At 39.0% G+C, this 276,023-nt stretch overlaps 3 protein-coding genes and 2 long non-coding RNA genes across 5 annotated transcripts; 3 read left to right on the plus strand and 2 right to left on the minus strand.

Annotated features, from left to right (window-relative positions):
- Positions 1–15,894: 15,894 nt before the first annotated feature.
- On the plus strand, positions 15,895–38,667 carry nup50 (nucleoporin 50). Its single transcript, XM_079868914.1, has 8 exons — positions 15,895–16,030; positions 16,787–16,865; positions 20,404–20,487; positions 20,572–20,764; positions 30,619–31,161; positions 32,282–32,363; positions 32,447–32,565; positions 36,903–38,667. The coding sequence occupies exons 2-8, from the start codon at positions 16,797–16,799 to the stop codon at positions 37,100–37,102; spliced, it is 1,290 nt and encodes a 429-aa protein (XP_079725040.1). The 5' UTR covers positions 15,895–16,030; positions 16,787–16,796; the 3' UTR covers positions 37,103–38,667.
- An 18,205-nt stretch (positions 38,668–56,872) lies between these two features.
- kiaa0930 lies at positions 56,873–87,186 on the minus strand. The gene is made up of 10 exons (XM_079868916.1): positions 86,880–87,186; positions 83,842–83,990; positions 82,438–82,542; positions 82,214–82,291; positions 81,505–81,606; positions 77,758–77,898; positions 77,482–77,670; positions 64,443–64,602; positions 59,938–60,093; positions 56,873–57,402 (listed from the first exon to the last, which is right to left on the minus strand). Exons 1-10 carry the CDS (start codon positions 87,019–87,021, stop codon positions 57,362–57,364), a joined length of 1,263 nt encoding a protein of 420 aa, XP_079725042.1. The 5' UTR covers positions 87,022–87,186; the 3' UTR covers positions 56,873–57,361.
- A 1,145-nt stretch (positions 87,187–88,331) lies between these two features.
- On the minus strand, positions 88,332–185,216 carry large1 (LARGE xylosyl- and glucuronyltransferase 1). The gene is made up of 15 exons (XM_079868895.1): positions 184,738–185,216; positions 182,246–182,425; positions 159,012–159,316; positions 150,032–150,114; positions 145,065–145,188; positions 139,579–139,750; positions 122,797–122,901; positions 122,539–122,651; positions 121,700–121,825; positions 120,098–120,253; positions 119,814–119,977; positions 96,008–96,286; positions 93,676–93,822; positions 93,216–93,411; positions 88,332–92,155 (listed from the first exon to the last, which is right to left on the minus strand). Exons 2-15 carry the CDS (start codon positions 182,349–182,351, stop codon positions 91,958–91,960), a joined length of 2,274 nt encoding a protein of 757 aa, XP_079725021.1. The 5' UTR covers positions 182,352–182,425; positions 184,738–185,216; the 3' UTR covers positions 88,332–91,957.
- On the plus strand, positions 108,413–117,411 carry LOC307157142. Its single transcript, XR_013820879.1, has 3 exons — positions 108,413–108,443; positions 109,079–109,207; positions 117,195–117,411. It is a non-coding gene; the product is annotated as an uncharacterized lncRNA (long non-coding RNA).
- Positions 185,217–241,655: 56,439 nt separating the features above from the next.
- On the plus strand, positions 241,656–243,405 carry LOC307157846. The gene is made up of 3 exons (XR_013821104.1): positions 241,656–241,673; positions 242,125–242,174; positions 243,352–243,405. It is a non-coding gene; the product is annotated as an uncharacterized lncRNA (long non-coding RNA).
- The last annotated feature ends 32,618 nt before the right edge of the window (positions 243,406–276,023 follow it).

Below are 276,023 nucleotides of genomic sequence, written 5' to 3' on the forward strand. Positions count from 1 at the left end.
TAGTGAAAAAAGTTCATTATGGATGATATTGTGTTTTAGTGGCAAATTAATGGAATTTCGTCCAGTGAAAATTTGTTTCAAATTGCGCAAAATGTGTTTTTTTGATCTGTTATTTTATTCTATGGAGACGACGAAAACAAAGGCATCGAATTGATTGGCATAACCTTTTTCTTAGCTAAATACTATTTTCATTTTAAAATAACTAAACAAAAAAAGTTTGAAAACTTCTAGAATTAATAGAAAAAATCTGACATTTTGGTAAGGTACTGTCATGATGAAATGCTCATAAATAATCATAGTCACAATGCAAAGTTTATTAGATTCTGCATTAGTATGTATATGTTATTCTAGCAATAAATGATATGTAAATCAAACACTGTGGCTGAATTAAAATGATCTGATTTGATTATGAAGGAGACCAAAGAGAGTGTGTATTATGATTAAGTGTGATCTGTATGAATGATTTGGGGGGTGTATAGACACAACCCCCTCATAGACCCTCACAGACCTCTGTATAACCCCCACATCGCGTAAATGAACAGAAATCCCTCCAGCTATTAAAATGCAAATATGGGCCTCTGTTCTGCTTTTATTAGTCAGTAACATAGTGCTGCATTACTTCACATTTCCCTTTATCATAAAATATTTCTGTTGCTAACATCATTTGCTACATGAAATCTGGCATCTAAAGATAAATCTACTGTTTACTTCTATAGTTTGGATCAGCTGCTCCAATAATGAAGCAAAACTCTGACCATGTATTAATGTTATTACTCATTTACAGCAAAAGTTATAGAATGAGCATACATACTAATGTGTTTTGCATTTAACAGCTGATCATTTTGATCCTAGTTGGGTTTTACTCCACCCTGTCCTCGTCCCAACCCCCATCCACCCTCCCAGTGGTGCGCCCTCCGCCCCCTTCGATCCTCTAAACACAAGTCACAATGCCATTGGAGCTTTACAGCGTGCTCACGCACTGCTCTGCCCTGCCGTCCAATTAGGAGTTGCGGCTGTGGCATATGCATCCAGACAGAAGGGATGAGAGCCAATCAGCTTTCAGGACAGGAGGAATGTGATGTGGAAGTTAATATGATGCAGAAAGGGCAGTCCAGTGCATTTACTTACAACTGACTGGAAACCTTCTTCTGCTTGATGTGTGTGCTTATGAAGGAAGTCAAAAATCATTTTGAACAGAGGATATTTTGAGACTTTCCAGCTTTCGTTTCAAATGGTTGTGACAAATATTTCATTGGTGTTTGTTTTAATATGGTCGTAAAAGTCAATCATCATGGTCAAAGCACTAATGGCCCATGTGGATCATTAGCAATCTAATTAAAATGCATCTTATGATGTGGTTTTTATAGCAAAGTCCATCTTGAATCTTTTAGAGTTTGATGGAACGGGTTACAGCAACACAGGTGTCAAAAGGGCAACTGACTTTTAAAGGAAATCAATCCCTCTTATTGTGAGATTAAAAGAGAAGTTAAAAAAAATACTCCTGTTTAAAAAGCTGTAAGGCGTGCCATGTGATCATAATATATGGGGACTCATATTTTACATTCACATGTTATAGAATGTCACAGGACAATGTGAAGACATCATTTGTTGCTCAAACCCTTGTTTATCCTTTTCATTTTTATAATTTATTTGTGATGCCTTCTATCCTTATGCTTGCAGTTTAACACATAAGAGTTTGTTTTATTATTCATACCACAACAGTAAAGAAGTGTCTTTATAGTAATTTTATAATATATAGTATCTGGATAAAGACACAAAATTGTTTGTTTATTTTAAACGAACAGCAATATTTGTAATCATGTCTGGTAAACTGAAAAATGGTGTGTATTAAATTTAACCCTCATTCTTCCATCGGGTTCCCCGGAGTGTTCATCGGAGGGGTCCAAGACCCTAGGACTTTTGTCGCACTTGAACCACCAAAAAACAAATTACCGTAAATGGATTCGAGGAGTTTTGTGGTTAAATTTTAAAAAGTAACAAATCCTTCCCTTGCGGGTCAATTTGACCCCCTTAGAAATGAATGGAATGCGAGGAATGCTTCAGTACACATAGAAAAACCTAAAAATGCTAAAAATTCTAAATAAAAAATGCTAAAACTTTACAAAAAAAAATATTTTATAATGTCTACACATGTAGCTGAATGTATACTGAAAAATAACTGACTTTAGGGTCGGCAAAGAGGTCGGCAAAGACACCCAATGTAAAATATGTTGAGCTGAATTAAAAGATTTATGCATGATATTGTGAGTTATTTTGAATTTAAATTACTTAGTTATTCTTAAATTACGAAATTACTATTTATTTATTATTTACTGATTAAATCTAGTAATTAAAAGGTAAATAAAATGTAAAAAAAAAAAAAAATCTCAAAAAAAAAAAAAAAAGCATTACAAAATCAAAAAAAATATTATCAAAATGAAATAAAATAAGCTTTCTGGACTAAAAAAAAAAAAAAATATATATATATATATATATATATATATATATATATATATATATATATAATTTTAGGGCTTCGGGTCATTTTGACCCACGAGGGAAGGATTTGTTACTGGACGCGAGGGAAGGATAAATGAAGCATTTAACAGATTTCTATGTACTAATTAAATTAAACTATACTCTTAGTACACAATAGTTATACAAATGAACTAGATAAATGAATTTATTTATATTTAAAGTGATGGAAACCGATTGGGGAAAAAAATAAAGATTCCTTATCATGTGGCTCCCTCTAGTGGACAGCATTAATTTCACTGCCTTCATCTCAGTAGAATGTAGTAGATGATAGATGTTTTGAGAAGTTTTGAAGATCTGACAACGAAAATGTTTTTGTTGTTTTCATCATGTTTGCTCCTAGGAGGATTTTGAAAAAGTTTTTTTTTTTTTTTTTTTTTTTTTTTACAAATTGGAGTGGTGGATAAAGAAAAAGTATCATAGATTTTTTTTTAAATATTGTTCCTGCCTAGCAGGAGTTTTTTAAGTAGGTAGCTTTTTAAGAAAATCCAAATTGACGGTAAAATTTTATATGCGAAAATCGAAGATGTACATTTTGTAGGGTTTAACTCAAGGATTTAACAATAAAAATAGCAAGAAATAACAATTTGGTGTGATCCAACATGCAAACTGCCTTATTATAGCGCCACCTAATGTCGGACCGGTGTGCACCTGAGTAACGTTGCACGATTGTGATCCATCCTGCCAAGTTTGTGGTCTCTGCGATTTATGGTTTCTGACAGCCATACACTTTTAGGACAGAAAAATAATGAAGAAGAAGAAAATCAGTACAAACTGCTTGCACCACTAATTAGCAATTTTTTAAAGGGAGTTTATTATTAGGAATTGAGGGTTCGGAAGGACAAATCTCATTCATTTTCTCCATAAAGAAATATATTTTTAACAATTTTAAATTTTTTAAGAAAGAACTAACAATTGAAATCATTAGTGTAATTTCAATTTAATACCAGTAGCCTATGAGATATGGTAATACTGCTTTCAGTTTACCACACTTCTACTACATCTAAATGAACACACATATTATAAGTATAACACACATATACTTAACCACTATATTTTTGCAAAGTAGAAGTTATTTTCTGTGAATATATGAGACTTCAGAACCAGTGCATCTATAATAACATATATTTATATACGATATATGCACTTGATCACATTGATCATTACACAAACACTGTATGTAGAAATGTCAAGTACTTGTACAGCTTGATATGGTGTCATTTACAGATGTATTATCATTTTAAATGATTACTGTCCTTGGTAACAAATTGTTCTCATAAACTGGATGCAGCATCTGGGACAAACTTCCAGTATACTCTACTGTCTACTCTAAACAAACCTCCTCTGGAGCTCACAGATCTGTTACCATGACAACAACTCCAAGATCAGAACAGAACAGTCTAACCCTAACACACAAAAGAAAGGGGCCCTGAACACTAACCATAATAACTAACAATGCTTATATATTTAGAAATGAAGCATTAGGTCAAACATGTATATTAAACTAAAAAAAAAAACTAAAAAAAACATGATTTTAACAGTAACACACTGTAAAAATTATACGGTGGAAAACTGTTAATTGGTTAACAGAAATTTTTTTGTACTATATACGGTGAATAACTGTGATAGATCTAACTGTACATTTAATGTAATTTTACAGTAAAATACCAGTTTTTGGAAGTGAAAAAGAAGTTATTGTATAATTTACAGTGAAAAAACGTAAATTGACAATCCCACAATTCCTTGCGTGACACTTCACATTTGATGTATTTTTGCTGAAATAACTGTTTCTTCATAGTTTTTCTTAGTTTTTTCTAATAAGTTATGTACTATACATTAGGGTTTATGTTACATTTAATGCTGTTACAGTTTTTTTCAATCGCTAACAAGCGCTTACCCATACTTCAGATAATTTTTCTAAACTCTTAACACAGACTCACACCTACAAAACACAATTGGCCAAATGGTTAATTGTCTTCTCAAAAACACATTTTGTTAAATATACACTAACTCTTCATTTCAAAACAGAACACATGTTTCTCTGTGCACACACTAACTTTACCAAAACACTGGAAATCTGACTCAAAATGAAATTATTCTGTCAAAGAATAACACTTGTTTTCACTTCACAAGGTACATGCAGTCAATCAAAGTACACCAGGTTTCAAAATACTGGCTATTGTTGACATTACTAAAACTGCATAGACTTTTATGTTTCAGTTTTACAGGTATCTGCATGCAAAACATGCAATCCACCGTTTTACACTAAATTTCTTGGTTGGGAACTGTATGTCCACATGTACAGTACTGTTCACATTCAAAAACATTCCAGTAAAAAGCAAATCAGTTTTTATTCCTTTACTGTTTACTACAGGAGGTACAGTAGAAAAATATCCATGAAACACACAAGAGCATTCTGAACAAAAAAACAACAGCAAAAACATTACATTTTGTCCAGGTCGACACCTTTTGGCCAGATTGAATCCTGCCTCATCTATGTATATGAATTCATGAGGGGCCTGGTTGGCCTCCAATTCCATAACTCTCAAAACAAAGTTTATGTAAATCATATCATCACTGTATACTATACTGTACTGTAACATATTACTGTGTAGGTTACCTACTTGCAAAGTGCAAAGCTTATAGAACTGGACATTGAATTGAATATACAGTACACTATATCTGGACATATTGTCGTTGTAGCTCCTTGACTCTCTCACTGATATATTGTTTTTGAACTGATATCATTGCAGAAGCAGAGGTTTTTTTAAAAAAACTTTCATATTGTAAAATATTACGTAGTACAATTTGAAATAACTGATTTCTTTTCAAAAATATGTATGTCATGTGTAAAATGTAATTTACAGTATTCCTGTGATGAAAAGCTGAATTTTCAGCATCATTACTCAAGGAAGATGCATATGGACTCGAAAAGCTTGTTTCTTCATGACATTGTTCAAAAGCAACACATTTTGCTAGCAATCAAAATCACATTTTGCTAAAATCATGAAATTTACAAAAATGGTAAAAGTTTCATGTAAATGGTAAATAAATGCAGTCCATACTGTATCTAAGGTTTGGAATATTGTTTTTGCTGTTGTGGGATGTTGTGTGTTAACATTTGTAAATACTACAAAAACACTCTATAATTTTGTTGGGAGGTATAGCTTGTCTGTTAAGAAAATGTAAGCATTATGGAAATGTGTTCAATGACTGCATATTGTGTGAAAACGACAAGAAATATGTGAATGGTATGGCCACAAAAGACTGATGCTGTGCTAATTGTGTTTAGAGTTTTGAAAATGTGAACACTGGTTGGACAAACGCTTGTTAGCGACTGAAAAAAACTGTAAATTAATGTTTTTTGCATTTTTTAAATTTCATGTGTGTCACCATGATGGTATTTAGTGTTTGTGTGAATGACACTGTGCAGCTTATACTAATGCTAACTTCATGTGTAAAAGCTGCTTGTGATGAGCTTTGATTCATCATGTGACTTTCATCACCTCTGTGATTTGTAGTTGTCAGTGTATTACAATGGTACAAAACAGATATGAGTACTTAGGTCTGTAAATTAACGTTATATCAATTAATTAAATTTTACTGTAAATTTAAGTCTGTAAAACCTAAAATGTTGCTACCGTATTTTTTACAGTAAATTTCTGGCAACCGCAGCTGCCATTTTTTTACCCTAAATTTAACGGGAATTTTTTGTACAGTGTACATTTTGTTTCATATTGACTTTAAGCTCATGGAACGGTAAAACAACAAACGTTACATTAGCTATACGACACATAACACAAATTACATTTCTTTGAGACACGTGAACAGTCATGACATCAGATCTTTGATGTCCTGAAACACACTCTGATTTTAATAAGAGAGTTTCCTGGAATAGATGAGTGTGTGTCACTTGAGCTCTGCTCTTACTGTAAGCATCACGGCTGAGAGAGAGGAGATCTGATCACACCGTAACCTTCATCAGCACATGCCAGCACTATAGGAGTAGTTTTAGAATGAACTCATGTGCCAGTCAGGGAAACATGACAAACATGCAATACCTTAAATACATCAATATTCTAAGTACTGTATTTCCACCACACGTATTTTAGACAATAATGAGTATAGTTTTCTTTTAGAGAAAAACATTGCAATCATAAGTGCTAATCTAACTTGTCAACAAATCAATTAGGACTGGCAAATGTTGTCACCTAATCAATATTCCTAAGACAGGCTTGTTTTATGAATATTCAAATGTGATGATGCAGTGGTTTAGTGCACATGTGGGCGCTACAGGTTTGAGTCTAAAGCTGTGCCTTGCTCTCTTATTCATATTCTGTTCTCTTTATAACATTCTTGTCAATGTAAAGTGGGAAATGTTGTTTTTTATTTCAAGATTATATTAAGTAATGCTGAACTGCTGGAATTCCAGATCTGAGTTGCCAACACTTTATATGAACAAATTAAGACACGCTTCGTCAGCTGTAAATACTGAATTCGACTTGGCAGGCAGATGTATTTGAATGCATATCATCACAGTTTTTGACATTTATGGTTCATCTCTCCTTGCAGAGGCAGAAACAGAATCAAAACATCAGAAAAGATCTATGTGTTATGCTAACATTGCATATGCTATATAACCGCTCAAAAGTTTGGGAACATTACTATTTTTAATGTTTTTGTGTAATGTAAGTCTCTTATGCTCATCAAGCCTGCAGTTATTTGATCAGAAATAACTTAAATATTGTGAAATATTATTACAACATTTTTAAAAGAACAGCATTTATTCAAAATAGAAATATATTCTAACAATATAAATCTTTACACTTAATAAAAGTATTATTTTCTTTCAAAAAAAAAAGAAAGAAAAAAAATACTGACCCCAAACTTTTGAACGGTATTATATTGTTACAAAAGATTTCTATTTTAAATCAATGCTGTTCTTTTTAACATTTTATTCACCAAAGAACCTGGAAAAAAAATATAACAGGTTATTAAAAAATATATCAAGCAGCACAGCCGTTTTCAACATTGATAAATCAGCATGAATGATTTCTGCTGGATCATGTGACAGTGAAGACTGGAGGAATAGCTGATGAAAATACTTTGCATTACATAAATAAATTATATTTTAAAGTAAATAAAATTTTTAAATTGCAATAATATTACACCATATTACTGTTTTTTCTGTATTTTTGATTAAATTAATGCAGGCTTGATGAGTATAAGAGACTTATAAAGATAAAGACTTATAAATATTAAAAATAGTAATGTATCTACAATGCACTTAATCAATAACTTTACATCATGTTCTTGTTTATTATTTGAAAGTATTTGCACTAGTCAGTAAACACTAATATTTAATAGGTGTAAATATACAATTGTGTACTTTGAGTCCTGTTTAGTTTTAATATCCATCACAATCGCTTACAGATTTCACATACAGTGTTCTTGCTATTTTAATGTAATGGTTGTTTTGGATGACAACTTTCATTTAAATGATTAAAAAGATTGTACCGCAGTGGCTTTATGGTGCTGAAATATGGTTGAAGACATGCAGATAATGCCAGAGAGATGGTTCCATTAAGAGAAACCAATTAAATTCCCTCTTAATTTGTCCATTCACTCCTATAATTACAGCATGTTAACTAAATCTGCATAATTAGACTTTCACTGATCTGTGGTGCCTGATTGACATTTAAATATGTCATCTGAACAAATTAGCAATTAGAGACGCATACCGCAAAAAAGAAAAGATAATCAGCCCACATGACTTCATTAAGAGACTAGTGAGGAGAACCCAAGACCGCTTTGAGTCACATAGGTAGAAAGTCAGATTTTTTCTAGTTAGAACACCTCTACCGATTGTCTGCTATTATTAAACTGTTAAAAAAAAAAAAAAAAACCTTAAAAGGGTCTAAGTGAGCGGATATTGACTGGAATAAGCTGCAATGGACTCAACCATATTCTAGTCAAATGTCTATACATGAGCATATTGGAAGTTTATTCCCATCAGATTTACAAACATTTTCGTCTTTCTGTTGATGGAACCGGCAAAAGTGATCAAGAGTGCTCCACTGTTCTGCTACTTATAACTCTTCATTCTTAAATACAGACATTTTATTTAGATTTTTTTAAATGGTTTGACAATTTGATGTCTTAAATGATTCTTTTTAGTTATTATTATTAAACAATCTAACAATCTGGAGCTCTAAAATTTCCCTAAGGGGACAATAAAGTATTGTATTGTATTTTATTGTAAAGAACAGGGGGGTTTCGAACTTTTTGATGCCAAGGTCCCCCAAATATATGGATTCCATTGCGAGGAATATAAAAGGCAACTATTCATTTTCAGTAAAGGACCCATTGTGTGAGAAAAATACTGTGATGTGTGTTTTCCCTCAAAAAATAAATAATGGGCTTGTAGGCCTATATTGTTATTGTTCTAATAGCAAAGCAAATTATTGAAATATGGGCTTGTATTATGTTGACAGATTTTACAGCATATATTCCCAACACATTTTCAATTAAATTAAAGTGATTTTTTTCTGTTTTTTATCTTCTCTCCAATAAATATGATTTACAGAGCATAGTGCCATTAAAGCTCCCAGAAAACAAACCAAAGTGTGACTATGACGAGGAGAAAGTAACTCCACTGACGGTTAACACAAACCATTCTTGAACATATTGTGAGTGTGACCACGCTACATATAGTTTGGGTCACAAAAATATTAAATTATTTGTATATATATAATTTTTTATCTGCATATTTCTATGTCCTGTACATGTAGTATACAAATGTTTTAATTTAAATTATTTGAATGTATTATAATGAGTTTGCACTGAACAGTTCAGCTGTATTTTTTGAATTCTGGGTGGCAGTTGAGAGAGTTACCGTGGCGACTGAAGCACATCCTCAGACAACAAAGAGGACTGTTTAAGCAACCAATAAGTCTCTCTCTCTCATTTACTGCTAACTTAAGGTTAGTTAAAATCATTAAATTTCATATCAAACTGAAATTTTGATAACATCAAAGCTGCTGCTAAGTTTTTCACTGCTTACTGTCCTGCTGACTCCCCGGGACCTGGAATAGTTTGTACAATACAAGGAAAAATATTTATAAAGATAAAGACTTATATAAGAAATATTTTATTGACAAAATTAAACAAATGGGGTTATGTCTTACTGTTGTAAATAGGGTTGTCAATAAAATAAAATAATAGCAATAAAATGTTATATCATACATATGATATAAAGCAATGTGTTAAATATTTAATGAATATCTTTAGTTAACATGTTAACTTTGACAGCCCTAAAAACTGCATTTTGTAAAACATTTTTTTGCAGAAACTCAAGCACCTCCTGGTGTCTGAAACCCTTTCTTAGAAGAACTAATAGAGAACCAATTCAGAACCTAAAATCAAGACTGTAGTCAGTCTCCAAAGAACCATATTAGCAACTCAAGAACCCTATACAGTGGGGGGAAAAGGTTCTTGATAAGAAGAATGTACTAACTTGTTAATAAAACCCCTTGTCTGCTCATTTGCATCTGGGTCCTATCTCTTGCAGAACTGTGACAAAACGAACCAGCCAACACAGGACCCAGCAATGAGCATCTGTGTAGTTCCCCCTATAACTGCCCAAGAGAGACTGGCACTCCAGCGTGGATGTTATCGCTTCGCTAGCAGGGCCTGGATGTGCAGCCTTTTGCCCTGTTCTTCTGGACTATGGCTAAAGGCCTTGAGTATGACGATGCGTCCCTCATGGTTGCTTTTAACCTCTGCCTGGATTACCCCTTGCCACAGTGGGAGATGAAGCAACTGGGAATTTTGGATTTTTGGAACATCCACTATCTGCATCACCGCTAGGACTGGCAGATACTGACACCATCAGAGTCAGCTTGCAGTGACCATACTGCCATCCCTCTTTCGTCGAGTCAAACTCAAGATCTTTCTCTGACTCCAACTCCAACTCTGACTCCAACTCAAAGCGTAGACTGAGAAGGAGGAGGGCAGCCCAGACCACTGTCTCTGAGTCCACGGAGTCAGTTGCAGTCATAATAAATGCAATCCCTGCAGAAGATTCCAAGTCCTTTCCAGTTGTCTCAGAGTCTGTCACGTCCATCCTAGTCACTCCCGAGTCTGTCAAGTCTAGTCACCCCAGGGCCATCCATGACAGTTCCAGCCATGCCAGATCCAGTCAAGTCTGTTCTAGTCAGCCGGGTGTCGGCTGAGACGTTCCTACATTTTCTCAATCAGAGTCAATCAAGACCACTGCAGTCATCCCAGAGACTGGTGAATTTTCTGTAGTCATCCCTGAGTCTGTCAAGTCTGCTCCAGTACCTCCAGAGTCTGTTTACAGTGATCAACCTGCTCTCCCACCTTCGAGTCAAGTTCCAGATCCTCTTCTGACTCCAAAGAAACGAAGGAAGAGAGCGACCGAGACGGCTGCATCAGTATCCGAGCCCGCTCCTGCCAGTCCAGAGTCAGTCGAGTCCGCTCCTGCCAGTCCAGAGTCAGTCGAGTCCGCTCCTGCCAGTCGAGTCCGCTCCTGCCAGTCCAGAGTCAGTCGAGTCCGCTCCTGCCAGTCCAGAGTCAGTCGAGTCCGCTCCTGCCAGTCCTGAGCCAGTCGAGCCCGCTCCGCCAATCCAGAGCCAGTTGAGCTGAGCCAAGAGGCACCTAGCTTAGTGGTCAAGGAGGACCTGATTCAGATGGTCCAGACTCCAGCTGTCCCAGAGCCCGCTGCGGAGGAAGCTGTCCCAGAGCTTTTGCTCTTGTGCTTTATAATCTAGTTTGAGTTCTCTTTTGTTTTAGAATTTAATTTTTTGTTATTTTCTTCAGGTCTTATTTTTCCTGTCAAGTGGAAGTCTTGGTTTTCTTTTGCAAATCCAGTTTTTTATTTCTGGGATCTTATTTTTATTTATTTATTTTATTTATTTATGAGTCGTCTGCCCAGCCCTACTGTTTGAACTGTGGTTCACGCTTCAAGTTTTCAGTCTTGTTAATAAAAAACCCTTGTCTGCTCATTTGCATCTGAATCCTATCTCTTGCAGAATTGTGACAAGAATACAAAAACAGGATGCAGGAGAAAAAAGTTTAACACTTACTTTACCAATAAAAACAAAAAGATCTAGTCATTTTTGTATCTAGATCTAGTAAGTACATGGTCAATAAAGTGAGATTAAATGCATAAAAAAAGTATGTTTTATTTAACATATTTAGTTATTGGAGGTTTGCATAGTATTCTGATTCTGAATTTCACTGATTTTATTCATTGTGAGGAATATTGAATTTTTTTTTGTGCAAGTGAGATGAGTAAATGCACGCTATGGACCATCAATTTTACTTGATGCAATTGAAATACAGTATGGTATTGTATTGTATTGCTTGTACAATCAAAAATATATATATATTCAAAAAGGATTATTCAATTTGATGGAATTTTACTATTAATTAAATTGCGTAAACCTTAAAAAAGGCTTAAAATTGTTACTTTGGATGAAAGCATCTGACAAATGAATAAACCTAAATGTGTTTGGCTATAATGACAGAAACTGTCAAGACATTCAAAGTTTCGTCAGTGCTTCACAATATAAAGTCAACCTTGAGTCAAAGGGTTTGTTAACACTATAAACATTCCTGTAGCTCAAAGCATGTCGCAATACCAAGGTCACAGGCTCAATTCCAAGGAAATGCAAGAAGTGATAAAATGATCACCTTGAATGCAAGGTAATTTACTTTGATAAAAGTGTCTGCCAAAGGCATAAATGTAGGCTAAATTTGACAAACGCCTGAAAGGCCTTCTACATTGTTTAGTGAATTTTTCACTTTTAGTCATTTGAAATGATTGTAAACATGGCACAGTCAGTCTCGTATGATGGCTACAGTCACCTCGGCTTTATCCCATCCATCTGGTGAGGGCTCTCCTGTGGCCACCAGGACCTCTGGCATAGCCCATATCCTGCTTTCTGAAACACCTGCTTCTGAGTTGGCACAGAAGTGTGGGATCCTGAGAGATTGGAACACAGCCATCTGTTTCTCCATGCCACCGTGACCAGAAGTGCCTGTAATCTGCCTACAGAAGGAAACAAGGCTGAATAATATCCACACACACACACATGCAAGGTTGACCCATGCTGTAGCACTACAAAGCCATCTCACACATAGATCAACTGTAGATGTTTGCTCAAGATATACATCATCATGTAGAAAGTAGAAAGTATACCCAAATGCTTATATCCAGCAGTAGAAACCTTTCCATAGCCAGACTGACTATTAAAATGAGTTTACTTGTAAAGACTAAATTGTGTGAGAATGAAATACATTGAGAATTTGATTATAAAATAATGCTTCAGGGGAAATAAATTGAGTTTTATAACAGCGATAAGGTTGTGCTACTGTGAATATATGTATGCTATCCCTTACAGCACCTTTGAATATTTACATAATTTATTACTAAAATATAACGTTGAAACAAAATAATTTACGCTATATTACAGTTTTTTTCAACTGCTTACACACAAAATCCTTACTTGTCACACAATTTCTGAAACCTGACACTCAAACACCAGAACCACACACCAAATCTGCAAACCCATACACTAATTCTCGGCCTTCGCCTCAGTTTTCAATTTCATAAAACACTTTTTGCAAATCACAACACAATTCTCTATGTAACACACACAAATCTAACAGGACATATCTTGATTTTACTTTTTCAAACACAACCTATCAAAATGCCACAGTAATTCATCAGTGCCTCACACAAACTCCTCACATGTGCAAACACTCACTGCTTTACTTAACACCAACCAATCATGGCCAAAGGTCAAGTTATAGGTTTTTCAGACTGTGTAATACTGTATTCACAACCAAAAATGCTTACAATAAATAAATAAATGCATACATATATATATATATATAGTTTGGTTTCAATCTTGCTTTCCTGTTTGCCATGAATTTTTCAACATCTCTCTGCCAATTACTTTTACAGTTTTTTTCAATTGCTTAAGCACAATTTTGAAAACAGGGCCCGAGTTTTCAAACCCCTACACACAATTAGCACAACATACACCAAAGTAACACAACACCTCAGATCATTTGCAAAATGGAACACTTTTGTCAAAACTATACAATGTCTTATAAAAACCTTATTTTGTTGTCATAACATAAACACAACCAACCAGAAAGTGTCAAAATAAATTCACCAACACCACGACACCAATTGTGCAGACTAATGAAAATATTTATTTCTTTTCATGTACTCAAGTCAGTCAATACTGAACATTTCAACAAAACATTCATAACAAAACATTTTCCAGTTTTCATACAGTTTTACAGTATCGTTGAAGACAGGTGAACTTACCTGTTGCCTTTTTATAGTGCTTACTGTAAACCTGATTGGTGTGTCTACAATTAAGCAGTGTGTGTGCACATCTGGTGGCTGAGTTTAACCAATTGGTTCATGGGTGTGTTCATTTGAAAGCCTTTGCTTTGAAATTGCAAGGAAATGACATCATGATAAATTTCTGTGTCAAATGCATGCAAGTGTGTTTAGTGTTTTGCAAATCACTGTGTGTAATGTTTTGCAAAAAGTGCGAAGCTGACAATGTGCTTACAATTGTGCAAATCTAGGCCGGTGTTTTGCTCCTTGAGTGTAAGGTTTTGCTAATTGTGGGAAAGTTTTAATTTGAGTGTGTAAGCAATTGAAAAAAACTGTAATCTTGTACAGAAATGTACATAGGAGCTCATGAAAAAAGAGCTTTAGGTTTTGAGTAACTGTGTGTAGGCCTATATGATCAATCCTAAACTATAATATTATGGCAAAGGTGTTTGCAACGTAAGACAAATGTTTGCGATGTGTTTGTGATATTTTGAATGCAGTGCTTCATTTTAGAGATGTGAGGCATTTTGCATTTTGTGTGTGCAATTCTTGGATTTGAGTGTAAAGTTGTAAAAAAAAGAGGCAGAGTTTTGAAAATGTGTTAAAGCAGTTGAAAAAAAAAAAACTGTAAGCGAATTTAAAAATTATTTGCGTTCTCTTCAGGGGCCTCATTTATAAAGCTTGTGTACGCACAAAACGGGGCTGAAAACATGCGTACGCCAGTTCCTGCGCAAAAGGTGGGATTTATAAAGAAAAACTTGACGGGAAAATTTGCACACCTGCACGCAAACTCTGACCCATGCGTACGAACGTTTTGGAGATGGAGCACTTTGGCGACACCGATCGATGGTGAGTTGGAGTTAAATGTATTTTTGGTCACTTTTATACAGAAAATCAAAAGAAAATTAAACATATAGCCTACAGAAAGATTATACAAATACAATTTCAATCACCAAGCCTGTCACTTGAAGCAAATATCCATTCCTTCTTAAATGTCCGCGGCAGCGAGCGTGTTGAGCCGTTTAGTGAAACTGACGCAAATAACAGTTTAAATAAATAAAATACTTCTGATATAAACATTTATATTAAATATGCCATTCAAATTAATGGAGTTAAACACTTAAACATGAAATCATTACTGAAGTTACAACATTTTTTTAAATTCAATCATTAGAAATATTTGTTGAGGATGCGATTGTTTTTGAACACTTTTCCTGTGGCGTGCTTTAATGTTTTAACCACAGAGATAATTGCTTATCATGATAATACCAGATTGTCTGAGAAAATAGTTTCGTGCAAATAATGCCCAAGGCCTATCTGTTTCCATTAAAAATGTAAATCAATTAAAAATACAATTCGGCAAGTGGAAAAGATTGAGAAAAACTTTCTCTGAAATGTATTTTACACTATTTGATTTATGTAGGCTACTCAAAAACAAGGCAAGGATAGACAACTACTTGATTTGTATTAATATAATGTTTCTTGTACCGTTTATATCATTTGCATATGATTATTCATCCACGTGATAACGTTTAAGTTATCACGTGGATGAATAATCATATAAATGATATGTAGATGAGGATCTGCATAGTAAAACTAGGCGTTGTAAGCTCCATATATGGTTATTTCGGGTGGAGACGCATGTAGCCTACGCACAATCTTCCGCTGACTGGGATTTATAAAGTGAATTCTGCGCAGGTTCTGGCGTACGCACGGTTTTATAAGTCTGAATATTTTTTTGCGTACGCCATTTTTGGCTTTCGGGCGCACGTACACTTTTAGTAAGGTTCCTACGCACAGTTTTATAAATGAGGCCCCAGCACTCCAGACATTACCGCATTCATTGAGAGACTTCATTTCCCACAGACTCCTGCGGCCGTTACTGCTCTTCGCACATGCGCAGTGTGAGGCGCGGGCGCCGCTTCTCTTTGCACATGCGCAGAACACTTCTCTGTGTGCACATGCGGAGTGTGAGATGCGTTTCTAAGATGGCGGTGTGAGCGCGCGGCCTGCTTCTGTATGCCCGAGATTGAGATTCCCGCGGTCATCATTCAAGCACAAGCAGTCGAAACTGTCTGTGTGGCGCGAACGGTTGGCGGGAAATTGTGTGAGGTATGTATATAACTTTATTAAATAGTGGTTTGTTTCACACTGATCCGTGATACGTCGTATTGATCTTTATTTAAGAGCCGGCCCGTCATTAGCACGTTTAAACCATCGTATTCACACAAACGCACCATATAAACAGATAATCTCGCTGCTAATATAGTATAATGCTATTTGAGTCCGAAATTAATCGATTAAAATCATGTTTGAGCTATTTAATATTCATCTGCCGGTAGTTGCTCAATCTGTCACGTCATTCAAATGAAATGCGCTTCAAATTCGTAATTAATGACTCATGTTGTTAAAATCTTAGGGAATTTCAGGAATATTTCATTTGTATAGATAATATAATGTGATTTTGAATGTTGTCTCTTCTTTAGTGAGACAAATGTGATGGTTTGGTTGACAGATACAATTTACCTAAGTAGGACTCCTTCCTGGTCATGAACCCGAGACCTCAACCGAACCTTGACCTCAACTGATTCACACCGTAGACCTAAACTAACCCTACACGTATTGTGTACTTAAGATCAGAGGACTAAACCAGATGTCTACTAGGATCAGTTGATATTTTAATGTTGATCCAAAATCTCCTACTGGTGTTACTTGCGTCACAAGCTTCCTTTCCTTTGTAATCTAATCTGGCATTTCTCCCTTTAGTTCCAGTTCTAAAGGAAATTCCAATAATCCCAATTCTGTTTCGTTTGATTTGTCTCTATCGTATTTCCTGACTAAACGTCTGCCATGTATTTTATTTGACAGCTGAGCTGTGATGGCCAAGAGGATTGCAGAGAAAGAGTTGACGGACAGGAACTGGGACCAGGAAGATGAAGGAGAGGAGGTGTGCCACCTTTCAGTATCTACACACTTTCAGTGTGAAACATCTTTACATTCCAAGTGGATATGTTTTTATCCATAGTGTCAAAAAAGACACTTAAAGGGTTAGTTCACCCAAAAATGAAAATTCTGTCAGTAATTACTCACCCTCATGTTGTTCCAACCATGTAAGTCTTTCGTTCATCTTCGGAACACAAAATTAAGATATTTTTGATGAAATCTGACGGCTGCATCACTCCTCCATAGGCTTTCAGAGGGACCGAAACTCGCCGGCCCAGAATAGTTATTAAAAACATTGTTAAAATAGTCCAAGTGACTACAGTGGCTCTACATTACGTTTATCATGCGACGACAATACTTTTTGTGCGGAAAAACAACAAAAATAACGACTTTATCCAACTATAAGTGTTCTTCAATGTGGGCCTCTGATGAGAGTTCACGGGAGCGCCACGACGCATGCGCGAGAACTGAGATTACGCCGTTCTTCTGCTTCTTCTTCTTCGTTCTACAGCGTGCGTCTTGCTCTGCTTATAAACAGACCGTTTTGCGCTTCCGGCAATGTCGGGACTTCATCTTGTACATAGATATCATATTATTATATGATATCTATGATCTTGTACAGTAAATGGCGGTAATACTCCTAAAGACTGAGCAGCCAGTAACAATAGAAGAAGAACGCCGTAATCTCAGTTCTCGCGCATGCGTCCTGGCGCTCCCGTGAACTCTCATCAGAGGCCCACATTGAAGACCACTAATAGTTGGAAAGTCGTTATTTTTGTTGTTTTTCCGCACAAAAAGTATTGTCGTCGCATGATAAACGTAATGTAGAGCCACTGTAGTCACTTGGACTATTTTAACAATGTTTTTAATAACTATTCTGGGCCGGCGAGTTTCGGTCCCTCTGAAAGCCTATGGAGGAGTGATGCAGCCGTCAGATTTCATCAAAAATATCTTAATTTGTGTTCCGAAGATGAACGAAAGACTTACATTTACATTTACATTTAGTCATTTAGCAGACGCTTTTATCCAAAGCGACTTACAAAGTAGGACTAGATTAAGCGAGTCATCATGAAGAGGCAAAAAACAAAAAGCAGCGCAAGAAGTGCTCAAGATACAAAGTTCAGGCATTATTCAGAGTAGCATAAGCCCGATAAGTGAGGTTTAGAGGGAAAGGGGAGGTGTTTTGTTTTTTTATTTATTTTTTATGAGGTTAAGTGCTCCCGGAAGAGATGGGTTTTCAGATGTTTTTTGAAGGTTGTCAGGGATTCTGCATTCCGGATGAGGGTGGGGAGAGCGTTCCACCAGCATGGAACTGTGAATGAGAATGTTCTGGAAAGTGATTTTGTGGCTTTCTGGGATGGAACCACGAGACGTCGCTCGTTGGCCGATCGTAGGCTTCTGGCAGGGATGTAGACTCGTAGGAGTGAGTGAAAGTAGGAGGGAGCTGAGCCTGTGATAGATCTGTAAGCAAGCGTCAATGCCTTGAACTTGATGCGAGCAGCGAGAGGTAGCCAGTGCAGTGAGCTGAACAGAGGAGTGACGTGGGCCCTCTTTGGCTCGTTGAAGACAAGACGGGCTGCAGCATTTTGGATCATCTGTAGAGGTTTAGTTGCACATGCTGGAAGTCCGGCCAGAAGAGCATTACAGTAGTCAAGCCTAGAAATGACCAGGGCCTGAGCCTTGGTCTTACATGGTTGGAACAACATGAGGGTGAGTAATTACTGACAGAATTTTCATTTTTGGGTGAACTAACCCTTTAACCACTTGCCTATTTCTACTCTGTATCCATTTCTGCAAATCAGTGGCGATTCTAGGGGGTGGCCTGGGGTGGCCGGGGCCACCCCTGAAAGCTCATTGGCCACCCCTGTGGCCACCCCAGATCTGATAGGTAGTTGGTCAAGTTCGTCAACACAAGAAATGAGAAATGTTGTCAATCAATGATGACAGCTGATCAACTGATTTAGGGCCAGTTTAAATTTTTTAACTAACACAGTAACGGTCAAACTGAGACTTTGAGAGCTGATTTCTGCTCAGCGGACGTTTGGCCATGCAGGTCAGGTGACTTATGAGATGAAAGTACGTGCGCTGCACGGTGCACCTGCTGCTGCTAGTCCGTGAAACAAGAGGACGGTGACGGTCACACAGTTGCAACAATACAACAACAATAAAAACGCTGGAATCAGTCGATTGAGAGGTATGGTCGGGACCCAACGCAGCAGAGTGCGGCTCGGGAATATAGATCTGATGGCCGAGTGCGGGCACGGGCGGTAATGCACTCGTGTGTGTGCTGGTTGCGGGAGAGTAAAACGATTCGCGGGACTCCCGCAAAATAGAATTATCTATAAATTGAACATCTAAAAACAAATAAATTGTCATTCATCTGTTGCACAAAAGCAACAAGAACAACTAAAACAAAATAGAAACGATTTACAGGCCAGAGTCTCTATGTATAACATGTTTGCATTTGCAACAATGTAGCCAATCACAGACATATGTGTTGATTTCTTGAACGCAGTGGCCAATCAGAGACATTTAAGATAGAATCCCCTCACCGCTCAAAATGGACTTTTTGTTCAGTGCTGATTTCTGCATAGGCTACTGGCAAATCATCTGATTATAGCAAACAAAGTGTATATATTATGAAAGATTCATTATGCAGCCAGTTTCATTGATAATAACAGAGATTTGTGAGATCACGATGAACTGAGATGTCAGCTTTTTAGGAATTATTAAGGGAGAAATCCGTCCTGCGCAGGTCTCTAATGTAGACTTTAAAAAGTAAGTAAGAATCTAAGTAAGAATCTTTATTGTCAATGTATATCAAGTATACAATGAAATTGCAATGCTCTACGGCCAGTGCATAATAAATATAAAAATTGTTAAAACAATAAATAAATATATAAAAAAAATAAGACAGAATTTAAGAATATATAAGACAGAGACTACAGCTCACTCCATATTGTCCACATGTGTTATGAATTGAAAAACAAACGACTAACATTATATTTACATTAAAAGTAGCCTAGGCTGCAATCTAGTGTATGTGAACCTTTTTGCAGATAAACACAAGTGCATTTTCAGACAAGCTAATGGACAAGTTAATTGAGTAGCCTAAATCATATTCCCACTACGGTAATTAATAACAGACTATAGTAAACACATTTCCTAAATAGGCCTGTGACTGTATCTTACATTTTATGAAATAGTACCATTATTTAAAAATAAAGTTTGCACTTTGTTACTATTATTAAAACCTCTATTGTTCATAAGAGTTTGAAGGTTTACATAACATTACTTTATAGTAGGCTATATATGGCCACCCCACTCTAGTTTTGTGTCCCATCTTGGCCACCCCAGTAAAAATGTCCTGGATACGCCACTGCTGCAAATCCCACAACTACTCAGATTTAATTTTACTTGTACATCCTTATGAGAGAGATTTTTATTTCAGATTCAAGCATGCCAAAAAAACTGTGTTTAAGCGGTTAAGTGCTTCAGCCAAGAATAAGTGAACTTTTGAAAATATTGTCTTGTGTCTTCAGGCAGGAATGTTTTCAGTTGCAACTGAAGATGTGATGAAGAATCGCTCCATCAAGAAAGCCAAGCGTCGTAACGTCGGAGCAGAGGTAACACTCCTCCTGTGTCCCGGCAGGCATCCGGTCATGTGTTTTGAGGGTGATTTATAGATGAGTTTTGTTGTTTTGTAACAGGGAGAGAGTGGAGGGGCTTTCAAAGCTTTTAAGGGCTTCTCTCTGACATCGGCCGTAGGGACAGCGTCATTCTCTGGCTTTGGTAATGGCGCTGGTTTCAAACCTATGTCCAGCCTGACCAATGGCAGTGTGGCATCAGTGGCTCCATCTTTTGCAAGTTTTAACGTTCCCTCGTTTGCTAAAACTAACAGTGGTAAGTGTTTGTTTTGTTTTTTTCATTCATGGAAAAAAAGTTAATTGTAGATGTAATCTAAACAATGATTAAGGTTTATATATAAATCTTATACAAGTTGTTTAGATGTGTAAATATGAAATATTATATACAAGAAATTAAATATAAAATTAAAAGAGGTTTTTTTTTAATGTATTGTGCAGCTTTTTATTGGGGTAACTATTTATGATAGATATGACAGAACAAGATAGGCTTTTAATAATCTTTTACTGCGCAAACTGCTTGTGTGCATTAGGGCTGCACGATTAATCGCAATTTACATGTAATCGCACTTAAATCGAGATGGCTTATCATGATTTTCAAATCGTAAAGGCTGCGGGTTTTTGTTTATTTTTTTTATTTTTTATGCGCAGTTTGTCATTGATGTACGGCTCTGTAAACGCTGCTCCATCTGAAAGCACTGTGAGTTTGAGTCACTTATAACGTGCATTTGAAAAAAACAACACGCGTCAAACATCTTTCTAAAACATAAGAAGCATTTATGAACCTCTTTTTAATAACATGCAACATTTAATAACATGCATTTACTCCAAACTCACTTCATAATGACAGCTGAGCTCCTCCTTCTGTGAGATGATGTGCTTCTTACACAGAATAAGGCAGTCGTGTATTTATAAGTCATGTTTAATCCAAGCGTTTCAATCTTCTGTTTATTCAGATACAGCAATAGGGATTTCCTGGAATGATGTGCATTATTGTACTTCTGCGGCGGGGCATATTTAGCGTGTTTGCGTGAGAGCGCCCTCTGGCGTTCAAATGGGGCAGTATTTACTACCAGTCAGCCGCACTCCACTGACAAGCTGCGCACAAAATAATCGCAGCCTTTGCCAAATCACGTGCGATTTTATTGCGATTAATCGTGCAGCCCTACCATAATGTCAGTTCATGTCCTCTCACACCAGTGTTGTGATCTAACAAACACCCAGTAGTGATTACCACATCATTTAGGCTGTTCACACTGCGAGCCTTAGTGCTAAATTACGATTCATTGCTCAGATCCGATTTTTGTATAGCTGTTCACATTGTTGTTTTAAACATGGCCAATATCAGATTCCAGTGCGAACAGATCATGGTACTGAACTGACCCTCATGCGCAAAAGAATGGTAAAAAGACGTCACACAGCAGGCTGCCATATGGAAGAAAACACGTAGGACATTAAATTAAAGGGGTCATGAACTGGATTGTTTTATTATTTTATAATGTTGCCTGGGGTGCCCTTATAATGTTAGTATGATTTTTACATAAAAAATTGTCATAATTTATAAATAAAAGCCATTTTTCCAAGCCTGATTTCTGCCTCAGATTTGAACGCTCCGTTTTAAGGGGCGTGTCTGCTGTGAGACTGCAGTGCAAACGCCCACTGCTGTGATTGGCTGACATGCTTGCAATGAAATAGCTAGTATTACAGGAACTCTCTCGAAAACTTGTACTACGTTTTTACTAATACAGCTATCGAGATTAACAAATCGTGAAAAGTATCGTTTAAAGCATTATATTTAAATCTATTCCATCACATGAAAGGTTGCAGCATGATGAGCACTGACTGAGCATATGACAGACAGTCTGTTGATCGCGTGAATAAAGATCTTATCATTGCAACGCAATTTTTGCACTCTCACAAATGCTTACACCAAATCACAATGCAAACACGATGTGAGTACACAGTAAGAGCTTCGTTGTGTAGCCTAGTGTAACAGTGTCATTATTTCATCACGAGTTTGGTAAGTGTCCAGATAAGCTCTCGCGGCTCGCGCTGTGCTGTTTGATTGACAGCTTGGGCGAAAGGGATCGTTCTTTGATCGCTTTCTGTAGGCTATATAATTTAATAACAGTTTAAAAAAAGATTATTTTCATAATACTACGAGAAATTATGTGAAGTTGATCGTTTAGTCGCTGATGCATAAACAGTATTGAACGATTTTAAGAGAAATATCTGAACTTGAATAATTACACAGAAATCACTGATCGCAGATCAGGCATTAGAATACACATGGTTACTTACATGTTGCTGGCAGATCCGTCGGGAAATTGTGATTGACTGATTTAATAAAGTTTAACCATGCTGGAATCCGAAGGAAGCTTATGCAGACGGTCTTCTTCCACAAACAGGAACTGCACAATATTTAGTAAACAGCATGTTTATTGCTTGGAAGTAGCTCGATCCGGTAGCAATCATCATGTCGTCCTATGTTATTTAGCATGTTTGGGCGAATCGGTGGGCGGGGCTAAACAGGCCGTGTTGAAGTAGGCGTTGATCTTCTTTTGTGGAGGCGGTGTTTTATCCTCTTTGACGTCATTGTTCCCCACTTTGAAAAACGAGTCGTTTGCTGAGCCTGATGTCTATAAAAGCTTTTATTGGACTAACAAGGTAGTTTTCAGTTCTGAAACTTACAGGATATTATTATAGTATGATGATCTCTTATATGTCAAAAGCTCAAGGAAAATTTGATTTCTCAGTTCATCACCCCTTTAATGTGTGATCTGCCACAGAATCCAGGGAATTAATGCACATGCAATATTAAAAACAAAGATGAGAATGCGAAAAGAGAGTTTTTAAATATTTATGATACGAGCCCCTCGTATCTTGTATCTTTTGCTCTGACACATCACTGTCCTTCACTGACTACCTTTTGCAACTGTCTTGTTAACTGCAGGTATGCAAAATCTCGATATGACTGTTCAGACTGAGGTCGCAATATGTAACTGCACTCTGAAAGTAGCCTTAGAAACATCAGTAAACTCCATCAAGAGTCATTTTATGCAAATCCACGATATAAAGATCTTTGTAAACCGATCAAGTATAATAATGGGAATATTGAATCTCAGAGAGTTTTCCCATGCTGACTGTCGTAACCTAAGTATGACTGACAGCCGCAGAGGAGAGAGAGTTTCAGTGAAACATAAATTTAACGATGTAAATATTCATGTGTCCTTTGATACAGATGTCTCGATTCCGATTCGCAAGATCTCCATTTTCACTTCATCAAAATTTTACTGGCCCCACCACAAAAAAAGTAATAAAATAGTTATTGTTTTTGACCCATGTAATCTTGTATTGTAATAAGGTTATGATACCAAAATGTTAGATACCAGTGAAATAAAACAAAATGTTAGATTTAAGTGCTTTTCAGGATCTTCAGGTAGTTCTAACAGTAGTTTTCAGGTACAGAAATTGAATAATCAAATGTTAAATAGATTTGAATAGTAGCGGTCGAATAATATCTCGCCAAGGCCTATATTTGGCATTTTTTAAATATCTCGGCCGATACAGTTTTCTGATTGGCCGGTGTTAGAAGCGGGACTTTTATTTTTGATGGCACACCTGACTTTTATTTTGAGGAGCGGCCCTGAGAACGGTAGTGTCTGAACACAGCGCTCACATTCTTCTTCATTAGTTTATGGTAGGCATGTGCCGGTATCAAATTTTCATGCTGCGATTAATTGATTGAGCTTTTATCACGGTATACAGTATTATCACGATATTTTAATTGCTCAAGAGAAACAGATGGATTGGGAGGGGATGTAGAAAAAAAACAACTTGCATCACAATAGGTGTAATTGTGATTGTCAAAACATTTGGTAACTAAACAGAATTTGACACAATTTTCACGATTTCAATTCAATTCTTGGGATTTGATTTCAATCTTTATTCAATATTGACTCTTTGGATAAGTATTAGGTAGGCTACAGTAGATAGCCTACATGTTAATTTTTCTCAAGAAAAAATATATCTCACATAATGCTGTAAACATACAGAGAGCCCTGTCAGCTGGTATTATTAAAGGTTAAAAATGAACAAATTAAATTAAATATAATTTGGTTTTCATTATAATAACAATTATGACAAGTAAAAATATAATACAAATGTAATATAGTGCACATATTTAGCAAAATACTCCTCTCTATAGCTATTTTTTCTAGTCAACTAACGTGTTGGTCATTAAATGGCTTTCCTGAGGTAACTTAAATGTAACGTTCTGTGACATAATTGTTCACCTGCAGTTTTATTGACCTCTTTTTCGTGGTTGAAAAACACTGATTGATCAATATTATGTATGAGGCATAAATACCTTTCGGTAAGTTGTACTGTATCTTTAAATAAGAGGTAACAGATGATCGGTTTACTTGAACTGAGGCGCTACAGCTATCTGTCATGTCACATTTACAAGTGCCAAAATGGTATTTATTGTCTAAATTTCGTAATAAAATAGACAGAACCTGATAGCTGAGAATTTGTTTCATATCAAAAGTAACCTGCTCTGTCTAGTCTGTCGGGTGTCAGTGTCCTCTTTGCTCCGTGATTTTTCTCTGCGTGAGAAAATGGATGTGTGGCGTGAGAGCGTGTGAAAAGTGTAAATTGCGCGAGTCTCACGCTGAATGCATAGAGTTGGCAGCCCTGCTTTTAGAAGGGGGATAAATCCTTTATTTTACTGTCTATGGATAAATCGTCGGCAGCATTCCTCCTTCCGCCATGCTTCTTCTCCATGTGAGGATTCATTACATTAGACTAGAGTGCGCACTGCGCCGCATGCACACAGTGCTTCTACATGTGGGGATTGTTTATATCAGAGTGCGCACATGTTACGCGCAGCATATACGCAGTGTTTAAGCGGTTGATGGAAAATAAGCTAATGCGCGTTCTATAAATATAAATTCTGATCTATTATTTTTCACGGTTTTTTGAAGTGCCCGCGATAACAATATCGTGCATATTCATTACCGCGATTTATATCTTCATTTATATAGCGCATTTAACAATGTAGATTGTTTCAAAGCAGCTTTACAGAGATAAGCGTATAATTTAAGGTAACAGAGATTGTTTTGGCTTTATAGCGGTTCGTTAATACATTTATTTTCCAGCTAAAGTTAGTTTTGATTGATTCGCTTCCGTCGCAACGATCATTTGTTATTAAATTAGGGGCCGCTAAGACGACACAATTCTCTCTACACAGACTTTAAACGTGAACCTCTGATAAACGCTGTTGGCGTTCACATGCGCATTAAGAATTGGTTCTATAGTTATGTGCGTTTGAATATATGTGTGCAGGTTTGGAATTCCCTACAAACTAAGCCTAAACAAAGTACTGGTCTTTCCTTATAAATTTTGATACAGAATTTTATTTTGTCACTTCGGGGTAGGTACGCGAAACGAATTTTCCCGACAACGCTTTATCTGGAGTGGTAAAGGGATCATCCATAGGGAGAGACTAGTTGGCACTTCAGCATTGCGTTGTCATCGGGTCCAAGCGAAGGTCCTTCGTCAGATCTGGATACGGCCTGGATCCGGCAGGCTGCGGGAAAACCTCGGGATAAACAAAGATACTAAAATTCTCATAAATATCTCGTACATTATTAGACAGAACTGTTAAACAAAGTAAGTAAACGGTATGCGAAAAAGTATAGCGTTTGCTTTTATTTTATTATTATTAATAGGAACTCAGTACTTTCTGATTTCAAGTCAACATTCAGCAAATTAAGGATGGGCATTTTTCTAAAATATTGCATTCGAATATTCGGGCTCATAAAAATCGAATATTCGTTTATTGAAATGACGTTTAATGAGAAAGACGTTATTTTTTTAAGTAGAAATTGTTTTTGAAGTTAAGTTTAAGTTTTTGTCACCATTTCTGAACAAGCTTACGATTAGGCAATATACACAACAAGCTTGCTATATATCTTAAGGTTTTCTTTTAGTTGAAAACATTAAACAATGTGTGTAAACAAAAAATATAAAGAACAAAATCATTTAAGCTCAAGCAGCACTAACGTAAAACAAGCTAATAAAGCAGACTGCGCCAATTATCGTACTGAACCTAACGTACACTCGAGTCAGCATATGGTTATAGTGTTTATATTGTTTCACGTTCATGCTGAGAAAAACAATAATATCCACATGCTCGAGTGAGAACGCGCTGCGCTGACAGACATTGCAGAGACACAGTGTGCTAAGCGAAGTTTCTAACAGCACTTAGCATTTTCTGTTCTCCTTTCTCCCTTCTCCCTCAACAAAACTTAAAGGAAGCATAAGTCTCAAAATCATTTTGCTATCTGATAAGGTAATGTATCATCTCAGCTAACTTTTACAGCTGCGCTTGCCTGCAGTCGTGAATGCAGTGATGCACAGCTGTCTTTCTTCAGTCGACGGGTGTTTGGATTTCATGTGTTTTCTCATTGTGGTGATGATATAAGTCATATTCATTAATTTGATCAAAAGTAATTCCATTTTGTAAGATCATTTTCATCAAAGTAATTCCAAACTTCACGAGGCAGACGACAACATTGTGATCAAATACAATAAACTTGTTAACACGCTCCACAGCGCCACCACATTTAATTATAACTGCGAGTTAGTGCTTGGGATTTATCATGGATTAATTTACGGTCAGCAAAGCAACGTAGTAAAATTCTAATCGTATTTTATTTTTCGAATATTAATTACAGATTGAATATTCGTGCACACTCCTAGTTAAATGCAAATGTAGATTTATAATTAATTGGTTAATTTTTATGTTATTTAGATGTACAGCACATATGCTGTGCTACTGTTTGTCTTGAAGCCAAAGATGAAGCGAAAGAGTCGTGCGCTGACTGTACTGCTCTTTCCACCTTCATAAATAATCCAGTTGTTTGTGGCTCACTATGGATATGGTCTCAATTCATTGTCTATTTTGGGCAGCAGTATTCTCAGATCTCCAAAGCTTTTGTATTTGTGCTTTATTCAGTTGGCAATCACAGAGACTGTTTTACCTCATCAACCACAAACTGGTATTTTTAGTGTTGTGGCACCAACCCAGTCTGACATGATTCCCAGCAGTGAACACTTTGAGAATTAGCTTCCATTACACTCATGAGTTTGAACTGTCACACAACCAATGAGATTCATTAGTGCACCACAAGTTTTGACAAGACATTTTTACGTTATTAATTGCCTAGTTATGCATATTTGTTCTCTAAAGAAATTGTTTCTGACTGATAGGACATGTATTTCTATATCAAAACAATTAACAGTCATCAAAAAAGATTTAAATGTCATCCAAAATGTTTTCAGGTAACTTTATAAATGAATATTGCCATCAGAATTTTAATCTTTTGATTTTACATTGATGTTTGAAGGGGTAAATTATAAAGAATAAGTCGGGCATTGAAACAAAATTCAACATTCTGGTTCTGATTCAATATGTAATACATGGGTTGGCAATATATAATTGATGTTAACTCAGACCAGAGCAGTAATCATATTTAATGTAATATGGTTTTATGTTCAATTGTTCTATCACCAAAAAACAACATAAGGTGAAGTGTTTAGATTTCCCAAAGCTTTATGTATTTTCTCAATCTACTTTTGAGATTTTATTCCTATCTTGATCTAATACCATTTTTTAAAATGTGTTTCTTAAACATTTTGATACTTGGCTAGTAGAGGACTAACGATATTCAAACTGAACTGGAAATACTCATGGCGTACCGAACGCGCCCCGCCCAGCTCTAGCCCATTGTTGAGGTTTACCGTATGTCACAAAACGAGTTTTTCTTCCTTGACATTTGATGAAATCGCAATTAGGGGTGTAACGGTACACGTATTAGTCTCGTGAATTTTCGTGTCTTGTGTACAAGACGAATACAGCGTTGTAGCCTAACACCATTAACTAACAAAACACGGAGCTTATTGCAATTATTGGTACTTTCGACAAGAAACAAAGTGCTATTTTTTTAATTGTTCATTTTATCACGTAATTCAAACAATAGGCTAAATGCTGTTTTGACTCTCTTTAAAGGGATACTCCACCGTTTTTTCATATTAAACTGTTATTACCTTAACTAAGACGAGTTGATAGATACCTCTCTCGTCTCAGTGCGTGCACTCAATCGCTCTGGTGCGCTTCGACACTTTGATAGCACTTAGCTTAGCCTAGTTCATTCATTAAAAGGATAACTATAATGTATGGCGGAATAGCACTTGAAGTTGGGAGCACTTCGACTCTGCGCAGTAAAAAGTCACTCCTGAAAAATCTTCTCCCTCTCACTTCTCTCATTAGAATCAACGTGACTTTTTACTGCACAGAGTCGAAGTGCTCCCAACTTCATGTGCTATTCCGCCATACATTATAGTTATCCTTTTTACCCGCTTAGAAAAGTGCCACGTTTTATTTTGTGTCACCATACTTGGTCGTGGACGTGGAGGTGTTTGGTCGCTTCTAACTTCATCTCTGTTTGGTTCCTAATGAATGAACTAGGCTAAGCTAAGTGCTATCAAAGTGTCGCTGCGCACCAGAGCGATTGAATACACACACTGAGACGAGAGAGGTATGTATCAACTCGTCTTAGTTAAGGGAATAACATAGTTTAATATGAAAAACCGGTGGAGTATCCCTTTAATGTGGTGTGGCTGATCACTATATAGGCACCAATATAGGTAAAAGCAGCGCAGCATGGGTGATCACGATCATCTCTTCCTAATAAACGTGACTGAACATCTGAAGGTATGTTCAAAGATACAGAACAACTTACTGAAACATATTATATCTCATGTAATCGCTCAGTGTTTTAACTGCGGAAAGACAGCAGTAAAACAGCTTTAAAACAATATCCCACGTAGCATTAAATTTACCTCAGGAAGACCATTCAATGTCCACAGCTTGTTAGTCAGCTAGAGAAATTAACTCTTCACTAAATATATGCTCTATATTAGCCTATATATATTAATTTTATTTTACTTAACCTGTTAGTGATTTCTTGATTATTTAATGTCTGTTTAAAATATCTGTCATGAAATGACTTTCAACAACGAATTGGAGTAAAAACATAATTGAATTTAGAAGTTAATGCAAAAACTGCCTTATGTGCAGTTTACATGTTTGCATACAGTTTGCTATTTGAGTGTTCCAACTTAATTTAGGCAAATAGTCTGGGCTCTGTTGTTAGCCTTTAATATTATAATAGCTAATGTGCAAGTAAGGGCTCTATATAGTTTACAGCATTAGCAGAGATTTTTTTTATCCTTAAGAAACAAAGTTATGACGCTCAAAGTTCAAAGCAAAGGGAAATCTTTTATTTGAAAGAAATCGTTTTTTAAGGACTAACACAAACGGCTGGTAGGGACTATTCCTCCCGGGTTAGTGACATCATGAAGCCTAAAATTTACATAAACCCCGCCCCAGAACACGATTTATAGATTATCAAGACAGAATATGCTAATTAATGACTAGAAGATAACTATACATAAGCTACATAAATTCGCTAACTAACCATTCAGAAATGTTTTCTACATATTGTCACTTCTTCTTTTGAGTCTCTCCATCTTTCTGACTTTGGGTTGAACATAGAAGGCTAAAAGTTTTTGAAATTTTCAGTGCATGTCTGTGTGAGGTAAAAGGACACAAGCTGTTGAAACTCTGCCCTCTGTGTCGGGAGCAGCAGCTCATTTGCATTTAAAGGGACAGACAAAATGTGTTTTTGCTCACCTTCAAAAAGCGACAATTTTAACATGCTGTATAAAAATATCTGTGGGGTATTTTGAGCTAAAACTTCACATACACACTCTGGGGACATCAAACACTTATTTTATATCTTTCGAAATGTAAACTGGTGACACAAGAATGTAACCCCCCAGTTAACATTTATAAGAGAATCATAATTTTCTCCATTTTGCCCCACTACCTTTTAGTGTTCTTATATAGGCCATGACGTAGCATTGAATTGGCCGACCAACACACTGTGAAGTCAGAGAGGGAGGATGGGCGGCAGTTGTCACACTGTTAGAAATGCTGCCTCTTCAGAGCTCTTAGTCACCCAGCGTCTCTCTCTTCATCCTCAGGTCCCCTAACCTTCAACAGCTCCACCCCCTCCAAGCCCACGGATGATGTCACCTCCAATGGCTCCGCCCCCAGCAGTAAAGAGTACAACCGTCAGCTCACCGCGCTGAACTGCTCCGTGCGCGACTGGATCACCAAACACGTCAACGACAACCCCCTGTGTGACCTCAACCCCATCTTCCGGGACTACGAGCGACACCTGGCCAGCATCGAGAGGAAATACGGCACGTCAGACAGTGGGGCGGAGAAACGGCTTGTGTCGAGCGGAGCAGGAACCACCGTCTCCAGTCCTGCTGTCAGTGGAGCAGCACCGCAGCTCTTCTCCTTTAAAGACAAGGATGATGACAAACCAGCAGCTGTGTCGGCTCCGGGCGTCTCTTTTAATTTCGGCCAGAAGTTGGACAGCTCTGTGCTCGGTGCACTGACGTCCAGTGGAGCGCCGTCTTTCTCCTTCTCCACCTCCTCCTCCTCAGGCGTGTCGGTGTTTGGATCAGCGGTCAGTAGTGTCAGTCCTGCGGTGTCAGCCAGCAACAGCCAGACTGCAGGTGTGTGTGTTCACTTGTTCACTAATACAGCAAGCGCACTGATTCATAGGTTTCTGCTGTAAGGTTGTAAGTGGTGTTTAGTTTATTTCATGGCATATTTCTGTTTCATTTCAGTCTAGTGGAATATAGGGTTTATTAGGCTATTTTTCTTGATATAATATATTAGCTGTTTGAGCTATAGGGAAATTGTGTAATGGTACAATTCAGTTGAAATGTGGGAGAAAATGATTTATTCTTTCTGTAGAGATTCTGCAGAAATGGACCATGTTTAAGGAATAGTTTACTTAAAAATGAAAATTTTGTCATTTAGTCAAGTTGTTTCGAACCTGTATTAATTTCTTTCTTCTGCTGAACACAAAGGATGATATTTTGAAGAATGTCATCAACCAAACAGTTGTTGACCCCACTGACTTCCATAGTATTTATTTTTTCCTACTATGGAAGTAAATGGCTACCATCAGATGTCTGGTTTACTGACATTCTTCAAAATATCATCCTTTGTGTTCAGCAGAAGAAATAAATTAATACAGGTTTGAAACAACTTGAGTAAATGAAAAAATTAAAATTAAGTGAACTATTCCTTTAACATACCGAAGTTATGCTTCTCTATAATCACAGAACATCATTCATCTGCTTACAGAAAAGGGCGAAATAATGTTTATACAATAATTCAAGATGCACCTAACAACTATTTTGATTGTAGTTTATTAGATTTGGGATAAAATAGTTTTAAATAAATATTAGAAAAACACATCTTTAAAAACTTCCCCAAGTTTGGAGGTGCATGTTTTCAATATCCATTGGCTAAATCTTGTGTACCTTCCTCAGGGGAAGAACACGCGTTCAAGATAAATGTGACTGATGAAGGGTGTAATTGTTACTGAAATTATCTGGACAATTTTCATTTTTGATTTTTATCAATTAGAACTTGCAGATGACATGATTGTGCTCTCACAGAACACACTTATAACAAGAATATTTATGATTATTGCGCAAATGCTGATAATGAATATAAAATCAGCAGAAGTCAGACTCGCATTTAGAGTATCAGTCAGCACATTTCAGTAAAATGCTGCAACATGATTTTTCATGTGAATTTCCTGCTGTGTTTCTGTTTTAGATGAAAATGGAGAAGAATCAGAGGAGCCGCCTGTTCCTGTGGTTAAAGAGATCAAGGAGAAAGATGCCTTCTACTCCAAAAAGTACACATCACGTACCCGTCACTCTTTTAACACAACACCCGTGTCTCTCATATATGTTATGTTTCAAAATGATCTTTCCGCAGGTGTAAGCTGTTTTATAAGAAGGACGGAGAGTTTAAGGAGAAGGGGGTCGGGACGCTGCATCTGAAGATGGTGGCTGAGAGCAAACTTCAGTTGTTAGTGCGCGCCGACACAAACCTGGGTAAGTCATCATGCATACATGCATACATCAGTCAACTGAAGCAAGATACTTGACATTGTCTGTAAAGAACCTTTTTAGGCTGATTATATTGATGACAATATTCAGGCTCTGTTAATTGTGAGATGTAAATTGTGTGATTAAAAAGTCACAATAACAAGAAATAATCAGTTACCACTTTCTCAATGGCGCCTTTTTATCATTTCACTTATCACTTTTATCACATATCACTTTTGCAGTTATTAGATGAAAGGTACATGGTGTGTTTGTTGGCCATGATTAGAGAAGATCTGGATCCCCCTGCAGGATATTTCATGAAATGCAGTCATCTAGCTTGTAGTTTAAAGTGATAGTTCACTCAAAAATGAAAATTCTGTCATTAATTACTCACCCTCATGTCGTTCCAAACTAGGGATGTAACGGTATGACAATTTCATATCACTATTATAGTGACCAAAATATCACGATTATCAGTATTATCACGGTTTTGTTAAAATGAGATGAAAATGTTCAAAAAGAACAAATACGCACACTGAAAACATTTCACCAAGTTTTATATTTTGAAATCAACAAATAAAATTAGCAGCTCTATGCACTTTTTTTAAGCATACACATTAAATTATATGACCGTCGTCAATAGTAACTAACACATTATAATAGCGCATATCTCTTCTATCACCGCGGACGCGCTCTCTCGTTTCATTAAAATGCTATTATAAATGAGGTTAGTGGATAATTCAGCAGCAAATGTTATTGTAGTAAAAAAAAACATTTAGTTAAAATGTTCCACGTTGCTCTTTGTATTGTTATAAAATACATTGATGAAAAACAAATGAATGTATTTACATATACTATAAAATGAAAGACATTTATTTTGAATGTATAGTGCAGCTTTTTCATGAGGCAACAATATTTGATGGGTAGGACAGAACAAGACCATTAATAATCTTAATCTTTCATTGGGCAAAAGTATTATAGGCCTAATATGAAAGGCTTCAATATAGAGCGCATCCCGTGAACAGAATGATGCGCTTGAAGCAACATGGAGTCATTCCACGCAGCGCTTCGCATTGAAAAGTGCAGAAAACAAGGGAATAGATATTGCTGATTAGTGTATCATATCTATGCAACAGTTTATTGAGCCTTTTCTTTTAACAATTGTACATTTTAGTTACTGTGCGGGTGAAGAAAAATTCATAGTGCGCTCTACTCCAGTGTTATCTAACAGACACCCGCGAGAAAGACTCATGATTTAGAAACAAATAAACTCCAGCGAGATAAAGCACTTTTATGAAAAACCATAGACCTTTTTCTACAAATAAAGTATAATAATAGGAACATTGATCTTGGAGTGAGTTTCCTTGTCTTACTGTCGTAACCGAATGCGACGTGCTGTTTGAATTCTGAATGGACGGAGAATGACTGAGGAGAGATGAGTTTCCATTAACTTTAACGACTTAAATATTCGTTTGTACCTCACATTAAGCTATTGAATGGCTTCAGAAATCTTGGAATATAGTGCACGAAAACTTTATGGTGCTTTACAATATTTTTTTATATTTTTAGTGGGGTTTAAAGATAACAGAGACTAGTACGTACAATACCGGACGTCACCGAGAAGTAGGGGTGTGACGGTTAGTATATAACCGTGAGACCGACGGTTATAGTTGAACACCGTCATTAGAACTCTATAACCGCCAAAACCATGTAATTAAAATATTTTTACAAACATTTTTTATCATAGAGAATGTGTTATTAATGGTCTACGTCGTTTCCAACTGTATTTGATTCTTTGCCAAGTAGGCTACCCCTTGACCGACCGCCAATCATTTGAGATAGAAATAAAAGCTATGATATAGCCTAGTGATGTGCCATCATTATGAGATTTATTAAACAAATGAAAAACATTTGCAATAATGAACATTTGCAATCGGGAGACATGGTTTTTACCACTTAATGAAGTTTTGTTTTGTAAATCGTCAGACATGATTTTTACCACTTCATTAAGTTTTGCTTTTTAGAAAGCCTTTCTTTAAAGCGAATTTCGTTTTGTACAATTATTTTATTTAATAAATAAAAAGCAAATATAGGAGACAATATAATAACCGTGACATTGAGGCTCCGATGCGCCGCGTTCACTTGCATTGCATTGTGAAGTTGAACTAGAGTGCATCTCATCGTAAATGAATGAAACTCAGCGTAGGCTATGCCTCATACATTAGCATTAAATATCTTTGCTGTATCCTTTCTAGAACAGACAAGGGCTTTCTTGTGGCCCGCATCAGCAGAGCATTGCATCGTCCATAGACCGCAAAACAATCAGCGGATGGCCGGCGGGTGCGGCTTTGAAATCTGGTCAAAAAACATTGGTGCGGATGATGAGTTATGTGATGCGGTTGCGGATGAAATAATACCCCATCCGCGTATCTCTATTGATAACAACATTGAACACTACACAAATATTAATTTTATTCAAAATAAGTTGTCCTATATAACAGACGAACGTCGCAACCCCCCCCCGGATGACGGTTATGTTACGAACCGTCACATTTGACTCACGTCATAACCGTCATCACCAATTCTGAAACCGGCACACCCCTACCGAGAAGCTGCAGCCGCGGTGGGGAGTATTATGGGTGATGAATCTCCCGAGCGCTGTCACTGCTTTCCACCATGTCTCCTCGTACAAAAAAAACAATGTTGCGCTGCGGCTGCGTCAGACTGATGCTGGACAGGATTTACTGCGAGTTTTCAAAATCACCATAATCAAACACGGTTTTCGTGATAATTAAATTTTAAACGATAATCCTAACCGCCAGGACATTTTATCGTGGTATATCGTGAAACCGGTAATCGTCCCATCCATAGACTTTCGGTCATATTCAGAACACAAATTAAGATATTTTTGATGAAATCTGAGAGCTTTCTGTCCCTCCATTGACAGCAACTGACACTTTGACGCTTCAAAAAGTTCATAAAGAGATCATAAAAATAATCCATATGATTTGAGTGGTTTAGTCCAAATTTTCTGAAGAGACTCGGATTTCTTTATGATGAACAGATTGAATTGAGGCTTTTATGATCTCTTTATGAACTTTTTGAAGCGTCAAAGTGTCAGTTGTGTAGCTGTCAACAGAGGGACAGGAAGCTCTCAGATTTCATTAAAAAGTCTTATAGGTTTTGAACAACATGAGGGTGAGTAATTAATTTCAGAATTTTCATTTCTTCTTCTTCTTCTTCTTATTATTATTCTTCTTCTTATTATTAAGACATTATATTATATTATATTATATTATATTATATTATATTATATATTATTAGTCATAGCCAGGAGGACTGCGGATGATATCGGTCAGCACAGTTGTCAAGTCACTGAAATATACCCAGATTTTGTGTTAAATAAATGTATTAAATAATGGGTATTGTTTATATGCACACAAATGATTTCTAAAAGATCATGTAACATTACAGACTGTAGTAATGGCGGCTGAAAATTCAGCTTTGCAATCACAGTAATTAAATATATTTTAAAATATATTCAAACAGTTTTTTTATTTTTTGTGTTTTTGATCAGATAAAAGCGGCCTTGGTGAGCAATGCAGAAGATGCATGCATTACAAATCTTAATCCAAGCTTTTGACCAGTACTGTAAAAACAGTAAAAATCACACTACTGGTCAAATGTTTGGATTAATTTATATATATATATATATATATATATATATATATATATATATATATATATATATATATATATATATATATATATATATTATAATTTTTCACTAATTTGTAAATATATAGGTAAAATTGCTGTTTTTTTGTTTGTTTGTTTTTTATTATTATTTTAAATATTCTTGAATGAAATTATGGTTCCTCTGCAGGGCTCAACGTTAAGGATTTTTTTCTTACGGCCCAGTCGGCCCAGTGGTTAATATTTTTATTTTTAAATAAATAAAATAGGCCTAGTTTTTGACCCATAACCTTAATAAATTAGGTTGTGACAGCAAAAACTACTAGCCTAACTCATATAAATTTCAAATGTTGCAAAAGACAAGTAAACTGTCAGTACTGAAATAAGAAAAATTACGAGCACAAATACAATAGAACAAACATACAAATAAAATAAACAACGTTTTTCAGGCAAGTATACCAGTAAAAAGATCAGGCAAGTGACAGTTGCTTCAACTTTCCCGAGTGACATTTACGATTGACGCAGTCCTTATTGTCGAGCCCTGCCTCCAAATTCAGCTAATACCTACATTTTAAGAGATATGCATCATAACTAAATCTTTCTGGCTATTTGATGTGTGCTTTACTGGCTCTACTGGTTCTTCATAGGGAACATCTTGCTGAACATCATGGTGCCCTCTTCCATGCCCTGCTCACGAACTGGCAAAAACAACGTGATGGTGGTGTGTGTGCCAAACCCTCCTGTTGACGACAAGAACCCCAGCACACCCGTCCCGCTGCTCGTGCGTGTGAAAACGGCAGAGGACGCAGACGAACTGCATGGGATCCTGCAGGAAAAGAAAGCCTAACGCATCATCCACCCTCGTTCTTACGTGTTTGACTGAACGTGGCTCTCGCACGACCCACACATCTACTCTGTCCGTCTGATCTAGAACTGTTCTTTTGCGTCCCGTTAATCGTCTAGAAGAGTGATGGAAACCAATGGGTTCTTCTACTGTGAAATCACTCGTGGTCCTACTGTAAACGCTGCTCATCGTATCAGAGAGGCCACATGTTATAGCAAAGACACGAGTCTGGATTCATCGACATTCCTTTGAGTTTTAATTTAGCTGCTATTTAAGGAATTCTTCGAGGTTTAGACAGAGCCGACTGTTTTACGTGGATTGATTTGATTTGTTTTAATTGGGAATCATTTTTCAGAGGCAAGTACGTGTAAGATCTTTTCTGTATGGTTTTCCAATGCTTGCTGGAGGAGTAATTAGAGGTCAGTATTACATTTGAAAAGGTTTTTTTTTTTTTTTTTAGAACAATATATGCATCAGATTTCCACTGCTCTAATCAAAAATAATCCCCCACAGTTCTTCATAGGAGGAAGTGATCAGATATACCTGGTGAATTTTTTTTTATTTTTTATATGGCTCATTTTCTCGCAGTACTTGCTGTGATGGTATTTATTTTGGTTGAGGGCATGTGTGGATGTATGTAAACCACAGAACTGCTGAGGTTGAGAATGAATGCTGGCTTTATGGCAATCTGTCCTGAAGATGACCTGGAAGTTTTTTTTTTTTTTTTTTTCCTGTAAGTGGCCTTTTTTACTGCCTTACACAATGAGGTATGTGTTTAAAGTGTTGAGCAGCACTCGATCTACCTTACATTCATTTACTGGTGAATAAATCAACTGAACCTGACAAATGACTCGTTTCATTTCCAGCAACATGGCAATAGAAATGGTTCTTTGGCACAAATTAATTTCCCACTTACTGACCTCGACCAAATCGAACAATTAAAGGGATAGTTCACCCTCATGTTGTTCCAAACCTGTATGAGTTTCTCTTGTTGAACACAAGATATAGTGAAGATATATACCATTAATTAAATGCTTTGTGCGTTTAATGCTTTTATCACTTTTATAAGCACAAAGTTCCCCAATGGACCAATTATCTGCGTATTATGACCGTTTATTTGTCTGTGCTTGAGTGGCGTGCGTGAATCACAGTATACTCTGTGCGCGTTCACCAGCGCACTACAAAAGTGTGATAAGATTTGCGTAAGCCATCGCGACGCTGATGATAAAATGTGCAACTTGTTTGAAATCTATTGAGAATTTCCTGCCTTAAAACACAATGGAGAATGCCAAACATAATCTAAAACAGCCACATAAACTAAAAAAGACTGAAAAGGAGAAAACATCATCCTGCACCAACATAAATTAGAAAGCTTTTCATACTCATGACCACCTTTACTAGTTTATCAAATTCTATTGTTTGTATTGTGGTAAATTGACTAACTTGTAGAATTTATAATAGATTAGCCTATTTGTTAATGGATTAGATTTTTCAATAAAGATTTATATTACAACTGTGGCATGTTGTGTATATATAGTTTCTGAATGTGAAGGTAGCTATTAGAACTGAAAAAAGGAAGAAAAAAAGTTAACATTGGCCGTAGCATGGTAATGCGGAGCCATCAATAGTCTTACCTGTAATTATGTCCTTACATAAAGGCCTGTTCACACCGGGACGAATTTCGCGCGTGATATTCGCCGACGTTTAACGCCTCGTGACTAAACAAAGGGCGCCAATGTGAGTGTGCACACTGACGCGAAAAACGCCACGCGTAAAAGCGTCATTTTTTTAAAAAACGCCTCGGGTTCGTTTTTTTGGTTTGACGCGCCGCGTCAAAAAACTATCCGACCAATGAGATTGGCGCTTTTGCTCAGGTGTCTGGAGCTTCTGAAATTACAGTAAAACACAACTTGGGGGCGCTCAAACACAAAAAGGTCTTGCCGAGCGTAACGGCGAAGAAGATATACGCCAAGTAGCGTCTACACTGCCGGGAAGAAATAAGACGAGGAAGATGCAAGTCAATATGAATGTAGAGCTGCTGGTCTTGTTGGTGTCGGAACATAAAGAACTATATGACAAACGCGACAGCGACTACAAAAATCTTGATAAAAGAGATTTTTACTAGACCAGCAGCTCTACATTCATATTGCCTTGCATCTTCCTCGTCTTATTTCTTTCCGGCAGTGTAGACGCTACTTGGCGTATATCTTCTTCGCCGTTACGTATGTGTGCTCGGCAAGACCGTTTTGTGTTTGAGCGCCCCCAAGTTGTGTTTTACTGTAACTTCAGAAGCTCCAGACACATGAGCAAAGGCGCCAATCTCATTGGTCGGATAGTTTTTGACGCGGCGCGTCAAACCAAAAAAACGAACCAGAGGCGTTTTTTAAAAAAATGACGCTTTTACGCGTGGCATTTTTCGCGTCAGTGTGCACACTCACATTGGCGCCCTTTGTTTAGTCACGAGGCGTTAAACGTCGGCGAATATCGCGCGCGAAATTCGTCCCGGTGTGAACAGGCCTTTATTGTTAAACAATTACAAGACCTATGTCACTTTTTAGGCCAAGTACAAGTTCGAATCAAGAGGACCTTTCCCCAATATGTGTTCTGTTAATAATGACAGATATTAGGAAAAACCTGGCTTTCAGATATTCCAAGAGATGAAAAGAAATTTACATTTTCAATATAAGAAAATGTTGAAGTTAGTTTGACCCCATGACACTTTAAAAAATTCTGTGAAACTGATACTGTTTTTAGGTGCTTGCTATGTAAACAAGTAAATGCTACCTAGGCTATTACTTTATTGCAGTTATGTTATCAATGCATGTGCAATTTGTAAAAAATAAATAAACAAACAAATAAATGAATCTCATGAGGGAGCATGTCCCAGGACACCGATAAACGGTTCACACTTCAAATGTTCACCTTCAAATCAAAACTTCACCCTTGCCGACATTCTTCAGAATATCATCTTTTGTGTTCAACAGAAGAAAGAAACTCATACAGGTTTGGAACAACATAAGGGTGTGTAAATGATGACAGAATTTTCATTTTTGGGTGAACCATTCCTTTAGATTTATACAATCATAAATTGTATCATAAATCATAATTAAGTCTGTTGTATTTGATAATTTATTGTAGAAAAATACTTTTTATTTTATAATAACACAATAACATTCTGCCTTCAACCTTTTAAACCATATTTCCACTTAGAAGAGTACAACTACAAACCAACATTTGATCAAATGAATTGCTAGTACTAATCAATAGTTCACCCAACAAATAAATTGTCATTATTTACACACCTCCATTTGATTCCAAAGCTGTGAAACAAGAAAGATACTTTGATGAATGAATTTGGTGATCACTGACCATTTTATGGACACAAAAATATCAGAAAACGGGGTTGTAAACCTATTATTAAATAAGTTAAAAGTTAAATATAACAGCTTGTGCATTGTTTGGTGTTATTGACCCTTGGTTTTATGCGTTTAGAGGATGAACAACATGTTCTGAAAGTTAAGCACGCACTTTCACAGGCATTTACTATGACTATCTGTAGATTTATGTTGAATGGTCAAGCACCAAGATGAATCAGTTGAAGTGCTGCCCCTTGTGTTTCTGTGAGTTTGGACAGGACTGACTAAAGCCTGATGACGTCTAGTCTCGCGGAGCCAGACCTTCAGCCAGCCGGCCATCAATATTTAGGAATATTACATAATTTGTAAAGGAGTGAAACTTGCTAAATGAGGGGGACGGCAATATTATTTTTTGGTAATTATTCAAATTAAAATAGATTTTCACTATAAGGAATTGACGTTATTCTAACTTTAAAATGCACAAACTTTTCTTCAGGGAGAGCATTTCCCCCGGACCCCCCTAGAGGAACCTCCAGACCCCATAGTCTCACTAAATCCTGTGGGGATTTAGTGAGACACTGTTTATTCTATGAAATACATTCCAACATAGTATAAAGTTTTGTTTTAAGTTAGTAAGGCTGTTTATGCCAAATTCCTACCCTACCTCTTATGTAACTTGAAAATAGTTACATCAGACAATGTTTGGCTCTTTTTAGGTGGCAGGAGTGAAACTTTGACATCCTCAAATGTGTTGTATGGTTTCAGAATCATGAAGGCAGAGAACAATTAAAGAAGGAAAAAAGTTCATATAACTGCCATAAATGTAGGAAAAATGTCCCCGGACAAACTAGATTTGGGCTAAGCCCCTGAACCAGACTATTATTCTAAAGTCCCCCTGTAGTCAACAACTGTATCACTTAAAACTCATCTTTAATCACCAAAATAACATATTTAAGTGTTTTTTTCCTTGTAAAAATTATTCATGCTTTAAAATAGCTTGAATGTAACTACACCCTTGCTTAATTTAGTATACGTGGATCCATGAATATGCAAATGAGCCCCACCTCCACTCACTCACTCCAGCTCAGAGATCCACTCATTGACAATCACACATTGATCTGATTGGTTACAAGGTAGTGTGTAGAAAATTCATGAATAAAATTATAAAACTGTATTTTAAACAAACCATAATTCTAACAGTAATAACACATAAACTTTACTTCCTCTTTCCAGGGCTAACATTCTAACACTTGGAAACACATTGTACTAAAAAGTTCTGTTTTTGTCTATTTGAGTTATGGAAAATTGTCTGGTGCTGACTATAACAAAATCAAAAATATACTGTCTCTCTTGTCCCATGACATATTGAGTAATCAAAAGAACTCTTAACCCTTTACTTGTGTTTTTGTATGTTCCAAGATATTTTTGCATAGGCCACTAACAGAGGGTGAAAAGGAGGGGGCTTGCTTCATATTAATAGAAGGTGACAATATTAAAGTCATGAGTTAGGCAGGTGATTTGGTTTCTATGTGTCATGTCTTTATCCTATAAAACCTGATGTATTATTCTATGTGGCTGAGAGATTTCTCTGAGAACTGCTCGAGAAACTCTCCCAGCCGTAATTAAAGCATTTGAAGGACAATTGGTAGAGTTTGTCTGTCATTTATGCTGCGCAGCAACAGAACAAGTAAGTCAGGAAGGCGAGTTAGTTAGAGTAGGACTCGGCCAGTTGTCGACTGAAGACGCAAGAGCTAGAGTATAAAGGTATTGGGTGTCGATTAGTAGACGCCCCAGTTTAAGGTATTGGGTGTCGATTTGTAGACGCCCCAGATAAAGGTATTGGTGTCGATTTGGAGACGCCCCAGAATAGTTAGGTTTAGCGAAAAATCTACCACATTTTGGCGAGCCAGTCAGGAGCCCAAGGATCCTCCCTTCGTCGGTTGGGGTTTCCGGTCAAGCGGACAAGACTAGATAAGTTCTGATAAAGAGGAACTTTGTTTTATTTCTCATCTTGTATCATTTAATTCTGCCAACTTTGCAGCAGCAGACCCCACACCGACGGAGGAACCATCCCAGACGGGCAAAGAAAAATAACTTTTAGAGTGAGGTAGGACAACAGAAACTCTTGTTCCCTTTCGTGGTCACTCCGAGTTACGTCGGATGAAGACGAATGGGGTTTCGGTTAGAAAGCCTATCCTCACTTAGTATAGAAAACGAGCCAATAGCAATGAAATGCCATGGGTCTGCGGAATTTGCATCGCGTAACTCCGCCCCACCCTGTAGTGGAGCGGCTAAGTGATATAATCGTTCAGTTTATGATACAAGCGTGAAAATTGGCATGAGCAGTCTCCATGGGTCACTTGACAAGAAAATTGTCCGAGCCATTTGAAATTTCAAGATGGCGGCCATTTTTCAAGATGGCCGACACCTTAGTGGAGCAGTTAAGTGATATAGTGGTTTATTTGGTGATACAAGCATGAAAATTGGCATGAGCAGTCTCTGATGGTCACTAGACAATAAGCCACCCACAGCTACTTGAAATTTCAAGATGGCGGCCATTTTTCAAGATGGCCACCACCTTAGTGGAGCAATTAGGCTTAAGAAATCATTTAGTTGGTAATACAAGCATGAAAATTGCCATGAGCTGTCTCAAAGGGTCATTTGACAAGAAACCGCCCACAGCAACATAAAATTTCAAGATGGCGGCAATTTTTCAGGATTACTGCCGCCCGCCATGTGGATCTTTAAATGTTACATTTTCTCATAGAAATGTATTGGGTTCCTCAAAAGACTCTGTCAAGAGAGGTAGTTTGACTGTGTTTTGTCTGACTCCTCACCCATGACCTGTCTAGTTTGGTAAAGCCTGTCAGGAGTTGCCTCTCACCGGCATAGCTCTCAGGGTTCATTGAGGTACACAAGCTCCCTTACCAAGACAAGGTAACAGTCACAAGGGAGGGAGGTCACAAGGTTAGTTTTTTTTTTAACTAACAGTTATTAAACATGTCAAATTAATACTGAGAGGTGGGGAAACAAAAATAAGATTAATAAATTAGCACAGTTGTGGTGCTGAACGGACAGTGCACCAAACAAAAAATTGAGCTAAAATTGACTAATACTGAATGTCAATAAGAACAGATCCAGAGGCAACAGCGACTCTGGCTGACACAGCCATGGAACCATGACAAACAGAAAGTATCTCAAACAATACTAAGGAACTAAACTGAAAATGTCACAGTGATAGTCTGGTGATAAAATAAAACATGATGCGCCGATGTGGCGAGGGGAAGCCAAGCCATAGGCCTACACCGGAAAACATAGAGGACTAACACTGGCAAAAGAAACATGCAAATAGGTTCTAGCAGGGGCAACTACATAGGCATGTGCAACAAAGCTTTCGAGGGCTGGGATCCTCTTGGCCTCTTGACATGGATATCTTTGGTATCTTCAGTGTCTTTAACAGCAGTAGATGCTCTCTTTTGGGCCCTTTCCAGCTTTGTGTTATTGAACATAAGTTTACAGCTTGAATGATATTTTGCTTTGTTTCTTGTCAATGTGTTTTCTATGCCATCACCTTCATCTAGTCGGGTTGGACTAAGTAAGATAGGCAGAGCATTGATCTTATGAAATAATGGAACATTTCTTGCAATGGTATCATAACCAGTACGATCGTGCTCTCTGTTGAATAAACTCGGATGAATGAGTTTGGTGTCCTGCTGACAAATGAAACATCTGTCCCAGTTAGTTTTCTCAACTGTTATGAAGGCTTCCGCCATGTCTGCAGCAAATGTATAGGTAGAGGCCGAGGGTTTATCCTTTTACCACCTTTTACCAAGCACTTTGATGTATGGGATACAACTAAGGCCCCATCCACACTACGGCGTTTTAGTTTAGAAATGGAGAATTAAAACGAATACGATCTCCGTCCACACCAGCGTTTTAGCTGCGTATTAGAATTGATCTCCGTCCACATTAAAACGACTGAAAACGCGGATCACGTGACCATTCACCAACACTGGGCATGCGCGTGCCGGTGTAAACCTAGAGACTTTCAAACATAGACTGTAAAAAAAATGCTTTCAAACATCAAAATGTAATTTTTTAATATGTATTTGTGTCAAAATGACATACAGTATAAACATCTTTTCCTATTCTATTTTGCCTGGAAACGCTTCCAACATTGCATGTCACATAAAAAATAGGCGTTTGTTCTATTTCTAGTATGCATGCGTTTTCCGCGCGAGTCGCGCCTGAGACTCCAATATTATGAGTTTCTTACTGTAAGAAACTGTTCCAGCGGGTGGAGTTTACTGGTACTGAATATTACCTGTGTATACTCCATGACTGATGACACCCAATCATAGAGCCAAGCGTGAGCCTCTGCGTCATCGTTTCTAAAGTCCTCCGTTTTGACCCGTCCAGACTAAAACGCCCTCCGGAGATTCAAAACGAAAAACGGGTCGGCAGCGTTTCTAAACTTCTCCGTTTTGAGTCTCCATTTTTGCCGTTTTAGTGTGGACGGGAGGTGCAAACGTACCAAAAGGTCTCTGTTTTTAAACGAAATCGCAGTAGTGTGGACGGGGCCTAAGTTCATGCCTTAACCCTACACTTAGTCCGATCGTTCATCCAATGCCATTTATATCCCGTGCGATCTGTACACCATCCGGTTAACTAAAACCCCATTAACCTTGGCTCGGCTCTCCTGCACTGGCACAACCTGTCAATTCAGGTGCGGCTATCTAACTGTTTTGGGGTAGATTAGACAGCATTTGGGATACTAACTTTACAATTCTGACATTGAACCCCACTCTTCACAGTTTAATAGCAGTGATATATCACCAGTGTGCCCTGGTAGTGCAGATATTCACTCTTGTCTAATCTATCTATAATCAACAAATCAACACAACTGTATTTTGATGTATTAAAAGTTGTTCTTTAGAATAATCTAAAACATATAAAATAAAATGACACCAAATCGTCCTTAATGAAAAAAAAAAAAAAAAAAAAGCATTTCTATCGGAAAATTGATCTTTTGAGGATCCAGGGGTCGGCCATCTTGAAAATAGAAATTTCAAGTGGCTGAGAGTGTTTTCTTGTCAAGCAACCCTTAGAGACTTTTTGCATGCTTATGTCACTAACTAAATAATTATATCGCTTAACTGCTCCATTTAGGTGGCGGTAATCTTAAAAAAAAAGGCCGCCATCTTGAAATTTCAAGTGGCTGTGGGCGGTTTCTTGTCAAATGACCCTTTGAGACAGCTCATGGCAATTTTCATGCTTGTATCACCAACTAAATGATTTCTTAAGCCTAATTGCTCCACTAAGGTGGTGGCCATCTTGAAAAATGGCCGCCATCTTGAAATTTCAAGTAGCTGTAGGTGGCTTATTGTCAAGTGACCCTCAGAGACTGCTCATGCCAATTTTCATGCTTGTATCACCAAATAAACCACTATATCACTTAACTGCTCCACTAAGGTGTCGGCCATCTTGAAAAATGGCCGCCATCTTGAAATTTCAAGTGGCTCGGACAATTTTCTTGTCAAGTGACCCATGGAGACTGCTCATGCCAATTTTCACGCTTGTATCATAAACTGAACGATTCTGCCAAACATAAGCACTTAGCCGCTCCACTACTGGGGGTATATAAGGAAGTACGCTGGCAACATGCAGATATGTTTTCGCTTTGGAGCCGAGAGCTATTCTTCACTCCACTGAAGCCTGATTCCTGAATTACTCTTCATTTCTGTATCCTTCGAGACGAGCGAACTCTCCGGTGTTGGTGTGACGGCGATATCCAGCGAGTGCACATTACTCTGCTGACCTGGTCAGTGATCTGACAGATATGTGTTTCTCCCTGGTCGCTTCAACATCCGCGGAGCTTTTCCTCTCACAAAAAGAGCTTGCACGCGGCACGTCTTTTTAAAGATGCCGCACCCGTGCACTTCTGGTTGCGGTCGCAATGTTTCTTCTTCTGATGGGCACAATCACTGCTTTGTGTGTTTGGGCATTGTTCACGCTAAAGCAGCGCTTGTGGATGACTCATGTTCTCACTGTGGGAACATGACCATCTCCGCGCTACGGTCGAGACTCAATGAACTCACTCGAGTGAGAGTCCCCTCATCCACACCCCGATCTACGGTCTCCCCGAGAGGCTGTACTTCGGCTGGTGGCCAGGGTGACCTGAGGGTGACGGTGTGGAACAAACCGCCGATTCGTCCACGGTCCATACCCCCCACTCCAGCGCTGGTACCCGCGAGTGCCCAAACTGAGACCGCTGGTCCCTCTACGGAGGCCCCGCGAATCTCGTTTGGCGCTCCAGAGGAGGATGCAATGTCGATTGCTGCATCACAAGGCGGGCAGGAGTCCTCGGGAAGTGAGGATTCGGCTGTGCTGCCACCTTCGGGTGTGCCAGCATTGTCCGAGTCTGATCCCGAGATGACGGCCATGCTTTCCCCCGCAGCCACGGCCATTGGGCTCGAGTGGTCCCCACCGCCCGACCCTGTGAACTCGCGGCTGGACGATTGGTTTTTGGGTGCGGCCGCTGACCCCCGTCGGCGTCCAACCCCAATACCTTTCTTCCCGGATGTGCATGAGGAGGTCACGCGGTCCTGGAAGACACCATTGTCTTCCCGCGATTGTTCGTCGACCTCCTCCGCCTTTCCTCCTCTCGATAAGGCCGCTGCTTGTGGGTACACTGGGGTTCCCCCGGTGGAAAGTTCTGTCGCGATGCAGCTGTGTCCGGCAAGCGCTTCCTCTCGTGGTGACCCTAAGCACCCATCTAAAGCCTGTAGATTTTCGTCTACCTTGGTGGCGAAATCTTACAGAGCGGCGGGACAGGCAGCCGCCTCTTTACATGCCATGGCCATCTTGCAGGTCTACCAGGCCCAGATGCTCAGGGACATGCACGAGGGCAGGACTGACCCAGGGCTCTTTAATGAGCTGTGTGCCGCCACCGACCTTGCTCTCCGAGCGACGAAGGTGACCGCACGCTCCCTGGGTCAGGTGATGTCCACAGCTGTGGTCCAGGAGAGACATCTCTGGCTGAACCTGGCTGATATGCGGGAGGCCGAGCGGACTCGTCTGCTCGACACCCCCATATCCCAGGCCGGCCTCTTCGGCGGTGCGGTCGAGGACTTTGCCCAACAGTTCTCGACCGCTCAGAAGCAGACTGAGGAGATCAAGCATATTCTGCCCCGACGGTCCGCTGCTGCCTTCACCTAGCCGTTGGCACAGAATCCTCAGCCTGCTCGCCGCCGAGGGCGCCCTCCTGTGGCTCCCGCCCCTCCCGCACAGCCCCAGCAGCAGCCTCCACCCGGGCCGCGTCGTGGAGGAAGCCGCAGGAAGGCGCCACAGCCCTCTCCGGCCCTGTGCCCCGCTAAACGCCAGGCTAAGCGGCGCCCCTGAGATGGGCTGCTCAGGATTGACAATCAGTTCTTCACAGGAGATGGTAGCAGGGCCACTCCTTCCCCCGGTGGAGGGCCGGGGGAGAATCTTTTGTTCTCCACTCCCCGCTGCTCGTCCAACGACGAGCAGTACCCTAATGTGGTTAAAGAAAGAACTTGTTCCCCCAACCCTGAGCACACAGAGTTCTTGGATCATAGTGCGCGCCGCCCACGGGTCCCGCCACTATCGTCTCCCTCTGTCACAGAGTTCTCGGATGACAGCACGCGCCGCCCACAGGCCACGCTCCTCTCATCCCCCTCTGTCGCCAGACCCCTGCCAGAGCACGCCCCCTTGGGACGCTAATGACCGTGACCCCGCACAGGGCCGCTATGTCACCCTCGCCTGGGCCAGTCATTCCGTCTCGCTGCACCACCGACGGTACGTCTGTGGTTCGTATGACCCCGCTGGTGCAGTTTCTGGGAGCCTGGCTAGAGCTCCCCAGACTGTCCCGCTGGGTCGCGAGAACCATCAGGCTCGGCTACGCGATTCAGTTTGCGCGGTCTCCTCCCCGCTTCAGGGGAGTCCGCTTCACTATGGTCGGTGGCAATGCCTCTGTCATGAGAGCGGAGGTCGCCACCCTACTGGCGAAGGGTGCGATCGAGATTGTCCCTCCAGCCGAAATGAAGTCCGGCTTCTACAGCCCCTACTTCATTGTACCGAAGAAATCCGGTGGGTTACGGCCAATCCTTGACCTGCGCGTCTTGAACCGCTCCCTTCACAGGCTGCCGTTCAAGATGCTCACGGCCAAACGCATCCTCCAGTGCGTGTGGCCGGAGGATTGGTTTGCAGTGATCGACCTGAAGGATGCCTACTTCCATGTCTCCATTTTACCTCGACACAGACCGTTTCTTCGGTTTGCTTTCGAGGGGCGGGCATACCAGTACGCGGTTCTTCCATTCGGGCTAGCCCTGTCTCCTCGCGTCTTCACGAAAGTCGTCGAGGCAGCCCTTGTTCCCCTCCGGGAACACGGGGTTCGCATCCTGAACTATCTCGACGACTGGCTGATCCTAGCTCACTCTCGAGACCAGGTTTGCGAACAGGGACCTAGTGCTCCGGCACCTAGCTCGTCTGGGCCTTCGGGTCAACTGGGAGAAGAGCAAACTCTGCCCCGCGCAGAGGATCTCTTTTCTCGGTATGGAGATTGACTCGGTCGCCATGTGCGCGCAGCTTACGATCGAGCGTGCGCAGTCACTGCTGACTTGTCTTCGCCAGTTCGAGGACAAGAGTGCGGTTCCACTGAAACTATTTCAGAGGCTCCTGGGGCATATGGCATCCGCAGCCGCAGCAACGCCGCTCGGATTGCTTCATATGAGACCGCTTCAGCTTTGGCTTCGTGATCGAGTCCCGAGGTGGGCATGGCAACATTGTACGTTCCAAGTCCCAGTGACTCCAGCCTGCCGTCAGACCTTCACCCCGTGGACAAACCTCAGTTTTCTACGAGCCGGAGTGCCCTTAGAATGAGTTTCCAGGCATGTTGTTGTATCAACAGACGCCTCCACCACGGGCTGGGGTGCCATGTGCAATGGACATGCTGTCGCAGGCTCCTGGACAGGACCCCAGCGCCTTTGACATGTCAATTGCCTCGAGTTGCTGGCTGTATGTCTCGCCCTGCACCGCTTCCGTGCGCTGCTCAGGGGTCAGCATGTACTAGTCCGATCAGACAATACCGTGACAGTAGCGTACATCAATCATCAAGGTGGTCTACGCCGTATGTCGCAACTCGCTCGCCACCTCCTCATATGGAGTCAGAAGCATCTGAGGTCGCTTCGAGCCATTTATATCCCGGGAGACCTGAACCTTGCGGCCGACGAGCTGTCTCGGCTTCGGCCTCTCCCTGGATAATGGAGACTCCATCCCCAGACGGTCCAGCTGATTTGGGATCAGTTCGGGGACGCACAGGTAGATCTGTTTGCCTCCCACGACTCGTCCCACTGCGACCTGTTTTATTCCCTGACCGAGGGCACGCTTGGCAAGGATGCACTGGCGCACAGCTGGCCGCGGGGCCTACGCAAGTATGCGTTTCCCCCAGTGAGCCTTCTTGCGCAGACCTTGCGCAAGATCAGGGAGGACGAGGAGCAGGTCATTTTGGTTGCCCCGTATTGGCACAACCGGACCTGGTTCCCAGAACTAGTACTCCTCGCGACAGCACCTCCCTGGCCAATTCCCCTGAGGAAGGACCTGCTTTCTCAGGGACGGGGCACCCTATGGCACCCTCGTCCCAATCTTTGGAACCTCCACGTGTGGCTCCTGGACGGGACGAGGCAGGTTTGAGTACCCTACCACCAGCGGTGGTGTCTACCATCACTTCCGCTAGAGCATCGTCCACGAGACATGCCTACACGTTGAAGTGGAACCTCTTCTTCAACTGGTGTTCTTCTAAACATCAAGAACCCACGAAATGCCCGATCAGTGTCGTGCTTTCCTTCCTGCAAGAAGGGTTGGAGCGAAGGCTGTCTCCCTCCACCCTCAAAGTGTATGTTGCCGCCATTGCCACACATCACAACGCAGTTGATGGCAAGTCTCTGGGAAAGCACGACCTGATCATCAGGTTCCTGAGGGAGGCAAGGAGACTGAATCCTCCTCGTCCTCCCCTCGTACCCTCTTGGGACCTCTCAGTGGTTTTAACTGCCCTGCAGAGTGCTCCCTTTGAGCCTCTGCAATCAGTGGAGCTTAAGTTCCTGTCAATTAAGACAGCGCTCCTGGCTGCATTGGCCTCCATCAAGAGGGTAGGGGACCTGCAGGCATTTTCAGTTGACGAAGTGTGCCTGGAATTCGGGCCGGCTAACTCTCACGTGATCCTGAGACCCCGGCCTGGATATGTGCCCAAGGTTCCCACCACACCCTTTCGAGACCAGGTGGTGGTCAGCAAGCGCTGCCCTTGGAGGAGGCAGGCCCAGCCTTGGCACTGCTCTGTCCAGTACGCGCCCTCCATGCTTACGTAGACAGAACGCGGTGTTTCAGGCCCTCAGACCAGCTCTTTGTCTGTTATGGTGGGAAGCTGAAGGGAAAGGCTCTCTCCAAGCAAAGGTTGTCTCACTGGATAGTGGACGCCATTGCTTTGGCATACAAGCAGCAAGGTCGACCATGCCCCCTTGGTGTGACGGCCCACTCCACTCGGAGTGTGGCATCCTCTTGGGCTCTAGCGCATGGCGCCTTGCTAACAGACATCTGTAGAGCTGCAGGCTGGGCGACACCTAATACATTCGCGAGATTCTATAATCTCCGAGTGGAGCCAGTTTCTTCTCATGTACTCGCTTCAACTAGTCGGTACTAGACTCTGCGCAGGTGTTTTCGCTTGCTCGCCATTCCTCTCAACGGACGGGATACGTGCGATATTCTCCTCAGGTGAGCCTAATAAGCCCTGAGTCTCCTCCAGCACTGTCGACGTCAAAGCTAGAGTTATGCCTCCGGCAGCTTTCGCGCTTGGCTAGGTGCCTCCATGTGCATGGTTCCCCCTCTGGGCGACCCCCACATGTGTATTTCCACTGTAAGCCTCTCTGAGCATGTGTCTTTCCCTCGGCAAGCCACCTTGCCACCCCTGGGGTTGTAATATTCCACCTGCAGCTGGACACCCTAGTGATACTCCATATGCAGCCCTTCGGGGTCATATGTGTATTCCAAGTCCCCCCCCCCTTCGGGCTGGGCATAATTGCATATTTCCTCTGAGATATGCTTCCCAGTGTACCTTGGTATTCCTGCGTTAAGTAGGACTCCTTCGTCCATGCTAGTCTCACGATAGGGAGCTCAGACTTGCGCAGGGCACTGGAAGACAGCCGAGGTGGCGTGATTAGACTGGGGACCCCATTCGTCGTCATCCGACGTAACTCGTAGTGACCACGAAAGGGAACGTCTCGGTTACGTATGTAACCCTCGTTCCCATGCATAGATCAGTGCCATGCTTACCTTTGAAACCAAACTGATTATCCGTAGTTGTTAAATACTCTTTGAGCCTATCCATAAGGATTCGCTCAAATACTTTAGAGATCACACTTGCCAATGCAATTGGCCTATAGTTTTCTGTCCCAGTTATTTTACCTGTTTTATCTTTAATTACTGGCACTAGTAAAACTGTTATCATGGAATCAGGTAACACACCATGGATTAAAAATCCTGTAAAACACAAAGCAAGTAACACTGTGATCCTTGAACTAGCGTGCTTCAAATGTTCAGCTGTTATTCGATCTGGACCACCTATACTACTACTACTAATAAAGCTATACTACTACATGCTTTATTCTCAGCCAGTTTCTCAATTGCGTACTTGACTCGTCAGATGTAATAATCATACCTTCATCGTTCGGCACATGACCAACTTTAAATTCCTTCCCCTCAACACAATTAAAAATATCTCCATAATATTTTCTCCACAAGTTAACAATATTCTCAGCCCCAACATGGGGGTCATCAATACTAGTTGACAGTGGTATTTTACTATTATTGATAGCCTTAACTTCTTTCCAAAATTCATAAACATTATTTTGCTGAAAGTTCTTGGCCATTGAGTTTGCTCTTATGGACAGCTCGTTCCTTTTTATATACCGTACAGCATATTTAAATTTAGCATTTGCCAATTTCTTTTCCTCAAATTCTGGGCCATACCTAGCTTTACCCGTTAAAATCCAGTTTTTAAATGCTTCTCTGGCCTGCAAATGCAGTTCAGAAACATATTCATTCCATCCAGCCCTAAAATTATAACTTTTTACCCTTTTTTGACAGAAAGGTCTACTAGCATTATCTAAACAGTCCACTATTTCATCATACATCACACATAAATCATACTTATGCTTAGGATTCTTACAATCAACATTATCACACACAATTGTCTCAGTTGGCACTTCTACATTGCTCAACCTCTTCTCTGTCAATAGTTTATATCCCAAAAGATCATTTGCTGTGAGTCTTGCCCAGTCTAATTTTCCATGTTGTTCAGAATTTTCACAGTTAGTCATCTCAGGTAAACTTTCAACATTTAACATAACTGAAATTGGTATGTGGTCTGTTGTAGCCAGGTTATACAATATCTCAAATTTATCTAGGGAATCATGTGCATCTGCTGTACATATACAGTGATCCAGCCAAGATGTTGTATTCCATGCCTCACTGATATATGCATAGCTGTCTGCTGGCAATAATATTTGGCTGGAAAAAGTCAACTTGCTATCCTGACAAAACCTGATTAGCTGTTGGCCAAACAAAGAATTATTATCAGAGATATCAGCATTCATATCCCCCAATATAAATATACTTGTACATACACTTTCCTTTATAAAAGCACTTATAAAAGCAAGCCTATTCATACAGTATATTCATCTTCATTTCGGCTACATTCATATGGAGTATACACGTTCAAAATTACAAAGACCTTCTTATTATTCTCCACTTTGATTGCTATACACCAGTCTACCTCTAATCTAATCACACTGATCAGTGGATCGTACTTTTTATGCCAGAATATGGCCACACCCCCAGGTATTCTACCACGCACTATTCTCATACTCAAGTCAGTTGTGGATTCTCCCACTCCATGGAAATCCTCATGAACAGAATTAAGTTTGTCGAGATCTTGTTTTGATAAAAAAGTCTCTTGTAAACATAGAATGTCCGCATTCCCCAAGAGTTTGTCAATAACAATCCGTTGTGCTTTATCACCAACATTCCGACCCAAGCGCAACCCCCGGGAGTTATATGACACAACTCTAAGATTCATAAATCACTCAGGAATGGTGTTGACTTATGAATTTGCACATGGTTTGTCTTAAAGAATATTAAAAACACCACATAGACATATAAACAACATTAAAAACTTGATTTTCACCACAGGGGGACTTTAACTGAGTCTTCATCTGAAGATTACTGTTATAAACATGAGTCTCGCACGAAAGTTGCTGTAATTTAAAGTAATATTTCCAGTATTACTCTGAGGTCTGGTTTCAAGTATGATTCTTTTGAAGAGATGGTGCTTTATGTAATGTTATCTAGTGTACACTAAAATTCACTTTTGACATTTGTACTTGCTTCTGTATACAGGGCACATTTATAACAGACTTTATCAAAGAATTTCAGTTAGAATTAATATAATATCTTACTTCTTGGTGATTTTAACATCCATGTAGATATATTCTAAACTCTATTGGAGTTAGACAACACGTTTCATTGTCATAATCATACATGGTCACATGGGATCAATGTTGATGACATTGAAATTCTGCAGCAGAGTGATGACATGTCAGATCATTCGGCATATTCTGTTTAACCAAGACTGCAAAATCAACTCCTTGTTACAAATATGGTAGAACTATCACTTTTACCACTAAAGATTGCTGTGTTAACTATCTTTCTCCATTTCTGTCAATTGAGGGAGTTTGGGTTCCTTGCAACTGTCACCTTTGGCTTGATTAGTTGGGGTTTCAATGGAAAGTCAAAGGGTTTTTGGTTAAATCTATGAAATAAGGTATGTGGTTAACACAAGCTCAAGATATGTTTACATTTTATTCTATTACCAAAAAATCAGTAATTATCCCTTGTGTTTTGTAAGGTTTTTTTTCTTGTCTTGAAAAAATTGTTGCCAATAAATGGCTAAACGTCATTGCCGAACAGGTAAACTCATCTACTCACTAGTTCACATTAGTTTTGGTCATGCAGTTATACTCCGAGAAATTTTGAAAGATACTGCTTGAGATAAACAAACTTTCCAAAGTTACAATGAATCCCAAAACTGTTATTTTTGGATTTTTTGAAGCAATTCAAATGCCTGCTTTATCTAATTCTAAATCTAATTCTTTATCTAAATCTAATTCTTTTCCTATGTAGATTTTATATTCATAAATATAAGTTTCCGAATTGTAAACCTATTTTTTATTTTATTTTTGGTATTCTTATGAGATAAAACATTACTTGATTACAATTTCATCTTCTCTTAACCCCAAAGGACTCAGAACAATTTCATCTTCTCTTAACCCCAAAGGACTCAGAACAAGTACAATTTGCATGACCTACACTTTTTACCTTAATGTTTAAATTTCTTTTAATATAAGTAATGCCCTCTTTCTTTCTTTTTTTCATTCTTGTTTATTTTTAGTTACTGTCTAGTTCTGTTTTTGTTTTGTGCTATGGTGTTGTTGAAGTGTTTTCTTTTACTATTCTTTATATTTGTTATTCTTAATACTAATTGTCGTGTTCTCATTTTTTTTGTTCCACACTGTAGTAAACTGAATGTTCAAATAAAGCATAAAAAAAAAAAAAAAACTCACTTTCACAGCCTTGTTGTGTTTATAATCTTTCTTGCAAACTACTATAAACTACTTCAGGGAAAACTGAAAGTTGTCAGAAGCTTAGTAATGGTAATGTTGAAGTCATGTGACCATGGTGTAGTTCGTTTATAGCTCTTTACTTCTGCCGATTGCATTTGAACTTGAACGTTCATAAAAGCTTTGTTAATTTGTCAAGATTATTATGATAAACTAGATGTGTGAGAATCATACATTTTTGTTGGTCACAGAGCTTATTTTCTACAATTTTCCAAATGCAAAGGAAACCAGGGTGATGTCAACTTCCGGGTTGGCCTACAAAAATACGTCATCACCGTCTTGTATGAAGTAACAAAGCCTTATTTGCTGAAATGAGGTGGCATGGCAAGTTTGACACACGTTTCGAAACGAGATTTGTAAATGTTTTGCAACTTCATGAACGAAGCAGTGTTTTGAAAGCGTCCATCACCGGGTTCTAAACCCGTAAGCCTAAATTCAGTCTGTTCATCATATAATGTGATTGTCTCTTCAGAAAATTTGGACCAAACCACTTGTTTTACGATCTCTTTATGAACTTTTTGAAGCGTCAAAGTGTCAATTGCGTAGCTGTCAATGGAGGGACAGAAAGCTCTCAGATTTCATCAAAAAGATCATCTGTTTTCTGAAGATGAACGAAAGTCTTACGGGTTGTGAGACATGAGGGTGAGTAAATGACAGAATTTTCATTTTGAGGTATACTATCCCTTTAAGTTTTAAATATGTTAATTCATGAAAGGTAATAATTTGGGGGAAAACTAATTATTGATTTGCCCTTCATATTATTAACCCTTCACATTTACATTTGGCAGACGCTTTTATCCAAAGCGACTTACATTGCATATCAAGGTACACATTTACATTCTTATCAGTTCTTGCTTTCACTGGGAATCGAACCCATGACCTTGGTGTTGCAAGCGCCAATGCTCTGTTTGAGCAACAGGAAAAGCCCATTTGTGATATTCGACAAAACACTTTTAAGCAAAAAAAATAAATCAACTAGCTTTTTTATGTGTATTTTCATAAAGATGTACAGAAAAGGTGTATATATATATATATATATATATATTACCAACATAAATATGACAACATGCACATTTACTGCTGAATTACCACTTGATACAAAAAGCGCATGTAAAGCGTTTAACAAACTGGGACTTCCTTAAAAACAGCCTTCCACTGAAGCTTCGCACATACAGCATAAAGAGAAATAAAACAGGACTAGGGTCTTAAAATAGATTGAACAACAACTTCAAAATGCTGCTGGCAAATCTCCCTATCAAATATCAAATGGATATTAAAGCTGTCGGATCAGTTATTACATTCAGCTGACACACACACACACACACACACACACACACACAAGTACAAAACAAAGTAATACTGACACTTTGGGTTGGCTAAACATGTTCAACTCCAAAAGCCCTTTAGTGCAAAAGAGTTTTCAAAACTGAAACTCGGAGTCGACCATCACCAAACGCGAAGAAATCACAGCGGAGAAAAAAAAAAAAGAAGCAGTGTCACGTTTAAGAACAAAGTGTCTTTGTGGACGGAGATGTTTCCAAGAACTGTGCTCAGGTGCTGTCGTCATCCTTCTCCGAAGAAACGCGTCATTCCTCTCAGGAGATACGTCATGTTCACCAGTATTTGGATATCATAAATCCCCTTGACAACATCAAATAACGACAATCGTGTAAGTAAAGGAGGACGTTTGCTGGACATTAGCAATGGGCTATCAAAAGGATGGCGTGTGTTATATATCAGCTGGTTAGTGATGTATTAAGGCCTAGAGCTGCGAGGAAACGTCCTTTGGAAAATATACTATGCACAAAATCAGCAATATGGTGAAACCTACGAGTGTCTCTTGAGGGAGGGAGGAAGGGAGACGGCTGTGGTCGGTGCATTTCACTGAGTATCTAAGCAGCAGTGTATTTACAAGAACGACATTCGTTTTTTGTGTTTCATTTCCCAATACACACTTCCCTTTCGCATCACTTTAGTTCCAGGTCTGGAGGGTGTCTCGCTGAAGAACAGGCACTTCTTGATGGAGTTTGTTCCCTTTTCCTCTTCTCCGTCACTGTTGTGTACTGTTTGTAGTTTTTTTTTGGTTTTCTGATGGTGGTTCCTCAGGGGCCTGATGTGAGGAGGCACTTGGTAACTGTTTTTTGAGGAGTCTGGAAATGCTATGTCATCAAAATGGGCTTTTGTCTCACCTCCAGAATATCTAAAAAGGAAACATTAGAGCCATTAGCATTACAATTAATGTTCAAGGCTAATGTACAGAAAATAAGTTTGTTTGTATGAATGGCAAGCCATTTTAGCTTAAAATGTTCCCAGCGTTACTCGTCGTAATTGCATTCTTACTAGCAACAATTAAGTTAGAGAGCTCTCGAATTCATTTCTTAATAATAACATTTGAGCTCTCCAGTTCAATTCTTACTAGTAACATTTGAGCTCTCCATTCAACATTTGAGCTCTCTATTCAATTCTTACTAGTAACATTTGAGCTCTCTATTCAATTCTTACTAGTAACATTTGAGCTCTCTAAGCTCTCTATTCAATTCTTACTAGTAACATTTGAGCTCTCTATTCAATTCTTACTAGTAACATTTGAGCGCTCTAATTCAATTCTTACTAGTAACATTTGAATTCTCTATTCAATTCTTACTAGTAACATTTGAGCTCTCCAGTTCAATTCTTACTAGTAACATTTGAGCTCTCTAATTCAATTCTTACTAGTAACATTTGACCTCTCCAGTTCAATTCTTGCTAGTAACATTTGAGCTCTCCAGTTCAATTCTTGCTAGTAAGAATTCCAATTAGATTTACTCTTACTATTAAAAACTTGTATTCATTAGATGCAAAACAGATTTGAGATTACGCCCATTTCCCTTGCAAATCCCACCTGCTTTAGATGTTGTAGACATTACAATACTTCGAAATAAAAGCCCTATTAGCACTTTCATTGTGTCAGAATAACCACAAGACTGAGATGACAACTCGGATATGTTTTGCTATTGAAAAATAATATTTAATCACTACATTAATTCACATCTTTATACTCTTGAAAATGCTTGAGAGCAAAGAAAACTCACCAGTACGGTGCCCTCAACCAAACAAAATATCATTTCATTTTGGTGTTTAACATGTATGCAGAAGTTGAGCTACATATAATTGTTAGGCTTTTCATCACTGTGACAAATGAGTTTTAAAATGTATTTCTTTCTCTTGTTTTATCCATCATGATTGTTTTAATTTTCCAATAATTATATATGAATTACATAGAGTGATGGAAAATGGCACTATTGTACTAGCGCACCATTTTCATTACAGCATCTATATGGGAATTTAACTTGCATAAAACAGAATTTTTTTTTTTTTTTTCCGACAGTTTATAAATTTGTCAGACATTGAGACATTTTACGCAGCTTTACAGTGATAACAGGAAAATAATGATTCAATGATGCAAACAGAATTTTCGTTGGCTAAACAGATGCTCGCGATTAAAATGCTCGCGCTCGCGCTTATGCACTGGCGGGTGGTGATGGCGCAGTGGATAAGACACATGCCCTTGGTGTGAGAGACCCGGGTTCGAATCCACTGTGAGACACCAATGTGTCCCTGAGCAAGACACTTAACCCCTAGTTGCTCCAGAGGCGTGCGACCTTTGACATGTATAGCAATTGTAAGTCGCTTTGGATAAAAGTGTCAGCTAAATAAATGTAAATGCACTGATATTTGGGAAAACGTCACTCTTGCTTGTGTCATATTCATATTAAGTCAAGTCAAGTCATCTTCATTTATATAGCGCTTTTAACAACGTAGATTGTTTCAAAGCAGCTTTACAGAGATAAGCGGATAATTTAAGGTAACAGATATTGTTTTGGCTTTATAGCAGAGTTAAGTTATTTTCCATCTAAAGTTAGTATTTAATATATTACTTAACCCCCAAGTCATAAATATCTAAAAAAACACATACAGGGATATTTTTCCCCCATAACCTGAATTCTAGGGGCAATCTAACTTCATTCTAATAGGCTTCATCACACAGTGAATGTTTTTGAACTCTCAAGACATGTTTTTGTTTGCTTTTTGCAAAGTGAGTGACATACTCAATAACATTAAAATGACAATTACGATATTACTGTAGACGATAAATAAATATCGCACAGCCAAATCCAAACCCATAGCCAAAATGACCATCCGTGATGTAACAGGACCCAGCCTCAGCAATATTTTGTGAGTGGATAATGTGAATAAAACCCTTGCGATGCTGAACAAAATAGGCATCATTTTACAACCAGGTAATTTACAACACATAAATAAATATGCATATAATTGTGTATATATTTTCTGTTTGAGTGTAAATTCATGAGCTTACAGTACATAGCCTACCTATCTTTCTTCTCTATAAACCATAATATTATGATTTAATCAACACTAAAAAAATAGTATTACTTACAGTATATATAATTCTTAAAAGATCATTGGAGCCTCAGTGCTGCTATTCATCATTAAAAGCGCAACTTTATGAAATGACGATGCACGATTAATCAATGAATGTGCTGAATAGAGAGCGCTGTAATGCAGTTCTTACTAGTAGTACTGTAGAGCTCTAAAATTGTCTTTACTAGAAAGAATGCCTTTACAGAGCTCTTCGACTGCATTCTTACTAGAAAGAATTCCAATTATAGAGATCTTACTCTACATTTTAAGCTAAAACGGCTTGCCATTTGTATGGAGGGCAGGTGTGCTGTACCTGTAGTGATACGATGCAAGGGAAGAGTCACATAGGTGAGATGAGAATACAGCAGAAAATACTCCTCTTTTCTGTTCAGCTTGAGCCAAGAACCCACCAGCGAGCGGCCCGTCCCTGATAGAGAGCGGGAGCGCAGGTTTGTAGTGTTGCACAGGTCTGAGGAGAGAGAAAAGAACCTTACATTTTACTTGGGTTGGAAAGCCTGACAACCTAACCATTTGAACTATTTTAACTCCAGAACCGTGTGGGCTAGATTCAAAATAATTTTGTCCTTTAAATTACTTCGAGTAAAATCTAAAAATGTATCTTTTTGGCAGTTTAATTTCCACCGTGAAAATATTGATCTATCCGTTTTGTTGATCAATATATATTTACGCAATGTCCAAACTTAACAAAACTTGATACACATAGACAACAGGGGCCGGTTGCACCAGCTGTGCGTAAGTTACAACTTAGCCTAGTTTTGGCGTAAATGGACACTAAGTTACGACTTCTAAGTACTTCTAAATATTTTTGCGTTGCACCATTAAACTTAGTTGAAGTGTAACTCTACGTATAAACTAAACATTTACGGCAGCCTCCAATCAGGAGTTTACTGTTGGAATAAAATATCAGACAGACTGAACTGCATCAATAAGCTCTTCTTTTACCTGACAGACTTCAATTCTTTAGCCATATATGATAATGCTAACATTTACACTCGCTTACATTTTAAGAGAGAGAACATTATGTGAAAAGATTACTTTGTTAGTGGCTCTTGAACACGAACCCGTCCTAAACAGCCCGCCGCCGTGTGCATCGGTCTATGTTGTGCATGTCAAATATCAATCAATAAATGTAATGTCTTATGTTTTTTGTATCAATATTTATTTATTGATCCTTATTAATTTCATTTCAAATACAGTTTCTGAATTTTATTTACATATAAAAACACATGTTATTAAGGATCAAGTAGGCTATCGTATTTAATGGAAACTTATTTTTACCGTTAGTAACGTGAGGCAAAAGAAGTTAGAATGAAGGATAAACTAAAATTCCAGGCATTTCAAACAACTTTTGCTCACGTATTTGAAGGCTGCTATTGGATCATCGAGACTAAACGTCACATTATGTTACTACGCATTACTTTATGGAGAGCTTACGACCTACTAGCAACGTTCTGCCTTACGAACAAATGGTGCAACGGAATAAAGTACAGAGTTAGTTACAAACAGCTAGTAGTTACTAAGCCTCTAGTGTGGACTTTACGTTCCAATTTAAGAAAGCACTTACGAACAGCTGGTGCAACCTTACCCAGGATATTCTGAGGCTGCACACAAGTTTTGTTAAATTCCACCCATAGGGTGCGTTACAACTTCAAACCCACGGTAACTCCACAACTCTATGATCCATGAAGTTAAAATTTGGTACACATGCTAATACGTTCATTAAATATCACTCTGACAAATCAGCAAACATGGTAGCCAATCATATTTCAGCATTTTCTCAATGTAAATGACAGAAATTCCCTCCACAATTAATGGCACCCCAGGTAAATATGATTAAAACTGTCTGTAAAAAATAAATCTGCATCGTTTATCCTTTTGATCTTTCATTCAAAAAATTTGCAAAATTCTAACCTTTCATTTAAGTAAAAGAATTGAATGTGGGGGGGAGAATCACATTATGAAATAAATGTTTTTCTCCAAAACACGTTGGCCACAATTATTGGCACCCTTTTATTAAATACTTTTTGCAATCTCCTTTTGACAAGATACCAGCTCTGAGTCTTCTCCTATAATGCCTGATGAGTTTGGAGAACACCTGACAAGAGATCAGAGACCATTCCTCCATACAGAATCTCTCCAGATCCATGTTTGTGCTTCTTCTCTTCAGTTCAGCCCACTCATCAGGTCAGGGGACTGGGACGGTCATGGCAAAAGCTTCATTTTGTGCTCCGCAACAAATTTTTGTTTTGATTTTGATGTTTGTTTTGGATCGTTGTCCTGATGGAAGATCCAACCACGGCCCATTATAAGATTTCTAGCAGAAGGCATCAGGTTTTGATTTTTTATCTGTTGATATTTGATAGAATCCACGATGCCATGTATCTGAACAAGAAGTCCAGGACCTCCAGCAGAAAAATATGCCCACAACATTAAAGATCCAACGGTATATTAAATTGTACACATGGGGTACTTTTTATCCTTGTGTTCACCAAACCCATCTAGTGTGTTTGCTGCCAAAAAGCTATTTTTTTAGTCTCATCTGACAACAGAACCCTGTGCCGTTTGAAGTTCCAGTCATGTCTGACAATTAAATTTGCTGGGAGTTTTTTTCTGGAGGAGCGAGGAGGATTTTTCTTGAAACCCTCCCAAACAACATGTGGGGATGTAGGTTTTTTTATTTTTATTTTTTTTTTTGGCTTTCTGACCCCAAGACTCAACTAATCTCTGCAATTCTCCATCTGTGATCCTTGAAGAGTCTTTGGCCACTCAAACTTTCATCCTCGCCGTGCATTAAGACAGTATACACACACGTCCTCTTCCTGGCAGATTCGTAACATCTTTAGTTGATTGGAACTTCTTAATTATTGCCCTGATGGTCAAAATGGGGATTTTCAATTCTTTAGCTATTGTCTTACAGCCACTTTCAACTTTGTGATGGTCAACAATCTTTTGCTACGCATCAGAACTATATTCTGTGGTTTTACTCATTGTGATGGATGATTAAGGGGATTTGGCCTTTGTGTTTCCTCATATTTAAACTCCTGTGAAACACGAAGTCATAGCTGGACAGTTTCATGTTCCTAGTCACCCTGGTGTACTAAAAAAGGTAAATATTAATGGGAATATACTTCAGAGATATTTTACTCGTAAAACATTCTAGGGGTGCCAATAATTGTGGCCAACGTGTTTTGGAGAAAAACATTTATTTCATAATGTGATTTCCCCCCACTTTCAATTCTTTTACTTCAATGAAAGGTTAGAATTTTGCACATTTTTTGAATGAAAGATCAAAAGGATAAACGATGCAGATTTATTTTTTACAGCCAGTTTTGATCATTTTTATCAGGGGTGCCATTAATTGTGGAGGGCACTGTATATATATATACACTTTTTAACCACAAATGCTCATCGTGTACCATCTCTGAGATGTGCGACACATTGCGTCATCATGTTGGAAAGGTCACGCGTCTATCCAAGTTATTTGTCTGTGTACTCCAGTTCAAAAAGGTAGGGAAGGCCGAAAAATTCGATCTCATTTTCTCCTCCAACTTCAAAATCGTCCGACATCTTTGGTTTAATTTATTATTATTATTTATTTATTTATTTTTCGTGACCCTTCCAATGTGATGACGTAATAAGTGGCGCATTTCAGAGGTGGTACAAGACGGGCATTTGTGGTTATATATATTTGTTTGTTTTTTTAGAAAAGGACCGATCGTTTCCCTATATAAGACACTTATTTCTAGACTGGGATCGTGTAGAGACTTTGAAGCTGCATTTGAACCTTCTTTGAACATTGGAATAGTTGGTTGCCATTGAAGTCCATTCTGTGTAGAAAAATCCTGGAATGTTTTCCTCAAAAACCTTAATTTCTTTTCGACTGAAGAAAGAATACATTTATTAATGAGTGAATTATCAGCAAAACATTTTTTGAAAGTGAACTAATCCTTTAATACTAATGTTGTCCACAAGAGGAAGCCACTGGTTAAGAAATGCTTTTAATTATTATCTCTTTCTGATCATTTAAATGGCTGAATATTTCCTCATTTTCTTTTCTTTCATTTTCAGTTTGTCTCGTTTAGAACTGTCATGTGTTAGTAACTGGTTAGTATTAGTGGAGATTCCAGACTGTCGATTCTACACCGCTGTCTTTGTAGGACAAACACACATTATCTAGAAACACATGGCAGCTATATTACATAATTGTCTAAATGAGCTATTGGTGCTTGGACCCTGATAAATCGCAGCTTGCGGCTATATTAAAAATGTATTGTTTCAGGTTTCCTTGTCCTGTAAGTGGCCCCTAAGTAAATAACTAATGATCTTTGGAACGGAAGTGAATTAATCAATCAAAAGTAACTTTAGCTGGACAATAACTTTATTCTAGAGCTGCTTGTAAAGCCAAAACAATCTATGTTACTGTAATTTCCTATTATCACTGTAAAGCTGCTTTGAAACAATCTGTATTGATAAAAGCGCAATATAAATTAAGGTACAAAAACAAAGCAAAAGTAGAGGTAATCAGAATACTGTGTGTTTTGACCAATCGCAGAGCTACTTCGATTCTTTGGCTCAGTAATTCGCAGTTTAAGACTGCAGGAGATCGTCAATAGATCAGAACATAGACAGATGCTGGAAACTTGTCATTTTATAATTAGAATACATATAGCTAATTGACCTCTAAAAAAGTAAAAAGAATTGTTTTAAAATCGTTTTAAAAATACAAATCTATAAGATATGGCACTAAAACGGTTCACTGTTGTTTAATGTCACTACTGTTCCAGTGTGTTTGTGTACCTTCATCATCCTCCTCTCTGAAAAACTCCTCACTGTCGTTGGCCGAGTGCGATTTCTTCATCTCAGCGTTTCGGTTTCGGGGCACTTTCCGGCGAAGTGAAGGTGAGAAGAAGGAGGGTCTGTTTCTTTCTGGGGTAGGGGGAGTGCTGAATGATGTCACCTAGAAGGAAAACAGGACTGTCAATTCGTTTAAAAACGCGCATGAATTAATTATATGATACAAGATTTGACTGATTCAAATCTGTTAAACACTGTTAAATACCGTTTGACTAGTAACCAAAAGTTCAAATTACAGTCTCTGCTGCACCAACTTAATTGATATAAATACTATTGTAGAACATTCCATAGAAACTGTGTCTATTCCTCGTTTAGTGAGATCAAATAATAAATCTACTGCAGGATCTAGGAAAAATCTAATTGTTATTAAAACAGAAAATCTCGCTATTAGTGAACAAAAACAATTTCTAAAGCTAGGTCTTCTAAACATTAGATCACTCACACCTAAGGCAGTTATTGTAAATGAAATAGTCACAGATAATAGTTTAGATGTACTTTGCCTTACTGAAACCTGGCTTAAACCAAATTATTATTTCGGTCTTAATGAGTCTACTCCACCAGGATACTGTTATAAGCATGAGCCCCGTCTGATTAGTCGTGGCGGTGGTGTTGCAACAATCTATAGAGATATTCTTAATGTTACCCAGAAAACAGGTCACAAGTTTAATTCGTTTGAAGTACTTGTACTAAATGTTACGCTCTCAGATGTAAGAAAAAAATCCCTATTATCTCTAGCTTTGGCTACCGTATATAGACCTCCAGGGCCCTATGCTGATTTCCTAAAAGAGTTTGCAGATTTTCTCTCAGATCTATTGGTCAACGTCGATAAAGCATTAATTGTTGGAGATTTTAACATACACGTAGATAATTCAAATGATACGTTAGGGGCTGCGTTTACAGATTTATTAAACTCCTTTGGGGTCAAGCAAAACGAGAGAAACCCGTAATTTAGAGCGTAAATGGAAACAAACTAATTTAGAGGTCTTTAGAATCGCGTGGAAAGACAGTATGTCACGTTATAAAAAGGCCCTAAAAGCAGCCAGGGCTGAGCATCTCCGCAAACTAATAGAAAACAACCAAAACAATCCAAGGTTTTTATTTAACACCGTGGCTAGACTAACAAATAAACAAGCGTCACCTGAACAAAATATCCCGTTACAGTTTAGTAGTAATGATTTCATGATTTCAACTTCTTCACTGAGAAAATAGAAAGCATCAGAACCACAACTGTAAACGTTCAATCTTCAATCGCGCCTTATAATTCAGCCTCAATTATCACCCCGCAAGAACAATTACAGTGCTTTACAACTATAGAACAAAAAGAGTTAAATAAACTTGTCACTTCATCTAAAACAACGTTTATTAGATCCTATACCAACTAAACTACTGAAAGAAGTGTTACCTATAGTGGAAGAGCCTCTCCTCAATATTATTAACTCATCTTTATCTTTAGGTCATGTTCCAAGAACATTTAAATTGGCAGTTATTTAAGAAATTCTCATTAAGAAACCACAATTAGATCATAATAACCTAGCAAATTATAGACCCATTTCAAATCTTCCATTTATGTCTAAAATATTAGAAAAAGTTGTGTCCACTCAACTGGGCTCTTTCCTGCAAGAAAATGACATCTATGAAAAGTTTCAGTCTGGTTTCAGGCCGCACCATAGCACTGAAACTGCGCTTGTTAAAATCACAAATGATTTACTTTTAGCTTCTGACCAAGGCTGTATCTCAATATTAGTTTTACTTGATCTTAGTGCTGCGTTTGATACTATAGATCACACAATACTCTTAGATCGACTACAAAATTATACTGGTGTTCAAGGACAAGCATTAAGCTGGTTCAGATCATACTTATCTGACCGCTACCATTTTGTCTATTTAAATGTAGAAAAATCGATCATAACTCCAGTAAACTATGGAGTGCCGCAAGGATCTGTGTTAGGCCCTCTATTATTCTCAATATATATGCTGCCACTTGGAAATATTATAAGGAAACATGGAATTAGTTTCCATTGTTATGCTGATGACACTCAAATATATATTTCATCACGGCCGGATGAAAACGCTAAATTATCCAAATTGACAGAGTGTGTTAAAGATATAAAAGACTGGATGACGCTTAATTTTCTTTTATTAAATCCAGACAAGACAGAGGTACTACTTATCGGTTCAAAAAACCACCCACAAAACCTCTCACAATACAACTTTAACATAGTAGGATGTCCTGTTACTTTATCCTCTACAGTAAAAGACCTGGGTGTTATACTAGATTGCAACCTGTCTTTTGAAAATCATATTTCATATGTTACAAAAACAGCCTTTTTCCACCTTAGAAACATTGCTAAGCTACGTAATATGCTATCAATTTCTGATGCAGAAAAGTTAGTTCATGCATTCATGACCTCGAGACTAGATTACTGTAATGCTTTATTAGCTGGTTGTCCTGCATCCTCAATAAACAAGCTACAGTTAGTCCAAAATGCAGTTCTTACTAGATCAAGAAAATATGATCATATAACACTGATTTTAACATCACTACATTGGTTACCTATAAAGTCCCGTATTAACTACAAGGTATTGCTACTGACTTATAAAGCCCTAAACGGCTTAGCTCCAGTCTATTTAACGGATCTTCTATCGCCCTATAATCCATCGTGCTCTTTAAGATCACTAAATTCGAGGCTTTTGGTCATACCTAGGATATCCAGATCCACCAAAGGAGGGAGAGCATTTTCACATTTAGCTCCAAAACTCTGGAATAGCCTTCCTGATACTGTTCGTTGCTCAGACTCGCTCTCCCAGTTTAAAACTAGATTAAAGACGTATCTCTTCAGCCAGGCATTCATATAATATTTTTAATTAGGGCTGTCAAACGATTAATCGCGATTAATCGCATCCAAAATAAAAGTTTGTGTTTACATAATATATGTGTGTGTACGGTGTATAATTATTTTCTATATATAAATACACACACATGCATGTATATATTTAAGAAATATTTGCATGTATATACTGTGTATATATATTTATATTATATATAATTTATATTATATATAAATATTTTATATATAAATAACACATTTTTCTTAAATATATATGCATGTGTGTGTATTATATATATAAAATAATTATACTCCATACACACACATATATTATGTAAACACAAACTTTTATTTTGGATGCGATTAATCGCGATTAATCGTTTGACAGCCCTATTTTTAATCTTACAGTTAAATCCGGTCTCTATAGTTCATAAACGCCAGAGGAGAACTGGCCCCCGACTGAGCCTGGGTTCTCCCAAGGTTTTTTTTTTTCTCCATTAGGTCACCTGATGGAGTTTCAGGTCACCATTAGGTCACTTGATGGAGTTTTTCGGTTCCTTGCCACTGTTGCCTTTGGCTTGCTCAGTTGGGGATATTTTGGGGATATTTAATTTTAATTTTATCAATCAATAAATTCCACTAGAAACAAACCTTGTAGTATTATTTTAATTTAATACTGTGAAGCTGCTTTGATACAATCTGTATTGTGAAAAGCGCTATACAAATATACTTGACTCATTTTATTCATTTTTTTTATTTTTTTTGTGTACTAAATTAATGTGCTAAATTGATGCCCCAATGAAAATCAAAGTTGGAACACTTTTTTTAAAGGGTTGTTTAACACAAACCTATGTTATCATCAGTTATGCATGTGTTCCACGTTATGGAAGATAATAATGTTAGCATTTGGTATTTTTGAAGAGGACTAGTTAATATAGGGATTTTTTCGGCTACTGTATTTTCAAAATCTGTTTTTTTAATATTGATTTATAATCACATGATGTTTGAGACAATAGCCTCTTTCACACATACAGTCTTTACTGGTAAATTACCTTTAAAGGGGTGATGAACTGAGAAATCAAATTTTCCTTGAGCTTTTGACATATAAGAGATCATCATACTATAATAATATCCTGTAAGTTTCAGAACTGAAAACTACCTTGTTAGTCCAATAAAAGCTTTTATAGACATCAGGCTCAGCAAACGACTCGTTTTTCAAAGTGGGGAACTATGACGTCAAAGAGGATAAAACACCGCCTCCACAAAAGAAGATCAACGCCTACTTCAACACGGCCTGTTTAGCCCCGCCCACCGATTCGCCCAAACAGGACGACATGATGATTGCTAAACCGGATCGAGCTACTTCCAAGCAATAAACATGCTGTTTACTAAATATTGTGCGTGCCTGTTTGTGGAAGAAGACAGTCTGCATAAGCTTCCTTCGGATTCCAGCATGGTTAAACTTTATTAAATCAGTCAATCACAATTTCCCGACGGATCTGCCAGCAACATGTAAGTAACCATGTGTATTCCAATGCCTGATCTGCGATCAGTGATTTCTGATGTGTAATTATTCAAGTTCAGATATCTTTCTCTTAAAATCGTTCAATACTGTTTATGCATCAGTGACTAAACGATCAACTTCACATAATTTCTCGTAGTAGCCTATTATGAAAATAATCTTTTTTAAACTGTTATTAAATTATATACAGAAAGCGATCAAAGAACGATCCCTTTCCATTCGCCCAAGCTGTCAATCAAACAGCACAGCGCGAGCCGCGAGAGCTTGTCTGGACACTTACCAAACTCGTGATGAAATAATGACACTGTTACACTACACAACGAAGCTCTTACTGTGTATTCACATCGTGTTTGCATTGTGATTTGGTGTAAGCATTTGTGAGAGTGCAAAAATTGCGTTGCAATGATAAGATCTTTATTCACGCGATCAACAGACTGTCTGTCATCTGCTCAGTCAGTAGTGCTCATCATGCTGCAACCTTTCATGTGATGGAATAGATTTAAATATAATGCTTGAAACGATACTTTTCACGATTTGTTAATCTCGATAGCTCTAATAGTAAAAACGGAGTAAAAGTTTTCGAGAGAGTTCATGTAATACTAGCTATTTCATATGCAAGCATGTCAGCCAATCACAGCAGTGGGCGTTTGCACTGCAGTCTCACAGCAGACACGCCCCTTAAAACGGAGCGTTCAAATCTGAGGCTGAAATCAGGCTTGGAAAAATGGCTTTTATTTATAAATTATGACAATTTTTTATGTAAAAATCATACTAACATTATAAAGGCACCCCAGGCAACATTATAAAATAATAAAACAATCCAGTTCATGACCCCTTTAAATTATGAGAAAATGTTACCAGAAAACTACTGGTATGATGCCGTGTCAACAAAGAATAAAGGTGATGCTTTGACATAAGAAGTCTGCCTTGGGCCAATTCATTCATTCATTACATTTATATAGTGTTTTTCTCAGCACTCAGGGGAATCTCCTCAACCACCACAATCATAAACCTCCTCAACCACCACCAACCCTATAGTAATTGCAGGACTATATTTTGCCTAAATTATCTTTAATTTAATAGCACAGTGAATATTTAGAGCTGCTCCAGCAGGGCTCAACCAGTAAAGATCAGTGAGTGAACTTCTTTTTGTCTTTTGTTGTTAGATTAGCATTGAGGACAAAGACAGCAACAGGTTTATTAGGCTGCTGTCACTTTAAGAGCTGTACTTATCCAACATACTGTAACAAAACTGTTTACGTTCACTTAAGACATAACTATGTTTCACAAGGATACTTGCCTATACTCAGCCTATAATTTGACAATATTTTGAACTCAATTTAATAGTCTATTTGAGCACTGCCTCCTGGTGATGTTTACACATAGAACAATTTTTTAAAACATCATGTGATTACTGTACCGCCTTCCTGTAATAATGTAGGGTACCACTTCTTATACATAAATCATGTAACAGTTCATGTTTTTAGTTGCACAAATGATGCATATGTGCTGAGTGAACGATCAGCAATCAAGAGCATACAACAGAAGTCTCTCTCTCTCTCTCTCTCTCTCTCTCTCTCGATGTCTATGAAAAAGGGATGTGCGCTCACAAGCTTGAGCATCTGTGCCGCTGCATGCTCAATTCACTCCAATCAGCTTGTGCACAGCAGCTATATAGGCGTAAATATTTAGTTTGTTTAACATTCTATTAATTCAATACATTTACTTCATAGACATCCTTCCCTGATATACCCATTCCCATACCCACTCTGTTTGCTCTGTTGTCTGTGTTTCTTTGTCACAAGCACTGTTCTTTATACACTGGGTGGTCTCTGTAGTTGGTTTCGGAGCACTTTAATGAGTATGAGTATAGAAGTGCAGTATCGGGCCTGGTATCGGTGCATCCCTTGAGTGAATGGTATCTTACTAGTAAAAAGACAGAATGCCGTTGCTTGTGTGAACAGCGAATTTCTGTATTTACCAGAAAAATCGTTCTGGTAATTTTACGGTAATTTACCGGGATTGCTGTGTGAAAGAGGCTAATGATAGTCTAGCACAGCATCCATTCTTATATACACTATACTGACAAAGTTTATATGGCCCACCCTTTGCAGCTATAAAAACTTCAACTCTTCAGGGAAGGCTTTCCACAAGGTTTAGGAGTGTGTTTATGGGAATTTATTACCATTCTTCTAGAAGCGCATTTGTGAAGTCAGGCACTGATGTTGGACGAGAAGGCTTGGCTCGCAGTCTCCGCTCTAAATCATCCCGAAGGTGTTCTCTCGGATTGAGGTCAGTCAAGTTCCTCCACACCAAACTCGCTCATCCATATCTTTATGGACCTTGCTTTGTGCACTGGTGCGCAGTCATGTTGGAACAGGAAGGGGCCATCCTCAAACTGTTCCCACAAAGTTGGGAGCATGAAATTGTCCAAAATGTCTTGGTACAGATGTGGCCTTTAAAAACGCGCGTTTTCTCCCGCGGCATTCGGCAATTTGTCTCGCAGAATTCTGCAAGTGCTTTCGGGGGGCACTACTTTACAAATTCCCTCAATGTGTTTCGCTTCACAGAATATCCACCAGGTGGTGCATAAAAAACAACTTTACATTAGATTTTTCATTTTACTTCACATTATGTCATGATTGTGAGAAAACATCCACAATAAAATATAAATTATAAATAATAATAGACACAAATATTTACAGTACTGCATTATACAGACATTTGAAAATATTTGTAAATCCAAAAGGTTCATCAAAGTGTTCTTAAGACGAGAAGGGGTATTGGACAACGTTTATGAATTTTTATATATGCTTTGTCATTGCTGTGGTTTCCAGGAGATGAGTGCATGTAGAATATTTAACATTGCTTTTATTAAAACAGCAAAGTGACGTTCTTGCCAGCGCATAACTTTTTTTGTACAACTAGGCTATTAAGATGATTGTGCGTGCAATGCGCATTTAAGTGCAACAGAGAATTTAGTGTGAGCATAATACACGTGACTCTGCCTGTAAAAACCCAGCAGTATTTTTTTTTTTTTTATACACAAAATCATCCTAACATAATGAAAGGCTTAAATAATGCGACTTAGCTACCCAGATTCTTAATTCCTGCAGATATTTATTGTGTGATTGTTCTTGTGAGTTGTAGCACAACGCGTTGCATTTATATTTTGGGCGCATCTGATTGCCATTACAATTACATTATTAATAAATATTTTAATTGAACTGTCTATTTTTCCACGTTAGTCGCAGAATGTCCGGGGTTGGCTTGAGGTCTTGCCGACAGTTTGTAAATCTTTTAAATATTCATATTCACAAAATCCATATAAAGGGTGATCAACAGTCATGACTTCTAAAATAAAATAAAAATGGCCAGATTAGAGGTATCTGATTGACAGTTTGACAGATGTTGTTTTAAAAATGAATTACATTATTATGGGGAAGTGGTATTAAATATTTGGTAAAACATAATAGGCCTACAATTATTTTAATTACGCATTTTGTTCAGTTTTGTTTTTACAAAATGTTCCCTGTTTTTTATATAATTAATTTAACCTGAGATGTGCGTTATATCGCCTTTTGATAATTCTTTGTGTTGTCGAATTTTGACACAGTTTCATTGTTTGTTCATAATAATTTGATTCATAATTATGTCATTTTTTTCTAAAAGTAGCAATATTTTAAAGAGATAAAAAGACAGAGAAATGACAGAGAAATTACGTTAGTCTGGTCACAATTATGGCCAGATCAATGAATCTATTGCAGAAATACAAGACAAAGTGCATGAGAAAATTAGAAGTATGCAAAAGAGCACAGTTCAGATATTGTTAACTATTGAAGCGGGTTTTATACACGTTTCTGCTTTTTTTAAATTGACCATTTAAAATTGTATTCGCCAACACATCAACACGTTTTGTGAGTGATTTACGGATTTATTACAGAAACTTGTCAGAAGCAAAGATATTGTACTAGCATAAGCGTCGATTTCGGTGGGGACGGTGCGGTGTACCCACCAGATTTCGTCATGAGTCATTTTGTACCCACCACTTTTAATTTAAAGTCCATAATAATTTGACTTTTGGTTAGATTTTTTGACCGTTTTCAGTGGTTATGAGGAGCAATATGAGAGAGAAATTTGGTAATCATTGTCTGACCCATTATAATATTCATTTTATTTTATTTTTCGTGTTCGCATTTATGAGGGAAAAAACAACGTGTCAGTTCTCTGTTACGGACGAGCGCCCTGAAAGCGCCACTAAAAGACTGCTTTAAAACTATCACAGAGACCTCAAACAGAACAGCTGCCTTTCTTTAAATTGAATTTCGTTTTGTATTAATTATATCTTAATTTAAATCAATGTTTCATGAACCAATTGCCTTGATTTATAAGAAGTAAATATAGCAGACAATCTCGACATTGGAGGCGCCGGCGAGTGAACTGGAGTTCGTCTCATAAATGAACCGAAACTCAGCGTATAATGCACATTCACATTCACAGCATATTTAGACACATTTAGACGCATTCATTACTTTTACTGGTTCTTTGTGGCAAGCTTTATGCGTGCGGTCGTGCGCTTGAGTGCGGCTATATAGTAGCCTAAACGCTCATTACTTAATACAAAGCATAAGCCTCTTCCTGCATGCAATCTAATCTACTAGCCTACAATGTCAGTTGGTTATATCAACATATGTCAAATTAAGTTACACGATATCAACTTATTTTTATAAGTTATAAACATTAATTTAAAATAACTTAAATCGTATGTATAGTAGATTAGCTTATAGCATTTAAACAAAGGAACTGCAAGGGATTAAAACCCCGCCCACACGCTGGTGAAAACTGGAAAAACCGGTTTTCTTTTGATTCCCTGAGAGGAGATCGATTAGCATTGGGGGTTGGCAAAGAATTAGCAGACCTGGGGGGTGGGTGGTTTGTAATTTTTTTACTCTGTGTCAATTGGTAGCAGCTAAAACAAGCAGCTAAAACAAAGACTGCAATTAATTACATTTTGGAACTAACTTCCTTCATGTCGTTTTATTTATACACTGTAAAAAAAAAAGTTTTTTTTTTATTTGTAAGTAAAGTTAGCATTAAATATGTTTTACAAATAAATGGTTTACAAACTCTTGGAGGTTTGTTACCATCATTCAGAAGAGTGGTGCTTGTGTTTTACGTGATTAAATCAGGAAGATTACATTGGTTTCTTTTCAGTGTAGGACAGTTTGTCAACAAAATGCAAAAATATAGTATATTTATAAACATCGCTAAAACAAAGAGTGAATAAGAATTAAAAAAGTAATGATGTTTTATGCACTTTTAGTTTTGTTGCAATTTCACCAAAAGCTTATAATTAGGAAATACACACAACACGCTAAACTTATATTCTCTATATGTCAAAAATGTTGTAAAAAAAATACGTATTCTTATATAATAAGAATAACAATATGATAGCCTAAATTTATATTGCGCTCAAACTGATTTAGATATGGAAAGAGGAATTCTTCTCAACTACCACCAATAAAGTTTTAAAATTCTTCTTTAGAAAATATTATATTTTGATGTTTCTGCGCAAGTTCAGCAGACAGTGTGGTTCGGGTTTGTTCCGATCAGAGCTCGTGAGTGGAGAGCGCATTTCTGAATATTCCGCAGGGTCGCTCGCTCAACCCAGATGTCCTGTTGCCTGGTTCGAAAATATGTGGAGTAAGGGCTGCTTCCAACTAAAAGTTTTAGTTGTTCATTTAAGTCATTCATGGACAAATCTCCCCTTTATATTCATTTAATTACTACTTTAGCCTACAGGATAATGAGCGTTTACGTAATATAGCCGCACTCAAGCGCACGACCGCACGCATAAAGCTTGCCACAAAGAACCGGTAAAAGTAATGATTATGAATGCGTCTAAATACGCCGTGAATGTGAATGTGCATTATACGCTGAGTTTCGGTTCATTTATGAGACGAACTCCAGTTCACTCGCCGGTGCCTCCAATGTCGAGATTGTCTGCTATATTTACTTCTTATAAATCAAGGCAATTGGTTCATGAAACATTGATTAAAATTAAGATATAATTAATACAAAACGAAATTCAATTTAAAGAAAGGCAGCTGTTCTGTTTGAGGTCTCTGTTATAATTTTAAAGCAGTCTTTTAGTGCCGCTTTCAGGGCGCTCGTCCGTAACAGAGAACTGACACGTTGTTTTTTCCCTCATAAATGCGAACACGAAAAATAAAATAAAATGAATATTATAATGTTTTTTTGTTGGATCAGACAATGATTACCAAATTTCTCTCTCATATTGTTCCTCAACCACTGAAAACGGTTTAAAAAAATCGAACCAAAAGTCAAATTATTATGGACAGAAGTTAAAAGTGATGGGTACACAATGACCCATGACGAGATCTGGTGGGTACGTACGCGATAATGATAATATAAAAAGTACTGTACAGTAATGCAGAAACGCGCATTACAACCATGTTAAAGCTATTTAAAACGTTCCGATGCAAAAAGGAACTAAATGTAAAATTAGATAAACTAGTTAATGATATTGCGCAAATGCTCTCGGTCTCTTCAAAGGTCTTCGCGAATTATTGTGTTATAAGACTCAGTTATCATACATCACGTCTCTTCTACTGTAAGTACATAGAAAAAAAAATGATGCGCGTTTGAGTCGGATTTTTATGAGTCGGATTTTTATGAAGAATATGTGACTGTTTATGTAACTGGCAAAAGAAAACTTTGCCAACCAAACGTTTGCCAAAAAGCGTGCATGTGTATGACATCAAAGTACTGCCAAAGCACCGAGAATCCCTGTCATGTTACTTCAATATCATACAGTATGCTCAGCATGAAGTCGAGCACACATACAGTATTGTCGTCAGTATGGCCACATGAAACACGACTGCCATCTACAGGTTTTAGTATTTCCTGCGTCCAACACCTAATCCCCCTTCTGCAGAATCCCGCAGAATTTCGGAAGTGCTCGTGGCATTCTTCTCTCTGAGACGCGCATTTTTAAAGGCCACATCTGTATGCTGAAGCATTAAGATTTCTTTTCACTGGAACTAAGGGGCCAAGCCAAACCCCTGAAAAACAACCCCACACCACAATCCCCCCTCCACCAAACTTTACACTTGGCACAATGCAGTCAGGCAAGTACCGTTCTACTGGCAAACGACAAACCCAGACTCGTCCATCGGATTGCCAGACAGAGAAGCGTGATTCGTCACTCCAAACCCATTCCATGAAGCTCTCTACGCACTGTTCTTGAGCCAATCTGAAGGCCACATGAAGTTTGGAGGTCTGTACCTATTGACTGACTGCGTACTGTGCGCCTCAGCATGCGCTGACCCCGCTCTGTGATTTTACGTGCTGTTCCCAATTGCTTCCACTTTGTTATAATACCACTAACAGTTGACCATGGAATATATAGTAGTGAGGAAATTTCACAAATGGACTTATTGCGCAGGTGGCAACCTATAACAGTGCCACGCTTGAATTCACTGAGCTCCTGAGCAGTGTTAATGAAAACTATGACGAAAAATGTTCGTTGACAACCTTTTTTTCCCTGACTAAGACAAGACGATGAGAGACGACACCCACGTCATTAAACGATAACTGTGACTATATCAACTCATGCAATATCGTTGACGAAAAAAGACGAGACTGAAATGTGTTTAAACTTTTTTTAAACTTGACCAAAACCACTTGTTTGTGTCAAATAAAAGGAGACGACAACACATTGACTTTTTTTACGAGCTTTCAGGCTTACGGTTGCCAGATTGTAATAATTAAATCCCCAGTCAGAGCTTTTCTGTTAAAAGAACATGTTTTCTACCCGTTTTTTTCAATAGTATCTGGCAACCATGCATGCTCTCTCTACACTGCTGAAGAAGTGCGGATGATCTGAAAACACAGACAAGTAAGCAGGAGTTCAGCGATCTTCATTTGAGATTTTCTACTTAAATTAAAGTGTCATTCAGACGGTCTGTGTTCTGCCACAAGCTACTTACACTATCTGTGCGATTAAATCTGCGATCAAAATACAGGCTGATATCCAGCAAGTGTTTTTAATGTTGATCTATTATACAAGCTGAATATCCACACGATTTCAAATGTGACATTGATTTTATACAACAGTTCAACAAACAGAAGGGTAACATTAAGTGATGTACTACATTTAAAACAGTATTTGTCAGTAGGCTTATCGCTCTATTTTGCAAAGAAAGCCATAGCAGAACTGCAGCACACAGCGGTGATTCGTGAACCAATCTGTGGCTTTGAACGAATCGTGAGATTCAATGACCTGTTCATAAATATATCAACTTACTTTGTTACTGAATGAATGAATGACTCCACGACTCACTCATAAAGACAGTGACTTACTGCCACCTACTGGCGATTTTAATTTAATATTTAAAAGTATCACTTCGTTTTTACCATCATTGCATACTTTTATCAATATAGTGTATATGAATCTACATTGTGGTTTCACAGTTTCAAAGCTTTTAAAGATGCAGAGCACAATCACATATATTTTCAATGCAGGGAACAAATGTGAACTCAGTATTTGTGTAGTAATTTAAATTGCAGCATATTATGACTGATGAATTGCAAACAGAGTTGAACTAACCCTCTCGTGGATGGGGGAGTCTTGGTCCTCTTCAGTTCCACAGGGTGAGGTGTCTCCAGTGGGCACTCGACTCACGGCCATCTCAGCGTGACCTTTCCCCTGAGGACCCTTCATACGCACAAACTCCATGTTGTTGTACTTGTAGAAGCCGAATGACATCCGCTGGGCCATCTTAGCGGCCACACTTACCTATCAAGGCAAGACATACCATAAAATACACACATGAAGCATATACGAGATAATGAAAACTTTGGACACGCACACATGGGAGCGTACCCGGTTGTCATAGACCTTCTTGAGGGCCTCGTAGCGGATGGAGCCCTGGAAGATGACGCCCTGGAATGTGTTGCTTTTGTCACTGGCCACCAGCTCCACACAGACCATCTCACCTTCCCCAACAGTCATATCATTGAAAACCTGCCCAGAATACACACACCAATCACAGCCAATTACACCACTGCTCATTCAGACGGACTAATTATTCAGGCTGTTACTTAATATGTTCGTATTCATCATAAATTAGGTATCATTCCAAAGCTTAAAACGCTCAAAAATTCATCTTGTGAAACCATTTTGAAATTGGACATTTTAGTGGGCTCCATTTCTGAGACATATCAACTTCAAATTTGGAAATCAAGAAATCTCAAGAGTCCAAAATATATTATTTGTACAAAATAACAAAATGTACATTTGCTTTACAGTAAACTTAAAGGGATATTTCACCGCTGGAAAGATGAATGTGTATTTAAATTGGGTCATTTATGTAGTAGAAATGTGAAATTATTTTAGAAGTTGGTGCCTTCTAGACTGAGAAAAGCCAGAAAATGTATTTTTGGCTCATGTGGATGAAAGACAACAACTCCCAGAATGCACTTGCTTTGCTGCCCTATGAGGCCGCTCCCAAGCCATGCCTGCCAGTTACAGAGGGCAGTATCGGAAGAAATGATACAACTAGGCCACTAGTTGACTCGAAACTGAAAAGACGCCATTTTATCGTGAGATCCCCCCCCCCCCCAAAAAAAGACAGAAATCTCTCATCTCATAGGGACATGAGGTAGGGAAGCACAGTCATTCGAAAATACTACCGGGTTTCTACTGGTACAAAGCTTAATGCTAATCGGTGAAGTATTCCTTTAATCAATAGGCAATAAGTTTTTTCACTTTCATTTTCTGAAGTGCATTCACTTCTCCAATAATCTGTCCCAATAAACATAGGGCTGTGCAATGATTAATCGCGATTTTGTGTTTACATAATATATTTGTGTGTACTGTGTATAATTATTTTGTATATATAAATACACACACGCATGTATATATTTAAGAAATATTTGTTGTGTATTTATATATACAAAATAATTATACACAGTTCACACACACACACACATATTATGTAAACACAAACTTTATTTTGGATGCGATTCATCGCGATTAATCGTTTCACAGCCCTAAACTATAGACATAAAAAGGCAACACTTCATAACAACTTTCATTAATAAGTCATTAACAAACTTTACAAACGTTAACGTAATTAGTTGTTATATTTTCACATAACAGATCATTATTTAATGTGAATTAATGTTATTCAACTTTCAATTCATATGATCAAGCACTTTTTGAAACTATACAAATGTCATTGAACTTCAGTTCATATATTACTTAATGCACTTTTTTTTTTTTTTTTTACATTTTTAAATGTACAAATGCAAAAAGGAGTTTGGTAGCTATGAGTGATCTGGATGTTCAACAGAAAATTTAACAATATAAGAATGAATGTTCTTACTTTATATATGAGGTGTCTTTAAGGTGTACTTCCATCAAAATAATTGTTAGGTACAATGTACTTATTGGATTTCATGTTCTATTGCAAAACACTCTTACTGATATTGAGGTGATATAAGGGTAAGGTTAGGGACAGGTTTGGTGGTATGGGCAGGTTTGAGGGTTAAGGGGTTAACAGTGTACAGGGGTCAATTTGATTAAGGGAACATGGTTCAAACTGTTTATGTTGCATTGTTTTGATAAATGAACAAGCATTTTCTTGTTGATGTATGATTCAAGGAATACCCTGTTTAAGAATATAGTATACTAAGTGTTGAGGCAATAAAAACATGCTTTGCATCCAAATTACTTATGGGTTGTTGTCTAAAGTAAATATTTAGCAAAACTTAACTAACCACCCTTCACACAAACATTGTTACAGTAGCTAAAAGTACAATACAAATAAAGGTACTAAATGATTAATCATAAACATTTATAAACATTTACAAATGTTGAATAGTTTCAACTTTAGATTGGGTACTGCAAAAAGGTGAACAAATAATTATAAATGATTTGTAAAGATGTGTAAAAAGGGTGAATTTGGGTCTTTTCGGACACTTTTGCAATTGAGATGACTGTCCATAAAGGTACTAAATGATTAGTAAACGTTTATAAACATTTACAAATAACGAATAGTTTCAACTTTAGATCGGCTACTGCAAAACATGACCAAATAATTAATAAATGATTTGTAAAGATGTGTAAAAAGTCTGCACACACACCACAAACAAAGACCAAATGTGTGACCTTTACAGACTGTGGTTATGAGTTAATGAATATGTTAACATGAAGAGTGTGTGAAGTGCTTAATTAAACTAATTTTTTCACAACATTTGTAAATGTAAAAAAGTGCATTAGCTAATAAATAAATTGAAGTTTAATGTTAGCATTTTATTTACATTACACAATGATTAACAGATCATTTAAACATTAATACGCATTTTATCTTATAGCTATTTAAATAAATATGAACTAATTGTCCCTTAAGCATTATATAAAGTTTCCTGATTTATGTTTAATGACTTATTAATGAATCATTGTAAACCATCTGTCAAAATCTTTTGGAGATTTTTAAAAAGTGCTTGATTATATGAATTGAAAGTTTAATAACATTTAAAAGCATTTCAATTTACATTAAATAATGATCTGCTAATCATTATGTAGTTGAATAAGTTCATTAGTAAACATTAACAAGCACATTATCTCATTTCTAGCTATGTGACTATATATAAACTAACGATCTGTTAAGCATTATGTAATGTTTGTTAATGATTTATTAATGAAAGTTATTATAAAGTAACTAAAACATTAACTACAATGAGAAAATTTACAAATAATTAAAAAATTTCAACATAATAAAAAAAAAAATCCTTCAATCAACAATCAACAATCCTTCAATAACACTTTAACACTTTGATTATTTAATGGAATTTAAGCAAGTATTTATTTATTTATTTATTTATTCATTTAAAAAATGGAATGGCTGGTTTGGCCAACAGAAATTGTGACAACCTGTCCGATCTGACATTTATGAATGCTCCTGTCCACAATTTCAATGTTCCAGTTTAAATCTACATTCTTTATATCTCGTATTAATGTATGTCAGTGTGGTTTGATTGACTTCACTTGTTACAGATTCTATATATGATGATATTAAATTCTAGTTTGGAGTACAGAACAAAATTGATCTTAATTTAAGACTAATTTTAAGTTCTGACAATCGTACAAATCACTCATCGAGCATTTATGACTCAAAACCTCACCTGACAGATATACTTCCTTACATATTACAGTATGACGTAACCGAAATGAAAATTACAATCTTTGGCAAACAACTTTTTGTGCTAAAACTGATTGTAGCCTTTTCTGAATGAGAAAATCTGATCGTCAGCCAACACACGCATTGTCTAACATTTGATTGGATTTATAAATACGGTTGTTTTAAGACAGGGCTTAATCTGTGTTTGTGTAATCTGACGGAAAAAATAATGTGCTAGTGTGTCAACAACATCAGCAAAATCACATAAACCTGTCCAACCTGTTCATACACACCTCAGAAAGCGATCACTGCGATATGACCTGAAAGCTAATGTACTTCATTTCCTTATCTCGGAGGACACACACCTTTGATTAACCTCATGATGTTGCAGTACACTAGCAGTTTTGTTCTAGCATCGTTGCTCCAGCAGCACATTTGAGAGTTACCTCCTCAAAGTTGTCAATCATGAAGAAGATGTTGGGGTAGCTCATTTTGGATTCTTCCCCTTTGCTGTCCATTGGGTGTTTGCTTGGAGAGGCAAACACTTGCTGTAAAATAAAGATGTTTTAATTGAAAACATTTCAAACACTTTGAATTGAAACGCTTTGACATTTGAAATGTTTTTATTGAAAACAGTTGAAAACGCTGTTTTCATTAGAATATACGCAGAAGTAATTCATTAATTAAATATATTAAATATTTAAATGGTAAAACACTGCTGAGTGATTATTTGCCCAATACTATAACAGACATGTCATTACCCTTTAAGGAAGTAAATTCTTCAAGGACTAGTAAATGTCTCGGTTATCACTTTGTTTAGTTCGGTTTTCCTCATAGCACACATACATCATGGAGACGTATATTTTGTGTCTGTGTTTTCATCTGGAACATGTTTTTAGAAAATAGCATCATATTCCACCTTAAGTGCTGGAAGGTAATAGGGTTGACAGTATCACAGTTCAAATCTAAGCAACTGTTAACCCTGTTGCTTTGATTTTTGTTTAGTAAACAACTGACTATTGAAACATTTATTAGATTTTTTTTATAATAAACACCTTGAGCTTAGACTAAAAACGACAAATTGAACTTTACGACTGTCAACCCTGTTACCTTTCTGTATATCCCAATACACAAACTGCACAAATGTTGTCTTACCTGTGATTTCTTTTTGTGGATGTGGATGTCTCCTGCATCTGAGCGTGTGCAAACTGCACATGTGACCACGTAATCCAGCTGTGGGACAAAAAGACTTCATAGGCAAAACCACACCAAAAACAGCATTATGAAAACATCAATGACGCTGAAATATTGGGTTTATTTGAGTTGTTGACAATGCACAAATAAACCCTGATGGCGTCGTATCATTGAGGTTTGCTTACTTTCTGCAGGATGAGATTGAGATAGACGCTCTCTTCCCAATCGATGTCGGGATCACCAAGTCCAGGCAGCTTTTTAGAGTCTCTTCTGTAAACCTCCACCTCCACCTGAAACCAAAGCAAGTCATCGTTACAGCAAATTAAACAACTTCAGATTCTCTCTGCATTCTCTGTCTGGTTAGTGCTTGGACATTTCAAAAGTGTCTTTTTGGTATCAAAACATTCACTTTTTGGTGATCTCTGATTGGCATAATATGTCATTATTAATGTAGGCAAGATTAGCCTTGTCAGCTGCTTTTGAGCCTTGTCAGGTGCTTTTAAAGGAGAACTCCGGTCAATTTTAACATTGAGCTCATTTTATTGTACATTTGGAGTGCTGTCAATACAGAGAACAACTACAAAAATCGGTGTTGCCTACACCGAGTTATTCTATTTTTAAAAATTGCACCCTGTTGACTTCAATGGGGCAAGTACTAAACCTGCTTTTAGCCTCTTAACATCCTTGATGTGTCATTACAAGTGCACAGAAAATGTGAGTGATTCCTTCTGAGTGAACACGAGTGGATCTGACTGCAGTAGATGTAAAAGATATGTATAAAAATGATGTTATTTAAGCCAGCGCAAATACCTGTTTACATCCTGTTTTTCGGTTGAAGTCCAAAGTAGTCGATTGCCGAGTTCACGCGCGTGATCATAGGTAACTAAACTCTTCTCTTCTCTTCTCTTCTCTTCTCTTCTCTTCTCTTCTCTTCTCTTCTCTTCTCTTATATCGAAATCCTCCAACATTTTTCTTTAAAAAAATCCTCATTTTGGACTTCTAGTTCGTGACCATGTTTGTCACTCCTCACCGGAGCTTACACTACGCTAAAGTCCTACGTCAAGCGCAGGAACGCCACTCTTTCGAGAATGCACGTATGGCTGTTGCCGGAAGTCAGTCATTCATTATAGTTCATAAAATTCTAAATATGTTCATTTTTCGTACAAAAACCCATCGCTTCGCTTCAGAAGGCATTTATCCCCCTGGAGTCACATAGATTACTTTTATGATGGAAGGATGGATACACTTTTTTTGGGCTTCAAAATATTGGATCCCATTCACTACCATTATAAAGCTTGGAAGAGCCAGGATATGTTTTTTTTATATATCTCCAATTGTGTTTGTCTGAAATAAGATAGTTATATACACATAGGATGGCTTGACAGTGAGTAAATCATGGGATAATTTTAATTTTGGGGTACACTAACCCTTGAATCATTTAATCACACTCATGTCCTTCCAAACATGTATGACTACCATTTGTTGCAGTGCTCACAAAAAATAAAATAAAAACTAAGGCATGTATGAAATGGTTAGGTGTGACATATTTGGATCAATTAATTGATTGACAATGAATAGGTTAATCTCACCTTTTTCCCTTCTGTTTCGTCTGTACTGACATACGAGAGCTTGCGACGCACATAAAAGAGCATATCGTCCTGACGGGGTGCCCATTTCTCCATGAAGTATGTGGAGAACATCCATGTCCAGAACACTATACGGTCATCCTTGAAGCACCCTAAACAAAACAAAACAAGAATCTGTCACAAGAAACAAGAATCAAGCACAAATGTTTTTACTTAAATGCACCGAAAAAGCAAATGCACAATATGTTTGTTTTTAGTACACACACATATACAATAAGTGGACAGACTGCAAAAAATACAAATTTGTAGATGGATTTCAGCTTAAGTAAAATTCTGACCATTGTTGTCAGATGTTATTGGTGATATTGAATGTAACTTGACAAACAGTTTTGACAATATTGCAGGCAATATGAAATCAAAATTGATCCTATTTACTTGCTTAATACACATCCATTAAAGCTTATAATCTTATGCCAAAATTTTAAAAGTTGCTCCACCTCTGAAATGACTTTCCTTTCTCACTGCATAGATAATATTATTAACCAATGGTAAATTAGTCATTTGCATTCAGTTCTAGGGTACGTTTACACAACAACAATGTACCAAAAACAGAAAAGTTGTTCTTTGTGTTTTCGAAAAGGTTCGTATACAAATGAATGACAACGTTGTCAAAACGATCCCTGTTCGCACTGTTTCGCAAAACGACTACAAACGCTGTATTATTCATGCCAGGCCAGTAGTTGGCGATGCCACTTTGTAAAGAAACACTATGTGCCTATAGACTGGACAGGTAACACGCATGTGCATGACATCACCGTTTTCACAAATTTGTGTTTTTGTAATTTTCACAAAAACACTAACATTATTGTTTTCAGAAACGTTTTCAAAAGTTTGCGTTTTCAGTCCCCAAAACGTCAATGTCTTGTAAATGAACGGCCACAACACATAAAAAGTTTTCATTTGTAGTTGAATGAAAACGGTGACGTGTAAATGGCCCCAATTCTCAAAAGATGAAATTAATATAGACTTTGTATATGAGCCTTACAAGGTTTGAAAACATATTTAAAACCTATTCAAAAGTAATCAAAAGTAATTGAATTATGTCATGTCATCATGAGCTGCTTCTGAAGCATCCTTAAGTTAAATATATAATAAATTAAATTACTAGCAATCGATTCAATTATATTTCGATATATGTAAAATAGATATATCTAAAATAGTTTCGTTTCAGACAAGCAAAGAATGGCAGGAGCCGCTAAACACGTCACATTGGATGTTGTCCACTAGTGACATCTTTATTGCTGTTAATGAGCCATTTACTTTTGTCCAGACTGAGAGTTGTTGTGAAAACCGGAACCGTTCCAGCTCTGGCATCAGCACCTTGCCAGTGGAAAGTGCTTTATAGTAGTGGCTCCTAACATGACATTTACTTCCATGGATCTGAAGCTGCCAAAAAGAGAAATGATCGTATGGCCTGGACTCTCATATCCTCGTTTAGAAAGAGGAAGATGTTCAGTTCAGTTCTGCCTGAAGATCTACCACTCAACAAGCTTAAGTTCTGAATCTACAAGATTAATGCCTCATTCATTTGCCCATGATTTACTCACACTCAAGCCATCCTAGACTTTCTTCTTTCTATTAAACTATTGCTTAAACGGCTAAATTTGAGGTTAACTCGGCATAAGGTTGCAATATCTACTTATATACTGCTATTTCCCCAGTAACCAGCAAGAGTATGATATCTTTCTCTGGTAACACAGCTGGAAAAAGTTAGTAATGCTGTGAAGAACAGAAAACTGGTTTATTAACATATCCTGAAAATTATCCACCTAGTAGCTATGCTTAACTAACAGGATTGAGGGAATTTTTTTTTCAACATTTAAAGTTGTGTAAATTAACATTAATGTATTATTTATGAACAAAACCTGAAATAACAATGAAAAAATAATTTGTTAGTTAACATTAATCTAGAATAATAATAAAAAGTTCATTTTTAGTTTAATGCATTAGCTAATATTAACAAATTGAACGGTGCAGTAAAGTGTTACCAAAAAATGTAACACCTTATGAGACGTGCCAGTTGTAACCAGAGGAAGATGTTCACAAAAGCAGAAGTGAAGACCAGACCGTGCAAAACACAAAACATTAACAGTGTGTCGCACAGAGAATGAAATATTTAACAGGGACAAAACATCAAAGAAAGACGACAGGGAAAGAGAGAGAGAGAGAGAGAGAGAGAGAGAGAGAGAGAGAGAGAGAGAGAGAGAGAGAGAGAGAGAGAGAGAGACGCACAAAGACCATAATCAAAAATGGAAAATGTCTAAAATTTCTTCTGTGCAATTTGGCTTAGTTGAGTGAGGTGAACTGAAATATCTATATGATTCAGAATATGAGAGAGTCACTCTAATGTGTTTATGTATGATCTTTGATGATGAATTTGCATGTGACTTGAGTTAGTTATCACTAGAACGACCCTGACAAACAAGACACTGTAATATGAGAGCAGCTTCCCTGCAGAAAAAGCACCTAAAGAGCCAAAGAGTTAATCAAAAACCTTTTGCTGTGTTGTTAATAGAACGGAAAAAGCCAAAGGGACAGTCAATGAAATCAATCAGCCACAATATAGTTTCACAAAGCAAAATTATAAATATCTGGTATATACAGACAGTACCACACATCACTGAGTGATGTCATTTTCAACAGGTGTTCGCTATGAGGGAGTTGTATTGTGATAGATAGATAGATAAATAGATAGATAGATAGATAGATAGATAGATAGATAGATAGATAGATAGATATCGAATTGAACGCTGGAGTGAGACGACAGGACTATGACATCACAGACTCGACAGCGCGGCGGCGCGCCTCGTGAATAATGATGTCATATGATAGAGGACCACCGGCTCAAACAAAAGCTGATGACCGCGGCCTGTTTTCGCGCCAGGATAACATGATAAAACCAAGTTCTGCTGACGTGTCTGCGGCGTTCATGAAGGACAGAGAGGCTGTGAGTGTTCACGGCTGAATGTATCGTTACTGACCCAGTCCGCTGAGGTCCTGTTTGACGCTCAGGCGGTTGCGCTCGTCCGCGATGGCCTTCAGCATGTGCTGCAGGGACTGGTCCGGTTCGGCTGGGTCGTCGCTCTGTCCCGAGAGCGCTGCCATGATGCTCGCGGAGGTCATGACACGATCACACCGCTCATCTCACGGCAACCCTGTTCATGACACGAGCCCGAGCACAACAACACGAGCGCCCTGCACTTCCGTCAGCTGAGACGCGACGCCTGCGCATGACTCGCGTCGGGAACACCCCGTGCTCTTCCTGACGTCATGCCGTAGGCGTCGCTCATACAGGGAGCCACTTCTACTAACATCACTAATAAAACTAGGAATAAAAATGTGGAAGTTTCTTGAAACAATGTGAGGATTTTTTTGGATGATTCTATTGATTAGGTTTAGTTTGCTTTTCATCTGCTTATCATTGTTTCTGTTTTGTGTATCTATGTTTTTCCTCTTGTTTGTTACATGTAAAACTTTATCTTAATGCTCTTTAATGTTCTCCTGAAGGTGTTGTACAATATATCCTTCCCTCGGGTCAAAATCATTTTCTAAAAAGATTTTTTTTTTTAAATAATGTTCATCAGAGGGGTCTTGGACCCTTGGACTTTTGTCGCACCTGAACCACGAATACACACAACAACAACAAAAACAAAATTAATGGTTTCAACTCGAGCAGTTTTGTGGTTGAAATTGTGAAAAGTAACCAATCCTTCCCTCGCGGGTCAATTTGACCCCCTTAGGAAGGAATGGAATGCGAGGAATGCTACACAAAATTATTTTATTATGTCTACATGTGTATCTTTTTTGTTGTTGTTGTTGTACAGTTTATGATTTGAATGCATACTGAAAATAACTGACTTTAGGACCCAGCTGAACAGCTCAGCTCATTTGCTCCAATAGAGCTATAAGGCCATCTAGTGGCTAGAGTCATGAAATATCATGTTATATTATTTTTTCTGCCACCACAAGAGATCACCACGCAGACACCCAATGTAAGATATTTTGAGCTGAATTAAAAGGGTTATGCATGAAATTGTGAGTTATTTTGAATTTAAGTTGAAAGAATCTGAGGAATGTGCTTAGATTACTATTCATTTATTATTTATTGATAAAATCTAGAAATTTAAAGGTAAATTAAATAAAAAAAAAATGACAAAAAATCTCCCCAAAAAGATGTTACAAAAAGCAAGGGAAGGAAGCGGGTTAATCAAAAAAAAAAAAAAAAAAAAAAAAACTATAATTACTAATTGCTCTCACATCACGTGTTTTATGTGGAATAGTACATTGTATTATTAAAAAAAAATCACATTATTTCTTAAAATGTTTTTTTTTTTTTAAACATTGTTTTTTCATGGTCTTGTGGAGAGTTACATGATGTATATCCTATATGAATATGAAAAAAAAAAGATTTTGAATTGTTTTATGTGGTTAGGAGATTCATAAAGATAATGCAATGAATGTTTGAAATACTCAAATGGTGAAATATTGTTTCAGCATCGTGTACATTACAGTAAAATAAGCAGAAGACAACATGATGTGATTTTATTCAGAAGCAGTTTTATCAGTGTTATCCTGGACATGTGGCTGTTTATATTCATATTAAACACACATCAATCAGCTAGTGTGCACACACAGCTCAGCACATCTCGCGTACAACCTCAGGAAATACTGGAAAATAATGACACAGCTCCAAAGCAAACATATCGATGAGCATCAGTAGCAACATTATGAAACATGTATATCCACAGAAGGATATGGACGTAAGGCTTCCACATCAGGACATTTCAGTGACGTGGACGGTTTCCAAACAAATACAAAATGGATGGTTGGATCCTTCAGATTTTACACACATATGCTGTCCATTAATAACTTCATCTGCTGGTTTTACTTCTTATGTAGCAAATACAGACTGGGGCTAGTTGTCACCAGTGTTTGGGTAACGCATTACAAGTAACAAGGTATGTAATCAGATTACTTTTTCAAGTAACTAGCAAAACTTTTAAATTACAACAATTTAAAAAAATAAAAAATTCAAAAAAGTAACTCGTTACTTTGTTTTCCTATGTATTGACTGACACCTCTTCTGACCCCATGATGTGAACATTTGCATGTACTCATCTCATTTTCACAAAAACAAAATGTTTTTCTCAAAAATAATAAAAACAGTGAAAATGCAAACTCAGAAATTCTTTATGTATTTAATCTCACTTTATTGACCAAAGTCTTTGTGCTGACCTTTGATGATCCAATTCAACCATATGAACAAAAATGACTTTAGATAAAGATCACATTTGTTTAATTTTTTTTTTAGTTTATATTGCTGAAATTTCTTCTTCTGTGATTCAGAATGTCAGCACAGCTGAAAGGTTTGTTTGAGCTGTGCCCTCTACTGTACAGGAGTGAATTTGCATTTCCATCAGCCTGAGGCTTATTCATTTCACTTTTGGTGTTTTTGGCCTTTACATTTGCCAAAAGCAAACTTTTTTTGTTGTTGTTATTAAAAATCTAACAAGCAAGCCCAGCCCAGGTGAGAAAAAGTAACGTAACACATTACTTTACATAAAAGTAACGCAATTAGTAGTAACTTTCTCCCAACACTGGTTGTCACATATCGTCACCTTCTTAAAATAATTGCCCAAGTCATTTTTTCAGGTTTCTCAGAAAACACAAAAAACTGAACCAATAATTGAGAGGTTGAGTAGAATTTCGTTCTTTTTGATGCAGCTGTCAATTTTTGTCATTTTTGTCAAAAAAATGACATAGGCAATTATTTTAGGAAGGTGACGATATTGAAAAAGTGGTTAATAAAAAAAAATTAAAAAAACATTGTTTAACATGCTCTGAAGTCCAATGTAAATGAATGCCCAACTAAAATTTACTATTCAAATTTTGTAATGCACACTGAACAAGCAAACTCAATAAAAGCACCATGACACTCATCTTACATTTTGACTGCTCTTTTTTAAACTCCTTTACAGTTTGAATTATCTCGAAAAGGCATATAACAGCCTATAATATTTGCATTGCATTTATTGCATTGCATTGTCCGAAATTTTTGCACGTTATAAAATAAATATGACCTCACATTGTGTTAATCACGTTTCAATAAAAAAAGTGACAACTAGCCCAGATTTAATCTAATGGACCTGTCTTGAATATAAGCAGCACACATTCATCATCACATTCATGTTGTTTTCACAGATTATTTGTATCTGCTTGTATTATATGTAAACACAAACTCTTCTTCCAAAATTTGTCACAATGCAATTGGTAATTGCAAGTGCGAGTGCGTTCTCAGCTGTGCCACAAGGGGCTCTATAGGACATTAGCATGAATGCTCGATTTTTCCTTCAAACCAATAAAGTAAGATTAAATAAAGCAGCAGTCTTGTGAATGAGATCAACTTATAAAGATCTCGCAGGCTTACTGTAATGCACACGGCACAGACTGTAGCCGATTAAAAGCACTTCATTGATACCGCAGTAAACACACTTATGCTGCCGTGAAGTCGGTTGAAGTGTACAAACATCTTGAAAATATCTGATTCACAAAAAATTCACAATCATATAGGTGGTAAACTGATGAATCTCAGTATATAACATCAGACAGGACACGTTTTAGCAACGTATGGCAGATGGAAACTAACACACGTTGAGCTTGTGTGCTGTCGGGTGGTAAAAAAGGCAAAATATCAGCAGATAATTCTCTGAACACGAGCCTGAGTCAGACATGTTGTTTACCGATAGAGAAGAACAACTCATGACACCGCAGCAGCAACTACACTATCTTTTAGAAATAATGAAGAAAATTATTAAGTTTGTTAATTAAGCCTGCAATCGAGTGCATAAGTCTGTTAGTGTGCTGTGATGCCATTTAAACCATTAACCATCTCTAATGTGTCAATGAAGTGTTCACTTTGGCCTCTCGTTACGTATTATTGCCAGTCCGATGAATGAAGATCCCTGTTTATTACACTGTTCACATCTGCAGTGAGAATGAACACATTTCCAACTACTTCACAACACACAACAACTGTGTCGACAGAGAGAGACTGAAACCTTGAATCCAGAGAGAGAGAGAGAGAGAGAGAGAGAGAGAGAGAGAGAGAGAGAGAGAGAGAGAGAGAGAGAGAGAGAGAGAGAGAGAGAGAGAGAGAGAGAGAGAGAGAGAGATTGTTGATATAATGAGAGCTAGATAATTAGACACACATATATAGAGAAATATAGACTGTTAGATAGGCAGATGATATATAGAGAGACAGACAGAGAGAGGAAGACAAAAAAATATAGACTTAGATATAGGCAGATTTACATAGATTGTTAGACAGACAGGCAAATGATATAGAGAGAGAGACAAACGGATATAAAGAGATTCAGACAAATTGTTAGATGGATATATAAACAGATTGTTAAATAGATTGTCAGACAGACAGAAATAAGCATAGTTCGACAAATATAGATCGAGGGATATAGATTGTTCGATAAACGGTTTTTAGACAGAGATAAAGACAAATTATTAAACCGACAGAAGGATTGACAGAAAGAATGATTGTAGAGATGAAAAGAGAGAGAGAGAGAGAAAGAGGCATAAGGTCAACAGATAGGTAAACAAACCAATAGATTGATACTCAGAGAGTCAGATGTTAGAAAAGGTAGCAAAGAGACAGATAGGCTGGCAAATGGTTAGACAGTCAGAATGAAAGATAGGTTGACAGACGGAAAGACCGATTCAAGGCTTTAATCTGAAGTCCATCAGTGTTGTTGTCCATTTTTAATAAGTAACAACAGACATCATTTATTCTAGAAGTTTCCATTTGCTGAATCTGCTTGCCTTCTCACAAAAGTGACTTGGAATCAACAGTTTAATTCTCAGCACTGGTCTCAAACACCACTGATAAAGTCTCGTCAGATCCCTGAATGAATGGATGATCACAAGCCGTGCCTCCTAATAACCCTGCGTTCTCAGTTCCACTGAACGCATCCGTAAAGGTGCTGTCACACAGTGCTCCAGGATCAGCTCGTGGCAGTTATTGTTTCGGTTTCTTGGACAATGTGCTTGGCTAGCTGTTGTTATCCACTGTCATGTATTTGAGCGCGGCGAAACCGTAGCGCCGAGACATGTTCTGCTGAAACTCTTCCTTCAGCGTCTTCAGACAAGCACGGTACTGTTTGTTTGAGCGAAACTTGGTGATGTCAAAACTGGGCGCGTGCGGCATGTGGATCATGTAGGCGTTGGGCAGAACCACAAACTCGTACTCCTGAAAATACACAAAAAACAACATCACATGGTGAAAGATCTATTTATTCTCAGAAAATAAGATTACAGTTATAAATATAGCTGCAATTATCACGGTTCAAGCGGTTTAAGGCCTTTAAGCACACGCGTAAACAGATGTTTTATTTAGCAAGCCTGTTAACGTCTCAATTATAGATGGAAATGACCATTTTCAGCCAATACAGGAAATTTACCACTTTTATTTCATTTTACCAGTTTTATAACAATAATTCATTGGCTGATGGCGGACATGTTTTTTGATAGCATTGTTGACGCATAGACAGCCTTAGACACCTTTCCTGTGTGATTACGTAATGCGTGGTGCATTGCAGTGCTAGTGCAAGACGATCATTTGTGGTTGAAAAGTATATATATTTTTAGGTTTTTAGCGCAATTTTCCACCGGACAAAATTGCGATTGTTAACTCATGATTTCTGTTCTGTCTGTGCGCACCAATCTTGCACTTCTATCTACTCCTCAACCAGACCACCTAGAGACTTCGGGTTTTCGGCATTATGTTAAGGAAGGTCTAATCTCGGGAACGCACAAAAAAAATCCAGGAAAAGATTTACTATCTCTTAGTGTTGTGATCCCATGACGTCAGAAAATTGCGCTAAAACACTCACTGAGTTTTTATTACTTGTTTAGAAAATGACCGATGGTTTGTCTAGATAAGACCCTTATTCCTCGGTTGGGATCGTGTAGAGTCTTTGAAGCTGCATTGAAACTGCAATTTGGACCTTCAAACCGTTGATTCACGTTTAAGTCCACTATATGGAGAAAAATCCTGGAATGTTTTCCTCAAAAATCTTAATCTCTTTTTGACTGAAGAAAGAAAGACATGAACATCTTGGATGACAAGAGGGTGAGTAAATTATCAGGAAATGTTAATTCTGAAGTGAACTAATCCTTTAAAATGATGGGTTCTACTATTTGAAAAAAATTACTAATCTGTCACATCATCCGTCTAGTCAGAGACTATTATGAAATCCAAAAAAGCTTTTTAATGAAATTTAAATAGTATTAATGCATACAAGTGTTACCTGAGCGTCCAGCTCCATGATGTGAGCTACTTTATTCCACCCAAACCCCACAAAGCGCCGGTCGTACTCGGGGCTTTCTCGTCTGACCATCACATACGGCTCAAAGTCGGCCTCCCACTGAACTCGGTACGGTGTTGTAGCGGTTCTCCATTTGGCAAAGTCTGTGGGAGCATGACCCTTTGTCCAGACATGATATCTGTGGACAAGTAAATGATTATTAATTTATTAAGTCATCGTAAAACGGTCAAGAAAGTGCAAAAACATAAAAAATAAAAATAATAAATATAACTAAATATATAATATTCAGATAAGTTTGTGATAGGTTGGTTAAATCGATTAACTGAAATGAATTGATTAAAAAGAATCATGAAAGATTCAGTCACAAATCTAAGAAAATATCATCTGCCATAAATGTAGAAAATGTCAGAGAATTTTTTAATTTTTTTAGTATTGTTTTTACCTGAATGTGAACAGAGTGCCCATATCGAGCTGTGACAAGAGCTCTGCTTTAGATTTGGGAAAGGACAGCCGATAGCGCAGTGTTTCAAACGCCGGAACCACAAGAGCCTTTTTAGTGTTCGCCATATCAAGCTGAACAACTGATTTCCTAAAACAGAAACAAGATGGATTACTTGTGGAACAGATCACTTGTACAAATCACATTCACAACCTGAGAACATTTTGCTGACACCAATAATGGAAAACATGATTTAATGTACATGGGTTGGCACTCTTGTATTTCTTATTTTCAGAGCAAAATGAGTTTTGCTTTCAGCTTTTATTAGTTACATTGGTATTCGTCTAGTATCTTACTTGTCTTTTTTTGAAGCAAACAAGCACACCAGAGTTTTTCAGTTACAGATCTGTGTACAATATCTCTTTCTCCCAAAAGTTTCACCCCTGTTATGTTATGACTTTTCTTCCCTTCTATTTTTTTTTCTTACATCATATTTTAACAAAGTGACATCAAAAATGTTTATGAGCACATGGTTTAATCTAAGGCAAATTTCTCTTTGTCAGTATTTCCTTAACAAATGTTCAACAGATTTTTTATAAAGAAGTGCAAGAATGTTGACAGTATATAATGTGGTGATACAAAAGTATCAACACCTGATTGCACTTGCCAAATAACCCGAAACATTTTGAGAGTACCAGGGTTGGCAAAACATTTTAAAAGACAACTGTCATGTTTTTTGTTTTTTTGTGTTTTATTATAATGCATTATTGCATAGCACACCAAAACGGGGTGACAGTACCAGAATGGACCCTTTTCACTACGGATGTCTTGATCAAGTTTTTTGTGCCCCCAATCCGATTCGAGGAATTGAATTTTGAGTATCTGCTGATACCGAGTCCCAATCCGATACTCCGGTACATTAAAGTTACCGAGATCCAAAGCTGAAATCTAAAAGGGCCATCTATCACTACGTAGTATTATAACAATTACCTGAGTAACCCATATCAACGTGTTATGCCAACGATGTCTCAGTCTGATAGGTAAACTTTTGAGTTATTCATTACAAAAGTGTGCATCAAATATGCACGAAGGCTTGAACGTGCGTGCGAGATGCTAGAACAGACCATATTGGTACACACGTCACCCAGACAGCAACATAGTTTAGGCCCAGATCCAGCCCACATCTAGTAAATGTGGAATCAATATTATTTAATTTATTAATTAATTGTTTTAATTATTACGTTATTTCCTTTTTTTTCTATTATTGACAGTAGGCTAGCCTAATAAATAAAACACAAAGCCATTTTAACAAGGCCTATATTTATTTGTTACATTATCTGCAATGATAACGAAAACCCGTGCAGCACAACTATCAATTTATTTATATATTCAGTTTAATTTTCTTTTGATTATAGATAGAACTATATACTATATACTTTATTTATTCAAATTAAACTGCACGTTTCCATTGATTGTGAAGTTAGGCATCAAAAATGGCAGATCAATCTTAATCGTCTGTCATTTTCTTCGTTATGAATTGTAATCTATTTTCCGTTATTACAGTTAACTACGCAAAGTGATATGGAACTGTAATGCAGTCAATACCTACTTTAGCCGTGCGTTTCCCTGAAAATAATTGCACACCTTAGAACGTTTCGTCAACCAATCAGATTCAAGCATTCAACAGCCACGTAGTATAAAAAAAACATAATCGGCCCCAATACAGATCCTTGAGATCAGCTCGGGACATCCCTACTTTTCACATTTCCAGGGTTCTCAGAAGCAGAAGTCATCATAGTTGTGTAAACTTCTATAGCGATGAACGGGAGACGACATCAAATATAATTGTTGCATTTGCATTTAATCTAAAAGAAAAAAAAATCTGCATTTCCACAACTTACTTTTTTTTTTTTTTTTGGAGAAATTGATTACAGATGTCAAATTTGCATACAAAAACTCAGCCGTTTTTGTCATTTACTGACAAGGTAATATAACACAAAGTATAGCATTATAAATGTATTACATTTAAAATATATATATATATATATAAAAACTTTATTAGACTTGTGATGTTGATAACTGTGGAAACACATCATCACAGTCTTTGAAAAGGCTCCATTTACACAGTTTCCAACTCAAATTATAAGTATATGAATTTAAAATATACTGTTTCGGGGTTAAATAAAGTAGCACATGGGCTTAGTTTTAGAGTTTTTAATGATAAGTAATGACAATCTGTAACCACAGATTTAGGTTTGTGGTCAACAGTTGAGATGAGACCAAACCAAAATGGACCAACGTTGTTTTACCATTCCATATTTAGGTTTTGTCTTACCTGAGATACTCATAGAGTCCATACATGGGCAAGAAGTCAATATCCGACAGGAACATGTAGGGTGTGTTGACCTGCCCCAAAGCAACATTACGCAGCAGGTTAACAGGGTAGAACTGGCCTTCTTTATAGACTATGTGGTATCCCACGTTGCTCCTGCTCATCAGAACCTCCGAGCCCTGAGCGTATCGCAGAAACTGCTGGGCTTCGGCATCAGAGAGGTAGAGGGCCAGACTGATGGGCCCTTCCCAGTGTTTACAGATGGCCTCTAGCATCTGCAGCCTGGAACAAAGAAACACTCCAGTAACTGACCAAAAACATAACAACATACAATCTGATTCAATGGGTCCAAGACCCTTTCTTTTATTTTATTTAAATAGAAATTTTCCCCAGCGTGATTTAATAATGATTCAAAAAGCATAATGTGCTTCAATGGAATGCAAGGACAAGGTTCCCACCCCTTCTGTCCAATTCATTTCCATTGTTTTCTTTCCAGACGTTTTGTAATGACAACATTTAATAAAATAATATAAATGGGTCACCGATTGAACGGCCACCGATCTCTATTCAGTTTTTGGTGACTGGCATGGAGAGCTGGAGGGCAAAACATCCATAGAACTGCAGCACAGGCCTGTCAATTTTCCAACCCTGTTCCTGGAAGCAGACCAACAGTGCACATTTTGGATGTCTACATTATCTGACCCATATATTTCTGGTCTTAGAGTCTCTACTAAGGAGCTGATGAGTTGAATCAGGTGTGTTTGATTAGGAAGAGTTTGAAAAAGGATACACTGTGCTAAACGTTAATAGCAGGTTTTCAGTCACGGGAATATGATGACGCTCGAAGGCGGCACGTTTTTAGAGGGAGGGCAGGAAGTAAACATGGAGAATACGTCGATGGAGGTAAACCGTCCCGGAGAGTCCGTATTGTATGGATTTAGATCCAGTTTCAAGACATAGATACAAGGAGTTAATTAACAGATATGTTGGACATAACCCATACCTCATGAAGATGATTGAGTTTCCGGTAGAACTTAATGATTTGCCGACAGTCGAGGCTGTTGACATCACCAACTATAGTTGTATAAAACTTTGTTTTTTGGTAACTGAGGTTGACAGTCAGAGCCCAGTCTACTGACTCAATGTCACCCAAAGCGCTAGGGCAGCCTAAAAAGTCCCAATGAAGTCCATTTTAGACTACAGGTAACTTAATAATCATTACTAAGTAAATGAGCATTTAACGAGAAGAGGTTTAGTCGACCAAATTTTAATTAGTCTGTTAGTCGCAGAGAAAAAAAAAACTCCACAGGAAGTGGCGAAGTCATGCTGTCCCTGACGGACAGATTGTTAACATGTCTGGTCTCTGTGGTAATTACACTATGTTCGGCAGGAAATCCAAATGTTCATCTTATCATTTGAAACATGTAACATAAGTAGCCTTACGTTAGCTACTTTACATGGCAGATCGCTCTAATGTTAAGCTAGATAAATGTGTGTTGTTATTTGGCGCATATCTAAGTGTTCATGTGAAGCTTGCATTTTTTCCTGATAACAGCGAAAAAAAGTACAAATTCTGACTTTGTTCTTGAAATCGCAATTTTCTTCCAATTCGGACTTCATAACTCGCAATTGTCAGTCTACGTCAATTCAGAGGAAAAAAATGAAGAATTGTGGGATATAAACTCGCAATTCTGAGGAAAAAAGGCAGAATATAAAAAAAATTCTTAGAATTGTGAGATAAAAAAATAAATAAATTATTCCGTGGCAAAACATAATGAAATGCAATAGAATGGTGCAGGTATGACGTCACTTTGTATGCCAACTGGCAGTTAGCATCACACTGGTTTATCACACTGGATTATCACTAAAAACAAGCTCTGTGATCAACAACAGTTTATACTTGCACTTTTTGTCCATCAAAATAATTATCACAGATAAAAACAACTTCTATGAATTTTGAAGCCTAAATGCAGTCGCTGGAAGTAAAAAGCTAAAGATTTTAATAGCAGGGAGTGAGTTTTAATAGCAATTTACTTATATATATATATGCGCTCTCTGATGCGCGCTGTCTCTGCTACACACGCAAACACACATCGCGCGCTCTCTGATGCGCACTGTCTCTGCTACACACGCAAACACACACACGTCACACGCTACTAAGAGGTAAACTTTTATTATAGGCCTGAAACATCATGCCCAAAAATATTGGACAAACCGTCCATTACACAGAAGCATAAACATGAAGGGAGAATATAGTGATACGGGATCAAACCGCAAAAATAAGTAAATAAACGGCCTACCTTTCTTTGCTTTTCAGTAACTGAAGTGTCACCTGTTTAATGCACGTGAGTGACGCGCGCGCGTTCGTGTATGCGTGTTGCGTTTGTGTTACTTTCTTAGGTGATGTATAATATTTATAATATAATCAATATAACAATATTTCATACACACTTCGTGACGTGTGCTCTGCTGCACGTTAATTAAATACACAATGAGGAGAGAAGCTAAAATAAGCCCGAGCCCGACCCGAGCCCGATCTGTAAAAAAAAAAAAACGGCCCGAGCCCGGCCCGAATGGGCTTAGCCTGTCGGGCCCCGTCGGGCCCCGTCGGGCCCCGACGGGCTTGCAGGGCTCTAGTGTGAGTGTGTGAAGTGTGTGCTCAGCTGCGCCCCCAAACATTTTTGGCTGGTAATGCACTCACTTCTCCACACACACATTTTCCAATTATGGTTGAGTACCGCCCACTTCCGGGTCCTCATAAGGAAGGAATTCAACAACAACTTGAAAATATAAGTATTAAATTGATACTGTACACGGAAGACAAAGAAGAAGATTATTTACTGGAGATGCCAACTAAGGATCTAAACTTCTGCAGAGGATAAAAGTGAAGCTCAAGGTACGTTAAGCACATATGTATGAAACCAGTTAGGTTAATTAGATTAGGCAGCGGGCTAACGTTAGCTGCTAGCTAGTTAGTGCTAATTGTTGAGGCTAAGTGTGGCCTGACATATTTTTGTGTTTTTCCAATAAGCGATCACAAAATCATACAATGTAATGTTAAGTACTTCATTTCAACTGAAAAGTGTCGTCAGGTGTTTAGTCTGATTGATTGCTAATGAAGGAATTGGGTTATTAAGTCTGTTTCTGTCTAGTTCGCGTGCTGGACAGTAGATTCTTTTCTACTTTAAATTAAAGGTAATGTTATGTTTTATTACTTGTCAGGACAGGGTGAGGGGGAGGAATATCACACTTGTGTTTGACTTTTAGTATTGATATCGTTAACAGAGCAATTAAGTAACGTTAGGCAAAAATAAAAACACTGAAATGGTAAGTAGCTTTAAATGAATAAACTTTGTTTTAATTATGACAGTAGTTAAAATAAACTGGGGTTTGTATGGCGAGATCGTTCAAAAGAGTAGTTAGGTTAAGAGCCAAATAAGTAGTTAATTGTCAAGGCTACCTGGGATTATATAGATGTTGGTTTTGTGAGAGATTAGAGCCTAAGTGAAAATGTTGAGTTTATGCCCTCAAGGCTAGTAAGTTAGTCAATAAATGTGATATCCTTGAGTTCTGATTTCTTGTCTTACATTGATACATACGATATCATTGTAATGCAGTGTTACATTACAATAACATTCTTATCTACTTATTGAACATGCTAGTTTAATTCTGCATGTCTCCCCATTTTCACACTATTATTTATTAAAAAAATGTTTCTCTCAGTTTGAAATGCCACCACGAATCAGCCCCCTTAAGGATGCCATGCATCATGTTGTTTCGAAGACTGACAAAACATTCAAATTAGATGTGAAGTATATCAATCCAGTGAAAGGTAAGGTGGTGTGATTTATCATTTAATATTTACCATCATATGCATGTCCTAACCATACTGCTGCCAACTATTGATGTCTTTTTGTGTATTTGGCATCCTTTATCTATAAGATTTTATTTTTGGTGAAAAAAAAAAATTCTGTATTTTGCAGGACGTGGTCTATTCGCAAAGGGTGCCTTTTGCAAAGGTGATTTTGAGTACAGGGGAGATATGATAAATGATGCAGAGCTGCAGAGAAGAACATGTTACCACGCATCCTGTGCTGCATTTATGTTTGATTTCATTTGGCGAGGGAAAACATGGTGGTAAGAAGTCAAGTTGCACCATATTCCTTATGCTAAACCAGGGTCTCTCAAACTCAGTCCTGCAGGGCCACTGTCCTGCACAGTTTAGCTCCAACCCTGATCAAACACACCTGAGCAAACTAATCAATGTCTTCAGGATCACTAGAAACTCACAGATAGGTGTGTTTGATCAGTTTTGGAGCTAAACTGTGCAGGACAGTGGCCCTCCAGGACTGAGTTTGAGAAACCCTGTGCTAAACTATAGTAAAAAAAGTAGGGCTGCACGATTATGACAAAAATCATAATTGTCGATTATTCCCTTGAAATTGTAATTGCGATTATTAATTACGATTATCACAATTTACATTGAATATATATATAGGCATATTATTATACATGTTTGCTTAAAAATTGTGAACACACACACTGTCCCCCTTTACTTAACATATTGTAAGAATATGACTAATAGTAAAGACTACTAAGAAATAAACATTAGGCCTATGCTAAAGCTATTAAATATCAGTCCCAAACTAGCTTTTGTTAATACAATGTTGGTATGAGCCACCACAGTCATTTAAAATATAAAAAATAACACAAAGTGAAAATAAAGTGCCATTTTGGGGTTAATACACTGATCTATATAGAATGTCATTATATAGATCAGTGGGTTAATATTAAAACGACAGTTACCATGGTGATACACAATACTAACAAGAACTGTTAATGAAACATGGAAACTGCTCCTGGTGAATAGAATGAAAATCATCCCTGCATGCAAATCCTTCTCAGCTAACACACGACGTACCAGTAACGTGATTTATTGGTATTTTACTTTTGTGACTTACCAATTTACAACGTAACAACGTTGCATGCTCGTAGTTTCCTTTGCACTTTATACACAGCGCGCGCCGCCGCATTTGCGCGTGCAATTGAAGAGTGTGCGCTACGAACACAGTAGCCTATAACGGCTGACATGACAGGAACGTCCGTTTTTCTGAGGTGAAAGACTTTTTATTTCAGCATACACATACGTCGCTACCTAGTAGTTCCTTCCTATTGTGCTGGGTTTCTGAAGTAGTTGTGATTTGCCTCTCACAACATGCTCTAAATGCACGCAGAGTGGATTTTTTTTTTTTTTTTTGTAATCGCGGCTTTGAACGATTACGTAATCGTGGCATCCATAATCGTAATCGCGATTAGAAATTCGATTAATTGTGCAGCCCTAAAAAAAAGACACTGATTTGGGGTGGTATATTGTAATACTTGTATTCATCCTTTTCTCATGCTTTCATATTTAAGTATTGATGCCTCAAGAGAAGATGGATCGTTTCGGCGGATCGTTATTGATGACCACAAATATCCAAATTGTAAGATGAAGAAAACTGACGTCAATGGAAAGCCTCACCTTTGTCTGTTTGCCCTGGATGACATTAAAGAAGAAGAAATTGCCTATGATTATGGAGGAGAAGACTACCCTTGGAGAACACAAGTATGTTGCAAAGCACACTGTGTACAGAATATATCATTGTTGCAACATGTTAAGCAAGTTGTTGGTTGAATCGATTATAATTTGAATCTATTAGAAATCTATGAATCTAATTATGTCTATAAATGATAAGTTAAGTTACGTTTTAGGTCAGTGTTTCTACCCCACCCCTAAAATTTATACATTTAAAGAGTGAGGTGGTACAGTCTTAGGCCACTTTTCTTTCTGCAAGTTATGTGTGGGATGCAATGGCCTTATTGCAACTTATGGGTGAAATGTAATCACAAAAATAAACTAAAGATTAACTATGTAAAATGAAGACATGTTTTAATTGTAAATGTTTTTGTATTTTTTTTTTTTTTAATTCTGAAATCATGTGGTATCTGCTTCAGATTTCTCTCTTGTGTTTCCATGTTCTAATATCTTGTCATTATGAATGTTGTCTCTTACAGATAACCAGCGTTGCCATTAAAACCAGCGCAGCGAGTGCTTCTGATCCTTCTCTCCAGTCAGAGACTCAGATGGATGATGAATCTGCTCAGATCAACTCTCCTCAACAGGTACGTTCACATTCATCACTAAAGATTTAGGTCTACTGTCTCTCTTTGTCATGGTTTAGTGATTTTTAGGCATATTTTGATGCGTATCTGGTGTAAATTAGTACATTAAACCGTGTAACGACATGTGTCCTGTAGTTTAGTGCTAGTGGAGTATTTAGGGCCAGTTTTATCCTTCACAGGGAATTATTTTCTAGGTTAATTGTTGCTTTAAAATGGACACTCACGACGTCCCCACAACACACTTTCAGTCAGTGTTTGAGTTCAAACTCATGTGTTGAATTTGATGAAACTAGTCCCCATAAGGAACTATGACATTGTGTGTGAAAGGTCCCCATGAAGGTGTGTGAAAGGTCCCCATGAAGCCGGGTTTTATCCAGATGTGTGTGAGCGCAGACAGGGGTTGACTGGACAGGAATAAATGTTTTAGATGAAGTTGATTTGTCTCTTTCTATAAAATCATGTGGTATCTGCTTCAAATTTTTCTCTTGTGTTTCCATGTTCTAATATCTTGTCATTATGAATGTTGTCTCTTACAGATAACCAGCGTTGCCATTAAAACCAGTGCAGCGAGTGCTTCTGATCCTTCTCTCCAGTCAGAGACTCAGATGGATGATGAATCTGCTCAGATCAACTCTCCTCAACAGGTACGTTCACATTCATCACTAAAGATTTAGGTCTACTGTCTCTCTTTGTCATGGTTTAGTGATTTTTAGGCATATTTTGATGCGTATCTGGTGTAAATTAGTACATTAAACCGTGTAACGACATGTGTCCTGTAGTTTAGTGCTAGTGGAGTATTTAGGGCCAGTTTTATCCTTCACAGGGATTTATTTTCTAGGTTAATTGTTGCTTTAAAATGGACACTCACGACGTCCCCACAACACACTTTCAGTCAGTGTTTGAGTTCAAACTCATGTGTTGAATTTGATGAAACTAGTCCCCATAAGGAACTATAACATTGTGTGTGAAAGGTCCCCATGAAGGTGTGTGAAAGGTCCCCATGAAGCCGGGTTTTATCCAGATGTGTGTGAGCGCAGACAGGGGTTGACTGGACAGGAATAAATGTTTTAGATGAAGTTGATTTGTCTATTTCTCTGAAATCATGTGGTATCTGCTTCAGATTTCTCTCTTGTGTTTCCATGTTCTAATATCTTGTCATTATGAATGTTGTCTCTTACAGATAACCAGCGTTGCCATTAAAACCAGCGCAGCGAGTGCTTCTGATCCTTCTCTCCAGTCAGAGACTCAGATGGATGATGAATCTGCTCAGATCAACTCTCCTCAACAGGTACGTTCACATTCATCACTAAAGATTTAGGTCTACTGTCTCTCTTTGTCATGGTTTAGTGATTTTTAGGCATATTTTGATGCGTATCTGGTGTAAATTAGTACATTAATCCGTGTAACGACATGTGTCCTGTAGTTTAGTGCTAGTGGAGTATTTAGGGCCAGTTTTATCCTTCACAGGGAATTATTTTCTAGGTTAATTGTTGCTTTAAAATGGACACTCACGACGTCCCCACAACACACTTTCAGTCAGTGTTTGAGTTCAAACTTGTGTGTTGAATATGATGAAACTAGTCCCCATAAGGAAATATAACGTTGTGTGTGAAAGGTCCTCATGAAGCTAGTTTTAATCAAGATGTGTGTGTGAGCAAGGTTTGCTGGACAGGAATAATTGTTTTTTTTTCTGGCAAAGGTGTGTCTAGCCCAGATGATTCTCTTTAACCGGCGCAGGGAAGGAGTGGTTTCGAGCATGCCTTTGTCTGCATTTCTATCAAGAGACACTTCTGATCCACATGAGGATGTGGACTGGGCACTCTCTGAAGTGGAAAACAATCTCTGCAGACACTTCACAAGGGTTATCGCAAGGGGGAAGCGTGGTCGACCAGTTCCAATTCTTCTGACTTCAAAAATGCTATGTGCCTTAGAACTCCTTGTTAAGCAGAGAGAGGCTTGTGGGGTTCTGAAAGACAATTCCTATATGTTTGCAAGACCAGAAGCCATGACATATTTTCGAGGGTCAGACTGCCTCCGTGGCTTTGCAAAGGTGTGTGACGCAAAGTGTCCCAAGTCACTGACATCTACAAGACTGCGAAAGCATGCCGCAACCCTTTCAACAGTGCTGAATATGACTGACACCGAGATGGACCAGCTGGCAAACTTTCTTGGACACGACATAAGAATCCATCATGAGTTCTATCGACTCCCTGAGAAGACCCTGCAACTTGCCAAGATCAGCAAAGTTCTAATGGCTCTTGAGCAAGGAAGATTAGCTGAGTTCCATGGCAAGAACTTGGATGAAATTGGGATAGATCCTGATGGTGTGGTATTTTATTTGACTTTTGTTTGATTTTCTGTTTACCATCTATTAGGGGTGTAACGATACACGTATTCGTATTGAACTGTTTGGTACGATGCTTTCGGTTCTGTGTTCGGTACGCATTTTCAAACCGAACGGTTCGTTGGACCATTTTTCCTGCCGACCAAAATTTCGTTATTTCAAATGTAGGCGGGTCGCGTGTGGCAAGCGCTCTCGTTATGTAAGAGACGCCGGCGCGACCACAACATTGTCCAACGTCAAATGGCAAACGTAATGCAAGCGGAATGAAACTGCTCGTTATTGTGTGGTTGACGGACCGTTTATCAGTTTGGACCAGTGCAGCGCGAGCTGATCATGATCATACGACACTGTTACTACACAGCGCTAATAAGAGATCCAGTAAAGAAATCATTTGAATTCGCCACAGAAGTAATAACATCGCTGAGAGATCTTGTGAGAAACATTCACATTTCTCCATTATTAACGGTTCAAACAGCTCTGACGTGGAAACCAGGAGAAACATTGTGCCATAAATGAACTATCCGGTGTCCACAGATGGATTTACCATGGATTTACTGTAGTAACACTAACTGCAACCATGGAAGTTTGGCAGGAATAGTAGGCTATAATGCCTTCAAGTAACATTACGTTGGTTTTATTTTGACATTAAAATAAACTCGATATTACAACAGAAACGTTTAACTCTCTCTTTTCCAGCACTTTAGACACAGTTGCTCCGTTGCGCTTAAAGAAGATTAAAGAAAATAGTCCAACGCCGTGGTACAACGAGCACACTCAGGCCCTTAAGAGAGCAGCCAGAAAAATGGAGCGCAACTGGAAGAAAACAAAACTAGAGGTATTTCGCATTTCATGGAAGGAGAGCTCAATTACTTACAGAGAGGCTTTAAAAGCTGCTAGATCTGCTTATTTTTCAACCCTATTAGAAGAAAATAAACATAATCCTAGGTATTTATTTGAAACGGTGGCTAAACTAACGAAAAATAAAGCTTCAAGCACCGAAGTTTCCAAGCAACACAGCAGTAATGATTTTATGAACTTCTTCACTTATAAGATTGATAATATCAGGGACAAAATTATAACTATGCAAACGTCTACTACAGTATCGCATCAGGCAGTGCATTGTAGTCTCCCTGAGGAAAAATTGGATTAATTCGTTGATATAGGAGAGGAAGAATTTACTAAACTCATTAAATCATCTAAATCTACAACATGTATGTTAGACCCTATACCTACAACATGTATGTTAGACCCTATACCAACTAAGCTACTGAAAGAAATACTTCCAGAGGTCATAGATCCTCTTCTTAATATCATTAATTCGTCTTTGTCTCTAGGATACGTACCAAAAACCTTTAAGCTGGCTATGATTAAACCGCTTGTTAAAAAAACGCAACTTGATCCTACAGAATTAGTCAATTATAGGCCGATCTCGAATCTACCTTTTCTGTCAAAGATATTAGAAAAGGCAGTATCCTCACAACTGTGTTCCTTTCTTGAAAGAAATGATATCTGCGAGGATTTCCAGTCAGGATTTAGACCGTACCATAGTACCGAGACAGCTCTCGTTAGAGTCACAAATGATTTGCTCTTATCATCCGATCGTGGTTGTATCTCTCTATTAGTGTTACTCGATCTTAGTGCTGCATTTGACACCATTGACCACAACGTTCTTTTAAATAGATTAGAACATTATGTTGGCATTAGTGGAAATGCACTAGCATGGTTTAAATCATACTTATCTGACCGTTATCAGTTTGTAGCAGTAAATGATGAGATGTCTCATCGATCACAAGTTCAGTATGGCGTACCACAAGGCTCAGTACTAGGACCGCTGCTGTTCACTCTGTACATGCTACCATTAGGAGAAATCATTAGGAAACATGGCATTAGCTTTCACTGTTATGCCGATGATACTCAGCTCTATATTTCTTCAAAACCTAACGAAACTTATCAATTCACAAAATGAACGGAATGCATAGCGGATATAAAAAAATTGGATGACTCGTAATTTCCTACTTCTAAATTCTGAAAAAACAGAGTTTCTAATTATTGGACAAAAAACTTCCTCACGTAATAACCTAGAATACTGTCTAACACTTGATGGCTGCTCTGTTAAGTCTTCGTCGTCGGTTAGGAACCTGGGTGTGCTCTTTGATACCAATCTTTCATTTGAAAGTCACGTGTCTAGTATCTGTAAAACTGCATTTTTCCATTTAAAAATATATCTAAATTACACCATATGCTCTCATTGACAAATGCGGAACAATTAGTTCATGCGTTCATGACCTCAAGGCTAGATTATTGTAATGCTCTACTGGGTGGTTGCCCTGCACGCTTAATAAACAAACTACAGCTGGTTCAAAACGCAGCAGCTCGAGTTCTTACTAGAACCAGGAAGTATGACCATATTAGCCCGGTTCTGTCAAAACTGCATTGGCTCCCTATTAAACATCGCATCAATTTTAAAATATTGCTGATCACTTACAAAGCACTAAATGGTTTAGCTCCGCAGTACTTGAGCGAGCTCTTAACGCATTATAGTCCGTCACGTCTATTGCGTTCTCAAAATTCCGGCCAGTTACTAATACCTAGAATATCAAAATCGACTGCTGGCGGTAGATCCTTTTCCTATTTAGCACCAAAACTCTGGAACAGTCTTCCTACCATTGTCCGGGAAGCAGACACACTCTGTCAGTTCAAAGCTAGACTAAAGACACATCTCTTTGACCTAGCTTTCACATAATACATTATAGACTTCTATAATTTAATGTTAGGCTGCATATACTAGGTCAGCCGGAACCGGGAACACTTCCCAAAAATCCTGATGTACTCGTTACATCATGAGAAGAATGGCATCTACGCTAATTTTAGTGTCTGTGTTTATCCCGAGGTTTTCCTGCAGCCTGCCGGATCCAGGCCGTATCCAGATCTGACGAATGACTTTCGCCTGGACCGATGACAACGCAGTGCTGAAGTGCCAACTAGTCTCTCCCTATGGAGGATCCCACTACCACTCTACAGATAAGGCGTTGTCGGGAAAATTCGTTTCGCGTTCCTACCCCAAAGCAACAAAATAAAATAAAATTCTTTATCAAAATTTATAAGGAAAGACAAGTACTTTGTTTAGGCTTGGCTTGTAGGGAATTCCTAACCTGCGTATATTCAAACGCACATAACTATAGAACCCATTCTAAATGCGCATGTGAACGCCATCAGCGTTTCTCACAGGTTCGCGTTTAAAGTCTGTGTAGAGGGAATGGTGTCGTCTTAGCGGCTACATTGCTTGATCGTTGCGACGGAAGCAAATCAATCAAAACTAACTTTAGATGGAAATAACTTAACTCTGCTGTAAAGCCGAAACGATCTCTGTTACCTTAAATTATAAGCTTATCTCTGTAAAGCTGCTTTGAGACAATCTACATTGTTAAAAGCGCTATATAAATGAAGATGACTTGACTTGACATTGTAAATACAATTGCTGCCCTCAAATGTTAATCTGAACTAAAATAAACCTTTGTTTATAACTACTACAATATTACATTTCACTTTTTCCAAGGAGCGTTTTGTTTTATATGCTCCTAAGAAGAGTCAATTATAGCTCCAGAATTGCTCAAAGTAAAAAAAAATCATACTTTATGATGTTAGTTTTAATAAAAAAAAGAATAAAAAAATTAAATCAAGGAAATTACTCTGGCATTTTTTTTCTTTTTGCTGTATCAAAAACGTACCGAACCGTGACACAAGTGTATCGTATTGAACTGAAACGTAAATTTTGTGAACCGTTACACCCCTACCATCTATTCATATACCAGGTGTTTACGATCCATTATATACCATTGTTAAGCTGTACTTTGAACTTCCACAGAAACGTTATTGACTGTGATGAGGAAGATGGGAGCATACAAGAGGGACACTGTTCATCTACTGTTGACGGTTTGTATTACTGTCAAAATACACTACTACATTTTGCAGTTATTCATAATTTTCAGTCACGTAACTTGTGAAGACCTGACAGACAAAAATATTGTTCTAACATCATAGCCAACATTAAAGAAGATGCTTCAGTATGCTGAACAAATGTTTTTTTTTTTTGACGAAACGGCTCATTGTGTAATGAATCAAATGCCTCCAAGCTATTCTTCAACTAAATTACACTAAACATTCATTCTGGAGTGAATATTTTTTTGTGAGTTTACTACCATAAAAAATATATTTCATAGGAGAAACTTGTACATTTTTCATTTTTCATAAAACACTAGCTGATCTGCTCTCTTCTCGTGTTGGTTGTGTCATGGCACAAAACGAATCATGTCAGATGATTAAGACATGAAATAAAATGGTTATACTCAATTTACTTGCACTTATATTTGATTAAATGTCTGCTGGAAAGATGTAGTTCAATTATACTTGCAATAATGAACAATTGCACAGGTTTAGGGTTTATTGTACTTTAATGATTTTAAATAATTAGTGCATAAGTGTGACAAATAACAGTGTATTGTCAGCATTCTATAGTACATTTAAATTGTATCTTTCTGAAAATGTTGAACTTTGATTATTTTCCATAGAACCATCAGCAGAGGTGGCACTTCCTCCTACCAAGAGGAATGACATGCCGCCACCACCCAAGAGACCCAGACCACCATCAGATGAAGAGATGCCTACAGGAGCCAGTGCTGTGAGGCCTTCTTCCAAAGGTGAACTCTTTACACATTTCTTAGACTAAATTAGACCCTTTAGGAGCACTTTAACACCCAGATCTCAGACCAGGGGCCTCATTTATAAAACTGTGCGTAGGAACCTTACTAAAAGTGTACGTGCGCCCGAAAGCCAAAAATGGCGTACGCAAAAAAATATTCAGACTTATAAAACCGTGCGTACGCCAGAACCTGCGCAGAATTCACTTTATAAATCCCAGTCAGCGGAAGATTGTGCGTACATGCGTCTCCACCCGAAATAACCATATGTGGAGCTTACGACGCCTAGTTTTACTATGCAGATCCTCATCTACATATCATTTGACTACATAACTGAGGGAAGGAGGTTGTTCCCCAAAATCTCGCAATACATGGCCCCAGTCATCCTCTCCTTAATACAGTGCAGTCGCCCTGTCCCATGTGCAGAAAAACACCCCCAAAGCATGATGCTACCACCCCCATGCTTCACAGTAGGGATGGTGTTCTTGGGATGGTACTCATCATTCTTCTTCCTCCAAACACGTTTAGTGGAATTATGACCAAAAAGTTCTATTTTGGTCTCATCTGACCACATGACTTTCTCCCATGACTCCTCTGGATCATCCAAATGGTCATTGGCAAACTTAAGACGGGCCTTGACATGTGCTGGTTTAAGCAGGGGAACCTTCCGTGCCATGCATGATTTCAAACCATGACGTCTTAGTGTATTACCAACAGTAACCTTGGAAACGGTGGTCCCAGCTCTTTTTAGGTCATTGACCAGCTCCTCCCGTGTAGTTCTGGGCTGATTTCTCACCTTTCTTAGGATCATTGAGACCCCACGAGGTGAGATCTTGCATGGAGCCCCAGTCCGAGGGAGATTGACAGTCATGTTGCTCAGGAACCCATCTGTAGTTGTTTAGAGGGTTACTTGGTTGATGCTAGAATCTACTAGGTGTTTTGTGGCACTAGTAGGAACTGTAGCTGTTCTAAAAATGAAAACACCGAATCAGTAATAACTAGCCTAACCCCTGGAGCAGTTTGAGTGGATGGATGCATAAAAATAACTTGCAGCCAAGACATTGATCCTAATATATTTTCCTTTTCTCCAATGATCATTTCAGGCCAAGTGACTGAATGTAAAAATCCCTGATTGACAGTGTAATTCTATTTATAGGTAGAGTGCAAATTAATTTCTCTTGCAATATAGATGCTGACATAAATACTAGGGCTGCCCTCGACTAAAGTTTTTTTTTTCTAGTCGACTAGTAGTCGTTCATTAAGCTATTAGTCAACTAATCGTATTTTTATATTAATAAGCCATAACTCATAATAATGAGCCTTTAATTGCCTATATAATACATAGCCTAATTAGCGATCAAGCGCACACTTAAAGTTCCGCAGCGCACCGGCAAAAATAATGATTGAGTGTGTCTTGTGTCAGAAGGAGACTGTCTAAACAAACATTGTTATAATTTATTGATATTCTCGGCTGCAGAGATTAAGTCGATGATACAGACTCGTCATCTCCGCAGTGACTCGCATTTCATACGGATTACATAATCTGAGTATTTATTTTCCACTTGAATTGATTCGTTTAAAAGCAGACATTTCAAGCTTTCTATAGATATATTTCTCACGTGTGTGTGTGTGTGAGGCAGGGTGGGAATTATGTAATTTTAGGGGCAAGGCCATTTGGCCTCCACCTTTTCTTTTTTTTTTAGGGGCACCAAGGCCATATGACAGGGCACAAAGGCCATTGAGTACAATTCGATGGTTTTCCCATTCAGATTGATACCATAACATCCTAATTTGGAATAAGACATGGATTATGACTTTTTTAATAAAAAAAAACATTTTTTAATGAGAGAGAGAGAGAGAGCGCCATTACATCCAGAAGGTATACACCCTCACACAACAATAGAAACAACATAAATGCCAATAAAAGCATTCAGAAACAACACAAATGCCAATAAAAGCATTCAAAATATTCATTCAGTCCTCTATATCATGTGAGTGTGAGAGAGAGAACCATTCCATCCAGAAGGTATACACCCTCACAATCATTATTGCTCAGCGCTCAACGCAGTTTGCTTCGCGCTCCACTCAAATCGCCCCCCGCTCGCTCCAAAAAAGGAAAAAAATCTACATGTATATCACTTGTAGCGGTCCCCAAGCTTTTATGCGCCACAGATCGGTTTATTATCAGACAATATTTTCACGGACCGGCCTTAAAGGTGTGGCGGATAAATACAACAAAATAAATTGATACGAACGGCATAAAACCTGGGGTATTTTTTTTAGCCTATAATAATAAACGTGAATCCAATGTGTGGGCCTACTAGCAACTTTATTAGCAGCATCCTCTAACATCGCGCCTAAAAACAACTGAGAAAGTCTGAACACAAACAAAATGCCCCCAAAAGAAAAGAATCTCTATGTTTTCGGTGCTGATGCGATGTAAGGGTGGCGCTGCTGCCAATAAAGCACCTAAAAGCTGTCACAACGAACCGGCAAAATTAATGATTATGAATATGTAAAATATAGCAGGAGACATTTTAATTGTTTACTAATAAACCAGTTTTTTTTTTTTTTATGTCTGTGTCGGCTGGAAAGATGCTGACTCGCGATCTTCGCAGTAGTGAACGCGCCAGAGAGAATTGCACAATTCATACGGATTACATAAGAGAGAAGTCTGTTTTCTTTCGTTTTGAATTGTTCTGTTTAAAAGTAGACATTTCAAGCTTTATATATATGTCTCAGGTCTGTGAGGCAAGTAGGCTATACTTGTCTGTAACATTGTGTTTTTTTTTTGTGTGAAATAAATTTCTAAATAAATGCGACTTATAGTCCAGTGCGACTTAGGCTAGGCCTATACTGTATGTGTTTTTTCTTCTTCATGGCGCATTTTTTGACTGTTGCGATTTATACTCCGGAGCGACTTATTAATAGTAGGCTACATAATGGTTTTGAGTTTTTGAACTCCATTATTGAGCTGAGTTTTGACTGAAAATAGTCTACTGTTGATGACTGTGCAAGACAGATGGATTCAGGGTCAGGCTTGACTAAGCATGCTTCAGACTCGTGGTGTGAGCGGAGCGAAACTGGAGCGGGAAATAGGGCGACGCTCTGTCCTTTTGAAATTGCCGCTCTGCGCTCTGTCCAAGATCCGCCCGCTCGCGCTCCCCGCTCGCTCCCGCTCCACTCCGCTCACATGCTCTGCTTTATACATGGAACTTGGACAGGGCCAGGGCACACAGGCCACTGTGGCCGTACGATGATTTTTTTTTCACGGGGCATGAAGGCCAAAGTGTAGGGCAACGGCGGCCGTGGCCGCGGTATAATTCCCACCCTGGTGTGAGGCGAGTATACGCTGAGTTTCGGCTCATTTCTGTGATGCTCAAGTTCACTGAGACAGCAGAAAGCACATCCTGATTGTTTTCATTATTTTACAAAGCACAACATTTTGTAGTTATTGTGAGTTTACAGAAATAAGAGTTGAACCTTTACAGTTTGCATTACTCTGTCCTTTTATTCATACAGATAAGAGTATTGAAAGTTAAATGATCGCGCCGGCGCCTGTATGTCCTGCGACTAACCGACTAATAAAAGACCTAATAAATAATAATAATAAAAGACCTAATAAATAATAATAATAATAGTCGCTTTGGTGCATTTCTCACATCACTATTTACATTTGCACAACAGTTCAACCTCCACAACATTTAGTCATTTGTGCACATCATAGTAGCAGTTTCTCATTCCTTCCAACAAACTGCAAATGCTTTTGGACATGCATCTATTGCTTTCATACAACTCTCTGCTGTTTTATAACATTATCATTTGCTTATGTCATGTCAGTCAAAATTAACTATACTTGTGAATGCTGAATAGTCATTCCATATAAAACTAATAGTCCTCATTTCATTGCTTGAGTCATTACATACAAAAATGTTGAACTAGTTATCAAAATCTGTCAAGCAAATTTTACACTTTTTTTTTAATTATTATTATTATTATTATTATTTTTCTGAAAATGCCTCCTAAATTGAATAATTTCTCTCAGGTGAATCTCAGCTTTCACTGATGAGGAACATCTGGATGTGCATGAATGATTACAGTACTATGTACTGTATGTTGTATGTTCAGTTCCAATATGTACTGCAATATTGTTTACAGTTGTGCATAGCTCTATGCATAGCTGTATTTATTTCATTTGCACAATGCTGTGAACAAATTAGAATTGCAAAGAGCATATGCAGTAAAAATGTGAAACATACATATTCAGTGTCTTGTACTCTGTTACCTCACTAAATACAGTAATGTGTAACTTTACTGTATTTTTCAAATGGCTGTTCAAATAGTATATAGTGCTATCTTGAGCATGTTCAGGTAGTGTCACCAAGATCTGACTTTTTTGCAATGGAAAACATTTACAGAATAAACTGTCATAATGAAAACATAACCAAGCCATTTGACTATCTTGTTGTAACGATCACCAGCTGGAGTTGCCCTTGAGAGCCACCAGAGGGCACTCCACATAAGACTATCATCCACTCTCAAACTACATTTCCCAGAACTCACTGCCTGGACTCATTATCACTTCACTGATCACTTTCACCTGTACCTCATTCACTGATTGCATTCACCTGTGTCTCATCATCCTGTTAGTCTCAGTCTATATATACCTTGTTCATTCATTCACTCACCGCGAAGTCTTGTTAAGTGTTACACTGCATTTCTGAGCGTTTCCCTGGTTTTCTTGTTTCTTGGTTTTTGATATCTTGCCCTGTTCCCTGGATTACTCTCTTGCCTCTGGTCCCTGCCTGTTTGTTGGTTTTGTTTGTTTCTTCGTTTTGACTGCCTGCCTGTGTATGACCCTAACCTGTACATTGGATTACGCCTCTGGATTTCCCCAGCCAATAAAGCTGCATTTGGATCTAACCTTCGTGTCTCCGAGCAGTCCGTAACAGAAGACTTCGCCGCACCCAGATCCAGCAGCTATGACCTCCAGGAATCCAGCAGTACGGATCTCGCCTGATCTTCCCAGCATGAGCCGGGAGTTCGCTGGACAGATCGCGGCCTTGGCCCTGGATAGCCTCGATCTGTTTCAGTACACCTGGGGGTTTGTTCCTCTCGCTGCCTCTTGCTCTCTGGGTGATGAGGCAATTAAGTTGTGTTACCGGCTGGGGGCTAAGGAGGTCGACCCGAGGGAGCTCCCCGATCTCTCCGGTCTGGATTGGAGAGAGGCACTCTCCAGATGTCTGGAGAGCTTCCTTCCGTGGCACCCCATGTCACCGTCTGCACTTCACGCCAGTCCAGCCGAGCCCGCACTTCACGCCAGTCCAGCCGAGCCCGCACTTCACGCCAGTCCAGCCGAGCCCGCACTTCACGCCAGTCCAGCCGAGCCCGCACTTCACGCCAGTCCAGCCGAGCCCGCACTTCACGCCAGTCCAGCCGAGCCCGCACTTCACGCCAGATCTGCCGAAGCCAAGGCAGTATGCGTCATGCCCGCCGCGCCTGAGACAGCAAGCGACATGCCAGCCAAGCTAGAGCCTTCACCGCTGGTCCCGTCCAGCACAGAGCCCTCTTCACCGCTGGTCCCGTCCAGCACAGAGCCCTCTTCACCGCTGGTCCCGTCCAGCACAGAGCCCTCTTCATCGCTGGTCCCGTCCAGCTCAGAGCCCTCTTCGCCGCTGGTCCCGCCCAGCTCAGAGTCCTCTTCATCGCTGGTCCTGCCCAGCTCAGAGTCCTCTTCGCCACTGGTCCTGCCCAGTTCAAAGCCCTCGCCGCCGCTGGTCCCGTCAAGCTCAGAGCGCGCTGATCCTGATCCAGAGACTGAGCTTCACGTCACTTCTGCCGACCCAGAGACTGAGCTTCACGTCACTTCTGCCGACCCAGAGACTGAGCTTCACGTCACTTCTGCCGACCCAGAGACTGAGCTTCACGTCACTTCTGCCGACCCAGAGACTGAGCTTCACGTCACTTCTGCCGACCCAGAGACTGAGCTTCACGTCACTTCTGCCGACCCAGAGACTGAGCTTCACGTCACTTCTGCCGATCCAGAGACTGAGCTTCACGTCACTTCTGCCGATCCAGAGACTGAGCTTCACGTCACGTCTGCCGATCCAGAGACTGAGCTTCACGTCACGTCCGCCCGTCAAGAGTCTCATCCCGCCGAGACTGAATCTGTTCCTGAGCCTGAATCTGATCCTGATACTGAGCCTGAATCTGTTCCTCTTCCTCGTTCTGCGCCTGTGTCTTCGGACAAGATGGCCGACTCCACGCCTGTGTCTTCGGACAAGATGGCCGAATCGACGCCTGTGTCTTCGGACAAGATGGCCGACTCCACGCCTGTGTCTTCGGACAAGATGGCCGACTCCACGCCTGTGTCTTCGGACAAGATGGCCGACTCCACGCCTGTGTCTTCGGACAAGATGGCCGACTCCACGCCTGTGTCTTCGGACAAGATGGCCGACTCCACGCCTGTGTCTTCGGACAAGATGGCCAACTCCACGCCTGTGTCTTCGGACAAGATGGCCGAAACCACGCCTGTGTCTTCGGACAAGATGGCCACCGCCAAGCCAGTGTCTCAGGACAAGATGGTCTCAGCCGAGCCAGTGTCTTCGGACAAGATGGCTGCCGCCGAGCCAGTGTCTCCGGACAAGATGACCACTGCCACGTCGCCTGAGCCCCCAACAGAGATGGCCGCCGACACGCCTGAACCTGAGCCCTCAGCAGAGATAGCCGCTGCCACGGTGTCTGTTTCTGTCCCTGTGCCGGTGTCTGTTCCTCCGCCCTGGCCGCCTGCACAGCCTGCTCCGCCCTGGCCGCCTGCACAGCCTGCTCCGCCCTGGCCGCCTGCACAGCCTGCTCCGCCCTGGCCGCCTGCACAGCCTGCTCCGCCCTGGCCGCCTGCACAGCCTGCTCCGCCCTGGCTGCCTGCACAGCCTGCTCCGCCCTGGCCGCCTGCACAGCCTGCTCCGCCCTGGCCGCCTGCACAGCCTGCTCCGCCCTGGTCACCTGCACAGCCTGCTCCGCCCTGGCCTTCCGCCCTGCCGGAGTCTTCAGGTCCCCTTCCGCTGCACGGGCATGGCCCTCCATCCCGCCCCCGGGTCCGCCTCCGCTCCACCTCCCTCCTGGACAGTTTTAGGAGCGTCTGGAATCCGCTCCTTAAAGGGGGGGCTATGTAACGATCACCAGCTGGAGTTGCCCTTGAGAGCCACCAGAGGGCACTCCACATAAGACTATCATCCACTCTCAAACTACATTTCCCAGAACTCACTGCCTGGACTCATTATCACTTCACTGATCACTTTCACCTGTACCTCATTCACTGATTGCATTCACCTGTGTCTCATCATCCTGTTAGTCTCAGTCTATATATACCTTGTTCATTCATTCACTCACCGCGAAGTCTTGTTAAGTGTTACACTGCATTTCTGAGCGTTTCCCTGGTTTTCTTGTTTCTTGGTTTTTGATATCTTGCCCTGTTCCCTGGATTACTCTCTTGCCTCTGGTCCCTGCATGTTTGTTGGTTTTGTTTGTTTCTTCGTTTTGACTGCCTGCCTGTGTATGACCCTAACCTGTACATTGGATTACGCCTCTGGATTTCCCCAGCCAATAAAGCTGCATTTGGATCTAACCTTCGTGTCTCCGAGCAGTCCGTAACACTTGTTCATAAACAATGGTGTCAGGACTTTTCATCTTGATGACACTGACACTTTCATTGACATGAATACTTGCTTTTGAGGAATGAGCTATCCATTTTGAGCAAGTGATACGCTTTTGCAGGTTATCAACTAGGTTTTGCAGTTTGTACTAATTGTTCTGAGAACTGCTTTAACTGTTGTGCAAATGTAAATAGTGATGTGAGAAATGCACCAAAGCGACTGAGAAAAACTGTAATAACCAGACCTAATAAATACTGATAATAGGATTCAGAACTTCGGATTGGAATTCCAGCACACACTTTATCATTTCAATTGTTTTTTCTGTCCACTTTTAGGTAAAAGTACCCAGAAGACACCCTGGCAGCAGACAGAGGTGCAGGCGGTGGAAAGGCACATGAAGCGATTCATCACATTCATCACATCGTTCATTGTACAAGCAAAGAGCGACTGTGACAAATGTTTAAAAGCTGAACCAGAAGCACTGAAGAACCGCGATTTGAAGACCGTAAAGTTTTACATTTATTAGTAGTGAATAAATGTGTTGAAGCTCAATTAGTAGTAGATTTTGTTTTATTTTTTATAAGTATCAGGTGAATGAGTAGCAGCTGATGCTGGGAGGTTGGCCGAAAAAATTACAATTATAGAAAGAATAGTTTGAAGTGGAAAGGTTTAAATGTTTGACCTGTGGGTATGAAATGGGTTGGAAAATATCCAGACAATAATTCATTACTTGCATGCAGTCCTTTGTTGCAGTGAAAAAGTTCTCCATTCACATATAATCCACTTCAATCACACTAATATTCCAATCAATTGTAAGAACAATCAATCGATCCAAACAAATATTCTGCATGTTGAGGAGATGATTACAAGCACAACACTAGGGCCTGGTTTCACAGACAGGATTTAGATTAAACCAGGATTAGGCCTTTAGTTCAGTTAGGACATTTAAGTAGCTTTTATAAACGTGTCTTAGAAATAAGCATTACTGGTGTGCATCTTGAGACAAAACAATGGCACTTGGACACAAAGGACTTAATTTAAGATGTGCTTTCAGTTAAAACGGCTTAAACACACACTTTAGTCTGAGACTATCTTAAGGCTGGTCTGTGAAACTGGCCATAGGTGTTCTATGCAAGAGTGAAGCTTGGTTGTAGATTGAACCCATTTTTTTTAAGGGCAAATGGACAAATGCAATCTGAGGAATTACTTCGTATAAATGCCTATTATTTGTCATTAGTAATATATTTCTTGTTCTATCTAGGTCCCCACAAATCAAAAGGGGAAGTTGTGTGAATTATGCAAATTAAGTCCCCACAAATCAAATAGGAGGTTGTGTGAATTATGCAAATTAGGTCCCCACAAATCTAATGGGAGGTTGTGTGAATTATGCAAATATTATGCAAAGTTGGTCCCTATAAGACATGTCAACTCGATTTTTCAAAAGTCCCCATAACGCATGGTCAAATCATTACTTCATCAATTCAGATATCTGAAGGCGTGTATAAGTTATCAAAGCTATGGTAAGTATCCCTAATTTTTTTTATACCTCTAGAACCTTTAGAAAGGGTGGTCCCCACAAGTGATGATCATAAAGTTGGTCCCCATTCAGCATGGAAACCAGTATGTGTGTGTGTGTGTGTGTGTGTGTGTGTGTGTGTGTGTGTGTGTGTTAGCAGCTCCGATTACCTCACACAGACAAGCACTAAAATGGAAGAACATTCCTTTTATGTTTAAACTGGAGTCAGACAATAATGGAGAGACTCAACAAGAAGTGACAATATGTAGAATACAACAGGACGTTTCTGAATTCTTAGTTGATGAATTTATGTTGCTGATGTGTAGTTAACTATCTTCAATTAGCATATTCTGTCATGATAATCTAAAAAATTGCTTGTGTGGGAACTGTTGTAAGATGCCTACAGAGTGACATGCTATTGCATTTGTGTTACGTACTGTATTGCATGTGAAAAGACGGATGCAACAGCTTGAGCAGACTCACAAATGGCTGGCTGGCCACGATAAAAGGCCACTCTAAAATGTATAGTTTTACTGTATTGGGGGGGTCCGAAAACCAGTCAGTCTAAGGCACACCTGTGCAATAAGCATGCTGTCTAATCAGCGTCTTGATATGCCACACCTGTGAGATGGATGGATTATCTCGGCAAAGGAGAAGTGCTCACTAACACAGATTTAGACAGAAATAGGCCTTTTGTGTACATAGAAAAAGTCTTAGATCTTTGAGTTCAGCTCATGAAAAATGGGGGCAAAAACAAAAGTGTTTCGTTTATAATTTTGTTCAGTGTAGATATATATTGTTCAGTGTAACTAATTTAATTTTGTTCAGGGTAACTAATTTATCATCAACAATATGATTGCAGTTCATTATTTATTTGAAGTGTTTATTGTAGTATAGTTGTATTTGTGCATAAATAACTAATTGATTTCGTCTTTTCAGAAAATGAATACAGCAATATTTTATTGGAAAGGGCAATAGGAAGAGTGAAGAGTTAGCTCTATGTGATGAGAGTGAGGATGAGTTAGCCAAATGATAGGGATTAAATAATAGGGATCTACTTATTTTTGGTTTGCATGAGCTCCAAGTATATAAATCTATCAATTTCCCAAAAAAAATTTGCAATTAAATAGAAAATAAAATCACAATTTTATAGAAATGTGAGCATTTTCCATTGTGGTTTCCCTAAATTACCCCCCCCCCCCCCCCTTTATTTTTTCAAAAATATTTTTTGATTTGTATGATTGAAGCTATTTCAAGTAATTAAAAACTTATTTGAAAAATATTTCATGGCTAGAACATAATGCATATCATAGAGGGTTAAATGGCATCATCCATTGATCAAGTTTTGATCAATTTGATATAATGTGCCTTATATTGGCATGATGTATTAAACATCTGTTGGTGAGGAGGTGTTGTAAGTGTGCCTATGTTTTCTTACCTGTCCATAGAAAGCTGGGCCACCAGCGTCACGTCTGTGTTATCTAAGGTTGGTTCATACTCATAGTGCAGGAAATAGACGTGTGTGCGGTGCACAGTAAAGCGCTCCCGACGAAACTCGTAACATGGGTCATCTTCATCCAGCTCGGATAGGGTCTTTTGGAGCTGCAGGAATATTAGGAAAACAAGTGTTATTCTTTCATGCTGCCGGAACAAAGAAATCATTGCAGACCTTTAAAAGTTGCAGTTGAAGTTGGCAACATGAAGCACAGTGATAAAACTCACATTCTCTGAGTTGTGGTCTGTTTCACTGGGACAGCCAAAGAGCTCGCGCCTCAGCAGATTCCCATCATACTCCAGGAATGTCAGATAGAGATTCCTGAAGAACTCCACGTGTTTGTTCTTAACACGCAGTTTCTTCGGCGAGTTCCAGTGAATCACCTGAAGTTCAGAAATGTGGGAAATTATATGAATCAACCCTTTGCTTGATTTGGTATCTTGTTGTTTCTTTCAATATTAAGCACATACACTATATGTATATTTTATAATATTTTGGGACATCTGCCTTTACATGCACATGAACTTAAATGAACATTCTTAATCCGTAGGGTTTAATATGGAGTTGGCCCACCCTTTACAGCTATAACAGCTTCAACTCTTCTGGGAAGGCTTTCCACGTGTCTTTATGGACCTTGCTTTGTGCACTGGTGCGCAGTCATGTTGGAACAAGAAGGGGCCATCCTCAAACTGTTCCCACAAAGTTGGGAGCATTAAATTGTCCGAAATGTCTAGGTATTAAGAGTTCCTTTCACTGGAACTAAGGGGCCAAGCCAAACCCTTGAAAAACAACCCCACACCGTAATCCCCCCTCCACCAAACTTTACACTTGGCAAAATGCAGTCAGGCAAGAACCGTTCTCCTAGCAACCGCCAAACCCAGACTCGTCCATCGGCTTGCCAGACAGAGAAGCGTAAATCGTCACTCCAGAGAACACGTCTCCACTGCTCTAGAGTCCAGTGGTGGTGTGCTTTTACACCACTGCATCTGACACTTTGCATTGCACTTGGTGGTGCAAGGCTTGGATGCAGCTGCTCTGCCATGGAAACCCATTCCATTCCTCTCTACGCACTGTTCTTGAGACAATCTGAAGGCCACAAGAAGTTTAGAGGTCTGTAGCTATTGACTCTGCAGGAAGGTGGCGACTTCTGTGCATGCGCTGACCCCGCTCTGTGATTTTACGTGGCCTACCACTTTGTGGCTGAGTTGCTGTTCCCAATTGCTTCCACTTTGTTATAATACCACTAACAGTTGATAGTGGAATATTTAGTAGTGAGGAAAGTTCACGAATGGACTTATTGTGCAGGTGGAAACCTATCACAGTGCCATGCTTGAATTCACTGAGCTCCTGAGAGCAACCCATTCTTTCACAAATGTTTGTAGAATCAGTCTGCATGCCTATGTGCTTGATTTTATACAGCTGTGGCCATGGAAGTGATTGGAGGGGTGTCCCAATACTTTTGGCAATATAGTGTATGTAGATGAGGTGTTTATCCCGTCAGCTATCCACTTTATTTTTAACGTAAGAGATGCACGGCCTCTGTCTGACTTCCTGTGTCATCAGCTTCCCTATTTTTAGCTGTAAAAACAACTCGTTATGCAGCTTAATATTGAAAACTTGTATGTCTTACCATATTATTTGGTGTAATTATGAACACACTGGTATAGTTTCACCATTTACTTCACTTTGTTATTCTTGTAGTTATTTACCTATAGCGGTTAATAAAGCGGAAGTCTCACATATTCACAGAATAAAGTGTTGCAAAATAAGGTGGATACGTGTGAAGAAATTGTGTGCTCCCCCTTGTGTCAGCTCCACAGTGATGTCACCTTGAGGTCAGACACGTCTTTGTAGCACTTCTCAGAGCGGGTATGATCCGACAGCTGAACATTCCAGAAGCAGGGCAGCTGGTGCACCAGGAACGGGTTCTGCTTGATCACAGCGTTGAAGATGTCCTGCAGGCAAAATATTGTTCATAAAATTGATATTATGTTAATTTTCTAAAGCAGCTCTACTCTAAAATAAAACTGCATCTGCATTTTGTTGTTTATGATGATACAATTCAGAGTGCAAAATTCATTCAGTGAGTACACAGAAACAAACCCCTCTGATTGGGTATTGCATTCATATATTTAACAAAAAAGTGTGATTTGTTATGCTCAATGCTGCAAAAAACAATGTATAAAAAGAAATCTTTGATGCAACATGAGCAGATATATATGGATTTCCGCATTCAACACTTTTCATTAATTTTCACATCACTTTCATTGCGACAGTAATTGATTTGTTTAGTTGTTTATGGGCAATTTTTTGCACCTGTATCTTCAATTTGGGGGGCATTTTAGTGCCATTTCTTGCCTCTTGTCTGTTCATTTCCGACTCTGATCTGATCTGATCTGCACTGCACTGTGCATGGCCTCTCAGCAATCCAACTGGCGTAAATCTGTTGTAGCATCGGAGAACTTTAATCCCTGTGTATTTCTTATTTGTTGATAAACAAATCAATTGAGGGTCTCCCATGTGTTTTTTATGTGAAGTGCTATTGGTATTGCTGTATGTTGCATCATACAAATGTGCCTAATTGAAAATTAGTCACTTATAATGTTATACTGTCTAAGTAGACAGCAGGGCAGCTCAGTGGGGACTGAAACAGAGCCCATGTGTTTACCTGATCAGCAAGTGATGTAGACAGCATGCTCATGAGCTCTCTCTCTGCCGTCAGCCGCCACATCTGTTCCCACTTCAGCTTCCTCAAACGATCCAACAACAGCAGAATCACACCTTCAACACACACACACAGCACTTATAACATAGTGGATGTTGTATAATCTAAAAAATGACTATCTTTATTTATCAGAATCTTTGGTATTTGTTCTAAAACTGGTCTTCCCTTCAAGCGTGATAATCAGAAATCTGGCTGACGTACCGGTGTTAAAGCCTCTGCCCAACGCTGGCCAAGGCCGATGGTTCTTCCACAGGTTTCCCAGGTACCAATCGCTCTGATTCTCCACTAAACCAAGAACCTGCTGACCTGAAACACACAAACACCACCACAGTGACTTAGCATCTTAATTTACATTACTGATCGGTAGCATCTGAGTTACTAAATATCACTAAGAAAAGTAGGAGCAGCCACTGTATAAAGTAAGTAATTTTCAGATTTAATAAATAACTTGCTTCTTAGAGCACACAGACGAAATGAAATAAACACGTTTCAGAGGATGCCTGATGTTGGCTTTGGCTTTGACGACAGACTTTGCTCAGGCATTTCAGAACAACCCGCTGATCGATTGCTCCTGTCGTGATCGCTGATCGATTGCTCCTGTCTGCCTCGCTGCCTGCTGTGAGTGTGTTTGTTTGCTTCGGTGCTGTAAGCTCCGTCTTAGCCTTGTATTTCTTTGTTTTGAACCATCATTTACTACCATTTCTAGTTGTTTATACTACTACATTTTACCCAACATCTCAGATTAAACTGACATCGCTAGCTTCTGTTATTAGTACTACTAGCACAAAACGCTAGTAATTCACTAGCCTGTTAACGCGCCGGCCCGTGCGCTCAGCTATTTTTATTTATTTATTTTTCTCTCGCGCGTCCGCGCCTTTGAGTTCATAAAAGCTCAGGTGAGTAAGAATCAGTCAACAAACACGGTGAGTAATGTCTTGTCCTGTTATTGTCACCTGCACTTCATGTCACATGTTTAGCATAGCCTTCTCTGTCGACAATATAGGATTTATATGTGATAAATGTAAGGAGACAGTTAGGTTGACAGAGAAGATTTCAGAATTAGAAACACGCATCCAAACTTTAATTGAGGATAGTAAGAGTGCTAGAGCTTCAGATGTTTTGGATGCGCATAGCATAGTGAACACTTTACATGAGTCGGTTCCAGCTGAAGTAGAGCCTGTGCAGCAGGGCAAATGGGTGACAGTGAGGGATCGCTCTAGTCGCGGATCTAAAAACCACTCTTCCGTTCCGATTACCATAACAAATCGATTTGCCCCGCTCAGTGAAACACCCACTGAGAATGATTGTGCCCTAGTTATTGCCGATTCTATTACACGGAACGTGAAAATAGAGACACCAACCACCATAGTCACATGTTTGCCGGGAGCCAGAGCGCCTGACATCAAAGCAAATTTAAAAGTGCTGGCTAATGCTAATCGTAAATTCTCTAAGATCATTATTCATGTCGGCACTAATGATGTTCGACTCCGCCAGTCGGAGATCACCAAAATTAATATTAAAGAGGTGTGTGAACTTGCAAGTACGATGTCAAGGACTGTAATTTGCTCTGGCCCCCTTCCTGTTCGCAGGAGTGATGAGATAGTTAGTAGATTGTGTTCGCTTAACGGTTGGCTGTCTCGGTGGTGTCCGCAACATAATATAGAATTCATAGACAATTGGAAAAGTTTTTGGGGCAAACCTGACCTGTTGAAAAGAGATGGTATTCATCCCTCCTGGGATGGTGCTGCTCTTCTCTCTAGTAATATGGCTCATAGTCTTAGAGCTCAAACATGACAATCTGGGGCTCAGGTCAGGAAGCAGACAGACTGGCTAAACCGACCGTCTGCTAGCGGCCTCGCGTCACCCAGGTCAGATAAATCCCATCACATAGAGCCTCTTTCACCTAGCTATCATCATATAGAGACTGTGTCTGTTCCCCGAATTTGGAAATCCAAAAAACGTTTTAACCCATCTAAGGTTAAAAATTTAATTGATGTTCAACAAATAAAAAACAGCTATAATACAGATGAGCAAATGCTAAAGCTTGGGTTGCTGAATATTCGATCGCTTACTTCAAAAGCACTCATTGTTAATGATATGATTTCAGATAATAACCTAGATGTGCTGTGTTTGACAGAAACCTGGCTAAAACCAAACGATTACATTACTTTAAATGAATCAACCCCGCAAGATTACTGTTATAAACATGAGCCTCGTCTGAAACGCAAAGGGGGTGGTGTTGCTGTAATTTATAGTAATAGTTTCAAAACCACTAAGAAATCAAGTTTTAAATATAATTCTTTTGAAGCATTGGTGCTTAATGTAAAAATATATAGTGTAAACGATAAATCACGTTTGAGATTTGTGCTGGCTACTGTATACAGGCCACCAGGGCACCATACAGACTTTATCAAAGAATTTGCTGACTTTCTATCAGAGTTAATATTGACTGCAGATAAAGTACTAATTGTTGGTGATTTTAATATACACATCGATAATGAAAAAGATGCATTGGGATTGGCATTTAAAGACATTGTAAATTCAATTGGAGTTAGACAACACGTGTCAGGACCTACTCATCGTCGTAATCATACTCTAGATCTAATATTATCACACGGAATAAATGTTGATGCCGTTGAAATTCTGCAGCAGAGCGATGACATCTCAGATCATTATCTAGTCTCGTGTAATTTGCATTTAGCCAAGGCTGCAAAGCCAACTCCATGTTTCAAATATGTGAGACCTATCACTTCTGCTACTAAAGATTGCTTTATTAATAATCTTCCTGATCAGTTTCATCATCTCAGCATCCCAGATAGCTTAGAAGAACTCGATATTGCAACAGAAACTTTTAACTCTCTCTTTTCCAGCACTTTAGACACAGTTGCTCCGTTGCGCTTAAAGAAGATTAAAGAAAATAGTCCAACGCCGTGGTACAACGAGCACACTCAGGCCCTTAAGAGAGCAGCCAGAAAAATGGAGCGCAACTGGAAGAAAACAAAACTAGAGGTATTTCGCATTTCATGGAAGGAGAGCTCTATTGCATACAGAGAGGCTTTAAAAGCTGCTAGATCTGCTTATTTTTCAACCCTATTAGAAGAAAATAAACATAATCCTAGGTATTTATTTGAAACGGTGGCTAAACTAACGAAAAATAAAGCTTCAAGCCCAGAAGTTTCCAAGCAACACAGCAGTAATGATTTTATGAACTTCTTCACTCATAAGATTGATAATATCAGGGACAAAATTATAACTATGCAACCGTCTACTACAGTATCGCATCAGGCAGTGCATTGTAGCCTCCTTGAGGAAAAATTTGATTCATTCGTTGCTATAGGAGAGGAAGAATTTACTAAACTCATTAAATCATCTAAATCGACAACATGTATGTTAGACCCTATACCAACTAAGCTACTGAAAGAGATGCTTCCAGAGGTCCTAGATCCTCTTCTTAATATCATTAATTCATCTTTGTCTCTAGGATACGTACCAAAAAACTTTAAGCTGGCTATGATTAAACCGCTTGTTAAAAAAACGCAACTTGATCCTACAGAATTAGTCAATTACAGGCCGATCTCGAATCTACCTTTTCTGTCAAAGATATTAGAAAAGGCAGTATCCTCACAACTGTGTTCCTTTCTTGAAAGAAATGATATCTGCGAGGATTTCCAGTCAGGATTTAGACCGTACCATAGTACCGAGACTGCTCTCGTTAGAGTCACAAATGATTTGTTTTTATCATCCGATCGTGGTTGTATCTCGCTATTAGTGTTACTCGATCTTAGTGCTGCATTTGACACCATTGACCACAACGTTCTTTTAAATAGATTAGAACATTATGTTGGCATTACGGGAAATGCACTAGCATGGTTTAAATCATACTTATCTGACCGTTATCAGTTTGTAGCAGTAAATGATGAGATGTCTCATCGATCACAAGTTCAGTATGGCGTACCACAAGGCTCAGTACTAGGACCGCTGCTGTTCACTCTGTACATGCTACCATTAGGAGATATCATTAGGAAACATGGAATTAGCTTTCACTGTTATGCTGATGATACTCAGCTGTATATTTCTTCAAAACCTAACGAAACTTATCAATTCACAAAATTAACGGAATGCATAGCTGATATAAAAAATTGGATGACTCGTAATTTCCTACTTCTAAATTCTGAAAAAACAGAGTTTCTAATTATTGGACAAAAAACTTCCTCACGTAATAACCTAGAATACTGTCTAACACTTGATGGCTGCTCTGTTAAGTCTTCGTCGTCGGTTAGGAACCTGGGTGTGCTCTTTGATACCAATCTTTCATTTGAAAGTCACGTGTCTAGTATCTGTAAAACTGCATTTTTCCATCTTAAAAATATATCTAAATTACGCCATATGCTCTCATTGACAAATGCGGAACAATTAGTTCATGCGTTCATGACCTCAAGGCTAGATTATTGTAATGCTCTACTGGGTGGTTGCCCTGCACGCTTAATAAACAAACTACAGCTGGTTCAAAACGCAGCAGCTCGAGTTCTTACCAGAACCAGGAAGTATGACCATATTAGCCCAGTTCTGTCAAAACTGCATTGGCTCCCTATTAAACATCGCATAAATTTTAAAATATTGCTGATTACTTACAAAGCACTAAATGGTTTAGCTCCGCAGTACTTGAGCGAGCTCTTAACGCATTATAGTCCGTCACGTCTATTGCGATCTCAAAATTCCGGCCAGTTGATAATACCTAGAATATCAAAATCGACTGCTGGCGGTAGATCCTTTTCCTATTTAGCACCAAAACTCTGGAACAGTCTTCCTACCATTGTCCGGGAAGCAGACACACTCTGTCAGTTCAAAGCCAGATTAAAGACACATCTCTTTGACCTAGCATTCACATAATACATTATAGACTTCTATAATTTAATGTTAGGCTGCATAGATTAGGTCAGCCGGAACCGGGAACACTTCCCATAAATCCTGATGTACTCGTTACATCATGAGAAGAATGGCATCTACGCTAATTTTAGTGTCTGTGTTTATCCCAAAGTTTTCCTGCAGCCTGCCGGATCCGGGCCATATCCAGTTCTGACGAAGGACCTGCGCCTGGACCCGATGACAACGCAGTGCTGAAGTGCCAACTAGTCTCTCCCTATGGAGGATCCCTCTACCACTCTACAGATAAGGCGTTGTCGGGAAAATTCGTTTCGCGTTCCTACCCCAAAGCAACAAAATAAAATAAAATTCTTTATCAAAATTTATAAGGAAAGACAAGTACTTTGTTTAGGCTTGGCTTGTAGGGAATTCCAAACCTGCGTATTTTCAAATGCTATAGAACCCATTCTAAATGCGCATGTGAACGCCATCAGCGTTTCTCACAGGTTCGCGCTTAAAGTCTGTGTAGAGGGAATGGTGTCGTCTTAGCGGACCCTAATTTAATAACAAATGATCGTTGCGACGGAAGCAAATCAATCAAAACTAACTTTAGATGGAAAATAACTTAACTCTGCTATAAAGCCAAAACAATCTCTGTTACCTTAAATTATACGCTTATCTCTGTGAAGCTGCTTTGAAACAATCTACGTTGTTAAAAGCGCTATATAAATGAAGATGACTTGACTTGACTTGACTTGACAACCAAAACACCATTTCAGACGCTGTGCAAAAGATTGTTGTGCTGGTTAGTCCAGTTATGTCATCCAATCGCAAAGTCACATGTTTTTTTGATGCGCATAGAGGATTCTCTTACGAGAGGTTCTCTCGTATTGCGTAAGTAGCTTACGCTGCGGGAAAGTTATCTTTCTTCGAGATCTGAAGCCAAAAAATGATCCTTTAATTTTGTATTCATTGTCAACGCAGTGAGGCAGCAGGCAGACCATGGCAAAATGTATAAGCGTGCTCATTGGTTGCCCGGCGGCAACTGCTTACACCAGTGAGCCCTGTGTGACGTCACACCCTATCAGGGCGCTTCGCGCCCTCCACACCCTTCTAACCGTCAAGGTGGGTGTGGCCAGTGTGTATATAAGCAGGGATCGTAGGCTAAAATTCTGATTTTCTTGTCTTCAGCGAAGCTCTTCTCATCGCTGGATCTTGAGAGCCGCCGCCGTTGAAACCAGCGACCAGCAAGCCTAGGACAGCGCCTGAAGAAGCCGGCCGCCTTCGCCGCCTTCAGCCATCCGTGCCTGCTACGCTATCCGGCGACATATCCTTTTACACACGGCCCTGGGATCACATTACCCCTATCCTTCAGCAATTACACTGGCTTCCTGTCCACTATCGCATACACTACAAAAACCTTCTACTTGTCTATAAATCCCTACATAATCTAGCCCCATCTTACCTATCTGATCTTCTCACCCCATACACGACCTCACGCACCCTTCGTTCTACTGATACATGCCTCTTATACGTCCCCACATCTCGCCTCTGCACCATGGGTGACAGGGCGTTCAGCGTGGTAGGCCCCAAACTGTGGAATGCTCTGCCACTTGAGTTGCGCCATTGCACAGGTTTATCCACTTTTAAAACTAAATTAAAAACCCATCTTTTTAGCCTAGCTTTCCTGGCAGTCCCATAATTTGACTAGATTGATCGGATTTTACACCTTGTGCGCAGTGTATTTCTATGTCTTGTGTGTGCATGATAACATTTTAAACCCTGTATGTTCTTTATGTTTATGTCTTTATATTTCCTTGTCTCTGCCTATCCAAACTGTACAGTGTCCTTGGGTACCTTGAAAGGCGCTTTTCCAAATAAAATTTATTATTATTATTATTATTTACTGCTGTGTGTGTTCGCCTACTGCGACATGCTGCATCTGCCCTTCACTCTATGGCCGTGCTACAGATTCTACAAGCCAACCTCCTCCGCGACTTGGATGAGAAAGGCTTTGAATCTGCTTCCATTACGGATTTAAGAAGCGCGACGGACCTTTCCCTTCGCGCCACGAAATCTGCTGCCCAGGCCATTGGACGGTGCATGGCTTCTCTAACTGTAACTGAGAGGCATCTCTGGTTGACGCTCGCCGACATGAGGGAATCTGAGCGCGCGGCGTTTCTCAACGCCCCCCTCTCTCCCACTGGTCTGTTCGGTCCAGCGGTTCACGGGATCGTGGACCGCTTCTCGGAGGTGCAGAAAACTACACAGGCTATGAACCTCTTTCTGCCTCGACGCTCAAGCTCCGCTGCACCGTCGACCAGCTGCACCGTCCGTCGACCAGCCTGCACAACGCTCCGCCCAGCGTCCAGCTCGACCTCCGTCCTCGCAGCGACGACAGGGCGGTCGCCCTAGATCGCGCTCGACCAGCCGAAACAGACCGCCTCCGCCGCGGGGACCCCAGCAGAGGATTACGGTGAAACCTGAGCCCGCTAAGTCCTCCTAGCCCGAGAAAAGAAGCGACGGCTGAGTCCCCGGTAAATCGACCTTCTCGCCTGCACACAACCGCCGTTCTTACGGCGAACCAGAGAGATCTCAAAAAGAGCATCATGTCTGGTTGCACGGCTCACGCCGTGTGTGTTTCAAGTGCAGTAAGTGTGCCCACGCTCCCGTGTTCACCCCTGTACACAAGCACCATAAATCCCGTGTCTCTCACAGAGCCCACTCTCATAAAGCAGGCAAAAGCCGCTCGAGTGCTGAAAGTAGGTCACGTGTCCACCTCGCCGTGCCCACACCTACCCACTGCCCGCTCTGTTACACGGCCTCTCACGACCGGTCAGGTTTTAAATGTAAGTCCTGTGCCCGCCCTCGAGCGCTCACACATACTAACAAACATCTCGCCCCCGACGCCGCCCTCGCGCGTCGCGCTTCACACCATATGTTCCCCGTCGAAAGCCACCGGGACACTGTGTGTAAAACGGCCAGCCATCGCTGCATGCGAGCCGCCGCATATAAGCACCAAGAGCGCGCGCACTGCACCCGCGCCTCCGTTTCGAGCTCTCGAACCCGCAACGCGCGGCAATCAGAGCTCGGAGGCTATTCTGCCCCTGGCTGCACACGCGAAAGCGTGGGAAGCTATTCCAGGCGCGTCAGAATGGGTGCTAAGCACAGTAAAAAAGGGCTATACTCTGCAGTTCGCTCGCCGCCCCCCGTGCTTTCATGCGCGTACCGAGACGAGAGTGAATGGGGAAGTAGCACATCTACTTCGAGCAGAAATAGCGACACTCCTCTGCAAAGGGGCTATAGAACCGGTACCCCCTTCTATGAGCAAGACGGGCTTTTACAGCCGTTATTTCCTCGTTCCCAAGAAGGATGGAGCTTTCAGACCGATTTTGGATCTGAGACATTTGAACAAGGCTCTTATGAGAAGACCGTTCAAAATGCTCACAACCAGGCAGATCCTCGCGCAGATTCGCCCGAGGGACTGGTTTATCTCTCTCGATCTAAAAGACGCGTACTTTCAGATCCAGATAATACCCCGTCACAGGCCATTCTTGAGATTCGCCTTCGACGGTCAGGTATATCAATACACCGTCCTGCCGTTCGGCCTGTCTTTGGCACCCCGTACATTCACGAAGTGCATGGACACGGCTCTCGCTCCCCTGAGAGCTCAGGGAATGCGGATTTTGAACTATCTGGACGATTGGCTAATTCTAGCACAGTCAGAGGCAGAGCTTATCGCCCACTGAACAGTGCTTCTCAGCCATCTGGAAAGCCTGGGGCTCACGGTCAACTGGACCAAGAGCGCCTTAGTGCCCAGTCAGTCAACCTCTTTCCTGGGTTTGGATCTGGACTCTGTGGCAATGACGGCCCGCCTGTCGATACAGCGCACGCGCTGTATTCGACGCCTGGCCGCGTCTTTCCAGCCGGGCAGCACCGCACCTCTCAAGACATTTCAGAGGATGCTGGGTTGTATGGCTTCAGCTGCAGCAGTGCTTCAGCTGGGTCTATTGCGTATGCGCCCGCTACAACACTGGTTGAATGCCCGAGTGCCTCACAGAGCATGGGCTTCCGGCCGCATCCGGATCAGAGTGACTCAGAGCTGCGTTTCAGCACTGAAGCCCTGGTTAGCGGCCGACTGGTACCAGCGGGGAGTGACAATAGAGACCGTCTCGCACCGCAAAGTTATCTCGACGGACGCTTCCACCTTAGGCTGGGGCGCTCTGTTCGAAGGCAAACCGGTCTTTGGCCTTTGGTCAGACCAGGAGAAATCCCTCCACATAAATTGTTTGGAGATGATAGCGGTCGAGAACGCGCTCAAGCGCTTCCTCCCATTCATACGGGACCACCATGTGCTAGTCCGTTCGGACAACATGTCCGTGGTGTCCTATGTGAACTGACAGGGCGGTGTCAGATCCAGGAACCTGTGCAAACTGACAGAACGCCTTCTCGTATGGGCTCATTGCTCGTTGCGCTCGCTGAGAGCTGCGCACGTGCCGGGCCACCTGAATGTCGGCCCAGACAGACTGTCCAGGGACATCATTCCCCCGGGAGAATGGTCCCTGCACCCCCAGACAGTCCAGTTGCTATGGCGCCTATTCGGCAGAGCGGATGTCGACCTCTTTGCGTCGAAAGACAACGCTCACTGCCCGATATTTTTTTCAAGGAGCGAGGACGCGCTGGCCCGGACCTGGCCCAGCCTGCCGCTGTACGCTTTTCCCCCGATCTCCCTCTTACCACAGGTCATTGCGAGAATCAGGGAAACGCACCACCCAGTGCTTCTCATAGCCCCGCGTTGGGAGAACCAAATCTGGTACCCAGAGCTGGTGAGGCTGTCGCACTTACCCCCATGGCCGATCCCGGTGAGAAAGGATCTCCTATCTCAAGCCGGCGGATCGATCTGGCATCCCCATCCAGAGCGCTGGTCTCTGCATGCGTGGATAATCAACGGATACCCGTTGAGCTGCCAGAAGGGGTCGTAAACACGATCACGCAGTCTAGAGCTCCCTCTACGAGACGGCTCTATGCGTCTAAATGGTCTGTGTTCACTAAATGGTGCGCTACTAAGAGCGTCGATCCACGCACATGTGAGGTTCCGCGAGTGCTCTCCTTCCTTCAAGAGCTGTTGGATAAGTGTATGTGGCGGCTATTGCAGCGTTCGCTGAGACGACGCGCAGCCGTGCAATAGGAAGGAATGAGCTTATTATCCGTTTCCTCAGAGGAGCTAGACGGATGAATCCCCCGCGGCCCCCCTTGGTTCCTATTTGGGATCTGTCCTTGGTCCTGGAGGCCCTGAAGGCTTTTCCCTTTGAATCACTTGAATCTGTGGATTTGAAGTACCTTTCGTTCAAACCCGTTTTTCTGATAGCTCTGTCTTCAGTAAAACGCGTGGGGGATCTGCACGCGCTATCCGTTAGCCCTGCATGTCTCGAGTTCGGACCTAATGACTCTAAAGTCATTCTCAGACCGAGGCACGGTTACATCCCTAAAGCGATCGGTACCCCCTTTAGGGCGCAAATCATCTACCTTTCGGCTCTGCCAGCATCCGATAGCGGGGACAGTAATAACCTCCTATGCCCCGTTAGGGCGCTGAGAGTTTACATTATGCGCTCCGCCGCCTTCAGGCGTTCCGAGCAGCTCTTTGTTTCTTTCGGTGGGCGAACCAAAGGTCTCGCCGCCTCGAAACAGAGCCTGTCCAGGTGGATAGTGGATGCGATCGCAGCGGCTTACGCCTCCAAACACCTGCAATGTCCTTTGGGTATCATAGCCCACTCTACTAGAGGCATGGCCTCCTCGTGGGCCTGGTCCAGCGGAATTTCTATCCACGATATTTGTATGGCGGCGGGCTGGGCCTCCCCATCTACATTCGTGAGGTTTTATAACCTGGAAGTTCCCGCCTTGCAGGCTAAACTGTTGTCAGTATAAATGGCATGTATGTTCTGCCCAGTCGCTCATGCGCAGACCACATTCACGTACTGGCAAATATTTCTGGTATGGCACTAGGGAAGAGTGTTTTGTACACAGACCGGCTATGCCGCTCTGTTCCTCACCACGCGCCTGTGTACCAGTGCTGGCCCGCGCTGCTGGCCGCCTGTCCTACACTCGGTGGCACTGAGGCTATTATCTCCACATATAGACCGGTGTGACCGCTCTATTTTTTCCCTTATGTGCTTATGTACTACGCGGGCCCGTGCTACTGGCCGCATCGTTCACATTGATTTATATGGACCGGCTGTGCCGCTCTATTTACATATGAAGTGAAGTGCTTTGTACATGGATTGGCCCGTTTTTTGACCGGCCACCTGTTCAGCATGCTGTTTTCCCCGGTCTCCCTGGGACTCATGCACTGGATGCTCGGCGCACACGCCGTTGACAATGGGTTCCCGCAGCGTAAGCTACTTACGCAATACGAGAGAACCTCTCGTAAGAGAACGTACTCGGTTACCTAATGTAACCTCGGTTCTCTCTAGAAGAGGGAACGAGTATTGCGTAACCGGCCGTGTCGCGCCATGAGCTTTTGCGCTTCAGACTGTGAAAACCAGAATTTTAGCCTACGATCCCTGCTTATATACACACTGGCCACACCCACCTTGACGGTTAGAAGGGTGTGGAGGGCGCGAAGCGCCCTGATAGGGTGTGACGTCACACAGGGCTCACTGGTAGGCTTAAGCAGTTGCCGCCGGGCAACCAATGAGCACGCTTATACAGCTTGCCATGGTCTGCCTGCTGCCGCACTGCGTTGACAATGAATACAAAATTAAAGGATCATTTTTTGGCTTCAGATCTCGAAGAAAGATAACTTTCCCGCAGCGTAAGCTACTTACGCAATACTCGTTCCCTCTTCTAGAGAGAACCGAGGTTACATTAGGTAACCGAGTACGATTTATTTAGTAAATGTGTTTCTATTATAGTTTATGCGCATTTTTCTTGTCGGATAAAAAAAAATCTGATTCAAATGAGACCACAAGTTTTTTTATGCGCATTTTTAGAATGTATGCGCATCTTGGCGTTTCCATCAAGTGGTTTTTTGTGATATCTCAAAATTTGCAAAAAAATATGTGGATGCTAATCTAAATCATAGCTAATGATTGTGTCTTGCTCAAATGTTTGATATACAGATGGTGGTCAACCAGAATGCAAAGGGACATTGTGCAAAACAGCAGCAATTGCCGTATTTTAAAATGTAAGTGGGTTAAATAATAGGCATATTTTTCATATATATAAATAGGCCTATTAGGCTACAACAGAATAGAACCAAAGATAGAATCAATTTTACAGCTAAAAAAATAGAATCAAAAGTTAAAAATAGAGATGATGTTAGGAGCAATGACGCTGAATATTTTTACTATTCTATTGAGGAATTAGATAAACGAAGAGCTCTCGTGAGCGATACAATTGCACAGTAATTTATAGTGATTTCAAAAGCAGTCCTTAAAAAAAAAAAATTTACATGGAGTAGTGTGGCATAATTTTTGAGAGATTACGCGGAACACGTTTTAGTTAAGATCCTGGTTTCAATGCCCTTAATGTATATAGGCTAGGCTTTAAAAAAAATTCACAACGCGTTTTGAGATTGTTTTGAATTAAACATTGAAGTTTAAAATGTAGTGTTTTGGCACACCAGGCCGAGTGGCGTTACGCATTGTTCAAAAATCAGGTTTTATTCTGGCATGTTGAATTGGCGTTAATATTTTTTTTTTTTATTTATTAGATTTAGATTTTAGATTTTGTTAGATTTATTTTTCTCATAACAGCTAAAATAACTTAATATATGCCTTGTCTTCATATGATTTTTATCAATGAACTAGTGTTTTCTGACAGTGTCGACTGCAAAGATGAAGTTGACGATCGCCATATTTGTAGTGAACGCACCTAGAGAGAAATGCACAAAGACATAATCAGAGAGTAGCCTTTTTCTTTTTCGTTTTGAATTATTTCGTTTGAAGACATTTCAAGCTTTGTGTATTTGATGTATTTATCATGTCTGTGTGAGGCATACGCTGAGTTTCGTTAAATTAGGAGGATGAGATGCGCTCCAGCTGACGTGCAATGCAAGTGACCTCACGGGCGCCTCTATGATTAGTGTCTGTTATATTTGCTTCTCTTACTTATTGAATCCAGACAATTGGGTGATGAAAAAATGATTAAAATTAAGATACAATTTATAGAAAACGAAATTCACTTTAAAAAAAGGTTTCTACTAAACAAAACTTAATGAAGTGGTCAAAATCATGTCTGACCCACTCCATATCCATCTCTCGATATAATGCATCTTATCTTACTCATGCTGTTCACTTTTCATATTCAACATAGATTGAAAAAACTACATTATAATATTTTAACAAATATGATACTAAATGAGATTATTTAATGTCTACAACAGTATAGTAGGCCTATAGACTCTATTTGTACAAATTGCTGCACGTTAATGTAATTAAATGAAACCTTGTAACGAATTCACACTGTAGACTGTGTACAGTTGAGACACCTTAAATAACTTGCGTTCGCAGCAAGCACAAGTTGTGATTTTTGCTGTGCACTTGCATATTAGTGTCAGCTGGGAAGGAAATATAGAGACCAGACCTCTTGGAACTTTAATTGAATACATAGCGTTGGTAAAGCATACTGAAATTACATCCCTACAAATGTATTAGGCCCTACTGAAAATAAATGTATCGAATTTAAGCAAAGTAGCCTAAATGTTAAGACTGTAAGCCCTTTACTTTTTTACGTAGCCTAAAGGACTCTTATAGCCGACTTTGGGTTAATTTAATTTGTAGAGGATTTTTTAACTCAAACATTAACACTGAAATAAATTAAACTAAATTATTGTAATTTTTTGGCACACCACGACGAGTGGCACTATGCATTGTTCTAAAGCCAGGTTTTATTCTGGCATGTTGAATTTGTGTTCAACAAATGCGGCGGCGCGTTCATTTGAATGAAGAGCGTTTCTCGCTCGTGTGAGCGAACACACACTGGAACGTTAGGCCGTATCGCAACGAGTGAATAGTGGCCGAGTGGTTGAACTTACGTTACGATCATTTAGATGACACGGGTTCGAATCCCGAACTAACTTGGACTACTGGTGTTTTTATATTAGCCTATTAATGCATTTTATAGTCTATTGTTGATGCAGAGAGATTTGTCTTCTAAAACATTTTTTTTGCCTATTTACAAAATAAAATCGCCATGCATTTCCATTTTACACTAAGGAACAAATATTATACAATGACTTTACTTCTGTAGCCTATAATAATTCATATATATGACGTTTAAACGACAAACAATAAAATCAGAACCAGTATTCTGTTGCGTTCATGGTTCCAGTGGCAGTAATGCATCCACGGCTTTTCAAAATGTCACAAAGCGTTTTGAGATTGTTTTGAATTAAATATTGAAGTTTATAATTTGTTTGGCACGACGAGTGGCAAACTCTTTGTTTTGTTTTGCAAACTCAGCTAGCCTGTGGGGGGTTTGGAGAAGGCAATACTTTGCTTTATCGTGGGGGTGCAGGACAGAGGTGTTAATGTTCCGTCTTTCATATGGAGAGTGTCGGAGCCAGCCTGATGAGCAGGCAAAGGCAAAATTCTTTTAAGGATTAATCTCAAAATCTCCAAAAGTCCATAGCCTATGTACAGTAGGCCCTATATCTTATTAAATTATATATTGTAGTTTTATTGATTGTATAGGTTTTCCACAAACAATTTAAATTTAGCAGATACAGAGCTCTTTTATTGGCGACCCACCTCGTTTTATTGTAAGGTGAATTCAGCAAGGCATGTTGTATCTTTGAAGGAACAAAAGCTATTTGTTACAATTTTTTCTTTCGTGATTTGTGTGGATGACACACAGCGACATATACAGTATTATCAGCTGTATGGTGTTTTTTTACGCTGAAATGCTTAATTTCGAGAAAGACCCACCGCGCGCAGTGAGGGAGACCAAACTTACTAAAAAAATATCCAGCGCGAGAGAGGCAAAGAAAAACGCCTGTTCTTAATTTATGTTGCTTTGAACTTTTTCCGTTTTGTACCGTTTTAATTTTTTAATTTAGCTGCAATTTCTTTGACAATAGAAATTTAAAATGTTGCAAGAATAGGCCTAAGATTCTGTGTTTCTTATTTTGCATCACAAAGGGAATAAACTCTATCGATGCAACCCTGTTTAAATAAATAAACTGTCCCGACACTTTATTCCTATCTTAAAATGTGCGATGGGTTTTCAAACTTAATTAATTTTATTTTTCTTTTACATTTTCATTGTTTATTTTTTAATTGAAAGCAATACTGTATTGAAAGTATTTTTCTGATTTGTTCGATCTGTTTTGAAAAATGTCTTCCGTTGATATGGCCGGGTATACTGTCAGTCATCTCAATCTCGTGAATGATTCACACACACACAAAAAAATAATTTAGCAGATTAAAGACGAGCTTCATCATCTTCATTTTCTGGTGCGATCGACTGACAGTCTTCCTTCATCAGATGTGTCGTCTTTGCAGCAGGAATGTAGCAAATTTATGTTGTAATGTACAATTGATAATTAAACAAGATGATTGACTTTAATAAACAGATACATATTTAAGCATCAACAACACTGTCGGCTACACTGAGATTCGATCTCAGATCGTTTGAAGCTCCGAGAGGCTCTTGTTAATGCTTTGACCACAGAGCTACCGTCTGAATCGCCAACGTCTACTATTTTCTCTGTTTTAAAAGTTTGTAACATGTAAGGCTATATTTAGTTCTGAATATAACAAAGAATGCTTAAACCGACTACATCGGTTAGGAGCTGCAAGTCCTGAAAATGTTTTAATTTCACGGTAAATTATTTTAATTTATTTCACTGTTATGTTTCAGTTAATAAATCTACAAACACATTAAAATAACACGAAGAAAATGACAAGTAACCTATTGACATAGCCTTTCTAAATTATAGAAAAACTGGGCACACAATGTTAACGTGTGTCTACTTTGTTTGAATTTAATGAATTTGAATTCGTTTAACCACAATATTTATCTTGAATTTATCTGTGACCTCAGCTCAAATTACTGCCGCGGCAGATTACGTCATAAAGAGAATAAACTGACACTTTTCAAAGTCTGTGATTACAGCGCCACTCAGCGGTAAAAGGCAGCAAATACACATCCCAATTTTGCCGCCGCGAGAACGGCGGCGGTAAAAGTCTCATTCTGGTTGACCACCATCTGTACATTTCTGAATTCATCATATACTACATTTTTGGGGAGTTGCTCCAAATGACATTTTACAAACTGACCTAACATTACATTTTTATTAAAGGTCAAAATTATCTGATTTTTTGTTTGTTTTTATTGAGATTGAGTAGAGATTTATAATTTTTCTGCATGCTGGATGCACTTTTAGACTTTTTCCAAATATTAATAAGCAGAAAAAAAAAATTAAATTATGCAGCTACTTAAGTTTTTCTTTTCAAGAATTTCAATCTTTTTTTCAGGTTTTTCTCTTTCTGTGACAGCTGTATCACCCTGACATTTCTGACTCTATGCCCCCTAAAAACATGAACATGAATTTCAATACAGAAATGAAAAAAATCCCCCCAGAAGTGAGTGGTGTGAATTAGCATATAGGACAAAATAAATAAATGAAATAAATGAATTGACATAAGATCACATTTGTGTGTGGAGTAACAGACGGCTACTGAAGATCCTAACAAACGGTCAATAAGACATGCACTTCTCTAGCTTTCCTTTCATCTGTTCTTCAAGACACAATAATCAAACATATTCAACAAGAGCGTGTCGTTGTTTCTAAGCCTAGTTTCATGTCGAAGGTCAATCCGGTACAGGTTGCCCACCCACATCTGGCTGGTTACGTGAGTACAGTACATGCGAGTGAGATCAAATAATGCAGTTAAAGGCGCATTTGATATAAGCTCCGAACCAATGATTTTCAAAACAAAAGATTCGTAAATGTTTCAAAGCTTCATGAAGCAGTGTTTCGAAAGCGCCCATCACTAATGTGCAGTCATCTGAAAGCTCACCAGCCACAAAACTTGCATTATTTCATTAAAATACATTTGTAAAGTGCAATCGACACAAAAACAGCTATCATTTCAATGAAATCTTATTCAAAAGTACCTTTGAACTTGTGGAAGACGACCCACAGCTCAGCGATGTCTGTGGCAAAGGTGATGTCAGTATCCAGGACGATGACCTTCTGTAGGTCGGAGGGCAGCGTCTTGGTCAGCACCAGCTTCATCAGGCCATAGATGCCAGAATAATGCTTGTTAGGGATCCAAGACACCTCAGACTGGAAAACACACAGAGAGCAAACAAAAAACATCAAATGAATTTAAAAACTGCAAGACTGCAAAAATGAAAAAGGCAAGAAGTATGTGTGTAATTTCAAATTATTTACTCCGTAGAGCAGCGTTGCACTGTCTAAAATACACATGGGGTCCTTGGTAAATTTTCAGATTGTGAAAAAAAAATCTCCCAATCGAAATGCCAAATAAGGCAGCTGCAATACTTTTTGCCACTGATTTAAATGTCAGAAAGTATTACATGTTTGGACCACTAGCGGCACCAGGATTTTGATTGTAGGTGGGCCTCCAGAAAACTGGATGGGCCAGTTAAAATAAAATAAAAAAGCCGGGTTCCCCTTCATCTCCGTTTCAGCGCTTTTCTGCAGCACTAAGGACAGCGACTCAGTAGCCTACCTGAATTTGTAGACCTAATTAAGCATCGGTTAAAAAATAAAAATAAAAAAAAAACTTAAACAGGAAAAAATTTTTTTTGCTTTTTTTAATACAATTTCATTTCATTTAATTTATTGTTTAATAAAATTATAGGCCTATTATTTTTAGTTTAATAACAGCAACAACAACAACAACAACAACAACAACACACACTTCTCTGCCTATCTTCAGACGAAATCAAGATATCTGACAAAACAATGAAGATATTTTACAAACCAACTGCCAGGGACGTGCAAATAGTTCCTCAGAGGCAGGAGCCAGGGCTCAAAAGTAAAAATCAATCACTATAATTAATTTATATAATTCAAATTCATCGCCATCTCCGTAGTGAACGCGCCTATAGAGAGAAATGCACTTCATGGATTACATAATCAGAGAGTAGCAGCCTAAATTGTTAAAAAGACATTTCAAGCTTACTTATGATATATTTCATGTCTGTGAGGCATACACTGAGTTTCGGTTCAATTCATGATGAGATGCTCCAGTTCACGAGCAATGCAAGTGACCGCGCTGGCGCCATGTCATGATTATATTGTCTGCTTCTTATTTATTAAATACAGGCAATTGGTTGATAAAAAAATTATTAAAATTAAGATACAATTTATACAAAACGAAATTCACTTCAAAGAAAGGCTTTCTACAAAACAAAACTTAATGAAGTGGTCAAAATCATGTCTGACCCGCTCCATGTCTCTCGATATATTGTGCATCCTATCTTACTCGTGCTGGTCACTTTTCATTATCAACATAGATGAAAAAAAAATAACATTATAATATTTTAACAAATATGAAACTAAATGTGCTTATTTAGCTACAATACATATAGTAGGCCTACAGACTCTCTATTTGTACAAATTGCTGCACATTCATTTTATTCTGAATTTTGCACACATTTGTTGTTGAAAGGCATTTGTTTGTGCATAGTAAAACATATCTGCAACATTTATCAAGTTCACTGATAATTGTGCATGCATTTATTAATTATTATGTTAATGAATAATGTAACAAGGACAAGCATGTAAACTGCGTTGTTTGTTTAGAATGGAATGGATAGCAAATGGATCCGAATGAAGAAACTTACAAAACCATAGTAGAAAATGGGTGGGCCCGGACCTAAAATGGATGGTAGCGCCATGGCTGGTTTGGACTAACCAAAATGGTGCTGATTCTAATGCTGGTGCTGGTTCAGTGGTTTGGGGTTTAGTCCCGGTTGAACTGCACAAATGACGGCCATGTGCACAGGCATTCTGATCATTGATGATGATCACTGAGCATTACAAAGCTCCAACAAAGCTTATGAAGATTACTGTTAGAAATGACTGTTATATGTAAATGTTTTTTACTGCTCTGATTCAATTATTAACCGTAACTGTTACTTTATTTGATTTGTATAATAACACAATATAAGACCAGAATATTATTCTCTACACTACTCCATCTCCTAAAGATTCGACAAATCGACAAATGCCTTGATCACGGTTCTCTGTTCCTCTTTTAAAATAATGTGCTGTTGATATCTTCTATAACAGACATGATGGAGGAATCTACACATCTCAATCCTCCAGCGGCAGTCATCAAACGAATTCAACCCAAGCGCTCTTTGGTGACGTGGATGATTACGTTACTGTTGATCATCTGTCCATCATCGTATAAAGCCCGCCCTGACAATTTTATTGGTCAAAACAGCTCTGGTTCGAGCATAGTTGCTCCACAACGGATCAAGTCCAGACAGAACTTCCCGACCTAAAATGTTGTGGGTGGGGCTAAGTTCGGCTGGCATCCAGGCTAATGGTATACTGGAACATTGTGTTCCATTCTTTAGGGCAAAAATGTAAGATCCCAGATCCTTGGATGAAAAGTGCAGGGCAGGGAAGGGAAGGCCAAGTACGGTAACCCATACCTGGAATTTGTCCTCTACATTTAACCCATCCACATTTTAAGTAGTGAGTAGTGAACACACACACAGCGAACAGTGGGCAGCCATTCACTGCGGCGCCCAGGGAGCGACTGAGGGTTGAGTCATTTCCTGTCGGTATTAAAGGACAAGTTCGTTATTTTACACTTAAAGCCCTGTTTACAGATCATTTCTGATGAAATAGAACGGTTAAGATTAAAATTTGGACACATACTGCTGTCCCGAGAATTTTTGGTTTCTTTCGCTTTCCCCCCCACCTCCAGAATGGCTGCATATGTGGATATGCTGCAAACTCACCGAGTGGTCAGGGGTGTTCACTGATATGCTCACACAAAAATCGCTGCAAAAGATGCTTTCCAACAGGTGTTTTACCATTCGTTGTAAAACTGTGGACCTATTTTTCCAAACGCCTCACACCCGTACATTCTTCCGTTGAGAGCTTGAATAATAGACACTCCTACAGAAAGAATACAAACAACCCCACTTCCGTGTGGAGTAATACCGTACCTCATAGCACATCCAATACAAGTCAATGGAGTTGGACAAAAACTACGATAAAACCTGTTGGAACTACTTTTGCAGCGATTTTTGTGTGAGCATATCAGTGAACACCCCTGACCACTCGGTGAGTTTGCAGCATATCCACATATGCAGCCATTCTGGAGGTGGGGGGGAAAGCGAAAGAAACCTAAAATTCTCGGGACAGCAGCATGTGTCCAAATTTTAATCTTAACCATTCTATTTCATCAGAAACGATCTGTAAACAGGGCTTTAAGTGTAAAATACCGAACTTGTCCTTTAACCCTCTGGGGTCTAAGGGGTTTTCTGGGCCCTGGAGGTGTTCTGACATACTCTGACATTTGTGCTTTTTTCAGTTATTTATAAACATGTTAATGGAAAAGGTGTAAATTCACTCTATATAGCACAAACAGGGCTACCATAATATGCAAGCAACATGCATGTATATGTTTGAATTTTTAAGAGAATAATGTTTATGCGTGGTTATTGAAAAAAATAAAAATGAAAGTTGCTGAAATAAGACCACAAAACTCATACTAAATATGTGTCAATAAGACTTTTGACTAATGAATGTTGTCGCTTCGAGTCCTGACTTCAAAATGATGTGAAAATCATCCTGCCTAATCGTTCACACACAATTTAAATCAATGTATTGTTTTATAAGACAGGTTTTGTTTGGAAAGCCAATATGCACGCGCTCTCCGTGGTCGGAGTCACATTAAAAATAATTAGATGAGATGAGAACGACTGACATCTCGCTCTTTTCTTACAAATTACATGAACTGAGAATATTTGTTTTTTATATAAATTACTTCATTTAAAAGAAGAGAATTTAAGCTTCATGCCTGTGTGTCTGTATGTCTGTTTGACTGAGTATTCGCTGAGTTATTGTTCATTTTCGGACGCGTTTCAGAATGGACTACACTGACAGAGAGAAGGCAGAACTCGCTTCGTGTTTATTTTTCTTTATCTGGCAAAAAGCACAACACTTTGTTTTTATTGTGAGTATGCACAAAAATAATACACACTTAACAGAATCGATTGATGTATGAAACTCCTATGGAAAATCAAAGTCAACAGAGTATGTATGAGTCTCTTTTACACTGATAAAAAAAAGCGAGCTGGTATCGCCGGCGATACCGCCGACCCCAGGGGGTTAAGAATCGAACCCGCGACTTTTGGGTTACAAGTCCAACTCTCTAACCATTAGGCCACAACTGCCCCAAAGCAACTTTACACATGGATGGTCTCAGGATGCTTCACTGTTGGCACGACAAAAGACTTGTGGTAGTATTCACCTTTTCTTCTCAGGATAATCGAACAGTTGGAAGGGGGTTTTATTAGAAAAAATAACTTTGCATCAGTCTTCCGTTGTCCAATCCTTGTACTTCCTGCAGAATTTTATTCTGTCCTTGATGTTTTTCTTGAAGATAAGTGGCTTCTTTGCTGCCCTTGTTTGCACCAGGCCGTTGTCCAAAAGTCTTCACCTCACTGTGCAGTATTGGCACTGTTTGGGAGAAGTTGCTCTTGCAGGATGTTTTGATACATGGCAGTGTTTGATATATGGCAGTTTGATAGATGGCAGTGTATTTGGGCAAAATTGTGAGAAAGCCCAGATCCTTGAATAACAAGTGAAGGGAAGGGAAGGGAAGGAAAGTGAAGTGAAAGAAAAGTATGGTAACACATACTCGGAATTTGTCCTCAACATTTAACACATCCAAGTTAGTGCACACACATTCGGAGTAATGAGTAGTGGATATGAGTAATGAGTAGTGGACTGCTGCCAATATTGAACGAGCTCTGCACTGATCGTGACATGATTCTGTAGCTGACTACTCAGGACGAGACTGTCCTGATGCTTGCTGGACACTCCGGGATGTCCTGAAACCTTCTTCACTGAAGTTGAACCTCTCTCCTTGAAGTTCTTGATGATCCGGTAAATGGTTCTTTCGGGTGCAATTTTCTTTGCAAGTGATTCCTTTTAAAGAAACCATTGCTAACACATAAACACAATGATTGGAAGAACTTCTTCCCTTCTTTTATAGCAATCAGTCTGCTTCTATAATCCAATCAGAGTGATAGAGTGATTTCACCTGACTAGTACTCGTTCACATTTTGAAATGATTTTAGTTGGTCATTTTGTGCCAGTGCCAAAAAAGTGTGAAATTTGAAGTCAATTAGAAGTCAATAGTTTTATATTGGTCTGACATTTATAACAGTATTATAATTACAAGTAGTTTATTCATTAATAACTACTTTAAATCCAAGTCGTGATTAATTTTGCAGGTGGGTGATTTAGTTTATGAATCAGAATCTTTAATGTTTTAATTTCTAAAAAGAAAATTAATCAGGAAAAATACTTCTGGCATCAAGGATGCTGAAAATATGCATCACCGTTGAGCTCTAGTGAGCAAAGCAGTGGCCACACAAACCTTCAGCTCATCAGCGTCATAGAAGTTGACATGAACGGCTGGCACCATCCAGGTGTGAAAGAGATCGGCCAGGATCTTCCGAGCGATGGAGTCCGTGATAATATGGAAGTGAAGTGGGTTCCGTCTGACACATAGTGGGAGAACAAACATTTGTTGTCACACTCGGTTTTCGGCATTCTTACTTTTATTACCCCAAGCCTACCTTAAATAATAATAAATAGGACTAATACCTATGATAAAAAGAGTGAAAGACTGACTCGTAATTCCAGTCGGGTCACCAACATTTTTGATGCAGTTGGACACTCAAACTCTGTTCAAAAACTTACTTCACTCTAGAAAAATGCTATGTTGGCTTTAATTAACTTTTTTATGTCAACAGTTGGCTTTAATTAACTTTTTTATGTCAACAGGTCCCATGTTACTAGGTTACGTTGGATTTATGTAACATTATTTATTTCAATTAACTTGTTAATTACATAAGATTAATCCAAAGCCGTTTAGTTGAATAAGGTTAACAGTCTTAATTTAACTTAAGTTAATTGAAATAAATAATGTTACATAAATCCAACGTAACCTAGTTACCTGGGACCTGTTGACATAAAAAAGTTAAAGGTAGGGTAGGAAGGAATTTTATTAAAAAAAAAATTCCAAATTTGTTTAAACTTTCTATATATATCAATACATAATTAAAATGTAAGTACTCTGAAAAAAAAAAGAGTATAAAAATCGAGTGACTCTAGACCGTTTAATCTGCATTAAACACAGCTCATTATTTCCATTCGGGACGAAACAAAGGATTGGCTTAGGTGACTGTCACTCTCTCTCGCAACCATAGCAACCACCCTTTTGCCACGGGATCTGCCCACTTGCGCGCGCACGTTTGATTTGAGGAATTCAAGAGGCACGGAACCTAGGAATAGCAAAACAATGGCAGAGAAAGAGCAATCAAAATTCACATTACCGGCATATGCAGTTAGTGAAGGCAAACAAGGCAAAAAAGGAAGACTTTGTAAAAAAAAAAAAGTCTTTGGATAAACAAAGAAATAAAACGCGTGTCAATATCGGCGTGGCTTTCCAGCGACCACCCCGTCCTCGGCCTCTACTTCCTCGGACCCTAGTTGCACGGCCTCTTGCACGACCTCCTCTACTTAGCCCTCGACCACGGACCTGTCCTCGAGCTGACGATACGGTACTTGTCTCTGGAGTGTAGTCCTCATCAGAGTCAACAATGTTTTCATCATGTAAACTCTTACATGCAGATAGAGGTGGGAGATATATCGTTTAGACGATAATATCCAAATTGTTGTCTGGATTATATGCAAAATTAGGATATCGAATATTTCATAATTTGTACAATCTGACCCCCCAAACATGAAAAAAGCTGAAAGAAGTTAAAGAGAAAACAAATAACGCACACTATAACATTCTAAACAATTATATGTAGCGATTTTTAATACTGTAGGGCAGTACTATTCCCTGAAGCAACCTCCGATGGTCCCGTGTCGTCAAAAACGCACATTCATACGTAAATTCGAAATAGTGCGCGCAGAAGCACATGCGCAAAACCGTTTTTAAAATGATATATTAATTATTTTTATTTTATCATTATGTCATTTTACAAAAGGACATTTTACAAACCTACGTTTTGCGCATGTGCTCCTGCACGCACTTTTTCTGTCACAACACAGCAATCAGTGGAGGACGCGCTGAAAACTGCAATGCTGTTCTCTTCCTTCATAACTCGTACTGAGAAGGTTTGAGTTGCAAAGGAATTTGTGACTGTTTCACCTGTTCAACCACATGAAAGTTTCGTAATTAGTAAGTCCGTGCTTTTTCTCTTTTTGTTCTTATGTGCTGAAGGGCCGCTGTGCCTTGGTGAAACGGTGTTTGTACGTGAAGAGCTCTTTTCCAAAACGCCATAAACCTAAAAAGCTGCCTCAAAGAACCAGCAAAAGTAATGATTATGAATATGTAAAATACTGCAATAAGACATTTTAATTGTTTATTAATTTCTGTGTCGGCTGCAAAGATGAAGTTGACGATAGGCTATTGACTCGCGATCTTCGCAGTAGGCTAGTGAATGCACTGGAGAAATGCACATTTATTAGGCTACATAGTTTTATTTTGTTTTGGATGGTTTTGTTTAGAACCAGCTTTCTGTAAATATATTTCACATTTTTTAGGCCTGTGAGGCGAGTAGGCTACGGTCCGGTTCATGATGATATAATCTCCAGTTCAAGCACCTTATGTTGTGATTGCTAGCCTATATTTACTTTTATGTATTAAATCCAGGAAATTGGTTAATGAAAAAAATATTAAAATTAAGATACAATTAATACAAAACGAAATTCGTTTTAAAGAAAGGCTTTGTGCTTTCTGTTTTGAGGTCTCTGTGAAAGTTTGAAAGTCTTAGTGCCGCTTTCAGAGCGCTCGCGTCCATAATGGAGAACTGTCACGTAATATTGTTTTTTCCTCATAAATGCAAACAAGAAAAATAAAAGACAAAAGACTTTTTTAAAAAGACAAACCATACATTTTTGAAAAAAAAAAGATGGATTTATAGCGTTTTGGGGAAAAAATGGATGGATTTATAGCGTTTTGAAAATATATATATTTTTTTTTACTTTGAATTGATCATCAACAATATTGGTGTTTGATTTAATAATCACTGTTGCAAGAGGTGCCTAGTTAAGTTTTTTTTTTTTTTTTGTAAGTGGAAAAAGTAGGGGCTACCACAGATTCTGTTTAGTTAGCTCAGGGGTCGGCAACCCGCGGCTCTAGAGCCGCATGCGGCTCTTAAGCGCCGCCCTAGTGGCTCCCTGGAGCTTTTTCAAAAATCTGAAAATGGAAAAAATATTTTTTGTTTTAATATAATTTCTGTAGGAGGAAAAACATGACAAACATTCTTAACCCTTTCGCACGTACGATCGGTGGTCGATGTGATTAGAACGGTCAGTGCATCATGTGATCAACTGCTAAATTCAAATGTGCTCTCGCGCGTTGGCTGGCGCTGAGCCGGATACAGGCGCGCTCGGCTCAGAGCTGTCATATAGCACAACTTTCAGTGTTTTCAACCACATAATGTTTATTTTAGGTTTCAGACATATAAATACTAAAAAAACAATACATTTAGAGTTTGTAAAATACACACTGATGTTAAAGGAAGAGGCAATTATAATCATTTCCATTATAATTAGACACATTTTATTCATATCAGATACACATTGTGTAAGTAACTTTAAAGTTTACTCTATTCTTCTCCCATTTCACCAGCCACTTACTTTTATGTATTTCGGGAGAAGTGGATGAATTCACGTGTTGTAAATCCAACAGATCCGATTCTCTGAACTGCGTCTGCGGCACAAACTAAGATAGCGGCGCCCATCGCGCATACAGCTCAACTAACGCGATCGTTTTAAAGGTGTTTAAACAACAAAACGCTTCCACTTGCATATATTTGACAATCGGAATATCAGATATTTCATGCCATATCTAACAAATTTGTGAATATTTTGAATAAAAAAGGAAAAATGACATAAAAGCAGATCATCATTCATTCAGCTCTGTTGCTGCTGCGGTGTGTCACGTGACACACAATGACGCATCACCATGGAAACCATAAAGTGACACATTCTAAATAATGGTCGCCTTGAAAAACTCACGCTGGAGGGTCAGTCAGAATATTTTAAACTTACGTGTGAAAGGGTTAAAGTTTTTCAACGTTGTACACGAATAAATAAATTGAAACATAATACATTAAAATTACAATGGAAGTTAAACTTAAAGCACGATCGTACAGCAGAGTAGTCACGTGGTGCGTCATTCTCTCCAAGATGCGCTGCAGGGAAAATAAACATTTAATCATGAATGCTCATGTATTTGTAGCCTACTTATCATTTTGATACTAGGGGGCTAATAAAGCTAATATAGACACTTACAGCATGTGTTGCCTTCATTATAAGGCTTATAAGGATTTTAATTTTTTGCGGCTCCAGACAGATTTGTTTTGGTTTTTTTTCGGTCCAATATGGCTCTTTCAACATTTTGGGTTGCCGACCCCTGAGTTAGCTCCTTTATTGTTTTTTCTATAGCCTACAATAATAGGTCAAATGCAGCAAGTCAAAAGACCAACTGGACCTTCTTTGCCAGCTTGCACACATTTCTTTGAAGGATGGCAAAAATATCGCCTGAATATCGATATCGAGATATTGGAAAAAAATATCGAGATATTCATTTTTGTCAATATCTCCCACCCCTACATGCAGAACACCATATATGTTATGAATCTTACACGAAATTCATCTTCATCACAATGTAACTGATGGTAATGGAAAAACGTGTATCAATGCAACAAAACAATAACGTGTATCAATATTTTAAACTTTACCAATATCAATATGCTAGCTTGATAGCGAGTACTAAAATACATCTTATTTGTTTATATTCATAGTGATAAAGTTAGATTTTTTTATTAAATGCGATTCTGACATGATGTCACTACATGCACTGTGCTCCTTCCTCTCCACTCGTCTCAGGTAAATAATGCGTCCTCCAGCTCAGCGGTCGGAGTCGCGCGTTCATGTGTTTTGGGGGCGTGGCTTTGGAAGGAGTCCAGAAGGGAGGGGGTGGAGTGAATGGAAATAATGAGCTGTCTTTAAAACAGTCGTGAGAGGTCTACAGACACTCGATTTTTATACTTTCTTTTTCAGAGTACTTACATTTTAATTATGTATTTATATATAAATAAAGTTTAAACAAATTTGGAAAATAAGTTTTTAGACAATTCCTACCTTTAATTAAAGCCAACTGTTAACATAAAAAATTTAATTAAAGCCAACATAGCATTTTTTAGAGTGTGTCTACATAAGCAGCCACCTTCTGAGGCAACATCCTAACTGAATACTGCTCACTATAAGGAGCTGTGAATTTCCTCTGAATGTGGACAACCACAATGACTCTAAACTTACCTGTGAAAAAGAACTGACTTGACCAAAGTGACGACATCTCTGCTCGCATTGTACCCCGCACACACGATGGCAATGTGAATGGTCTGTGATGAGAAAGACAAGTAGTGTTCACATCAGTCTGAAGCAGCACTAATGCAATAAATAATGGTTTTAAAATATGATACTAAATCTTCAAAATCAATTTTATAAAATGTAAAAGACATAATGCTAGGTTGTTATGCAGTTTCTCAATGGCTGCTAGGGTGTTATGCTTTTGTTAGAGTGTTCTGGATGGTTTCTAGGGTGTTGCTATGTGGTTGTAAGAGTGTTTTGGGTTATTTCTATTTTCATAGCCATTTCTATTGTGTGGTCATTGGTATGTAGATGCTAGGGTTTTCTGGATGGTTACTAAAGTGTTCTGGAGTGGTTTTTAGGGCATTGCTATGCGTTTACTAAAATGTTCTGGGTGGTTTCTTGAGTGCTCATATGCGGTTGCTAGAGTTTTCAAAGTGGGTGCTAGGGTATTGCTGTGCTTTGCTATTGCTAGAGTGTTCTGAGTGATTTATATGGCGGTGACACAATTGCAATTTGTGTAGACTAAGAGTATCAGTAGTATTTCTAGGTTTCTAGGGCATTGCTACCTAGTTGGTAGGCTGTTCTGGCTGGTTATAGGTTCTGAGTGGTTTCTAGGGAGTGTTGTTGGGGGTGTAACGGTTCTCTGTAAAAAAAATTAAAAATAATCGAACCGTACTATTCTCCACCCAAGGTTCAGCATGCACTTGCACCGCGGTTCATAAGAGATGACACATCTATAATATGGCTGTGCAAAAGTCTTAGGCCACCAGATGTTTTAGCAATGGTATAATGACCTCATATATACTTATTTCTCAGACTCTTTATTAGAATATAACCATAAAATACAGGAAATTTGTATGCAGTATTAAAAAACAGCAAAAAAAAAAACAACAACAACAAAACAAAAAAAACAGGAAAAAAAGGCTTCTATAGGCTAAAAAGGCAAGTATTTAGTGACCTCCCCTTAGACTTGAGCAATAGCAGGAACCTGGCTCTCTTAAACCTAAATGGAATGGAAAAATAACTGGAAGGCAAAGAAAACTTTCAAAATCTGATGAGAAGTTTCTCATAGTTTCTTCTCTGAGAAACTGGAAGAAGCCCAGGAGGACAGGAGGACAGGTTTTTTGCTTAAAGAAGCCATTTTGTTCTGAATTTTTTTCGATGGATATGCTTCGCATGCGTTTCATGTGAGAATAGCTGTCCAATCAACTGCTAGTAGGTAAATCTATTGCTGACATCACAGTTTATCACATGTGGATGTTTTGCAGCTCAGCATGGCAATCGAAGGAGACAAGATGCTGATAGAGCCGCCGCATGCATCATATAAATCTCCTGTCTGGGAACATTCTGGCTTCCCAATACATTACAACAGCGATAACTAATGAAACGGTCACTGTCCCGATCGGGTCAGTGCTGCACCATCACGAAAGTTTATCAATTGCACATGTTTTTAAGCCTTGCCAACTTAAAAATTAAAGCATAAGAAGATGCGAAAGAGAACTTGCACACGCTGTGTGAGAAGTTTTGTGTTTGCACACATCTGAAGCGCACACATGGAAAGCCGCATCTCACCACGTGAATACTAAATTGAGTTCACTTAATTTAAGTCTTCTTGCACTTAAATAGTTACTCTATTTACTGTAAGAGTCTCATAGAGACCCTTTCACCTAGATATTATCATATAGAGACTGTGTCTGTTCCCCGAATTAGGACATACAAAAAACTTCCAAACCCATCTAAGGGTAAAAATGTAATTAATGTTCAACAAATAAAAAACAGATATAATACAAATGAGCAAATGATAAAGCTTGGGTTGCTGAATATTCGATCCCCTACTTCAAAAGCACTTATTGTTAATGATATGATTACAGAATAGATGTGCTGTGTTTGACAGAAACCTGACTAAAACCAAACGATTACATTACTTTAAATGAGTCCACCCCGCAATATTACTGTTATAAACATGAACCTCATCTGAAAGGCAAAGGGGGAGGAGTTGCTGTAATTTATAGTAATATTTTCAGAATTACTAAGAAGTCTAGTTTCAAATATAATTATTTTGAAGTGTTGGTGCTTAATGTAGCAATATATAGTGTAAATGATAAATCACGTTTGAGATTTGTGCTGGCTACTGTATACAGGCCACCAGGGCACCATACAGACTTTATCAAAGAATTTGCTGAATTTCTATCAGAGTTAGTACTGGCTGCAGATAAAGTCCTAATTGTTGGTGATAATAATATACATGACATCATGACAGAACGATGACATCTCAGATCATTATCTAGTCTTGTGTAAACTTCATTTACAAATATGTTAGACCTATCACTTCTGCCACTAAAGACTGCTTTATCAATAATCTTCCTGATCAGTTTCATCATCTCAGCATCCCAGATAGCTTAGAAGAACTCGATATTGCGACAGAAACTTTTAACTCTCGCTTTTCCAGCACTTTAGACACAGTTGCTCTGTTGCGCTTAAAGAAAATTAAAGAAAATAGTTCAACGCCGTGGTACAACAAGCACAATCGGGCCCTTAAGAGAGCAGCCAGATAAATGGAGCGCAACTGGAAGAAAACAAAACTAGAGGTATTTTGCATTTCATGGAAAGAGAGCTCGATTGCATATAGAGAGGCCTTAAAAGCTGCTAGATCTACTTATTTTTCAACCCTATTAGAAGAAAATAAACAAAACTCTAGGTATTTATTTGAAACAGTGGCTAAACTAATGAAAAATAAAGCTTCAAGGCCAGAAGTTTCCAAGCAGCACAGCAGTAATGACTTGAACTTCTTCACTTATAAGATTGATAATATCAGGGAGAAAATTATAACTATGCAACCGTCTACTACAGTATCGCATCAGGGAGTGCATTGCAGTCTACCTAAGGAAAAATTCGATTCATTCATTGCTATAGAAGAAGAAGAATTTGCTAAACTCGTTAAATCATCTAAATCGACAACATGTACTGTATGTTAGACCCTATACTGAAAGATCTACTGAAAGAGATGCTTCCAGAGGTCATAGATCCTCTTCTTAATATCATTAATTCATCTTTGTCATTAGGATACGTACCAAAAACTTTTAAGCTGGCTTTGATTAAACCGCTTGTTTAAAAAACACAACTTGATCCTACAGAATTAGTCAATTACAGGCCGATCTCAAATCTACCTTTTCTGTCAAAGATACAAGAAAAGGCAGTATCTTCACAACTATGTTCCTTTTTAGAAAGAAATGATATCTGTTCAATCAGGATTTATACCGTACCATAGTACTGAGACAGCTCTCATTAGAGTCACAAATAATTTGCTCTTATCATCCGATCATGGTTGTATATCTCTATTAGTTTTACTCGATCTTAGTGCTGCATTTGACACTATCGACCACAAAATTCTTTTAAATAGACTTGAAAGACTATGTTAGCATTAGTGGAATTGCATTAGCATGGTTTAAATCATACTTTTCTGACCGTTATCAGTTTGTAGCAGTAAATGAAGAGATGTCTTATCGATCACAAGTTCAGTATGGCGTACCACAAGGCTCAGTACTAGGACCGTTGCTGTTCAATCTGTACATGCTACCCTTGGGAGATATCATTAGGAAGCATGGCATTAGTTTTCACTGTTATGCTGATGATACGCAGCTCTGTATTTCTTCACAGCCTGACGAAATTTACCAATTCACAAAATTAACGGAATGCATAGCTGATATAAAAAATTGGATGACTAGCAACTTCCAACTAAATTCTGAAAAAACAGAGATTCTAATTACTGGACAAAAAATTTCCTCACGTAATAATCTAGAATACTGTCTAACACTTGATGGCTGCTCTGTTAAGTCTTCGGCGTCGGTTAGGAACCTGGGTGTGCTCTTTGGTACCAATTTGAAAGTCGCGTGTCTAGTATCTGTAAAACTGCATTTTTTCATCTTAAAAATATATATAAATTACGTCATATGCTCTCAATGAAAAATGTAGAACAATTAGTCCATGCGTTCATGACATCAAGGCTAGATTATTGTAATGCTATTATAGGTGGTTGCCCTGCACGCTTAAAAGAACACTATACCGTTTTTTCATATTAAACTATGTTATTCCCTTAACTAAGACGAGTTGATACATACCTCTCTCGTCTCAGTGCGTGCACTCAATCGCTCTGGCACGCGGCGACACTTTGATAGCACTTAGCTTAGCCCAGTTCATTCATTAGGATCCAAACAGAGATGAAGCTAGAAGCGACCAAACACCTCCATGACGGATTAGCACTTGGGAGCACTTCGACTCTGTGCAGTAATATCATCACTCCTGAAAAATCCTCTCCCTCTCACTTCTGTCATTAGAACCAACGTGACTTTTTACTGCACCGAGTCGAAGTGCTCCCAAGTGCTATTCCACCATACATTACAGTAATCCTTTTTACCCGCTTAGAAAAGCGACACGTTTTATTTTGTGTCACCATACTTGGTCGTGTAACTACTCGTGTAACTGTATTTAAATAGGGAAAACGTGGAGGTGTTTGGTCGCTTCTAACTTCATCTCTGTTTGGATCCTAATGAATGAACTGGGCTAAGTGCTATCAAAGTGTCGCCGCGCGCCAGAGCGATTGATTGCACGCACTGAGACGAGAGAGGTATGTATCAACTCGTCTTAGTTAAGGGAATAACATAGTTTAATATGAAAAAATGGTGGAGTATCCCTTTAATAAACAAACTACAGCTGGTCCAAAACGCAGCAGCTAGAGTTCTTACCAGAACCAGGAAGTATGACCATATTAGCCCGGTTCTGTCAACACTGCATTGGCTCCCTATTAAACATCATATAAATTTTAAAATATTGCTGATCACTTACAAAGCACTAAATGGTTTAGCTCCCCAGTACTTGAGCGAGCTCTTAACGCATTATAGTCCTTCATGTCTATTTCAATCTCAAAATTTCGGCCAGTTGATAATACCTAGAATATCAAAATCGACTGCTGACGGTAAATCCTTTTCCTATTTAGCACCAAAATTTTGGAACAATCTTCCTAACATTGTCCGGGAAGCAGACACACTCTGTCAGTTCAAATCTAGACTAAAAACACATCTCTTTGACCTAGCATACACATAACACATTGTAGACTTCTATAATTCAATGTTAGGATGCATAGTTTAGGTCAGCCGGAACCGGGAACACTTCCCACAAATCCTGATGTACTCGTTAAGAAGGGTGGCATCTACACTAATATTAGTCTCTCTGTTTATCCGAGGTTTACCGCAGTCCGCCGGATCCAGGCCGTATCCAGATCCGATGAAGGAGCTGCGCCTGGACACGATGACAACACAGTCCTGAAGTGTCAACCAGTCACTTCAGTCACCAGCCTCATCAGCCCTGTGAAGGCCTCATCGACACGACCAATCTGACTTCTGACCTGTAATGCTGCCTGGATCATAATTATACACTGTTCGCTCGTTGGCCAGAGGAGAACTGGCCCCCAACTGAGCCTGGGTTCTCTCTGGGTTTTTTTCTCCATTCTGTCACCTGATGGAGTTTCGGTTCCTTGCCACTGTTGCCTTGGCTTTTGGCTTGCTTAGTTGGGGGACATTTAATATTCAACAATATTATTGATCTGCCTTACTTAGGGTGGACGATGATGCAATTTTCTTCTAGAAACCAACTTTGTTGTATTATTTTCATGTTATCACTGTGAAGCTGCTTTGAAGCAATCTGTATAATAAAAAGTGCTATATAAATAAAAGTGCCTTGACTTGACTTGACTTAAACAGAAAATTATGTCAATCAATGGATATGTCTTAAATCAGTGGTTCTCAACTGGTTTGAGCATGGGACCATGGGCATCGAAATTTGACCTAATTCCTAAAAGATTATATAAATAATTGTAAGAATAATAATACATTTACTATAAAAAAAAACAAGTGGTTGACACACAAGTACCATCCCACTTTACCAACCAGTTTTTGTTAATTGAATAAAGTTAGTAAGTTGGTACCACAGTCATTTAAAAATATATTGAAGTAATTGAAAATCAAGTGTTTTTACCATGGTAAATACACAATACTAACATGAACTGTTAATGCAACTTACAGACACAAATCCTGATTAACAGAATAAACATCATACCTGCGTGCAAATCCTTCACAGCGAACACACTACATACCAGTTACGTAATTTATTGGTACTTTTATAACGTACTAATTGACAACGCAACTACGGTGTTGCATGCTCGTAATTTATTTTGTGCATTATATATAACGTTAGTGAAGTGATATACAGCGCGTGCCTCCACATTTGCCTGAGACTTTTTATTTCGTAACAAGTTACAAAAATGACGTTAGAATAATGACAATGCGCTTTATGCCCAGCTGCACTACTTCCTGAACTTCAGCCAGCTCCTTTGCTTCCTGTCTGACATTATTGGACAAACTGATTAATCCAGGTGTATCTGATTATTGTTACTGAGGTCAGGCACACCTGGATTAATCAGTTTGTCCAATAATGGCAGACAGGAAACAAAGGAGCTGGCTGAAGTTCAGGAAGTAGTGCAGCTGGGCATAAAGCCAATTAGGTATAGCCTGACAACATCTCATCTGACCAGATACTGAATCAGGACAACGTGTTTTTCTCAGGCACTCTTTACTTAAACTAATCAAAAAAACTTTCACGTACATCTTTCAAAATAAAAGTCTTGATTTAGAAACCCACCAGTTGAGAAACCCTGTCTTAAATGAACATAATGTTACGTCCAAGGACGTGTGTTGTAGCCTGTGTGTACGTGTCTTGTTTGTTCTCTGCTTGCTCTGTTTTTCTCTTTTGTCACGAGACAGGTGTTGTAATCAGCTGTGTGCAATCTGGGGATCCCTGCGGTGACTGGCTAACGAGGAAGAAGCGGAGATATAAGGAATGGTGGATCTGTGGAGAGGAGAGACTTCTTTTCGCCAGGACTTTTCTCCCTCCCGTTCGCTCAGACTCATTGTTGTTTCTTTTTTGTTGATATGGTGCTGAGTAAGTGAACTCAGAACTTCGTGGTACATTTAAACAGAAAGTGAATTTAAGTTGCTTGATTACTTTCCTGATTTATATTAAGTATGTTTGTCTAAATATTTTCATTATTCTTTTGAAGTAAGGGAATGTAGGGGGAGGGTGCCATTTTAGTTTGTACTTTTTTGTACTTTTTTTTATCCTGGTTATGGGCCGATAGGAAGAGAGGGAAGTTTATAAAATAATGTATTTTCTTTTTGGGATTAACTTGTTCTAGATCATTTATAAATAATTTTGGATTAGTTAGTTAAGTTTTGTTTGTTATTTTGGCCTAGCTCTCCCCTGAAGTTTATTCCCTATGTTTGTTAATTTCCTTCAACATTGTTGTTTCTGTTATCTCTATGATATTTATAATTTTGTATCTTTTCAAATTAAAACAATATTATTTTGAACTGGTGTTTGTGTTGACTCTGGGACGGGAGGTTGAGTTGTCCTGGTTCTCTCTCCAAGTGTTTTTATTTATTTTATTTTAGTAATTTATTTTTGTTACTGACTCTCCAACCCTAGACGGGTACTTATGTAACAAAAAACAGTCGAGAAAGACAACGTATGAGTACAGAATCAGTATACTGGATCTGTGCATTATGTCTTAAAGTCACAGCAGCCTAATATTCCTGCTGTTGTCCGTGTTTTTAATGTTAATCAAATTGACTTATGTAACTTTAATAAGGATTCATCTTTATTTATTTTATACAGTGAAGACTATGCAGTTATTTTACATTTGATTACTTTATTCAATTTCTGTCTCTAAAAACTACTGTTAGTCCTACATGAAAAACTGTTTATTTTATTTATATCTTTGTTCTGTTGTATTTATTTGTGCTATTGCTTGTTCCTTTTTTCTTTATTTTTATTTAACATTAGTTAAACACTACATTAGTAGTTCTATTTTTCACTCTTGATCATAGCACATACCGATCCGTACCAAAGCCGTGACCCTGAAACTATAAATTGAACCGTTACAGTTGCTAGAGCATTCTGGGTGGTATCTAGGGTGTTGCCATGCAGTTACTAGGGGATTTCTAGAGCGTTGACATACAGTTGCAAGATTTGATGTACTCATACAAATACAAATTTGTATACAAATTTGACATCACAAGCAAGTTTTAAAGCTGCTGTCGGCAACATTTTTTTGATCAAATTCAGTGAAATTGACACTATAATCCGACAGAACAACATAAATAAGGTGGTTTTAGAAAAAAACCCGAGCTTCTAACTCCACCTGGAGCGTGTTATTTGTTTTGCAAAAATCCACCGCTCCCGGATCATCGGGTCCAATCAGCGCAGGGGGGTGTGAGATCTGACTGTCAATCACAGTTCGTGCACACGCCACAGATCCCCCCTCCCTCGCGGCTCGCGCACATTACAATATCACATGCACACGACACGCCTGAAGTTCGCCTGAAGATTGTACGAAGCGTGATGGCGGAGAGAAAATCTACTAACAAGCTTCCAATTCCTCGGTTATTGCTATCTATGGATAGATTAGCCAGGGCAGCCTACCTCCGAGTCCATGGTGTTGATCGATGCTGAAGAGACGGACGCGTTCACAGAAAATCAGGTACACACGCACTGACGATGGGCGGGTGCTCGTTGGTAGTGGGGGAGGGGCATGAGAGTTGTAAACATTCAAAATTTTGGCTAAGTCCACTCAATCTGCCAGACTTGCCGACTGCAGCTTTAAGCAAGTTTCCATCCATCCCTCCTTCAGTGTAACTCTGTGGGATTTGTTCACTTGTTTTGCCATCCAAAATTATAAAATCGTAAGCCTGATCAATAAGTTAAGTAACAACACACCTGACCTCTCCTCAACAAAACATATGATTTGAGGACAGGATCAAGGTCAGGGTCTTGATAATGTCTGAATCTGTGTAAGGTATTAATTCAGAATACTTACCTCACATTTGTTCACCACAGGCTGAGGCACACAGTCCGAGCTGTTGCCCGAGGCAACTCCTTTTTTAGCCTCGCTATCACCTGTACCCTCTTCAGTGGAATGGGTGTGCAAGTGGTTGCCTTGGCGACCGTTGCTATGATGGCTGCTATGGGTCGGGACCCTGGGCAACAGGCTAATCTCTCTCCGCAGCGCATGGTTATGTTCCTCCACGTCTCGTAGCCGCAGCTCCAAAGCCTGATGCTCGGCGGCCGCATCGATCAGCACCGATGACTGAGGATCCAACGGTGACAGAGACAGCGGTTTGACTGAGGAGGAAACAGAGACAGTCGAGGATCATTTACTAGTTTAACATCTGTCCATCAACACACACTGCTGCAATAAAGCTTGTCAAATGTCCAAATTATGAGTGCAGATGCACTTTTTCTAAGGATACACAAACATAATGCAATAAACATAACTGCTTCAAAATTCACATTTTCGGTATGGGTGTGTGTAATTTACGTAGGAGAACAAAACAAAGTATCATCAAGTTAACCACAGCCTTTATTTGACTTGATTTAATTAATTTAAAGGAAAAACCCCAAAGGAAAATCTCAAGGGAACCACTAGTGAATTAGTCTTGTTTGACGTCATCCCTGCAGCACTCTGTTGCTCTGGGCCCGGTTTCCCGATAACGCTCACTCTTAGCGCGCTAAGAAAGCTCGAAAGATATATCTTACCAAAGTTGTTTATGTTCCTAAGTGTGTTCCCCGAACCATACCTTAGAAAGCTGCTTAAGATATTCCTTCTTACGTGCGACGTTACCCGACGCTGTCCGTGGCGATGGTGCTGAATTGTTTGATATCGATGGCTCGAGAATCAATTATTCTCTCGTGCAGGGGCTGTTTATGTGAGAAAGCGGTGATCTTTATAAATGAAGCACTTCAGAAATAGTTGAAATTGCAATTTATTATGATTATTGGATATTATAAAAAATAATCCAAACTATAATAGCCTATAATAGCCTAGCCTACATATTTTAAAATTGTAACATATATTGCTGCCACAACAACCTTTTCAAAAATTTACGTGCCTTCTTCTCTTTCCCATTTTTGTTCGCTGAGGTGGAGCTGCGATGAAATATTGTTCTTGTAAATACTTTCCAGCATTTCAGTAATAAAAGTTTACATCTTGCGTACGGTGCTCGGCAGTGATCAAAAAGGATTTAAACCGTGAATTTTGAATCTCTTGTAAACTCAGAGATGTGGATTCAGACGGCAATTAAATTACCACACGACCTGTTTGTCAAAAAACAGAAGGTACTAATTTGGCCAGGGATTTTTACGCGGGTTGGGTGAGAAAAACACTGATATTATGGATTCGGACGGCACTAAAATCACAGACTTACCCCTGTAAATGTTTAAAATACTGGACGAGCCCATGAGAAACAATATTAGCGTCCGAATAGGACTTAACTGACAGTAGCCTATGCTTTCACTGGCCTTTAAAAGAGCGTTTTAATTAAATTAATAATATTGTATAATAATATAATTAAAAATCTAACAACAATCAGTGTAATGACAATTTTATTCTTTGCATGAAAACACTTGAATTAGCCTAATTTAATACTGTCTGGGTGTATTAAAACTTCAGAATTATATTCATATAGACCTGCAACAGTGATAAGGTAAAGCTACCTTACGAAAGTGTGACTTACAGAAGATATACTTAGCGAACGAATGTTTCGGGAATCGTGCCATAAGGTTAAGAGAGAGGTTAAGGAATAGGTTAAGAACTACTTAGAGATAAGAACGCTTTGGCAAACCGGGCCCTGGGCTTTTTCTTTCTCTTTCTCTCTCTCTCTCTCACACACACACACACACACACACACACACACACATCCTGGTACAATTAACTATATGTTTTATTAACTTTTTTGTAACCAATTTAAGTGTAACCATAACCAAATACTGTTTTTAAACCCTTTCAACAATAAATAACTAGTTTTGATTCAGTATTAACATTAAAGTGCCACCTATTGCAAATTTGCAATAGTCAAGTCAAGTCACCTTTATTTATATAATGCTTTATACAATACAGATTGTTTGAAAGCAGCTTTATAGAGATAACAGGAAAATAATGCAACAAAGTTTGTTTTCTAGAACAAAATAGTGTCATAGTCCAGTTTAAGTAAGTTCAGTGATGGTTCATTTTTGATGTAAAAAAGTTCATTTATATAGCCGCTAAATACAATATAATCAAATAGTTACATATTTACGGTTATTGATTAATGATTAATGTATGAATTAGATTAGATGAAACTACATAGACGATGCTTGCGTTTATTCAGATTAGAAATAAAATAACTCTTATATTTACGTTTAAATTACCCGGAAATCAATTTAATGGTTACAGATCATTTCTTTCACTGCTGTGAACTAACCACCAACAAGACTAAAGGACTAAATATAAGGAACCAGCACAAAAACACACTCAGCAAAACAAAACAATTCCAGAAAATATTGAGATACAATTTTTTGTCAGGGTACAACAGCTTGTTACACTCAAAGGGAAATCTCTGCAACTTATTTACCCCTAAAAGGGTTACAGCAGTATCTTAACGGTATCTAATTTGTACCTTTAAGGGGTAGATAAGGTACAAAGTTGTCCCTGTAACAAGCTGCTGTACCCAAAAGGTACAAACATTATTTTTTTCCTGACAGAGTAGAATGAACCCATGTTACGTGGCTTACGAACATGAGAGAAACATGAATGATAAGTATACAGATGGCAACTGGATCTTGATCTTAAAGCCTGTTCATACCAAGACGAATGTTCGGTCCGATAAACTATTTAATTTGAATAAATGGCTGTTAATGCAGCTGCTCAGACTGACACAAATATCTGCATGCAGTCAATGCACCGGCTCTCATCTCAGTACTCTTGTATTTGATGTTGATGTTGTTCGATAAACACTGTTGTGTACACAAAAGTCTGAATAGTTGAATGAAAACATATGAATACGGTCTGATTTCCTTTCTTTTCCGTGACAAGCGGGAGTCAGAAACAGAAAGTAACAAAGCACTTTTTGTGCCAGGGCATTTCTGCTTTTCTAAAAGCGCCACCTACTGTCAGAGAGTGAATCTACATTCAGGAAAAGAACCACCCGACGCGAAGAGAAGTGCATTCAAATTGCACTGATAGACTAAACAGAAGAAATGAACAGAAGATTTCCATGCCAAAGAAGGAGCCTCAGCGCATACTTTTGTCTGTCGTCTCAGGACCCCTAAAACTATAAACACCTATCTGAATGATCGAGTGATTTATCAAGTGATTTTAAGCCAATCAAGTGCAAGTACACAGAAAGCCACCTCTAGGACAGAACGTGTACCAAACTGAGTAAATCACCTTCTGAAATAACTTGATACTTAAAGATTGTATCAATTACATCATTGCACCAGTAGGTGGTGACAAATGACTTAAAAAATGTAAAAAACGTAATAAAATGCTGTATATCTTAAATAGACTGCAGCAATTAACATGTAAGGTTAATGACAAACAGAGGTTCTGACAAAATGTTATGTTGTTTAGTTGTCTGTTCAGAATGGTGATCTCTATTTTAAACAACAACAACAAAAAAAAAAAAGGTGACTCAGTTTATCCAGAATCATGCAGCTCATATGGCTTTGAAAACTTTTAGGTCATGTCAAATGTCAAGTTGTGTAACCACCAAGTAAAAAAGTAACAGTATTTTCCTTACACCTTAAATACATGTTAGTTTACACATTTTAATAATACTTTAAGGTAATATGGTTTTGTTTTTAGTATAAGTATATTTTTTCACAAATAGCATTAGGTTTTAGGGGCATCACACTAAAACATTTTACCCATCTGAATTAACCTATCAAAAAAAAAAAGAAAAAAAAAGAAAAGACACTCTAAAAACTTTGATGTAATGGATTCAATGGTAACCACCAAAACTGCAACAGAATCCGCTATGAATGCCAAAATAAGGGATCATTAAACACTAACAGATGTCGCACTATATTAATCATATTTAAAAATACACAAACACTTCATTTCAACATTTACAGTCTGAAGCAAAGCATGATGGGGGGAAAAACAGATTTCTCTCTCTGTTCGCAATTGATCATGATGTTCAGCTATGCAACACACTCAATTTCTTAAGTTATTATTTATATTAAAATTAATAGGGAATGATTAATAAATGTAGTTCTTGAAACAGAACAGTATAATTATTTCATTCTCTAAAATTTGTATCAAAATATTGCAGTATTTATTATAAATAATTTATCCGTACACATCCTTGTTTTGTTTTTTTATTCATGTGCCCTTGTAAACTTTAATCATAATAATTTACTCTCCTTCTTGCATTCTCTGTTTTTAGGTACGAAAGTGGGACGACTTGTCGCTCGCATGCAGTATTATTTTAATATTGTTTATATACTATTGAAGGGTGAAAATTTAAAATATGTTTAAGATCTGCTGATCTTACTTCCTTACATAACATCACATGAAAAACTAAGGTGAATTACACTGTATTGGGCATTCAAGGTGAACATGATGGCATCAATTTACTGATCAGAAGTCACCTTTAAGTCAGCTGTCTAAACATTGTAATAGTCAGGGGTTTTGTTAGGCTTTGATCTTCCAACTAAGAGTTGGACTGTGTGGGAATGTTACCTAGTCTAAGGTCTCGTGACCATTTGTTGTGTATACCATTTGGGGGGGGGGGGGGGGGGTACCATTATCTCAGTTGGGGGCAATTGCCTCTATTGTCTTTAGATGATTAGATTTAGTGGTTACCTCTAAGGCTGTGTGTATGTTTAGCACCTTTAAGGACAGCCCACTGAAAGGCCTATAAAGAAACCATTTTAAAGTATGTTAGCCAGAATGATTTGGGAAGAACTGCAGCCGCGTACAGCGAAGTCCTCAATAAAGAATAACTTTGTTTGAACGTGATCCCCAACGTCTCCTGGTCTCTTGCTTCGACGAAGAAAAAGTTTTCAACAATTTGGTGCCGTGACCCGGATGGAGAAGAAGGAAACTCAAAGAACTGAATCTTAAAACTTCAAGCTTCCTCCAGATTGAAAACTTCAAGCTCAAAGATCTCAACAAAGCTGACTGAGTTCCAGACGAATGTTTTCTGTACAACCAAAGACTCGGTGAGTTACACTCCATTCAAAGAACCAATGCAGACCAGTACAAATGTTTTCCTCTGCGCCGTTCAGAGAAGTAGTTAACAAACAGCTGTAGAGTTTGGTTAACTAAAGATAAGCCTCTACAAAGTTTTCTTTTAGAGATGAGATTGATCCTCTGTTGTTGGCAGGGAAGATTAACAGTTACATGTTAATATTGTTTGTACCTTTGTAAGCTAGAGAAGATTTAGCCTCATGTGCTAATAAGATTGTACCCTCTGTTTGCAAGACAGTAGAGAGAGAAGTTTTTTTTTTTTTTAGTGTTTGTTTGTGGTAACAGAAATTCACAAAATGTTTAGGAAAAGTACTAGACAGATTACACCTTTTTGGACAGATAGTGAATTCAAGTCTTTGTTATCAGAGCACATGGACTCCATCGTGACTGAGCCAGTCAGATTGAATTTAACAAAGAAATTTGGCATTGATCCAGAGAAAGTGTGGTCAATTGAAGATTGCAAGAAAGTGTTGAGTGCATGTATCAGGAAGAAAAATCTGAAAGGCATCATCTGTTGTCACCGAGAATTTAGCTTATCCATTGCACAAGAACAAGCTCGTTGTATTGCTACTTTAAACGATCAGAACAAACAATTGCAGACTCACATGTCCTGTCTCAAGACAAAGGTGGGCCATAACAAAGCCTCAACCAAATGTGATTTAGAAGACCAACAGTCAGATGAAAGCTATCCTGATTTACAGTCTTTTGATAGTATAGAGGACAATGTCAATGCAGATGTAAATGCAGTTGAAGTGTGCGTAGCTAGACAAAAGCCTCAGGGAAAAGGTGTTGATACAGTTCCATTTGCAACCCCCATATTGCAGCCACAAGCAGTCAAAATACCTTTAGGTCCTAAAGATATTGAGAGAATTGCTGAAAGTTTGCCATCAGTGCAAAGAAATTTTTCTGAGTTTAGGAGAGCATTGTTCAGTAAAATGCATCTTTAAGACATGTCGTTGCCGGAAGTCACACAGCTGATGTCACAAATTCTAACTGAATCTGAATTCAACAATTTTGAGTCTGCTGTTACTTCCGAACTGCAACCTGTCAGTAAAGGCGATTTGAGAGAAGGTGTTTTGAAAATTTTAAAGAACATTGTTGGACCGAACGTGGACTGGTCAAAAATTACCAATTGTGTACAAGAGAAAAAAGAAACTGTTTGTGAGTACACAGAACGATTCTGTCAGACCGCTGGCGTTTACAACGGAATTGCCGACACTCCAGAGAAGGTGTTAGGTCATAATGGTCCTCTAGTTCGCGCATGGTCCGATGGTCTTTTGTCAGAACATAGAAATGCATTGCCTTTCTTAGATCTTACATGGTCAAATAGAACCCTGCAAGACAACCTGGACAGTTTAGCTATGTGGGAAAGAGACTCTGATGTCCAGGCAAGAGTAAAAATTGCAGCAGCATCCTTTAAGGTTAACTCAGAGAAGCAAAAGAAACGCAAAAGCCCTAGAGAAGCCAGTTGTTCTTACTGTGGCAAGCATGGACATTTTGGAAAAGAATGTAGAAAAAACAAAAATAACTTAAGACAAGTTAACAATGTTATGCAGATTTTACTACATTTGTTTGCTACTTTGAAGCAACCCCTCCCCTCGTCATTGGACTCGTGGTTAAGCTTTTTGAGGTGTTAACCATTTGGGCTGTGAGTGCTTAATTTCCCCAGTAACTCACAACAAAGATGAAAGACTTATTTTTGTTTAATAGAACAAAAGGAAAGTGACTGTCTCAGCTTTTGTTTGGGGGACATTAAATAAGACTCACAGCCTTAAATGTTATGCCATAGAATATTGCAGTCAGACAACCATCCTCTGTTAATGATGTTTATTAGGACTGATGTTTCACTGGAGAATGGAAATGTGCAAATTTTCTCACACACTGTACAGTGTGTACACAACACAGGGACAGAATAGGACACGGACAAGTGAGGTGCCCTGGGAAGAACTGACGCAACAGGCGTTCGGGGGTGAACCCAGGGTGAAGACACTACCTCATAGGCCTTTCCCGATTTAGTCCATCCTTACCTCACTGGTCCATAGGTGTCAAATCAATTAAGAAATAGGGAAAGAATGAAACAACCGCAGCAGACGCTACAACCCTAGTGTTTAAACAAATACTGCTACAACCCTAGTGTTTGGACAAATACTGCTCTGTCGTCTTTTGTTTTCTTTCTTCCTCTGTGCAGATAAACACTTGATGGCTGTTCCAAAAATCCATATGCAACGACGTCTCACCTGCATATGAAGCCACAACCTCAAGAAGACAACTACACCCACTGCTGAACGAGCCAATCACAAAAGAAAAAGAAGAAAAAATACACAACGCATAAATACAAAACCTTCAGTCATCCATCGATATGATCAAGACTACAAGCCTGCACCATTATCTGAGTGCTGCACCGGGTTAATGGATCCAACAGAGAACTTGAACAAAATCCAACAAGACATTCTTGATCTTTCAACAAAATTACACCAGATGACTGGAGACAATTCTTCATGGTTCGGAAACTTGATTGGTAAACCCTGGCTGTGGATTAAAGAAATAGCAATTTTGCTGTTATTTCTCCTATTGGCGTTCTACGTATGCGTCCACAGTATCAAGTGTTTCATTCAACAAATGACTCACACCTCGCACGAGAAAATAACTGGTCCAACCATAAAAGAATATTACCCGTAAGATTTCACGGACCCTAAGTGCATGTTTGTTTCTGTGTCAACATGCAATTACAGATGAACAACACAGAGCAAGTTATATGTGCCTGTAACTTACACAAGTTACAAGAATGAACATATGCGATGTGCCTGTAACTTTTTCAAGTTACAAGAATTGAACTTTTAAGTGTTTAAATTTGTATTTTGTGAGAGTTATTTTAAGAACTCTCAAAGAGGGGACTGAAGGGTTAAAATTTAAGAATATGTTTAAGATCTGCTGATCTTACTTCCTTACATAACATCACATGAAAAACTAAGGTGAATTACACTGTATTGGGCATTCAAGGTGAACATGATGGCATCAATTTACTGATCAGAAGTCACCTTTAAGTCAGCTGTCTAAACATTGTAATAGTCAGGGGTTTTGTTAGGCTTTGATCTTCCAACTAAGAGTTGGACTGTGTGGGTATGTTACCTAGTCTAAGGTCTCGTGACCATTTGTTGTGTATACCATTTGGGGGGGGGGGGGGGTACCATTATCTCAGTTGGGGGCAATTGCCTCTATTGTATTTAGATGATTAGATTTAGTGGTTACCTCTAAGGCTGTGTGTATGTTTAGCACCTTTAAGGACAGCCCACTGAAAGGCCTATAAAGAAACCATTTTAAAGTATGTTAGCCAGAATGATTTGGGAAGAACTGCAGCCGCGTACAGCGAAGTCCTCAATAAAGAATAACTTGGTTTGAACGTGATCCCCAACATCTCCTGGTCTCTTGCTTCGACGAAGAAAAAGTTTTCAACACTATCATAGTTTTAATTTATATTTTTGCTATTTGCTTTTATTTTTATATTTTCCATTTTCATTTTAATTTCTTTTTAAATATTACTATTTAGGTTTAATTTATTTTTATAACAGTTTTAGTTTTTATTTATTTCCAATTAGGAATTATAGGTCCATATTTACTACCCAGCGGGCACCTTGACGTCAATTTGACATCAACAAATAGTCAAGACTTTGACCACCATGTATGACATGCATGAATATGCATATTTTCATTATATTTTGTAATTATTTCCTTGTGGTTGTAAAGATGCCTAACAAAGGTATCAATCTGACATGTTTTTTCTGGTCCCTACATCTCAGGTCAATATCATTGACATTAAATCGATGTTGATTTGATGTCAGGAAACAAGACGTCAAATTGATGTGAAATTTATGTCAAAACAATGTCTGAAATGTCTGAAAAAAGTATATTTATTACTCATTGTAAATCAATGTGACAACATCTAAAAGACCTAGCTTGAATGATCTTGAAAGTTGTAGACCTAGGTCTATGTATTTTGCATGTGTGTTTTTATTTATTTAAATCCTAGCATATTTACATTTAGTTCACGTTTAAAATGACAGCAGACACTATAATTGCATATACTATAAAAGGTAAATTTAATCTGATCTGAATCTTAAAGCTTGATATTGAATGATATCAAAATAGCATTATAATGACATCAACATCATGACATCCTGACGTCAAATAGATCTTATTCAGTGTCTAATGCTTTGATTATATAGGACTTGTGGTTAACATTGTTTTATTCATAATATAAGTCGTTTGATTCTACAGCATATCTACCAGTGTTGTTTATTAAAAAATATACTTGATTTTTAAAAACTATTTAGTGCAAAAACCTTTAATCTATGGCAGAACTTAGACACACACAGACATCAAGAAACAGCATATCAATCTCAACAATGGTGACAATCAAACTAAATATCCAGATAATCAGATCAACTCCAGCTGCATAATTTATTAAAGCCGCAATGCATGCTGGGAGATATGGGTGAGTTTTGATTGGTGGTACCCAGCATGCACTGCAGCATGAAGCATTTCATTTATTGTCACCATTGTTGAGAGTCATACACTGATTCTTGATGGCTAAGTAATAATGTAGAGGAAAAAAATTTAATGCATTAAATGTTTTTAAAACCCTTCATATTATTTGATAAACAACATTGCTCTCATGCTGTAAAATCAAATGGATTCTATTATAAAACAACATTTAAAACACAAGTTCTATATAATCAAAACATTAGACACTGAATAAGATCAGGGATTCAGGCAATTACATGATGATATCACCATCATCATCACCTGCTCTAAATTTTCTCACGGCTTTTTTGCCACAACAAATGTGCTTTATACACACACAATTATAGCAGCCAGAGAAAATTTTATGCTAAAGAGTCAAGAGTCCAACTAAATGAAGCCCCTACTGATTATTTCTTCACAAGACTTTTGAAAATTGTATGACGTAGCCTAGAATATTTCCAGCAAAACTATGTGAAAATCACCCTGACTGCTCATTCAGAGAAGACAATATATTGATTTAAAATTTTTACGACGTGTTTTGTGTGAAAAAGCCTTATGCGAGAGCTCATTAATATGTATGGCTTTTCTCACCTGAGAAAGACAAAGACACTCCCCTAACGGCCCTATTAGGAGCTATCAGGCCCCTATCATTCTGAGCAACCTTGCACAATACTGTAAATGAGGAGATTTAAAAAAGAATGGCTTTTAGATTGTTTGGATTTGGATTTATTTACACAACATAATCCAAATAGACACAACAAATGGCAAAAAAGCACTTATTGAAAGACAGAGACCTTTGTGCCATTCCTAAAAACATTGTACATACCTTTCATTTCCAAGGTGTTTGATTTTCACTTTACCATGTTCATGTTCCAGAGACTCATGTGAATGTTGAAGTCAGCAGGACTCAGTGGCATCTGGGCCCTGAAAAAAAAGTGAACATACTGATATCAAGAGAAAGGCCTGCACGATTTTGGAAATAAATATTAGATTTTTCTGGTTAAAATTGCTTTTTAAAATTCACAAAATACACACACACACACACACACACACACACACAAATGTTTCCAACAATATAATGAACACCAGGTTTGTTGTGCCTTGTAGGCATAGGCTATGCCAGTGCTGGGTAAAATAATAATAACAATAGATAGCAGTATAAATCTTCCAAAATATTTCATTAACAACCAAGCTAGAGAAAAATATATTGATTATCATGTTACTTCAAATGTTTCCATTCGTTATGATGATATGAAATGAGATAATAGTAAAAACATGAAGCCGTTTGGTGTGTTTTGCTTTTCAAATTTTCAAATGATACATTCAAACGCGATCGCGCTGCAAAATCTGATACATTCAAACGTGATCGCGCTCAAATATAAAACATTATGGTTACCATACATATCTACGTTTGACCAGATATCCACAAACACAGTAGGCCTAACAGTAAACACGGGTCTAAATATTATAATATTCCCCATATATCTAGCAACAGTTCAACTGCAATGTGACATTTATGCAACAATAACAAACATGTAAGAATTTCTTACCTTAAATCTTTCTTGTCTTCAAATCGCGTTCTTCTTCTTCTGAGGTAGCCTAAATCCAATGTAAGCTCAGGCGCGTCTTTCAAACTCGACGAAAAGTGAAGTGAAGTGTTTTGGTGTTTTGTTGTTGAGGTAACGAGCGCGTTCGCGTTCCATGTGGAGATTTGCATGTGAATATCTTTTGCGCGAGTGGGCGTGGCCAAATTAACTGTAATGAGCAAGCGTTTGAGAAGCTGGACATCTTGTTGGTTTTATACAAATTACTTAAACAGAAAATGTTTGTTTTCGTTTTGAACCCGATCATTTAAAAGTACACACTTAAATGTTTATAAAGGTGTATGGCTCATAAATGTGTGACAAGTATTCGCTGAGTTTTGTTTCAGTTTATAGACGTGCTCAAGAAAAAAAAGTTCACCGCGACGGAGAGGCAGAACGCACACCCTGTTTATTTTCTTTATTTTACAAAAGCACAATGTTTTGATTTGATTGTAAGTGGACACATACAAAAGTAGAAATATCACAGATTCTTTTTTTATATTTCTTTTTTTCTGTATGACCATAAATGACGGAGTAATTTAAGTTTATAGTGCTACAATGTGGAGAAAATCCAGCAAAACGCGCCCGCGCGTTTGCCGACCTCAGAGGGTTAAAAAACAAAATATAATTTTTTTACACCGGAAATTAAATAAAGTAAATCTGGTTAGTTTTAAGTGAAGCTGGTAATAAGTGTACCATGCATTTCACCTTTTTGTTTGGTTTATTCCAACCACAATTGACCGACTGCCCAACGTTGGAGCCTGACGTCAAACAAACATTGGATTTAGACATCAACCCGACTTTCATTTTCAAACAAAATCCAACGACCGACGCTGTAGTCTATATCCTGTGCCTGCTGGGATCAACATCATGACATCTTGACGTCAAATAAATGTTGAATTGACATCAAATGCCAACAAAGCATGACATCAAAATAACATCAAAATGACATCAGCAGAGGTCAAAATCTTGACATCAAATTGACATTGACACATTGACGTCAATATGACTTTCATTTTTGACCTATTTCTTGACGTAATTTTGACATCAATGTTTGATGTCATATTGATGTTAAATTGACATCAAATGCCCACTGGGTAACAGCTTGCGCCAGCACAAACCCTCTTTTGGCGTTAAAAAACTACTGTCAGGATTTACTTTACTAAATAAATTTACTAAAGACACACAGTGAGAAATTAGCGCTGAAAAGCTGTGGACAGTGTTATTTTTGTGTTATTTATCCTTATTACATATGCATTTGTAGGAGTTTCCCTTTAAATTAATCATGCAAAGTGATTTAATAAAGTTTGCGCTCGTCAAATTACTGGTGTTTTTGCCATGATTTAACGCCCAAAAAAGCATGTCTAATTTGTGCTGATTATTTTCTTGTTCAAGAAGTAATTTCACTTGCATATACATCACAATAGTGAAGACTATATTCTGTCTTATACTATAAGACTATAATAGGCAATAAATATATATATTTTTTGTCAAATGCTAAGTTCTTTTCATCAAATACATTCAAAAAGATGTCAATATAGATGTCAATTTCAGACTGAATTAACAGTTGCATTTATTTTAATATGTTCAACTCAAATAATCAAAGTGACACTGAGAGATAATGTTTAAAAAGGTTTAAAATATGTGCTGATAACTTTTCACACAAAAAAATGTTTGCCTACAATTTGAAAGCAGCAAAACAATATATAAAATACAAGTATTATATTTGTCTTTAAAAAGGACATTTAAGTACAAACTGTGTGTTAACAGCTAAGATGTCCCTAGTGAAAAATAAATATACTTCAATGTATTTGAAATACGTTTATTTTATGCTAAATATACTACAAATACATTTACATATTTATGTGCTTAATATAAATACACAGTAATTGTACTTTTAGTATACTAAATTGGTATACTTAAATTAAATACTATTGTAAAATATTAAATTATTTATACTGCTAAATTAAACTCATTTTGTACTCAATGTACTTTAGTTATCCAGAAAGAGTGCTGAAGTTCAACTAAAGCTATACTTTAGGTACACTTTAAATATCTTGCATTTAAAGAGTGATATTAAACAGAGATCATACTATCCTTACTAATAATAATATCAAAACACATTTTAGGCTTAATATTAAGACATGTGCAATAAAGTACTCCAAATAAAGTTTAATTATAATTATATAAGTAAGTCTCAAGTGATGAGTCAGAAAATAGCCTATGTTAACGGTTTGTAGTATACTTAGTATGACATAAATGTATTTTAAATACATTTTAGGGCTGGGAGATATGGGCAAAAAAAAATTTCACGATAATTTTTTTTTATATCAGTCGATATCGATAATTATCACGATAAAAGTCAAATCTTTATTTCTTTCAAGTTTAAAGGCAGATTTTTGCTCCTAAGTAAAAGTTTTAGAAACCAGAGCGTTAATTGTGGTTTTAAACTACTCTTTATTGTCAGAACATATCACAAACACTTGCCAGGAGAACATTTCACAAATCTGAGGTAGAACATTCAAACATTTGTCATTTTTCCTTAACAAAATAAATATCTTTATTGGAAAATTAATTTCTTAGTTTCTGCATGTGTTAATTTTTATTTGGTAAAATGTCATTTTCTGACTGTTTGAGTTTTATTAAACTTAACCATTGGTCATCCAGTATCATGCATTTAGATCATGATAACCTCACTCATGGCAAAATGTAACTTTATGGTTTCTATGGTATTTGTATGAAAAACAGTAGCCTAAATACATTATTGAATACTGTAATTATATTCCATCAGTCCTTTAATACATCGTCTACATTAATAATATAATACAATTCAATATGTATCCCACATTTCATGGTGCAGTTAATATTACTAGGCTAACGTTACAGTAAATTCATGGTAAATGATGGGAATTTGTAGACGGAAACGCCTTGCTTTTGCACTTGCACAAACAGTGTTTCTCCTGTTTGTCAGCGCTGTTTCATCTGCCTTTAAACTGGTTTAAATCACGGAGACGTGTGTTCTTCGCTGAATTCAAGCGCTTCTCACTGGATCTCGTGACCGAGAGACCGATCAGAGTAAACGCATCGGCTCTAGTGAGCTCGCGCTGCGCTGCCCATAGATATCGCGCTGCCGTTTGGACTTTGAGCCGAGCGGATAAATGGTCCGTGTGGCGCGCGGTTCAAATGAGTTTCGTTCCGCTTTTGGCGCATAAACATTATCGAACATTTATCGAACTCTTGATATCGTTTTATCGAGAAACATTATATCGCGATAATTATCGTTATCGTTTTATCGCCCAGCTCTACATTTTGGTATAGGTTTTTTTTTTTTTTTTTCACCAGGGGTAGAATGTATTGCAAGAACACATTCACATGTCAAACTTCAACACATTATTTGAGCTGTTCAACATCAGTGAGCATGAATCAGAGCAGTAAATATTTAATTTACATTAATAAAGTGACAGCAAAGACATTAACTTTCAGCCAAAAGTCGTTAAAAGCCAGTGGAGTAAATCATCAGTTTTAGACAGGCTACAGTGACTTCATTCATTCAGCACACAGTGAAAATACACTTCACTGTGATCAACTATAAAGTACGAGAGTAGTGGAATGAACTAGAACAAGAAAATTCTTATTTATATCACTGTTGCATGTCAACATTGTCAAAAATCATTTAACTCTCACATTACTCTACAAAATTATATTTTTCAACTTTTTTTTTCATATTTTCAGATTACACAAACTGTTTGTTTTTTTTAAGTTCATGTCTAACAGTTGCATTATGTAATTACGTTTTGCTTTATCAATATATAAATGGCTTAAGCATAAACCGATCTAAACAGGTAGATTTTGCCCATTACTCTTCTGATTTCATCTGGCATGGAAACAACTTATCCTGCATTCTTAATGAAGTATTTATTTAATTTTTCAAATACCGCCAAACAATTGCTGCATCTATTCAATGGTCACAAAGAGCGCTATGTAGACACTTTATTTCAATAGTCCACTTTAGACATTCTACTAACTATAAGTAACTTTGCAACTACATGTCAACTACCAATCATTAGAGTATTAGTAGACAGTCTGCTAAATGTGTGCTGTACTATATTTTGAATGGTCCCCCAACATACATTCTATGGATTATAAGTAACTTTGCAACTACATCTCAACTTTTTCTACTAACCCGAACCCTAACACCTAACCATAACCTAACAGTCTACTAATACTCTAATGAGAGTATTATTGACATGTACAGTCAAACCAAAATTTATTCAAACACCTTCAACATTTCTCACATTATCACAGTTTATTCACTATAGTTTAGAAAATGGTAATAAAATATAACAAGAAGAACTCCGAGTTATAAAATCAGTTGATATTTCACTCGTTTTGGCCATCCTTTTGTTAGACTGTCTCACAAATGAATTAGGTTGAACAGCTGTCAGCTGTTAAATTCAAGTACACAATTAGATAACACCAATTTAGGTCAACCAATTACCAAGCAATGCTTAATTTTGTTCACTCTGTGGTGTAAAAAGGGTCACATTAGCAATTAAAGAAAAACACTTAAGCAAAATATGGTCAGGTCAAAGTGTCTGAATAATATTTGGTCCCAAATTATATTATAAATTTTACTGGTAGTCCACTGTATGAGGAATTTTTGGATATAATATGTCACAGTTTACTTTATTTTGCTATCCTCACTTACATAAATGAACTATAGTGTCCTGCACCCACCTGGTGTCTGAATAATTTTTGGTTTGACTGTAGTTGCAAAGTTCCTTATAGTTAGTAGAATGTCTAACGTAGACTACCAATATAAAGTTTAACCGGGACTCTACTAACTGCACCACCTTCTTACTAATGGTTATAACCCACATAACTTACTCACTTTAACATGGCAAATACCATGTAGAGGTATACAGTTGTGAATCAATCAATTAAAACTAACTTTAGCTGGACAATAACTTTATTCTAGAGCTGATGTAAAGCCAAAACAATCTCTGTTACTGTAATTTCCTATTTTCACTGTAAAGCTGCTTTGAAACAACCTATTTTAACCTATGTTAAAAGCGCTATATAAATGAGGGTGACTTGACTAGAGCCCTATGATTTCCACGATGGAACGGAATCCAGTCACAAATGCAACTTACTGTATAAAGAGGAATGTTTCAGAATTTTGGACTAGTGTCTGTGAATATTAAAGCTCAAAAAGACTGCTATGTAAATCTGAAGTCTGCGTGTGTCTGTGTATGAGCGCTGCAGTTTCGTCTAGTACACACACACTGAAGTACGCATGACGCTCATGATGTTTTCAGGCTCTGCCATCTCACTATATGAGGACATGAACTTCATCTAAAGAACACTTCACTGAGAGTCACTTCACCAGCATTTCACCATTTCATTTGATATCATATACACAAAGAAAATCAAAAAATTTGGTTTAACTTGAAGAAATTATAACAGAATTATATATTGCACAGCAGAGTGTTCATAAATAAATAAATAAATACAATTTATTAAAACTTTATTTTTAAGATATATAACATGCTTTTATGTTTTAATTTAAACCGCAAACTTGCTGGAAAAATAAAAGGAATGATTACATTTTTATTTTATTACATTTGAAAAGATTGTTTTCTTTTTGGATTCTTTTTGGATTGTTGAAAAGATTGTTTTCGATTGTTTGTTACATTGTTAATTTTATAAATTGATGTGATTACCTCCATTTGTGAAAGTAAATTTGTATTTGACAATGTTTTTATGTTCTACAGTATGTACTCCTGACAGTAAAATAAGCCACTATAAAATAAACCTATGTAAATACACTCTTAATATATATATATATATATATATATATATATATATATATATATATATATATATATATATATATATATATATATATATACACTGCTCAAAAAAATAAAGGGAACACTTAAACAACACAATGCAACTCCAAGTCAATCACACTTATGTGAAATCAAACTGTCCACTTAGGAAGCAACACTGATTGACAATCAATTTCACATGCTGTTGTGCAAATGGAATAGACAACAGGTTGAAATTATAGGCAATTAGCAAGACACCCCCAATAAAGGAGTGGTTCTGCAGGTGGTGACCACAGACCACTTCTCAGTTCCTATGCTTCCTGGCTGATGTTTTGGTCACTTTTGAATGCTGGCGGTGCTTTCACTCTAGTGGTAGCATGAGACGGAGTCTACAACCCACACAAGTGGCTCAGGTAGTGCAGCTCATCCAGGATGGCACATCAATGCGAGCTGTGGCTAGAAGGTTTGCTGTGTCTGTCAGCGTAGTGTCCAGAGCATGGAGGCGCTACCAGGAGACAGGCCAGTACATCAGGAGACGTGGAGGAGGCCGTAGGAGGGCAACAACCCAGCAGCAGGACCGCTACCTCCGCCTTTGTGCAAGGAAGAGCAGGAGGAGCACTGCCAGAGCCCTGCAAAATGACCTCCAGCAGGCCACAAATGTGCATGTGTCTGCTCAAACGGTCAGAAACAGACTCCATGAGGGTGGTATGAGGGCCCGACATCCACAGGTGGGGGTTGTGCTTACAGCCCAACACCGTGCAGGACGCTTGGCATTTGCCATAGAACACCAAGATTGGCAAATTCGCCACTGGCGCCCTGTGCTCTTCACAGATGAAAGCAGGTTCACACTGATCACATGTGACAGACGTGACAGAGTCTGGAGACGCCATGGAGAACATTCTGCTGCCTGCAACATCTGTGAAGAGCACAGGGCCCCAGTGGTGATTTTGCCAATCTTGGTGTTCTCTGGCAAATGCCAAACGTCCTGCACGGTGTTGGGCTGTAAGCACAACTCCCACCTGTGGACGTCGGGCCCTCATACCACCCTCATGGAGTCTGTTTCTGACCGTTTGAGCAGACACATGCACATTTGTGGCCTGCTGGAGGTCATTTTGCAGGGCTCTGGCAGTGCTCCTCCTGCTCTTCCTTGCACAAAGGCGGAGGTAGCGGTCCTGCTGCTGGGTTGTTGCCCTCCTACGGCCTCCTCCACGTCTCCTGATGTACTGGCCTGTCTCCTGGTAGCGCCTCCATGCTCTGGACACTACGCTGACAGACACAGCAAACCTTCTAGCCACAGCTCGCATTGATGTGCCATCCTGGATGAGCTGCACTACCTGAGCCACTTGTGTGGGTTGTAGACTCCGTCTCATGCTACCACTAGAGTGAAAGCACCGCCAGCATTCAAAAGTGACCAAAACATCAGCCAGGAAGCATAGGAACTGAGAAGTGGTCTGTGGTCACCACCTGCAGAACCACTCCTTTATTGGGGGTGTCTTGCTAATTGCTTATAATTTCAACCTGTTGTCTATTCCATTTGCACAACAGCATGTGAAATTGATTGTCAATCAGTGTTGCTTCCTAAGTGGACAGTTTGATTTCACAGAAGTGTGATTGACTTGGAGTTACATTGTGTTGTTTAAGTGTTCCCTTTATTTTTTTGAGCAGTGTATATATATATATATATATATATAATTATATATATATATATATATATATAATTATATATATATATATATATATATATATATATATATATATATATATATATATATATATATATATATATATAATTATATAAAAAAATTATATATACCATGTAACCTCCTGAATCTTAAAATATACAGTGATACAGATTTTTGGTCATACCGTCCAACACTAATTATAAATGGTTTATTGTGCACATGATCATATATATTTTTTTAATTCACGTGCCCTCGTAATCTTTAATCAAAATAACTTTCCCTCCCTCACAGCGACATCTCTTCCCTTCTCTGATGATGAGGGAGGGTCAACCAGTCACTCACATGAGATCCACCAATAGCAAACCAAAACCATCCAATCAATTCCCCATGGACAAAACCAAGTCCTGCCCTACATTTGTTCTTGTTCAAGAAGCTGTTTCACTCAGATATAAATAACAATAGGGAAGAAAACACTATCCAACTTGAAAACTTTCACTTAGACCACCTGGATAGCCTTCAAAATTGAGATACGCACAAAAGTATTTAAAAATGTATCTTGTATTATAGTCCAGGTGATATGTGCAAAATTTGAGGTGATATGTTAACTTTTTCATAATAGCCTGAAACTTTGTTTCATGAATCTAGTTTGGGGCCCTGAACATTTTCAGAAATGGAGCCATCGCAAAAATGCCTTGTGGTTCCCTTGGCGGCCATTTTACATTCCGCCATAACCAAATTAAGTATTTTGTATCATATCTCCTGAATCAAACATGATAACACAGAAAAGATGTCTACCCCTATGTTTTGATGGTCAAGGATTACAATACCATATAAAACATCATAAACTGTTCAGGTGAAAAGTTAATGGTGAATTCAGGGACGTGAGAAGGAAATCACAGTATCTGAGAACCTAGACTAGACTTTATAATATCATGTCTGTTGCATGCATGTTGTGTATAGTTTAAAAAGCTTAATCCTTTTGTTCATTAACCTTGACAATACAGTGACTGTAAAGAGTAGAATATTCAATATGACCATAGCAACATAACTTAAAAGGAATGTGTCAAATACAAAGATTTACTTGAAAAAAATCTATTTCAGAAACACGTTTGTTTGATTGTTTTGTTGTTGTTGAACCTATAAACACGTAATGCGCATGTGCATGCCGTCGCCGTTTTCATAGATTTGTGTTTTTTAAGTTTACGCAGAGATGAGAACGGTATCATTTTCAAAACTCGTTTTCAAGAGCTTGCACTTTGAAACCTATTTCGGGGTTTGCGTTCTTGGGCCACAAGGACGCCGTTGTCGTGTGGATGAACGGCTGGAGTGCATTGAGTGTTTTCTGTTTTCAGTTGAGAACGGTGTTGTGTAAGCGTCCCCTAAGTTAATACTTAATGATTTTTACAACGGAAATTAATCAATAAAAAAACTTAATTAAGCTGGGCAATGATTTTCTCCTAAAGGTGCTGTTCGGCCAAAACAATCTTTGTTGAATGAATTTCCTATTATCTCTGTAAAGCTGCTTCAATCAATCTATATTGTAAAAAGCGTTATATAAATGAAGGTGACTTGACTTGACTGCACCAGTGCATGCTTAGTTGGGGGGATTTGCTCCATTCCTCCTTCCTTTCTTTGTGAACAACTCAAGACGAGCTTGATCGATGTTGAGTTCGCTGCTGGTGCGATCTTAAAGGGAGAATTGTGAAGAGCTCCACAATGGAAATTACCTCCTCTGGAATGCTTTTTGGAGCCTTTGACAGAGCCATGAAGGCCTATGTTGCCATGCCATCTGCATTCCAGGTAACCCATACTGTCTTCTTGCCCCTGGTTGCAAATGCAGAGACTGTGTCACAGCCAGTGAATGTCATGGAACATGAATGGGCCTTGAATTTGTCAGGACCCAGATATTTGGCAATCTCATGGGCAGGTATGTATCTGAAGTTCTTGCCAGTCCCAAATGCCACCCACAACTCCTCAATGTCCAGCTGTGACACATGTGCTATGGCTAGAACCACAACAGTTGGTCCACAGTGCGCAGGTTGATCTTTTTTAATCCTTTTCTTGCAGTATCCGCCGCATGGAGTAGCATCCTTGTATGTGCCTCTTCATGTGTGCAAGGGGCAATCTGATCTGATTCTTGTGGGTGAGATGATTGGGTCTGCATGTCTAAACAACTTGTTTGGTAGTCGACATTTTCTCATTTGCTGGCCAGAAAGTAAAAGAGCTCTGTTTTGTTTTTATCCACTCTCAGGAAGCCTTTACAGTTGGTTTGTTAACTTGTTTTTTTCCATCCACTCTTGTTCTTGTCCCCTTTCCCCACTTCTGGGACTTTAAGCTGTTAATTTCATAGCAGTCCCATACAACATCTACTCTGTTCACCCTTTCAAGTTTTTCTTTAATAAAAGGTATGAAAATCTTGCTGGAAAAGTCATTGAAGGTTTTAGCTAATTTCAGCATGTTGATGACTGTTCACCCATCTAATATTTAGACCTCACTGTCTGGGGCACTGGTTTCGTGAGGCACTGTCTGGGGCACTGCTTATACTGTTTTCTAGGCAGATTAGCCTTGTATCCCAAGTGTAGTCCACCATGAAGAGATGCGCCTAACAATGTCATGCGATATATCGCCCAGCCCTACACCAACCCATGCCAAAGAACGAACGCTGATGAAAGCAGACAGTGTTGACTAGAGCCAACAGTGTGGAACACATCAGAAAAACTAAGTCGGCCGACAATCAAAAACTGCCCAACTGCCGGCTTGGTGTGTCCCTGGCTTAAAAAGCAATCCATACACTATAGGCACCATTTCTTCTTGCATGTTTCCACCATTTCATCCACCATGTTTGTTTACAGTAAAGTCACGTTTGATGCGAGAGATTTTGTGAGATTTCCCTTGTTCACAGGTGGGACTATGTTGTCTGTGAATGGAATTTGTTAGTGTGAGATCCTGGTCAAAACGCGGCACTCCACACACTGAAGGAACAAAATGGATAAATCTATTATTTTTTATCGTCATGCTTGTGGTCTCTCACATTTAAAAAATATTATACGATTTTAAAAATCTTTTAGTGTGGCCCCATCTTCAGATGATATTCTAAGATACTGCGATTTCATTGTAATCCTTCTCACAACGTCACTGAATTCGCCATGAACTATTCAACTGAACATGTTGTATATTGTATCAATGTAATTCTTGACCATCAAAACATAGGGGTAAACATATTTTCCATGTTATCATGTTTGGTTCATGAGATATAATACAAAATACATAATTCAGTTATGGCGGAAAGCAAAATGGCCACCATGGTTGCCATGAGGTGTTTTTGCGATGGCTCCATTTCTGAAAATGTTCAGGGCCCCAAACTGTATATGTGTACCAATTTTCAAGCTTTTATGAAAAAGTGAACATAATTTTCACATATCACCTGGACTATTAATGATTTACAGATAATGATGTTTGAAATGTCATTCGTATTATTTTTATATTACATTCAAAAGCAATTTTTTTTCATAGCTGGACATGTTGATTAAAAGTTAATTAAATTAACCAGAAAAATCTTTAAACATTTTAAATAATACTTGTAATATTTATGAGCAACTTAGATTTTTTTTTTCAGCGACACTTTATAATTAGTATATAGTAATAAATTACTTAAAAATAATTTGCAAACTATTAGTTTATAATTATTTCATAGTTAATATATTGTAGTCTCTACGTTGTTAATATATTACTAGGCTGTATACAAATAGTGACTTTTTTCATTCATTGTCACTGTAATTAACACAATTATTATTGTTTAATTAGCTCACATGTAAAGAGTTAATGTTTTTTTATGCTTTGTTAACAACTTATTATCCATTAATAGCTTTCTGTGATAGGGAAGGTTTAGGGATAGAGTTAATATAAGGGGATATACAGTTAGCCTATATATTATGCAACCATTACGCCAATGGAGAGTTACTGTAAACTATACATGCCAACATGTATGTGTGTGTGTGTGTGTGCTTAATATATTTGTAAACATTTTAAGGAACACTGATTATGAATGGAATTAATGTCCAATAAAAGTTGGTTTAAAGCACGTAATGATAGATTTCCCATTTTCCATGACCTAATCTTTTCCTAAAGTAAGAACTATTTACTCCTAATAACCATTCATCAATTCCTTTTCTATGACCTAATTAAACAATAAGAATTGTGTTAATTACAGTGAAATGAATGAAGAACTGTATGTAGCCTATTAATACAGTATGTTAACAATGTAGAGACTAGAATACATAACCTATGAGTAAAACTAATAATTTGTTAATAATTTGTAAGTATTTTATTACTGTATACTTATCATAAAGTGTTACCAACTTTTCTATAGAAATTCTCAGCGCCGTGTTTCCTGCTCATGAATTCTGTGATGCGTGTTATCGTACCTGTGAAGTTTGCGGATGACAGATAGAGCCAGGTGAGGGCCGGGATAAAGATCAGGGCGAGGGAGGCAGCCACAAACTTCCTGCGCCCACGACACATTCCCAGCATCCTCTGCAGCCAGAGGGTGTCTGTTCAGAGACCTCTATGTGGGCATCAGCTTTTTGGATGGGGGGTGCATGGCACTGCTCAGTAAAAATACAAAACAAAAATAAAGTGTTAGCCATTGCACAAATTTATTGATGATAACAAAATGCTCATCTACCAGAATCAGTAAAACACCAAAATGACTTCAATGGCAACCCAAATAGATTTTAGAGTTTGAACTATCTGCATTATATTAAAGGGATAGTTCACTAAATAATAATAATAATAATCTGTCATCATTTACTCACCCTCAAAATGTTCCAGACCTGTATGAGTTTCTTTCTTCTGTTGAACACAAAAGATATTCTGAAGAAAGTCTGTATCCAGACAGTTGACGGAAGCCATTGACTTCCATAGTTTGGAAAAAAAATACTATGGAAGTCAATGGGGACCAGAAACTGTTTTTGGTTGCCGACATCCTTCAAAATATCTTTTGGGTTCAGCAGAAGAAAGAAACTCATACAGGTTTGGAACAAAATGAGGGTGAGTAAAGGATGACAGAATAAAAAACTTTTGGGGTGAACTAACACTTTAATTTGACTGTTGAATCTTTTCCTTTGAACTCAAGTGTTTGTCAAGCCAAGCCATAAAGTGTGTAATTTGGGACAGGGCACAGGTTCCAAATAAAAGAGACAATAATCAAATGAGATGAAGCACTTTTGATTTGTCAAGTAATTTATTAATTGTATTATCCAACAGCATGTATTACTACATATTTAATATACAAATCAAGTTTTAATGCATTTCCAGAAAAAAAAACAAATAGTTACTGTGATATAAAATGACTCATACTGTGATAAAAGCCACTCAGGTTACCTTTTATGAAATTCAAACCTAAAACCTTTCAGTCACCTGCCAAGATCTGCACCACTAACACCACAGCATCATATCTATCAAGTTAATGAACTAGTGAGCATGTTCAGATCTCTTACTGCAGTGCTAAAGAACAGGCTGGAACATGAGGTTGGTTTCTCAGATTCAGCAGCTGCTATGTCAGCACAAAAGACAATATTCGAGTTGTGGCAATGCAAAGCATCTGAGAGTAAATCTGACTATGTTCAAATCTTCATATTCCCCACTTAAGAACAAAAATACAGATCAATGCTGTTACTCATGGCATCCTTCCTTCCAATGTAGATCTTCCTGCCAAGTTTCTCTAACTCCAAATTTAATATAGCACAATTGTAGGCCTATATAATAAAGCAATAAAGCAATTCCTTAGAAATACTTTAGTAAAAATCCAAGTCATGGCTGGCTCATAAAGCGCCATAGTTTGAAGAGCCTTTCACTCCAAACAAAACATTTACAGTGACATCCTCAGACTTCAGTGGGTAATTAAACTACCATAAAGCAATGAAAACAAGCATGGATAGCGCAGGTGACTGGATTTAAAACCATCTAAAGAATTACCACGATAACCAGTGTCTGAAGATAAAAAAAATTACTAAAGTAACGATAGTTTCACCCAAAATACCACAGACACTATCACTGTTAGTGCAGTAAAGCTGTGGTAAATATTAGCACTGTAATAAACGGATGAAAACAAATATTCTGAAAACTTCTGACACTGTTTGAATTAGTCGTATGCATTACTTTTATGATGATTGGATGCTCTTTTTTGGGCTTCAAAAATCTAAATCTAAGGTAGGCCTACCATTCACTCACATTATAAAGCTTGGAAGAGCCAGGATATTTTTTAATATAACTCCGATTGTGTTTGGCTGAAAGAAGAAAGTCATACTCGTTGGATGGCTTGTTGAGGGTGAGTAAATTATGGGGTAATTCTAATTGTTGGGTGAATTTCTACTTTTGTCCAATTTTATTAAACTTTTCTCAGACAGCAACATAGTGTCCGACCAGATCTGGCCCACATCTGGTACACGTGAATCCACTCGTCCACATGCTCATGGTCGTATTAAAAAAAAGGGCTACTTCTGATCAAATTACTTTTACATATTGACTTTAGAGATCGTTGTTTCTTTTTGAAAACAGTGTTTATAAACTGTTTTAATATTTTTGTTTCAACACACACATTTAAATGTCCCACGCTCAGGTAGGGCAGTGACATTAATTTGCATAATTAATGATGATTTGAGATGTGATGGAAATAGCATTTGTTCTTTACGGTTCAGGGGAAATGATGCACGTACGTCTTTGTTGAACAATGTTAGTGAGCGAATAAAATTAACTAATGAGAGAATGGGGAGTGTTTTATGAGACTTTATTGAGGATTACTCCACAAAGGTCAAAGTGGCATATAAACATTGATTATGTATTACAGTTGAATACACTAGTAATTGGTCATTTATTATGGTAGGGAATTGTATGGCTGTTATGCATGCCGTCTCACCTGTGATGCTGAAATCACTGTGACTGGACTAGTCCTTTACTGACAATAAAATATAAAACAACAGACGAAAAAATGATCTTCAGTATCCGTATGATATGTGCATGAATGAAGAACTGATGGTTTTAATGCCAATCGTCTCCACCAACCCAGTCAGAATCACCGTGAGGGAATATCACAGATATGTCAGTGTCTCAGATCGCATTTGTATCCATTTCAGATCCAAGATTAGCGCGTGAAAATGCCGCATGCTGGATTTGATGAATGCGGTGGGTTTTTTAGAAAAGATATGCTGGAAATATCGTCTTCTGCTTCCCTGCACGCGAGTTATACATCACATTCCACAAAACGCGCCGTTTATTCGATCAATTATCTGATATCATTGCGTATAATGTGAACACTGCGGCCTCTCTACACAACACTCCCTGTTTGTTTCCCATCCTCCTTCAGTTCTCATTCCCAACATATCCTCCAATCACTGCCTCAATCCACAATCCACAATCCAGTCCAGGCGGCTGTGTTTTCACAAAAACCCGGGAAGGGATTTGATTCTGCTTTGCTTCCTAAAGCTTCACAGTACTGTACAACCCAGTGGGCATTTGATGTCAATTTAACATCAATGTGACATCATTTTTGATGTCATGCTTTGTTTGTTGGTATTTGGTGTCAATTCAACATTTATTTGACGTCAAAATGTCTTGATGTTGTAAACTGATTTAACTGATTCTACCTTAAATTGATCAATTGCCATTTCATATTTATACTGTGATCTTATTTCATTTGAGTCCACTAAAAATATATATTTTTCTAAAAAATGTAATTAATTTAAATGAGTTAACAAAACATTGATTTAACTCAATCCTCTTGCAGATAAGTGTTAGTTAACAACAGCACACATGAATGAGTTGAAGACCTTAACAAATAGATAATCAACAAGTACACAATCACTGCCTGTTAAATAAAGCAACATGCAGTGTTACATCAGTGTTTCTCTGCTCATCCAGAACTGATGCACAGGCTCTACTCTTCAGCACAATGGTGACCCACAAAACTCAACAGTAACTCTTTAAAGGTCCCATTACATGGATTATTTTATTATTTTAGAATGTTTCCTGGGGTGCCCTTATAATGTTAGTATGTTTTCAAAAGTTGTTATAATATAGAAATAAAAGGCATATTTCCTAGCCTGATTTTAGCGTCTGATATGAACGCTCTGTTTGAAGGGGTGTGTCTGCTGTGAGACTTCAGTGTAAACGCCCTCTGCTGTGATTGGCTGACATGCTTGCATATGAAATATTTAGCATTACATGTGAAACTCTCTCGAAAACTTTTACTATTACAGCTATTATATGTTTTTACTATTACAGCTATCGAGATTAACGAATCGTGATAATTTTTTTAAAGTATTTAGATCTATTCCCATCACATAAAAGGTTGCAGTGATCCCAGTGGGCATTTGATGTCAATTTAACATCAATATGACATCAACATTGATGTCAAAATTACGTCAAGAAATAGGTCAAAAATGAAAGTCATATTGACGTCAAAGTGTCGATGTCAATTTGATGTCAAGATTTTGACCTCTGCTGATGTCATTTTGATGTTATTTTGATGTCATGCTTTGTTGGTATTTGATGTCAATTCAACATTTATTTGATGTCAAGATGTCATGATGTTGATCCCAGCAGGCACAGGATATAGACTACAACGTCAGTCAGACGTTGGATTTTGGTTGAAAATGAATGTCGGGTTGATGTCTAAATCAGTGGTTCTCAACTCCAGTCCTCGGGACCCGTTGCTCTGCACATTTTGTATGTCTCTCTTATCTGACACACTCAGTTCAGTTCATGGAGTCTCTCTTAACGAGCTGATGATCTGATTCAGGTGTGTTAAATAAGGGAGACATACAAAATGTGCAGAGCAGCGGGTCCCGAGGACTGGAGTTGAGAACCACTGGTCTAAATCCAATGTTTGTTTGACGTCAGGCTCCAACGTTGGGCAGTCGTTGAATTTTGGTTGGAATAAACCAAACAAAAAGGTGAAATGCATGGCCGTACACTTATTACCAGCTTCACTTAAAGCTAAGACTGACTTTATTTAATTTCCGGTTTAATCAATAGTTGTATTTTAAAGTCACCATGATGTAGACTTGTAGTCAAGACCGCCTAAACCGAGACCAAGACACTACCAAGACCAGAGGGTATCGAGACCAAGACAAGACCAAGACCAAGACCAAGACAGAATAAGTCAAGACCAAGACCAAGTCGAGACCAAGACCAAGACCAAGACCAAGTCGAGACCAAGACCGAGACCAAGTCGAGACAGAAAAAAAAAAAAAAAAAGACTAGTGTTGAAGCTAAGCTATAACTTGTAGTATGAAGTATGAATTCAAGAACAGCAGCATAGGGTTCAGCCGCAGTTGGCAGAACAATACAGAGACAGACCATGTCATGTGTGTGACTGTGAGCTCACTGTAAATGTTTTTGCAGACTGGGTGAGATCAACTATGTGAGCAATTATTGCATGACGGCTGTTACTGCACTATTAGAGGATTGAGACTCCCTTAACTTTTGTGTACTGTTGAGAACTGACATGACTGGTACTGACTGGTTCATCTGACAAAACATCAAACACCTCCAACACCATCTTGCTCCTCCAACAAGTGTCTAAAGAATGAGAAATATTTAACCAATTGAAATTATACTTAATGTGTAGATGAAATCGTAACAGCAAATTAAAGATGCACAATTATAAACTTGGATTAGGCCTAATGTTTAGTCAACACAACATAGATATGCAGATGATATTTAAAAGACCATTTATTTAGTCCATCACCATCTTAAATACGATACTGTATTCAAACAACACACACACACACACACAGATATCAAAGACACAAATTCATCGAAGCAAATGCCTGTCTATCTCTGCCGATTTCGGAGTCTCAGACTCCAAATTAATCCATTCTGCAACTTTTAAATACATAATTAATTTTTTAAAAACGAAATTATAGGCTTAAGTGCAGGATCCGAAAGTTGGTCGTTTTGTCGCTATGGTTACACACACAACACACACACACACACACACACCGTTTGGCGGTGCGCTCAAAGTCATCTGTCAGTTGTGCAGTTACCCAAAATCTCCTGAATGAAGATAAAACCCATCATGTCACTGATATGTGTTTTTTAAACCAAGTGATCAAAGTGCTTGTTGCCGCTGCGATCAGTGGCGCGGATACAGTGTTTTCTCGTGTGGCTCGCGCACACACCGCACCGTCATCAATCCGGCGCGCGCTTCAATTCGTTCCGTTGCGGATAATAATGTTGCATTATCGAACGTTGTGTCGTCGTGGATATTGTAGTATTGTATTTCTAAATCCCCCGACCACTATGTCAGCGAGACCTAGACAAGACCGAGAGGTCCGAGACCAAGACAAGACCAAGACCAAAGACCGTCAAGGCCGTGACAAGACCGAGACCACGTAAAGGTGGTCTCGAGACCGGTCTCGAGACCAAGACCGGTCTCGAGACATACATCACTACCATGATGGTGGTTAGCGTTTGCTTTAGTTGGACTCTTGACTCTTGACTTTGTAGTATACATTTTTTTTTAGTAAAAAAAATAATTGTGTAATTATAAATCACATTTGTTGTGGCAAAAAAGCCATGAGAAAATTTAGATCAGGTGATGTTGGCTGAACATTGATAATTATGTCATCATGTAATTGCCTGAATCCCTGATCTTATTCAGTGTCTAATGTTTTGATTATATAGGACTTGTGTTTTTAATGTTGCTTTATAATAGGAGACAATTGATTTTACAGCATGAGAGCAATGTTGCTTAAATAATATAAAGGATTTTCAAAACATTTAGTGCATTAAACTTTTTCCTCTACATTATTACTGTTGTATTACATATTATTGTTGTATGACTCTCAACAATGTGACAATCAATGAAATGCTTCAGCTGCAGTACATGCTGGGTACCACCAATCAAAACTCACCCATATCTCCCAGCATGCATTGCGGCTTTAATAAATTATGCAGCTGGAGTTGATCTGATTATCTGGATTTTTTTTTTTATTGTCACCATTGTTGAGATTCATATGCTGTTTCTTGATGTCTGTGTGTGTCTAAGTAATGCCATAGATGAAAGGTTTTTGTGCACAAAATAGTTTTTAAAAATCAAGTATTTTTAGCGCAATTTTCCTACGGACAAAATTGCGATTGTTAACTCATGATTTCTGTTCTGTCTGTGCGCACCAATCTTGCACTTCTATCTCCTCCTCAACCAGACCACCTAGAGACTTCGGGTTTTCGGCATTATGTTAAGGAAGGTCTAATCTCGGGAACGCACACAAAAAAAAAAAAAAAAACATAAAAAGATTTACTATCTCTTAGTGTTGTGATCCCATGACGTCAGAAAATTGCGCTAAAACACTCACTGAGTTTTTATTACTTGTTTTGATAAACAACACTGTTAGATATGTTGTAGAATCAAATGACTTATATTATGAATAAATCAATGTTAAAACCACAAGTCCTATATAATCAAAGCATTAGACACTAAATAAGATCAGGGATTCAGGCAATTACATGATGATATCGCCTTCTTCATCAATAAACAGCCAACATCACCTGATCTCATTTTCTTATGGCTTTTTTAGCTACAACAATTGTGCTTTATAAACACACATTTATAGCAGCCAGAGAAAAGTTTAATTAAAGAGTCAAGGGTCAAGAGCACAACTAAAGCAAACGCTAACCACCATCATGGTGACTTTAAAATACAACTATTGATTAAACCGGAAATTAAATAAAGTCAGTCTTAGCTTTAAGTGAAGCTGGTAATAAGTGTACGGCCATGTATTTCACCTTTTTGTTTGGTTTATTCCAACCAAAATTCAACGACTGCCCAACGTTGGAGCCTGACGTCAAACAAACATTGGATTTAGACGTCAACCCGACTTTCATTTTCAACCAAAATCCAACGTCTGACTGATGTTATAGTCTATATCATGTGCCTGCTGGGCATCTATTTGACATCAGGATGCCATGATGTTGATGTTATTTTAATGCTATTTTGATATCATTCAATATCAAGCTCCAATATCAGATTAAATTTACCTTTTATAGTATATGCCATTATAGTGTCTGCTGTCATTTTAAACGTGAACTAAATGTAAATATGCTAGGATTTAAATAAATAAAAACACACATGCAAAATACATAGACCTAGGTCTACAACTTTCAAGATCATTCAGGCTAGGTCTTTTAGATGTTGAAAATGAGTCACATTGATTTACAATGAGTAATAAATATACTTTTTTTCAGACATTTCAGACATTGTTTTGACATAAATTTCACATAAATTTGACGTCTTGTTTCCTGACATCAAATCAACATCAATTTAATGTCAATGATATTGACCTGAGATGTAGGGACCAGAAAAAAACATGTCAGATTGATACCTTTGTTAGGCATCTTTACAACCACAAGGAAATAATTACAAAATATAATGAAAATATGCATATTCATGCATGTCATACATGGTGGTCAAAATCTTGACTATTTGTTGATGTCAAATTGACGTCAAGGTGCCCGCTGGGAAGAAAGCATAAAAAATGTAGCTAGCATGAGCTAAACTGTTTCTTTTGATAGCTTTGAAGTTTGTAGTTCCCCTTTGCAGTTTTGTGATGTAGCCACCCTTCCTGAAAATATTACAAATTCAGGCCTGGATGGTCTTGTTACTGGGCTCTTGTCTATAACAAAATTTCATAATATGTACACAGATAATTAATTCATTTTTATTTTAATTCATACAAACATTGTAAATATAATTGGAAAACTTTTGTACAAGTCATTTGTACAATTACTCATTTTGTCATTTGTAAAGACTCCTTTATAAAGAAACGAACAATGCTTACTAAAAAAAAAAAAAAAAAAAAAAAAAATCAGAAGGAAATTATAACTGCAGTGTGCAAATAGGCTACATTTTATATATATTCATAAATATTTTATTACATTTTACATTATATATATATATATATATATATATATATATATATATATATATATATATACATAGGCCTATATTCAATTAAGCATAGCTAACCATAGTTTAGACACTGTTTAAATGAGATCCCTTATTTATATATAAGTTTTAGTGATGTGGTTTTATAGCAAAGTCCATCTTGAATCTGCACTGAAAGTTAGGGATCATAATATATGGTGTATATGATGACTCATATTTAAAGGGATAGTTCACTTTGAAATTAAATGTTGGTATGTTTTAGCTTACCTCAAGGGCATCCAAGATGTAGGTGTCTTTGTTTCCACAGTAGTTTCAATTTTGATATTTTTAGGTCAAACCGTTCTTGTCTGTCAAGTCATACAGTATAATGCAGGTCTATGGTCACCACCTCAAAGAGCATGCACAGAGAAGTCCAAATTAAACAATTCCCCATCGTAAGTACACATTGATGGCCTAAGACACAAAACGAGCGGTTTGTGTGAGAAAACGAACAATATTTATATCGTTTTTACCTCTTGTACACAACCGGTGCTTGCGCAGACTAAGCCAGAACGTGCGCACACGTCACACACCAGGAAGCGCCCTCAGATCACTTGCACGTGGTTGTGTACAAGAATATATAAATAGATTCTTATATAAAGAATTTTTAAAGAAGAGGACAAAAGAAGCAGAAAATAAATATAAGATATATAAAAACAAACTAACCAGAATCATGAGAAGCAATAAAAATAATTATTATAGTAAACTACTGGAGGACAACAGAAGTAATATAAGAAACACCTGGAAAGTGCTGAATGAAATTATCAAGAATAAAAAAAAAAATTCTGACAAAAAACAATATAGAAGTTAAGGATATGACCTTGGCTGCAAATTAATTTAATGATTTTCTGTTGGAGTTGGTCCAGGCTTGGCTGAGGGGTTTGCAAAAACTGGCAGTACAAATGATGTGCTAAGCAAGAATGTAAATATTTTTGAAACTATGTTTGTTAAGGAAACTAATGAAAAAGAAATTATAGAGATTGTTAAAGCATTTAAGAGTAAAAAGTCAACTGACTAGAATGGTATTGACATGTTTATGGTAAAAAGTATTATTGGTTGTGTTGTTAAACCTCTAACGCATGTATGTAATCAATCTCTGAAAACTGGAGTCTTTCCAGATAAAATGAAAATGGCAAAAGTGATACCAATATATAAGGCTAATGAAAAACATACACTTTCAAACTACAGACCTGTTTCACTGCTCTCCCAATTTTCAAAAATACTAGAAAAAATATTCTCTAAAAGGCTCGATAACTTCATTACTAAACATAATATACTGTGTGATCAGCAATATGGTTTCAGGACTAATAGGACAACCTCACATGCACTTATTCAATTTGTGGAAGAAATAACAACAGCAATAGAAAAAAATAAATATGCAATGGGGATATTCTTGGATCTTAAGAAAGCATTTGATACAGTAGACCACAATATCTTGATTATGAAATTACACAAATATGGAACAAGGGGGACTGCACTTGCTTGGTTAAATAGCTACTTATATAATCGACAACAATATGTTGAATTGCAAAACCATATTTCAAAGTCAAAGAAAATTACCTGTGGGGTGCCCCAGGGGTCAGTGTTGGGACCATTGTTGTTTAATTTGTAAATAAATAATGTGTGGGAGGTGTCAAAAACACTGAAAACCATTTTATTTGCTGATGATACTAATTTAATCTGTTCTGGGGAAAATCTGGAACAACTCTTGGATACAGTTGAAAATGAATTACAAAAGATGAAGAGCTGGTGCTGGTTGCTTGATGCAAATAAACTAACACTGAATTTAAGTAAAACTAAATTTATAATTTTTGGTAATCGTGACACAACTTTAAATAAAAAGCTTATGATAAATGATATTGAAATAGAAAGAGTAAAATAACTTAAATTTCTGGGAGTAATAATCGATGAAAAATTATGTTGGAAGCCACACATTATATCAAGGCCAAAATATCCAAATCAATTGCTATATTGTATAAAACCAATTACCTATTAAATCAACAAACACTGTACACGTTGTATTGTTCCTTCATACTTCCATACATTACGTACTGTTTGGAAGTATGGGGAAACACTTACAAAACCAACACTGAACCAATATTTATCCTTCAAAAGAGAGCCTTAAGAATTGTAAATAAACCTATAGAGCACCAACTACTCCGCTGTTTATTAAATTAAAAGCACTAAAATTCAGAGATATTGTTGACTTCAAAACTGCACAAATTATGTATAAAATAAATAATCAACAGCTATCGAACAGTATTCAAGGGTTTTTTCAAATGAGAGAGAGCAATCATCACTTAAGAGGAACATTTGTATTTAAAAAGAAACTTATAAGAACAAATTCTAAATATCACTGCATCACAACCAAATGAGTTAATGTATGGAACAGCTGCAGTGAAGAGATGAAAGCATGTACAACTATGAGTAATTTTAAAAGACTAAACTGAATATATGAAAAGAATATGAAAAGGACTCGAGGTGGTAGTATTGTATACAGGTTCATTGGTCTACATATTAAGTCTATGGAGGTGTTATTATTTGATTTGCTATAGATAGATGGAAATGAAGAAGATAGATGGAAAAGAAAGAAGAAGAAAATGTGAATGTGTGTGTATGCATGTATGTATGCATCTGTATCTATGTTAATGCATGTGTCTATGTGAACAGTAGGTAGGTAGATATACGGTGTATAGGTAGATATACGGTGTATGTAAAGATGTATGTATAAGAGAAGCATCAAATTGTTTTGTATTTAACTAAAGGATAAAAATAGAGAAAGGGGGTAGGACCTGAAAAGTTTGTTATGAACTTCTTCCTACTCCTTTTTGAACATGAGAATTTCTAATTTGAATTACTTACAATAATTTTGGAAGATTGTGCTGAGAAGTGCATGACTTTATTTAGCTGTTATTTTAATTGTATGTATGTATGCATGTCTGTATATATATATTTTTATTTACATGTTCAAAATAAACTACTACTAAAAAATAAAAAATCTAGAAGCATTTCACAAGATTTCTATATAAGGAAAGGCAAAGCAAGGAACTCTCAATACACTATTATACTTATACTATTATAACTTAAAGGAGAACTCCGGTCAATTTTAACATTGAGCTCATTTTTTTGTACATTTGGAGTGCTGTCAATACAGAGAACAACGACAAAAATCGGTGTTGCCTACACCGAGTTATTCTATTTTTAAAATTTGCACCTTGTTGACTTCAATGGGGCAAGTTTTAAACCTGCTTTTAGCCTCTTAACATCCTTGATGTGTCATTACAAGTGCACAGAAAATGTGAGTGATTCCTTCAGAGTGAGCACGAGTGAGTCTGACTGCAGTAGATGTGAAAGATATGTATAAAAATGATGTTATTTAAGCCAGCGCAAATACCTGTGTTTACATCCTGTTTTCGGGTTGAAGTCCAAAGCAGTCGATTGCCGAGTTCACGCGCATAGGTTTAGTTACCTATGATCACGTGCGTGAACTCGGCAATCGACTACTTTGGACTTCAACCGAAAACAGGATGTAAACACAGGTATTTGCGCTGGCTTAAATAACATCATTTTTATACATACAGTATCTTTCACATCTACTGCAGTCAGATCCACTCGTGTTCACTCTGAAGGAATCACTCACATTTTCTGTGCACTTGTAATGACACATCAAGGATGTTAAGAGGCTAAAAGCAGGTTTAAAACTTGCCCCATTGAAGTCAACAGGGTGCAAATTTTAAAAATAGAATAACTCGGTGTAGGCAACACCGATTTTTGTCGTTGTTCTCTGTATTGACAGCACTCCAAATGTACAAATAAATGAGCTCAATGTTAAAATTGACCGGAGTTCTCCTTTAACAACATCAATGCATTTATTTCCATTCAGAGGGATGGAAACCGATTATTCCTTATCCTGTGGTTCTCTCTAGTGGACAATATTAATATCACAGCCTTCATCTTTCAGTTGAAATGGCAAATTGTTTAGAATTTGCTGTTAGCCTCCTGATAGCATCATAAATTCATGAAACTAAGCAAGTTTGCTCAAAATTACTTGTTTTCCATATGTATGGTGTTTTTAGAAGTTTAGGCTTTGTGTAGACAAGATATAGATATAACAGTCATAATGGGTCATACCAGTCACATGTAAAAATTCAATTGTAACTCCTAAACTGTTTAATAGATCAAATTTCTTTTGATAACTTGTCAGCATGGTCTGAGCTGATGTGTGCAAAGTTTGGCGAAGGACTGACAAACGTCCTTTGGGATTTATTTTTTATTATTTTACAAATTAGAATGAGTTCACAATATGAATAGCTAATCTCTAAAACATTGAATAACAGTTTTAAATGAAAAAAAATATAACAATTAAAATACTGTTATACAATTGTAAAAACAAAGAGCATTCACTCAATCAGTAAGGGAGTAATTACTCGCTCATTCACATTCTCATTAATTAACTTACTCTTGAAACTCACTGTGGCGTCAGATGTTGAGCCTTGAGTCAACTGAGATTCTACAGCAGGTTGGGGAGAGTAGGGTAAGATGAGCCATTTTTTACTTATGTGGTCCTCGAGATAAGAGAAAATTGGGCAGAAGTACAATGAAAGTATCTAAAGAAATTTCAAGATGTTTGCTATCATTTTAAATGAACAGAATAAATATATGGCAAAGGGTTCTAAAAATGTGGCTTCTTATAAAAAAGTGTTCCTGTGGCTCAATTTACCCTAGGTTAGGGGTAAGTTGATCCGAGTCAGTGGGCAAGTTGCACCAGGTCTAAACTAAACTTATTACATAAATGAATATGATTCAAAATGTGAAATTTTAAAGATAATTTACCTCTTTTAAAAACAAATTTAATAATAAAATTGACTTTTACAAATAGTCATATTTCTTTTCTTAAAGCTAACTTAACATACATTTACATTTAGTCATTTAGCAGACGCTTTTATCCAAAGCGACTTACAAATTAGGACTAAATTAAGCGAGTCATCATGAAGAGGCAAAAACAACGCAAGAAGTGCTCAAAATACAAAGTTCAGGCATTATTCAGAGTAGCATAAGCCCAATAAGTGAGGTTTTAACGGGAAAGGGAAGTATTTTTTATGCGGTTAAGTGCTCACAGAAGAGATGGGTTTTCAGCTGTCTTTTGAATGTTGTCAGGGATTCTGCATTCCGGATGAGGGTGGGGAGAGCGTTCCACCAGCATGGAACTGTGAATGAAAATGTTCTGGAAAGTGATTTTGTGGCTTTCTGTGATGGAACCACGAGACGTCGCTCTTTGACCGATCGTAGGCTTCTGGTAGGGATGTAGACTCGTAGGAGTGAGTGAAAGTAGGAGGGAGCTGAGCCTGTGATAGATCTGTAAGCAAGCGTCAATGCCTTGAACTTGATGCGAGCAGCGAGTGGTAGCCAGTGCAGTGAGATGAACAGAGGAGTGACGTGGGCCCTCTTGGGCTCGTTGAAGACAAGACGAGCTGCAGCGTTCTGGATCATCTGTAGGGGTTTGGTGGCACATGATGGAAGTCCGGCCAGAAGAGCATTGCAGTAGTCAAGCCTAGAAATGACCAGGGCCTGGACGAGAAGTTGTGTTGCATGCTCAGTAAGGAAAGGCCTGATCTTCCTGATGTTGTGCAGTGCAAACCTGCATGATCGAGCTGTCTTTGAAATGTGATCTGTGAAGGTCAGCTGGTCATCAAACGTTACTCCAAGATTTCTGACCGACCTTGATGGGGTGATTGATGATGATTCTAGCAGGACAGTGAAGTCGTGTTGTAGAGATGGATTGGCAGGGAGGACGAGAAGCTCAGTCTTTGCCAGGTTGAGCTGCAGGTGATGTTCCTTCATCCATGTCGAGATGTCCACCAGACAGCTTGAGATCTGTGCAGCTACTGTGGGATCATCTGGTTGAAATGAGAGGAAGAGCTGTGTGTCATCAGCATAGCAGTGGTAGGAGAAACCGTGTGCCTGTATGATGTGTCCCAGTGATGTGGTATAGATGGAGAAGAGGAGGGGACCAAGAACTGAACCCTGGGGAACCCCTGTGGTCAGTTGATGTGCTCTGGATACCTCGCCTCTCCATGCGACCCTGAAGGACCTACCTGTGAGATAGGACTCAAACCAGTGGAGTGAAGTTCCTGTGATGCCCAGTGATGAGAGGCTGGACATAAGGATCTGATGATTCACAGTGTCGAAGGCAGCAGACAGATCCAGGAGAATGAGGACTGAAGATTTGGAAGCAGCTTTTGCGATCCGTAGGGCTTCTGTGACCGACAGTAATGCAGTCTCAGTTGAATGCCCTTTCTTGAAGCCAGATTGGTTGACATCCAGCTGGTTGTTTAGAGACAAGAAGGATGTTACTTGGTTGAAAACAGCTCTTTCAAGTGTTTTCGCAATGAATGGCAGGAGAGAGTTAGGTCTGTAATTCTCTACAAATGATGTGTTTAGTGTTGGTTTTTTAAGCAGTGGAGTAACCTGAGCCTGCTTGAATGCTGTAGGGAAAGTGCCAGTATGGAGGGATGAGTTGATGATGTGTGTGAGTGCTGGTAGAAGTGTGGGAGAGATGGCTTGTAGAAGGTGTGAGGGGATGGGGTCTAGAGGGCAGGTGGTAGGATGACTGGAGAGGAGAAGTGTAGATACTTCTTCCTGGGTTAGCGGAGAAAAGGAGGACAGAGGGATATTGGCTGTGGAAGGGGTCAGTCTGGGTTCCTGTGTGTGTGGAGCTGAGAACTGACTGCTGATAGTTGTTGTTTTGTTGGTGAAGAAGTTCGCAAAATCGTTAAAGAGGAGGTGGGTGGTGGTGGAGGTGGACAGAGGAGAGAGTTGAATGTCTTGAAGAATGATCGTGTGTTGGAGGAGCTGTTGATCTTGTTGTGAAAGTATGAAGATTTTGCAGCATGAACATCAACAGAAAAGGAAGAGAGGTGAGATTTATACATACTTAGATCAGATACGTCTTTTGATTTGCGCCATTTCCTCTCCACTGCCCTGAGTTCGGTCCGGTGTTCACGAAGAACCTCAGACAACCAGGGGTTAGAGGGAGTAGCGCGTGCTGGCCTGGAGGAGAGAGGGCAGATATTGTCTAGAGAAGAGGTTAGAGTGGAGTATAAGGTATCCGTTGTGGTATTCACATCCAGACATGAGAATTGTGAGGGTGCGGGAAGAGAAGATGACACGGCAGATGAAAGATGGGAGGGAGAAAGTGTGCGCAGGTTTCGCCTGAAAGTGACTGGTGGTGGGGTTGGTGGTGCAGGGGTAGAGAGTTGTAGACTGAAAGTAATGAGGAAATGATCTGAAACATGGAGAGGTCTCACCAAAATGTTGTCTGTGATGCAGTTGCGTGTGTAAACCAGGTCCAGTTGGTTGCCTGATTTGTGAGTACCTGTGGTGATGAGTCGTTTGAGATCGAAAGAGGCAAGGAGAGAGATGAAGTCTGTTGCATGCGGCTTTTCGAGATGAATGTTGAAGTCACCAAAGACTAGAAGTGGGGTGCCGTCCTCAGGAAAAGAGGACAGCAGCACATCCAGCTCCTCTACGAAGTTACCCAGCTGACCTGGGGGGCGATAAATGACTACACTATGGATCTTATTGGGAGTTGTAAGTGTAATAGCATGATATTCAAATGAGTTGTTGTTGCATAGAGAAGAGAGCGCTGAGTAAAACCAAATGAAGTTGTAATTTCTATATCTTTAATTGTTTGCATTTCTGAAACTATGATGAAAACCAAAGTTGTAACCTTCCCCAAAACAGACTAAACAGAGAGTTTGTTAAGTAATATTAAATAAAATCTTAATTAGAATGAATGTCACTGAAACTAATAAATATACTGAAACATAATAAACAAAAGGTTATTGGCATGGTTTTCTGGTTAGGCCATTAGGGACTACAGGTGGAAAGATTTATATGATTATAATCTGGTGAAAAGCATCTTCTGGTTCTTATCAGAGAAGAATTTGGTCTAGTTGTACATTGTTCCTATCAAATAAACTCAAATACCAATTCAGGCTAATATTTAGTAAAATTATTTGCATGGTTTTCAACATTGCTAAATCACCAATATGGATCATAAATATTTTTAGACCTGGACAAATTTGCTTTGATGTAAAAAATTGCATCTGTTATGTTAAAATTGTACTTTGACAAAAACAAACAAAAAAAACAAAAAACAATCTAGCTTCATGCATTCCCTTTTTATCAGCACTTGAATGTGAGTAATTTTCATTAAAAAAGCAACATTTTGAGCAAAAAGGTGAGGAAATCGCGTTTTTGTCAAAGACTACGTCAGGTGGGGATTCAGAAAGATGATCAAAACATAGATGGAGTAGTCTCGATAGTCCATCAACACCCCCAAAGCTTCATAGTCATTAACCCTTCCTGGGTCGACATTTCATTCAGTAACATTAGGCAACATTTTGATTTATATGCAGTTTAATGTTGATGATCGTGTTATTTCACCTATGCAAATGTTTATATGATAAAGTTTGTTTCTGCTTCTTCTTTGCTTGTGTTTTGATCAGGAGATTCAATAGGCCTACTCTTTCAGAAGATGTGTCATAGTGCCCCTTACCAACAGTGATAACATGGAAAGCTGGAAATTCTGCGATGGGTCAGTCTACGGACTGCAAGAGATGGGCATAACTTGAAGTAACTTTTTTCAAGTTGACGTAACTCTTAGGCTGCGTCCGAAATCGCATACTCTCTTGAGTAGGTACTTATTTTGAATTTGGGTAATTACTTCAGGGCTGCTAAAAAAAGTATGTTCTATAGGGTATCATATACACACCAGATTCTGGCTGGAAGTAGAAGGTCATCCAGGTACTTTTTTGCCTACTTTTTTATCAGTGCTGTGAATTTGGACATACTGCTTTTGTCAGATACTGTTTTTCGTCTACTATATAGTAGGGAAGTATGCGATTTCGGACTCAGCTTTAGTCTTGCTGTAGTCTTGCAGGCTGCAGACAGATTCTACTGGAAATTTCCATCAATGGCAGGAAAGCGTTTTCTCACAAATTACAAAAATTTCCGTCAATGGCAGGGAAAGAGTTAAAATAATGTGGTACAATATTGCGTTACTTCCTTTAAAAGTAACTAATTGCGTATTTTGTTTCTTTTTATGTAAAGAAATGTGTTACTTTTGCTTACTTTTTCTCACCCGGGCTGGGCTGGGCTTGCTTGTTTGTTTTTTAACAACAATAACAACAAAAAAGTTCTGTTTTTGCCAAATGTAAAGGCCCTTTCACACCAAAGTGAAGTGAATAAGCCACAGGCTGAAGGAAATGCAAATTCATGCCTGTACAGTAGAGGGCGCAGCTCAAACAAACCTTTCAGCTGTGCTGACATTCTGAATCACAGAAGAAGAAATTGTGTCCCAATTCGCCTACTTATACTACGCCCTAAAAGTATGTACCCTTTTTGTGAAGAAAAAGTACATACTTTTGAATGTGTAGCAAAAAGAGTAGACAAGCTTTGGGACATAGTACTGTCATGTCATACAATTGCGTCTTTGCTCCTGTTGCATCCTGTCACAGTAAACTGGCCTGTCAGTCATCTTGTCACAATTAAAATCCTCCACATTTCATTAAATTTCCTACCGTTTCGGAGAGAAATGCAGTTGCACGTTGATCTGCAGTTGCGGGTCTTTCATGCAGAGACTCTCCCCATATTAATGCATAATAAGGCATTTAAAAGTTAATAGACAAACGCATCTTTATAAAAGTCCACATTGTTATTGCAGATGAAAATAACACGGATAACATTAAATAATATTTTTTATCAGGTTAGACTGTTTATTTGTCACTCAAAACTTTATCTAAACCTCTCACCATCAGTTGCGCATATCAGCCATGTTTTGTAGTTTTTTAACACTTTTTACTCATGTTTATTAGTTCTGAACGAATCCTCCTCCAAAGCACAATGGATTGTGGGCAATATTAGCTGTTATAATGTGCACAGATCCACACTTCGAAAATCTACCGAAATAAATCATCCGGGGACTTACTGTATGACATACTCTTTTCAACATATGCTTTGGGACATACTTATTCTAATCTCACATACTGTTCAGTATGAATAGTATGGATATTGGGACACAAGGCAAGGCTGCATACGAAATTGCATACTTCCCTACTATATGGAAGGTGAAAAACAGTATGTGACAAAAGAAATATGTCCAAATTCAGAGCTCTCATTAAAGAGTAGGCAAAAGTACCTGGATTACTCTTCTGGCGAGATTCTGAAGTGTGCATACGATGGACACTTACATCCCATGAGGCCACGGTAGAGGATTTATGAATGGCAGTGAAGCGACGTCGCTGTTTGGTCACATGATAATGACAACATGCCGAATGTAGTGCGTCCAGATTACATTCATACTATATAGAACGTTTTTTAGTGGTCGTGAAGTAATTACTAAGTAATCAAAATAAGTACCTGCTCAAGAGAGTATGCGATTTCGGACACATCCCAACACTCTGGGTGCTTCTCATTTCTTATTTGTGCATCCTCATTTCCTTCCCTCGCTTCTTTTCCTCGTGTCTCAGCTCCACCCTCTTAGGATGTGAGGGAAGGATCCCTGTGCATCGAGATTCCTTAGGAAGCTTCCTCGCTCTTCATTCTTCGCCTCCTCATGGTGCAAATAGAGAATTGAGATGTCCTTCAAGATGGCTGATGGGTCACTGGCTTGAGGACGTAGAAGCAAGGAAACGAGGAAGCATACATTAGAGTATTGAGAAGCACCCTCTTAAGCTATACTGTAAAAACAATCAAAAGAAACTCAAATGAGATGTTTATCTAAAGTCATTTTTGCTTATTCTTATGGTTGAACTGGAGCATTGAAGGTCAGCAGCAAAGACAATGGTTAATAAAGTGAGATTAAACACAAAGTATATTTGTCTTATTTAACATATTTAATTATTGCAGGTTTGCGTAATATTCAGAGTTTGCATTTGACTGTTTTTATTCATTTTGAAGAATACCGAGTCTGATTTTGTGCAAGTGAGTTGAGCAAATGTTTACACAGCGTACACAATTACATTTATTAATTTAGCAGACGCTTTTATCCAAAGCGACTTACAGTTGAGAAATACAACGAGCGATTTTATCTTAAAGGCCCCCTGAAATCAAAATGTACGTTTTTTTAGCTATTAGTATGAATATGTTAGTCTTAAGATTATGAATAAGCGGGTGTGTTCCAAAACAATGACAAAATTCGCATTTAGGAGATATAAGCATTCAAAATGTATCATTCATAACATCACCGCGGACTTCAGCTTCTCATCACATCTTCTGTCTAAATCTAAAGTGTCCCACCCCCTATGCAATAAATACCACCTGGCCAAAGTGACCGTTGACACGTCACGGAGCAATATGGCTTGGAGATTAATGTTCGGTTGCTCAAACGCTTGAGTTTGATTTCGTTTTCTAACTGTAAGTTGGTTAAAAATGAAAGTCTGTGAGGTAAACTAAACACTATTGGCTATTTGAAAAGGGGGAGGAGCCATTCTATATATACCGCCATAGCTTCCTGTTTCAGTGGAAATTACGTCTACACATCATACAAAGCTGCACATTCCAAGGCACTTCAGTGGGCCTTTAAGAAAGCAATAAACACGAGAAGTGCTAGTAATACAAAATTTCAGTCATCGTTCAAGATAGGATAAGCTAGAACAGGGAGGGATTAAGGAATAATGAGAGCATAGACAAAGGAATAGTGAAAGCATAGAAGATTTTTTAGCAGGATGCAGTTAAGTTCTCACAGATGAGTTTTCAGCTGTTTTTTGAAAATAGGACAAATTTCGCTTCCAGGATGGGGTTGGGAAGATCATTCCACCAGCAAGGAACAGTGAACGAATTTCTCCCGATTTCTCTCAACATGGGGACATGTCGGTCAATACAGTTTTTGGTAAAACAAAGTAACGTATTTGAAAAAGTATTGGGTTATACTTTACTAGTTTCTTGCAAAAAATAATGTGATTACGTAACTCTCGTTACTTGTAATGCGTCACACCCCAACACTGATGAAATATGTGCAATTTTTAGAGGACTGACTAAAGATCACAAATATCAAAGTTTTTTCGATCACAAAAGGACAAAAAGCTATTCACTGTTAAAGGAATGTGGTTAAGTGAAAAACGTCCTTAAAATTTTTCCCAATTGAAGAGACACAACTATGCAAGTTTGGAACAAAAATCATGGGTCAGGTGTGATGCACTTGCAAATTATTTAACGTGTTTCAACTGTCCCTCTGTTCCAACTGCACAATGCACCGTCTGCTCCTATTCTTTCAAAACCCTCTACAGAAGACGATTGGTTTGTAGGAACAGAGGACGTCCTCCTTAAATTACATCACTTCATTTACCAGCCCTCATAAGAGAAAGGAAGGTAGAAGTTTTTACTCGCAGAAAGAAGATGAAGATGATAATATGCTGACTGAACCCAAGAATAATCTTCAGCATTGACATCCATGTTTTATGTCAAGCGAAAAGACAGATCACATCAGTGCAAAGGTGACTCAGTTTATTTGTCCTAATTCAAATCTTTTCATAAATTGGAGGAAATGTGATGTTTTCATGCCTTTTTTTTTTTTTTAGAGAAATGGGATCTGATCATGGCGTAATGGACCGAGTGTCATATGCTCATCCCTTGATGTTTGGATCGTCTTTGAACCACCAGTATTTCCCCTTCAAAGATGCACTGAAAAATCCCCAGAATGACCAAGAGCAAGTCAACGGTCAACGGTACATCGGATGCTTTTCCTACCTGTCCTACCATGGGAACTTCAGTGTGCATGACCTCTCCTTGGAACCTGCATTCATCCACAGACGTAATGAGAGAGAGCGGCAGAGAGTCCGCTGTGTCAATGAGGGATATGCCAGACTCCGTGAACATTTGCCACAGGAATTTGAGGATAAGAGACTCAGCAAGGTAGAGACACTGCGGGCAGCCATAAGCTACATTAAACACCTGCAGGAGCTTCTGGAGCTTAGTCTACCTTAAGGAATGTCAGGACTGTCTTCAGAGAAGGGCAGAGGAACTCAAGGACTAGTGTGAGCACGGCAGCATTGATCTGGGACACTGTATGCTTGCCATTCAATTCTTTATTGTTTCGTTACTTTTAAAACACTGATGTGATGAAGCTTGAACAAATGTAATGCTTTCCAGATGATACACTCTTTAACCAATGTCTAAGAGGTGTTTGTTTGCATACTGGTTATGATTCTGAAAATGTTCATGATTTCTTTTCAGGAGCATGTACAGGTGTGCTTAAAATGTATGTGAATGTTGTTTTGACTTAACAATAATTAATCAAGGAACAAACCAATAAAAAAGGTTGAATGAGCCCTTAAATGAAAAAAGACATTCATAAAACTATGCCTCTAATCTCATTTTAAGTCTGCATTTTAACTTTTTGAAATTATGAATTCCTTAACTAAAACTTAACTAAAAAATGTTATTACTAAACTAAAATGTAACTAAAGTTAACTAAAATGTTATAAAATGTCAATGGTAAAAAGGGTATTTGAACAGTTTAATTAAAAAAGTTAAACAATGGTTTAAAATATGCAATGTTTTTAATTTATTTTAAATATATTTAAAAAATATAAAATAAAAAAATGTTTATAAATATTTAATGTGTTCATTTCATCATACAATTATTTTTCCTTTTGTTTTCTCCTTTCCATACTTTGTTTCTAGCACAAAACGTGACGACCGTGTCATATTTTCATTAAACACATACAGATAGGCTACAACTATAAACATAATATATAAAAATGTTGGTAACACTTTACAATAAGGGTTCATTCGTTAAACTTAGGTAACTACATTAGTTAACGTGAACAAACGAAGGAACAATACTTTTATACAGCATTTATTAATCTTTATTAATCATAATTTACATTTACAAATACATTTTTAAGATCAAAAGTTGCATCTGTTAATATGCAAAAAAAAAAAAAAAAAAAAAAAAGGTTAATCAATGCAGTGAAAACATACTGTTCATTGTTAATTCATGTTAGTTAACGCATTAACTAATGTTAACAAATGGATCTTATTGTAAGTGTTACCAAAATGTTAATTAAAATGAAGGAACCTTAAGGAATAATTGTAATTTCACATCTGATGAAACTATATCTTTGTCTATTGTCTATCTACACTGCTAGCGATATACTTTTTGACAAATACTTTTTGAAACCAGTTTAGAACAGTCTGAAACCTAATCTAATGGTCTTGTAATTTAGTCAATGAAGCTGAAGTATTAGTGTATATGGGATCTACAGCAATTGAATATTCAATCAATTTCCATTGCAACTTGAGTTGTTGCAGTGCACATATAAGCAATAAATAAGACCCAGTACTACAAAAGAGAAGTTAAATAGAAATATCCACAACATCCTAATAACATCTTCAGCTAATGTTGTGATTCAGGCCTTCGGGTGATGCAGTCATTCTAACAAATACGGTAGTGGGATTTACATTGAATAAGTCTGTACACAATGAGAAACTGAAAAAACAATATAAAATATTAGTGATAAATCAGTCAAAGGAGATTACCTGAAAGTCATTATCCTTGACAATGTTGTGTTTAGAATTTAAACTAGCGATGTCAGATTTTGGAATTTTGATTGGTCAAACGGGTTGGCAAAAAGAAATTTTCACAATGGAGGGGCTGTTTACATGACACCATTTTCAACTAAAAGTGGAAAACTTCACAAATTCGTGTGTTGTTGTTTACAATGAGACATTAACGTTATCGTTTTCAAAAACTTGCACTTTGAAACCAAAATGCATAAAAAGTAAAGTGTAAAATGCCCCCAAAAGGGCAAGCTTTTGAAAAAGATACCGTTATTGTCTCAGTGTAAACTACAAAAATGTTTCAAGTGGCCTGCTACTGGCCTGGCATGCATAATACAGCGCTTTTAGTCATTTTCAAGGATCTGTCTGAACAGGGAATTTTTTGACATTATCTTCTCTTCGAGAAAAACGCAAAGGAAAATCTTTTCTGTTTTTAGTACATCATTGTTGTCTAAATGTGCCCTTAGTTTGATTCAAACATTGAAATACATTACATGCTGAATAATTTTCAGGGTTTTTTATTCACATCGAAATAATAACGGGATACTTTATCAGACAGCTCTTTATTCCGCATGCAGCTTGTGAACGACTCTGGACTGCAGGCAAATACAATTTATATCCATAACAATATAATAATTAAATAAAACTTATTTTAATGTGGGCATGTGCCCCAGTATTAAGAAGCACTCCTAATGCTATGAGATTCTTTGGCAGGTGGTTGTTTATTTCTAGCTTTTATTCTAATATCTTCTAGAAGAAATTGATACAATTATAATACTGCACATACTGTATGGGTATGCTGTTTTGTTTTTATAATGCATGGCCAATTTAAATCTAAAGGGATTGTTCACCCAAAAATGCTAATTCTGTCATTATTTATTCACTCTCAAGTTGTTCTGAACCTGTATACATATATTTAAACTGCTGAACACAAAAGAAGATATTTTGAAGAATGTCAGTAACCAAACAGTTGTGGAGCACCATCGACTTACATAGTATGGAAAAATACTAATATAAAAAAAATTATAATAATACTATGGAAGTCAATGGTGCCCCACAACAGTTTGGTTACAAACATTCTGTAAAATATATTTCTTTGTTTTCAGCAGAAGAAAGAAATTCATACAGGTTCAGAGCAATTTGAGGGTGAGTAAATTAGTTTAAGTTAATTTCACTATTCTCTAAAAGAATGAGTCCTTCTCATTGTCAAGTCACCTTTATTTATATAGCGCTTTTTACACAAAACAGATTGTTTCAAAGCAGTTTTACAGTGATAACAGGAACATTATGCTACAAAGCTTGTTTATTTTTTTTCAGTGTGCTAAATTGATATTGCTTTCATTTAAGCATGTAATATTATTTTAAATCATATTCACCATCTCTTCCCCCTATAAGTATGCAAAGATTTAACACCCAATCCCTCCGTGGACAAGCCTGCCCTATCTGGATAATATGTTCTGGAATGTATTCTTTACTTTGAAAAGGAAACAGAGGAAGTATAAACCACATCAAGCCACAAAAATACCCTCTTCACCTCTGCTTATTCTTCACGCTTTAGTTAAACTACTGGGAAGTGGCATGAATGTTCTTTTCTTGCTAATGTACCAGCAAACTCTTAACCACCGCAACTGACCGGGAATCAGTGGGAGACAGAAAACCAGCAAAGAGGAAAACCAATGAACCATGAAGGCTGGAAGAACGCTCCCTGTCAAGGTGGAATGAGAGTATCAACAAAGCCCTTTCACAGCATCCGTGTGAATAGGAGCTGGTAATTAAAAGAGGTGCTGGTACCCTGACTGTAATGGTTCAGTGGTAGGCAGCAGGAGGGAGGAAGTTCAAATACGCAAATAGCACAATAATAGCCTTCCACCAAGATCACAATCACAGAAACATCACCAAGCTAGAAACCAAATCTTCTAGCTTGCATTTTGTTTCACAAATATTAGTGCACAAGATCTATCAGATGAAAAGTGATCCAAGTGTGAACAAACTTTTCCTTTTACTTCCTGCTGGGTTTTTTTTATTTAATGTTGATTGCGCTTACAAAAAATAAGTCTACTTCAAGTTAATTTTATAAAGTATACTTACGTAAAATTCAAGGGTAGTTTTAAGTATACATATATATATTTTTGTAGTAAGTATACTAATATCAATGGACTAGTATACTTGTAAGTTTACTATTTCAGTACTTGGGACTAAATTGGCCCACTTTTTAATGTTTTTAGTGTAAAGTATACTTTTAAGTGCGACAGTAGTAAACTTTTAGTTTACAACTACGTTTTTCATTTGTACTGCAACTACACTGTAACAAGTGAACGTTAAATAAAATACTTGTTGCACATTTTTATAAAAGTACACTTGAAGTACTCTCAGTAAACTACTTTTTTTTAGTTGAAGCATCTTTAGAGCCTTCTTTATACAGCAAGTATACTTGTTTGCTCTAAGTGAACTTTACGTGAAGGTATTATTTTTTTTTACTTGAAATTTACCTTTAACTTAAGTTTAAAGTAAAATACTTACATGTATTTAAAGTTTAAAGTTATTTCCTATGTGCAGCGGACTACACAAAAAATTCACATACTCAGAATTAGGAACATTTCTATTTTCTTTATACATCAAATAAGACCGTGTGTAAAACTATGTGAAAAAAAAGTATTGAATAGACTACCAAATCAAAAGAGCAAACACAACTACAAGCCAAGTATACTTAGAATAACACACATTATACTTTTAAGTATATCTTGATTTAAAAAAAAATAGTAAAATTATAGGCCAAATATAGGCTATGTAAAGTTTTCTGTCAGTATAAGTCAAGTAAACTTAAGTGTAATTTTAAGTATATTTCTAAAAAGTACATAAAGTATATTTCTGAGAAGTGCATAAAAGTAGACTGAAAGTATACTTGTTTTTAAAAGTGTAGCACATTTGAACTTCTTTTTTGTAAGGTTGAACATAGGAGGTAAAAGTCAAAGGCTGGATCCCAAATGGCACACTCCAGCCTTGTGGACCTCCTTTGAGTTCACACTTGGTGAGGTCAGGAAGTGCAGACCTAATGGGCGCTGGCCTCGAGTCCATGAGAGCGTATTTTGCCACTGAAAGACAAACAGCCACGAAACTCCTCCCCTCATTTACCTGATTGGGCGTTCGCAACTTCATAATGATTCCTGGGTAAGTAACTCGTGCGGAGGATGCGAAAGTACGAGCTTCGCCGAAGTCCGCATCGAGGGCACAAAGGCAGCGCTCGCGAGCACACTTCTGAGCGCTGAAATGCCTAATAGGCATCCCTAATAAACACCCTAAAAGCATGTTTTGCAAGCAGAGTCATGCATCAAAGTGCTGATCTGTACTTGAAAAGTAATGAATGAGTAATGAAAAATCAACTTTTTCATTCATCAGTAGCAGATTAGCAGTATAATTAAATAATTGATATTCACTTACCGGCCATTTTATTAGGTACACCTTGCTAGTACCAGACTGGACCCTCTGTTGCCTTCAGAACTGCCTTCATTCTTTGCGTCGTAGATTCAACAAGGTGCTGGAAATATTCCTCAGAAGTTATGGTTAATATTGACATGAGAGCATTATGCAGTTTCTGCAGATTTGTCAGTTGCACATCCATGATGTGAATTTCCAGAAGGATCTGGTGACTGTGGGGGCCATTTGAGTTTAGTGAACTCATTGTCATGTTCAAGAAACCAGGTTGAGATGATTTGAGCTTTGTGACAAGCAAGTTATCCTGCTAGAAGTCAGAAGATGGGTACACTGTGGTCATAAAGGGATGGTCAGTAACAATACTCAGTTAGGCTGTGGCTTTCAAACGATGTTCAATTGGTACTAAGGGTAAAGAGTGCCAAGAAAATATCCCTCACACCATTACACCACCAGCAGCAACCTGAACCATTGATACAAAGCAGGGTGGATCCAGGCTTTTATGTTGTTTATGTCCAAATGCTGACCCTACCATTTGAATGTAGCAGCAGAAATCGAGACTCATAAGACCAGGCAACTTTTTTCCAATCTTCTATTGTCCAGTTTTAGAGAGCCAGTGTGAATTGTAGCTTCAGTTTCCTGTTCTTAGATGACATGAGTGGTACCCGGTGTGGTCTTTTGCTACTGTAGCCCATCTGCTTCAAGGTTCGATGGGTTGTGCGTTCAGAGATGCTCTTCTGCAGACCTTGGTTGTAACAAGTGCTTATTTGAGTTACTGTTGCCTTTCTATCAGCTCGAACCAGTCTGGTCATTCTGATATAATCATTGTTATATAGCTCAACATGTTTAGCTCAACATGCAGACACAACACTATTTTGTCAAATGGCTAACACAGCATAATCAGAAAGAGCTTTATTTGTAGTAAAAGTAAGAGCCGGATCTCATGAAAGTGAGTATCTATAGCACGAATGATATTTCTCGTATCATTTATACGCCAAAACGAGTTGTTGCGTACATATGATACGCAGTTTTCGCGTGCATATGATACGCACTTTATGGCGTGTAATATGCACGCCCTCCTCACCCCTAATCCTACCCAAGGGGTTTACAGTGCGTATCATTTGAACGTAAAAACTCGTTTTGGCGTATAAATGATACGAGAAATATAATTCGTTCTATACGCACTTTCATGAGATTGTGTTGAAAGTAATACAGCATTTTCTCCACCATAGAATATTTTAAAAATTAATTACATGCCATTTCACAAGACAAATCATCCAGCTTTTATTACAGTTTTTCTGAATTGCTAAAACACTAAACCCCATTCTCTGAACCAAATTCTCAATAGTCTAAACCAATTTGTCGAATAAATCACTCTTTCTGTAAAACATTAAACAAGTTCAGGTAGTTAAAACACTGTTTGCAAATCTCATGCACTCTTTTTTCAAAACTCTAAACACATTCTCACTCACTAAAACACATTTTGCACTGTGATGCACTTATGTTTCACAATGCTAAACACAGGAAGGAGAAAGTTAAACACAAATGCAACACAGTTGACATTGTTTACACACAAAGACTCAAAATTGTTCACAATTATTTCTAATGACGTGACAAAACCAACTATACATAATACAAGTTCAGAGTCCCAAAATTTACTCAAAATGTTGCACTGAATGTTGATACCAACAATGGATGGAAACAATATAAGAGTATGTGTGAGGAGGTGAACACGCATGAAGAGGATGAGGACGAGGAAGAGCAAGGTGTGGAGAATGTTGTCAAGGCTGGATCTGCTTTAGGGTTTTTCCCTTTGCCTGCAGAGATGACATTGTCTGAAGCCACATGAAGACATGATGCTGAAGCAGAATAAAATCTCTCTCAATGATCTTGATTCTGCAGTTGCACAACTCTTCTGAGTGTACTTTACTGTAACATGCTTTTCATTTAGTGTTTTTTACTGTAACCTTTTTGGCTTTTGCAGTTGGGTCACTGTATTTTCACAGTATGCAAGTGGTGAAAATACAATATGCAGACCTATATACGACAGGCCTACTATTCAATATTCAGTACAATACTATACTTGCAGTGGATACAGTATACAATTTATTCATCTTACTACTGTAAGTTCTCATTACTATACTTTTTTACATAATTGCAAAATTTGTTTACTTTGTTACAATATACTTTTTTTCTTTAACTGCATGCCTTGGATTCTGTGTTCTCTATTTTTTGATGTAGTGTCTAATGAATGATCTGCAGTGTTTATAATTTTGACTCGCTGTGTGTACGATCTGATAGCATTGTTTGATTTTGAGCACAGATAAAATGGTTTTGAGGCAATTGTTTGATTTTGCCAGAAGAGTCAGAGGTTCAGTGAATGTGGTTCGAAAATTTGGTTTTGTGTTTAAGGTTTTGAGAAAGTGAGTGATGGTTTCAAGAAATGTGTTTTAGCAATTCAGAAAAACTGTAATATGATATTCTAATATCCATCTAGCTTAGTGAAACACTGCAGTGTGCAACTAGTATTATGATTATTTACATGCTGCGTTACTCCACAATTTTAATTCGTCATATAAAGTGACCTGTATGAGTATGTGAATTTAAGTGACCAAACGTAGTTCATGGAAGAAGGAAGTGGATATTAACCTGTTAAGCTGCAACCCCACTTTTGAAAAATCCCCAGAAATGACATACCCAAACTGAAACAGATACAGTTCATGAACCCTTTGCACTAAAAGCACAAGTATGATCTCATTTGAAAGCTGACACCTGGTAGTTTATTGTAAATGTAGAATTAATTATTGTCATAATGATTTTTTTTTTTTAAATAGCTTCAAAATTTTGTAAAGTTATTAGAATTTTTTTTTTATGAAACATATTAATGAAAATAAAATTGAAGTTGGCACTGGAGCAATCTAGAAATGCACTACAGCTAAAGCCACATGTCTAAACATTTTATATTTAAAATATGAAGATAATAAGTCTAAAACTCTGTATTTAGTTAAATGTTTTTCAAGATCATGTCATGACTTTATTTTGATTAGGCTACTCTAAAAATGCTACTGATGTTTAGTCGTCTTCTAAGCATCCATTCAGACTTTTGTCTCTATTGTTTTGTGGTGCAAACGAGCCCCATTCAGTCTCAGTCTCCCCCTGCACACATTCACACCTCTCCAGACTGGTTATGGCTCGAAATATGCATTTCTTTTGTCTGCATTATAGTTACTAACGACTGGCTATTCACAGCCTATTCATAGGGTTTCAATCCCTAATTTCTTTTATCAAAGTTCTCACTTCACATTTGAAGTGCACTAAATAGTGGTCAAATGCACTAAAACATATCAGTAAGCATTCTTATTTAGAACAAAATTCATAAAAGAATAACCCCTGGTGGCAGGTGCACCTGGGCTAGCTAGCATGTTAGCTTAGCACACCATCAATACACGACCATTTATGAGATTAAAACCATGTTTGTGCTCCAAACTTACTTCATAATGCAATCGAGTGTTTTAAATAATCTTCTGTGATATAATTTGGCTTCAGATAAAAAAAAAAATCAGACAGAAAACATTATTTATAGTTTTATGCACGATGATAAAGTCTATATCGATTAGCATTACATTATAAATATAATCTATTATTATAAAAATACCTGGCATGGCTTGAAGAACACAGGCAAATCAAATATCATAGCAAACATGTTTATTGTCTTCAAAACATGCATATTACAGCGGGATCTCTGTAGCTTTGTGTGTAGCAGTAACGTCCTGGAATGTCACATGATTATGGCTCTTCTTCATGTCCCATATATGGATTATTTTTTGTGCATATAGCGCCCTCAGGCTATTGGTATGAATTGAAAACACTGCACATCTCAGTAAGAAGCGATCATAATGATTACATCGACGCATTTGGGTATAAATTCAATAAATATTATTCCTGTCTTTAGAAATATGACGTGAATCTATGAGAATATATCAATATTTCTCCAAGTTTGCACATTTTTGAGCTAAAAGCCCTGAAGGACGCTGTTTTGTGTATCGCTGTCATGACGACAGCACGGGAGTTTTTTATGAATGAAAGCGGCTGACGTGCATAATTCATATTAAAGGTATCGACTCATTTTTTCATTTCATAACTCCTGACACAAATTAAGACATAACTGTCACTATAAGTTTCTCAGAATACAATAGTGGTCAAATACTGAAACCAAGGGCGTAGGTTTGGCCTCAGCTTTGGTGGGGACACCCCCCCCCTTTAATGGCGATTTCAGACTGTTGGGAATACAGAATATCACAATACAGAAGTGAATCTACTTCATCTCATTATATTGTATCCTGACCCCAATACACCATCCTGTATACTGTCCCTAAAGAGCTAGTATAACTGTATAATCTCAAAAATGCACTCTCAAAAAATAAAAATAAAAACCTGAGACTGTGTAATGCTGAACAACCAAACGTTTTATTAACATAAACTATTAAATAATGAACAAATGAATAAAATACACACGTGGTATCATAGTATGCATTCAACACAACAAATCCATTATTATTATCTATTATTATTATTATTATTATCCATGATTACAGTATTCCATTAATACTAAAATTGTATCTACTATTCTATATCAAATTCTATTGATATATTCTATTCTTAAATATTAAATTATTAGGCTATACACTCACTCACAAATACATTACATACATTACATAAATAGAATGTAGAAACGAAAAATGTCTCAGATCCACTGTTTATGTTGACTGCAAGATTCTAAGTTAAGGTCAGCTAATTAACATTCAGTGACTTGCTAACGTAGCATTCTATCATGATAGCGCGACTTCTATGAGTCTATCAGTGCTGTGCTGCACAGCCTAATCAATACTCTTAACCTTAGTTGAAAGATTGCTGCTGCTAGGTTTAACTTTAACAACATCCTGGGTAACACACTATCACCAATACTATTTTCCACAGTAGAATCTGCATTTGAAAGCCTGGTCAGTCACTACTACTGCTAGTTTATTGTTTATTTGTGTGGCTATTTATTTTGCCTACTTACACTCTGCTTTATGAAAAAGCTTCGTATGTCCCCTTTCTTCTTCTTGGCTGATCTATCTACAAAGTACAAAAAGTGTCAAAAAACTGAATATTAAAATGTTTTACTCTGGCCTTTGTATGTGGCAGAGGTAACTTACCGTCGGCGTCGTCGACACACGCGCGCGCGCGCACACACACACACACACACACACACACACACACACACCACCCGCTCGCTGCCAGTGCAAGCACAAAAGTAGTCCCGGCCCGCGCGTGTAGCCTGTCAGATACCCCGCCGCCAATCAAATTACGGCGTTTCTTGAACTGTCGTTGTTTTGGCCGTTGGAATCGATCCAAATAGCAGCGCAAAGATCCAAATAACAGTTCAAAGGAGCTTGCTAAATATTGGTGGGGACAAATTTGTCATCTCAAAATATTGATTGGGACTAGTACCTAGCGTCCCCCCCTAAACCTACGCCCATGACTGAAACTTGAGTATTATATCTTTTTAATGATGTATAGTTTGTCAAGGTATAACATTAAATCTGATAGTAACTTTGAACTATATAAATAAAAAAACGCTTCAGTGCGCCCACGCACTGGTGAAGCTTAACAGGTTAAACATAACTTTAATCAAAAAATAAACATAAGCAACTAAATGAAATGAGCATCAGCAGCAGACTGCAGCATATAAGCACAATTAAAACAGCAAAGTAAAATGTCCCAGGCTCTAGGCCCTGGCCGACTTTATACCACAGTACTGTTCATAAAACTTTATGATCATCCATTATGAACATGGTTTCTGCCTGTCAGATGTGAAAGTGAAGATGACACCTCCCATGATTCTACTCATTCACGGAGTCACCAAGCTACGCTTTTGTTATTGTTTTGAATATGTGACCTCTAGTGGAGAAACTTACATACTGTGCCTTTAAACAAGTACAAATATTTTTTTTAAAGATTTTTAAAAAATGTCTCACAAAATCGATGACGATGAAAACCGATGAGGAAACAGGCTTGAACAAGGCAAAATAAAAAAACTAAAAGACAATACATTACAAAATGTCGCAGAAAACACAGAACAAATTTTCTTTACAAAAAAATAGGTACTTATTTGTCTAAGCTTTGAAATAACAAGGCTATTGTTAAAAAAAAGTAGAAATCGCCTTGAAACAAATTCTCCAAAGAAATCGCATTGAAACCAATTGCTTCCTTAAGTCATCGACTGAAGTTATTTCTGAGCAAGTGTTTGCAGTTTTCAGCATGTGTTTGCAGCTACCGCCTTGTTTGATATTTTGTGTGATTTGTATGTCCAAAAACTTTGAGGCCAGTGTAGACTGTGAGCTGTGCTTGATTTGACGCTAAAACATGTAGCCACATGTAATTGTAGAAAGGATAGAAGTCATATTTATCTTATAGATAAGTAAAAATGGCTTTGTGTGTGTTTTGGTGTAAATGTACTATGTGATATGGAGATAGCTCTTATCAGCTGCTGGAAAATCATTGCCAGACCACCAGGGTACAAACTGTAACGTGTTCTCACAAAGGAAGGCCTTATAAACACAGCCAGTAGAAACACGGGCATGAGGGCACAGGAAAATCTCTGAACATGTGCTGGTAACATCACACTAGTTCAGTGTAATTGGTTATTTAAATATTTTATTGTTAAGTAGCAAGGGATTAATGTCTTTATCTATTGTTTCCTTAGGGCTTAGAAATCCCTATGCTTTTTATATATATATATATCTCAAACAATTTAAATCAGATTTTTGTTTCCTGCTAGAATGTCACTCATCGCAATGGGGACCGGACTTATGGATGTCTCATGGTACGACACATTCAGCCGGTGTATGCATTTTTAAGAAATCTATTTGAAGGCAAGGTGATTCTCAAAGTGATTAAGGGGGACGTTATGTCTGCCTTTTTCTTAAAATTTCAAATTTGACATCATGTATTCTTGTTTGTTTATGGTTATAATCAGCAGAAAGAAAATGAAGCCTTTATTAGTCATTTAGAGGAACATTGGTTAAAATTATTGACCAATTATCCCAATTCCATGTTTATTTTTGATGGAAATGTTACAGTTTTTTACGATTGCTATGACAGATTTTTCAATACATTTAACAATTTTCCAAAACTCTTAACACAGTTAGCACTACATCCGTCTGTGTAAGCTATACTATTAACACATTTCTTGTTGCTTTAACACAAAATGCATACAATTAACACAAATTTAAAATGCTTGAACTTCTTTTACACACAAGCTCAAACAAGAACAAAACAATGGATTTTTACTGCCAAATTTACCAATGCTTTAACACTGTATGTCAGAACAGATAACACCATGTTCTAAACCTAACCTTACAGGATAAAGTCAAGGTAAACAGCTGCTTATGTGAATTGAAACACAAATATATCCCCTGTATTTTATTCTATTCTTACTGAGAAACAGCTGATGGAATTATGCAAATAATTAGAAGATCTTTTTTTTTTAATATTTTTTTTTTATTCTTCTGGTGCTTTTTCTGTTCATATATTTTGTATTTTCACATCATTCCATTGCTAGTAAGAAACAGCTGATTGAAGTTATGCAAATATGGGACAATGTGGCATTCCACCATTCCCGTCTAGTCACAGCCTGGTTTGACGCCCATCAGAGGATGATGTCCATTTTCCTTGCCCCTTACTTCCCTTTCCTCAGCCCCATTGAGGAGTTTTCTCAGCCTGGAGATGAAAGATTTTTGACCATAGTCCACAGGACCAAATGTCCCTCCTGTATGCAAAAGATGCTGCATACCAAGACATCACAGCTGAACACTGCCAGGATAAGGCAAGCCAAAAGATTCTTCCCAAGATGCCTTGCCAGGGAAGATATCAGGTGTGATGTGGATGAGAACGTGGACAAATGCAGAAGACCGGGCAGATTAGAAGATGGCCTTTTCTGTTTGTATATTTTGTATTTTCACATACAGTAATACTGTAAATGGCAGCTATATTGCATATTTTTGTTATCTTGCAGAAATGTCCTGTTGCAAATAAAGCCGTTACAGCAGTAATTCTGTCTCTGTCATCTTTTTTTCATAAACCATACATTCCATAAAGCTATAAGAAGGGTAATTTATTTTGTTATATTGAATTTTTGCTGCAAAAAAACAACAACAAAATGCATTTACATTACAAACAAAACAAAAATGTAGAGAGACTTCAAAAGAAACTGCAGTGCAAAACACAATCTATGATCAATACAATATCTATAGATATAATAGATATAGTATAATATATCTATAGAATAATATGTCTGTTGTATAAGGGCAGACCTGACACATATGAAATAATGCAGTTTCTGTAATTCCATCTGATGTTAGTGTTTTTTATGACATTGTGCTATGATTGACTAAATGTTCCTGGTGGAAGAGAACATGTGTTACAGTTTTTTTCAATCGCTAACAAGCGCTTACCCATACTTCAGATAATTTTTCTAAACTCTTACAGTTTTTTTCAGTCGCTAACAAGCGTTTGTCCAACCAGTGTTCACATTTTCAAAACTCTAAACACAATTAGCACAGCATCAGTCTTTTGTGGCCATACCATTCACATATTTCTTGTATTTTTCACACAATATGCAGTCAGTGAACACATTTCCATAATGCTTAAATTTTCTTAACAGACAAGCTATACCTCCCAACAAAATTATAGAGTGTTTTTGTAGTATTTACAAATGTTAACACACAACATCCCACAACAGCAAAAACAATATTCCAAACCTTAGATACAGTATGGACTGCATTTATTTACCATTTACATGAAACTTTTACCATTTTTGTAAATTTCATGATTTTAGCAAAATGTGATTTTGATTGCTAGCAAAATGTGTTGCTTTTGAACAATGTCATGAAGAAACAAGCTTTTCGAGTCCATATGCATCTTCCTGTAATGATGCTGAAAATCCAGCTTTTCATCACAGGAATACTGTAAATTACATTTTACACATGACATACATATTTTTAAAAAGAAATCAGTTATTTCAAATTGTACTACAGTTTTTTTCAGTCGCTAACAAGCGTTTGTCCAGCCAGTGTTCACATTTTCAAAACTCTAAACACAATTAGCACAGCATCGGTCTTTTGTGGCCATACCATTCACACATTTCTTGTCGTTTTCACACAATATGCAGTCAGTGAACACATTTCCATAATGCTTAAATTTTCTTAACAGACAATCTATACCTCCCAACAAAATGATGGATTGTTTTTGTAGTATTTACAAATGTTAACACACAACATCCCACAACAGCAAAAACAATATTCCAAACCTTAGATACAGTATGGACTGCATTTATTTACTGTATTTACCATTTACATGAAACTTTTACCATTTTTGTAAATTTCATGATTTTAGCAAAATGTGATTTTGATTGCTAGCAAAATGTGTTGCTTTTGAACAATGTCATGAAGAAACAAGCTTTTCGAGTCCATATGCATCTTCCTGGAGTAATGATGCTGAAAATCCAGCTTTTCATCACAGGAATAAATTACATTTTACACAATTTGTTACATGACATACATATTTTTAAACAGAAATCCGTTATTTCAAATTGTACTAATATTTTACAATATGAAAGTTCATAAAAACCTCTGCTTCTGCAATGATATCAGTTCAAAAACAATATATCAGTGAGAGAGTCAAGGAGCTACAACGACAAAACGTCCAGGTATAGTGTAGTATATTCAATTCAATGTCCAGTTCTATAAGCTTTGCACTTTGCAAGTAGGTAACCTACACAGTACAGTATAGTATACAGTAATGACATGATTTACATAATCTTTGTTTTGAGAGTTATGGAATTGGAGGCCAACCAGGCCCCTCATGAATTCATATACCTAGATGAGGCAGGATTCAATCTGGCCAAAAGGCGTCGACCTGGACGAAATGTAATTTGGAGGTGGAAGGTTTATGACCATCAGCCACATGAGCAGATGTCCCTCCTTGAAGCCATGGATGCTGGCTCCAAGGGTGGATCCGACATACCAAGCAGTTTTATCCCAGGTGCATCGCCTTGGATGATATCAGATGTGATCTTGATGAAAACATGTGGCCTAACCCTGAAGATCGCAGAGATTAGATACAGTAATTTTATGTTTTTTTTTGTCCCCCTCCCTTTTTTTTTGCTGTTGTTTTTTTGTTCACAATGCTCTTGTGAGTTTAATGGATATTTTGTCCACTGTAAGCAATACTGTAAAACTTTTTCTGTTCTATCAAACCGTGTTTCTACTGTACCTCCTGTAGTAAACAGTAAAGGAATAAAAACTGATTTGCTTTTTACTGGAATGCTTATGAATGTGACTGTACTGTACATGTGGACATACAGTTCCCAACCAAGAAATTTAGTGTAAAATGGTGGATTGCATGTTTTGCATGCAGATACCTGTAAAACTGAAACATAAAAGTCTATGCAGTTTTAGTAATGTCAACAATAGCCAGTATTTTGAAACCTGGTGTACTTTGATTGACTGCATGAACCTTGTGAAGTGAAAACAAGTGTTATTCTTTGACAGAATTATTTCATTTTGAGTCAGATTACCAGTGTTTTGGTAAAGTTAGTGTGTGCGCAGAGAAACATGTGTTCTGTTTTGAAATGAAGAGTTAGTATATATTTAACAAAATGTGTTTTTGAGAAGACAATTAACCATTTGGCCAATTGTGTTTTGTAGGTGTGAGTCTGTGTTAAGAGTTTAGAAAAAGTATCTGAAGTATGGGTAAGCGCTTGTTAGCGATTGAAAAAAACTGTAATATTTTACAATATGAAAGTTTTTTTTTTTAAAAAACTCTGCTTCTGCAATGATATCAGTTCAAAAACAATATATCAGTGAGAGAGTCAAGGAGCTACAACGACAATATGTCCAGATATAGTGTACTGTATATTCAATTCAATGTCCAGTTCTATAAGCTTTGCACTTTGCAAGTAGGTAACCTACACAGTAATATGTTACAGTACAGTATAGTATACAGTGATGATATGATTTACATAAACTTTGTTTTGAGAGTTATGGAATTGGAGGCCAACCAGGCCCCTCATGAATTCATATACATAGATGAGGCAGGATTCAATCTGGCCAAAAGGCGTCGACCTGGACAAAATGTAATGTTTTTGCTGTTGTTTTTTTGTTCAGAATGCTCTTGTGTGTTTCATGGATATTTTTCTACTGTACCTCCTGTAGTAAACAGTAAAGGAATAAAAACTGATTTGCTTTTTACTGGAATGTTTATGAATGTGAACAGTACTGTACATGTGGACATACAGTTCCCAACCAAGAAATTTAGTGTAAAACGGTGGATTGCATGTTTTGCATGCAGATACCTGTAAAACTGAAACATAAAAGTCTATGCAGTTTTAGTAATGTCAACAATAGCCAGTATTTTGAAACCTGGTGTACTTTGATTGACTGCATGTACCTTGTGAAGTGAAAACAAGTGTTATTCTTTGACAGAATAATTTCATTTTGAGTCAGATTTCCAGTGTTTTGGTAAAGTTAGTGTGTGCACAGAGAAACATGTGTTCTGTTTTGAAATGAAGAGTTAGTGTATATTTAACAAAATGTGTTTTTGAGAAGACAATTAACCATTTGGCCAATTGTGTTTTGTAGGTGTGAGTCTGTGTTAAGAGTTTAGAAAAATTATCTGAAGTATGGGTAAGCGCTTGTTAGCGATTGAAAAAAACTGTAACACAGACTCACACCTACAAAACACAATTGGCCAAATGGTTAATTGTCTTCTCAAAAACACATTTTGTTAAATATACACTAACTCTTCATTTCAAAACAGAACACATGTTTCTCTGTGCACACACTAACTTTACCAAAACACTGGAAATCTGACTCAAAATGAAATTATTCTGTCAAAGAATAACACTTGTTTTCACTTCACAAGGTACATGCAGTCAATCAAAGTACACCAGGTTTCAAAATACTGGCTATTGTTGACATTACTAAAACTGCATAGACTTTTATGTTTCAGTTTTACAGGTATCTGCATGCAAAACATGCAATCCACCGTTTTACACTAAATTTCTTGGTTGGGAACTGTATGTCCACATGTACAGTACTGTTCACATTCATAAACATTCCAGTAAAAAGCAAATCAGTTTTTATTCCTTTACTGTTTACTACAGGAGGTACAGTAGAAAAATATCCATGAAACACACAAGAGCATTCTGAACAAAAAAACAACAGCAAAAACATTACATTTTGTCCAGGTCGACGCCTTTTGGCCAGATTGAATCCTGCCTCATCTATGTATATGAATTCATGAGGGGCCTGGTTGGCCTCCAATTCCATAACTCTCAAAACAAAGTTTATGTAAATCATATCATCACTGTATACTCTACTGTACTGTAACATATTACTGTGTAGGTTACCTACTTGCAAAGTGCAAAGCTTATAGAACTGGACATTGAATTGAATATACAGTACACTATATCTGGACATATTGTCGTTGTATCTCCTTGACTCTCTCACTGATATATTGTTTTTGAACTGATATCATTGCAGAAGCAGAGTTTTTTTTAAAAAAACTTTCATATTGTAAAATATTAGTACAATTTGAAATAACTGATTTCTTTTCAAAAATATGTATGTCATGTGTAAAATGTAATTTACAGTATTCCTGTGATGAAAAGCTGGATTTTCAGCATCATTACAGGAAGATGCATATGGACTCGAAAAGCTTGTTTCTTCATGACATTGTTCAAAAGCAACACATTTTGCTAGCAATCAAAATCACATTTTGCTAAAATCATGAAATTTACAAAAATGGTAAAAGTTTCATGTAAATGGTAAATAAATGCAGTCCATACTGTATCTAAGGTTTGGAATATTGTTTTTGCTGTTGTGGGATGTTGTGTGTTAACATTTGTAAATACTACAAAAACACTCTATAATTTTGTTGGGAGGTATAGCTTGTCTGTTAAGAAAATTTAAGCATTATGGAAATGTGTTCACTGACTGCATATTGTGTGAAAAATACAAGAAATATGTGAATGGTATGGCCACAAAAGACTGATGCTGTGCTAATTGTGTTTAGAGTTTTGAAAATGTGAACACTGGTTGGACAAACGCTTGTTAGCGACTGAAAAAAACTGTAATGTTTTGGTAGACATGGTGTATTGTGTTAGTGTATTATTGTATTTTGAAAATTAGTTTTGCAGTTTAGTTTATAATGTGTGATTTTGAGCATGAAATTAACCGTTTTGCCAATTGTGTGTTTTAGGTGTGTTGGTGCGTTAAGAGTTTAGGAAACTTGTTAAATGTATTGAAAAATCTGTCATAGCGATTGTAAAAAACTGTAATGTGGTTTTAGATGGCCTCCAAAACTCCCTGACAGTACTAGTTTATACTAGTTTATGCAAAAATTCTTCTTAATCGGTAGTTGGAGGGAGTTGTGTGGAAGAAATTTAATATTAGTTATGTATTATGTTTGCATTTTCTATATGTTTGATTTTCTATATTAATTGACTTGTTTAGAAAGGCAGTAATTAGATAATAAGATAATTTGCATGAGGATTGCATGTTGAGTCATATGCTTCTCCGCTACTTTGATAGAACAAAGAACAGTTATTGATCTTATGAATGTATGATGTATATGACCATTGTATACATGGCTGGAAATAAGAAATGTGTGACCATTATATGTTCGTGACAGAGGGGCCTCCGCTCAAGGATAGAATATGATGAACAAGTCTAAAAATGTTTGAGGTAGGGTTGAAAATATTTTCATTGGCCTAGAAAGATAACAATCTGGGAGTCAAGACTATAAAGGAGGTAGGATGCCCTCCCTTCACTGTCACACTCTGCAGCCACTCTGTATGACTGTATGATTGCTGACCTTTCATTGCAAGGGAATAAATAATCTTTAAAGACAATTGATACATGTTTGTCTCTTATTCAGTGATTGCCACCACAGTTTGGCGTAGTTGGCAGAATTACTTGGATGTGCCTCTTGGACCAGAGAGCGGACGGTGACTGATCATCCTGGATTGAGCAGTTCCAGCCCTACCTCGTAAACTTGAGAGACGAGGGGCCGACCACCAAGGCCCAGGAGTGACACCACTGGAATCACAAAAAGAACTGAAGTGGCATAAGCTCAGACTGGTAAGAGACCAAATTTAAATTTAAAAAGGTACTTGAGAGGGAGTGACTCATGATGGTTGATGACACTCTGTGGTGACTGGTACTGGAAAAACTAGTCGAGTGGGTTCACTTAATCCACGGTAGTCTAGGACTACGAAACGTAGTGGGGAAGCGACCCCGAGGGTCCAGATGACCAAAACTGAGAGAAAGCTCTCCTGACCAATTTAGGAGAAAATTGGATCTCTCTAGAGTCTAGAATTATATAGGTGCACTGAAAACGACTACAGAGATGAACTTGCCATCATGGGGAAGTCCCGGAGTAAAAAGAGTAAAAATTATCAATATGATACACTGGTGTTTTGTTAGATGAGAAAAGGATTAATCAAATACCATTTCCCTGAAGAGGGAATTTTAAGTGTCACTAGGCTGACAGCAGTGAGAGACTCAGTTGTAGAGGGGAGTGAAAAACAAAAAGGCTGTTGTGCTAAATGTGTGTGTGAATTGTAAGCCAACAATAATGTGCTGGTTAGATGAGGCAGAGTGCAGAGAAAGAAAATCGATGCAGAGGGAACTGGCGTGTAGGGGAGTAGGGGAAATAAATGAAAATTAGAAAAAACCTACTGCACCAACACTTATTAACCCTTTTCCTGTTCTGTCTCTTTCATCACCACCACCTTATCTGTATCCTGTGGCTGAGCTGCAAGCGCTGATAATGGATCCAGACCTCGACTGCTCTCCCCCAAGACGACAAGCACAAGCACGAACGGATGTAAAACAGTGCCCATTTATCAACAGTAGAAAAAAGAACTTTAACTACAGCTGGACAACACTTTTTTGGGGCTATCGCTGTGCTATTCCTCAGGCCAACTGAAATGGCGGTGCAGAGACCCTGGCACCCATTCAGAATTCCAGGGATGTGTGGTATAAGGGGTACCACATGCATATTGACTGTGTTATCGTGGGGATCTGTTTGATAATCATCTACTCCACGGAGGTCATCAAGGAGACTGAAAAGGTTGACGACCACACTGTGAGTACCAACAGTTATGCAAATGTGAGTCATCACCTTGTCAAAAGGGCAACAACACTGACAATAGTAATTCCAGTATACAGTTTAGCAGGGGACATAGTCACACTGGTGGAAGGATCAAATGGCAGATTCGAGTGTAATCCTTATGAGAAGAACATTCCCTACTGTGCAGGCTATGACGGCAAAACCAGGTATGCATCCATCCATCCATCCATCCATCTTCTTCCGCTTATCCGGTGCCGGGTCGCGGGGGCAGCAGTCTACGCAGGGACGCCCAGATTTCTCTCTCCCTAGACACTTCCTCCAGCTCTTCCGGGGGGATGCCGAGGTGTTCCCCGGCCAGCCGGGAGTCATAATCCCTCCAACCCGGAACACCTCCCCGGGAAGGCGTACAGGAGGCATCCGGAAGAGATGCCCGAGCCACCTCAGCTGGCCCCTCTCGATGTGGAGGAGCAGCGACTCTACTCTGTGCTCCTCCCGGGTGACCGAGCTCCTCACCCTATCTCTAAGGGAGCGGCCAGCCACCCTGCGGAGAAAGCTCATTTCGGCCGCCTGTATCCAGGGATTTGTCCTTTCGGTCATACCCACAGCTCATGACCATAGGTGAGAGAAGGAACGTAGATTGACTGGCAAATCGAGAGCTTCGCCTTGCAGCTCAGCTCCTTCTCCACCACAACAGACCGGTACATCGACCGCATTACTGCAGAAGCTGCACCGATCCGTCTGTCAATCTCCCGTTCTATCCTTCCCTCTCTCATGAACAAGACCCCAAGATACTTGTACTCCTCCACTTGAGGCAGGAACTCTCCACCAACCTGAAGTGGGCAAGCCACCCTTTTCCGACTGAGAACCATGGCCTCTGACTTGGAGGTGCTGATTGTCATCCCAGCCGCTTCACACTCTGCTGCAAACTGTACCAGTGCATGCTGAAGGTCCTGGTCTGATGGGGCCAACATGACAACATCATCCGCAAAAACCAGAGACGAAATTGAACACCTGGCTGCACCTAGAAATTCGGTCCATAAAAATTATGAACAGAACCAGTGACAAAGGGCAGCCCTGCCGGAATCCAACATGCACCGGGAACAAGTCTGACTTACTGCCGGCAATGCGAACCAAGCTCCTGCTCCGGTCGTACCGGGACCGGGCAGCCCTTAGCAAAGGGTAATGGATTCCATACTCCCAGAGCACCCTCCACAGGACGCCGCGAGGGACACAGTCGAATGCCTTCTTCAAATCTACAAAGCACATGTGGATTGGTTGGGCAAACTCCCATGAACCCTCCAGCACCCTGGAGAGGGTATAGAGCTGGTCCAGTGTTCCACGACCGGGATGAAAACCGCACTGTTCCTCCTGAATCCGAGGTTCTACGGTTTGCTAGAATCTCTTCGAGGCCAACAGATAGTCCTTCTCCATGGCCTCACCGAACTCTTCCCAGGCCCGATTTTTTGCCTCCACAACCACCCGGGCCGTCCACTTGGCCTGCCAGTACCCGTCACCTGCCTCAGGAGTCCCACAAGCCAGCCAGGCCTGATAGATCTCCTTCTTCAGCTTGACGGCATCACTTACTTCCGGTGTCCACCAGCTGGTTCGGGGATTGCCGCCTCGACAGGCACCGGAGACCTTACGACCACAGCTCCAAGCGGCCACGTCGACAATGGAGGTGGAGAACATAGTCCACTCAGTACGTTTTGGTCTGTTGAGTCTGTCCAGCTTCCTCCCCCGCCATTGGATCTAACTCACCCCATATGGATGCCTCAACTCAAAATTCAAAGTTTAATATTCAAATAATTACAGAAAATGAAGTAGAAAACATAATCTCTAAATTGAAAAGTTCTAAAGCAAGGGATGTGTTTGGATTTGATACCAATCTTCTGACGCATTATAAATCTTGTATCTTGGTGCCTGTGACCCATCTTATTAATGTATCAATCACGCAGGCAGTCGTCCCTTTGAGTTGGAAGGTGGCAAATGTCATACCAATATATAAATCGGATGATAAATTAGACCCTGCTAATTATCAACCTATTAGCATACTCCCTATCTTCTCAAAGATAGCAGAAAAACTATTGCACATCTTAATGATTCTAATCCGGGTTTGCACCCTATGCAATTCGGATTTCGATCTCTTCACTCAACTGAAACGGCTGTCTGTGTTTTTGTTGAGAAGGTGAAGTCTTATTTAGACAAAAACAGTTATGTTGCGGCTGTTTTTGTTGACTTTAAGCGTGCGTTTGATACTGTGAATCACCTTAAGCTCTTGTCTAGACTGTCAACATTTAACTTTAGCAATCAAACCGTTAAATGGATACAGTCTTATCTATCAGATAGAAAACAATGCGTGCAAATAAAGAATAGTAAGTCACCCTATCTTCACTATACGCAAGGTGTCCCTCAGGGATCAATTTTAGGTCCTCTGTTATTTTCACTTTATGTAAATAACTTGCCCAATCTGTGCAAAAATGTGGACACGATTATGTATGCAGACGATATGGTAATTTTTACACAAGCCAAAAGTGCTGATGATGCAGCCCATCAGCTTTCATTAGCCTTAAATGACTTACAAAAATGGCTGAATGATTCATGCCTGTGCCTTAATGTTAAAAAGACCGTGTCAATGTTTTTTAGTAAACCTAAAACAACCGTGGCCGCAGTAAAAGTTCGCTTGGGTGGACAAGAATTAATTAATGTTGAGGAATTTAAGTATTTGGGAGTGCTAATAGATTCGAAATCATCCTTTAAAAAACACGTTAAAAAAGTAGTGAAAACTGTAAATGTTAATATACGGAACTTTAGACATATTCGTACATCATTAACGGATACAACAGCGATTACATTCCTGCACTCTATGATACTGGCTCATATTGAGTACTGTATCACAAGTTGGTCCTATACGAGTCATGCTGCTATTGGGCCAATCGAAGTATGCTACAAAAGAGCATTGAAAATATTAGACAAGAAACCTTCGTAATATCACCATTGTCAAATTTTAGATAAATATAAGTTTTTAAATTTTGCTAATTTCAAATGATTTAAATACATGGTCTGGAGCCTCCACCATTGAGTGATTTTATTAAACAAAAGTCTAGCAGTGTTGCCGGGTCTCGAGTGACTAGAGCCACTATGAGAGGTGATTGTGGCTTGGCATTTAGGCGGACCGCCTTTTCACAGAACGCCCTGTCATATCAGGGAGTGAGCTTCTGGAATAGTATTCCACTGTCAATGAGGGAAAGCACAAGTCTTCCTGCCTTCAGGAGTCATTTAAAAGTGTGGCTGAGGGACACACAAATATGTGATCATGTTTAGTTAATCATTATATATATCAGACGTAAAACAGAGTTAGTGCATTACAAAAAGGGATACAATTATCAGTGTAATACGGGTTGTGCAATAAGAGTTAGTATAACATGGGTTGTGCAATAGGAGTCAGTGTAATGCGGGTCAGTGCAATATAGAATGGTGTAATATAGGTCAGTGCAATATCAGGTCAGTCAGGGCATGTGCAAAATTGTGGTTTGTGCAATACAGTCGATGCTTTCCTGTATTCTATATATTCTTTGTTGTCCACTCTTGTTGTCATTGTTTGTTCTAACATGATGTGATCACTGTTCTTGTCCTTGTCTCTCTGTCTATAGTCTGTATATAGTGTAACTGTATGTATTTATTAACTTGTGTGTAACACCAACCTGCCAGGGGGTCTGCAGATGGAAATTAGCCTAAGGCTATAATCTGACATATTTACATTTGTGAAAATGTTCATTAATATGTATTGTCCCTTTTGTTTTTACAAATAAATAAATAAATAAGTCAAGTCAAGTCAATTTCCCGACAACGCTTTATCTGGAGTGGTAAAGGGATCCTCCATAGGGAGAGACCAGTTGGCACTTCAGCACTGCGTTGTTATCAGGTCCAGGCGAAGGTCCTTTGTCAGATCTGGATACGGCCTGGATCCGGCAGGCTGCGGGAAAACCTCAGGATAAACAAAGACACTAAAATTAGCGTAGATGCCATTCTTCTTATGATGTAACGAGTACATCAGGATTTATGGGAAGTGTTCCCGGTTCCGGCTGACCTAATCTATGCAGCCTAACATTGAATCAATAAAGTCTATAATGTATTATGTGAATGCTAGGTCAAAGAGATGTGTCTTTAATCTTGCTTTGAATTGACAGAGTGTGTCTGCTTCCCGGACAATGGTAGGAAGACTGTTCCAAAGTTTTGGTGCTAAACAGGAAAAGGATCTACCGCCAGCAGTCGATTTTGATATTCTAGGTATTATCAACTGGCCGGAATTTTGAGATCGCAATAGACGTGAAGGACTATAATGCGTTAAGAGCTCGCTCAAGTACTGCGGAGCTAAACCATTTAGTGCTTTGTAAGTAATCAGCAATATTTTAAAATTTATACGATGTTTAATGCGATGCCATATAATCGTTTAATGCATTGGCTCCCAATGCAGTGTGGACAGAACCGGGCTAATATGGTCATACTTCCTGCTTCTGGTAAGAACTCGAGCTGCTGCGTTTTGAACCAGCTGTAGTTTGTTTATTAAGAGTGCAGGGCAACCACCCAGTAGAGCATTACAATAATCTAGCCTTGAGGTCATGAATGCATGAACTAATTGTTCCACATTTGTCAATGAGAGCATATGGCATAATTTAGATATATTTTTAAGATGGAAAAATGCGGTTTTACAGATACTAGACACGTGACTTTCAAATGAAAGGTTGGTATCCAAGAGCACACCCAGGTTCCTAACCGACGACGAAGACTTAACAGAGCAGCCATCAAGTGTTAGACAGTATTCTAGGTTATTACGTGAAGACGTTTTTTGTCCAATAATTAGAATCTCTGTTTTTTTCAGAATTTAGTAGTAGGAAATTACAAGTCATCCAATTTTTCCTCCTGAAAAAGTGTCCAAGTCATACGGCCGGAGGTCGGATGAAATGACCACAAAGTCGATCATCGACCTCCGGCCTAGGGTGTCCTGGTGCCACGTGCACTGGTGTACACCCATATGTTTGAACATGGTGTTCATTATGGACAAGCTGTTACTAGTACAGAAGTCCAATAACAGAACACCGCTTGGGTTCAGACCAGGGGGGCTGTTCCTCCCAATCCCTATTACAGTTTTTTACGATTGCTATGACAGATTTTTCAATACTTTTAACAATTTTCCAAAACTCTTAACACAGTTAGCACTACATCCGTCTGTGTAAGCTATACTATTCACATAGTTCTTGTTGCTTTAACACAAAATGCATACAATTAACAAAAATTTTAAATGCTTGAACTTCTTTTACACACAAGCTCAAACAAGACCAAAACAATGGATTTTTACTGCCAAATTTACCAATGCTTTAACACTGTATGTCAGAACAGATAACACCATGTTCTAAACCTAACCTTACAGGCTAAAGTCAAGGTAAACAGCTGTTTATATTGTGAATTGAAACACAAATATATCCCCTGTATTTTATATATCCCCTGTATTGCAAATAATTAGAAGATGACTCTTTTTTTTATTTTATTTTATTCTTCTGGTGCTTTTTCTGTTCGTATATTTTGTATTTTCACATTATTCCATTGCTAGTGAGAAACAGCTGATTGAAGTTATGCAAATATGGGACAATGTGCATCCACCATTCCCGTCTAGTCACAGCCTGGTTTGACGCCCATCAGAGGATGATGTCCATTTTCCTTGCCCCTTACTTCCCTTTCCTCAACCCCCATTGAGGAGTTTTCTTAGCCTGGAGATGAAAGGTTTTTGACCATAGTCCACAGGATCAAATGTCCCTCCTGTATGCAAAAGATGCTGCATACCAAGACCTCACAGCTGAACACTGCCAGGGGTGGATAAGGCATGTTACTGTAAAAGATTCTTCCCAAGATGCCTTGCCAGGGAAGATATCAGGTGTGATGTGAATGAGAACGTGGACAAATGCAGAAGACCGGGCAGATTAGAAGATGGCCTTTTCTGTTTGTATATTTTGTATTTTCACATACAGTAATACTGTAAATGGCAGCTATATTGCAATATTTTTGTTATCTTGCAGAAATGTCCTGTTGTAAATAAAGCCGTTACTGCAGCAATTCTTTCTCTGTCTTCTTTTTTTCACAAACCATACATTCTATAAAGCTACTCTAAGAAGGGTCATTTACAGTATTTTGTTGTATTGAATTTCTGCTGCAAAAAAAAAACAACAACAACAAAATGCATGCATTTACATTACAAACAAAACAAAAATATAGAGACTTCCAAAAAAAAAAAAAAAAAACTGCAGTGCAAAACACAATCTATGATTACAGTAATACAATATACTGTCTGTTGTATAAGGGCAGACCTGACATAAAATAATGCAGTTTCTGTAATTTCAGCTGATGATAGTGTTTTTTTTTGTCATTGTGTTATGATTGACTAAATGTTCCTGTTGGAAGAGAACATATGTTAGTGTTTTGAATAATTATTTGATTTTGAAACATGTTTGCAGTGTTTTGTTAGACATTGTGTATTGTGTTAGTGTATTATTGTATTTTGAAAATGAGTTTTGGAGTTTAGTTTACAATGTGTGATTTTGAGCATGAAATTAACCGTTTTGCCAATTGTGTGTTACTGTGTTTTAGGTGTGTTGGTGCGTTAAGAGTTTAGGAAATTTGTTAAAAGTATTGAAAAAACTGTCATAGCGATTGTAAAAAACTGTAATGATCTTCCACAACACTGTCACAGAGTTATATGCCGATGACACTGTTCTGTACACACATGCAAAATATGCTCAGCTAGCAGCTGAGATTTTAACTCATGCCATGCAAGATGTTGTTGTGTGGCTTGAACAATCTTGTCTTACCTTGAATATCAGCAAGACAAAAGGTATGTTCTTTTGTAAAACCAAGGGGCAGATTCAAACTGCAGACATTTTTATTAAAAATGAATCAATTGATCTAGTAACTGAATTTAAATATATTGGTATCATTTTAGATTCAAATCTTAACTTCAAGAAACACATCAATAACAAATGACAAAAATTATAAAATATAACTTGGCAAACTTTAGACAGGTTAGATCAGTGATCTCAAACTCAATTCCTGGAGGGCCACAGCTCTGCACAGTTTTGCTCCAACCCTAATCAAACACACCTGATCCAGCTAATCAAGGTCTTCAGGATTACTAGAAACTTCCTTGCAGGTGTGAGTTGGAGCTGGTTGGAGCTAAACTGTGCAGAGCTGTGGCCCTCCAGGAATTGAGTTTGAGACCACTGGGTTAGATCGTCCCTCCCTATGGATGTAGCCAAAATTGCAATATCCTAGAGAAACAATTTATTGAGTTTTGACAATTTTAGACTCTTTTCAAACTTGACTCTAGTGTATAAGATTCAACACGGCCTGTCCCCTGCATGTTTACTGGGGTAACCCTTCCTTTTACAGTCCCCTAATTACTAAGTATTTACCTGGTAAATATATGGTAAGTTATAGTTGGTTATTGGTAATTACCACAGGTAACAAGTATGTAAATGCAGAGAAACTACAAACTAGCTACTAAGTATTTACCTGGTAAGCATATGGTAAATTATAGTATTTTAGTGTGTAATTACTTAAGGTAATTAGTATGTGTGGCGAGGGGGGCGTGGTTTTGCGAAGTCTGTAGCGGGAGAGAAAGGAGGGGCCCGATCGGTGAGTAAGTAGGTCAAGTGCAAAATGATGAACACCTGTGTCTGATTGCAGTGATTGGCGTGGAGAGAGAGACAGCGCAGCCTGTGGAGAGAATCCCCCCCTCGATGGGCCCCCTCCCCGGGGAAGAGGCCTGGGGGCAGATCCCGGCTCCGCGGATCCCCCTGTCCTCCACCTTGGAGCGGGCCTCGGCGGCAGATTCCCCCGGTACCTGGGAAGGGGAGAGGGCTTAGGGGGGGGGTTAGAGAGAGAGAGAGAGAGAGAAGCAGATGGTAGGGGTTCGCCGACCCCTGAGCACGCCACCATTTGGTCCTCCGCCAGCTGGATGGCCTGGTTCAGCGACGTCGGGCGGTGGCACTGGACCCACTGCGCGGTCTTTCCTGGCAACCGCGCCACGAACTGCTCCAGCACCACACGGTCGATGATTTCCTCGACGTCGCTTTCGTCGGCCATCAGCCACTTGCGGCATGAGTCCCGGAGCTGTTGGGCCATGGGCCAACCCGCTGAAGAATGGCCCGCTTGAGATCCTGATTGACCAGGAGATTCTGGACTGGCAGTTGGTGCGCGGCTACCTGCGCCTCTCCTGACAGCAGGGGTATCAGCCGCATTGGCCAGTCCGTCGAGGGCCATCCCCGGTCCTCAGCCGACCTCTCAAATAGCTCCAGGAATGCCTCCGGATCATCCTGGGGACCCAATTTATTGAGAGGTATCGGCGAGGACGAGTCTTTGCCTGATGGGGGGACAGCCCTAACCTCCCGGTCTATCCAGCTCCGGAACAGCTCGCGGTCTTCATGCTGGCCTCGGAGGAGCGCCTCGAACCGTTTGTCCTGCTCCTCCTTTATGGCCAGCAGATGTTGATGTTGCTCCTGGTGAAGACCAGCGAGCGATTGGATGATGTCCGCAAATGGCGTATCTGGCGGAGTCTGCATGGCGGCAGCAATCTTCTTCCTCCCGGGTTTCGGCACCAGTGTAATGAGGTTCAATGTTGTACTTGCAAGGAAGGAAGAAGACAGGGGTCGGCGTGACTGAAACACTCACTTTATTATAAAAGAAAGCAAATAAACAAAAAGGGCGCACGTAGCGCGTTCACCGTGCCACGCACAGCAATAACAAAATACAAATAATAAAGACAGCTTCCACTCGACAACAGCGTGTGTGTGAGGTTCCAGTCCAAACTCTCTCTCTCATCTCCTCCCGCATGCCGGCTTATATCCGGTCTCTCCACGCCAATCACTGCAATCAGACACAGGTGTTCATCATTTTGCACTTGACCTACTTACTCACCGATCGGCCCCCTCCTTTCTCTCCCGCTACAGACTTCGCAAAACCACGCCCCCCTCGCCACAGTATGCAATTACAGAGAAACTACCAGGGAAAAAAACACCACAGTTAAATATCAACTCAACAAAGTACTGTGTACTTGTTACCTGTTTAGGTTGGTAATAACTCAGATTTAATTGTGTACTTCCTCAGAATGTAGGCAGACAATTTTTAGAAACACCTCCAGTATTACCCATCAATTCAAGTTAGGTTTGTAGTTATCCTAGGGTTATGTTGGTAACAGTCCATGTTTATTTATTACTATCTTGAAATTAAGACGGTAGTTTCCAATAAATTACCTTGTCTTACATAGTTGTTGTTCCTTGCTACACCCATTTATAGATGGTTTATCAAATAATTTACCTTACACTTACCTGGTAACTACCCCGCAGGAACAGTTTTCTCTAATGTCATGGCACATCTTAAATACTGGTATGTTCTTGCAGATGTTTTTACAATTTACTCAGTAAGTAAAGTGCAACTGTACTGTAAAATGAAGTCTTGTTTATTTCCATGGTATTACCGGAATTGTACCATATAACTTGATCATTCCCTTTTCCATATAGTCACAATTTTTTTACCTCATATGTCCTGCAACGTTACCAAGGAAAACATGACAATTTACTCGGTAAGTAAAGTGTAACTGTACTGTAAAATGAAGCCTTGTTTATTTCCATGGTATTACCGGAATTGTACCATATCATTCCCTTTTCCAGTCACATTTTTATTTATTTGTTTTCCTAGTATGTCCTGCAACGTTACCAAGGAAAACATGACAATTTACTCGGTAAGTAAAGTGTAAGTTCTGTACTGTAAAATGAAGCCTGATGCAACTCGAGTGCGCGCGCCAATTAAAAGACGTAGAAGTCACGCATCATTTACATAAAAGAAGAATTGATGGAGGGAATTATTTGATAATCAGATAAAATATCCAGAAATGTGAGGTTAACATTATTAAGTGTATAGGCTAGTGGCCATCACCAAACTGTAAACGGAATGAGTATATGAAGCATGAGTGTAAAACAATGTTTACAAAATCATTTATATAATAGGTTATAATAGGCAATAATATAATGTAATGTATAATAGCCTATAATATTATATAGCTTTATAAATGGTTACCGTGGTGTTGACATAAAATTGCAAACACATTTACTAAAAACTAAACATGATATAAGGCATGAATATATTTTGTGAAATATACACAATATGTACACATATTTACAGATGTAACATGAGGAACAATTTAAAAGATTTATGTTCAATGTATTTTGAAATAATATATTTTCAAAATGTATTTCAATATATTTAACAGTGCTTCACATATGTGAATAGCATATCTATCTATGTATACATCTATCTATAAATTATGGGAAGGTCTGTCTGGCTGTCTGTCTGTTAACAACATTTTCAAACTTGACAGGTTTTTTTTTGCTACGGGCACAAGTAAGTGCAGTGTAAAGTTTGACATTGTTTGGATTAGAAATGTAAAATATATTGTTAAATATATCGGTAAAAGAAGGTAATTGTTTAAAAATAAACATTCTGGCATAAACACTCTGTCAGCTACACTGTTTACTTCTGAATATTGTTTTTTATTCACAGCTTTTCTCAGAGTTCAGTGTGTAGCCTGCCTGAATCGTGTAGTTAAATTTTCCTTGGTGCTTTCTTCCATGCATAAATAAAAATGTCACTGAACTTTTGCTGTGTAATTGTAACAATGAGCACTCAAACACACCAAAACAACAATTATTAAAAACACACACAAAAACTGATTTTGCACGGGCACTTTGTCATCATTTGTAGTAGCCTATTCACACACTGTTTGCTCAAGCGTAGCGTTTTCTCTGAGTTCACTGTGTAGCCTGCTCCCTGAATCGTCACACTTACTCATTTGTGGATGTTCTGAATCTGTAAGTCAGCTATGCTCTACTTATAAATATTATATTTCATTCTGGTGTGCTTAACGTTATCACTACTGTGTAATAGTAGCTTATGCTATTCACCAACTAAACATATACTATTCAATGCGTTCACAATTCTCTTTCACGGGCATCATATCCTATTCACAAACTGTTTTTACTCAAGCGTAGCGTTTTCTCTGAGTTCACTGTGTAGTCTGCTCCCTGCATCGTGTAGTTCAATTTTCCACATTTATTTTATGTCATTATTTCAGGATCAGTATTTGCTTTCTACCATACACAAATAAAAATGTCACTGAACTTTTGCTGTGTAATTGTAACAAGGAGCACTCAAACACACCAAAACAACAATTACTAAAAACACTAAAAAAAACTGATTTTGCACAGGCATTTTGCACTAGTTAATATTAATTTATTAATAGGCTATATAGAGCTGGTTTATTGGGGTGATGTTATAAACTACTGTGATGTTTAAAATGATTATATGGATATATATAGTCATTATACAAATCTAGTGATTGTAAACTAATGTTAAGAAGCGCACATTTGTTAACGAGTGTACTTAACATTGAGAATGTACAGCAAACAACATGTTCCCAGAACGTTTTATGATAGCCTAAATATAACATTCAGAAAATACTAATAACATAAAGACGTTCCAAGAACCTTGTTCTAAGAACGTTTTCTATCAACGTTATGAGAACTTTCATCCATCACAACATAACGTCATAAAGACGTTCCAAGAACCTTGTTCTAAGAACGTTTTCTATCAACGTTATGAGAACTTTCATCCATCACAAATAACATCATAAAGACGTTCCAAGAATCTTGTTCTAAGAACGTTTTCTATCAACGTTATGAGAACGTTCATCAATCACAACATAACGTCATAAAGACGTTCCAAGAACCTTGTTCTAAGAACGTTTTCTATCAACGTTATGAGAACTTTCATCCAGCACAACATAACATCATAAAGACGTTCCAAGAATCTTGTTCTAAGAACGTTTTCTATCAACGTTATGAGAACTTTCATCCAGCACAACATAACATCATAAAGACGTTCCAAGAATCTTGTTCTAAGAACGTTTTCTATCAACGTTATGAGAACGTTCATCAATCACAACATAACGTCATAAAGACGTTCCAAGAACCTTGTTCTAAGAACGTTTTCTATCAACGTTATGAGAACTTTCATCCATCACAACATAACATCATAAAGACGTTCCAAGAACCTTGTTCTAAGAACGTTTTCTATCAACGTTATGAGAACTTTCATCCAGCACAACATAACATCATAAAGACGTTCCAAGAATCTTGTTGTTCTAAGAACGTTTTCTATCAACGTTATGAGAACTTTCATCCATCACAACATAACATCATAAAGACGTTCCAAGAATCTTGTTCTAAGAACGTTTTCTATCAACGTTATGAGAACGTTCATCAATCACAACATAACATCATAAAGACGTTCCAAGAACCTTGTTCTAAGAACGTTTTCTATCAACGTTATGAGAACTTTCATCCAGCACAACATAACGTCATAAAGATGTTCCAAGAATCTTGTTCTAAGAACGTTTTCTATCAACGTTATGAGAACGTTCATCAATCACAACATAACGTCATAAAGACGTTCCAAGAACCTTGTTCTAAGAACGTTTTCTATCAACGTTATGAGAACTTTCATCCATCACAACATAACATCATAAAGACGTTCCAAGAATCTTGTTCTAAGAACGTTTTCTATCAACGTTATGAGAACTTTCATCCAGCACAGCATAACATCATAAAGACGTTCCAAGAACCTTGTTCTAAGAACGTTTTCTATCAACGTTATGAGAACTTTCATCCAGCACAACATAACATCATAAAGACGTTCCAAGAACCTTGTTCTAAGAACGTTTTCTATCAACGTTATGAGAACGTTCATCAATCACAACATAACATCATAAAGACGTTCCAAGAACCTTGTTCTCATAACGTTTTCTATCAACGTTATGAGAACGTTCATCAATCACAACATAACATCATAAAGACGTTCCAAGAACCTTGTTCTAAGAACGTTTTCTATCAACGTTATGAGAACTTTCATCAATCACAAATAACATCATAAAGATGTTCCAAGAACCTTGTTCTAAGAACGTTTTCTATCAACGTTATGAGAACTTTCATCCAGCACAACATAACATCATAAAGACGTTCGAAGAACCTTGTTCTAAGAACGTTTTCTATCAACGTTACGAGAACTTTCATCCAGCACAACATAACATCATAAAGACGTTCCAAGAACCTTGTTCTAAGAACGTTTTCTATCAACGTTATGAGAACGTTCATCAATCACAACATAACATCATAAAGACGTTCAAAGAACCTTGTTCTAAGAATGTTTTCTATCAACGTTATGAGAACGTTCATCAATCACAACATAACATCATAAAGACGTTCCAAGAACCTTGTTCTCATAACGTTTTCTATCAACGTTATGAGAACGTTCATCAATCACAACATAACATCATAAAGACGTTCCAAGAACCTTGTTCTAAGAACGTTTTCTATCAACGTTATGAGAACTTTCATCAATCACAAATAACATCATAAAGACGTTCCAAGAACCTTGTTCTAAGAACGTTTTCTATCAACGTGATGAGAACTTTCATCAATCACAAATAACATCATAAAGACGTTCCAAGAACCTTGTTCTAAGAACGTTTTCTATCGACGTTATGAGAACTTTCATCCATCACAACATAACGTCATAAAGATGTTCCAAGAACCTTGTTCTAAGAACGTTTTCTATCAACGTTATGAGAACGTTCAACAATCACAAACAACATTATAAAGACGTTCCAAGAACCTTGTTCTAAGAACTTTTTCTATCAACGTTATGAGAACGTTCATCCATCACAACATAACGTCATAAAGATGTTCCAAGAACCTTGTTCTAAGAACGTTTTCTATCAACGTTATGAGAACGTTCAACAATCACAAACAACATTATAAAGACGTTCCAAGAACCTTGTTCTAAGAACGTTTTCTGTCAACGTTATGAGAACGTTCATCCATCACAACATAACGTCATAAAGATGTTCCAAGAACCTTGTTCTAAGAACGTTTTCTATCAACGTTATGAGAACGTTCATCAATCACAAACAACATTATAAAGACGTTCCAAGAACCTTGTTCTAAGAACGTTTTCTATCAATGTTATGAGAACGTTCATCCATCACAACATAACGTCATAAAGACGTTCCAAGAACCTTGTTCTAAGAACGTTTTCTATCAACGTTATGAGAACCGTTCATCCATCACAACATAACGTCATAAAGACGTTCCAAGAACCTTGTTCTAAGAACGTTTTCTATCAACGTTATGAGAACCGTTCATTAATCACAAATAACGTCAAAAAACGTTCCAAGAACCTTGTTCTAAGAACGTTTTCTATCAACGTTATGAGAACGTTCATCCATCACAACATAACGTCATAAAGACGTTCCAAGAACCTTGTTCTCATAACGTTTTCTATCAACGTTATGAGAACTTTCATCAATCACAAATAACGCCATAAAGACGTTCCAAGAACCACTGAGCAAGCGACGTCTGTGGACGTACAAAACAGGTTGATATCAAGTCCGCCCGTCCAGGCCATGATCTGAACGTCCATTGACAGCCAGAATTAGTCGATTAATGACACTGAGTAATTATGTCCAATCTGGCCATAATCTAAACGTCCACTGACAGCCAGAACTAGTTCAGAAAAGACGTTCATACTGACTATAATCTGGACGTCCTTTGACATCCAGAAACAGTCCATAAATGACGTGAATAAAGATGTCCAATCCGGCCATAATCTAAACGTCCACTGACAGCCAGAACTAGTTCAGAAAAGACGTTCATACTGGCTATAATCTGGACGTCCGTTGACATCCAGAAACAGTCCATAAATGACGTGAATAAAGATGTCCAATCCAGCCATAATCTAAACGTCCACTGACAGCCAGAACTAGTTCAGAAAAGACGTTCATACTGGCTATAATCTGGACGTCCGTTGACATCCAGAAACAGTCCATAAATGACGTGAATAAAGATGTCCAATCCGGCCATAATCTAAACGTCCACTGACAGCCAGAACTAGTTCAGAAAAGACGTTCATACTGGCTATAATCTGGACGTCCTTTGACATCCAGAAACAGTCCATAAATGACGTGAATAAAGATGTCCAATCCGGCCATAATCTAAACGTCCACTGACAGCCAGAACTAGTTCAGAAAAGACGTTCATACTGACTATAATCTGGACGTCCGTTGACATCCAGAAACAGTCCATAAATGACGTGAATAAAGATGTCCAATCCAGCCATAATCTAAACGTCCACTGACAGCCAGAACTAGTTCAGAAAAGACGTTCATACTGGCTATAATCTGGACATCCTTTGACATCCAGAAACAGTCCATAAATGACGTGAATAATGATGTCCAATCCGGCCATAATCTAAACGTCCACTGACAGCCAGAACTAGTTCAGAAAAGACGTTCATACTGGCTATAATCTGGACGTCCTTTGACATCCAGAAACAGTCCATAAATGACGTGAATAAAGATGTCCAATCCAGCCATAATCTAAACGTCCACTGACAGCCAGAACTAGTTCAGAAAAGACGTTCATACTGGCTATAATCTGGACATCCTTTGACATCCAGAAACAGTCCATAAATGACGTGAATAATGATGTCCAATCCGGCCATAATCTAAACATCCACTGACAGCCAGAACTAGTTCAGAAAAGACGTTCATACTGGCTATAATCTGGACGTCCTTTGACATCCAGAAACAGTCCATAAATGACGTGAATAAAGATGTCCAATCCAGCCATAATCTAAACGTCCACTGACAGCCAGAACTAGTTCAGAACAAAATGACAAACAATATCTGTAAATTAATTAACTGACTGTTAATTTACGGACTATATCATTAACTGTTAAATTGATCTTGCTGGTCAGACACCAACAGGGTTCATGATGCACACATGATGCTTTTAAGTCCTCCTGGGAAGTTTGTATTCATGAGGTTTTACTATTTTACTATTTATGTTTTAAATTAATTTATGAAGCCACTGTAAAATGTATCATTACATGTTATATTGTAATACTATAATACTGTCATATTTTGTGCAGGCATTAGCTTACTTCATCGTAAATAGAAAAGCCTGACAATGTAACTGCTAAATACCAAAGTATTGTGGTATTACATGTTTCTCACTGACACACTCATAACTCTTCAAGATCGGGCTAAAAGAAAATCCCAAGCTTCCTACTCATATGTTCATCATTGTGGCGGCGTTCATGTATGTTCAACTTGTAAATACGATCTTTATGATACAGGTATGTTTTGAATGCATCAATAGCTCTAGTTTAGGGACAATCCATACAAACAATCTTTACTAAACAGACTGTCACAGTGAGAAGATTTTTGTCCTTTAGCAATGCTAAAGGCCTAACCACTGCAGTTAACACCATGCTGTTAAATAAAAGTCTGTAGGCAAGTCTTAAGGTTAGGGTTAGGGTTAACCTAACCCTTAATTTCTAACCCAGACCCAGTTTCACAGACATGGTTTAGATAAAGCCAGGATTTGTCCTTAGTTCAATTTGGGTATTTAATTATAGCTTTTAAAAATGTGCCTTAGAAAAAAAAAAACATTACTGGCGTGCATCTTGAGACAAAACAATGGCACTGCCATAAGATATGTCAGTTGCTTTCAGGTAATACTGCTCAAACATGCATTTTAGTCTGGGACTACAGGCTTAAGTCTTGCCTGTGAAGTGTGAAACCCGGGGTATTATGTTGTAACTTGTATATAATTATGCCAATGTTACCAAAGTGTTGCGTTGGACAGAGGATTAACTCTAAACCAACAGGTTGTGTACCAGTGCCACACAGGGTGAAAAAGGATGTTGACATTATTAGGCATAAGAGTGTTTCTAAAGGAAAGGTCAAGAATTTGTGAAAGTGTAAAAGGGTCATTATGGGTCACATGAATGTAACTGTCACCACCATGATACCAATTCATTAGATTTTCATATAGATCTACATACAGAATTGTATATGAATATATGCAGTGTTTGCTCTGTTTAATACACTGTTTGCTCTATTAAATTGCGCTTTATCAGAACAGTGGTAAATACATATTATATATGGTCAGTTACTGTAAGTTCTTACAGTATTTTTAATCTTTAATTTTTAATGTTTAATTTTTAATCATGCACTGCAATGAAAAAACAATTTAACCAATTGATTAAATATACAGCCAGCCTACAAATACAACCAAATAAATAGCACATTATATATATATATATATATATATATATATATATATATATATATAATTTTTTTTTTTTTTTTTTTTTTTTTTTTTTTTTTGTAATTGCAATGTTGCCACACTATTGGCTGTCTCTCCTAGCTGTTTTGAGCATGATTGGTTATTCTCTGTTTATTCTGACTGTCATCCAGGAATCTAGCCAATGACAACTATGCGCGCCTTTACGAGTCAAGTTTGAATAAACGTCAGTTGAGTGAGTCGGTGTTTGCTTTGCTGCTACGCGGGATCTTCAATATTAGCCTATTCTGTGGGTTTTACATCGTCTAAAACATGGATTATTTTACATCGGACTGCTAAATGTTTATTTTGAGCGAGTTGCTGGGTGTTGCTGGATGTAAATGAAGAACAAACAAGGAAATGGACAAAGAATTTTAACAACGGACATATTGCAATCTACGGAAGGTAACGTTAAATAACTTTATTTTATACAAATTCTGCTACATCAAGATAATAGTGTATTAAATTGAGAATCTAAACGCGATTAGAGCAATATTATTAGTGCATACGGTATTCCCAATGTATTAATGTTATGTGCTGCTAGGATGTGTAACGTTAACTTGTCTAACTTTATGATAAAAAAAAAAAATGCTTTAAGTTACAACGAGTGAACTGAGAATATTGTATCTTTAGACAGAAAGGAACTGTCACAGTCTTACTATAAGAATCTGCAAACTAGGCTTTTGAATCTGTTGTTGATCGCGGGATGGCTAACCGATCAGTTAAATTAACGAGTCGTAATAATATGTTTTGGAGCTGGTGAGTCAATTTTGCAAGCTTTTGCAAATGTCTCCGTTAGTAAGTAAAACAAATAACTAATATTGATGTGTATGTGTGTGTTTCCTTCATGATCCAGGCATTTTGGGAATAAATATTATCCAGCCACACGATGTTCAGATGCGGTGAGTATTGTCATAAAATACACGTGAAATAGAGACAGAACATGTAAACTCTGCTCAAATGCACTGGTTCAAACCCTCCAGACAAGCTTTATCTTCTTGAGTTTACAGGCCTAGCTGACCCAAAAATAAATGTCTTTCAAAATGAAAGTATTTTCAAACCTCTATAACTTACTTTTGTGAAACACAAGAATTTTGGGAATAAAACAACTATATTCATTGTATGACAAAAATAAAAGGCATTTTTCAAGATATCTTATAATTATGGTTCTACATAAGAATCTCATAAAATTTCAACATGAGGGTGAGTAAGCTACATAATGAGAGAACTTTTTTTTTTTTTTTTTTTTTTTTGGATGAGCTGTTCTTTTAAAGGATTAGTTCACCTCAAAGTTGAAAATTGTGTCATCATTTACTCACCCTCAAGTTGTTTCAAATCTGTATGAATTTCTTTCTTTCTTTCTTCTGCTGAACACAAAGAAAGATATTTTGAAGAATGTCTGTAACTTCGGTCCCATTGACTTCCATAGTATTTTTTTTTTCCTACTATCATGAAGTCAATGAGACCCAAGTCTGTCTGTTTACCGACATTCTTCAAAATATCTTTCTTTGTGTTCAGCAGAAGAAAGAAATTCATACAGGTTTAAATCAACTTGAGGGTAAGTAAATGATGACACAATTTTCAACTTTGAGGTGAACTAATCCTTTAAGGACATTTGCTAAATTAACCATGTTTTATTTATTATAGTGTAGAAACCATGTTTTTATGGTGGATTTAATACAATAATTTATTAAGTGAGTATAGGAGCAGGCTTCACTGCATATATTAATAAAGTTTTAGAGTGCTGGCCTGGATAATTGTAATACGTAAAATAGGAAAGAGGCCACACTATGCATAAACTTATATTTGCAAAAATGCGTTTCGGCGCGTGCAAACTGATGAAGGCACACGCCAAAACGTGTTTTTGCAAATAAAAGTTTATGCATAGTGTGGCCTCTTTCCTATTTTACGTATTACAATAATTTATTACCATTTGGTTAGTGTCGCAAAACAGTGTTAATTTTTAGTAAGGGTTCTCCAGATTTATATAACACTTATGGAACATTAAAAAAATGGTCCTATGTTACCCGATCAATAATCCTATTAACACTCTTTTTAAAAAAAAATATATTTTTAGATCAAGCATTGGACTTACGGAGCAGAATAGGCACCAACAGAGAAACAAGTCCATCACTAGTAAGTATCCACTGCAGTATCTGGTTACACTTTATTTCGATAGTCCACTTTAGAAATTTTACTAACTATAACTTTTCAACTACATGTCAACTAACTCTCATTAGAGTATTAGTAGGCTGTAGTAGACAGTCAATAGACTGGTAGGTTAAGTTTAGATGTTAGGATTCGGGTTAGGAGAATAAGTTGACTTGTAGTTGCCAAGTAACTTATAGTCAGTAGAATGTCTGTTAGGGGACCAACGTCTCAGGTTACGACTGTAACCTATGTTCCCTGAGAACAGGGAACGAGACACTACGTCAGAATGACGCTATGGGGAACGCCTCAGGCGTGACAGGTGTCTGAAATAAATATCAACTCACGTCAATCATGTTGACCGGCGACAGCCCGTGCATCATCAGCTTGAATGATGAGCGCGCGACCTGGATGTATAAAGGGGAGCCTTGCACACATGACAACATCCTATCGTCTGAAGGGACTGTTGCAGGCAGGCCCCGAGGCATGGCAGGAAGACGTAGTGTCTCGTTCCCTGTTCTCAGGGAACATAGGTTACAGTCGTAACCTGAGACGTTCCCTTTCGAAAGGGAACTCTACACTACGTCAGAATGACGCTATGGGGAACGATATACCAACGCCACCATGCTGAGGGGAGTGCATGCCCAAAGGCAGTGACAACTGTCCGAACCAGTAATTCAGAAACACTGGAACCACTCACCCTTAGGTCACATCGGGCTGTCAGTGACAGCACTCCCTACCGGTCATAGCCCAAGCTAATGAACCAAGAAACCGCCAGAACATAGTTAATTGGGGGTATATCTGGGCCAGCTCAAAGGCTTAGGACCACAACTTCCAATAGAAGGGGTCCCTTCTAGGGAGTGTGGCTAGGGGACCCAAGGGACTCCCAGCCAGTCACTATTCAGGGGAGCATGCCTCCTGAAATGCCACCAGGCTGGCCTGGTGATCTATACTAAGACTCACAGTCTGGCCATTGCCTGTCTGTCCAAGACAGAGCCTCTGGAAGTTGCCTTGGATAAGGCATCCAGAAACTGAAGGCCTGTAAAGCTGGCAGAAACCATTCAGTTCCGGATCACAGAGACGGGACCTCCCAGAGAGTGTGACTTAACCTCAAGAAACGACGGAAGTCGTCCACTCAATCCACGGGTCTACCCAGTGCTCGATCCGAACACTGGGGAAGTAAGAGAGGGTTCAAACCCAGGAAGGTCTACTGAGACCTAAGACCTGATGACCCCCTCATGTGGGGAGCTCCAGTACATGAGGGCTCATATCAGGAAGGCCGGAGAGGCCTGTAACCTGACAGCCACACAATGTCTGAGCCACGTAAAAAAGGGAATGAAGCATACAGCGCATAACCCTTACCATAAATATGGATTTTAGAAAGTACACGAAACGAAAGTGCGTGTACTTAGCCATTATGAATCCAGGAAGGCCTGGTGAGGCCTCTAACCTGGCGACCACAGCATGTGGGAGCTCATACTCAGGAAGGCCTGTGAGGCCTGAGACCTGGCGACCACAGTAAGTGGGAGCTCGTATTCAGGAAGGCCGGAGAGGCCTGTAACCTGACAGCCACACAATGTGGGGCTACCTTCAGAAAGGCCTAATGAGGCCTGTAACCACAGAATGTGGGAGATAGCCTGAAAGGGAAGCGCCTGTCGTAAAACATTGCGACAGAGGACGCATCTAGAGTGGGACCCAAGGTGAAGAACCGGAGTCTGAGCCACGTAAAAAAGGGAATGAAGCGGACAGCGCATAACCCTTACCATAAATATGGATTTTAGAAAGTACACGAAACGAAAGTGCGTGTACTTAGCCATTCTGAATCCAGGAAGGCCTGGTGAGGCCTCTAACCTGGCGACCACAGCGTGTGGGAGCTCATACTCAGGAAGGCCTGTGAGGCCTGAGACCTGGCGACCACAGTAAGTGGGAGCTCGTATTCAGGAAGGCCTGAGAGGCCTGTAACCTGACAGCCACACAATGTGGGGCTACCTTCAGAAAGGCCTAATGAGGCCTGTAACCACAGAATGTGGGAGATAGCCTGAAAGGGAAGCGCCTGTCGTAAAACATTGCGACAGAAGACTGTAGCAACAATGACTTATGTTAGGGAATTAATTAGCTCAAATTAGCATTAATGTGAATATGCATATGTTGCTTACATGAATTAAAGAATTCCCAAATAGGGAATTGGTCAAAACCTCGGCTTATATCAGAGGTTACACAATTACTTGTAGTACTCACTGATATAGACGGGTAGAATATGTTCAATTTGGGGAAATTTTAGGTATAAGTTGAAGAATGTTCATTTATTGTACGAACTGTACGTCCAGCACACAAAATGTACAATATCTGAACGGAAATCTCACGTCTTTAACACTGATAGACAATTCCTTTTCTGTGGCCACAAGAAAATAATTATCTTAGTGTTTTAGACCATTTGAGATTTCTTTCAATAGTAAAATTTATCGTAGAGCGTTAAGAGGTAAAAATCTGCACTACTCAGGGACTCAGTATTGAAACAAACAGGCAATCTCAATTCAAATGATTTAACAAAGTTTATTCAAACGAACTACTGGTTACATATACTAGTTTAAATCACACAGGAGTAAATATGCATAAACAAAAACAATATACGATCGCAATGAGGAATATAGCAAAAATAAACGTAAAAGAGAAGGAAAAGAGAGAGAGATGAGAAAGAAAGAATAAGAGGGGATTTTAAGAATGGCTTTGTGTATGGGTCCAAGGATAGCGTAGTAAGAAGAGGTGTGTGTGTGTGTGTGTAGGAACACGCCTTTAGCAGCACGTGGTCGTGTGTTTCTGTCTAGGAACACGTGGATATGTGAGCGTGTATGTGTGTGTGTACGTGCAGATGTGTGTGAAAAAGAGTGTGTAAGTGTGAGTGAAAGAATTTAGAGGTAGATAGATACAGCTCAGTCTTTCACAACGAAACCCCAATAGACACAGTAATGTTAGACACTTTAAACAGCACTTCAGATTGTAAATTTAAAGTCTACGTTACTCTGGGTGAAGATCGGCCTTTGTGTGTCCGTGCGTCGAGTCGGAGTAGACAAAGCGTCTTGGTCACGTGGTCACCGAAACAGAGGTCACAGCGTCTAGTTGCTATGGCGACTGGAAACGAGCGAAAACTTAGCAAGATGGTTTTAGCTTTAAGTTGATTTCGTTGGAGACTATCAACTGAAGTAAAAGTAGTTTTAAGAAAATAAAAACTTGGAAGAAAAATGAAAATAAACGCGAACGAGGCTTCCAAGGATGGAAGAAGGCGTGTCGTCTTTCTCTCTCTCTGGCGAAGTGCGCTTTAGAGGAGGAAAACATGATATTTTAAAGGGGCCCAACTCACGCCCTCTCACGTATGTGAGCCAATGGTCCTTAACGGCGGGTCGGGTCCACCTCCTGACGTTTCAAGGGTCGATACGCCCCTTCCAACTAAGTATTGGAAGATAAATTCGTTCCTAACATTAATAACACTGGGATTAATAAGAGAATGCATCCTCTGATATTTTGGGTTAAAGATTCCACACCGTTGGGATTTATGGAGCACAATGATACCACGAATGGTAACTTTATGACATAGTCACCCGTGGATACATGATTTTTCGCGATTATAGTCACATCAAATGGATTACGAATCAATAAAACTATATAGGCATAATATTTGGGATAAGGGATCATGCATACATCAAGAGAATACATTTTAAACATTTCACAAGATGATTTTGAGTCACACGTGTAGGATCTGTGTGTGTTTCTGTGTGTGTGTGTCACTGAAAGTTCACCACGCTGCTGAACTTTTGCTCTTGGAGCCACGGGGTGATGGTTTATGTGTGTGTGCTGGCTTGGGTTGATTAGATTAGCGGCCAACGCGTCCGGTCGGACACTTTTCTGTTGTCCTGAGCAGTTAATCAGTATCTCAAACGATCTCCAGGGGTTTTAAAGATTGTAGACATCACGGCGTTTCTGCTGCTCATGACTCCCCGGAGGGCAATAAAGCCAAAAGGCGCTTGTTGGTTCGAGAACAAGAATTCTGTGTGTTTAGGTGGAAATCGATGAGTTTTTCTAATTGTCGGCGCCATTTGGGTCCGCACGTCCTGCACGTCCTGCGTGGCGGCATTTGTGAGACAATAGAGGTGTTTGTGGATTACGATGCCAGTGATTTGATTAGGTTTCAGACCACAAAGGGGGGTTTGATTACAGGGTGATTTCAGTAGTTTACATATAGAGAGAGAGACGGTGATCTGGCCATGTCCCTTGCGTTACAAGACGCATCTAGAGTGGGACCCAAGGTGAAGAACCGAAGTCTGAACCACACATAAAAAAGGGAACGAAGCGTACAGCGCATAACCCTTCCCATAAATATGGATTTTAGAAAGTGCATGAAACGAAAGTGCATGTACTTATCCATTCTGAATCCAGGAAGGCCTGGTGAGGCCTCTAACCTGACGACCACAGTAAGTGGGAGCTCATCCTCAGGAAGGCCGCTGAGGCCTGTGACCTGACGACCACAGAATGTGGGAGCTTGTATCCAGGAAGGCCGGTGAGGCCTGTAACCTGGGAACCACAGCATGTGGGAACCAATGATCAGGAGGCCAGACGAGGCCTGTAACCTGATAGTCACAATGCGTGGGAGCTCACATTCAGGAAGGCCTGATGAGGCCTGCATCCTGACATGTGGACACTCACAACCAGTGAGGCCTATACCCTAGCGACCACAGTGCGTGGGAGTTCACATCCAGGAAGGCCTGGTGAGGCCTGTAACCTGACATGTGAAAACTCATAACCAGGAAGGCCTAGGAGGCCTGAAGCCTGGTGACCACTGAATGTGGGAGCTTAACACTCAGGAAGGCAGAGAGGCCTGAAACCTGGCGACCACAGCATGTGGGAGCTCATACTCAGGAAGGCCTATGAGGCCTGAAACCTGGTGACCACAGTATGTGGGAACTCACATTCAGGAAAGCCGGATGAGGCCTATAACCTGACATGAGGAAGCTCATAACTAGGAAGACCTGCGACCACGGTGTGTGGGAGCTCATACTCAGGAAGGCCGGGTGAGGCCTGTAACCTGGCGGCCACAGTATGTGGGAGCTCACATTCAGGAAGGCCGGATGGGCCTGTAACCTGACATGTAGAAGCCCATCACCAGGAAGGCCGGTAAGGCCTGTAACCTGGTGACCACAGTATGTGGGAGCTCATATTCAGGAAGGCCTAGTAAGGCCTGTAACCTGGCGACCACAGTATGTGGGAGCTCATAACCAGGAAGGCCGGATGAGGCCTGTAACCTGATGACCACAGTATGTGGGAGCTCACATTCAGGAAGGCCGGTGAGGCCTGTAACCTGACATGTGGAAGCTCATAACTAGGAAGGCCTGGTGAGGCCTATAACCTGGCGACTACAGTATGTGGGAGCTCATATTCAACCACAGTATGTGGGAGCTCATACTCAGGAAGGCCTAGTGAGGCCTATGACCTGATAACCACAGTATGTGGGAGCTCATATTCAAGAAGGCCTGGTGAGGCCTATAACTTGATAACCACAGTATGTGGGAGCTCATCCAACCACAGTATGTGGGAGCTCATAACCAGGAAGGCCGGATGAGGCCTGTAACCTGATGACCACAGTATGTGGGAGCTCACATTCAGGAAGGCCGGTGAGGCCTGTAACCTGACATGTGGAAGCTCATAACCAGGAAGGCCTGGTGAGGCCTATAACCTGGCGACTACAGTATGTGGGAGCTCATATTCAACCACAGTATGTGGGAGCTCATACTCAGGAAGGCCTAGCGAGGCCTATGACCTGATAACCACAGTATGTGGGAGCTCATATTCAAGAAGGCCTGGTGAGGCCTATAACTTGATAACCACAGTATGTGGGAGCTCATCCAACCACAGTATGTGGGAGCTCATAACCAGGAAGGCCGGATGAGGCCTGTAACCTGATGACCACAGTATGTGGGAGCTCACATTCAGGAAGGCCGGTGAGGCCTGTAACCTGACATATGGAGGCTCATAACCAGGAAGGCCTGGTGAGGCCTATAACCTGGCGACTACAGTGTGTGGGAGCTCATATTCAACCACAGTATGTGGGAGCTCATACTCAGGAAGGCCTCGTGAGGCCTATGACCTGATAACCACAGTATGTGGGAGCCCATATTCAAGAAGGCCTGGTGAGGCCTATAACTTGATAACCACAGAATGTGGGAGCTCATATTCAACCACAGTATGTGGGAGCTCATTTTCAGGAAGGCCTAGTGAGGCCTATGACCTGATAACCACATTACTCCTTGACAGTCAATTCCTGGGAGCTCACCTCAGGGAGGCCCAAGCGCTGTCCGGTTGCAAAATGGGGACTGTATGGTCAAGGAGGCCTGTTAAGACCTACTACCTGACCATCGAAAAAGTAAATCTAAAGATTTTCTTACCCAAAACATTTTGCCCCAGACTCTAAAACAGGAGACGTGGTCTGAAAAGAAACAGAAATATGTTAATTTCACATTTTACAAAAAGACCAGAATTACACCTGCTCTTTTTGTTTGCTGCTCATCATTTTAATTCCTCAATTAAAATGCAGCCAAAAACACTGGATAACGCGATCTGGATGATAGGCTGAATTACTAAATATCTAACTTCTTAAAAGTCAGATAATATTCCATCATTTTAATTCATAGAATTAAATGCAGCCATAATCACCAGACAATACTGTTTTAATATTTATTATACGTTCTCGTAATCTACACACTGCCTCGGCAAGCGCGAGAACGAGTCGTTAAAATATATTTGGCTTTCATCCCTCGAGAAGAAAGTCAACAGGTGCGAGGTTGAAACATCCGACAGCGCACGGATTTTTTCTTTCTCACGCGCGCCGAGATATTTCTTAATGAACACTGTCAGCACCCTCAGGAACTGCTGTGAACGCCTCGTACCCAAACAGTATTGTTTCACAAATCGCGTGCACCACGGGGCTCAGATGCTGAACCCTCCTCCTCGAGAAAAGGGTCCGACGAGAGCGGAGCATCTTTAAATGAAAAACGCTCACAGTTTGCACAAGAGGCTCTCTCGAGAGCCTCCCGCGCGCTTCAGCGATATTCTCAAAACAGACAAACAGTCCCTGAAGACGAAAAGATGTTGTCATGTGTGCAAGGCTCCCCTTTATACATCCAGGTCGCGCGCTCATCATTCAAGCTGATGATGCACGGGCTGTCGCCGGTCAACATGATTGATGTGAGTTGATATTTATTTCAGACACCTGTCACGCCTGAGGCGTTCCCCATAGCGTCATTCTGACGTAGTGTAGAGTTCCCTTTCGAAAGGGAACAGAGTGTTAGCAAATATTAAGCAGACAGTCTACTAATACTCTAATGACAGATAGTTGACATGTAGTTGCAAAGTTACTTATAGTTAGTAGAATGTCTAAAGTGGACTATCGAAATAAAGTGTTACCCAGTATCTAAATCCGCAGTCAATTTTAAAGGCACAATGCACTCCGAAATTAAAAAATGATCTCTTTTTTTTCTTCACTCGTGCCATTCCAGATGTATATCTGACTTTCTTTCCACAAAGATTTTTTTTTAAATTATCCATTATTCTAAGCCAATATAATGCAAGTGCATATGCCAGAAACTTCATACAGCCTATACTCACAGCTTGCTGTGTTGTTCACACAAGATGTTTTCTGCACTTATCATGTGAGCAATGCTCTTGGACTTTTTCGACCTTCAGCATTTTGGTGTCTATTCACTTGCATTATTTGACACACAAACACAAGAGATGGATAATATTTCTAAAAGTCTAGTTTATTTTTTCTAAAATATGCGTTTTCATCTGAAGAAAGAAAATCATATACCTTTCGGTCGGCATAAGGTAGATAAAATGAAGGGGGAATCAGTTTGCTCTCCTTTACCTAGTATTATTTATAAACATTACATGTGATTTAATAAATGTACAATTAAAGGGGTGTTCCAAGCAAACATCTAAATCCCTTCACAAAGAGCCCTTCCACAAAAGGGTTAGCAAAGGGGGCCATGCATGCGATGGTAAATTAACTGAAGTAATTTTATCTTATAGTAATTTTATATTATATTTATGGTAATGTGACCTAGGATGGCAAGTTCCTGTGATTCATTTTAAAACTAGATATGGTGGAAGAGTTCCATTTAACATAGAATAATTGAGTTGTTTGTTTGGGTTTGCTATATTACACACATTTTCATCATACCGAAGTTCCATAGGTAAAACTTTTATTAATAGATGTGTTAATGTAACTACCTGCAGGGTTAAAAGAAAAGACGTCAAGAACACACAAACTTAAGGAACTTTTACACATCAACAATGTACTAAAAACGGAAGAGTTCTTTCTTTGTTCAGATGACAACGTTATTAAAACGCTTACCATTTGGACATTAATCTACATGTTCCTTCTTTTGGTGATGCACATTTTTCTATCAGACATAGGTTTTAGATACCAGACAAAATGAATGAAATGTGACCCATGCTAATTTATTCCCCCCTTTTACCTCTCTTTTATCTTTCTGTGGCCAGGATCCGTCATTCATCGGAACAGCTACCAAGAGAAGTGAGTATTCGTCCTCTACCTCCTTTGTCTCAATGTTATTTCAACACAATTGGTCTCCAAAGTACTATATGTATGTTTATATTAGGGGTGTAAGATTAAGAAAATGTCATAATTCGATACAATTACAATTTTCGATTCAAAAACGATTCTCGATAAATAAAAAAACGATTCACAGTATGTAAATGTAGTTACTTGTCCTATGTAGGTATTAGGGATGTGCATCTCCATAACTGAGGCCGATACGATGCGCATCTCGATGCATAGCCAACGATACAATAAATTAATTTTACAGATAAGCAGCTGCCAGCTACCGATGCAATGCAATACGATTCACTATTATTACAATCCGGTGCGATTTGATTTCGATTTAACGCATTGCAAAAATATGATGCTATGCAATTCAATATGGAATAGATAGTTAACTTTTATTTCTTTTGTTCAGACATAGGGCAAATCATAAAGTAGCTTAAGTGCCATCTGACTTTTAACACATGGCTCTCTCACAATCAAAAGATTTGGTTTCCACAAAAAAAGCAGGTACTGTAGGCTAACTGACCAGAAAGCAGGTGATGTTATTATGTGCTTCACGGGCCGTTTATCAGTTTGGACCAGTGCAGCGCGAAAAATCATACTTTATGATGTTAGGTTTAATACAAAAAAAAAGTTAAAAATATTAAAACAAGGAAATTTCTCTGGTATTTCTTTCTTTTTCCTGTAACGTACCGAACCGTGACACAAGTGTATCGTATTGAACCGAACCATGAATTTTGTGAACCATTAACTTACACCCCTAATATTTGCGTGCGTGTGTGTGTATATGGGGCTGTTTAAACCTGGCCACTTGATGCGTTTTCTCAGATCGGATAGCTATCTGTTTTATCACAATTCCATTTACACCTGGTCACATAATTCCCTCGATTCCCTCGCTATGCAAATTTAATGGCATTCACGTCACCGAAAGCAACAGATATGAGCTGCATTTTATTGATCATCCGTTAAAATTTCGAAATCAAAGACCGCAATAGGAGAGAGCGCAACAGCCCTGGTAAGATCATTTCGTTTCTTTACTTTTAATGATGATAACTGTGTGTTAAGCATCAGGGACTTACTTTCACTTTGATTTGCGATAGTTTGCACGTTGGCTTGATGAATAACGTTAGATGGTCAGCGGCGATGTGGCAGTAGCGTCGTCATAACTGGCTACAACATGACATATAGCCTATAACACGCTCTCACACCTTTATTTTAGAGCGTTTTTGGGAGGAGTAAAATTTACATATGTGGTTTCAACAACCAGATGCATTTACACTTGTCCAGTTTCTTCTGGAATGCGGCCCAGACTACCTCCTGAAGTGGTTTGAGCATTCAGATTCAAATGCGTCACGAATGCGTTTCGGAGGGCATTTACACCTGCCCAGCCAGCAATGACATGTGGGGCCCAGATGAGGGCTTCATGGGCGGCAAATGTGGGCCCCATTATGGGCTTGCACCCGGGATCCACATTGGGGCCAGCCGTGGAAGCCCAGACGTACTAAAAGTGGGACCTGTAAGGGTACTGCATGGGTCTTAATTGGGCAATTCATGTCAGACCCATTTGGGGCCCACCTGCCCAATGGGGTCCAAAGTGGGCTTTGCAACATGGCTACACAGATGGGTTTTAAGTGGGATCTGTAAGGGTCTTATGTGGGTCTTAACTGGGCAATTCATGTCAGACCCATTTGGGGCCCACCAGTCTGAAGGGGTTTAAAGTGGGTTTGCACCCGGGATCCACATGGGGGCCAGCCGTGGATGCCCAGGTGGGTTTTAAGTGGGATCTGTAAGGGTCTTATGTGGGTCTTAACTGGGCAATTCATGACAGACCCATTTGGGGCCCACCAGTCTGAAGGGGTTTAAAGTGGGTTTGCACCCGGGATCCACATGGGGGCCAGCCGTGGATGCCCAGGTGGGTTTTAAGTGGGATCTGTAAGGGTCTTATGTGGGTCTTAACTGGGCAATTCATGACAGACCCATTTGGGGCCCACCAGTCTGAAGGGGTTTAAAGTGGGTTTGCACCCGGGATCCACATGGGGGCCAGCCGTGAATGCCCAGGTGGGTTTTAAGTGGGATCTGTAAGGGTCTTATGTGGGTCTTAACTGGGCAATTCATGACAGACCCATTTGGGGCCCACCAGTCTGAAGGGGTTTAAAGTGGGTTTGCACCCGGGATCCACATGGGGGCCAGCCGTGGATGCCCAGGTGGGTTTTAAGTGGGATCTGTAAGGGTCTTATGTGGGTCTTAACTGGGCAATTCATGACAGACCCATTTGGGGCCCACCAGTCTGAAGGGGTTTAAAGTGGGTTTGCACCCGGGATCCACATGGGGGCCAGCCGTGGATGCCCAGGTGGGTTTTAAGTGGGATCTGTTAGGGTCTTATGTGGGTCTTAACTGGGCAATTCATGTCAGACCCATTTGGGCCCCACCTGCCCAAATGGGTCTAAAGTGGGCTTGCACCCGGGATCCAACCATGGCTACCCAGATGGGCTTTAAATGGGCTCTGTAAGAGTCTTATGTGGGTCCTAACTGGGCAATTCATGCAAGGCCTATCTAAGCCCAACCATGCCAAATGGTTTAAAGGAGAACTCCGGTCAATTTTAACATTGAGCTCATTTTTTTGTACATTTGGAGTGCTGTCCGTACAGAGAACAACGACAAAAATCGGTGTTGCCTACACCGAGTTATCCTCTTTTTAAAATTTGCACCCTGTTGACTTCAATGGGGCAAGTTTTAAACCTGCTTTTTGCCTCTTAACATCCTTGATGTGTCATCACAAGTGCCCAGCTAATGTGAGTGATTCCTTCAGAGTGAACACGGGTGAGTCTGACTGCAGTAGATGTGAAAGATATGAATAAAAGTGATGTTATTTCAGCAAGCGCACATACCTGTATTTACATCCTGTTTTCGGTCAAAGTCCATAGTAATCGATTGTCGAGTTCACGCGCATTGGTTTAGTACCTATGATCATGTGCGTGAACTCGACAATTGATTACTATGGACTTTGACCGAAAACAGGATGTAAATACAGGTATGAGCGCTGGCTAAATAAATATCATTTTTATCCATATCTTTCACATCTACTGCAGTCAGATTGACCCGCGTTCACTCCGAAGGAATCACCACATGACCTGTGCACTTGTAATGACACATCAAGGATGTTAAGAGGCTAAAAGCAGGTTTAAAACTTGCCCCATTGAAGTCAACAGGGTGCAAATTTTAAAAAGAGGATAACACGTTGTAGGCAACACCAATGTCGTTGTTCTCTGTATTGACAGCACTTCAAATGTACAAAAAAATGAGCTCAATGTTAAAATTGACCGGAGTTCTCCTTTAAGGAAACAATCTAAGAAAACGCTTTGAACTGCAAGAAATATATTGTTAAATTGAACAACAAAAATGATCTTTAAAAAACAATTTAAATGTCACAATGTAACGGGTACCGTAGCAACGGCACCGTGGATAACAGATTAATTCCTGTAAAACAGGAGAGAAACGAGGAGACAGTTGCTGAGTCCCAATTCGCATACTATCCGTCCTAAATAGTATGCGAAACTAGAATTAGTACGTCCCAAATCGTAGCATGTTGAAATGAGTATTCCAAAGATACCCGGATGGTCTACTATTTCCGGTTAGAATTCGAAGTGCAGATCAATGCACACTCTAACGGCTAATATTGCCCACAACCCATTGCGTGCGGGAGGGAGGAGCTTTGCGGTGATGATGGTGATGTAAACCTGGCAGTCGGATGCAGCAACGGAGATGCGCCCTCAGTTTTTAAGTGTAAGAATTCAAATGTTTAACCCTAATTAAAGTTATATTTTATTGTCTCGTAATATTAATGGGTTTATGTTGTGCCAAAAAAGTACCGTGTTTATCTTGTAGGGTCCGATGAAGATACCGAGCGCCTCATTGCAGGCTACAAAACAATTAATAAAAAGGCTCTAGTACAGTGTCATGCAAGTGTCTTTTTTTATGCATTTCTTTTGATGTTTCTGTCTGACTTATTTGTAGTAATACTGTGGCTGTACATATGTTAACTTTATCAGCCCAACCAAAGAAACATGGTTACTACACTTTTACTATAGTAAAAGCATGGTTCATTTTCATCGGGGTATTTTTAAGTATTATACATAAGTATAAGATTAAGTATAAAATACGTTAAACAATAGTTACACTATAAACTTTAAATATTTTAACTTTCGTTACACACATTTGCACATGAATGTCAGAACCAGCCTCCTCACAAACGACCTGCGTTTGGTTGATCTACGACGACGCCCTGCTTCACTCCTCAATTTGGTAAACACATTGTAAATGTATTGTGGAAAAAAAGATGGGAATAGTAAATAAAATTATATTGGATATATGAGAATGAATGAAATGTTAAATGTTTTGTTAACAGTCGCGGTGTGCGTAACTAGGCAACCACGTTCAAGTTCACGTTGCATGACGTCATCGAAGTATGTCCCAGAACGTGCATACTTTTTTGCTACACACTCAAAAGTACATACTTTTTCATCACAAAAAAAGTACATACTTTTAGGTCGTAGTATAAGTAGGCGAATTGGGACTCAGCCAGTGTTATCAGTTTCGAGCTCTCTGCAGTAATTTATTTTCTGAATTTTCTTCAGCAATCACATCTCTATTGTTAAGTATCATTGTATGTTTCACATATTACATGTTCAGTGTCTTTTTAACATTACAATTCATTTTCAGTGTCCATGTCAATGCAAAATCCATATTAAAATAAACCTCTTTCCACCAAATGCATGTTCACTTACTCTTCATGCTTGTATTTTATACTATTTATCAAAATGAAATGTAAAGACAATGGTAATATTCACCAGCTTTTTTTTAGATACTTAGAATCTTCCATTCACAGTATTTTATCAGTATCATGTTAATACAGTACTGCAAAATCATGCTCAGAACTCATAAAGTGCTTAAAGTGTAACTTTTAACCTCATTTTAAACTGTAAACATTTTTGTATAAACTCATTGAGCAAAAAAACATTTCCAACAGATGGTGGGAAACTGACATACAGTGAGCTAAACATATCTGTTAACATTACAAGCTCAAAAAAATATCATATACACGGGGAAAGTGTGTGTTGAGCTGACTTGCTCTCTAGTAATGTCTCTCGACCGTTACTCTGTAGGACTTTGCCCTCTCGTTTCAACTCATTTCAAACTAAATCAAAAACAGACCCTAACGAAACTCATTTCACTAAAAACAGTTCACTCATATCTCACATACATTCCAGCATAGATAAATGCTACTTCTGAGGTGTTTTTTATACATTCACCCACCTGTAAAACAGGAGAGAAACGAGGAAACAGTGTTATCAGTTTCGAGCTCTCTGCAGTAATGAGAAACCCGCTACTCACGCAGCTACAGTAACTCGTCACTCTACACGGCCCCTACTGGCCTGGAGCAAACACTACACAATTCACTTTAAGTCACGAAAATTCACATTAAAAATAAAACAATTGGGATACTTGTTTTTTTTTTTTTAAATACAATCACTTGTTTCAAATAAAAGACAATAATTGTGAATATTCTTAAAACACAAATACAACACTTTTGTGGTTGTCACAACAATATATCGGTAAACAAATCAAAAATATATTTAAATTTAAAAAAAATATCTGAAAAAAAAACAGCTCTCCAAAAAATACATTAATACAAAATTGTTACATCGAACAACAAACATAATCTTTAAAAAACAATTCAAATGTCACAACATACCGGTAAATAAATCAAAAATATATTTTTATATAGGCCTATATTATCCCAGTTCAAACCCATGCCCACTTTGCCCATAAATGTACCATGCAGGACCCATATATGTGTTCCCAGTTCAAACCCATGGCCACCTGGCCCATAAAAATTCTATGCAGGACCCATATATGTGTTCCCAGATCAAACCCATGCCCACTCGGCCCATAAATATGTCATGCAAGACCCATATATGTGTTCCCAGATCAAACACATGCCCACTTGGCCCATAAATAAACCATGCAGGACCCATATATGTGTTCCCAGTTCAAACCCATTGCCACTTGGCCCATAAAAATTCTATGCAGGACCCATATATGTGTCCCCAGATCAAACCCATGCCCACTCGGCCCATGAATAAACCATGCAGGACCCATATATGTGTTCTCAGTTCAAACACATGCCCACTTGGCCCATAAATATGACATGCAAGACCCATATATGTGTTCCCAGATCAAACCCATGCCCACTCGGCCCATAAATATGTCATGCAAGACCCATATATGTGTTCCCAGATCAAACACATGCCCACTTGGCCCATAAATAAACCATGCAGGACCCATATATGCATTCCCAGTTCAAACCCATGCCCACTCGGCCCATAAATGTGCCATTCAAGACCCATATATGTGTTCCCAGTTCAAACCCATGCCCACTTGGCTCATAAAAATTCTATGCAGGACCCATATATGCATTCCCAGTTCAAACCCATGCCCACTCGGCCCATAAATGTGCCATTCAAGACCCATATATGTGTTCCCAGTTCAAACCCATGCCCACTTGGCTCATAAAAATTCTATGCAGGACCCATATATGCATTCCCAGTTCAAACCCATGCCCACTTGGACCATAAATATGCCATTCAAGACCTATATATGTGTTCCCAGTTCAAACCCATGCCCACTTGGACCATAAATATGCCATTCAAGACCCATATATGTGTTCCCAGATCAAACCCATGCCCACTTGGCCCATAAATATGCTATGCAGGACCCATATATGTGTTCCCAGTTCAAACCCATGGACACTTGGCCCATAAAAATTCTATGCAGGACCCATATATGTGTTCCCAGATCAAACCCATGCCCACTTGGCCCATAAATATGCTATGCAGGACCCATATATGTGTTCCCAGTTCAAACCCATGGACACTTGGCCCATAAAAATTCTATGCAGGACCCATATATGTGTTCCCAGATCAAACCCATGCCCACTCGGCCCATAAATATGTCATGCAAGACCCATATATGTGTTCCCAGATCAAACCCATGCCCACTTGGCCCATAAATATGCTATGCAGGACCCATATATGTGTTCCCAGTTCAAACCCATGGACACTTGGCCCATAAAAATTCTATGCAGGACCCATATATGTGTTCCCAGATCAAACCCATGCCCACTCGGCCCATAAATATGTCATGCAAGACCCATATATGTGTTCCCAGATCAAACACATGCCCCCTTGGCCCATAAATAAACCATGCAGGACCCATATATGTGTTCCCAGTTCAAACCCATGGCCACTTGGCCCATAAAAATTCTATGCAGGACCCATATGTGCATTCCCAGTTCAAACCCATGCCCACTTGGCCCATAAATATGTCATGCAAGACCCATATATGTGTTCCCAGATCAAACCCATTCCCACTTGGCCCATAAATATGTCATGCAAGACCCATATATGTGTTCCCAGATCAAACCCATGCCCACTTGCCCCATAAATATGTTATGCAAGACCCATATATGTGTTCCCAGATCAAACCCATGCCCACTTGGCCCATGCCTGTCCCTTATGGGGCCCATGTAATCAGCTCATATGGGCTTCCTATGTGGGACTCGTACTACAAAACCTACATGGGACCCGCTGATTTCACCCAGCCAAAGCCCATGCCCACACAGTACCCATGGAACCCGTAGTTAACCCATCTGGGCCCCACGTGTCATTGCTGGCTGGGTGGTCTTTTCAAGATCATATAGCTATCCGATCACTAAAATCGCATGAAGTTGTAAATGGCCCCTATGTGTGTGTGTGTGTGTGTGTGTGTGTGGAATGCCTTATATCAGGCTTGATGTAATTTTACTTGATTTGTGATTTATTTCATTTAATTGATTCGAGTACTCAAATTTTCAACTATGTATCTCTGCTATAAGCTAAACCACAACAGTGGCATTTGTATTTATTTATTTTACGTGTGGATTTTTTTGCTTTGATTGTAGCTGCTGTCATGAAATGGGACCCAGCTGCAGTAGAGGCCCAGAAGTCTGTAGCCAATCATCTGAAACTGCTTGCTGCTATAAATGAAGCTTGTGAACCCTATACTGTAGCAGCCATATTTTGTTAACTGTTATGTTATATTGTTTTAACAACATTTTATAGATTATTTAAAGGGAAATTGTGTTAATTTACAACGTTACTGTTCTGGCTTTTAAGTTTTATTGTGTTAATTTATACTTTACTCTTTTGGCTGTTAAGTTTTAAAATAGTAATAAAAATATATTTTGAGATTTAAATAGTTGATTTCTTGGAGTGATTAGTTTGGTTTACAGGAAAATGGTAAGCAGTTTATTACAGTTATATTGTTAAGATATACAAATGCAAGTATATACACCACAGTTATTCAATTGAATATACAATATTATCAATATTCTTTAAAATCTTATTTAGGTCTATGGTCTGTGTGTCTGCAGTTTCATGACTAGACAACCATTAATAAGGAGTAACTGGGTTTTTCTCAGTGAGAACTAGCTCACTCACAAGTTCAACCACTGTTTTATAAATATTTGTAAGTAAATATTTTTTAAAGTTGGATCCTTGTAAAATGCACATATGGGATTTCCATGTCAGTATGGGTCTTTAACAGTCTTTGACATTTCTTTTACAGAAAACACGTCTAATACAACTTTTATTCTGGCTGCCTTTAGATGTCTAACAATTACGTCTGTAGCACGTCTTTACTTGACGTCTATACAATGTCCAGAAAAGACGTAAAAAAACTTTCATTCTGGCTCCTGTGAGGACGTCTTCTGGATGTCTAAGAATGACGTCTTTAGCACGTCTTTAATTGACGTCTATACAATGTCCAGAAAAGACGCATAAAAACCTTTCATTCTGGCTCCTGTGAGGACGTCTTCTGGATGTCTAAGAATGACGTCTGTAGCACGTCTTTAATTTACATCTATACAATGTCCAGAAAAGACGCAAAAAAAACTTTCATTCTGGCTCCTGTGAGGATGTCTTCTGGATGTCTAAGAATGACGTCTGTAGCACGTCTTTAATTGACGTCTATACAATGTCCAGAAAAGACGCAAAAAAACCTTTCATTCTGGCTTCTGTGAGGACGTCTTCTGAATGTCTAAGAATGACGTCTTTAGCACGTCTTTAATTGACGTCTATACAATGTCCAGAAAAGACATCAAAAAAACTTTCATTCTGGCTCCTGTGAGGACGTCTTCTGGATGTCTAAGAATGACGTCTTTAGCACGTCTTTAATTGACGTCTATACAATGTCCAGAAAAGACGTCAAAAAAACTTTCATTCTGGCTTCTGTGAGGATGTCTTCTGGATGTCTAAGAATGACGTCTTTATCACGTCTTTAATTGACGTCTATACAATGTCCAGAAAAGACGCAAAAAAACTTTTCATTCTGGCTCCTGTGAGGACGTCTTCTGGATGTCTAAGAATGACGTCTTTAGCACGTCTTTAATTGACGTCTATACAATGTCCAGAAAAGACGTCAAAAAAACTTTCATTCTGGCTCCTGTGAGGACGTCTTCTGGATGTCTAAGAATGACGTCTTTTAGACGTCTTCTGGACGACTTTTTGCTCTCTGGGACGTTTTCTATCAACGTTATGAGAACGTTCATCAATCACAACATAACATCATAAAGACGTTCCAATAACCTTTTTCTAAGAACGTTTTCTATCAATGTTATGAGAACTTTCATCAATCACAAATAACGTCATAAAGACGTTCCAAGAACCTTGTTCTGAGAACGTTTTCTATCAACGTTATGAGAACTTTCATCAATCACAAATAACGTCATAAAGACGTTCCAAGAACCTTGTTCTAAGAACGTTTTCTATCAACGTTATGAGAACTTTCATCAATCACAAATAACGTCATAAAGACGTTCCAAGAACCTTGTTCTAAGAACGTTTTCTATCAACGTTATGAGAACTTTCATCAATCACAAATAACGTCATAAAGACGTTCCAAGAACCTTGTTCTAAGAACGTTTTCTATCAACGTTATGAGAACTTTCATCAATCACAAATAACGTCATAAAGACGTTCCAAGAACCTTGTTCTAAGAACGTTTTCTATCAACGTTATGAGAACTTTCATCAATCACAAATAACGTCATAAAGACGTTCCAAGAACCTTGTTCTAAGAACGTTTTCTATCAACGTTATGAGAACTTTCATCAATCACAAATAACGTCATAAAGACGTTCCAAGAACCTTGTTCTAAGAACGTTTTCTATCAACGTTATGAGAACTTTCATCAATCACAAATAACGTCATAAAGACGTTCCAAGAACCTTGTTCTAAGAAAGTTTTCTATCAACGTTATGAGAACTTTCATCAATCACAAATAACGTCATAAAGACGTTCCAAGAACCTTGTTCTAAGAACGTTTTCTATCAACGTTATGAGAACTTTCATCAATCACAAATAACGTCATAAAGACGTTCCAAGAACCTTGTTCTAAGAACGTTTTCTATCAACGTTATGAGAACGTTCATCAATCACAAATAACGCCATAAAGACGTTCCAAGAACCTTGTTCTAAGAACGTTTTCTATCAACGTTATGAGAACTTTCATCAATCACAAATAACGTCATAAAGACGTTCCAAGAACCTTGTTCTAAGAATGTTTTCTATCAACGTTATGAGAACTTTCATCAATCACAAATAACGTCATAAAGACGTTCCAAGAACCTTGTTCTAAGAACGTTTTCTATCAACGTTATGAGAACTTTCATCAATCACAAATAACGTCATAAAGACGTTCCAAGAACCTTGTTCTAAGAACGTTTTCTATCAACGTTATGAGAACTTTCATCAATCACAAATAACGTCATAAAGACGTTCCAAGAACCTTGTTCTAAGAACGTTTTCTATCAACGTTATGAGAACTTTCATCAATCACAAATAACGTCATAAAGACGTTCCAAGAACCTTGTTCTAAGAACGTTTTCTATCAACGTTATGAGAACTTTCATCAATCACAAATAACGTCATAAAGACGTTCCAAGAACCTTGTTCTAAGAACGTTTTCTATCAACGTTATGAGAACGTTCATCAATCACAACATAACGTCATAAAGACGTTCCAAGAACCTTGTTCTAAGAACGTTTTCTATCAACGTTATGAGAACGTTCATCAATCACAAATAACGTCATTGTTACGAACTGCTCAGAGACACAAAGTAGGAGATCCAAATGCAGCTTTATTGGCTGGGGCAATCCAGAGGCGTAATCCAAAGTACAGGCTAGGGTCATACACAGGCAGGTAGTCAAAACAAAGAAACAAACAAAACAAACAAAACAAGCAGGGACCAGAGGCAAGAGAGTAATCCAGGGACCAGAGGCAAGAGAGTAATCCAGGGAACAGGGCAAGATATCAAAAACCAAGAAACAAGAAAACCAGGGAAACGCTCAGAAATGCAGTGTAACACTTAACAAGACTTCGCGGTGAGTGAATGAATGAACAAGGTATATATAGACAGACTAACAGGATGATGAGACAGGTGAATGCAATCAGTGAATGAGGTACAGGTGAATGTGATCAGTGATAAGTGATGATGAGTCCGGGCAGTGAGTTATGGGAAATGTAGTTAGTGAGTGAATATGATAGTCTGATGTGGACTGCCCTCTGGTGGCTCACAAGGGCAGCTCCAGCTGGTGATCGTTACATAGCCCCTCCCCAAAGAGCGGCTTCCAGACGCTCCAAAACTGTCCAGGTGGGAGGTGGCCCGGAGGCGGATCCGGGGGCGGGATGGAGGGCCAGGTCCGTGGAGCGGAAGAGGACCTTGAGACTGTGGTAATACGGGAGGCCAGGACGGAGCAGGCAGTCCATCGGGCGGCCAGGGCGGAGACGACCGTCCATCGGGCGGCCAGGGCGGAGACGACCGTCCATCGGGCGGCCAGGGCGGAGACGACCGTCCATCGGGCGGCCAGGGCGGAGACGACCGTCCATCGGGCGGCCAGGGCGGAGACGACCGTCCATCGGGCGGCCAGGGCACAGGAACAGGCACCGGCTCAGGAACAGGAACAGACACAGGCACTGGCTCCGGCTCAGGAACAGACACCGGCTCCGGCTCAGGAACAGACACCGGCTCCGGCTCAGGAACAGACACCGGCTCCGGCTCAGGAACAGACACCGGCTCCGGCTCAGGAACAGACACCGGCTCCGGCTCAGGAACAGACACCGGCTCCGGCTCAGGAACAGACACTGGCTCCGGCTCAGGAACAGACGTGTCAGCGGCCATCTTGTCCGTAGAAACTGGCTCGGCGGAGACCATCTCGTCCTGAGACACTGGTTCGGTGGCGGAGGTCATCGTGTCCGGAGACACAGGCGTGGAGTCGGCCATCTTGTCCGAAGACACAGGCGTGGAGTCGGCCATCTTGTCCGAAGACACAGGCGTGGAGTCGGCCATCTTGTCCGAAGACACAGGCGTGGAGTCGGCCATCTTGTCCGAAGACACAGGCGTGGAGTCGGCCATCTTGTCCGAAGACACAGGCGTGGAGTCGGCCATCTTGTCCGAAGACACTGGCGTGGAGTCGACCATCTTGTCCGAAGACACTGGCGTGGAGTCGGCCATCTTGTCTGTAGACACAGGCGTGGAGTCGGCCATCTTGTCCGAAGACACAGGCGTAGAGTCGGCCATCTTGTCCGAAGACACAGGCGCAGAAAGAGGAAGAGGAACAGATTCAGGCTCAGTATTCGGATCAGATTCAGTCTCGGCGGGACGAGACTCTTGACGGGCGAACGTGACGTGAAGCTCAGTCTCAGGATCGGCTGACGTGACGTGAAGCTCAGTCTCAGGATCGGCTGACGTGACGTGAAGCTCAGTCTCTGGATCGGCAGAAGTGACGTGAAGCTCAGTCTCTGGATCAGGATCAGCGCGCTCTGAGCTTGACGAGACCAGCGTCAGCGAGGGCTTTGAGCTGGATAGGACCAGCGGCGAAGAGGACTTTGAGCTGGACAGGACCAGCGATGAAGAGGGCTCTGAACTGAACGGAACCAGCGGCGAAGAGGGCTCTGTGCTGGACGGAACCAGCGATGAAGAGGGCTCTGAGCTGGGCAGGACCAGCGGCGAAGAGGGCTCTGAGCTGGACGGAACCAGCGGTGAAGAGGGCTCTGAGCTGGACGGGACCAGCGGTGAAGACTCTAGCTTGGCGAGCATGTCGCTTGCTGTCTCAGGGGCGGCGGGCATGACGCATACTGCCTTGGCTTCGGCAGATCTGGCGTGAAGTGCGGGCTCGGCTGGACTGGCGTGAAGCTCTGGCTCGGCAGACGTGACGTGAAGCTTTGGCTCAGGAGATACTGTGGGTTCACGGAGCTCTTCCTCTACCCCGCCCACAGTAAACGATGAGCCACTCAACAAAAGGGCCAGGTTAATATACTGCTCTAAAGTCCCGTGAGGATCATGCCAGGGCATGAATGAACTGAGCGGTTCAGATAGTCCTCCACGAAAAAATATCATTAGGCACTCTGTGGTCATTGAGGTAAGATGTGCCAGTTCAATAAACTCTTCGACATACCTCTCAATCGAACGATTCCCCTGACGGAGACGCAGGATTTGTGCACCTGTGTCCATGGTTGGCATGGCTGCTGGATCTTTGTGTGGCGAAGTCTTCTGTTACGAACTGCTCAGAGACACAAAGTAGGAGATCCAAATGCAGCTTTATTGGCTGGGGCAATCCAGAGGCGTAATCCAAAGTACAGGCTAGGGTCATACACAGGCAGGTAGTCAAAACAAAGAAACAAACAAAACAAACAAAACAAGCAGGGACCAGAGGCAAGAGAGTAATCCAGGGACCAGAGGCAAGAGAGTAATCCAGGGAACAGGGCAAGATATCAAAAACCAAGAAACAAGAAAACCAGGGAAACGCTCAGAAATGCAGTGTAACACTTAACAAGACTTCGCGGTGAGTGAATGAATGAACAAGGTATATATAGACAGACTAACAGGATGATGAGACAGGTGAATGCAATCAGTGAATGAGGTACAGGTGAATGTGATCAGTGATAAGTGATGATGAGTCCGGGCAGTGAGTTATGGGAAATGTAGTTAGTGAGTGAATATGATAGTCTGATGTGGACTGCCCTCTGGTGGCTCACAAGGGCAGCTCCAGCTGGTGATCGTTACAGTCATAAAGACGTTCGAACGTTTTTTTCTCAACGTTACAAGAACGTTAATAACGTTGTACAGTATGAACGTTCCGAAAACATTATTTTAATAACGTTGTGTACTAACATTTACACAACTTTTAAAGAACGTTAGTGAACGTTCTGGGAACGTTCCCTGTTAGCTGGGGTTGCACTTTACTTACCGAGTAAATTGTCATGTTTTCTTTGGTAACGTTGCAGGACATACGAGAAGGGAATGATCAAGTTATATGGTACAATTCCGGTAATACCATGGAAATAAACAAGGCTTCATTTTACAGTACAGTTGCACTTTACTTACTGAGTAAATTGTAAAAACATCTGCAAGAACATACCCAGTATTTAAGATTAAGACATTAGGGAAAACTGTTCCTGCGGGGTAGTTACCAGGTAAGTGTAAGGTAAATTATTTGATAAACCCTCTATAAATGGGTGTAGCAATGAACAACAAGGTAATTTATAAGACAAGGTAATTTATTGGAAACTATGTCTTAATTTCAAGATAGTAATAAATAAACATGGACTGTTACCAACATAACCCTAGGATAACTACAAACCTAACTTGAATTGATGGGTAATACTGGAGGTGTTTCTAAAAATTGTCTGCCTACATTCTGAGGAAGTACACAATTAAATCTGAGTTATTACCAACTTAAACAGGTAACAAGTACACAGTACTTTGTTGACTTGATATTTAACAGTGGTGTTTTTTTCCCTGGTAGTTTCTCTGTAATTGCATACTAATCACCTTAAGTAATTACACACTAAAATACTATAATTTACCATATGCTTACCAGGTAAATACTTAGTAGTTTCTCTGCATTTACATACTTGTTACCTGTGGTAATTACCAATAACCAACTAAAACTTACCATATATTTACCAGGTAAATACCTAGTAATTAGTTTGTAGTTTCTCTGCATTTACATACTTGTTACCTGTGGTAATTACCAATAACCAACTATAACTTACCATATATTTACCAGGTAAATACCTAGAAATTAGGGGACTGTAAAAGGAAGGGTTACCCATACGTCTTTGCCATTCAACCTTTAGACAATCTGCTTTTTCTTTTAAAGCCACTACACAGTGGAATGCAATAACAGATGACATAAAGAGCTGCACACACGACAGTGAGAGACCTGTCCCTGACCCAAAGGCGCAGGGAAGTGACCCTCTCGTTCTCACTCTCGTGGGTGAACTCCAACACATGGCGGCTGAGCTGGGGGGCTATAAGCAAACCCATACCAGCCCGCCACCTTTCACCATGGGCAATTCCAGAGTGGTTGAGAGTCCAGCCTCTCTCAAGGAGTGTGGTTCCAGAGCCCAAGCTGTGCGTGGAGGTGATCCCGACTATCTCTAGTCGGTACCTCTCAACTTCCTGCACAATCTGAGGCTCCTTCCCCACCCTAAAGCCAGTTTTCGTGTCCAGAGATCGAGTTGTCGGGGCCCCCGCCTTCAGCTGCCGTCCAATACACTATGCACTGGCCCCTTACGGTCTCTCCTGCAGGTGGTGAGCCCATGGGAGGAGGCCCGGCCACCAGGCGCTCGCATGCGAGCCCCAATCCCGGGCCTGGCTCCAGGGTGGGGCCCCGGCTGTGCCATGGTGGGCGACGTCTCGGTCCTTGTTTTTATTTGCTTCATAATGGACTTATGAACCTGAAACTGGTACTGAAAGCAGCAGCTGAACTGGAAAAGGGGAGAACAACAACAGCAGCTAAAACCACATGTGGTGCACTTATGCATGTAAAATGTAACAAACTCGTCTCCATAACAGCGTGATGACTCCGATCTTAAACCAGATGGAACTGGATAGTATTCTGATTGTTCCAATCCAATCTGAATTCTGACCTATAATGCTGCCTGAATCATAATCATACACTGTTCGTTCGTTGGCCAGAGGAGAATTGCCCTAGCCTGACTACGTCAGACTTCGTACTTCCGCTCAATTTCAGTTCGCTTCTGTACTCAGTCTGAGATAGCGACCTATCTCCCAGTTTTCCACCGGCCTCAAAACAGCCGGCCAATCAACGAACAGAGGGCGGGCTGGGAGTCGTGACGTAGACGCTGATTGTACCGTGGATGTGTAGATTTACTTCACATAATCTGCAAAAGTCGTTCACAGCCATGTTCACTCCGGTATTTTCGCTCGATGGTTTTGTTTTCGCATCATACATGTGTTTACAGTGAGCCGGCGCATAACACACGTCATAACCAAACGTTATGTGATTGGCTTACGGGAAACCAATGATTTTAAATTTCAGACAAGTTTAAAATCTTAACCAGCCCCCCCCACCCCCCACCCCCCCCCACCCCCCCCACCCCCCCCCCCCCCCCCCCCCCCCCGCGAGAAAGAAAACGCTTTTCAATTATGCCCTTCCAGACTCTGTCTACGAAGCAAAGCGAAGTAGCAGAGTTTGGTATTACCAGGCTAGAACTGCCCCCCAACTGAGCCTGGTTTCTCCCAAGGTTCCTTGCTACTGTTGCCTTTTTCACCTTTGTTGCCATTGGCTTTTGGCTTGCTTAGTTGGGGACATTAAATTTAACATTTAATTTAATATTCAACAATAATATTGATCTGCCTGCATTGACACCATTAGATAAGAACTGAACTGAGCTGGACGATGACATCACGGTTTTCTCCAGTGCGGCTATATATATAAATTAACTAAATTAATAAATTTTTTACAACAAAATAAAACATCACTGAACTTACTTTAGCTGGACTGTGACGCTATTTTCTTCTGGAAACAAACTTTGTTGCATTTTCCTGTTATCTCTGTAAAGCTGCTTTGAAACAATCTGTATTGTAAAAAGCAGCACGCTATATAAATAAATTTGACTTGACTTGACTAAACAGACCAGTGTTAATGAACAAACCACTGCAGGTTACGCCCAGAAGAGGGAATGTGTGCATTTGTTCGACAAAGCCAGGATGTAGAGTAGGATGGTCTGAATGCAGAATCAGAGCTGATGTGAAGAATGCTACAATAAACTGTTCACTGACCAACGGCACCCACACCATGACCTTTATGTGTCCTTTCGACAGACCAAGTGACACTTCAGCAGTTTGGGTTTGTGGAGACAGGGCTTATTATGTTCTACCGAAGAAATTGTCAGGCTGTTGCTATCCAGCTTTGATGAATGTGGGCACATCAGTGTATTTACCAGGAGAACAACCGCCGATGGTAAGACAGAAAAGAGACATTAACAACATTTTGCCAGGAACCCTGCTAAGTGGCAAATGCATTTGCGCCCATTTGTGCGCCCATGGGCGTGCTGGTCTGAAAATGAGGTGTGTTCCGGCACATTGTTGGCACGTTGCTATTTTGAGGCAACAGAAATAGACTGCGCCATTGACCAACTGAAACCTGGTCTAAAATCAATGGCGCAATATATATTTTTTTTGTTATTTAAAGAGCGCATTAGTAATGTGCGCCTATAGGCGGGTCCACAACGCGTGTACACTCTGCTTATTAAACACACAGGTACACACATACAGCAGCACACAAACATGCCAAATATTTAAAATAAAAGGATTACAGTGTAAAAGATTATTATTGTGTACATAAAGATATGGTGGAATCCGGCTTGTCCCGTAAATGGTCTGCTTGCACACTTTGACGACTTCGGTCTTTCCACTATCAAATTCCGTCATGTAAATAGCGAATCTGCCAAGGCTCGAGCACAAATTTAAAGGGAATGGGAGATGAGATGAGGCATGTAAATCCCAAAACACACCCATTACTCATTAAGAGAATAGGGACAACCCTTTTAAAAGCCGACCATTTTTCCCGTCATTAAACTAGCAAAAGTGGATTCAGACACGCCCTAAGTGAACTTGCGCCCTACTCTTTAGACCATGCACTTAGATCGTTAAAATAGGGCCCTATAAGTCAACTTACCTAAAGACTAACCCTACTAGTCCACTAATACTCTAATGAGAGTTAGTTGACATGTAATGAATGTTATTGATATATAGGTGAAATGTTACTTATAGTCAACAGAATATTTAAAGGGGACCATCAAAATAAAGTGTAACCAGTCTTTTATCTAAAAATTTTGATGATTTACTTGATTGTGAAAAAGTAGACTGGCTTGGCTGACTTACAGCACAAGTTAGACAACATATATAAACATAAAGCTGAGGGGGCGTTTACCCACATAGCAACATTGTTTCGGCCCAGATCCGGCCCACATTTGGCACATGTGGAAAGATGATCTGGCACACATACAGCGTGGAATGATGGCCCTTGGGTGGCCCACTCCTGTTTGCCAGATCTGGGCCACAAGCAGGCCATGTTAAGGACGTGTGTCCTCTTTCTTTTGTGAAATAACGGTAAACCACTTTATTTCTGTTTAACTAATGTGCAATTTTGACACAAATTAAATCATTATGATCAATGAATCACTTTTTATTGTAAACCTGTGGTAAAACATCGATGCTTTTAAATCTTTAAGTAAACAACAAAAATCCCAGCAAAAGGTTGCTTTTATCATGTTCGTTTTGCTATCTCACTAGTTTCCAGTGATTTCTTTCCGATTAGTTTTCTGATAAAACTTCCATTTGTTGGTGAAATTATGGATTTGTGTGACGTTGTTCCAGAGAGGCGTGTTTTAGTGTTTAACAGTGGAAGCGCAGCATGGTTTTGGGCTCGGTGCTACAGGCCCGAGGCCGTTTGAAGCCCTGGCTCACACTGGCCCAACAGTGGAAACTGGCTAATCATTCATTCATTATGAGGAAAGCATAGAGAAAACATTACTTCCAGCCACTTTATGCCAAGGGTTAATAACTCTTATCCCAAAATTAAATAAAGATCCCCTCTTTGTAGAAAATTGGGGTTCAGTCATACTGTTGAAAAATTATTATAACATAATAGCTTTAGTCCTAGCTAAAAGATTAAAATAAGTTTTGACCTCTATCATTGACAAAACAGTTAGGGTTAATGCAGAAAATAACCATTTCCAATAATATTGTTACGTAATGCAGACAAGGAGAGAAAGATGGAAGGGTAACAGTGAGTTTATTGAATAACAAGTGGAGAGAATGATGGATATAATGGTGGGTGATGAGGGAGATGAACACAGGAGGGAATGGAGACACTGGAGACAGGGAGATCACTGGAAACAGGGATATAGTCCACAATGTGAAAACGAGACCAGACGATGAGCTGGGGTGAGGTGTCTGTAGTTATAAAGGCAGTGATGAGGGTGATGATGAGGTGCAGGTGTGTTTGATTATGAATGACGTGCAGGTGAGGGTGATGGGAAATGTAGTGCAGATATGTGACAACTATACGGTTAGTACTAGATATGTTACACTATTTAGACTTAATTAACGGTAATGGCATTTTATTTTAGATTACTACAACTTTTGAAACATAGGAACACATTTTTATTTCAGGCTATTCAAAAAATTGGCTTTGGCAACTCCTACAGGATGGTTAAAATGCTATGCATGGGAATTTTAATTTAAATAAATGTGAATTGCTATCAATTAAAAATTGCTCTATTACTTCATTTGCGGTTATTGCTGTCAAAACTACACACTGTAAAACCTAACAGTTATATGGACTAAATAAAAATTAGGTAACTGCACTCAAATATTACCGAAAGTTCCCTTTCGTTGTCACTCCGAGTTATTTTTTGGGTATAAAAAATATCAGCGCCGCTGATCCTCGTCAGCGTGCGACCCCAATGCCTTTCTTCCCGGATGTGCATGAGGAGGTCACGAGGTCCTGGAAGGCACCATTGTCTTCTCGTGATCGCTCGGCGACCTCCTCCGCCCTGCCTCCTCTCGATCAGGCGGCCGCCAAAGGGTACACTGGGGTTCCCCAGGTTGAACGCTCTGTTGCGATGCAACTGTGTCCTCAGAGTGCTTCTTCCCGCGGTGACCCAAAGCACCCCTCCAAAGCCTGTAGGTTCTCCTCCACCCTTGTGGCGAAGGCCTATAGAGCTGCGGGGCTGGCGGCCTCCTCACTGCATGCCATGGCGACACTCCAGGTCTACCAGGCCCAGATGTTGCGTGACATGCACGAGGGGAGGACTGACCCAGGGCTCTTTGATGAGCTGTGTGCCGCCACCGACCTTGCTCTCCGAGCGACGAAGGTGACCGCACGCTCCCTGGGTCAGGTGATGTCCACTTGCGTGGTCCAGGAGAGACATCTGTGGCTCAACCTGGCCGATATGCGTGAGGCCGAGCGAACCCGTTTCCTCGACACTCCCATATCCCAGGCTGGCCTCTTCGGCGGGACGGTTGAGGACTTTGCCCAGCAGTTCTCGACCGCCCAGAAGCAGACTGAGGCTCTCAAACACGTCCTGCCCCGACGGCCAGCTGCTGCCTCCACCCAGCCGTCGGCACAGGTGCCTCAGTGTGCTCGCCGCCGAGGGCGCCCTTTTACGGCTCCCGCCCCTCCCGCACGGCCCCAGCAGCAGCCTCCATCCGGGTCGCGTCGTGGAGGACGCCGTAGGAAGGCGCCACAGCCCTCTCCCGCCCCTTGCCCCGCTAAACGCCAGGCCAAGCGGCGCTCCTGAGACGGGCTGCTCAGAGATGGCGTTGAGTTCTTCCCAGGAGACGGTAGCAGGGCCGCTCCTTCCCCCGGTGGAGGGCCGGGGGAGAATCCTTGGTTTTCCCCACCCCGCTGCTCGTCCCACGACGGGCAGCACCCTAATGTGGTTAAAGAAAGAACTCACTCCCCCATCTCTGAGCACACAGAGTGTCCGGATGACAGTGCGCGCCGCTCACGAGCCTCGCCACTCTCGTCCCCCTCTGTCGCCAGTTCCCTGCCAGAGCACGCCCCAGTGGGACGCTGGTCCTCCCCTGGCCTCCTCTGGCAGGACGCGGCTAATGACCGTGCCCCCGCACCGGGCCGCTATGCCACCCACGCCTGGGCCGGTCATTCCGCCTCGCTGCACCACCGAGGGTACGTCTGTGGTCCGTATGACCCCGCTGGTACAGTTCCTGGAAGCCTGGTTAGAGCTTCCCAGGCTGTCCCGCTGGGTCGCGAGGACCATCAGGCTCGGCTACGCGATTCAGTTCGCGCGGTCTCCTCCCCGCTTCAGGGGAGTCCGCTTCACTATGGTTGGTGGCAATGCCCCGGTTATGAGAGCGGAGGTCGCTACCTTACTGGCGAAGGGTGCGATCGAGACTGTCCCTCCAGCCGAAATGAGGTCCGGCTTTTACAGACCCTACTTCATTGTACCGAAGAAATCCGGTGGGTTACGACCAATCCTCGACTTGCGCGTTTTGAACCGCTCCCTTCACAGGATGCTGTTCAAGATGCTCACGGCCAAACGCATTTTCGAGTGCATACGGCCGCAGGATTGGTTAGCAGCGATCGACCTGAAGGACGCCTACTTCCATGTCTCCATTCTTCCTCGACACAGACCGTTTCTACGGTTTGCTTTTCGAGGGGCAGGCATACCAGTACGCGGTTCTCCCTTTCGGGCTAGCCCTGTCTCCTCGCGTCTTCACGAAGGTCGTCGAGGCAGCCCTTGTTCCCCTCCGGGAACACGGGGTTCGCATCCTGAACTATCTCGACGACTGGCTGATTCTAGCTCACTCTCGAGATCAGGTTTGCGAACACAGGGACCTAGTGCTCCGGCACCTAGCTCGTCTGGGCCTTCGGGTCAACTGGGAGAAGAGCAAACTCTGCCCAGTGCAGAGGATCTCTTTTCTCGGTATGGAGATCGACTCGGTCGCCATGTGCGCGCAGCTTACGAGCGAGCGCGCAGTCACTGCTGACTTGCCTTCGTCAGTTCGAGGGCAAGAGTGTGGTTCCACTGAAACTATTTCAGAGGCTCCTGGGGCATATGGCATCCGCAGCCGCAGTCACGCCGATCGGGTTGCTTCATATGAGACCACTTCAGCTTTGGCTTCGCGATCGAGTCCCGAGGTGGGCATGGCATCACGGCACGCTCCGAGTCCCAGTGACTCCGACCTGCCGTCAGACCTTCACCCCGTGGTCGAACCTCAGTTTTCTTCGGGCCGGAGTGCCCTTGGAACGAGTTTCCAGGCATGTTGTTGTATCAACAGATGCCTCCACCACGGGCTGGGGCACCATGTGCAATGGACATGCTGCCGCGGGCTCCTGGACAGGACCCCAGCGCCTCTGGCATGTCAATTGCCTCGAGTTGTTGGCGGTACGTCTTGCTCTGCACCGCTTCCATGCGTTGCTCAGGGGTCAACACGTACTAGTCCGATCGGACAATACCGCGACTGTAGCGTACATCAACCTTCAAGGTGGTCTGCACTCCCGCCGTATGTCACAACTCGCCCGCCACCTCCTCATATGGAGTCAGAAGCATCTGAGGTCGCTTCGTGCCATTTATATCCCGGGAGACCTGAACCAGGCGGCCGACGAGCTGTCTCGGCTTCGGCCTCTCGCTGGAGATTGGCGACTCCATCCCCAGACGGTTCAGCTGATTTGGGATCAGTTCGGGGACGCACAGGTAGACCTGTTTGCCTCCCACGACTCGTCCCACTGCGACCTGTATTATTCCCTGACCGAGGGCACGCTCGGCACGGATGCACTGGCGCACAGCTGGCCGCGGGGCCTCTGCAAGTATGCGTCTCCCCCAGTGAGCCTTCTTGCGCAGACCTTGCGCAAGATCAGGGAGGACGAGGAGCAGGTAATTTTGGTTGCCCCGTATTGGCCCAACCGCACTTGGTTCTCAGAACTAGTACTCCTCGCGACAGCACCTCCCTGGCCAATTCCTCTGAGGAAGGACCTGCTTTCTCAGGGACGGGGCACCTTATGGCACCCTCGTCCCGATCTTTGGAACCTCCATGTGTGGCTCCTGGACGGGACGAGGCAGGTTTGAGTACCCTACCACCAGCGGTGGTGGCTACCATCACTTCCGCTAGAGCATCGTCCACGACACATGCCTATGCGTTGAAGTGGAACCTCTTCGTCAACTGGTGTTCTTCTAAAAATCTAGAACCCACGAAATGCCCCATCAGTGTCGTGCTTTCCTTCCTGCAAGAAGGGTTGGAGCGAAGGCTGTCTCCCTCCACCCTGAAAGTGTATGTTGCCGCCATTGCCGCACATCACGACACAGTTGATGGTAAGTCCTTAGGAAAGCACGACCTGATCGTCAGGTTCCTGAGGGGAGCCAGGAGACTGAATCCTCCTTGTCCTCCCCTCGTACCCTCTTGGGACCTCTCAGTGGTTTTAACTGCCCTGCAGAGTGCTCCATTTGAGCCTCTGCAATCAGTGGAGCTTAAGTTCCTGTCAATGAAGACAGCGCTCCTGGTTGCATTGGCCTCCATCAAGAGGGTAGGGGACCTGCAGGCATTTTCGGTTGACGAAGCGTGCCTGGAATTCGGACCGGCTAACTCTCACGTGATCCTGAGACCCCGGCCTGGATATGTGCCCAAGGTTCCCACCACACCCTTTCGAGACCAGGTGGTGAACCTGCAAGCGCTGGCTTTGGAGGAGGCAGACCCAGCCTTGGCACTGCTCTGTCCAGTACGCGCACTCCGTGCTTACGTTGACAGAACGCAGTGTTTCAGGACCTCAGACCAGCTCTTTGTCTGTCATGGTGGGAAGCTGAAGGGAAAGGCTCTCTCTAAGCAAAGGTTGTCTCACTGGATAGTGGACGCCATTGCTTTGGCATACCAGCAGCAAGGTCGACCGTGCCCCCTTGGTGTGACGGCCCACTCCACCCGGAGTGTGGCATCCTCTTGGGCTCTAGCGCATGGCGCCTCGCTAACAGACATCTGCAGAGCTGCAGGCTGGGCGACACCTAACACATTCGCGAGATTTTACAATCTCCGAGTGGAGCCAGTTTCTTCTCATGTACTCGCTTCAAC

This window comes from Squalius cephalus, assembly GCF_949319135.1.
Source record: "Squalius cephalus genome assembly, chromosome: 4".
Classification (NCBI taxonomy): Eukaryota; Metazoa; Chordata; class Actinopteri; order Cypriniformes; family Leuciscidae; genus Squalius; species Squalius cephalus.

Excerpts from the sequence above, each read along its gene's own strand:
- nup50 (XM_079868914.1), top strand. The coding sequence starts at position 16,797 with ATGGCCAAGAGGATTGCAGAGAAAGAGTTGACGGACAGGAACTGGGAC. Across the intron at positions 16,866-20,403 it reads AGGAAGATGAAGGAGAGGAG|GCAGGAATGTTTTCAGTTGC; the intron begins GTGTGCCACCTT and ends TTGTGTCTTCAG. Across the intron at positions 32,364-32,446 it reads GATGCCTTCTACTCCAAAAA|GTGTAAGCTGTTTTATAAGA; the intron begins GTACACATCACG and ends ATCTTTCCGCAG.
- kiaa0930 (XM_079868916.1), bottom strand. The coding sequence starts at position 87,021 with ATGACCTCCGCGAGCATCATGGCAGCGCTCTCGGGACAGAGCGACGAC. Across the intron at positions 81,607-82,213 it reads TCCACAAAAAGAAATCACAG|CAAGTGTTTGCCTCTCCAAG; the intron begins GTAAGACAACAT and ends TTTATTTTACAG. Across the intron at positions 60,094-64,442 it reads CAGAGAGGAGGATGATGAAG|ACCTGTGCAACACTACAAAC; the intron begins GTACACAAACAC and ends CTCTCTCCTCAG.
- large1 (XM_079868895.1), bottom strand. The coding sequence starts at position 182,351 with ATGCTGGGAATGTGTCGTGGGCGCAGGAAGTTTGTGGCTGCCTCCCTC. Across the intron at positions 139,751-145,064 it reads ATGACGCTGATGAGCTGAAG|TCTGAGGTGTCTTGGATCCC; the intron begins GTTTGTGTGGCC and ends TGTGTTTTCCAG. Across the intron at positions 122,652-122,796 it reads GGGCAGAGGCTTTAACACCG|GTGTGATTCTGCTGTTGTTG; the intron begins GTACGTCAGCCA and ends TGTGTGTTGAAG.